General features: G+C 38.2%; 4 protein-coding genes and 1 long non-coding RNA gene across 5 annotated transcripts; 4 read left to right on the top strand and 1 right to left on the bottom strand.

The window, feature by feature from the left end:
• Window positions 1-112,701: 112,701 nt before the first annotated feature.
• On the top strand, window positions 112,702-189,392 carry ITGA1 (integrin subunit alpha 1; the record flags this gene model as incomplete). Its single annotated transcript, XM_082074953.1, is given in 32 exon segments — window positions 112,702-112,725; window positions 112,727-112,802; window positions 112,805-112,873; window positions 141,344-141,464; window positions 144,113-144,225; window positions 145,184-145,272; window positions 145,365-145,479; window positions 146,141-146,268; window positions 153,494-153,642; window positions 155,378-155,528; window positions 156,516-156,681; window positions 160,795-160,868; window positions 163,449-163,593; window positions 164,779-164,921; window positions 166,200-166,343; window positions 168,015-168,269; window positions 168,701-168,831; window positions 170,243-170,406; window positions 170,600-170,736; window positions 171,723-171,833; window positions 172,401-172,486; window positions 172,690-172,825; window positions 173,805-173,885; window positions 175,723-175,799; window positions 176,540-176,629; window positions 177,695-177,797; window positions 179,159-179,272; window positions 180,948-181,052; window positions 182,173-182,277; window positions 183,117-183,209; window positions 184,452-184,568; window positions 185,330-189,392. Coding segments are annotated over 32 exon segments (3,657 nt in total). The 3' UTR covers window positions 185,375-189,392.
• Window positions 117,480-125,911, top strand: PELO (pelota mRNA surveillance and ribosome rescue factor). Its single transcript, XM_082074514.1, has 2 exons — window positions 117,480-120,394; window positions 121,569-125,911. Exons 1-2 carry the CDS (start codon window positions 119,669-119,671, stop codon window positions 121,998-122,000), a joined length of 1,158 nt encoding a protein of 385 aa, XP_081930640.1. The 5' UTR covers window positions 117,480-119,668; the 3' UTR covers window positions 122,001-125,911.
• A 1,299-nt stretch (window positions 189,393-190,691) lies between the features above and the next one.
• On the top strand, window positions 190,692-197,568 carry LOC309451288. The gene is made up of 3 exons (XR_014186223.1): window positions 190,692-190,779; window positions 194,603-194,758; window positions 197,529-197,568. It is a non-coding gene; the product is annotated as an uncharacterized lncRNA (long non-coding RNA).
• Window positions 197,569-199,106: 1,538 nt separating this feature from the next.
• Window positions 199,107-269,882, top strand: ITGA2 (integrin subunit alpha 2). The gene is made up of 30 exons (XM_082074097.1): window positions 199,107-199,226; window positions 218,415-218,538; window positions 227,114-227,223; window positions 228,692-228,783; window positions 231,094-231,208; window positions 231,593-231,720; window positions 232,881-233,029; window positions 234,104-234,254; window positions 234,703-234,868; window positions 236,121-236,194; window positions 237,144-237,282; window positions 239,264-239,409; window positions 240,148-240,291; window positions 246,549-246,752; window positions 247,560-247,696; window positions 249,158-249,297; window positions 250,283-250,434; window positions 251,448-251,558; window positions 252,134-252,216; window positions 253,012-253,153; window positions 254,754-254,846; window positions 255,911-255,987; window positions 256,086-256,169; window positions 259,332-259,434; window positions 260,264-260,374; window positions 260,873-260,977; window positions 261,264-261,377; window positions 263,499-263,588; window positions 267,081-267,197; window positions 267,940-269,882. Exons 1-30 carry the CDS (start codon window positions 199,181-199,183, stop codon window positions 268,027-268,029), a joined length of 3,537 nt encoding a protein of 1,178 aa, XP_081930223.1. The 5' UTR covers window positions 199,107-199,180; the 3' UTR covers window positions 268,030-269,882.
• A 3,644-nt stretch (window positions 269,883-273,526) lies between these two features.
• Window positions 273,527-285,087, bottom strand: MOCS2 (molybdenum cofactor synthesis 2; the record flags this gene model as incomplete). Its single annotated transcript, XM_082074199.1, has 7 exons — window positions 273,527-275,358; window positions 276,569-276,692; window positions 278,088-278,241; window positions 280,346-280,492; window positions 282,925-283,079; window positions 283,402-283,597; window positions 285,078-285,087. The coding sequence occupies 7 exons, from the start codon at window positions 285,085-285,087 to the stop codon at window positions 275,290-275,292; spliced, it is 855 nt and encodes a 284-aa protein (XP_081930325.1). The 3' UTR covers window positions 273,527-275,289.
• Window positions 285,088-288,358: the final 3,271 nt, after the last annotated feature.

Here is a 288,358-nt window from a genome sequence, read left to right as displayed (position 1 = left end):
TCAGGAAACCAGTTCACAACCCTTGCAGTGAGTAGGGAAATGTGGATCTTGGATGAAATGCAAACAGAGAGAGTGTTGTAAAGAAGGAAAGAAAACTGTGTTGGTTTAGGGAACAGTACTGAGCCTACAGTGTTTTGCTCACTGTAGAGGTAGACATCCAGACATTTAGCCATATTACTTGTTTCTAGTTTTGAGCTTATATGAATTGTCTTAGGCACTTTTTGATTGCTCTTGAATGGAGCAATGTCAGGACTGATATTCTTCAACTTTAAATTAACTTCACCTAAATTCAAAATACAAAAATTTCAGAGTAGAAACATTAGAAAAACAAGCTACCATCACAAGTTAATAACAAGGCATTGTCTGTTGATCGTTTTGATCTAACTACATTTTTATTATTATTTAAATTGAGATTGCAACTGTTCCTATTTTGTCCTTATTCTGATCAAATTTCACCTGATGTAATGGTGCAGAGTACTTTTCACTGGAGAAAATATCACAGTAGCATACCCTATTCTCCCACGATTCTGGGTAACAAGGTATTTAGCATTAGCTATCACTGAAAATATGCATCAAATTATATAGTAAGAAACACTGCTCTGGTACAATTCACTAGCCCAAATTTGGCTTATTAAATTCCAGCAATTTAATTGCCACTAGAAAAAAAATTCAAGGTTTTGAATTGGAAGTGTGGAAGATGTGATTGATATGATAATTGTGTCTACACTTTAATAATAAATATTTTTGAAAACAATTTAGAGAATTGTACTTCATAGTATTTTTCAGGCTGAAAAGATTTTCTCAGTAATCTTATTTTTCATCCTCACATATTCTGTGGTTTCTAATTAATTGTACAATATTTACTCTCATATATTTAAACTATACTTAACTATACTGAGTGCCCATCTACTAAGCAAACAACAAGGTACAAGTAGAATTAATATCTTCATGAAATACCAGTAAAAACTATAATTCCACTTTCCAGAAAATATTATAGTTATTGCTAGGTCATTATTAAATCCTAAAATGACATGATTAATTCATCTGATAGCCTTAAATGTATCAAATAATTAGAAAGGCAACATACAAATATACATTAATATCAGCATGAAGCACTGTTATTCTGATTTGCAGCTAAAATTTTATTGGAAAAATTCTGATTTGCTTACATGATTTCTGCAGCCCAAGTCAATTAATGTACATTATAACTTTATATTTTGTATTACTGTACAGAATTTACAGAATCAGCGCCTTTACTTGTATTTCATCTTAAGGCTGTACCTTACAGCAAACTGTCAGAGACTGTAAATAACTTTCCTTTTGACTCATCCTAACATTAGAGCAGCTGTTTGAGGACTGTAATTTGCAGCAGGTTAAAAGGCTGGGTAGGTCCTTCCAGATGGTGAAAAGCTACAACAGGAGAGACACGAAGACTTACAGGAAAAGTCTTAGCAAATGTCAGTATCTGAGGACATTGTGTGTAAAGTCTGAAAATGGCGTATCTACAGCTTTACCCCAGGGCTCTTTGTCGCCTTTTCCACGAAATCTCAACCTTGGTCACTGAAGTGTGGAATGGCTCTTTCACTCCTCTTTGTGAGTGGGTCAGTCAAGCACAGAAGGCGGCACCTAACCTAAGGAGATATTTTCATTTTCCAGCTCAGTGGACTGTTTAGGCTGACAAGGCATGGTGAGCACCTACCATAATCTCACTGCTGTAACAAGCCAAACTCCTTCCCTGTGGTCCCACCAGTTACCCCGAGTTAAAAAGCTGCATTTTGTCAGCTCACAGAGCACCCAGCCTGAGGGGGAGAGTTGGACCACAGCCAGGAGCAGTGGCTGGTGGCTGCAGGGCAGCAAGACTTCCACCTTTCAGCCATGGAGAGCCGTAGGATCAGCTAAGCCACCAGTGAAAACAAAGCTTTTGTCTTGCCTCCCTGCTTTGTTAAAATATCTGAATAACACCGAGAAAATAACAAATTTCAATGAGAGTATTGGTACCTGAAAAGACTCCAGAAGTGTTCAAAAGCTATGCAGATAAGCAGGTTCCCTAGGATGAATAGCCCTAGATGCACAATATGCCTGAGTACAGAAGACTGTAAATCAATTGCCGGTCTAATGGAACAGACAAGAGAAGGAAAGAAAAAAGTATTTCCAAGGTAATTGAATTATGGTACATTATTTCCTAAATAGCTGTGTGGAGAATTTAGAAACCAGAGTGCAGAGATCCTTCAGCAAACATCCATCCTTTCCAAACCATGACAAAGATATTGGAGTGTCTTCCCATTTCAGCTGTCTGAGCTGTACGGAGAGCTAGTGTCACAGAAATCAAAAGGAGAAAGTATCTTTAGTCAGTGCTGCTGATCAGGAAGAAATCTCCAGAATGCAGTCAGACTTTGAGAACCCTTGAACTCCCAAAGTTCTTAAGGGAGTACTTGATATATCACAACATGTTTTGCATTTGTACTTTTACTAAGCTAATGATTTTTTCTCTGCAAAACCATTATTTGCATTATTTCTGTAAAATACAATTCAGCATGAGATTTTTTTTCCATAAGAACATGGCAATGATGTAAGGTGTGAATCTTAGCAGTTTTAATTAAATCTTTGTAAAAGGCAGTCCACAGTAACTTCACACAATAAGTCTTAAGTTAGTTTAGAAAGGAAGAACAACTAAACTAAAAGACATAAACTGAGATGACATCCACAGCGTTTCTTTAAGTTTTTCTTTTTGTTCCAATCTATAAGCTAGTGCATGTGCAACTTCCTCTTCTATACAAGTCTTTTCATTGCCTGCTTTGCAAAAAAAAAAAAAACCTTCTTTGCCTGTAGTACCTAAGAACCTCTTTATAATTAGATAAGTTTTTATTGCCTTTCTTTTTTTATATATATCTACAGATTTAGGTATATGTGTAAATAAATATTTAAGTACATTTTCTATACCAAATACTACTGTGACCAGTTGGTATGTAGTATTGTCTGAGAAAGATTACATGCTTTGGACTCTAAGTGTACTAAATATAATAGATCAAAAATACATTAATCACTTTTAAAAAATATTGTAAATGAGAACAGTGAAAAATACATCTTATATTTTGTCCTGTGACTCATTCTTTGACAATAATTCTTCATTGTAAAGGATTAATGTACTGGAGAATCAATACGCTTTCAGACATACTACATCAGTGTGTTTCCTTTGTTGCTCCATATCTTCATTATTAACAGTTTATGTCAGCAGTGGCCTCTGTATATCTGGGTTATTTTTAATTTATTTGATCACTGTGGCATTCTTGACTGTGTGAGGGATCTCAGGTAGCACAGCAGGGTAAGAAACCAAAATTAAGACTAATATATTGCAATTAAGATTGCCAAACTAAATCACATAGACTGGTTGCTGGATTTAATTGGATTGCTTTTAGTTTGCAAAGATTTTTTTTGTCTGTTTTTTGCTGTGCTAATAAGCTTGACTGAATTACTGATTCCAATTTCATTCCAATTGCACAATCCAGTATTTTTAGGGGTTTTATGTTTTATCAAATTAATGCTATCAATTTGTAAAAAGTAATCACGCCAAAGATAGGGGGTTTTTTTGCTACAGAAATTCCTTGGAATCATGTTATTTAATAATTAGATTGAAATGGAATCAAAATTACCATGAAATTACATTGTTCCTAATTTAACAATGACTGCATCTCCAGAGCAAAGAAGCATGTAGTTTAGCAGAACTAGTATAACAAACTTTAGGTGGATGTTACAAATAAGCCCAATCTGATTGATATGTGTGGATCAGCCTTCTCATTTCAGTGTATCCTGGGAATACATTCCATGTTGTACCTCCTGTGAACAACAGTCACAGTGTGCACATTGTGTTGCCTTTTGGCAGAAGTAAATCATGGCACAAGACTCCTTCAGTTGCTCCTCAGGCCTTGGCACATAGTCTGCACCCTTGGCCCCCAGTCTGACTGCAACACACACATCCTGAAGCTGATGAATATATTCCTGTGACACACATGAGCTGAAATGTCTATGCCCTGAACAAAGGTTCTGACATATTTTTATTGTGTATTTTTGGTGTGATTTTTGTATCAATTTTTCTGCTACATCAGAACTTTGGCATTTGCTGTAGTGCATTGCTTGTTGGTGGGGTTTTTATTGTTCTTTTGTCCTTGAGCTTACACTTCTGAACCTCCCAGAAGTCAGAAACCAGTGAAACTTTCCACTGCATACAGCTATGCACGAAAAATAACCTGTTTCACATTGTGTCTTTCTGCATTTTCATTACTTTTTGTTTCCCAGCCTTTAACACGAGATCAATAGACTGAAGCACCAGTGTCTGAAAGCCCACCTATCATTTTGCATTTTGCAAAGATTTAAACAGGAGGAAATAAAAATGTTTCTTAACTCAAGATGAGCTAATTAGCTTCTTCTGCTTATTCCAGTCAGATTTGTGGGTTGCAACCAGTGCACTTACTAGATCTAGTCTGTCTATACATAAGGCAAGGACTGCCATAGTTTCATCTGCAAGAGCAATGATAGTTACTACAGAACACCACACTCTCACAAGCACAGTACCTTGCCTTCATATTCCAGTCACTGAGCATTTAAAGAAACATAAAAATTCAAGTATGTAGGAAAAGAAAGTATAAAGACAGATGTGAAAGTAGAAAGAAATGACAAACAGGAAGAAAGAGTGAGAAGAAAACATACAGGCTTTCACTCCAGTGGCACTTGTGAGAGAAGAGAATGCATTTAGAGTATACACAGTCCTTTGATGTGCGCACTTTACATAAGCACTTCTCCCTTAGGGATGGTCACATTGTGAAGTGACATCTATACTTGTATTTTGCAAAGCCTGTAATCCATAATATATTTCTAGCAAAATTTCTTCTCCTTGCTTCCTTCTTCCTTTCATTTGCTTATAGTTACTAAATTATCCTTAAATAACTAAACAGCACTCTAATTAGATGACACAAATTTAAACTCTCCAAGTTGCCATCTTATCCTAAAAGCAAATGTCAAAATTTTCAGCATAAAACTACAACTTCAGAACTTTGGGATACTTCAGTCTGGACAGAGCCAAATACCTCCTTGATTAGCAGAACTGAATACCTTAAGCCCTGTTAGGATCTACAGGTGAACAACCCTTTGTGCTCTCACAGGTCTTCATCTGAGCAATGAGCTCAGTATACAGAGTATACTCTAAAAAATGTAGTTTAACCATGGCCACAGCACTGTCTAGTATGAGTCTGGGGCTTAATTGTTCAACGGGAAGCAACGGGTTCCATTTCTTCTTCAGCATGAGGGTTCAAAATCCTAGAGGTAAACAATGACAACCTAGAAAATTAGTTTTTGATTCAAATGTTGAAAGCTGACTCACATGTCATTATGTAGAACTTAGACAAGTAGAAGAACCAAACAAGTGGTTTGGATAGCCCAGTGAAAAGGACTCTAGTTCTTAAAATAATTTTGCTACCATTTCACATGCCCTCTTATGCAAGTAATTGAATGCCATCTTCAGTAGAAACACAATGAGGATTATGCAGGTAATATGATCAAAATAAGAAAAATGCCAGAAAATCATTAAATTTGTGTCCATTATTTATCAGTTTTCTGATAAACTTTCTAACATCTGGTTTTATCCCTTTTTTTTAAGCATTTATTACTATTTTGACAGACATCTATATTCTTGTGTAAATGCAATACACAATTTCTGCATATTAGATTAATAAAATTATTCCAATTTTTTTATAACTCCCACAGGATTTGAACTTTCATATGAGAGTGATATACTGTAATAGGATCTCTGTACAGTTATGGAATTTTCCTTAGTTTCCAATCATTCTTCAGTAAGTTTATGAAAAGTAAAGACTGCAGAGTTATCACTACTTGTCCTAATGGGTTTAGCTGAAATAAACTGATGTAATGGAACAGATTATTTCCCACCAAAATTAACAATTTTCTCCTGAGTGAAGACCAGGCTGTGCAATACTTTGTTTTCTTATCCCTGCACAAAAAATATCATGATTCAAAATATTTTTCAGATCACTCAGCTGCCTCTTAGGTCCTTTTTATCTGATATTCTGATAGTATTTAATTTGAAGCTATGCTAAAGCAGAAAAACTGAGAAAAGATTGTACTTAAGGTTGTGAGGTAAATTGTTTCAGCAGACACATGAGGATATAAAGTAGAAAACATATCATTTTCTACAAACATCTATATCCACTGAAAATCAGAAACTTATAAAATATCTCTAAGCAATTATCTTTTTCTAATGAGATATAGTGGATGATCTAATAGTTCTTTTTTGTTCAGTCCTAGCCTCTCCAAACAAATAAAACATCAATCAATTTCAGAAATAGAAATAGAATTTTGCATATAGTCCTTATGCTTCTTTACATCATCTTCATAATATTTGCAGTACAATGTACTTTTTCCTCACTTTAAAAGAGGAAAAACACAGTTCCTAAACTTAGGCATAAGAATATTGGATATGGATTTCCAAACGGTGACATTTCTTGGATTTTTTTTTTTATTAATATACTAAAATGAGGGGAAGTCATATAGCTATTTAGAGTCCCTATATTTCTTTCTGAATAGGAAGTAGGCATGTGAACTGAATGTATTATTTCGGATTTATTACATCTGAACACATTGCCTGCATATGTGGAGTGACCATATTTTTGAGACATGTACATGCTAAACATTTGGAAATCTCAGCAAAATGCACTGAACTGGGCAGTATTAATAGCAGCAGTTGAAGTTCTTTTAGCCTTTACTCACCACAGAGTTGTTTACTTGAGACAGTGATCCTGAATCATGAGTAGGCAAATTAAAAGTGTTAATTCAGATAAAAAATCATAGATTAAGTCAGAATCATAAACAGATAAAAAGGTTTGGATTGGAAGAATCCTTAAAGATCATCTAGTTCCACCCCCTGCCATGGTCAGGAATTAAATTGATTATTAATATTCTGTTGATGTAAAGTATCATCTGACACTGATTGGCCGCCATGAGACATAAGTAAGGGTAGCTGGACATTTCATACAGGACCATTTGCCATCACCCTGTCATCCAGCAGTTTGGAAGAAAAGCACTTGCAAGATCAAGGAATGGTTTGTTAGTATAAATCAGAACTGGAATAATAATTTCTTCTTATTTGTTCAGTTCATGCTAATATAGCTTGCTCTTGACTGAATACAGCATGAGCAAGAGTACATTCTGTCTTCATTTGCACCTTGCAACTGGACTTGTGAAAATGAAATTATATGAGCAGTAATTGTCCCTAGTATAGCACGTAGAGTCAGCAGTAGTTCTGTGTCCTGACTGTTGTAAATTGGCATAGCTCCACTGAAAGAATCATCTAGGCTCCAAATATTGCAGAAAATATATATAAAACATATATCAAATAGATGTAAAACGTATCTGTGATGTTCCACCATGAAAGGATTATCCAAAACGAAGGAAATTTTTCATATAATTGTGCATTAAAAAAAAAAAAAAAAGAAAAATCTAGCAGAAATTGATAAATACAATTTTAACTGTTCCTCCTGAATTATAGAGAACAAAGAGTGAGAAAGAGACATATTCCTGTCTGTAAAGCCTGGGCAAAACTGTGCCTTCTGCATTTTATAGACTTCTGTTTTCTTTCCGTGTGCCACAAAGTATTCTATAAAGATGACCCTATAGGAAGAAGCACACTGAGATGCAGAATATTACTGCATTCTCTTGCTAACCACTGAGTAACCCTAGGTAAATCACCATGTCTGCTTCAATTCTCTTTGTGTGAAGCAGAGACTGCTTCCACATTTCAGTCTTTTTTTTTGCCCCTGGAAAGTGTTTATTCCTAAATCTCCTACTGCATCTTTGTACAAGACACAGTGAAACCCTGACTTCAACTGGATAATTTGCATTCACTGACCAAAATCAAACAGAGCTGTCCAGATTTGCCAGTTTCCTTTTAGTGATTTAGAGTTATGCCAAAATAATTACTAAAAAAAAAAAAAAAAACACCACACAGATTTATCTCAGATTATTTGTCAATAATTTTTAAAATAAGTAAAAAAATGTGGTTTCCTGGGTGTTAAATCTTGCTTATTCTGCCATAAAAGCTCACAAGTTTACAACTGAGTATGAGCCATTGATTAACAGTCTGTTATGGGAATGAATAGATTTATGTTTTCCACTACTCAAAGGGTATTAACCTTTCTTCAGTCAGCCTACTCCCATTCGTGAAGTGAAACCACCAATACTTTAAGAAATGTTAACAATCTTTGAAATGTGCATGATCTAATTTTTCACTTACATCACAGAGAACTAAAATTTGGAGGACTCGGGACCTAAAAATCACTAGTTCTTCCCCCTTCCCTGGAAAGCCTTGTATTTAAAAAAAAAAAAAAAAATGAAGCTGGAATAAAAGTTCTCAGTTTCAAAAACAATAAATCTATTTGTCATGCACAAATCAGTTGTACAATACTGCTGTCAGAGCTAATTTGGTGAAAGGAAAAAAAAAAAAAAAAAAGGCAGAGGGAAAGAAGGAAAGATAGCCCAGAAAATACTGCATACACATGTGTTGCCAGTTTTACAGGAGACTTACCACTTACCTCTCAAGTGCATGCTGCACAATTTCACTAGCCTTCTAGCTTTTAAACTATTATTCTTTGTGATGATAATGAAGATGGCAGGCAGCAGATGCTTCATCTTTACCATGAAAGAGAGGGAAAAGTGTGAATCTGGATTTTCTTAAGAAAATTAAGATTGTGATCAACAGACTCTTGGGAGATTAGCATAAACACTGTGTCCAAAACATATTTAAAAATGTGGAGAAACTCATTAATGTTATAGCATATGACTACTTGACAGGGCTAAAAAATATTATAAAGTTCGTGTTAGTGTAGATACAAATGGACTACCAAATAATCAATTCAATTATTTCAAACTCTTTCTCTCATTTATTGTAAAGAACCTCTCCTTTATTCCTGATGCATGCTCCTTTTTTCTCTTGTTCTGTTGAAAAACAAATAGCTGAGCTTTCTGAGCATGTGTGTTTGTTACCACCATTTGTTGTCTGTGAGCTAGTATGCAAGCTCTCTGAAGTCAAAGAACATTAAAAGTGGGCAAGCTCTTCAACTCCCACGAAAATTAGAAATCAGATAGAAGAAGTGCAAGGGAAAAATAGGATATATTTTGAAAGATGAAAGGAACCTAGAAGACCAGCAGTCTAATTAAACCAGAAGTGGATATACTACAACCAGAGCACTCTTCTGTAAATGATACATCGTTAAAAGACATTAAAGCTTCATTCCTGTGTAAAATTTGCTACTGCGAAAATAAGAAAAGAAAAACATGAGAGAGAGAGACTAAATTAATATTATAAACTCCAACCCCCTAAGAATAAAGATAAAGGACTGAAAGAAAAAATACCTTTTAAGTAAACTAATTCTGGAAGACATCAGAGAAAACCAAATACAGACAATTAGAATGAAAAAAAAAAAAAAAGTCCTAAGAGCTACAATGTTGATTATAATTATTTTCCTATCTATCCTACTGTCTTATTCATATGATCAAAATATTCTTCATAAACTTGACCAAGGTGTCAGAGCACTCACAGTACTATAGTAATCTTTTGTTGATGCATGGGGCCAAGAGAGGGCAATTTTTCAAAAGCAATCCTAATTTTTTAATACTGTAGCTTTTAGGTATTCAGCATCTGAATTATAGTAGACCTGTTTTCTAGGCGAGTTAAGTACCCCCCGTTCTACCTGAAATCTGAAGGATTTTGTGTGACATCTTTTGAGCCTATGGCATTACTTGGTGGTCACAAAGAATAGACGCATTCACTACCTGTAGCCAACTCTGCAGCACTGTCTTTAAGCTGTGAATCACACAAGTTCATGGCAGAGTGAGAAGCAGAAGAACTTATGCCTAACTACCCATTTTTATTTTTCACAGTTTGATCATCCTATTAGGCTATGTTATGATAATTGCATCAAAAAATTAGGAAACGGGTTCAGGAAAACATTGCTGAAGATGCAGTAATAGTGATACGATGCTTTTACTTTCTTTTGGCAAGCAAATACTAAAATACAAATGCTCAACTGTAGCTGAACTATATGTGCTATTCAAATATGTATTAGCAATGTACAAAAGACTAGTAGATAACCTTCAAATCTGCAACAGGAATAATAGTTAAGGTCATTAATAAACTGAGCTGGTTCCATAAATGACCCTGGACAAACAGTGATTCATGGAAAGTCCGTTCCAGGAAGACAGAAATAAAATATTCATTGTGTGTGTGTGTTTTGGTTTGGTTCGTGGGTTTTGTTTGTTTGTTCAGGGTTTTCTTGTTTGGTTTGTTGTTATTGTTGTTTGGTTTGTTTTCACTAAAGCAGCTGTTTTTACAACGGTTTTATTTGCTTGGATGAGGGCTTGCACTGCAGAGCAATTCGCCAGGTTAAGTATGCTGAATGAAAAAGCAAGGATGGAAAAAAAGTTTGTTGTGAAAATATACTAGTATTTAAAAATTACATTTCTGCACAGTTAGTTGAGATGTGTTTGACATGCAAAAGAATCAAAATATTTTTGTCCTTAAGACAATTGAGAAAAAAGAGAAAATAAAGGACAGAAGACCCTAGTGTCTCCCAATGTGTTCTATTGTAGCACTATTAATTTCAAACAATCCTTTCATAGTTTCCACCAGAAAAGGATATAGACTTTATGTTCTTAGCTACACATTTTTAAGAAGTGACTGTGTTCTCCTTTCTTGAGGGAGCGTCAGAGATCACAAGGTTTCTTAGTACTATTACTGTGTAACTGATAAATAGAGTTGCATTGTTATTTGTCTTCATATAGAAATGTAAAAATTGAATAGTAAAAAAAATAACTATCAAGTTGGCATTAAAAAAGTAAACTTTTTTAATAGACTTTTGATGTGGCAGATGGTGTTTGAAGAAAGACTGAACTGAAGCAGAGTATAGGCTTGTTGCAAAGGCAATGTTCTCACTCTGAGTCAAGTGTCAGGAGAGCTGAAGATGGAACATCTAGTTCAGAAATCCTATGTAAGATCATTAGCATATATAATAGTTAGTCTGTAAACTGAAATGAGAGTTGTTAGATAGTGGGATGACCTATTCCATGTTCAGATCTTCAGAGGGTTTGCAGGAAGCAAACTCAATAATTTTGTCATATTACAGGATAAAGTACACAGAAGAAGAGAAGCAAGAACAAAAAGGTGAAAAAGGGATCACTACCCTTCACAGGACCTGCAGAAAGTCACAAGCATGCCTTTGCTGGGCAGGTATTATGGGAAACCTAATCTTTTTTTTGTTGTCTACATTGTAGATTCACTCTTCTCACCATCTCCAAATTAAGCTTAGTTTAAAATGTTATTAAATATGTGGTCTTAGAAATTCTTATGGAAGCACTCAAACTTTGCAAAATACAAGATTTTTCAGCTCTCAAGTTGCATTCATGATCTTAGGACTAGTTTCAATACATGTGTTGGCAATTCCTCTTATGTTACATAAAAATTCCCTGATATTTGTCCCAGTATAAATGGATTTCATTCTTAAGAGTCTGAGTTGTGATACATTCATTTGAGAAGCTTCTTTTTACTTTTCACAGTAATTGTTATCTGCATAACTTTCACAAGAGAGTTTGATGTTAAACTGCCAGATATGGCATGGGTAAAAACCTGGGTCATGGCTAATACATTTGAATAAGCACAGAAGCATTCTCCAGCCCTTTTGAATTCGAGAAGTGGCAGCAACGCAAGTACTGAGAGAAGATCCTTGAGTCTCTGAAAACTGACTCTAGTGATGCTCTAAGGAGAAATACTCACAGTTTACTGGGATGCTCAGCATAACATATAGTTTGAAAATCAGTATCTGTCAGGCAGAGCCTTAAAGAGGAAAGGATACAAACGGGCAAGTAAAATTGTAACAAAAACATAAGTAGGCAAAACAGGTTAATTTTTAGAGAGAACTTCTGTCACCAAACAATCTAGGGAGAAAAAAAAACCAAAACAACAACTTTCTTCGAGATCAAATGGCCTCATAAGAAATAGTGACAAAAAGAATGGAGACAGCAAATCCAATAGCAATGAAGAAATGCAGCTGGGGTCAGTTTATATTGTGCAACAAAGGTGAAAAAGGCCACAGCACAGTCTGAAATTGCAGTCAATTATGGAAGGAATCAATTCCTTTAGTGCTGCACTTATTTATAGGAGTTCATAAAAGTAAAAGGAATTTGTTCTATTCTCAGATAATCCATGCCCTTGTTTTTTTAATATAAATAGTGAGCTCCAAATGTTACTATTTAATACTTTAAACTGGATGTAGAACCTTTGATGAAAGTAATCCCTTTCCTTACACTGTGATGTAAAGAATCAAGTGGTTTTCAGCAAAGCAGTTTTGTGTACATAAAGATGCAAGTGAGAACAGCGTTCGGACCACTGAGTGTAGTTTCATAGGGATTCCTAAAGATTTTGCACAATTACAATTTATTTTTCCCAGTTTTAGTACAGCAGGATACTATCCTTTCCAATTGTGTAAACTGAATTTTTATTGAAGATTTTAAAAACATTATTAGAGGTCTACAAAGGCCCTCAACATTTACGTTTCAGAAGTGTTTCCAGATAACCTATATTGAATTAAAAAGAGATGTTGTGACAGTGTTATTTTTATTTTTAATTACTTCTTTCCAAAGGAAAAAATGCTATCCTTCAGGACTTGTAACTTACTGGAATGTATGAAAATGAAAAAAGAAGCAAACAGGAAGTTAGCTCAAATTTGTGCCTTGGATGTCCTAAGAATGTGTATTTTCTGTGAATGGAATTGAAGCTTTTTCTTATAAAAGTGATATTTTTTCTTATATAGAAGTTCAATCTATATATATAGAAAGTACAGTTTTCCAAAATGTTAAATTTCAAATTCTATGCCTTCTCTATCATTCTTGGATGAGGGGGTGGTCAGAATGGGAAGCAGGAATTCCTTTCATGGAAGTATGTTATCACCTAAAGGACATTACTATTTTCTCTAGGGGAAAACTAAATGATGCACTCCTTAAAATGGCACCTGGTAAGTCCTTCAATCTAAAGATGTCCATGAAGCATGCTTTTCTAGTATTAGAATCTACAATGTTAGTTCATCCTGACGGCCTGTTTTGCTCTTTGTCTGTGACTGATATGAAATAATATGGCTTTGTAGTGACAAGGATAGTTAATGTTGTTAATGACTCCCTTGCACTGTAGTGATAGGACAATTGGTACATAGCATTAACTTATCTCTAAGCACTTTTGAAACTGCACTTTAAAATTGATTTTTATAATCATGTAAGAAAGAAACACAACCATCAGCAAATATGCTATATTTAAGTGGTTTTACGAAGGGGAATGCAATCTTACAGAAGTATATACAGTGATTCTGATTCCTTGTTTTATCATATATTTGCTCTCGGCCAGAGCCAGCCTGAATTTGAGTCATACTGACAATTAGGATTAAATTTCAGCTGATGACTTCTTTTTCAGTCATCACAATTAACTCTTGGTTTAATCTGGTTTCTAGAGTGGTATATTTTCTTTATCAGTGGCCCTAATAATGGTATATCTTATTAACATTATGAATACTGTATTTTATGCCCGGTCAAGAATCAAGCCCTTTGGGGGTAATGCTGAAGAATGTGTCACTTGTCTTAATCTTCTGGACAGGTTCTGTAGAGGAGCAAACATGAATGCCCCCTCACTTGTACTTGCATTCTTATCTCTGGGGATGCAGCCTTCAAAGAAGCAAAGAAAGGATCACACTCAGCTGTTGAGACTTTCCATGCTACTGTCTATCTGGATGAAAGCAGCAGACTTCTCAGTCACAAAGCAAAAAAAAAAAAAAAATTAAAAAGGATGGGACTGAGTTCATGAAATGGGGATATTTAAGAACTGTCATTACCTGTCTTCCTTAAAAGGACACAGAGTATGTGTCACACTTACTGTTGGGCCAATGGATAGGTGAAATCTTGCAATCAGTATTAAGAGGGGAGAAATGAAAGGAAGAGCTACTTACATTGCCTTGTTACCTGCATTGTTTCAATAAATTACACTGTTTTCTTTGTACAGATGGTAAATGTTATCACATCTACAGCTCTTACCTATGTATCCAGTGCTGATGCTCATAACACATCTCCTGCAAGCTTAAGGCTCAATGATTTGTCATCTCATTAAGCCCTTTGGAGACAGTTATGCCTCAGGGGGCTCAGTCAATCAACAGCAATAGAGAAGAGCTGCATTTCAAATTTTTTTATTTGTAGGACTTGAATAACCGGTGGAAGTGGGTGCAAAAGACTTTTAAACTAAATGTGCAATCATCATCACAACTTGGAATACGAACACATGACATTCAAAGTTGTGCAAATTGCATATGTTTCAGAAGACTCACCAGAGCTAATCGGTAATCAGAAATCTCTCAGCTGGTATGCAAAACAGGAAAGAGGGAGAAGGGCAGCAAAATTACTAGGAAAATGGTGGAGATGAACAACTGAAAGAGATCACTCAATCAGTAATATCACCAGCAATAATACAGTTGTCATCAATTGTCTTGTGTACATCAGCGGGGGAATACCCACAGAAACCATGACTACAGTGTGGTTATACTCAAAGGACACTGCATATAATCTGCTGTGTTTGAAAATGCAGAACAGGCAGGACAAGGTACACTGTTTTAAACTGCTACCAGACGCACAATACTGAAGTGATGGACACAAAGCTGAAGAACATCATTGCGTGGGGCGATTGACTTAATATTTCTGGGACTGAGATTTCAGCTTCTTCTCATGACAGACTTAATTATATCTGTCTGAGTTTTCAGGACACAGCATTACATAGTCTTTCAGGAACTGGATGTCTGGTATCTGCATGAATATTTTTATTTCCATTTTTAATTCCCTGGCTTTGTGTGAATAAGAACACACTAAATATTATGAGGTACAGAATGAGTCCTCCTGTACTTATTGTCCTCCCTGTGTTTGGTAAACATGTATCCAGAGCAACTATATTGCACAGACCATAACCCTCTATGTAAAGAGCAGTGCTCAAACTCAAAACCTTTGCTGCTCCTGACACTTAGTGCTGCCAAGATCTTCCGCCCCATTTCTATAGGTCAGTTTTTATTCTGTATTATATGTGGCCATGTAAAAAATGGGTTGATCAATGCATTTTATTCCTTCATGGTTCTCTTGCATGTGGTTTGCAATGTTGGGGTGTTGATTCTGGAAGCATTGGGTCATATCCTCAGAAAATGTATGTCTAGAGAAGTCATTAAGTAAAACCTTTTATACCAGACAGAGAGCAGTAGTCCTTATCCAATACTTGTAGCATGTGGATTAGCAATAACTTTTCTACTCAGCTTTTTTTCCTTTAAGACCTAGCTCTTCTTAAATCACAGATATGTGTGTATTCTTTATAGTTTTAAATACTGACAGCTGCCATTTCTGTTATTGATTTGATCCTCCCTTTATTCTGCCTCGGTAAACTATTCTTGTGGAAATTACATTTTATGACATGTCTCAAGAGCACACAGGATAGTCTGAGGGTTTTAGTACAGTTTCGCCTAATGTGCAAAAATCAGGCCCAGACATAAATGATTAAGTGTGCAAAGCCCTTTTTTTGTTGTTTTTTTTTTTTCTGTAATTACTTAGTGTCGTAGGCTTTGGTGACAGACATTATGTCTGAATTACATCTGTAAATATTACTTTTTATTTAGTAATATGCCTGCATATCTGTTTGGTATCAAAGCTTTAAAATCATATGATCAGTAAAAATTTAAGATCAATTGCTGTTTCCTGAAGAAAAAAAAAAAGGAAGTATCTCTTAATTGTTAAATGTTATCTTCCAGTCAAGAAAACAAGAATGTGAGACAGTCTGCTTTGGCACATGGACAGAGAGACATTCTAAAACAGGAATGAAGGAAAGTAGTTAATGCTAAGAATATTACTCAGCTGCCATAGAGGTACCTCAAAAACTCCCACTAATTTCAACAGGAGTTCAACATAGATGTATGTTTACAAATCATTGACAAGAAGTTTGATTAAGGAAAAATATCAGTAGAAAAATGTTTTTAATACAAATGCCACCACAATACAAGATCTTTCACTCTACTGTCTTACAGGAATAGATAACAAGCATAAAGCTACCGATTTAGAGGATTTATATAGGTACTAAACTGTTGTGAAAGAAAAATCAGCTACTTTAGAATAAATACACTGAAACTGAAATACATTAAATTGCCCTGCTCTAAGACTGGAACTTATGCAGTTGTAAAACAGGCTGAAAAAATATATTAAAAAGTCAGCTTTTATTCACAGTTTAAATATACGTAAATTATATTTATTTTCACAGTCATTTACAGATCTGCTACTGCCATGATGAATTCTATCTTAGTATAGCTTCAGATGTCATTAGATTAAAATTATTATCTTTGGGAAGATGGCCTCTGTACAGCTGCAGGACAATTTCTAGTTTAGAAAATAAGAAAATTACATTGAATAAATTAGAAAATATTCTGGAACATATGTATTTAAGAAACGGTAAACATGTGTTATATATGCTTCTCTCCACAAAAGCTACAGAGGACATACACCTGCTACTGATCTTAGCTGTAGAGCATAGACATTCAGCTCAAGTTTTTTTCCACAGTCGTGTCATATGGTCTTCCATTCAATACCTGTGTCAACCACTATGATAACAACATTTCAATAAACTTGATTATCTTCTTATTTCTAATAGAATAAAATTATTTTATTCAGATAAAACAGCAAAGCAAGGGAACTGAGAGTGCAAGACACCTTAAACAAGTTAGATCTGTAGGCCATATCAAACCAAACACACAACAAAATTTCCTGATGCCTACACTCTCCTACAGGTTGCTTCTGACTATCATTACTTTCCAGCTTACAGGTAGTACTCGAAACAGATCTGGCAGTAATTGAAATGAGTTTGGTAGCTACGTCATTTTTTTTCTCCTTTTATTATTTCAACTTGCATAGATAACACTCCCATACGGAAATCAGTTGCTACCACTTATTTTTTACTGTTTATAAAGTAAGTTTCATAGCTCCCACATGCAGATCACATGCAGGAAGTAATGGTCTCCTAATACCAGGCATACTCTTCAATCCCAACTGTCTCACCTGCACACACACACCTATGCACAGACCCCAGAATTGTATCTGAGATGGGAGAGTTAAAATAACTACCAGTAATACTGTATGCCCATAAGTAAAGCTTAAGACAAAAAAAAAAAAAAAAAAAAAAAAAGTGCAATCTGCACTAAAAATCGTAGGCAAAATCACACTGCAACCTCCTCTGAATAAAGCAATATATTATAAAAGCCCTTGAAATATTCTTTCAATCCCTGACATTGGATGATTAGCTGGAATTGTCCTTCATGTTGTATAATGGTCTAACTACCCAACTATGAGAAAAGAAATCCAACTTCCTTGCCAAGAAGTGTGAGGTAACATCATAGTGTCAAAATAAGGTCTTTGGTTTATTTTTCTCCGCTGTAAGCACTGAACATCTTTCATTCATATTCAGTAAGGAAGCACTCCCCAGGCATCCAAGACTCATACCCTGATTCCAGTTTGAGATTTGATTATCCACCTTAATCCCATTAGACATTGATCTTTTAAACAGCAGGAAAATTGCTGACAAAATGCCACCAAGAACATTAAAATTCCATTCACAAAGGGAATTTAATATTACAATTTGTTGCAGTAGCAACATAAGCATTGCAATTGTTTACATTTATTTAGCTACTGAGTGAGAATTAAAAATGTTGAAGAAAATATCAAAAGCATGTGCTCTGTAAATGGAAAATGGAGGATGAAAGCAAAACAATTTCAATTTCTAAATTACAGGATTAAGTTTCCTTTGCTTCTAACTTACATGTTTTTGCTAACTTTAATCTAGTTATTAGAAAATGAGACTTTTTGCTTCTCTTCACAAATGAAATGCATGCATTTCCTTTATAGCTATGTTTATCAGAAACAATCTCTTAAAGAATTGTGTGCTGTAAGGAAACCTGAAGTTTCCCATCATTTGGGGAGTCAACCTGATGGCAAATGCCTAAGTCGCATTTACAAAACCAACTGCTTCCTTTTACTGAATGTCTTTATCCCAAGACAGGTGCATACAGCCCTGCTTCTTTCCTGACAGATGTTTGCCTAATCCATTTGAAACAATCTCTTACGATAGGGATTCCACAGTCTTCTGAAGCAACCAGTTCTGGTGTGTCACCCTCATTACTACTTGACTAGTTTCCTTAGTGTCTAGCCTAGATCTCTCTTGCTACAATTTAGGCAATTACCTCCTTTTCAGTCCATCCTGGTTATGGACACTATATTTCTCCTTCCTCTGTGCATATTTGAAGGTCATTACACTCAAATGATGGAATGGACAGACAATAACCTCATAAAGCTCAACAAAGACAAATGCAATGTCCTGCCCCTGAGGGAGAGTACCTTCATACATCAGTGCAGTTTGGGGCCCAGCTGGCTAGGTAGCAACTATACAGAACAGAACTTGGCAATCCTGGCAGATAATGCCTTGTAAATGAGTTTGTCCTTTGTTTTTCTAGTCAATTCTTTCTGTAGATGTTTTTGTGTATGAAAAGGAGTCACTGAGAAGACACAGATGACTCTTCTGGTGGGTGCACAGTAGAAGAAGGGAAAATCCCACATGAAGTCAAACAAGGGAAATTTCAGTTCAACATACAGACAACTCTTCCCCATGAGAGTGTTTAAACCCTGGAATGGGTTACTCGAGAGTTTGTGCAATCTCTGCTACTGCACGTTTTGAACCCTCAGCTCAATAAGGCCCCATGTTACCTGCTTTAAGCTTGAGTTTAGCCCTGTTGTGAGCATTTCGAATAGGAACATGAAGTTCTGATAACAACCTTCAACCAACTAGGAACAAGTGAATTAACATCCAGAAAGTCCAAACGCTTTGAAAGGAGACACGTAATATTAATACACTGGAAAGTAGACTAAAAACAGGCAGGCTGAGAGCCTTCAAACATGCTGAACAAATGCACAGAATTCAAATACTTCAGGACTTCAATAATTTACTAACATAGACATATTTAAAGGTATTTTATTCATAACGCACAATATAACTTTTGACATTAGCTTATAGCTGTAGCTTCTATCCTTGCAATCCATTCCTACACACCTTTCCATGAAGATGTACATTGACTTCATGTACAAAGGCTTCAGAAAGAAGCCTTTCTGAAGATGTACATTGGTTCTACAGCTCCCCCCCTGCACTGTAAAAATCCGGTTCCATATTAACTTCTTTTAAGAAGTTTTTGTTTGTTTCCTGAATCATCTTTGTGTTTGGAAGGAGTGGCTATTTATTTTTATATAATGTTTTCACTGTTACAGGAGAGAGAAAAAAAAAAGGAGTAAATTGAATAGGGGTGTAAAAGCACCTATGAGAGATTTTATTCTGAACTGTACAGATTATTTTATTGTGTCTATTCTGAATTGTATTTTACCAGACTTGGAATAAGAAAAAGGAAAATCCCAGCATGCAGCCTCTTCCTCCTGTTAATATTTTTAAAGATATATATTGTACAGATGAGCCAATCAGGCTTACGTCCCTTTCCCAAAAAATGCTTTCTGATCATAACAAGTACTTTAAGATGTGAATATAGGAAAGGTTTGTTATCATTCTGCCATCAGTGACCACTGCTGACCAGAAGTGAAGAGCACGAGATAGGCAGATATTTGCTGCCCTCTTTTGGAATACACAAGTGAAGATTCAGCAGATGATTCAATGTGGTTTTGTTTCCATCAGATTACTTCCTTTGCCACATTACTCACAATCAATGGATTTTTAGTCAACTACTTGGCTTACTGAATTAAAAAATTCATTATTGGGTTAGGTACTTAACCTTCTACCAAAACAAAAAAAAATTACTGAGAAGGATTTTTCTAGCAGTGGGATATGTGGATATGCTGACCACATTCTTTAATAACTGAGTAACTGAGCATTTATTTTAGTGCATAACTCTAATTTTGTTTCTGTTAATTTTAATAAAAGGGATTTTATGCAAATATGTAAAGTGAGTGAAATGTCCTTGAAAAAATAGCATATGTCTTTCTGTTGCAACAGAAAAAAAATAATTCATAGAGTGGTAATGTCTCTTTATTATTAATACCTTTTAATTCATTATTTATTCTTTATTTATTCTGCCTTCACTTTGACCTGAATATTAGAATTAATAAACTAAGAATCAGATGAGATGCAGCATAAAATTTTAATCTGAAACACTACAAAAGTCTAAGTAGCTTATCAAAATTGTCATCTCCTACAAATACAGCAAGGACATTATCAGCAAGCTATCAGAGACCCTAAATGGGGCATTAGGACAATAGAAATAGAATATAATACCCGTCAAGGTCACCAGAAATGTACTAGAAAAAAATGGTTGTTTGAAAAGAAAGCAAGAAGTGTTTTGAAGCAGTTATGTTGGTAAATTGAAGAGTTTCTGCTGAGCAGAATGGGTTGTTAAAGATAACATTATTGTATGTAGAAAGAAAAGTTCATTTACACTACAAACAATCACTGTACACATAGGTTAACCTGTACCAATGTTTTTTCCTGGATTTTTTTTTTTTTTTTCATTATGATTGTTAAAGACAGACACCATTTTCACTACCTTTTAAATTTTTGGACAGGAAAACAGGAAAACATCAAGCAAATTAAATAACCCTTTTTCTATTCAAAACAAATATCATCTTAAACCATTTTTACACATGCTAACTGTTTCAACGCTGTGCTTTAAGGAACATACTATGTAGTAAAAAAAAGAATATGGCAATTCCTATTTTTATCAAACTCTCTACAAAGGCAATTTTGAATAGAATTCACTAAAATCAATTCTCTATGCTACATGACAGGTCTCAACTCTGACACCGGATCCTGGGTATTCTCCATGTTTAAGTGGTAGCAATGACTACTTTCATGCAATGTCTAGAATAGGCTCTCTCAAACTCCAAATTCAAATTCTGATAGGAGTTTAAGATCTCCACTTCATTTGTGATCTGGCTGGTTCTGAGTTACAGACCACAGTTACTGGGCCCTCAGAGTCTAAAATTAATTCTATTGCTTGGTGTGATTTCTGTCATTGAGACTACTAAAATAATTTAAATGTTGATAATGTTTTATCAGCATTGTTTAATATTAAGAAGATGATTTTAAGTAGCTGTGTATCTTTTAGAAGGTAGCTATATTGTGACAAATTTGACACATTCAGTGTCACTCCACAGCCCCAGTTCAGTAAAGCAAAGCACTTATATTGTACCTTTCCAAAACAGGGCTTATTTCCTAGAGAGTAAGTTACAAAGATATTAATACATATGACTCTCAAACTTGTTTGGATTATATACAATGATGAAGTATTTCTTCTCCATTACTCACCTGTTTATTAAGCTGTCAATCTTAGAAAGCTTTTGGCTGTAAAATACAAAATTGCTGTGATACACTACACGTTTTTGCAGTATAAATATATCTCTCATTGCTCAGAAGGACTCAGGAGCCATATCAAAACTTATAATTACTCCATCATTTTCCTTCTTGACTCTGGACTTAATGAGATTAACAGTGTATTTTTCTTTACACCTTAAAAATTTAGAACCAATTCATCTCTTTCACATTTTGGGGGTTTTTTTTTGCCAGTTTTTTGGGGGTTTTGTGTTTTTTTTTGTTTGGTTGGTTGGTTTGGTTTGGGTTGGGTTTTGTTGTCGTTGTTTGGTGTGTTTGTTAGTTTGTTGTGGGTTTTTTTTCAGCTCTCAGTTAACAGACTTAATTAAACTTCCAATTTGATTTTCCAAATTCAGGATACCCTTAAAATGTTGGTTTGGGAAATCTTAAGCATATTTTTATTGCACACTACATCACTGTTAACTATGTTTATTTATTATCCTTGGTATTGTGTGCATAAACACAGGAGTAGAAGCAATCCTGACCAAAATATATGAGGCTATCAACAGTACAAGTCTTTTACTTCTCATATAGTAATTCCACATCTGCTCTGGAAATTCCCAAAGAGACTTACCAAATAAACTCTTTCACAGATTCATGTAGAAAAATCCAGTGTATCTGTTGCATGAGGCATCCTATATTCTTCTTCATGCACTGAGATTCTTTTTCTACTTCGACAAAAAAAACAAGTATGTGTTCAGACTTCATTTTTTTTTTAATTATTTTTTTTTAAGGGAGGCTGTTTCAGTTTGTTTTAGTCTGGTGACCCAATGTCATGTCCATTATTCACAGAAGAATTCAGAAAGCACTGGATTAATCTCTGTTATTGTCTTTAGAACCTCAGTGAATAATATTAGTCTAAGCCTACCAACTGAAAAAGTGCATTTCACCTACCACAAATATGGCTCTGTCTGATTCTCATATAATCCTTGAAATCAACAGAAAATTTCCCTCAAGTAAGAGAAATCTAACTTGTTTAAAGTGGAGCTTGAAATGATTTATCAGTGTCTGCAGAGCCAATATTGGAATTCTACCAAAGCAGATTTATCAGATGCCATAACAGAAGAGGATTTTTATTTATCCTTTACTTCCACTTCACCTGTAGTACAGGAACTTGAAAACTTTCTCAGCCATAACTAGAGCATAATTTCTGCCAGTGGTGCTTCCAAATATGCAGTCAGTCATTGTCATCCATAAATTATTATGACTTTAGAAAGCGGTATATGAGGAAGAGAGTGTAGGAGCCACAGCTCTGATGATCTCAGACAATAGATCACTACAATGTCCTTCAAGGCTATCCATGGAATGGCTTGTATACTGTCTCTACAATTCCCCATGTAGCTATTCAGCTGAACTGATTGTTATAAAGAATTTGTATAGGTAGCATTATAGTTTCCATAAAAGATCTTAATAGCTTATGTTACAGCAGCTATTACTAACCCAGTTTTGAACAGATCTTTCCAGCTGTACCTGCAAAATTCACAACTGCTCCACTACATTTGTAAAAAGCCTGCTTTTGTGTTTGTGCATAAAATCTAAGTGTATGTATTTCTATACTTATGGATTTGTGCTTTTTCCTAGAGTGATGATGGATGTCATAATTACAACAACAACACCTACAGCTAAAACAGACTAATTATTAACCAGACCTTCAGATTTTATCTCCTTTCCCCAGCTGGCCAAATATAACATGAAACTTTTTAAACATATGACTATTATACTATAAAATGATATTTGTATTAATGTACACTGTTTTTAAGCTTTCTCTGTTCTTATAAAGACTTTTCTTTTTTCTTTTCTCTTCTATTATTTTCTTCTTCCCCTCCCTTCCCTTCCCTTCTCTTCCCTTCCCTTCCCTTCCCTTCCCTTCCCTTCCCTTCCCTTCCCTTCCCTTCCCTTCCCTTCCCTTCCCTTCCCTTCCCTTCCCTTCCCTTCCCTTCCCTTCCCTTCCCTTCCCTTCCCTTCCCTTCCCTTCCCTTCCCTTCCCTTCCCTTCCCTTCCCTTCCCTTCCCTTCCCTTCCCTTCCCTTCCCTTCCCTTCCCTTCCCTTCCCTTCCCCTTCTCCCAAAGAAGTTAATTGCCTTCACAATTTAACTTACTTAAACCATAAACTGCTTTCTGTCTGATTACTATTCAATAGCAACCACATTTCAGAAATCATGCAGACATAAGTATACCATATATACTATAAAGTTGTACCTTAGGTCTTTGAGTAACGTTTTCATATCTTGAGGGTCGTGACTTTAAGTAGTCTCAATAACCTGACAGAAGTAAAAAGGGCATATACAGTGCACTTGCAGGGGACACATTATGAGTGCTGTTTCATCATATGTGCAGTATGAGCTGTATCTCTCTCCGGAGATCTTAAAGGGTTTAGGAAAATAGGAAGGCAAAGAGAGACAGAGAGAGGTGAACCACAGCTGTCAGCTTTTTTATTCTCAGTTCTACTTTTCTTAAGGGGTTTAAAACTGTCACTGTGATCAAAAGCCTAGCACTTAAGACAGCCCCCAGGCAGCCAAAGGAGAACAACACTTTAATGTTTAGTGTCTCCTATCAGAATTCATAATATAGAGGTTGCCTACCACTTCCACCATTGAAGCATTTCCTAACCGGGTATAATGGATATTAGCAAATGTATATGTCATCAGGTTTTCTGCAAACCTTCCTTCTAATATCCAGGCATTAAAAATACATGAAAATATATGTCAGTATTCTGAGCAATAACATTTACATGTACATAACCTACAAATGTCTAGCTCTATGCAGCTGCACTCTGCAAAAGAAACTTCACCGGACTATATGTTCTATGTTCCTCTAACCCAGGAAACAATTGTATCCACAACACTGGCTGCTATTCCAGTCTCTCTGTATTGGCAATCTGCCTGGCTTAAAAAACCTGCTGACTGTCTTGCTTTGAAACACAACTGTCCATCCCCATATCAAGCTGCACCTGGATATAAATCATAGCTCACGCTAAAGATGCCATCCTGTAATGTTAAAGGATAAAATCTTTGAGACATTTGCTAAAGCTGTTTGTAAGATCACTTCCTAACAGTTATTGATTTTGCAGTTTTATATCAAGTGCTACTCATTCTGACAGAGTTCAAGACAAAGCTCAAATTTAAATACTGGTAAATCATCTGTGTTCTTTTACTGCAACCAAACATAAAACAAGAAAGATGGATAAGTAGGAAAAGACTGACCATCTCTTAGGTTTTTTGGCTTGTATTTTTGTCCCACTGTCAAAAAAAAACCAAACAAAAAAAAAAACACAAACAAACAAACAAACAAAAAAAAAGTCTTAGGGCAATATTCCCAGAAAGCAAAAGTTTTCATGTGCCTCTGAGGTAAATGCTTTCAGCCAGACAGGAAGAACAAGCTAAGAAAATTAGTAATGTCAAAAACTTCACCTGCACAAAACTCTTCAGAAAATGATGACTTCTGATAGGAAAAAGTCTTAAAAGGATCTAAAAAAACTTTTAGCAATATTGTAATTATCTTGAAGAACCTTCCTTGAAAAAAAAAAAAAATATAATATATATATATATATAAATAAGTAGCAGAAGATTGCAGGTAGATAGTTTTAACATGCCTGCACTCCAGGTGACTTTTGAGTACGTTGACTATGTTGTTATTCCTGGAAATCTTCTTCATCAGAAGCCATAGAACATACACCCCTTGGAGCAGACAAAGTAGTATTTATTCACCTCTCTGATGGTATTACCCATGGTCTAGCCTTGGACACTCATCTCCTGGGTCATTCTGAATAAACCAATTCATTGTTCTCTTTCTTTTCTATAAAACATAGACAAAATATCCCCTCCTTTGGGAAGCACTCCAGCATCTCCTAACAGTAAAGAGATTGTTATGTTGTAACTTACACCTTCATCATAACGTGGATTCATATTTTATTAATTCCCTTGAGAGAAGCCATTTGGGACTTCCATCTTTCTTTCCAAAATTCTTTCAAATTTGAAGTTATTTATTCTGAATCTGATAATGTATATCTCCGTATGTCTGTACAGCACCCTGTACTGAGATATTTGCAACCTGATGGAGTACAATAGGGAGCAAAATAACAGCAAAACATAAGTTTAGAGATTATTTTTGAAGTCCCATATTAGGAAGCAAAACTGTTATTCAGACTTCTTATTTTCACAGTAATTGTTCAAACAGTTCAGGCTTTCCCATCTCAGAGAGATGCTTTGTCCCTGCTTGTAACTACAGTGGGGATCATGATGGCCTTTTGCCAGAGTAAAAAATCCTAGAATCACTGTGTAAAAACTGTTGGTGAAAAGGAAATTACGGTAACTGACATACAATTTCTTTTTCAATGCCATTTGATTTTCTGGTTTGTATGCATTTGCTAGGGCTAAATGTTGTGGTACCTTCTGTCCTTAATGATTTATTTCTGTCATAGCATGTTAGTTGTGGTGTGATATAACAAGTTGTGGCATAGTAACCCAGTACAATCCAGTGAAACATGGTACATAGAAAACTTCACTGAAGTGCTCCTTTTCCCTTCAACAAACCTCAGACCATCTGACACCTTGAGTCATCTCAACTTGAATGAGCAGATGACAGTGCAAGGCAAGTGGATCTCTAATGTTATTATGTTTCAGGCTTTGAAAAGGGAAGGGTGTTTCTCTAATTCAACATATACAACCAGAAAAATTAAACCATTAGGTAATATGTTGAACAGCCAAACTGTAAAACTTTCACCTTGTTGGAGAAGGTGTCAGAGAATTTTCTTGTAATTTGTGGTCTTACATTGACCTTATATAACCTTCGAACTAAACAATAACATGAGACAAAAGATCAGAGCCTGTCTTTTCTGGGCTACATCATGGTAAATCACAAACAAGTATTTCTGTAATAGAACATCTCTTTTAAAAAAATCAATCAAATTATACAACTACCAATTAACAGGGCCTCACAAATACATAGTATTGAGGAAACTGTGAGAAAATGAGTGACATAACTGTCATATCATTCGAATCAAATTTTGTTAAGAGTATATCAAATTTCTAGTAATTTTAATAAAGTATCAAGAGGCTTAAGTATTTTCGCTTGATTCAGAAAAGACCTATGGCTTCGTAACTCTGAGCACAGTTTCCTGCCATGGTCCAAATTCAGAATATGGAGGCTCTTGGTGCTTCAGTTCCTCATTGTTAAAATGGAAGTGAAAGCCTGTTGTTGTCAAGGTAAGTAGGGTCTGAAGTACCATAATTTCTCCCGCATCCTACTTGGTGCAGTCCCAGTTGCTCTGGACAGTGTGCCTTCAGTGTCACTATGGAAAGGAAAGGATTACAGCATAGCAGGGCTCAGCTTCTTCCTTGCAGAATCTTTCCACCAGACTGCATGGTTGAGGGAGTTATATAAAACCATAGCAGGACCTACTTAAAAATCAAAGCCAGGGAGGTGTCACCACTTAGGTCTAGCATTTACAAGCCAGACAGCATGGAGCTCTTAAACACTGAAAAAATACAGCTGTGTCTCTCTCCACTGGAAAGACCGTGAAGTTGATCTTCCTCTACTTTTTCCAAGTCCTAAGTAATTGGCCCTAGCAAAGCCAATGTCTGTATTGCAATTCCCTCTTTCCAACTTCTACTAATTAATTTTAATGTTGATTAATTTAAGTTTTATATTTACATTTTTAAGAAGAAAAATAGCAGTAAAAATATTGTTACTTCTTTCATTACAGACTTTGGCCATGGGGGTCAGCTATTTATTCTTCAAACATTCAGCATGGCATTTCCTTAATTTTCAGGAACACATTTGGATATTCGCATTGAATGCAACCATCAGTAATTTGGAAATATTTTAAAAGCACTCCTTTGTTACGATTTATTATTTTTACAGTGTCAAACACAGATCAAGATCTCTCTGTGTTTAAGAGTGCAGAAATTTACCACCAAAAAAAACCAACCAAACAAACAAACAAACAAAAAAAACGCTTGTGCATGCACAACTACAACATATACAAAGAAGGAATTTGCTTTTAAACTTACTGAAAATCCTCCATTACAAATATCTCCTTTTGTAATCCTCTGAGAAATAGGTCTTCCTTTCAGTCCTCAAAGCCTGAAAGCATCCTGGACATCTGAAATAAGTGAAAAAGCTCTACTCTTAGCATTCTAGACAAGAAGTTTATACACAATTTTTGCATGTAAGTTGAAAGAAATGTGGGTGCACTAGAGTATAAATTCTAATGGAATTGTGAAGTTTAAAGCCATTATAACTGGAAAATATTCAGGGCAGCCATGGAAGGCCTTTGTCCCTATTCATTAATATTACTGCAGTAGTCTGTGGTCTGAAAGTCTCAGCTGATGGTTCAGACTCTTGTTGTTCAAGGCACTGTACATGCAGTGCTGTAAAAGCTTCCAGTGGAGACATGTGAGAGGCTACTGACGATGCTATAAACTACAATAAAAGACAAAATGGGAGAATTCTAGTAGGAGCTCTAAAGAAAGAACATTGTGTCGTGTGGTCCAACTGTAAAATAGAAAAATTACATGTAATTATTTTCCAAGCTCAGTGTGATGATGTGAAAGGAAAGAACTAATGATGATGCACTCTGCTTGTTAGAGGTTTTTCCTTACAGGAGCTCAAGGTTACAAGAAGTGCTCTTCACTTGGATTATTTTTTTTTTCTTCCTTCTACTAGAAATGTGATGGTTACAAATAAATTCTGTGCACAGGGAGTTAATAACACTCCAAAGACGTTATGAAACAATTTAAGTTACTAATGCCAGACATACAGTCTTGGCAATATTTTTTTTCCTGACTTCAAGCATCCTGTATTGATTGATTAATTATTCTACCAATGAACTAACAAATATTGACCTTATAGAGTTGAGCAGCATTTAGCCAAAAGTCAGTAATCTACATCGATCACTTAATGGAACATCAAAGCTCAGCATCTCTGACAGTTTTATGTCATTCAGCAAAAATCTGTCTACGTTTTGATGATTTCTTGACCTTTCTTATTAGGCATCCTTGGAAGAAAACTATAAGCAACTATAAAATTAAACCTGTGGATAATGCTTTGTTATCTGGAATGAAACAGTAACTGCTACAGGATGCTCCCTGCAGATTCACCTACCAGCAATTGTAGCATTTCTCTTTCAAACTAAAAATATTATTTCTAGCTATATCATGCTATAGCATGGTAGACAAATGTATTTTTAGCACATTGGAATATTAGGAAAACAATAAGGAGAAAATGCTGGTATATATATTTAAATTGTAAACAAAAAATACCAAACAAAAAACAACAACAACAAAAAACCAAATACACACAACTTCAGTATAGGACTGTGAAACCTTTAGTCCTGTTAAGAGCTAGGAATCTGTCTATGCAGCTGTCACAGCAGCAACTCAATTCTATGCACAAGAGCTATTACTAGCATCCCTGATCAGGTACACAGGACACAATAAGCTTGCTAAGCTTATTTATCCTGCTTCTGGGATATGTTTTCCACTTCTAAACCTAGCTGATGCTCATTTTCACACAGAGCAAACATTGCAATCACTAATGACTGCAAGCATAGACATACCCTGAGGGGATTGGTAGGATGCAGTAGCAGGTGAATGGGGAAGGTTTCTGACAGAGCTTCCCACTCCAAAGCAAAGTCTTCACTCTGTGTTAGTGCCTGGCACCTCAGGCCAGCTCACCTCACCTCAAGGTAATTCATTGCTAGTCATTAGGGTGTTGAAATGCGAATAGGTGCCCGATTATCACTGTCAGAAGTAAACTTCATACCCACACAAAGTAAATCAGCTCTGCAACCAGCCGCAGATGACAGGATAACACTGTACATCCACAAAGGTACATTGACAAAGCAAGCTTCAAAGTTAAACCTGGATAGAAGGAGAAGATAGAAGACTATCATCCTATTTTTTTAACCTCGGCAACTGAAGTAGTCCCTTCCCTTGCAAGAAAAAATCTAGAAAATTCACTTCTTCTACTTTTTGCAGAGGAGTCACTCTAATTTCCTTGTCTTTATTATTCAAGTACCACTTGCCTACAGAAAGGTCCTGTAGAAAGCACCTTGGTAACAGACATTTGCCTACCTGAGTAACTCATGAGAGTCAGGTGAGGAGTGCTTTCCAAGCTCTGAAACCGGTTGTTTCACTAGGTTGATTTACAGACAAAACTAAGCCAGCCATCCCTTTCCCTAACTTTCAAAGCTGTTCTTTAGATCTGATTTTAAGAGTGGTCAAAATACATCACAGTAATGGCTCCTGCTTAACACTGTTGCAGAAACAAATACATGGGTAGGGTCCATCTGAATTGTGATAACTGCTGGAGTTCTGTGAAAAGCCAAAAGAGACAAAGCAAAGACTTCCAGTGACAAAGCTTGTGAAGGTTGTCTGATCACAACAGTCTGGCTGTAGAGTCCAAATTCAGCCCCACTGAAGATGTTGCTAGCAAAAGTCAAGACTGTTGCCATCAAAGTGATAATTCACTGATCCATTAATTCATAATTGCTTATTTGTTTCACTGGAATCTTATGTGAAAGTTCCTGGTTTCAGTGAAGTTTTTCCTTTTTACTAACATTAAGCTGCACCTAGGTTGTTTTCTTGGCTTTGAATGGCTTATTTTCACTGATCATTCTTCTTTTCTCTTTTGTAGTTGCATTGGTGATGATTTCTTGCTGAATTCCGTTCTTGCTAAATATTTAGCCAAGACTGTGTTTTTAACTGGCTGCCAGCTAAACTGCATGCATGATTTACCAAGAAAATGGTGTGGTTCCATATGAAAATACATTGTGCTTTTGATTCAGCAGAACACAGAATATTTAGTTCTATATCTGCTAATGATGCCACCCAGTTTGGGGCACATAAGTAAGAAACCAGAAAGTGTCCAATAACCAGAAAGCTTTTGAAAATTAATCTTAAAGGTAGATGAGGGTTTTTTTGAAAATTATGGCATTCAGTGTCTAAATGCAGTCACACATTCTTAGAAAATCTTCCTCAGTTTCACCAGTGAAAGTCATTTGACACAATATTATTTCTATGTAGTCTGTAAGTGTTGCAAGGAAATTAATAGTTACAAATCTACAGTGTTACAGAAATCCTCCTTCTGCACTAACCCCTAAGTACAAAAACATTCTTACTGTTTCCCACATTCTGGCATAGGCAATAGTTGCCTCTTACAAAACCTTTTCTAATGGAAGAAAAACACAGAGAAATGAGGTGTAAGTTCATCACACCTGTCCATCTTCCAACCTTAAAATAGGATGTACTCTGACTTGCTTCATTATGCATAAATCCTAAGGGGTAAACACACATTCAAGGAGAAAACATGTAAAAAAGACGTAGTTTCTGTCCAAGCCTTCCAACTGTTAAAGAAAACAATAACAAAAGAGCAAAATCAATGTTATTTTTAGAATTCAGAGATATTCCGTGTTCTGTTTGCTCAAAACCAAAAGTGTATTGCTTTTGATGTTCAAACTCATTGTGTATGGAGATATGCAACTACCCATTTGGTTTTTTCTATTATATTTAAGGATGACACCTTATTTAAGAGTTTCATCTGAAATGATGGCATGGAGCAGAACTCTGGAAAGCAGACAACCTGACTTCATAAGTTGTCTATTAGCTAGAATAATAACTAAACATTTTACCACACATGGTATAGATGAAATTGTGTGGTAATATCAGTACGTAGAACAAAAGACACTATGCGTCTACTGCCCTAAAACAGATATTCATGTCTGCACATTCACATACACACACACACTTACAGCTACAGCACTGAAGAGATAAATTATTTAAAATCACTTGCAAATGATGGACGTATTTTTTTATCCCCCCGACATCTATAAAATATGCTTTGTGCACAGAACTATATTGAGTAGGGAACTCAGTCTAAAATAAATTCTGTTGGTATTGTTTTCTTGAGTGCTAATTTACTTTTAAACATTCTAGATATACCCTCTTTAAAATGGTACGTTCTGTTTCTATTTTACTGTATTCAGCAATCAGTGTCGATTACTCTTGGTAACCATGGCAACAAGGCAGCTAACTCTTCTTAAATCTTCATTTGTCCACTACTTTTACAAAGCACTGTACAGTTAAGAATGGTTTCTTACTAAAGACATATGGAAAAGCTAAAACGCAGAAATGCAAAATCTCTTTTAATTAATAATATGATGGGAATATGTTCTGTAAAATAAACATTTATTCTCTTTGGGATTTAAACATTATTTAGGATCACACAGTAATAGCAATTTCACAGTTTTCAGGATCTTCAAGGCTTTACTATACTGTTAATTTCTCATCCATACTTTAAATTTTCCCAGATGACTTCTGGGATCTTTTGATATTAGGAGTTTTCCTTCCATTATAGTATGATTCTGGGTGAGTAGTAGTAACATAAGATAATAGCTAGAGAGCCTGGCAGAAGCAATACTCTGATTTCTTCTGACAGCCTCAGAGGTTAGTAATTTGTATGATGATATAGAATAATTTCAGCTGCTATGTGATTCTCATGACCTCCAGTCCAGACATAAAAAGACAGTCTTATTTGTGTAAAGAATCACAGACTTCAGATGGACAGGTAGATCAACATGTGGAGAAAATAAAAAATGCCAACCCGTGAACAGAGATGACTGGAGAAAAGTTTGTGTTTTCCTATGATCATGTAAATCTGTAATGAGTTATCAAGAAGGCACCCTCCAGAGAAGAGAAAAAAAAAAAAAAAAATGAACAATTTTGTGCATCTGTTCTGTTTGGAGACAATAGAAATCTCATTTTTTTTTCAAATAAAAACCACTGACAGTGTTAGATATCAAAAGGATTGTTTGACCAATTTGGGGGGAGTGAAATTCATAGGAACATATATTTCTGTCACTGAAGATACAATAAATTAAGCAAGATTTGCTGTGATGTGTGTGAAATATTTCCCTTTCACACCTTTTTATAGAAATACTTATCTGCTCAGGATAGTAGGTGTTTACATATAGCAAAGAGAATGTAATCCAGTAAGCCCCTCACATTTTACCTTTCTCTTCTTCAGATATCTGCTTCCAGAGCCTCTCTTTCTCCTTCCTAGTCATGTGCTTTCTACCACTATGCACCTCTCTAACAGATGTTTGGTTTATTTTCATATAGTGAGAAATATTTACACACACTCCCCCCTAGCTGTCTTTTTTCAAACAAAATTGTTAGCTTCTGCACATAAATCTACAAAATATTGTCTTGTAAGATAAAGGACTGATAGTAGTTAAAGTGAATCGAAATTGGCCTTTCACAATGCAAACATTTTTTTTAAGCGTAACCAGACATTGTTATACTCAGTCCCTAATAAATCTCAAAGAGTAATTAGGATTTGGTTAATAGAAAAAGCACTTGTAGTTACAGTGTCTGATGATACTTCTGTTTCCACAAGCAGACCCATACCTGTCTGCTGCTATGTATAGTTGCAGTTTACCCATACAATATAGGCAAAGGGGAACTCTGCCTGGAAATGGGGGACACTTTGTGTATAAGCTACTGATAGACTTGACGATTTGGTCCCAGTTAGTCTCTTCACTTTTTCATATTCATGTAAATCTTTTGCCATGATTATTAAAAGCTCTTAAGTCAACCAATAATTGCTTTATTGGTATAACAAATCTACACCATACATATCTTTAACATAAAATTGAGCATGAAGTAAGATGTCATACATTGCACAGCTGCTCTGATTCTGCTTTTGGTAAATCTTCTATCTCAGTACAATCCACTCTAAATGAGCACACAATTCTTGCAAATAGAAAGACTGCCTACCTACTGCTCCTGTCTTGCAAATCACATTACTCTAACTCTTTTCCAAATCGAAGTATAATCATATCTCTCATAAGACCTTTATTTCATTTACCTTGCTATAATTTACCATCATCAAAAATGATTTTTCTGTGACATAAGGGTTAAAGAAAAACATATTCTGACAACATATAATTTCTGCTTTACTAAGATATTTTTTTGTTTTGCCTTTTTTTTCCTTAAAGTGAAGTAAGTATCTATGATGTTGTCAGGCCTGTTACTGGGATTGGTGTCCTACATTTGGTAAACTGAAAGGAAATTCAGTGTTTTCTATCTATCAAGTGCTCCCTTATGTAATGTTTCAGGGAAAATTTTAAAACTCCAGCTGGGCTATAACTGAACCTTTTTCTATCACTGCAGCTGAGCTGAAGGCATGAAATAGAATAGTAAAACGTACATTGGAACCAAGTAAAAGGCCCCTATAACACTGTCATTGTCATACCATTACAAGGATTTCATAATGTACAGCTACTGGTTTTCTCAATTGACATCATATAGGGCTCAACTAATGGAAAGAGACGTGGAACATAATGCACCAACTAGAAGCTGGACAGGAAACAGTAAATGGATCATGAATCCAGCCCCCCTAGCTAAAGCAGTCAAAACTCTGAATAGCAGAGAGACTAATGTTTTTAGCCATTTTCCCTTCCAGACATAAGCCAAAAAAATCCAGCACTGAAATGTTTTAGTTTTCTGTCTGCCCACGCTATCGTGAAATCCAGCCAGCCATGCTCAAAAGCATTTGCTTTTAAATGAATCATGGCAATACAATAAAGATGCAACATGCAGATTAAGTTCAGATCAATGACAGAAGCTGGGGCTCACATCAGTGTGTTGCAAAGTGCAAAAATTGCTCACAGTCAGAGAAAGTTCATCCAATAATGTGCCACAGGGGGTGAATAGAGAGCAACACACTGCATTCAGTACAATGGTCTTCGTGCTACTGCTGTTCTCTTGAGCAACTTTTGGAACTTAGTAAACCTGTCAGCATTTATAAAATTTTCATCCATACAGTGCAATGGCTGTTTAAAACAGTAAATCTCCTATTACATCTTTTCAGCTCTTTGGCCAGGTTATGTATTGTAATCATCAGGCTTCAGCTTTCCAGTGCTTAAATAAAGTGTGATTTCCAGCACTGCTGGTTTTAGACAATGTGGAAAAAAGTATTTATTTAGAAAGACATAATAACTGCATAGTTCTCCACAAGATGGAAGCTTGCAAATTTTAAGGGAAACATGTGCTTTACTTAAAGTTTTCCTCAAGAATATGCAGGTTTCCTGTGGTACTGGAATTTTTTATTTTTTCCCTCTACAAGCACATCTAGTTGACCACACGAAATGTCCATTTGTCTTTAAACTTCTCCCTAATGCAATTGCTGAAGTCTGCAAAAGACAGTGCTGGAATAAACCAAAGCCAGAACTCCACAGTCAAAAGCAAAGTTCTCAGTTGATCCATACCTAAATTCTCTTACAGGTGCTCATGACCAGTATACACACAATGCTCATCACTTCAAATTTAAAATTAGGTACTTCACGCTAAAAACTTAATTAACCTTGTTGATTTTTCAAAGGTGGTGAGAATACAAAACCTCTGAAAATTGACCTGTGTCACACCTGATTCTAAACTGAAGGTTTTTAAAATTTTGACCTTAACTAGAAGGAAGTAACAATTTAAACAGAAATAATAAAGGATCACACTAGCTCATATAACCTGCGCTTTCCTGGAAGCTATAAACTGAAGCTTTCATTTGTCCCTAGAACTAATTAGGAGGGAGAAAAAATGTAATTCTTTTTGTTAATAAACCTCTTTCTAGTATTTTCATAATAAATCAAATATATACCTCACCGTCATGCTCCTTTTAAGTGTATGTTTTATTTTCCAGGAAGAAAAATGCATCCTCAAAAAAGAAAGGAAACCATTTCTTTCATAAAACTACCATGTTTTCCTATGCTTTTGAGTAATTTACTCTGAATTTAAGCATCTGCATTAGCCCTTAGTCTACCAAAACATATGTAGTTTACTGTATATCTTCCATAGCACATCTGTTTTTTCAGTGCTTGTATTAGTAAATTTTACTGCTGCTGAAAATTAAAGTAATTGACTTTCGCAGCTTGCCTTTGCTTTCTTTCTTAAGTTGTATTTATAACACGTTTTGCAGTCTATGCTTCACTGTAATCTAAAAAGAACAAATATCTCCAGTGTTTATGGAGGTTTTACATTTACTTGTATTAAAAAAAAATTCCACAATGCATAATTTTTTGCTGCTTTGGAGAACTCAATGGAATAAAGTTTCCCTAAAAATAAATCATTTTGTGTTCTATCTGCTCCTTTATATACTATTACTCGGTTGAAATGTAGTGCCATTTTGTAGCAGTCAATATAAAAAGCAAAATCAAAATGTGTTTCAAAGCACAGAGTTTTAATTGTTCTTTTAAAATTAAACTGTATACATGCATACTGTATACAAATGTTACATAGAGCAAGCTGGCTGAACGCTGGCTGTGGTAAGGGAGAATCATGTGATAACCGCGATTCTCTGTTTCATACATAGGCCACTAAGGGGCAGCAATATCTGATCCCAGATCGATGTATCATTAAAACCTGGCAGAAAATTTCACATTGATTACAGTGTCAGTGTCTTTGTGGTTTATGATTTCATAAATATGGAAGTATAAAATACACATGGAATATCTAATTCTTCAGATTTATGTTATTAATTTAAATTATATAAATTATACAAATCACTTACAATCTCTGAACTGCTTATGCCATGTTGCTTATAATTAAGGTTTGTGAGACTTCAAAGGCTTTAATCCCCAAATAATTTTTTTTGAAAATATTTTTTAAAAAATCCCTATAAACAGAGGGATGTAATTAAATGGCATGGAAATATAATTTATATTTTTTTCTTAATCATATTTGAGAATATATTGACTCAGATCATATTTAGTTGTCCTCATGCATAAAAATAAACTATCAAGATTGAAAAAAGGCATCAGTTTGCAGAGTTCTCTACTTACAGACATGGTCTTTCTTATATTAGCCAGAGTACCTAATATCTTCATCCTAATTAGCTGGTTTTTAGAAAACTGTAACTGCTTCATGAAGACCTTCTTTGTTTTGTCAGAATTGAATACACTATGTATCTATCCTCCTGGGATTTAATGATCACTATGAAATTTCAGGACATATGGCACTTTATTCTTTCTGCAAGTACTGCTCTAATTTCTCCTTATTACGAATGCCTTATCAGACTGAGATGGAGCCTAACCTCACCACTGAAAAACACCTGTAAGATAATTTGGAGTCATGTTACTAATAAAACTGCAGACAAAGATTTCCTCCCTAGAAAATTAGCATTTCCAGCCGTCTCTGAATGAAATGACAGGAGGCAACTCCCCTGCATATCAGATATGACAGAAAGAGAAGCCCTGTGCAGTAAATCTGAAGAAAACCCAGGAGTCACCACTGAGATAATTGAATCAGGGATGATATGATCATAAGAGATAAAAACACATTAAACAAATTAGGATATGTTACAATACACTACATGATTTAAAATTCACCTTTTCCCAACAGAAGGTGAATCGTGTAACCTGAATATGGATGTTAGATTATCAGTTAAGTTTTAGATTTCAAAGTGTAATTAAACTAAGAGGCAACTGCTTTGAGTAAATAATGAAAAAAAAAATTTTTTTGAAACCTTGTATATCTTTTGTGTACCTTTTATTCCCACTTAAAAAAAAAAAAAATCAACATAAAAGGTTAAAAAAAAAAAAAAAAAAAACAAAAAAAAAAAACACCAAACATCTCCTGAAATTAGCCTCCACTTTTAGGTAACATGTAATTTTTTTGATCTTTGAAGGCTGAACGCTCCACCCCATTTTCCCTTATTCTTGCACTTACCAGTTTCAATGAATCCATGTATATTTTGTTACATTTTTTATCAGAATGTGCCTATATTTTACAGTCTGTATCTCTCTTATTTGTTTTCCAGTACTGTCATGCTTTATAACATGATTATATTTATCTTTTAGTCTTCTGGCCCAGACTGGCCTTTCATAAAGCTCCTACCACACAGTTTAAGTTCCCCAGCCAACCCTGAGTTTTTAGAGTAAAGCCCAGATATGTGGACAATTCAGGCACACAGATGATGCCTTTTTCCCATTCTAGAGAGGGACATCTGAAAAAAAAAAAAAAAAAAAAAAAGAAAAAGAAAAATAATGATACCTTTTTCATCATTCAAGAAGCCCAGGGCTTGTATAACAACTTGGATCATCATAGTTCTGAATGTTTCATTTCAGACTGAGAAGAATCACTGGAAGGCAGACAATGTGTCAGCAGGGGCATAATTGTAGCAAATTGTAGGCAATATCTTGAAGCATCTACAGCATTCACACAGGCTGTCCTCAGTTTCGTTGTCTCAACGGACTGGTGTTTCCTTTGGTAGCTAACCCTGCACACATCATAAGAGTGAGGACATAATGAGAAATTATTTGGCTCATAATTGTGCTTCTATGAAAGCATTAGCCTAGAGATATTTGAATCTTCAACCTGCTTCTTTTGTTAGAGGTTAAGTTTTAGGTGCTCCTTTTCTTTTTGGGGAGGTTTTGGCTGTGTGGGGTAGGGTGTTTTTTTCCCTTTTAACCAAATACATATCATATTACATACACACTAATTGCTGAGGAGTTAGGATGTAAGAACTATTGGAAATTAGACATTATTTATAGTTCCAAATAGTTGCTACATCCTGTTTTACATGCTTATGAGTTAAATCCAGAAGAAGGCTACATTTTCACAAATATCTGACCTTCACATTTCATCCTCAAGAAGCAACGAAGACTGACGCAAAATTCTGACTACTTTACTTATTATGCTACATGTTGTTTGTATATGTTTGCAGGCCCAGCTAGTAATAACTACAGAACAAATTAACGAATAAGCAAATGCAAGGACCAATCATCATGATGAACATTGAATACAACATGGTGTTTCTTGGGCATAAACATAGCATATTAGTGTTCATTTGCAGAGATAAGAACCTGGATTGATGAAGAAATTAAAAACAAACAAACAAACAAACAAACAAGCAAACAAAAAAGCCAGAAAATCAAGCCTGTGCTTGCCCTCCTTTACAGTTACTTATATCAGATACAGTAACTTAGACATAATAGCTATATTATCATGAAGCTAATGTACCATAAAGTCTGTATATTATTTTTTTAGGTGGAAAGAGTAATTACAGTTAGCATTTATTTTATCTTTCTGGTTGTGTGAAGTAGTGATAATGAAAATATATACAAATAATAATGGAACCATTCTGAAGTTGTGTAATTACATGGTAATGGATATCAGCAGAACATGTCCTTCTGGGACTTATTCCCATGTCCTTTTCTCAAGATATCACACAGATTTCCAGTTCTGTGCCTGTGTGTGCAAATTTAGTCTAGTTAATAAAAGAATTTGGTCAATTCAGTGATGGATGGAAAAGTTCAAGTGCATTTTATTTGCTCTGTGCTTGTATAACAATGCAAAGGAGTGGAGTGATGACCCCAGAAAAGTGATCCAGAGAAGGCTAATATCACTGCTATCTGCTGCATGGCCTACATTAGAACTCAAAATTTCCCAGGAAACAATCTTTTGGAAGTAGATGATAGATCACATGAGTTCTATTAGCAAATTGCCTTAGCAACTCAGACTGCAAGCTGGGAATCCCTGCCTCAAAGAGCAGTTCCTTTTCTAAAACAATGTACATTCAAAGTTCCTGAAAGTTCCCGAAAGTTCCCATCATCTATAAATAGAACTACTTCTCTGCCACCCTGTTTGCAGATGCTCATACAGCCTGGTGACATGCAGAGGGGCTTATTCACATCTATACATTTTTATTCTAGAGAGGTATTCATGTCAGGAATGTGTCAATCTGCCAAATCTGTTTAATTTTGCTCAGGTTTGGATAAAGTTCAGATACAGACTGCCCTGGCACATTTGACTGATAGCTACGTATCAGCAGAACAAAAGAAAGATGTCAGGAAGTAATGATGCAGTAGATTAAATCCTACCTCAGGTTAACTTCTGTAGTTTCGAGAGTGGTCATCCACAAAGCAGGAGAATAAATCAAAATAAAAGCCATTTATACCCAATTTTTCCACTTGCATTTTATTCTGGCATTAGCAACTCAGGTCATACAGTCAGGATATTTCTGAGATCTCTTTATCTGAGTAGATTGGTCAAAAGACATTTCAATGCAACTATGTACCTGTTTTGAAGGAAATGGCACACTGCAAACACACTGTTACACTTTCCATACAGCTAAAATAAAAAGATCTAAATACAAAAAGAGAAATATGTGCATTTCCTTGATGCTTCAAACATCTGAATACACATATACACAGAACATGAGGACTTGAGAAACAGGAATTAAACTGACTGTCAAGTGAAAGCTAAAATAATCAGTTGAGGTTTATTTTCCAGGCAAAACAATACACAGGGGGAAAAAAAAAAAAAAAAAAAAAAAAAAAAAAAAATTCTGAAGACCTTGAGTATGGAAATAAAGACAGAAGTGGTTATTGCAAAGCTGCTGTGTATTGTTAGTCTGATCCACCTTAAGCTATCAATCTGGTGTTTTTACACTTTATTCATATTTTACCATTGCAATGAAGACTAAACTGCAGTGTAACTAAAAAGATTGGACTAATACACATTTAGAAGCATAGTCACCAAAAGGAAAGAATTTTGGAGCATACTGTCTCCTTCATCACCGCATTGAATATATATCTGTCTCTCTCTTTATATATATTTATATATATATAACATCTGATTCCAGGTTTAGTGGTACCGATCTAGCTAACAATACTGTACTATACAGCTATTATGTTTTTTTCATAAATTTTGGAAACCAAGCTTCTAGAGTTAATTGTTAAAAATGAAAGAATACACTGTCCCTTGCTAATTTACTTCCTTCATTTAATTTATCATTTAAAAGTAGTGGGTTAATCCTTAAATTAGTATACAAACATGGGTGTTATCATGAACAGCCTGTTATTTGATCTATAATACTGTGAACACATGCCAGTATTTCCATATAAGCCATGGGATTCCGTTTGTAAATATCAAGAAATCTTAAACACTACTGAAGTAAGTAATCAACCTTACCTTTATATAATGGCTTTCTAAAGCCATTTTGGATGTTTTCTGTGAACTTAAGACCCACACCACACTTTCCCTGATTCAATTTGCAGATCCATCTAAGGACTGGAGCTTATACTACTTATTCATCACAAGTCTCTGTCAGAATCACACCAGTTGATTCTGCCCAGTACAGACTTACATGAAAATTTACAACCCAATTTTCTTTTGCCAGAATAATCTTCCATGTGTTCAGTCTTGACACCTTCTAAAAAGATTTAAAAGCAATATAGCATATCGAACGTACTTGATAATGCCTTTGAGGAACTTATCTCTACTGAAGGAAAGATATGAATGTGATAGAAACACACAAAGTAAAAGTCTTCTCTCCCCCCTTCTCCCTTCCTCATAATAAAGATGAAAGAACTGAGAAGATGAAAACCGAGGCAAAACACAATAAAACTCCATCTATTTGAAAGTTTAGACTCGACCGTATGAACACAAGTCAGTTAACTTAACTGAGAAATAAGCAAGTGACAGAAATAAAGAAAAAACACCGAGAACTTCAGGCTCATGAAGAGTAGCATTACTCTGCAGATAAGCTGAAGCAGCTCTCAGCATCACAGGTTGGTGACACTGCATTAAAAGACCTCCTCTGGCACAGAAAAACAATGTCAAAATAGAAGCACACGCTAAGATCAGAAGGAGCACACTAACAGTAAAGCAGGTGTGCTTTGAATGTCCCCATGGTGCTACAGGTGGTACAGAATTAAAATTGAGAAATGTTAAGGCAGCATTTACAGTTAGTCTAAGCTGTAATATTCTACAATGCTCTTCATCAATTTAAAATAAATTACAATCTTTAAACTTGGCATGCACTTTCTACATTATTCACATTTTGGAATATTAATATGGGCCTGTGCTTTGAAATCTTTTACTGTCTTTTATTATGAATGTAGATGTATATACCGTAGATTTCAGTGGGACAAAGGACGGACTGAAATATTCTTCCATCTTACTGACTTCCACTTTCTGTTCTGTGCCAAAGAAAGTCTTCAGGATTTGGTGTATAAAAACTGTTCTGCTAATGCACAGGAATGTGTTAGGAGCTCAGTGCAAGAATTACTGTGTGAAATTATAAGGCTTATGTTATACAGGAGGTCAGACTAAATTATCATAATGGTCCCTTCTGGGTCTTAAAATCTATGAATAATCGGTGTCTCCATCCTAGCGTAAACTGCTGCTTCATCTAGTAATCATCGTATTTCCACTAGAGGTTAGCACCTGAGATTTCAGTGGAAATCAAATCCCCTTTCACCCTTCTAATGTAACTAGATAATTGCATGAAAGAAGAAAAATTTCTTCCAAACTCCTGTAAGCCATCATATTATAAATGAAAGGAAGATACTTGTTCCCTTTCTGTTGTAATAGTGTTTTAACCCTTTAAAAATGTATAATCAAAGTATTGCACTTCATAAGTTATTAACACACGCAGCTGCTGCATCCAGTAACCAATTAGTTGATACTAGTGGGGCATTTATGAACCAAGCCTTAATTGAGAGTTTTGTGATGAAGGAAAATTTTTAGCAGGGGGGTAGCCAAGAAGTTCATCTGCAGTTCATATAACCCTTCCACAAATTCATATTAGACCACAGCTGCACAGAAATGGCAGCTTGAATCTGAAGAAGTATGCCTTCCCTGGTGTACCACAGTGTCAAGAAGTAAGTAAGTAAGGAAGCAAGTGTGTGTGTGTGTGTGTGTGTGTGTGTGTGTTTTCAAGGATTTTTTTCATTTTCACTCTGTGTTTTTTTAACCAGTGTTGGAATGTTACCATATCACACTCTCAAGATGAAGTATAAAAGTATCACATGCTGAAGTGATTTTCAGCATTTACAAAAATATGAAGATGGCAGTGATATAGTGAGATCCATGTCCATAACAAGGGCTAGGAAAAGGTATGAGATGAACTACCAGACTAGTCAATGAAACAGGTAAAGAAGTTGTCAGTCAAATCACACACAACATCTTCAACCCAGCCACACGCTTCTACCATTCTCTCATGACAAATTCAGGATGGGTGATTAGCTGTGCAAAGCCCTTAGTTAATTCTCTTAGCATGTTTTAAGACTAGGGATTAAAAAGTTGCAAACCTAGCAAGCTCGTTGTGATTGCACAACCCCAGACATCAGAGTTGCAGTACAGCAGTTCAAACTTTTTCCTGCATGGAGCCACCTTAAAGTACCCCGGTCTTCTCAAACCACTGCTGCTGTGTGAGAGTCCTCTCTGGTATAGGAGGTACCTATGCCACATATTGTCTATTAGAAACTCTGGTTTTGCTATTGTTTTTCTGTTTCTCATAACAAAGTCCTATTCAGATCAAAAGTGTTCTCTTTACATCTAGAATGCAAACTTCGGGTATAATTGAAATTATTGCTTTCACTTCTGTACCATTTGTGCTGGACACACTGAAAAATCTGTGATCTAGAAACCACAGCTAAACACAGCTATCAGGTTTCAGGAAATGTAATTGGACTGACACCTGCACACAAAAGGGACTGGAGGGTAGGGACGAGAAGAGGGAAGCCATCTGGACAGAGGGACCCATTTCATTCTCTGTATAAAAGCCTGTGACGCTAAGTCACACTAACAATTCCTCTCTGCACAAAGTTTGGTGAAATCTGACTTCTGATTTCTAAAGGACATATTCATAATTACCACAAAGAAAGCATTTATTTCTGTAGAATCTGCAGAACTGCACCAGGAGCCAGCTCTCAGAATTCACAGGGCTACATGCTCCTTTAACACATTTCTGTTGCTCTCTGTGCAACCCCAAATGCAGGATAAGGGGTTCTAACCACAAGTTTCCTCAAACAAGGTGATTATGACAAAGGAAAAAGAATATCACAGGAAAACACATTAATAAACCTAAAACTACACTTTATTAGCCTCCAATAATATACACACTTTTCCTATCTCAAATATGGTTTCCTATCTTAAATATCATCAATTAGGTTTTCTTTTTTTTTTCCAGGAGTTCTGAAGCTAAACATTTATCTTCAGATGTTAATGATAGTAAAATGTCTCATTTTCCCAAAAAAAGCTTCTAAAAAGTATGAAATTACTACAATTTAAATGAACAGATTGGACAACCTCTCTTTTTCCCACATTGGCCTGTGCAATACAAATAAAACTTGGATTGCCCACATTAAAAAAAGTATCATCTGTCTCTGTGTGTCTCATTTTTCTATCTAATACATATTCTAATAGAGCTTTAAGGTCTTTTTGGAATTTATATTGCAAAAATTGGTTGTGAGTCATCATAATAATTACTATATTTTGAAAAAAATTATATATGAAGGACCAATACTTTGTATACACACATGTACAAAAATACATATGCACACTGACACACATACACATAGTCACACAGATGTAATCTGTATTCCCATAATCTCCTTGACAAAGCCCAGAAGTACAGGTTTATTGAAAGTCAACATATTTAAAGGTAATTTTATAGTGACGTGTACAGTTTGGATATTGATAAATTAGCGTATTTTGGCATGAAAATCTACCTACCAATATACAAGAACATGTAAAATAGAAGCACCTATTCTTTCCAATGACAAGAGAAGTAATTCTACATCCTGTTACACCCAAACTGAACTAACCACTCCACTGCAAAGCACCTCCAAAATGATCCCCTCTAACAAGTGTGTACAATGAGCCATTGACCTGATCATCTTAGAAATACATATGTGCTAATGGAGAAAAAAGACTGGGATTTAGTGGGGGGAAGTGAGAGAGATGGCCAGGAAAGCGCAGCTGCATGAAAAATGTACTAAAGAACTCTGGTCTCTTCTAGAAACCACAGAATCAATGTGGTTTCTTTCTGCTTTCAGTCCAGCATTCTGGGAGAACTGCCAAAAGCACAAAGAACAGTAGGATGATAGTGAGGCTGACTGGAATGGAGGAAGAGAGTTAAAATAAAATGGGTTTCTCTCTGAGAGGGAAATCTGCAAAGCGCATAGCCTGCTGGTCAGGTCACCAAATGACGAAAGAAATTTCTTGGGCCAATAGCACGTCACTTCCCAGATGAAAAATGGGGAAAGGATCCCATTTCCTCCTCAGTAAACAATGGCCAGAATTTTTTTTTCTGGGCTTTGTGCTGTAATGACGATTTGGAAAAAAAAAAAAAAAAATCTTGGGGTAAGGCTCTGGAATAAAGATAGCCAGGTGTTGGAAGGAATACTTCAGGAACATGAACTGGAACAAACTGAATTGGGGGTGAACAGCTGCATCATAACTGATCATGAAGACTCGGATGGGATATGTGATGGACAGACCCTTGACTGATGAGTGGGGAGTGCACTACTCTGAGTATACACCCCACGTAAGAGGAGGTAAACCTCTGCAAGGAAAAGGAAAAGAAGTTGAAAGGAACAGATGCTGATGATTAAATGCTCAGGGAGGCTATGGCTCTAAAAACAGGCAGACCAAAATCTGCACAGTTGAATTAACCACCATAAGACAGGCGATTAGTTCAAGTAGAGGAATGCAGGCAATGGTTTCATTTAGCAGAGAAAGGGCAAAATGTATGAAACATGCAAGATGCAGGTCATAAGACTACTGCACCTTCTTTAGCACTTCTCATCACAAATGGCAAACTGGGAAGGTACTTCACTTCTACACTAAGCTGTGTTATTTGGGCTTTCCTGGAACCAGGATTTGGTCAAAAATAAGACACTAAAGCAACAATGGAAAATAAATGCTAATAAGCAGTCATGCTGCTATGTCTATTAAAGAGGTTATTAGATTCTAGAAGGTGATTTAGAGAACAGGGTAAATATTTTTTTATATATATATTTTACATATGTGGGAGGAGAAAGACCTTTTTTTTCCCTTTTTTCATATTTTTAATTTAATTCCTTAGTCCCAAGCCAAGGGCTGAATCACAGCTCTGTAACAAATTGTGAAGCACTGTAAGATTGAATCTGCAAACTCTATTCCAGAAGCACTTAGTGCATGCATAAATCATTTTTTTCTCTTAAGCAAAAACAACCTTCTATGCTTCACTTGCAGAAGTTACATTTAAATAAATTTGGCAAAGCAGGATTTGAAAGAGAATTCAGCTGCTGATAAACACAAGAAATACTTTTTAATAAAAAATACTGAAAAGGGCATTTTATTAACTAATGCTGTACAGGCTATACTCTTCAAAGAAAAAAGCAGATAATTTTAAAATCATAATTTTTAAATAAACATACCTAAAATAACAGCCAGAATACTGGTTTTTTACTTGTTGATACTGGAGTGTGTGAATAGAAAATAATAATAATAATAATAATAATAATAATAATAATAATAATAATAATAATAATAATAATAATAATAATGTATATAACTCTAAAGAAATAACTTCGATTTAAAGTAAATTTAATATTCAAGGAAATGTGTAACTGTAGCATTATACCTGATACTAAAAATGTCCATAATAAGTTTTCCTAGTTCACAATTTCTAGTGGTTGTACCACAGTGGCAGCACCACTCAGAGCAGAACTGCTGGCAGAGAGACAGAAGAGGAAAGTAGAATGGATCTGCAGGAAAGCTTGAAGATGGGGGCTTTTGTCAGCCAAATGCTTCTGACAGTCCTTCTTTGATATGAAACTTCTCTAAAAGCAAAAGGCTCTCTTTCTCTATAGTGTTTGTCAGAGGAAATTATGAACATATGTTTTTAGCAGCTACGTTGGCTAAATTAGTAACTTCAAAGTATTCCTTTAAAAATTAGAAACTTTCTTAGTCCCAACAAACCAGTACTCCACTAATTTCAGTCACCAATCTCAGTTATTTATTTCCACTTGTATAACAACTAGCAGTGCTCTTATCTTTACTTAATTAGCTTTGACTTCTAATGTTAAATTCCTGCATTAGATTAAAAAGGCCATGGTAAGCCACATGCTGTCTGTAAATAAGATGAGTCTGTTGTGAAAGGTTCATATTCAAATGCACACTGTTGATGACTAGAAAAGCTATGGGTAATCAAGGCTGTAAATCTGTCATTCTGACACACAAGTAGTGCTTAGCACCACACTTAGAACAAGGGCAAATATGAAAGTGGAAAATCTTGAAGATTAGTATTGTGAAGAAAACAAGTGAATAATTCCAAACACTATGTGGAGAGCTCTGGTTAGTTTAGGGGAGTTAGCCACTGCATCTGAAAATTGCCAACTTGTATTCACTACAAATACTGAAAAATTCTGTGATAAACCATTTATCTGTTGAGAATCACTGTCAAAATTGATACTGCTAGACAATTACCTCATCAGAATGAGCAAGCACTTCAGTTGGACAGATTGGACAGATACTGAAATTTATTTTGTTTCTGAAAATCTTTGCAAATGGAAGGAGTGAATTTGATATGATGATATTCATGAACCCTTTTTACTTATGACATATGCACACCTGGGTTGGGAGAATTTTGCTGGTTTTGCTCCATTTTTGTGCTTCAGATAACTGCTCTCTTCTGCCAATCTTATTAGTTTTTAAAGATATGAATACTTATTCCCAGATTGCTCAACAGACTGATTTGACTTTTATTAGAGTTTCTGTAATATAGATAAAGCTGAAGGAGGGTAACTGGAAAGGCCAGCTCAGGCCCTGTATATGCCATGTAACCACATTTATACATATATGTGAAGTCATGTTTAGTAGCTGAATGAACCACACTGTCAAGGAAAGTAGAGAAAACTGAGATTTGTACGTAGTGAAAATCTGTTGTTCTCCAGCATGATGCAACACTTTATTACATGCCTTCCCAAAAGATTGTATGATGATTTTGTATATCACGTCAGTAGTAAAAAACCCTGGCAGTAATACCCACTGAATAAAGGTATTAAAGCTGAAGTTTTATGAGACCACAAGAGTTAGCTGTAGTAAGGTAAATTACTGAGAAAGGCAGAATTACTGAGAGCTAATAAAATGCTTTAATGTCAACTTACCTCTGGCCACCATATCCTTTGAGGGTATTTTTCAGTCTTATTTTACTTTCCAGTACCTTTCAGTTGCTCCCCAAGGCTGCACAGGACTTTTTGTTGCCCACGTAGAGGCAGTACAAAGTATCAAACAGAGGTCATGCAAAGTACCTACAAAATAACAAATAAAGAAAAACATTAACTGAGGATTCAATTATTTGTCATACATTGTCTGTACACATATAAAAACAAATTACTATGGAGTAAATATTGAAATCTCCATGAAAAGCATCTCACACTTCAAATAATATTACTAACCTCAGTGTGACTGAAGGTCAAAATCTCAAATTACCATTTTTTTGCTACTGCTATCTCACATAGTCAGTTTTACCAAAACTTGGATGATGGTTTTCTCATATTTTCCTTTGTTCCAAGTTAGTGGTCCCTTCCTAATTCTGCAAGCAAAAGAGGAGGAAGCAGCTATGAGTCACTTTGTATTTGCAATTTTGTAGACAGAAGAAATATCCATCTAACATTCTTTATCCAGTTTTTTTATTTACTTGAGAAATGAACATACCTGGTCTTTTAATAAACATACCAGCATGATTTGAATACCACTCATACAATGCTACTCATACAATTCTCTAAAAATTCAGGATTATTATTCATATGGAGGAGAGCACATGGAGAGACTTGCTATTGAAATATTGTGAATAAACACTTTTGCACTGACTCAGTTTTGGGTGTCTCTGATGATCCAGTACATTGGTACATACGTAGAGAATAAGAAACAGGTCCAAGCCAAAGCAGCTCTGTTCCCAGGAAAGACACCTGGATGGGAGCATGAAATTCTTCAGACCAAATAAGCACACCATCATACTGACTGTCTGAACTAAACAAATTAAAATTTTTGTGCAGTAGTATTGTACTTGGGACAACCATACTAAGATTAATCCTTTAACCAAAGTATCTCAGATCTGACAGTTCAACAACCAGGTCTTCCTGCCTATGCACATCTATCTGAGGCAGGTACTTTATTATCACCAAATGTTATCTTAGCCTGTCCTGAGACTCTGAGTGTATTTAAGTGACACTGGTGTTTACAGTGTAGCTGCATCCCTAAGACAGCTGCAAAAGAGTGACAGGGCAGATCAAAGCTCTCTGGCAGATCTTCAGGTAATGTTGCTAATCACAGACTATTAAAAGAAACAAAATCCTGTCTGACTCACGGAGCAAGTGACCTGTAAAAGATGCTGCCTTGTGAACTCTATGGACAGTTCTTTGTTTGCCACACACCTTTTGCTTCAGAAAATTTAGGTCAGATAGCTTTTCAATTTTTTTCTAGCAGATTAAATTGGGTCATGTTCCTAGAGAAGTGGGTCATTTTTCCCTGTAAATAAATAGTTTCATGCCTGCACATCTTTAGTTCAAAGGCTTTATTGTTTGTACTCAAAACTGCATAATTCTTTTGCTTAGCCAAGAGGCAGTGATTTTATTTTTTTCCAAAGGGCAGTCTTTATCCTGACCCAGTAAGACACATGATGTTTTTCAGTACATGACAGTGAAAAGTGTTCCTTTTCTGTCTTCCCATCAAAACACTGACTGGGGACAAAACCCCTAGCTAGTATTGATTGATTTGCTCCACTGACTCCAACAGAGCTGTTCTGATTTGTATCATGTGGGAATCCATGCTAGAAAAGATCAGTGTCCAGTGCATAAATATAGAAAAGTTTTTGCCAATTTTCTAACACACAACAAAAGATTTTTCTCACATCTGCTCAGGTGAAAATAAAGACCTTTAGGAGAAGAACATGATACAACTCTCTGAACAGGGTATTCTATCTGTAAAGGTTCAAGCCAAACCAATCATTCAGCAGGCAAAGACTGGTGTTAGGAAATAAAGACTGCATTATCTTATTTAACTATTTGGTATACTGCTTCCAATAGAACTTGCTTGGAGAAACTGCTTATATAGAACTTGCTTAGCATAATTCACTTAGCATAAGTAACTAAAAGTTTGCTTAGGCTGCAAGCTGAGAACCTTTGAATTTCCAACCTAGTTAAGTGAAGAAAGGGTTCAGAGTTGGTTCAAACTAGAAGATAAGGGAGTTTTTGATGGTCAGCAGGAGCTGTGCCTCTGAAGATAAGTAAATAAACAGAACGACAAATTTAAAGAAGACAAGAAACAGCAGAATGTAAGAACTTATTAATGTTTTGGCTGTGCTATTTTCTTCCCAGATGCAGGTGCAAAATAGCAACTGAAGGACAGGACTTATATTGACGTCTCTACTTCCAGAGAGAAGAAACTGCCTGATTGACAAAAATGAAGGCATTCAATGAAGAATGGTGAGAGCCTAAGCTCCAGTTTTTCAATTGGTCTGAACTGATGTGCAAGAGGTGGGAAGCTTAGATTGTAAAGATATAATCACCCAGGGTTTTCTTTGCTTGAGGTCTCTCTTCCACAGGAACCCAGCTTGAGCTGTTTTCTATGCTATACCTTACAAATAAATAGTTATTTAAGAAGAATTTTGGGAATCCATGCCTAAGTCTCTGCTTTGGGAAGCCTAGGGAAAAGAAACTTCCTTAACAATGGTTCAGATAATTGTTATAACCAAAAAAAAAAAAAAAAAAAAAAAAAAAATCTGACAATGATATATTTTCTCCTAGTTTTCTTTTTAATATTTAGGCTTATCAATATTGCTATCATTTATATTATCATAAATGAAAACATGAGAACTCCCATACTGCTTAGATAAGTTTCCAACTAACTGCAAACTTGCCTAATGTCCATAAAAGCAGCCAGTCATTTAAAGTTCAGATATGTTAATATTATGTAAGGTCATTTTTAAGCCAACTTTTCCCCAATCTTTCTTATTCTTTTTTCTATTTTTTTCTAATGGCTAAGGTCTACAACAATTTTTTTTGTGTGTGTTACTAGCCTTTAACTGTATGTCTCACATAAAACATGAACATGGAAATATTCATTTTTCAATTCACAACTCTCTTGCTCTCAAACTGATATTACATGCACATGCCTAACAAACCTCAGAACATCTACTGTCTTTACAAGTTAAATTCCTCTCCACTATTATTTCTCTATTATCAAAAGAGAAATGAGTTCACATTAAATATAAACAAATCAAATTTTATTACTATCACAAATTTCAGTGAAAATAGGTAAATTAAGCATTTTTAAAGCATATAAATTATTGAAAAGTAACTTTTTGTCATAGGAATAATGTTTATTAGTTTTTCTTTTGTGGACAATCTCATCCAACAGTATTGATATAACTTTTCTATCTTCTGTACTATTTTATATGCTTTGGGAAAGACTATATAATATATTTTAAGTGTACCAGCAAAGAGATGTTATTCTTACTCTTTAGTCACAAATTTAGTCTGTTTTTAAAATCTGATATAATTTCTCTATATATAACAGGCTTACAGAGAGTCCTTCCAGCTGGGTTTTCTGTGTTTTTTGGAACCAAACCTTTGAATAGAGACATACCAGCACCTGTTATTTTGGAAAGTCCTTCCAATACGTCCCAGAATTTCCCAGCTTCAGAAGTAAATCAACATATTTTCAATAGAAATGAAAACTACATCCAGATTTGACAGCATTTCTAGGTTTGCTAAGATTTTATCTGAAGTATCTTGGTATCTTTGGCCATATAAACTATAAAAAACCTCTACTGTCGTCAATGTTTTCTAAATTAAACCGGAAAAAATCCAGCAATTGCACTGTGTCTCTTCAGCAATTTTACTCTTAAAACATTTGTTTAGCTACTGTAATGAAAAGGAACACAATAACTAACATCAGTGAATCTGTGCTTCTGAAATGCTTCTGAAGAGAAACAAAACTAAAATTAAGTTTTATCCTTTGTCAAAATAAGATTGTAGGAGAATTACAAAATATCAAGTCTAACTTTAAATGAGTAAGTGAATCATTTTCAGGTTTTACGATACTGATAATCTTATTCTAGTGATTTTTATTTCATTTACTTGTATGTGAAAGAGGAAAGGTGACAACATCTGTGAACGTAAGTAGCTTCTGTTGATTAGATTGAAGTGCTGTAATTCTTCAAGAAGAACACAGCACGTCCTCCTGAAATCTGTACTGTGCAGCCTCAGATGACTACCCACAAATATAGACCAGGGCAGTTGTGTTCTCAGGTGGGGTCCTTGACAAGTGCTGTTCATGGAATATCTTTGTTTACTTTGAAAACATGGTTCTGTGTTAGTATACAATGGATTTTGCAGCTTTGTCATAATAGCATTGGACATTCTCATATCATGGCTAGATTACACATCAGATGTGTGGCAAACTAAATGAGCCAAAGAAACCAGATCTCATTTTAAAAGTACACGAATCCGTATTTTTATCTGAAAAAACTGGTAATAGGTATCAAAACAAGAAAAATAGAGAAACAAAAATCTGCACACACACACACACACACACACACACACAAAAAAAAAAAAAAAAAAAAAAAGACAGAGACAGAATCTGCACCCTGCTAGAGGCTAAGACTATAAGAATAATAATAACTTTTCCAGATTTAGGGGCTGTATTCATCTAACAACTAGCAGATTAAAAAGGTATTGATATGAATTTACCAGCTCTTCAACTGAGTGCAGTGAAACAGAATGTAAATAAAGCAGAGGAAGGACATATAAAGATAAAAGATATCAAAATAAGAACCCAAACTTGGCCAAAATTTGCTTCTGTTTTTTGGTGGTGATTTATGAGAAAATGAAATACAAATTAGGAGACTCTTTTCGGAATGAAAGTAGCTAGAAATGAAAAACATATAGTAATGGGGGAGAACAGAGCTAAAAAGAAGGCTTGAATTAGAAATACATAGGAAACTTTTAAAATAAGTTCTCAGAATTCTTTGTAAATGTTGGATAATGTGTGATAGGAACTAACAGATACAGGACTACATATATAAAAAAAAAAAAAAGAAAAGAAAAAAAAAGATAAATCATGGCTTTGTTTTCCCTTGTGCTTTCAAAACTGGAAGATGAAAGGTAATAATCAAAGTAGTCTCAGGATATGAGGAAAATAAAAAGTAGGATTGTTGTATAAAAATTATAAGCAAAACAAGAGGAGACTGAGGAATCAAAGGAGCAGAATGGGATGAACCCATGAACATTCGAAAAAATCAAAAAAATCATAAGGTTAGTGTAAGAGGCAAGAATACTGCTGACAACCTAAGAAATTGAAGAGCTAGTGCAGGAGACATTCAGTAATTACTAACTACATTCTCAATTCTGAAAACACACCAGGACTGTCCACCAGTTTTGGTAATATTTGTGAGGTTTATGTATCTGTCACTGCTACACAGCCCAGTGTTGATCAAGACCACTATTAACAAAAATCAAGTTATTAAAATAATTCTAAATCTCTATTTAACAGCCTGTCATAAAATCTATTTTAATAGTACTTTTAGTCAACAGTCTTATCATGCTTTTACCAACAGTGTGATCAATATGAGCATTATATCTAGCCTACAATTTCACCCACCACTTCAAAAGCTTCATAAATCATCAACTTTTATAACTTCTTGATTACCTCCTAATGTTCATACCAAACAAGGATAAAAACAAAAATCACCCTCTGATGAAAGCATGCTGAGCACTTGAAAAACTTTTATTAAATGATATCCAGTTAGCAACACCCTGTTGGGCCATCACTGTGTAGTGATGATTATGGAGTGCTCTTTCGCATAAACTGAATAAATCTCATAAATTGTTGATGGAGGTGCTTTAAAATATCAGCTATTGACCAACTTTACCCCAGCAACAGAAGAGAATTGATTTAGTTTGCCTCTCTTCTAAGAAATTTTATCCCTAGCCTGGGGCTCGGGGATTGTACAGCAAACAGATCAATCCCATGTACTTTCAGGGGCTGGAGAAAACTGCTCATTCCATGTCTGGGTTTCCTGAAAGGTCTGCATCTTGCTGCCTGATTTAGTGATGCTTGCCCACAATATGACAAATAAGGAGGATGAGAGTAACCCATCTTTAACATCAAAGAGAGTTCAGATAGGGATGATTAAAGTTAAAATTGTAAGGCCAGTTTTTATGATAAGGATGCATCTACAGAAGATGTGAAATTGAATTCCAGTTCCACTCCACCCCCAATTCTTCCTGTTCCTTCCTTGCTCTGCCTTGACTGTTCCAGGGAGTGTGCAGAGACAACAGGTGGTGCTGCACAGGACACATATTATCTCTATGTATAAAGAGAGGTTTCTTGGGCAGTGCAACTACACCCAGATTGCAACCTGAGAACACGACAAAACCAAAAGAACATTGTAAATGAGACACTAAAACCTGTTCCACCTCTACAAGGACTGCATCATAGTCTTTTTTCCACAATACTTTCTAAATTTGCATAAGGCATGGGAAATATTTTTCAGTGAATTAAAATGCTATCAGTTCCTGTTAGACCTTGAAAGAGAATTGGGTTTTTGCCACTTTAAATCACCATTGCAGATGAAAAACTGAAATGCTTCTAGAGCTTTTCATGCTATTATGCCTCTCTCTTTCACGCTTCTGCAATACTGCTTTGTTAACACATTCTGTCACCATATTGGAAAAAAGAAAAAAAAATCCATGGATAAATACTAGTATAAAAAATTTTGCTGTGGTAAAATAACTAAACAAAAATAGGTGAATTCAACTGCAGTAAGGAGTCTTATGTCTCATCAAAGTTGTTCTTCCAATAACACGATATCTTCTATTTGGGTAACATCTCAGGAATACAGAAGGAAAGCCATTTTGTACACTAAGTCTATAAGCACATGAGACAAGGGCCATTGGCTTCCTAGAGACTACCAGTGCATTTGAAAACAACAGACTTTTAAATGAGACAAGGCAAAAAGATGGGAGTCATCTAATACCTGACTGCATTGTCTCATGAGTCCTGAGGCTGGTGCTGAGAGACCTTTATAAAATGCTTGCATGGAACTGTTTCCCTTATAATAAAATCCACAAAAGCCGACTTATTCAGTGGAAAGTCTATGTGAGGCAATGAGAAACACCTTAATAAATCCTCAGATGAATTAGATGCACATTGAAGCCTCACATGGCTGTTTCTTGATCCAGACATGGCATTGCCTAGAGACTTGCGACCCCTGTCTTACTCAGCTTGTGATTTTCTTTTTGCTGACATCTTATCACAGAGAGTCAAAACAGACTCAACTTCAGACTTTCAGGCCTGTGGGCACACATGAGAATAATTTTAATTATTAACTTCAGTTTGACTTGCTGTAGCAACCATTGATCCTACTTGAAACTGTTACAGAAGTAATACAGTCTGGTCCTGTAAGGTGGTTCTTTCACTTAGATAACATTTTTAAATAAAGTGACATCTCCAATATTATATTATCTGATTCATTCTTTCTACATTAACATAAAAGGAGCTCTTATTTAATCAAAATAATTCATAGCTGGCAAAGGTATTGGACTTACTGCCTAGCAGGCAGTTTAACATGCAGAAACTCCAAATCACCACTAAAATATACTGGCAAAAGAACGAAAACCAGCTCTCTTTCTCTTCAGGAGTAATTTTTTGTACTCCTTGAGCTAGGTTTGCCTCTCACCTGCAAATTAATCCTTGTGCCGCTCTATAAATGTGCACCAGGTGGATTAGGAGGGCCTTAGGAAGAGCTGTACTCACAATCAGGAGGTACTGAGTACTCCTTTGTGAAACCTACCGTCCCTGTGCTTTTTTTCCAGAAACTACCTTCATGCTCTGTGGGAAACTGAATAGGATAAAATTAACTTCAAGTTAGTAAACTTTGTTGCGAATGGACATTAAGGGAAAGATTGTCACGTATCTATATAGTCACACTGTTAACAGAAATGGAAAACAAAAATAAATGTTTTATTGACCTGAGGGTAAACAGGTCTGATTCTGAATACATAGGAAGAGTAAAGACACAGTACAAAAAAACATCAGCCATTTTTCATAGTACAACCATGCTCAGGGAGAAATCAGACAACTAAGGAACAGACGCTGAAAGCATAGTCTTCCAAGCTCACTTCTGCCGGATGAACAGCATGCTATTTGCCATGGAAATGCTGTGCTTCCTTTCCTTCTCTCTTAGTGAGACTTCTTTTTATTTCTTTAAATTTAGCACTATATCTAAGGAATATTTCCTCAGCTGTTCAGAGATATATATGACTAATCTCTTTTATCCTTGGAGAGGCCATAATATCAAGTTCCTAGCAGGACCACAGTGAGGGAAGATGAGGTTTCAGTTTAATAGGAGGCCCAAGCATTTGGAGACAGCATGAATTATCTGCTGCAGTTTTGGTACCATTTGCCACAATTCAGCTCAGCCTTTCTGTTTCTTATTATAAGGACAATTTTAAGTACAGAAGTGCAAAAGTTTTCAGTGTGCTTGCAGTACAGGAGCAAGAAGATCCAAATTTTCATTTCATTAAAATGCAGCCAAAAGTTGGCTAATAATTTACAGCTAGGTATAGTTGACAAAGCCTGAGAAGATGGATTTTAACAATGCAAAATGTAATGATTTATCCATTCTTACTAGTATCATCTATACCAAACAGGGGTTCTTCTTTCCTACTACATCTACCTTCAATAAACCAGTTTAAATCCAGCATCAGTTTTAAGAGTTTTTAAGGGAAAATAACGGAACAGAATGAAACTTGAACATGTTACTTTAAACACAATGCAGTCTGACTTTAAATTTCTCAATGGCAAGTACTGGGGTCCTGAAAATATCTTTTGCTTTTCAGTATTTGAATAGGAGCCAAATTCTTTAGAAAACATATTAAGATATTGCTTTTCAAAAGCATTAATCAAGTCTTGTTTATAACATTTGTGTAGTGAGTCAAACTGGAAATGATAGTTTGTCTGAATACGCTTGCTTTAATACCTGCACGCAACATATAATGGTTAAGTCATTTCCTCTCTTCTTTTCACCCTCTGGTTCAAAATCAGCACATACCTGCTTACACCTCACCGTTTTTCAATGCTGTTCACAGACATCTGTATACATACACAAACTCCATTAACAATCTATCCAAGTATTTCCCACATACTCCTTAGTAAAATGTTTCCCTCTTTAACTGAAGGAGAATGGGAGGATTGCTGTGACAAGAAAAGAAATTAAACAAAGAAAGAAAGGCAGCTTGGGTGATGCTGTGTTTCAGAAGGAACAGGGATATGTGTCACATAGCTTATGTGCAGATAAAAGATTGCCAAAAGTTATGAATGTTTTGAGTACAGGCCAGGGAGGTTCATATCTGAATTTCCTCAATGCACAGAAATTTTAGAATCATTAGTTTGGAATTGTTCCATTTTCTTTTAGTGCCTTCATAGGCACTATGTGTCACAGGACAAGGACATCACTGCATGTTCGCACCTTTAAGAAATAAGCTTAAAGACAGAACAAGTAGTCTTCCAATTGCCTGTGCAGTAAAAGTTAACTGCAGGATTTTCCATTTTGTAACATTTTCTTAACGTAAGTTCTCATTCCCAGAATGACTAAGAGCTGGTCATTTTATCAAGTAAATTATGCTCTATCAGACTTGCAGATTGTGACCAGTAAATATGGCATGAAATGTTTTGATCTGTTACTTCACTTATCCTCACAGCCTAGTGAGAGTGCTAAGGGGAAACCATTTTCTGAAAAGGTGTCAGGTCAGTGCAGAACTGAAAAAGAACCACTCTAAAACTTGTATCAGAGAAATGTGATGCTTAGTCACAAGAAGTTCTTTTAATATGCTCATAACACTTGCCCCCTGGATTCGCACTGGGAATGAAGCTGACTAACATTTTCTAAACATTCCAGAAGCTTTCCCCAGTCTAATTCATTGCAGAGAACTTGCTCAGGAGGGAACAAAACATTTTCTCGAAGCCTTTGCCAGGCACAGCACAAGGGAAAAAACACAAAAACTAGAACACAGCCTTATAAGTCAATACTCCCATCTTGTGGCTAGTGAAGAAAATGCACATAATGAATAAAAATGAAGAAAATTGTAAGTTTCATGCAGTTAATTTATGAATGAGAATTTATTTACATAGTATTTTTCTTCCATGTTGTAATTGAATTTGGATCATAGAACTGTTGATGTTCTACTCAGAGAAGGTAGGATGTGGAATTTTTTTCATCCACATTTAGCCACAAAACATGGACTTTCTGTATCAAATTCCTGATTTCAGGAGACTGAGAGGATGAAATCCAGTTTTGTTCTACTTTGAATTCAACAGCTTCTGAATGAAGGCAGGAATGTGATGGAAGTCCACAGGCCAGTGGGGCAGTAGGTAGTACTAGCAGTTAAGGATACATGGCGGAGTAGAAAGAAGCAGTTCATTCATGTCACTTGGATACCATTGATACAACTCTGTTTTCTGCAGTCCTATAAGACTCAGGAGTAAATGTCACTTTTCCTTGGTCTTGCAAAGGATTTTTCTTTTGATTTGTTAGCTGTATATGCCTAAGGCTGAAATGAAAAGCACATGGCTGATGTGCCTCATTAAAATTCCTATATGGGTCCTGTGTTGTGTACCTGTACATCCTACTTCCTTACAAAAATCACTGCTGAATAGACTTGTTTTATCTATCATTTCACCTTATCCTAAGTCCTAAGATTGCATGTATCTTGATCCTAGATTAACATCTCAAAGTAAAATTAGTGATAACTTATGATGTGTGCTAATATCAATATAAATGTAAGAGTGCTTCTGCTCTGTTTGGAAAACAGACACTAAGCTACTTGCTTTATGTTTAGATATAGCTAGTTCCTGGGAAATGCCAAATATACAGTTTCAGAACATAATGTTCTCAGTGGAAACACAGCTAGAAGTGTGGTCGTATGGTTGGACTGGATGATAATTACAAAGATGATGAGTCAGATAGTATCATCTTAATGAGAAGAATCAAATGTGAAAGGAAAAAGCTTTCTAAAGAAGCTGGAACGTCACTTATATATGCTGGGTGACATAATATAACTAAATATATAGAACAGGAAGATTTAGGGAACATTAAGGCTCAAACTCATAAACACTAAGTTTTGTTCTCATCTACTTCTCCAGGTGACTGAAATGAAACCAAGGCCCAGTATATTGACTTAGAAATGTGACTACACGGATATATGTGAACCATGCATGTAGTAAGGATTTCTATCTTACGAAAGTGGAATGGGTGAAACACAGTGAGCTCTCCTGCAGTTTAACAGAATTGACAGCAGGAAGTTGGCCTTGAGAAGAAGCTCACTGCTCAACAGACACGGCAGATGTGACCTTTCAAAGCAGAAAATTCATGAAACACATTCTCAAAGACAGCAGCAACCAGTCAGGAGGGCTCTAATTTTTTTTGCTAACAAGTCTGCTAGCAAAATTTCTCTACAAAAGTGCTCAACTAAGGTTCCTAATCCAGGAATTATAGCTGCACAGGTGAATAGAGTTCTCTGTCTGCAAATTTGCCCATAAATCAGACCCCCAAATTGTGAGGGAGAACAAGACTGAAGTCAAGGCATGTCAGCCTCAGGTGAATAAAATGCCATATTCATAGGATACGAACTGCACAAAGGGAGAAGAGATACAAGAAGAGCAGCAACTATAATAACATCTTCAGCTCTCTACACTACTCTGTAAGTACACAAGCCAAAACACCTCAAAGGGATTAACATCTTTGCTTAGTGTTTTATTTCACTGGTATGTTTTTGTTTGAATTAAAAAAAAAAAAAAAAAAAAAAAAAAAGTCTGCCTTTAAGACAGAAGGAGAAAGAGAGACAGAAATTGTTCAGTGCTTAATGAAGATTGTATCTCATAACAACTGAACTGGACATGAGGGATATTCACCATATTTAAACATGGGTGAGGACTGACCCTTGACGTATATGAAGATAAAGCTTATACTAGGCTGTATTAACAACAGTATGGCAAACAAGCTGATGGAAATGACCATACACCATATGATTGTACCACACACTTGTGAGGCTGTATGTGGAATACTGGTGTTAGTTTTAGATACCTTATCTTGCACAAAAGAGATACTGATAGAGCTGAGAGAATCTAGAGAAGAACCAGCTACTTAGATGATCAGGAACTGGAGAACATGCTGTTAGAGCAGCTGAGAGAATTCACAGAATCACAGAATATTATGGATTGGAAGGGGCCTCAAAAGATCATCTAGTCCAATCCCCCTGCTGGAGCCGGAACACCTAGATGAGGTTACACAGAAATGTGTCCAGGCAGGTTTTGAATGTCTCCAGCAAAGGAGACTCCACAACCCCCCTGGACAGCCTATTCCAGTCTTCAGTTACCCTCACTGAGAAGAAGTTTCTTCTCAAATGTAAGTGGAACCTCTTGTGTTCCCGTTTGAAGCCATTACCCCTTGTCCTACCAGTGGTTGTCACTGAGAAGAGCCTGGCTCCATCCTCGTGACACTCACCCTTTATATATTTATAAACATTAATGAGGTCCCCCCTCAGTTTCCTCCTCCCCAGCTCCCTCAGCCTTTCCTCATAAGGGAGAGGCTCCACTCCATCATCTTTATTGCCCTGCGCTGGACTCTCTCCAGCACTTCCCTGTCCTTCTTGAACGGAGTGTCCCAGAACTGGACACAATATTCCAGATGTGGCCTCACCAGGGCAGAGTAGAGGGGAAGGAGAACCTCTCTCGACCTACTAACCACCCCCCTTCTAATACACCCCAAAGTGCCATTGGCCTTCCTGGCCACAAGGGCACAGTGCTGGCTCATGGTCATCCTGCTGTCCACCAGGACAACCCAGGTCCCTTTCTCCTACACTGCTCTCTAATAGGTCATTCCCCAGCTTGGGTTGTTTCTGCCCAGATGCAAGACTTTACACTTACCCTTGTTATATTTAATTGAATTTTTCCCCGCTCAACTCTCCAGCCGGTCCACGTCTCGCTGGATGGCAGCACAGCCTTCTGGCATGTCAGCCACTCCTCCCAGCTTGGTGTCATCAGCAAACTTGTTGACAGTGCACTCTATTCCCTCATCCAAGTCATTGATGAATATATTGAATAGTACTGGTCCCAGTACTGACGCTTGAGGCACTCCACTAGACACAGGACTTCAACTTGACTCTGCCCCGCTGACCATGACTCTCTGGCTTCTTTCCTTCAGCCAGTTCACAGTCCACCTCACTACCCGATCATCCAGACCACACTTCCTCAGTTTAGCAGCAAGGATGCTGTGGGAGACTGTGTCAAATGCTTCACTGAAGTCAAGGTAGACCACTTCCACTGCTCTGCCCTATCCACCTCGTTATGTCTTCATAAAAGGCGATGATGTCAAGCACTATTTCCCCTTGGTGAAGCCATGTTGACTGCCCCTAATGACCCTGTTATCCTTGATATACCTTGAGATGACACCAAGGATAAGTTGTTCCATCAGTTTCCCTTGGAAGGAGGTGAGGATGACTGGTTTATAGTTACCCAGGTCCTCCTTCTTGCCCTTTTGAAGACTGGAGTGACATTTGCATTCCTCAAGACCTCAGGCACCTTTTTCCAAGACTTGGCAAAGATGATGGAGAGTGGTCTAGCAATGACCTCAGACAGCTCCCTCAGCACCCATGGGTGCATCCCATCTGGACCCATGGGTTTATGGATGTCCAGATTGCTTAATTTCTCCCAAACCCAGTCCTCATCAACCAAGGCAGACTCCTCCATTACCCCGACTTCCTCTGGGGCCTCAGCAATACAGGGCTCCTCAGGACAGCCTCCGGCAGAGTAGACAGAGGCAAAGAAGGCATTCAGTAACTCTGCCTTCTCTGTATCTTCTGTCACCAGGGCACCCACCTCATTCATCAGTGGGCCTACATTGCCTCTGCTGTTAGTTTTATCTGCCATGTATTTGAAAAAGCTCTTTCTGTTGTCTTTGACCCCTCTCACCAGGTTTAATTCTAAGGAGGCCTTAGCTTTCCTAGTTGCCTCCCTACATCCTCTGACAAGAGCCTTATATTCTTCCCAAGTCACCAATTGTGTGTGTCTCTGAAGAGTAGACCTAATTGCAGATATAATACTGGAAACTGCATTCTAGCCTTCTGAGAGATACATGAAGAGAAGATGTTATGTCCAGATGGTGTATCAAGGGGAATTGTGATCGTATTTGAATAAAAAATTATTCTCCCAGATAGTGCTGAAGCTCTGGAAAAAGTTGCTCAGAGATAATGTAGAACATCCATTCTTGGGGTCACAAAACTCAACTGGACAAGGCCCTGAGCAACCTGATTTAACTTCAACACTAGTCTTGTGGTGAGCAAGAACCTGAATTGATAAGATACTTGCACTGAGTCCTCCACTGATGTCTGACATGAGTTCTGCACTGAACAAAAGGCTGAAGTGCAAGACCTGCAGAGGTCCCTTTCAGCTAATTTTTTTTCTTTGACTGCATATTTTAAGAGCTTAGGCATAATTCTGTGGGAAATATTGTAAATAGAGTGAAGCTTAAGTCGTATCTGGGAACATGTAAACAGAGTCATTGATTTGTCTACAGTACAGATACAACATCCTCAAAGGCAATTTGCACAGCTTCTCTGCCAGTCTGGTCTAGTCTCACATAAGGTCATCAGAAATCATGTCCACTGTATCCCAGTCCAACATAATAACCTTAGTCCAATGTGATGTATTTCAAAGATAAACTGAGGCTAATTATTTACTTGGTGACATAGGCTTAACAATTAAAAACTGTTTTTGTGGTCAGCAGAAATGGTGAAGCTTTGTTTCAGAAGAACTTGTGTTCTTTGCTCCCTTGTATTCATCAACAAGCACCTCCATATCCTCACCAGGGACAGAATCAGGAGTACTGTAGCTGGTCTGAAAGACTAGCCATCAGCCTTCTGCTGATGAATAGGATGTGTAACAGTTACGTTCTGCCTCCACTTTGTTTTGGAGACACAATGACCTGGTTTCCACTCCCCTACCCAGCTGCTGTATTTGTAAAATGTATAGAAACACACTTACAGCTGAGCCTTCTTACCTCTTTTAAATATGATTGAAATTAGCTAGCAATTTAAAATCCTAGGGTGCGCAAGCAAACTGTTACTTATATAAGCTTTGTTTTCTAGACTCAATAAAAATATTTTTATATATTTATTAATTTTAATCACAGCATTCATGCAATAGAGGCAGGTAAAAGACAGCTGCAAAGAAATTCTGTCCATGAAATTTTTGTCATTAGAAATCAGAACAAAAAACAATTCTGCCATGAAACAGAATTTTTCAAAATGTTACAGACAAGCTGTATTTATAGCCTGTCATTTATTTCAAGTGACAAGTAATGTGAATTGAAGACGACTGTTTCATTTTCATCTAGCTTCATCTAGTTTCATTTTCATTTCATACTGAAGGACCAGAAAAAGCCAGAAAGTCTTAACTCCCTTCAAGCAATTTTTAAAGACCTTATCAGATTGATATATTCTTACAGAAAACATAGATTCTCAAGTAAAATTCTTCCCATAGAAAACTGTACATCAGAAAAATATTATGCAACTGTAATGTGATGCAGATAAATAGATCTTTTAGGATGTCACTGTTGTTGTTAGAGGTAGTAAGTCTGTTACATCTGTAACAGTGCAATAGATACTATGGTTTTCACCCTGAGGCAGCTCCTGAGGTCATACCTTCAAAATTTATATGTATGACTTTCTACTCAAACTATTCCTGAAATATATATACCAAGCACGGGTATAGATAATCACATGAGAACAAAGCTGCTTCCTACAAGTACAGAATTCCAAAAGGCTTTCTGCTTGCTGAATTATTTTACTAACTTCTTATGCTAAGAATGGAAATTGAATTTTATTGCTAAGTAATACAATAAGGTTTCACATCTTCAGGTGCAACACTAATTTTACATTGCTAAATAAGAGTGTTAATAGTGATAGATTAAGCTAGATTTGAATCAAGAAGAGAATAAAACCATGCTCACTAGAGCTAAACCTGGGGTCAGCACACTGGAGTTTAAGGGACAGTGTGCTAGTGAGGTCCTTCAGTCTGACATCTCAGTGGAGGCAGGGGATGGAGATCCACATGGAAGCAAAGACACAAGTATTATTGATGTGTTAGAAACCACAGAAGAGCTTGAGAATGGTCACATGGGACTCAGGGCTTCTACCCCCAAAAAGGTGGCAGGATCAATAGCTCAACTGAAGAGCATCAACACCAGTGCACACAGCATGGGCAAGAAATAGGAGGAGATGGAAGCCATGGTGCAGCTGGAAAACTGTTGTAATTGCAATCACAGAATTATGGTGAGAGCACTTGAAAAACTGGAGTTCTGCAGTGGATGTCTATAAGCTCTTCAGAAGGGACAGGCAAGGAAAGAAAGCTGTTGAGATAGTCCTGTATGTTACAGAGTGTTTCAACTGTCTAGACCTTGATGATTGTGAAGAAAGGGTTGAGTAAAAATCAGGGGAAAGGCCAACAAGGCATCTACTGTGGTGGGAGTCTGTTACAGATGACCCAACCAGGATAAAGAGGCAGATTAAATATTTTATAAACACCTGGGAGAAGTCTCATGATCATCAGCCCTTGTTCTTGTGGGAGAATTCAACTTACAAGATATCTGCTGTCAATATAACACACCAGGCTATGGGCCTGGATGGCATCTACCCAAGGATTCTGAGGAACAGGCAGAGGAGCTCACCAAGCAACTTTCCACTACTTATCATCAGTCCTGGGTAACTGGGGAGGTCCAATTTTCCTGGAGGTTGGCAAATGTGACGGCCATCTACAAGAAGGGCTGGAAGGACAATCCAGGGAACTACAAACCTGTTAGCCTGACCTCAGTGCCAGGGAAGGTCATGCAGCAGATCATCCTGAGTGCCATAATGTGCCATAATGTACAGGACAACCAGCTGATCAGGCCTAGTCAGCAGGGGTTTATGAAAGGCAGGTCCTGCTTGATTAAGTGTTCTGCTTCTATGACAAAGTGACTTGCTTAGTGGATGGGGGAAAGGCTGTGTAGGTTTATTATCTGGACTTTAGTGAAGCATTTGACACCATTTTGCACAGCATTGTCCTGGAGGAACTGGCAGCTCATGGCCTGGATGGGTGTACTCTTCGCTGGGTAAAGAACTGGCTGGATGGCCAGCCCAAAAAGTTGTGGTTAATGAGCCAAATCCAGCTGGTGGCCAGTCACAAGTGGTGTTCCCCAGGGCTCAGTATTGGGGCCAGTTTTATTTAGTATCTTCATCAATGATCTGGATGAGAGGATTGAGTGCACCCTTAGTAAGTTTACAGATGACACCAAGTCAGGCAGGGGTGTTGATCTGCGCAATAGTAGGAAGGCACTACAGAGATATCTGGACCAACTGGCCAATTATGTGACATTCAACAAGACCAAGCGCCAGCACTTGAGTCACAACAACGCCATGCAACACTACAGGCTCGGGGAAGAGTGGCTGGAAAGCTGCCTGGCGGAAAAGGACCTGAGGGTGCTAGTGGTTGACACCGGCTGAACATAAGCCATTAGTGTGCCCAGGTGGCCAAAAAGGCCAACAGCATCTTGGTGTACACCAAGACAAATGTGACCAGCAGACTAGGGCAGTGATTGTCCCCCTGTACTCAGTACTGGTGAGTGTCCACCTCAAATCTTGTGTTCAGTTTTGGGCCCCTCACTACAAGAACAACCTTGAGTGCTGGAGCAAGTTCAGAGAAGGGTAATGAAGCTGGTGAAGCTTCTGGAGCACAACTCTGATGAAGAGCAGCTGAGGGAACAGCCTCTCTCCGAGGCTGTTCTCTGAGGGAACAGCTGCCTCTCTTGAGGGCAGAGAAGCCCTGCAGAGCGATCTAGACAATTTAAAGAATGAGGCAATCACCAACCACGTAAAGTTCAACAAGGGCAGGTGCCAGATTTTGCACCTAGGACATGGCAGCCCAGGCTGTGCATATAGACTGGGGGATGGGATGCTGGAGAGCAGCTCTGCACAGAGGGATCTGGGGGTTCTGGTCAATGGCCAGCTGAACATGAGCCAACAGTGTGCCCTGGTAGCCAAGAGGGACAACCGTGTACTGGGTGCATCAAGCACAGCATTGTCCTGCTCTGCATTGGTGAGGCCTCACCCGAAGCACTGTGTGCAGCTCTGGGTGCCACAGTATAAAATGGATATAAAGCTACTGCAGAGTGTCCAGAAGAGGGCTACAAAGTTGGTGAAGGGTTTGGAGGGGAAGCCATATGGGGAGCAGCTAAAGTCATTTGGTTTGTTCAGCCTGGAGAAGATGAGACTGAGGGGAGACCTCATTGTGGTCTACAGCTTCCTCACAAGGGGAGGAGGAGGGATAGATGCTGATCTCTTCTCTGTGGCAACCAGTGATAGGACCTGAGGGAATGGCAGGAAGATGTGCCAGGGGAGGTTCAAGTTGGACATCAGGAAAAGGTTCTTCACCCAGAGGATGGTGGAGCACTGAAACAGGCTCCCCAGGGAGGTGTCACAGGCCCAAGCCTGACAGTGTTCAAGAAGTGACTGGACAACACCCTCAGACACAGGGTGTGAATTTTGAGTTTGTCCTATGCAAGGACAGGAGTTGGACTCGATAATCCATGTGGGTCCCTTCCAACTCAGGACATTCTATAATTCTACCATTCTATGAACTGGGGCTGTTTAGCCTGGGAAAAAGGAGACTGAGGGACATCGCTCTCAACAGCTGCCTGAAGTAGGTTGTAGTGAGAGGGGTGTCAGTCTTTTCTCTTGAATAGCAAGTAATATGACAAGAGGAAATGGTCTCAAGTTGCACCAGGGAAGGTTTAGATTAGTTATGAGGAAAAATTTATTCATGTAAAGGGTTGTCAAGCACTGCAACAGGCTGCCCAGGGAAGTGGTTGAGCCATCACCTCTGGAGGTGTTTAAAAGATGTGTAAATGTGGCACTTAAATACATGGTTTAGTGGTGGACTTGATAGTGTTAGGTTTACATTTGGACTTGATGATCTTGAAGATCTTTTCCAAGCTAAATGATTCTATGATACACAGTTTTAAAATAACTGTATTGCAAAAGGTTACATTGATCAGACAGAGCCAGATTGTACTTCCATGCAAAACATAGAAGCAAACCTGATCCAATTACTGGATCACCTGCCTTTTGCCCATCAGTTGTGAATTCAGGGTCTCAATAATTCAAAAAGAAATTTTGGGGTTTGGTGAAATCTTCACAGTTTTGTTTGTCTTTTGGGGTGTTTTTGTTGCTGTTGTTTGTTTGTTTGTTTTCCCAGAGGAGTAAACAACTTTATTTGGTAGGACTTGAATGGACAACCCACTATGTTTTCTCCTCCCCACAATGCTACTGGGGATTTTCAGACTTTTTCACTCTTTGGTCTGACATTTCAGAAAAAAAATAAAAGGAGTGTATGCACACTTACTTGTCTGAGACAGGATAGCCTAGGTGCTGAGAGCATGGAGCAATATGCTATACTTATCTCGTTCATAATCATACTAGTCCAGTGTTCACTATGCACTAGATCAAGAAGTTTCAGTCCATTGGAAGTTAAGTATCCAGGAATTCATTTTTCAGTATGCCACTCACAACAGCAGAGTGTCAACAACAAAACTGGAAACAATTTTCCACTATGCAAAGCTTATAGTCTACCAAGTAAAATATTTCTTGGAAACTTGGAAGACTTCAGACAATGGGAATAACAGAAATTATTACCCTAAGTATGTGGCATCTTAACAATTGACTGATGGGTATTTTAGTTTTGTTTTCTTACCAAGTCAGGATTGTAGCTTCTCGTTCACTTTTTGGTTTTTGACAAAAGCCTGAATTTAGCTTTTCATCTTCATGGCTTTGTGTTTGTTAACAGTAATGAAAATGAAAATGGAAACAAAATCTTTCAGGTGTGACTTATTTCACCTCACTTCAGATTTCTATAAAATAGATTTTACATCTGAGCTTGTCCTTGTAGGCTTTTTATATAGTCAGTGAAGAGAAACAGAAACTTTAAGACATGATTCATCTGACCGATTGTAGATACCTCCTTTAGAATGACATTAACCACCACATTCCTCTGTGGTCATCTCATGAAGTATAGGGTAGCTTAGATGCAAATATATCTACCTGTACCCAGATGAACCCTTCATACTAAGGAAACTTTGGCTAATAATTTCCATTATCCATGTCAACATAATGTTATTCTTGCACTGAGTAATTTTGCATTACTCAATGTAGTAATGGGCTATTATTATAATATAAGAAATATCCAGTTTTAATACTGCCTAACTGAACCTTTGAAATGAAAAAAATATGACAGTTTGCACTGTTCTACCCCTACACTATGTGTGGGTGATCATACTGTATGATTTCTATGTCGTTATTAATTGTACTTATCACAGTGGCTATGTAGGAACACAAACAGGACCATCCACAGCAAAAAGCTACACTCCATAAACTCTACCCCCACACAAGCAAGACAAGTGAAAATCTGGGCGGGGGAAAATACAAACTATATGCAGTGTAATGCTGCAAACTGCACACACACTTTACAGGAACAAAAGGGACAAGCTGAAGGCAGACTAACCAGATGAGAAGAAAGAAAGGTATGAAGGGACTGGATCACTGAGCTGATCTGTTCAGGGAAAAAATCAACTAGTTAGACCTCTAGAAAACACTATCAGGATCTGTTTCATCTTTGTTTAACATCTGCTAAGAGCTGCTTTGCCACCTTCATTTTCTGCTTGGCTCCTCCCTGCCATCCTTTTCCAATATCTTATCTGCCAGACTGAGAGCATTGTCTGAGTTCTGATTTCACAATAATGTCCAAGACTGCCCAAACAAGACTATATCTGAGTCTGGCATATTCCAGAGCAGTGGGATGGAACCATCTGATCCCCATTTCAGCTTTATTCTCTCAAACTCAGTAGTACAGCCTCACAAATTCCAGCAGCCACTTGGACAGATTTGGTCTTTAATTTCAGAGTGCATTACAAAATTACCAAAACACAAATATTCACTGTCAGTCCTTTACACCACAAAAAAAAGCTGCACTCTGGTCCAGAATCAGCTGGCCAATTCTTGGCCATTGATGGGACCAGAGCAAAGGAGAAAAGTGGCCCTTCTCTCCTACCATTAGCTTAAAAAAAGAGAGACTTTTTAAAAAGCAAAGCAAAAATAATCTTGTCTGGAAATTTTATACATTCTTCTCTCAGAAAGTAAATGTTCATAGATTTAAAAAAACACATAAAATCAGAGGAGTTTGCATCTACCACAGGCACTTAACACTGCAGTACTGTAGATCTCTGGAAAAGGAACTCAACTCAGCAACAGTTTCCTCCATCTTTCACGGGAGCAGGTCTTTCTGATAAGAAAGATGGGAATTTTTAGAAGCAAGTTTTTTTCCCTTGCTGAGGAATGAGAATTAACTTGAGGAGAAGCTCATGACCTACAGAAAGAGAGTCACAAGTCTGAAATGAATGCACCTTTTGCATCGAAATATAATTACAGTCAAACTCCCTTCATTTGGAAAACTTTGAATCTTAATTGATTTTAGCTGCTTTAGTTGGTAGAGTGATGAAAATTTAAAAAAAAAAAAAAAAAAATCCAAGAGAATGCTCCAAACATAAATCCAGTTTTCATGACAGACTACATATCTAATTAAAATAAGTGGAGCTAAAAATAATAGAGCTTTCACTCAACCGTGTAAAAATGATTCTATGTATGAAGGGACAGCTGAATGTAAATGTTCTTCAACTACCTCAAATAGGACATATAGGAAAGTCTGGGTGAGAGTATTTTCTATGTCTCTACTTTGTGGTGGCAAAATATTAATTTACAATTTGAGACCTGTATGGAAAGGAAAACCCTTCAGTCTTTCGGAATACAAAACTTTAATATCTAATTCAATTTAAACTTTGACCTATTATCATCCAATGACATTCATTAAAAAAAAAAAAAAATTCTGTCTCCCCTTTAAGAAATTTTTGCTGTAGATGGAAAGAGAAAAGATATAATGTTATGTCCAAAATTAAGGAAGCACATAGGCTTCTGTGCTAACACATCCCATCAACCTCAATGGGATTAATATACACAGTATGCATTTTTAAATCCAAGCTACCCAGCAGCCATGTTTTAAGGAAGACATTTATTTTTAAAGTTTTGAAAAAACAGAGTTTCACATTTATGAGTTTGCTGTGTTAACCATCCAGTCTGAGTATTCCTGGTAGCCTGCCATTATGAATATACTTATAGCTAAAGATTTCCTGTAAGAAAAATAAATACTTCCGGTCTTTTGATTGTAGAGTTTGGGCCATGTTCAGCACTGACAACAAATAACTTTGTCAACATGATGTAGCTATTAAGAAAAGCTTGGTATGTAATTTGATCAGTAGCAGTAAAGAGCATATGTTAATTTTGTACTAAATAATACACATGCCCCCCCTCTCTAAGAACATTTGTTTTCTGTACTGCAGAAGTATCTTGCCACTAAAAGCATTGAGGTAAATTGTGAATGAGACTCCATAGCAAGTTGAAGCCTATACTGTGTGTTTGTCTACTATAGTAAGATGAAACAATAGTTTGTATGCCAGTTGAACATCTCAGTATAAAAATATAAGAAAATGTTTACAAAATTATGTTCTTGTACAAATATGGTGTTCAGTGTCTGCCCCTAGAAATCTACAATTACCTGGATTCTGTCCTATGTGGTGGTGTCATTCCATACTTAAATGTCTTAGCTGTAACATTTATGGAAGATGTTTTTCCTTTCTATCAGTAGCTTCCCCAGACACGGTCACTTCCTGAAACAACTTCTGCTGTGCAGTGTTTCCTTAATTTCTCACTGTCTGACATTGATCTGTAACCATTTCTGTGTTAGATGTGCTTCTGTCAATAGAGAGTAGGACTTTGCCCTTCCATTTCAAAAGCAAAAATTTGTTCAACATTTAAAGTACAAAATAGTACCAAAATCAGTATTTTGGGTCTCTAACAGAATTTTGAATTGATAACTCAAAAATGAAGACTTTTTTCTACTCTTATGTTAAAGATCTAAAGCTCTCTTTACCTAGTATGACCCTTGATCTCTGCTGATATAATAGAAAATGTTTTCAGAAGAACACTGTTGAGAAGCTCAGCTAATGTGTTTTTATAAAAAATGCAAAATGAAAACAGTTCATCCAGTTTGGCTTCTCCACATATTAGGCATACCATAAACAAAAACGCTTCATTGCAATAAATTATTATTATTGTCAATATTAACGTGTATAAATTATTGCTCTAGAATATGGCTTGAAAGTTAATGTTATTGAGATGCTTTTCTGTCACTATTTTACACTATTTTAAAAGCTAATTGAGTTATTAAAACTGTTCCTACTAAGAATAGCTACAAATACCAGGACAGATCTAAAGCTGTTTTCAAAGAAATAGGCCTTTTGAGGGCATCTGAAAATGAACTAGCAAATAGAACTATATAAAGTCTTCCTCAAAACACTTGCAACAGAATGGGATCCTAGATATTTGCATTGTTTCAGTGTTATTATTTAGACTGAGTCCACAGACTATCTCACTCTTTCTATGTTATTTAAGTATTGTCAGTGATGCTTTAATGTCAGCACATCTACAATCAGCCAACACAAACGTGGAATTCTGAACACTTAGGAATTCAAATAACATTTACATAATGAGTTTAAAATTAGATAATTAGAAATGCCCTGAGATTCAAAGTCCCAAGCATAGTAATTCTTATGACAAGCCATTCATACTTACTTTAATTAGGTCAGGATGGGAAAATTTTCACTTATAAGTGGGTTATACAGTCTCTTTTTACTACTAAACAAATGTGTGTCTGGGCACACAGTGCACATTACACTACAGAAGTCCCAGGAAAAGAGAGAAGAGGTTAATGGACAGTTGGATCGAGTGTACACTCAGCAAGTTTGCAGATGATACTAAGCTGAGCAGTGCAGCTGACATGCCTGAGGGATGGGATGCCATCCAGGGGGACCTGGACAAGCTCAAGAAGTGGGCCAAAATGAACCTCATGAGGTTCAACAAGGCCACGTGCAAGGTCCTACACCTGGATCAGGGCAACTCCCAATATCAATGCAGCCCTGCAGAGAGGGACTTGAGGGTACTCGTGGATGAAAGATGAGACATGAGCCAGCAATGTGCACTTGCAGCCCAGAAAGCCAACTGTATCCTGATCTGCATCAAAAGGACTGTAGTCAGCAGGTTAAGGGAGGTGATTCTGTCCCTCTGCTCCACTCTGGTGTCCTCTGCCCCATCTGGAGTCCTGCATCCAGCTCTGGAGTCCTCAATACTGGAAAGGCATGGACCTGTTGGAGAGGGTCCAGAGGAGGGCCAAAAAAATGATCAGAGGGTTGGAACACCTCCCCTGTGATGAAAGGCTGAGAGAGTTGGGGTTGTTCAACTTGGAGAAGAGAAGGTTCTGGGGAGACCTTACTGTGACATTTCAGTACTTACAAGGGGCCTCTAAGAAAGATGGGGACAGACTTATTAGCAGGTCCTGTTGTGATAGGATAGATACAGGCTAGACATGATGAAGAAATTTTTTACAATGAGGTGGTAAAACACTGGAACAGGTTGTCCAGATTGGTGGTAAATGCCCCATCCCTGGAGACATTAAAGGCCAGGCTGGATGGGGATCTAAGCAACCTGATCAAGTTGAAAATGTCCATGCTCATTGCAGGGTGATTGGACTAGATAACACTTGGATGACCTTTCCAACCCAAACTATTGTATGATTATGATTCTTTGATTCTACAAATGGAAGAGTTCAGCTTTCTGGAGTGACGTCTTTCTCATGTCCACAGGAAGACCTTTCTAGAACTGTCTTGAAGAGAGCTATGGGTCAGTTATTCACATAGACTGGATAAATGCTTTACACTGTACACTGCACACCATTGACAAATAAGTATGACACATGTAGTCACTGCAAGTGCCTAGCAGATGATTCCTCTGAATTAAATGTTTTTTTTCTTTTCAAGGAAAGTAAAGAAAAAAAAAATCAAAAGCAGGATATGTAAGAAGAGCTGAAAGTGTATCTAACATGGGAGCTATGTAACACTGAGGAACACAGAATTCTGATCCTGAAGACAGACAGTTTCCATGTCATCTAAACATTAAGGTGGTCACATTTTTTAGTTCTCTAGGATTACGACATTATCCACCACTCCTGACTGATGTCATCAAAGTCTGAAATATGTTCAAGTACAAGAACAGCAGCAGCACGGATTTCCCCTCCATGTTCTATATCTATGCTTCAAAGATAAGACAGAAGGATAAGGAAAAAAGAATTTGTCATCTTTCACATTCGGCCTCTGGTAAAAGAGAGTTATTTCTTTTACTGGGGAGCAGACTAAAACTCAATACAGTATTATTGATGCAGTCTAACAAATGCCAAGTGGAATTAGTATCAATACAATTGAGAATTTTATAAATTAAACCACTGAGGTTATAGTATTTCAAGTTGCAGCCACAAGGTAGCAGAATAACTTTAATTTGAGTCACTAATGTGAAGTAATGCATGTTTGAGCAGATTAAAAAAAGCATATATATATTTAAGAAAGAAAAACCAAAACACACCACACATAGCTCTGTCCTCCCAGCCTTAAAAAACAACCACCAGACATTCTTTAATAACATAAACAGTAACATTCAGCTGTGCCTGAAAGTTCAGTGATGGGAAAATCTGGGTAATATGTTACACATTCTCATTAAAGACAAAAATTTAAAATTTATAATGCACAACCCATGAACTACAGTTCTTTTTCTCTCTTTAAACTCTTAAGAAGGAAACAAAGATTTTGGAGTTGAATACCATTATCAATCAATACTAATTTAGACTTAAAAGGAATACTAGCTGCTTTGCTGTCTGTGCTTGTGCAATATAATGCAGAGTGAAAAATCTTCTATTAGGCTGACATATTTTTTTTCTGTTTTAGTTTGTATGTTACCCCATGTTACTATTACACTTCAAGAGCAGGCTTCCTCAAGGATTCTAAGGTATGAGGCAATTCAGGTCTTAAATGACAGAAATCATCTTCTGTAAGTACTTAGAGACAGATTTTAGCCCCCATACAGAACATTTCAAATCTTTCACTTGCATGGACAGAGGACAGTTCTTGCAACAGATCTATTAAAATAATAATATTTGATACAGGATTCTGAAGTGTTAACTTGTACATTTTTAAACTTTTTTTTCTATATTTTGCTAATTTATTGGACTCTTCTCTAGTTCCCATGCTCTGGAAGCGAACAGGCAATTAGCTTCAGTCTGGTATCAATCTGCACAGGGTCACATGAAACCCTCACCTACAGGAAGTAAGAATTGCTGAGATTTTTTTACTGATTATTTCTTATCTGCAACTTCCAGGCATAGCCAGATGGGCCATCCCAGTCTCATCCTTGTGATGGTGATATTTTATATGTATTACATATACCATAAATTTTTTTGCATAGTATCTCGATATTATGGCAAGCAAAGACATGGGAAGCAGAGTGGCAACAGAATGTAATTAAAAATCTCATATGAGATTAGCTCAAATAAAAGTAATACAGAATTTATTTTTCATTTATTAATTGCCTAATAATAATTAAACCTGCTGGAAGATTTTCATTCAAAAGATCATTTAAAAGACATTTATCCATCTTTGCTTTCAATATAACTAATCTTATGTCTGGTGTGTGACTGTAAAAACAAACAAAAAAGAAGAAAACAGCATTTCTACCTTATAAATAATTACATACATTTGAATCTGAATGTCAATGTTTCTGTGGATATAAAACTTACACAGGAAAATGGACCTTCTTTTCTTAAGAAAAAAAATATTTCTTTCAACTTCATACAGTAAAATAGTTGCTTCTTCATGTAATTTCCCATGGATATACAATGTAATTTGATCCAGTGCTTACATGAAGAGCAGATTAAGAACTTTCATCAGGGTATGAGGTTTCTTTTATGCAAACTCAGAAGTCTTGGTACACAGTAAACGTCATTGATGTGCCAGAAACCAGGAAAACACTGTTGTTTTGCACCTCTAATTACAGTAAGCCAATCTTAATACTCAACTTAAAATTAAATGTAGGTAATTATTTAAACATTTTAATCCTATTCTTTGGTGCTAAGTCATTCCTGCACTGTGCTGTACAAAAACCTCAAAAAGATCTGTAAAGTTTCATCTAGTCATTTATTGTACTTATCACTCCTTAACAGAAAATCAGATATTTGAGTTTTATCAAGGTTGGCCACAACAAAAAAAAAAAAAAAAAAAGAGAGAGAGAAAGTTATAAACCCTTCTTTTATTGCCTAGTTGGCAGGGAGGAAGGGAAGAGAGATGGAGTGGTGAAGTGTTACACTAAGCAGCCTAGGAAATGAGGAAATAACTTCTGATTAAACACAGATGCTGAACTAAAAGTTGCTGCTAATCACACCCTCTGGATCCTAAGTCAAAGAAGGAAAGAGTAAAGACATGACATCTATCCACTCACTATTTACTTCACTGACACATAATTCCTCATGCATAAATGCTACAGTGAAATAGCTTCAGTCTTACACCAATGTTTCTACACATAAGCAGAGTATTACAAGGACAAAATAGTATGACTATTTGTAAGAAGATAATAAATCACAAATTCAGGTCATGAAGCAGCAACACCCTAGCAGACATAAGAGTTGAATAGTTGAAAAGACAATAAAAGGAATTCATTTAAACAGACGAAATGAAGAATAAGCATTAAAATAAGATACATTTTTAAAGAGATAAACAAAATAATAAAGCACAGAGCTAAATATAAAGTTTTGTGCCAGTGTGGCCTTATTCTAAAAGAATCTGTCTTTATTTTTTGATGACTAAAAGGGTGATGCAGGACCAATCAAAAACAAATCAAGGTTCCAATTGATTTCAAAGAGTTTGGACCAGGCTTCAGAAAATAATCAATTTCTACACTTTTTTGGTGTAAGTTTTAAATATTAAAACTGAATTTTGTAATGTTTCAGCAAAACAAACCAAAGTAAAAGACACATGAGCTTTTCTAGAGTTCTTTCTTGCATATACCAAATGAACAAGTACATATTGCTGCTTTGAAATGCTCATAAATCAAGGAGTTCTCACCCCATAATGCATGGCACTGTTTATGACATCAAGGCAAAAGAATTGCTAAAGGCATTATGGGATGCTATCAGAAAGGCATCCAAAATGATAAATCGCTAACCACTTGGAAAACCTTCACTGTGCCATATATGAGGCTGGGGGGTTTGCATATTTGTAATCCAGTCCCACAGTTTAATCTGTATGGGTGGACCCTTCTGCCTGCACTGATTTTTACTTTAAGGCACTTGGGGTTTGTCCATGCGTATTTTATTTTAGACTTGAGAAATATTTTATTTTAAAAAAGCATATGTCATGTCACAAAAATTCTCTAATGCTTCTATTTTAAATGCCCCAGTGAAGATGCCTGGTATTCAGAGAATTTTGATTACCCATTCTGGGCAAATGGTGCCATGACAAAACAGAGCACTCGAATTCTCATATGAAAATCTTACTTCTAAGGACCTTCAGTTTAAGCTTTCCTGTAATTAAATTATTGTTCATAGGTAGACAGTGATATGATGAGAACACTGTTCTTTTACAGAATATTACATCAGAAGAAAATGAGTGACTATGCATATTTGCGGTATATATTTTTTAGGTAAAGAATATTTCTATATAATGTATGGTACTGAATGTATTCAGAAAATATTAATCTTTGATTCCTAACAACACAGAAACATTAGATGTCCTGGATGACAGCAAAATCTGTCAAGACTAGAGCCTTGTCTCCTGGACAAGTATCACAGGCATATGCCTAAGTCTGAGTAAGAACAGGGCAAGGATATACATTGTCTCTCCCTAAAGCCTTCCATTCTTCAAGAATTTTCAGCTCTTCGTGAGCTAGCAATGGTTTCTATACATTTAGTGTATACAGTGAATTTCTATTCAATTAAATTTTCCTTTTTCCTCTTGAATCTATGTAGATTTTTTTACCATACATAGCATCCTTTGGCAGAGTGATGCATTCATTAGCTAGCTATTGCACAAAGAACTACCTCTTTTACCTGTTTTGAAGTCAACAGAAATTGGATTTCACTTGACCTTCTCTCTCTCTTTCCATCATTCCCCCTGTATCCTACAGCATTATCTACAGTCTAGAGCATTATCAAAACTGAATTAATAATACATATCATAGCTGCAGAATCATATCTTATTACACATATCAGCTGTTAAGGACTGGTTGCTCTCATCTTTCAGAGGTAGAAAACAAGATAGCTAAAGTTTATGCCAATGTAAATAAACACGTGAGCATTCTAACTACCCATAAAATTGGCTGCTTCTTAATCTATGAATATATACCAATTTGTAAAGCCTATAATGAAGAAATGACACATCCTCTTTGCCAGGAAACCAATTCCAATTGTCCACTTATTTAAACAGAAATGTGAATAAAAATACTGTCATTCTACAAAAGCATAACAATTCTGTGAATTATTATCTCACTCCTCCACCTCAATCATTCTTAGGAACAGCACTGTATGAAACAGAAGCTTGAGAGACATTAGTTAATGAGGTGAAGTGGGAAAATCTCCAAACCTAAAATTACAGAGCTTGCTAGCCACTGCAGAGGTTGTATCCTGCAAACAGCAAGACACTGAGCAAAGTGTATAAGCCAAGTATCTATGACCATTGTGTTGCTATTTGCATCAAGACTTTTACAGTATTGTTGTACAATATATGAATGTACTGACCCATTTCAAGTACAAAATGTGTTTAACATATAATTTTCCTAATGTCTGTGTGTGAACCAATGCAGGCACATCACAAGAAGAGCCAGAGGCCACAAATGCATTTGCAAAGAGCAAGTTTTATTTTAGTTACCTCTCTACTGGGGGATCTCCAAAGTAGCACCTAAGCTCCTATGCAGAGGTAACACCAGCAGGGACACAGGTGCTGGTAAGTTCAGCCCTGGTAGATCACTGGGCCTGCTGAGCTTGCCTGTATTTAAAGGCTTCAAGCAGGCTCAGCCTTCCGCTTTCTCACAACAAAGCAGGAATCTCAGGCATAGTGATAAGGTGCCTTAGAGTTTCTCACAGGCCTATGTTATCTAACAGAGAGGTTCTACTTGTCAAGCATACAAGGTCAGAAAAGAGTGTGATGTGTGTGCTTTTTCTGCAGCCACATGCACACATTTAAAATTAACCAACCTCCTCGCCATTCTTCCACTATATATCCATACAGTCTGGAAATATTCTTCATTGTTTTAAAGGCCAATAAATCCAGGAGATGTTTTCTATTCCAGAAAACAGCACTTAACAGTGTAAGTGGGGGAATGATAGCATTATACACAAGAAATTAGGGGAAAGGTACAAAAAGGAAATAGTTTGTCACACCACAAAAGTTAAATGCTCTTCTCTGTTTGCCTGTATTAAAATTCCCCACCTATACTGATAGAAATCAACTTTCAATAACTTCTGACAAAGTGGCACTTGGAATAACAGGAAGATGGAATTTGAGGCTAATTTTATTTTGGGTTGATCATCTTTTACTTTGTTCATACAGTTTTCTCTCTATTTTTCTCAGTGTTGGCTATTTAAACTAGGTTGCCTTGTTCTAGCAGTTCTAGCTTAGAAAGCTCTTGGTTTGATGTCATATTTAGCAACTGAAGCTGATTGATCTGGCAGTGTTAGGAAACCCAATTTAGAAAGCAGCAAAGATGAGTTAGTCTGCTAGAGAGATTAGGGGCTACCTACTTACAAACAGCCTGCTCCAACTCCTATTTGGAGCCAATGGGAACCCTTCAAATCACTTTAGCTGGAGACAGATAAATTTTTCTCTCAAGAAAACCACCAGCTTGGGAATCTGTGCCTAAATATGGACTTGATGATGAGAAGAACGCCTTGAAAGCTGAAATCTGACCAAATTCTCCTGCAGACAATTCTCAACAGTCTTTAAAAGACCTATTTTCTGAGACAGAGTTACTGCCGTTCCAAAGCTTTTGTATTTTTACTAGCTGCTTCTGCTGCTTTTACATTAGCATGCAGTTACTTTCACAATGAGATTTTTGTCTTGACCTATCCCAAACCAAATATATCTAATGAAACAAACACCCCAAAATTCCCATTTCACTTTTTTGTTATCCTTTGCATTACAAAATATTATTGCATTCTGAATTATGCAGGCTTATATACAGTACTGTCTGTTGTCTTGTGGAAGTATTTATTTTTTTTTCTTACATTCTTTACTTGCTGTGCAATTTTGAAACCTATTCCTGTGAAAATAACGTGAAGCCACTGCAACGGTGCTACCCATTTTCACAATGCACTTATTGCTTTTATGAATGGAAGTAAACCCTCAGATTTTTAACACAAATGATATATCTCCAGAAAACCTCAAATCCAATATGAATTCTAAGTGTTCTCTATGAACCCCTGATCCTTAAAACAACAGAAGCACTTTTGAATAAATCACCGTATTATAATCTTCTGTGATCTTAAGAATAGAAATCAAAACAGAGAAAACCAAATACGTTACACCTTCGCTGTTTGACTCCGAAAAAAACTAGACCTGACTGAATTTTAGAAAGAGAAGTCAGTGTTTTGCATCTCCTGTTTGGCTGAATGCTATGCCATATGGAAACAACCACCTAGTACTGAGAAAGTGAGGAGCCTCTCCTGTGTGTTGGATCACCAGAAAGCAACTGTATTGGATAAGACCACAACACTAAATAGAGACAAAATCCAGAGTATTTGAACCTTCCTGACTTCACACACACACACAAAAAAGAAAAAAAAAAAAAAAGATGTCCATTGCAGCTACTGAAGTTCTGTCAAAAAAACAATACGCAGACTGAAAAGCCCCACAGAAACCAGAAACTACAGAAAGTTAGGCTGGGATTCTCCAAATCCAAAGGATGTGAAATCACAATGAACCAGTTCTCATTAATGGGATATTTCCCTTCTTCCTTAGTTAGGAAAAAAAAAAAAAACAAAAACACATTATGGCTTCTTAGCTACAATTAGAATTCATTATAATAAATATCAATATCCCAACTTTCCAGATGGAGAAACTGAGGCAAACTTCAAGTATTTACCAGTATCACCAAAAAATTGCTGTTATAACCATGAAATTTGCAAACACCCACTGTGTTATTTATCTTGGTCAGTGTTGCCTTTCAGATGTACAGTCTGCTGATTTAATTTCAGAGGTCAATGGTCATCTTAATCTTCCCTGTATATCTTCTAAAATATTTAGTAAAGAAAATGTTTTATTTCCTGTCTCTTTCAGTCCTTCAGAATAGTTTTGCCTGTTATGTATTTGCTAAAATCTTTCCTATCTCTCCTGCCACTACCTTGGGAGATCTGGAATGGATCTATCTGTCCCAACGTTTTCAGAAGCTTCAGACATTCTAATTTCCTGATCATCTCTGTTCTTTTTTTTTTTTCCAGTATTTCTTCTTCTCCCCCTGGGAAATGAGTGGTTTTAATGTCTGTCCCTATATTCTTTTGGAAGCCCTCATTTAAATAAGTCTTTTTGTAAGTCTAGCTATGTCTGCACTTTCTGTCAGTAAATCACATCCTAGATTCTGCTATCTCTTTTAACTTATCTTTATTTCTTGTGTAATGATGAGAGACTTGTTCTAGTTGGGCACTTATTTCCTAAATATTGCTTATTTCTGATTGCATTATAATTGTTTATGCCAAATCTTATCATCTTCTGTATTTGTTCCTTCACATTTATATCTAGCACACTTCTTTTCCACTTCATTACTTTCCTTTTTTACTCACTGTAGCTGTTCCAATTTCCCTTGCAGTAAACTAATCATAAGCTACCACGTGTCACCTCAGTGACTGCAATAAGTTTGTCTTTATCATCTCTCCTTTATTACTTCACCAAGAATCTTCTGTCCTCTTCAATAATTCATCACACTCAGATGGTACAGTTTTATTAGCCTAAAATGTAACACAATTAGATTATTAACCTCTGCTTTAAGACTGCCCTACAGCTGCCTCTCCCAGTAACCATATTACTCAAAAAGAAGGAGCCAATTCAGCCTAAGGCAAATTTGGCCCTCAGGTAATGTTAATAGGGTTAACAAGGTTGTGTCTCAGCTATAACTGAGTTTGCCCCTGTGCAAATGCTCAAATTACTCTGAGTTTATACCCACATTTTCTTTGTATTTGTAAACACATTTTTGTGTCTCTGATTGCCCACTCTAAAGGTTCTATTGACATTTTCAGCTGCAACATTCAGGGTAAGAGAGCAAAACTCTTTGAAACCTGTCCTTCATAGCTCTTTCATCAAGAAAGCAAGAACAGACATTACATGGCAGAACACAAGGACACTTCACAAACTCTATATACTTCTTGTCGTACTGTCAGCATTGTGCCACATACAGTGGATCTTTCATGCAATAAGCCTGATAGACTCATTCCTGTATTCTGGCAGTCCCCAAAGCCGGTGGAGAAAACAATACCCATTCCTGTGAACTGTTCATTGTCCAGTTCTTCCTAAGGGTATCCAGGAAAAAAACAGCTGACCTTTGATTGGATGAGACACTGAATAAAATTTAAAAAACAAACAAAAACAAACAAACAAACAAAAAACCACCAGCAAACAAAAAAAACAAACCTAGGACCAAAATGAAGAGTTAAGGAGAAGAATCATCATGCTAGTGAATAAATTAATGCAGTATCCAGGTAGAAAAACTATTACTCAGTACATGCTTTAGCTCCAATATTCCTGAACTAAATGTCTTTGGTGTCCTATCAGAGAGATCTGGGTTACATGGATCATGAGCCTGATGCAGAATATCACCTTTGTTGTTACCCTCCTTTTATATGTGACATTAATATCCCCCACAGAAATGCTCAATCAAAACTCGAATAAATGTTTCCAAAAGAAGATGTTTGAATAACTGCATCTTAACATATGTAAGCCACAAAATCAGACAGTTTTGTAACTTGAAAATGTCCTCTGAGTAACGTAGTTCATACTTTAGTGTGCTTCAGCTCTCACCAATAGTTTACAACCTTTACATCATTTAGATTTAGCTGCTGTTTCATTGTTTCCAATGTTTTCTTCTTCAAGGCAGACATCTTAAAAATTTCCAAATATGGATCCTCTTAATGGCCCAGTACCTTCTCTTTACCTTCTGATTGTTCTTCCCTCAAAACTCCTATCTTTTTTTTCCTTCTTCCTAGATCTGTTTTGTTACTCAATACAATTTTCTTTCTATCAACTGTTTGTTTACTTTAGACAATTATTCCTTCCTGTGTTTGCTCATTGTATATATTACCCCCTTGTGTCTTCTCTTCCTTTCCCACTCATTAAAGACTACCTGCACAGATTCCAGCTATCATTTAATTCACTACAAAAAACATGGTTTCCATTTAGCTATTTCACTCAGAATAACTCAAGCAACACCTAAACTTCATGTCTGTGATGTCAAGTTGGTCATAAATCCTTTCAGTGCAGCTCTTTGAATTTACTCATGTTGGTAATGCCGTTAATTTCATCTAAAAAATTAAAAAAAAAAATAAGAAAAATATATACTCTCTTCTCCATTAAACATTTAGTTATCCAACAAAAGCATTTCTACCACATGCATTGTTTTATTGTTGCTTGGTGCTGTTGCTGTTTAGAGTCCACGCGCTACGTTTTTTACAAACAGAGAAGAAATTTATGATTCTGGCTGAAAATGTCTTGCAGTCTACAGGAATCAATGGATGGAAAGAGAGAGATGAAGCAGTACAGGAAACAAACATACCATTTTACCATCCTAAGCCATGGCCTGCATGTCAGTAATGTAACAACTGCAGAAGCTTTTGTAAGCTTTTGTATGGGTTTGGCTGCAGATAAAGGCATTCCTGTCATGCGACTCTCCTTTCAGACAGAAATGGTAGGATTGGAAAAGATCTAGCAGCGCTTGTTCAAAAAGTCAACAATGGGATAATGACAGCTGAAATCCTGGGGCAACCAAATGTAGGAAGAAGCACCCCAATTGCAAAATAAATAAAATAACTGATGAACTGCTGTAAGGAGGATCAGTCTGCCATTTTAATAACAGAAACTGAGCAACTTACATTTTTTTGTTTTTCTTCTGGAGGATGCAAGTGCTAGTTAATAAACAAGCTAATTATTTGATATGCTATTGACAGTTCACATGTTCCATATCCACACATTCAAAATTAACAGTCTCAACACTTGTACCACAACTTGAAGAACGCAGTTGTACATAAATTTAATGTACACATCAGAGAGGTAGAAATGACACTGGCAAAAAACAGTGGGTTTATTACAGCCCAGTATTGCACAGTATGAAAGAACAAGTCTGCACATTGCTGCCGCCTTTTCTTTCAGAATACATTCTTGTTCACTTTTTTCACAGTTTTTGCATGTTTCTCATGTCCACTCTTTTAAAGTAAGCATTTTTTTGTTTGATCTTTCTTTTTGAACTGCCTGTCACACTGCAACATTTTTTATTTCATTCTAAAGAAAGACAACCAAGTGTGCCGTGCTTTAGACACAACAAATCACAACTGATTGGGAATACCATGAGTAGTCTTCATGGTCAGTAATTGTGAAGTATTCTCAGTGCAAAGGCATCATATGTACCTGAATCTCTAACAGGTTTTAGGAACACATAAGCCTCTCCTAGTCTCTAATCCAGAAATAAATTATAAATTTTTGTATCACAGTTCCACAAGAGTTTCATTCATTTGCTGAATTTTCTGTCTGCAGTCCTATGATCATTCTTTTCATAGCAATTTTTTTCTTCATTGCCTTGTGACCCCAGTATTAGCAGATAGACAGCACCTTGCTGTATGTGAAGATCATTGTCTGATTAATTGTATCATATGGTTTATTCAGACAAATATCCAGAATGTTTGAACTGGCAACACTGTTCTGATGTTCAAACAGTCAGAAACAATTTCACTGATGATCTGTTTTGTTTTTATTTTGGGAGGGCCTTGATGTCATGTAACCTTTAAAGTTTACTGGGGACTTCTTTCATAATGGGATTATGTGTGTGACTGTTCCTGAGGCTTCTCTCCAGGAATTATCTTTTGTGCAAGTCTGCTAGATACCTCCATGGTTGAATGGTTTGCTCCACAGTTGATTGCCTGGGATCACTCTGATGTCAAACCATAGCTGATATCCACAGGAACTTGCTGTCCCTTTACAGGAAAGCAAACCTTGCCTCCTCCCCATTTGGAATGACTGAGAAGAGGCCTCTAATAGAGTTTGCAGAGATTTCCTTCCCCATTATGCTGCACTGCATGTTTTCCTGTAGGAGGAGTGCTCAGGCTCACTTCTCCCTGTTTTCAGTCAAACCATCTGTAACAATAACAGAAAGTTGATGAAATAGCTGAGAGTGGGGAATGACTGCTGTTTGTTTAGTTTTCTGGCCTCTTACAGCATTTCCTGCACAACATTAATCTTCTGTTTCCAAGATGCGTAATACACAGAGCAGCATGATCATGTAAGCACAAACAGTTTTCCCACAAGATGTTCAACTGGTATCTTCAAAGGTCGAATCTGCATGTTTTCAACTTCTTCTGTGTTTGGTTAGGGCTGAAAGAATTCAGCACACTCTAATTCTGGTCTCTACAATCTCAACTAAAATAGAGAAAATCTTCAACAAATATCATTTTGAACTTCACATCAGCTGCTGTGAGGACTTTGAAATGTATGTGAGGTGGCCATATGGCATCTGGAAACTCGAATGTATTCTTCTGACCAGTAACTGTAAAAGACCGATATTCCAAACCCACAAGCTCATTTGGCTCCCAGCACTTTTATCTAGAGTGCAGCCATACCATACAAAAACGTAAATGGAACTTCCAAGACTCTCTTAAATTCCTGTGGTTTGAGACCTAAAATATAACCTACCACTAAGCTAATCCTGGGCATGTCTTTTCCACTACTCTCCACAATTTGAAATCCATTCCTAAGTTCAGGTACTTCATATGGTCTGTTTTCTTAAATAGTAACCTAAATAGTAAGGTTTTGGTTCATGCACAGGACAAGAAAGATTATTTCTTTCATTTGCCCTCCTTTTATCTTGAGACCTCTTAATGGCGGAGGCATTGGAGCATTTTGGAGTGTGAAGAACTTTTCTTTTGAAGCTGATTTCATTTTTATCAGGCTTTCCCCCGCCTCTTTTTTATGGCAAGGCCTCATTAAACTTGATCCCAGCCCTTACTATAGAGGCTGATGCCCTATCAAGGAGAAAAGAGTTCTTAGGCAGCCAAACTATCATGACAAAAATCAGTCTTAGTTTTTAAGTCACATTCATGGCACCAGTTTCAAAGTTCAAAGAAAATGGCTAGACTAGATGCAGCTAAAATCTTGGTCATAAAGTCTATAGAACAGGCTATCAAGAACAGATTTTCCTGTGCTTTCATATTTTGAAGCAATAATTTTATAGTGCCTGCAGAGCTATCTGAAGAACTATCTTACGGCATCATCTTTTGATGCATTACTACAATAAAACATATATTTAGTTTATGAAGTAATACCATTTGTTAGCTTTAACAGTGTCACACAGTCTAAACACAGTGAACACACAACAATTCTTAATTTGTCAGGTACAATTTGGAAGAAATCTTCTCATGAAAGTGAAAGCTGCTTTCATTGGAGTCCTGATAACTAAGATGTGCCTAAAGTTTCCTTCTGTAAAGTGGAGTATGTGCAGCACACTAATATCTCTACTGAGAAAATAGTTGAGCCAGTTGGAGGCATGTCCTCACTCACAAAGGTCAGCCAATGTGAAGCGTAACAGCTATTATTTTGGGCTTTCAAAGACTGGGAAGTCTGTACACTGTTTTTTCCCTTCTCTCCCTAGAGAAAGGATAAATACCAAATGGGCCCAGCTGAGATCTGTAAACTTAACAGCTAGACATGAGGAATAAATGATCTCAGATCAGTGGCCACCACAGATTTTTGCTTCAAGACTTAATGTAAGGGCATCTTTTCATGTGGGCCTGTTTTCCCCCAGGAATATCAAGCTGTGGGATTGTATGTGGCCTCTTGCCCTCCATTTAGTATCTTCTTTCTTTCTTAATTTTTTTATCAGAGAAGTAATTCTAAATTCCTTTTATGTCTGCATTGTAGACTTGCTTGTAGAGGCTGCCTAGCTATTACACTGAATTAACACTTCTCCTACCCCAGTGACTGTTCTCAAGATCTACTTTCTACGCAAATCCGAACACAAGATTTGTCTTCTCACATTCACACTGTACATAATCCTAAAATTTGTTGAACCTTCAAGTCCTCCTGTCATCAGACAAGTCTTGAAAGATACAGTGGAGGCTTGGCACTTTCATTGCTGTCTTGTTTTTTAAAAAAATTTACAGTAGATGGTCCTGAGTCATCATTTTGGCATGCCTCGATGCAGCAGTACTTCATTATGCAGACATTATTTTAGCTGTACATTCACTTGTAAACTTGGGTAAATGTGTGCAATATTGAATCAGGTTTGCAGGCAGGGTGGAGATGTTTTGTGCTTTTTCAATCGGGTGAACAATCCAGATGCAGAAGATTGATTTTTGTGTCATTATTTAGACACAATTTCCAACAAAATGAATAAGGAATTAAGAGTTTACTGTGTAAACTACACCTCCAAGATACAACAAAGCTCCATGTAGAAAAAATCAAGCTAATATATCCAGATAAGCAAGGTATATTCAGCCTGAGAGAATTAATACATTAATGAGTTTAGGCTGCTCTCAATAATCCTGTTCAGCTGTGTCCACAATGTTGTAAATTGAAAACTGACTTGCAGCACAGCTTTGTTCAGTTCAATATCCTTGCAGGTACTGAAATAAGACATCTTCTTAAGGTCTGACCTTCGAACTTGTCCCTTCGCCACTGCCGACATGGAGGTCAAGAAAATATGTTTCACGGAAGGAATATTTGGAAGAGAAATAAAATTCAGGTTTCAGTCTACGGTGGAAAACATGCTCTCAATTTAGTGGCTTAAAACTATGTTTTTCATTCAATTCTTTAACATTCTGCCTGTATAGCACTGCCTACTTCAGACTTTTAACAGGAAAGTTCTTGTATGACATGAAGACTATGATTGACTCAGTAGAATTACCAATACACTTAATATTAACTCTGTGTATCAATGCTGTATTGGGCAAGGACCTTAACATCTTAGTTGTTGAAGATAATCTTTCAACCAGAAACCCACAATGATAGAGGTTAGAAAGGGCTTAACTACTACTTGCCTACGATGTGGTTTTTCTACCCCATGTCACCACCAAATTTATATTTCCTTAGGTTTTGCCATGTAGGCCACTCAGTGACTTTTATTTTCTGTGACCTGGAAGCCATCGCATAAAAGAATTTTTTTTCTGGGAATGTCATCACATGAAGGGAAGAGAGGTTATTGCTGTTAGCACAGATAGCTTCGAAAGCAGCAGGAAAGAAAGACAGCTGTGGTTTCCAAATCCCTCAAAAACATCCCTAAAACTGTTTGACATGTTGAGGGAAATGGCATGTAGTTTTCAAAGGCACAGAGACTCTCATACGGCAGCAGTGGAAAATTTATCTGTATAGCGCACAGGTAGTCGTTATGAAGCTAAATGCTTATAACAGCTTCATAAAACAATCACATTGTGTTATTGTGATCTCAAGGACTGCAAAGAAGAACAAAAAAACCTTACTCAAATTCAAGCTCAATCACTTTTTATACAAAACGCACCCTTAGGAAGAACGCAATTTATATTCATATGTACTTTTTACCTGTCATTCCTTCATCTTGATGGATGTCAGACTTAAAATTGCTGGAGAACTTAAATGCACACTGTGATTATATGCTGCAGGGACAAGAACTGAAATGCCAACTAGTCACTGCAATGCTCCTAGCAAGTCTATTCTCCCTTTGTGGCAGAAATTCAGGTGCTTGTCTTCAGCTGCAATTAGCATTTGATGTTCAGAATACGCTTTGGTTTCTTACTTTCCCTTTCTCTCTCTTTTTAAACCTATTGATACAGTCAGAACACTGCATAATTTATAATTTCAGCCAGATCAGAAAGCAGGTTTCCTACTACACTATTTGATGTTATGAAATTGCTGATTTCTATGAAGTAAGGGCGTGACAAACTTTCCAAACACATAACCTTATAAAGAAACCTAGGAAGTATTGACAATGTATACATAAGAAAGAGTGAAATTAATATTAAATTGACTAGCAGGGTACAACTATAATTACCAATAATGGAGCAACTAAAAATAAAACATTGCAGAATCTTATAGCCCAGATTAAACACATATTATAGACATAGTAAAAGTGACAGCTTCTAAAAATGTATACATAGAAAATGTACAGAAAAATATAACTATTCTCTGTTATTCATAAATAAAAAGAGAACCAGTAGATGGCAAAATAACCATCTGTATTACCTCTATTTTGTCTTTGGAGATATTACATGAACCCTTGTATCTGAAGAAATAAACTGCAGTTCTCCTGGACAAGCTATTTTGTACTGCAGAGATACATATAACAAAGCATACCAAATACACGAATGTTATTGCTGTTCAGTTACCATTTGGATAGGCACTAACCCTAGAAGTTCCACTCCAGATCTTGTGTGTATTCTTGAAAGAATTGTATCCCATAATAACTAATTAAAAACTTAACAAAACCAATTACATATTGAATTCTGTAGAAGTCACCTAACGCACTTAACCAGGGAAAAACTTGTCTAACCAGAAACTCAGCACAGCATTTTACCGTTTGCTGGTCTGACAGCAGTCCAGAATATTTTACTGCTCCTGAGAGCAACTGTACCTGGTAACTAATTATTTCATAAGTCTAGGCAAAACACAGTAAACTGGATATAATTTTGATTTCTTCACCACTTCAATTCTCATTTTATTTTTAACAGTTATCATTTTAGAAAAGCTGAAGTTTTAAGGTGTGATCAGACCTTAATGGTCAAGAGAGAGGCACAGACTTAATCACCAATCTTATGTAGGTTCTCTGCATCCTACTCTGAACCAGTTGGTTTTGGTTACAGATCATACAGTGACATTGAGTCAGTGTAGCATTGCTCAGATTTAGCATGGAGCTTCCCACATCCATTTTCCTCATTCATTGAAAGGCTGAGAATAAAAATTTTAACAGTTCCTAGGCATCTGTGTAAAAGCAAACGCAATGACATACAGCACGAGAAACCAGGGCCACTTCTAACATTTCAAAAATAATTGCATTAGTGTCATTTTTCTTGCAGAATAGGATTCCTGTGTAGAATACAAGAAAACAGTCAGAGTTTAAGAAATATTAAAATTTAAGAAATATTAAGGTATTTTTATAGAAATTTTAAAACACCTGAAAAAAAAAAACTTTACACTAATAGCAATGGTCTGGCATTGGCATTGGATCAGCAAGAGACATTTTTTGGTAGATTCTAAAATTTCCATCCAAAAAAATCCCTGTTGAAATTGACATCAGTATGAAGAAAGACTACTGCAGAGTCATTAGTAATAACTCCACTACATTATCTTTTACATATACATGGTGCATCAATATGAAGTCTAGATACAACCAACAGCTGCCCAGTGCACTTCTATTCAGGTTGTGCTTCATTCTATTCCCTGTTCAAAGCTGCAAGTAACTAGACAATTATGTAAAATTGAAAGACCAATAAGTAATTGTGTCGTATCTGTCATCTTCTGGGTTGACATTTTCATGACAGAAATAGGAGCATGGTTGCTGAATATATTATTTCTGTGAAAAAAATGCAAATCAAAGGCAAATAAAATCATAACAAATATTACACAACGGTACCTGAAAATCCCATACCAAGCTGGTTCCTGCATTTTCCCATCTGAAAAGCCCAAAGCTGCTGCCCATGGCTTTTAGCAGCAACTCAATGTATAACAATATGTATGGGATGCAGCAGAGGGAAATATCTAAGTCATATTTTTTACAACAAACAAGACCATCCCCTCACAGTCACTGTGTTTCCCCTTATTCTAATGAGGGTACATTTGATAAAAGGCATTTAAGGGCAAAAGGAAAATCCATGATCCTGTTGTTCTAGGTAGTTTTGTATCTGTATTTTCTTTGCATTCCCAGGAAATGAAATTCAAATTCATATCTAATAACTTCCCTGCATAAAAGCAGGTGGTGTAAGCGTGTGGTGATGTGGTGTAAGTGAAGTACGAGGATGTTTTAAAATAAGAGAACAATACCAAGTTAGGAAGGCTGACATACACACATATATACAACTGAAGTTTTAGAGTAGTTCTCAGTTCCCCGCACTGCCATTCCAGGGTACTGCAATGTAAGTGCCATTCCACTGTTCCATTTTGGTTGGAGTTTATTGTTATTGAATCTACAACTCTAAGTTTCTTGCAGCAGGTGAGGAAGAATCAGCACAAACTATTTTAACTTCAGCCTTAAGTCTCAATGATACAAAATATCTTCTCTAAGCTGTGTAACATGATTTTGCCCCACTGCTCAATTAGCACAGTATTATGGGTGGAGGAATACATGCAGGCCTAATTTCATTCATCACAGAAAGGCAGAAAACTCTTTGCTTTTAGCAGCTTTTTAGCAACACAGAGGCTATATTGCCTCTTTAAGGGTTTTTTTTTGATCCATTCGTGTTGTATGAATTGAAAAGTTTGCTTTATCCATTGTCAGTATTTAAACTCATCTATGGTTAACATCTAAGCAAGATCTATTTTTTTTCTGTAGTTCATTTGCTCTGCTTTTTATGTTAGAGAGGCAATTAGCAGAAATAAGGAGATGCTGCTGAAGTGTTTTCACATATCTTAAAACATTTCAGTCAATAATCTCGATTTCTTTATTTTTTACAACATTTAATGGTTTTGTAGTTTGTCGAGGGTTAAGATTGCGGGGTGACAATAAAACCCTGGCAGATGTATTGTTAACCCCCTCTCCCCACCACTTCCCCCTTTTTGTCCCTCCCTCTCCCCCCTTCCCACTAAGGACAGGCGATCGGGAGGGAAAGAAGGACAGAGAGAAGAGAGTTGGAAAAATTAAAGATGTTTTACTAATGCTACTAATAAGAATAGAGAAAATAATACAAAATATACAAAACCAATCTTGAAAGTCCCAGCAACTGCAGAGCCGGCCACCAAAGTCCTGGATTAGACTCTGCAGCCAAGCGGAGCTGGATTCAGTCTCTCACTAGGCCTCAGTTCTCAGGGACGACCAGCCAGATCCTCTCCTAAGGTCGGCCATAAGCAGAAGGGGAGAGATCCTCGTGGTCTCCCACTTTTATATGAAGTATTCACGTGAATGGAATGTTATACACAGTTGGTCAGTTTCTTGGTCACTTGTTTCTCGTTGCCCCTCTCGCGAGATGTCCATCCATGCTTATCAATATGTTTGCATTCCATTGCTAGGTTTACCAAAACATGTGTCTGGTTCTCCAGGAAAATGCAGTTAATATGAAGGCTTTAGCTGACAGGCAAAATTCACTGAAAGAGAAACTTGTTTTTTTTAGCAAAACCAGGACAAGTTTTAAAACACTTATTCTGCCTGTGCTTCATTTTGTCACTTTCTGTTGCTTTATCCTGTTGCCATGCTAGTTTAAATGAAGCTTTTGCTATTCCTCTCCTATAAATCTGTTTTAATAGTTTAATATTTGAATGAGTTTACTCACTATAAATAAAAAATGGCTGATTTTATTACTGATGTATTTCTTGACAACAGAGATTTTGTGCTTCAAAACACATTTCTGCATTAAGTTCAATATTTAGTGGATAGCTGCTTAAAATACTTACTTAGTTGTTCAGCTGATTTGTAGCTTCTGATCACCCTTAAGTTTCTTCCTGTTTTTTTCATTCTCTCCAGCATGCAAATGGTTGTCTTCTATGGGAAGTCCATTAATGTTCCCATATTTGTATTAGTTCCACAGTATGCCAACTGAATCTAAGGTCTTGTCTCCCAAATTTCTGTTCAGCTTGCCACAGCACATAACTGACAACATACAGAACAAGCCTCAAGATCTTTCCAATAACGAGTATTCTTCCACATCAGGAAGACTTCCCAACTTTGACATTAAAGAAGCTCTGCAGTTGCTTTATGCAGGCACGTCAGGGACTGGAGATCTGACCCAAAAGGGACTGCTTCTCAAGCAACGTATTTTGAAGAATAGCTGGGTATTGACTTATATTCCTTACAGTGATTCTGGCTATGAACTTTTAAGTAAGGAGTCTCTACTGATGCAGAGAAAGATATATGTTCCATTGTACACTAGAATAAATTATATTTTTTAGATGTGGGGTATGGCAATAGCTGCAACTCCTGAGAGAATTCCCTCAACTTATGCTTTCCAGCTAATGGAAACTAGGAAGAACTTGTAAAGAACTTAGCATTTTCCGCAGTCGGTGAACTATTATTGAATCCAAGTTTTACATTCCTGTATATTGCTGTTTAAACCCCGGCAATAGTCTACTTGCACAGAGCTGGTCTTGTGCTCAGCAGTGTAGTATTTTTGTACAAGTAGCTGGGAGGAGGGCAGGAAGTTCTGGAGGTGGGAGGGAGCCTGGGAAATGTCAGTGAGTGTTTTAGCAGGTTTGGATATTTAGTCGAGGTCAGGGTAAAGAGAAGGGCTGGGAAAGCTTGAGGAAGCCTCTGGGTGCTCGAGATTCTGATAAGGGACAGTGAGATTTCAGAACCTCTGCCTAGAAGGATGAGGAAGGGCAGAAATGAGTGAATTGGAGTTTCAGAGAACAAAGTGAGCTTTGTTAGGGAGTTCAGAGAATCCTGTAGGCATGATTCGGCATCCAGTGTCATTCACTTGTGCCTCAGTCTGTCCCTCAGAGAGACAAAAGGTGTGAATTAGGTAACACATTACTATAAGCAACAATGCACTGTTGATGTTCAAGATGTTTCCTGATTGTTTTCCTAAAAAAATTGTTGTTCATACTGAAATAGAACATTATCTAGCAAGTGCTTATCTAGTTAGCCAATTATCTAGTAAGCTCATAGATTTTATATCTGAGGCTAAAGGAAAAAGAAGCTGTATGTGAAAATGAAGACAACTATATGATGAAAAATGTCTTTGTTTATAAAAGTCAACTCTCCTTCAAGCAACCAAAACAAGAGTTAATATAAATCAGCAAGTATTTACATTATATTCTTCTCCTAAATTAAAGGTTTGATCCAAAAGCCAGGTTGGGGCAGGGGTGGAGGGGGAAGGGATAGATTCCCTAGATGTCAGTACTCTTGGTATTAGATCTACTATATTTTTTCATTTTTCAAAGAATCCTACTGGCAATGAAAAGTGAAGAAGAAATACAGAAGTTAAGTTTGGCTAATGTGTTGATTTACATGGAGACATACTCAGATTTTCATAGCAAAACTGGAAAGGGACAAACCCATAGAGGTCATCAATCAATATGGCCCCAGTTAACAACACTGATTATTAAAATTGTCTAAGGATCTAGTCTGAGACCACCTAGAAGTGTCAAAAATATTGGGAATGCTACAGACACTATTGTCATTCTAACAGTAATGACAATAGAGACAATAGAGTAATTTTGTTCAACCTCTTTGATGGATTTTTGTCCCTTGACTTTCTGCTTCATTGTCATCTACATTTTAAATGACATTACATATTACTACACTGAAGTAGTACATACATGTTTTAAACCAGTAAAATATAAACAGGCACATCTATTAAAAAAAAAAAAAAAAAAAAAAAAACCCACCCAGCATTCAGTACTAAATTGTGCCACTCCAGTTTACGCAAGTTGTCATTACCCTTGTTAGCGGCAATGGTCGTACTCAGGTCAAAAAGATCTTGTCCTTCTCATATATTAAAGCACTTGTTATATTTCTTCTGCTGCACAATTCAAACACCGGCTGCTCTTTTTTTTTTTTTTTTTTATGGTTTACAGGCACTCTGGGCTCTGAAGCTTCCGTGGTCCCAAGAAGGAAGCATTACTGTTTCTCCTAGCAGCCTGGCACATGTTTCTTTGCAGAACTGGGACTGCACAGCCCTCAGTCTGTGTTCGCATCCCTAGTCAAACAAAAGGAAAAAAAAAAAAGGTATATTTACATATAAATTACATTTCATGTACATTTAAGAAATCTCACAGTAACCCTTTTCTCTTTTTTCTTTCCACACAATGCTAAAAATGAACTGGGAAAAACAAAACAAAACAAAACATTTGAATGATATGAGGCGGGCAGGATGTCAAGGATATCACCATGCATGTGGCATCTCCCCAGAATTCTGGGTACCCCCCTTTTCTCTCCCTGCCCCTCTCTACCTCGCCTCCCCACCCCCAACCCTGCTTCTTATTTCTCAGCTCTCCATCTGTCAAACAGGAACTTCTGTACATTTCATCATACAACATCCCCACCTCTTCCCTTTCCTGACGAGAGCATGTACTGTGGATGACAGAGTCATTGCTGACCCAACCAGTCTCTGGTTCAGAAAGCCTTACATCAGCCCTTTTTGTCTGACATGGGAATTTTCCATTCTGCAAAACGATCTTTGCAAAGAAAAATGGTTGGCCTAGTTCACCAAATCTTTAGCCATCTATTGTTCTAAGGCATTTCCTCTAGATTAGGCAATTATAAGGCTTAATGACTGATTTTCATAGGCACATATAGCAGCCTTGTCAGTTCATAACAGATTTGTACATTGAAGCACTTCTTAATATCTCTGTTTCCTAACATCAGAAAGAAACTCCTGACAGAGTTCTTGAACTGCAACTGGTTACCGTAGGCTAAAGGACAAAGGATCTCTGTTTCCTAACATCAGAAAGAAACTCCTGACAGAGTTCTTGAACTGCAACTGGTTACCGTAGGCTAAAGGACAAAGGATGGAACCAATATTAATTTCTGAGCTGAAGGAGAGACAAGGTGAGGGCACAAAGAGCCTTTCTAACAACCCTACTCAGAAGTACAGCCAAAATTTTGCAGAACAGAGTCCACCCAATGTAATGGACCTGGTCTTCCACCACTATTGGCAGAATGGTTGTCCTCAGGTTTGGTACCTGCACAGTTCTCAAGGGAGACAAAACACTCTTTCCTCTATTCAGAGTGGTATTTGGTGAAGAACAGAGGTAGAATAGCTTTACATTCTTCTTTTCTGTTAGAGCTACATTACATACATATACATACATACATACATTACATATTTCTTGATTTAATACACATATTCTTCACTAAGATGATGCTGCCTGCTGTTGCAGTTAATTTCAGAAACACTTTTAATTATAGCTTTCATAATTTCAACTGCTGCTGTGTTATTCCTGCCAGTATTCTGCCAGAAATAAAATAGTGTTAAAACAACAAATAGCATTGCCATGAAGTAAATCCCTCACCAAAAAGCCCACAAAAACAAAACAAAACCAGCAAACAAACAAACAAAAAAGACCAAAAAACCCCCAACAAACAATCAAACAAAAAATCCCAGCAAATAATATTCGTCTCAGAACAAACAAAGAGGAAGTAGCATCCTGCATTACAAAGTTCTCACACACAGAGAACTCCAGGAAGCTTGCTTTCTTTGTCTGTTCTTCTTCCAGCAATCAATTTTTAAATACAAATGAGAGTTTCATGCAGTTTTCTGATACATATCCCTCAGTTAGCTCATGGTGAACTTGGCTCAGGCAACACTCAGATAATTATGTCCATTACTAGGTCACTTGTCAAAGCAAATTTGGCCAGAATTGCACAGCTAGCAAAATCAAAGTAACCTCTTGGAGGAGCCACCATCTCTCCTGTTACTCAGATTGCTCCTTGTTGACAGTGTCTACAGCAAGCAGTAGAGCTGGAGGTTCAGAAGTGAGCACATCCCAAAAGAAATATTCAATTTCATCATCCCATCCCTCACTCTATACCTTCTCAGTATATCTGCATCAATAGTATGGCCTTGTCTATGTCTTGTACCTGCAGAAGTCATGGTCTTGGTGGAAATGGAGCAGTCTTTTAGAGTGGACGGCCTATAATCTTACTCCACGTCCACACGCTACTCCATGTCTGCTTGTGTCTGGCATAAAATTCTCCACACGATGCAGTCTGTTGTTTCTTGGCTCCTTCAGATTCTAGGCTGGTGGGATCCAAAATCACATTTTGGAAGTAGTTGTGCATAAGGACTCTGGAAAAAAGGTAACTAGTCTGGCAGTCCTCAAGGCCCTGTATGCCCCAAATATACTGTATTGTTCCCCATATAACAGAAACATAGGATAACAGGTTGGAAGGGACCACAAGGATCATCTGGTTCAACCTTTATTGGCTAAAGCACAGCCTAGTCAAGACAGGTCAGCACCCTGTCCAGCTGAAACTTCAGTGTCCAGTGTTGGAAAATTGACCACTTCCCTGGGAATATCATTCTAACAGATGATTGTTCTATCAACTTCAGTCCTAAGAGCAAACCTGAGCAAAGCAATCAGAAGAGCAAAAGCTACAAAAGTGAGAAGACCAGCAGAGTACGAAAAACTGAGATAGAGGTGATGTGACATTTGAAGATTGCCCCTAAGCACTCTCCTTACTTGGAGGGCCCTGAAACCAACATGCCGATGGTCATTAAAAAGATTCTTTGATCATTCAGAATCTGGCACTCCATATTCAACACACTGTACAAGCTCATTTGGGGTCAAAAAGCTGACAGTATGTATTATAATTAGAAAGTAGCCTCTTCTACTTGGATCATTCTTAATTCAGGCTGTGTCTGATGGTACTTCACTGATAGTGAAATTGTGCTTTGGGTCAACCAAGAACACCTGTGGCTCCACTTGTTCCCTTCAACATTCTATTATGTAATTTGGACATTATAGCAGAGATGACTAGGGAGGACGACGAGGCATAATGACTGACAAATTTCAGCTTCCAAGGAACCTAGACTGGAAGAACAGTATCATTAAAACAAACAAACAAACAAACAAAAAAAATCTACTATAAAGCCTCAAAAAAGAAGAAACTAAAAGAAGAAATGAAGAGGGAAGAATGTGTTCCAGAAATGTTTTCTTTCACCTGTTGTAGCAGTCAGGTTACTGCATGGATTCTGTACACCTTCTTTAAAGTTCCTTGCTTCCAGAAGCTCTCCTTCTGCCTCTTCAATAGAAACCACTCTTTTTGACTCTTCTACTAAAGATACTTCTCATTCTTGTTTTCCTCATTATTCCCAGCACATGAAAACTGGTCTCAGAGTTTATGCCACATTCTTCTTCACAGAAGCTCTGGTGTACTCCAATGTGATACCTCTCTCCCAGATATAGCTTCCCCTTATGATAGAAGTGGTCTCTTTTGACTCCAGTGTAATCAATATTGCCTTTGGCTTTCATCTCAACATAGGGCCTGAATTGATTCAAATACCTAATAATTCCAAACCTCACTGCTTTAGTAGACCACAAAAATACATGTGTTCCTAAAAATTACTGCCCATCCAGATATTCCTGTCCACATTGAATTATACCTATATTGCCCAGCTGGGATCAAGAAAAACACTTGCAAATTGCAACTTACTATTCTGCATTGTCATAGAGCTCAGACTTAATCTCCAGTTGAGCAGCAATTTTTTTTTTGTCCTCAGTGTTGGAACCAGCTGCTATAGCTGTTTGATGATGGGATTGAGGTGGAGAATAGACAGAATCAAAGAAATGAAAGGCCTTTCCACATGCATGTCCTAGTCAAGATGTGGTATAAAAGCAGTCCAAACAGAAGTGGTGTTTTGGGGTAACATATCAAATAAGTGGTCACAGGTAAAAGAAAAGTCCACATTTCATATATATTCAAACCATGAACCAGGACATTAATTTAAAGTGTGACACCCTAAAAAGAGATGTATTAGGGTATGTGGCTACAGCTTTGTTCTTTTTCTTTCATAAGCTCCAAGATGTAAGCTACAGTCAGTGAAATCAATCTTTGTGCTGATACCTAATCACCATAATATATTTAAATTTCACTCTGTTTGAGACAATTTTGTAGTAGTCTTTATAGCCACCTGAAGAAAAGAGTTAAGATTTATCCCATTGTTTATAATGTTGCCCTCTACCTTAAATATGGATATAATTTTGTAGGATGAAGTTAATAGGAAGCAAGTCACATTGTAAATTAATTTGTTTCTTTTCGATGAAAACATAAATGTAGCAAACAGACAAATCAATATGGAAATATGAGAAAATCTGATTTAAAATTCAGAAATTTTAAAATTTAGGCTGCTTCAATAATCTTGATCATTGATTAATATCCTGTATAGATCCAAACTAAGAAAAAATAGGTATTTGAAGTTCTGTCTTGCAGTCTTTGATTACTAAACGGTTTACTCAAGTGAATAAATCCAATTGGTCTGAAAGAAATACTTGCATAAGCAAGAAGTAACTCTTCAAAGTATAAATGCTCTGAGAACAAGTATTTGTTCACTACACAACAGAAATTACAAGGAAGTATATTGTTGTTGCAATCTTGAAGGCCAAATGATCTTTTCCACACTAGCATTGTAAAAACTACCTTGATCTATTATGAACTTTCTTGTTAAAAGGAAACTAGAGGTCATTATTTGACTCAGCAAAGATAATTCCCACGCTGCAGTCAGCTAAAATATTATTGTTGTTTTAAAGTCCACATGCTGTATCATTATTTTTGAAAAACCTCTGTATTTTCAACTATGTAGAAAGAGATTATTGATTATTTATTACAATCCTGTAGAATAAAAGTCCTTTTGGGGCTGAAAAATCTTTTCAGATCCACCCAAGAACTGAAACAGAAAAGACAATACTGCAAATTTTTGATGTTAAATGAGGAAATTCCTTTAACTCCAGTTCAGATGTCCTGCTTAGCTGCCTGAAAACCTCACGAGGTCTCCTACAGCACATCATTCTAGGGCAATCCAGATTCTAAACACTCATGGATTGAATTCTAGTTGCAGGCAAAACCTCAGCAGATACACTTTTTATCTCATTTTATTTTTAGTCTATTTTCATGGCTAGAGACCTGAGAGTAGATAAGAGCTCTGTTTTTATTTTATAAATCACTGCAGTTCTCCTGGAAGACAAGCAATTAAATGTCTTTTTGCATCCCTGAATGTTGAAGCACCTGGGAAAAGATGCGAAATGGTTTTTATCCTGAATGCTCAAATGTGGAGTTATTATTTTAACGGTTTACAGCATGTGAAGTATCATTTCAAGAACTTGCCACATTGTTTATTTTGGATGGGAGGTTCACTCACATTGTGTTAAAATAATGTTAGTTTATTCAAGGTCATGCATTGTTTAGCTACTTTCACTTCCAATTTAATTAACTTTAACAAAAAGAAACACACCCAAATTTATGAACAATTTCCAAGAAAACATTAATCAAATTTTGATACTGAAGAAAGGATTTGAAGAGGGGAGAGGAGAAAAAACAAAACAAAACAAAACAAAACAAAAACAAAAACTAGAGAAATAGAGAGTAGGAAGCAAGCAATAAACAAAAATACCCTTACATATCAAATCATGATCTAGCTGATGCTAATGGATATCTTCCTAATGATAACAATGGAAATACTTCCACATTATGGGTAGACAGAGAAAGTTAACAAAAGGTAGAGTTCACTTCCCCTATCTTTAACAGCTGAAATGTCATACTCTCAGCCTAAGATGGCAGGTAAGCGCCCCTCTAGAGCTGAGAGAGAAAAGAAGGTGCAGGAGAACTATTGTACCTGTTCTGAGAAAAGTAGAAGTGGTTACAGGGGTAACTCATTTCACTGACCGTAAAATGAGCCTTGACAAATGGGCTAGATTAGACAGATATATTTTAAATGCAAAATATGTATCTTACCACAAAATGCAGTGACATGACTTACTAAGGAATCCTCTCCAATACTGAATTTCAGGGTCAGGGCTATTTAGAAATTTAACAAAAATGAAGATCAAAAGTCTTGTATCTGATATGCATTTCATCCAAGGCTGAATCCAGCCTTCAAAGGAACATACATTTTTTCACTCGGTTGCATATGAGAATTCTGGGTTTTGTCAAATAATTTTATCATGTCAAATAAAAATTAACCCAGATGAGGCTTTACAGCAATCAAATAGTGCACATTTTACAGGTAATTGATTCTTGAAAGGTAAAGAATTACTTAACTGTTCAATAGAATAAGGACTTTTAAAAGCTAAACTGTCATCTCAGAGAAATAAGATAAAATGTTATCTGACTCAGTGAAAGAAAAAGCCAGGGAAATTTCATTGAACTGATTTTATCTCTTATGGGTGACATTGTACAAATATAATTCAGGAACACAGTTTTGATATTCCAAGAAGTATGAAAAGCTTGAACTAGTATATGAGGAGCAGGAGATGCAAGTATGATGGTCTGCTTGAGAAAACAAATTCTGCCAAACTTGGAGGCACTCTCTCCACTGATCTCTACACATTGTTTTAAATTGACATATCTTTCATGTAAAACTCCTCAGCAATTTTTATTTAAACAAAAAAGACCAAACCTTGACCCTGCATTTGTCTAAGATAACTAAAATCCTTGTTACATGTTAGATCTGGGATAAAGAACTGTGGTTTCAGAGATATCATACAATGCATTGTCAGGAAAAGGCGTGGATAGCTTGCATACGAAATTTCCTGAAAACTATGTTTACAAGGAATTTGCTTTGTTAGAAAGGTTTTAAATCCATTGCAGTTCTTATTGAACACTGTTCCTTTTGGAATATACATCTCTTAATGTTACTGCTTCTTATGGCAAAATCTAGTATATGGTTTTCCCTCATCAGTTCTATGTAGAACTTAAGTTCATATGAAAAATTGTGTTGCCTTTCATAGGTGGGAAAATATAATCCATTAATTATTATAGCATCTGTTTTTATACTGAGCTGTGTAACAGGAAACAGAGCACAAGTGACCCAATAAACTGGGGATAAAAAACATAAATAACATCTTGCTTTCTTGCTATTGTGCTGGCTTTTCTGCAATTCTGGATGGCTCATGTCACAACAGAACTCACACAGTCCTGCTACAGAAAGAGAGTATCGGAAATTTGTACGTTTATGTCTAAGTTGCTAAAGAATGAAACTTAAGCTCAACATGAAAATTAACTTTACAAAACTACTTCATCAGCTTATTTTGGTAAGCATGTAGGATACAAATTTTGTTTAGAAATATGATACAACTCTTCACAATATATACGTATATGTATTTGAGTCATAACAAAAAAATACATAGTAAAATTCTACCTCCATAGATGTTGTACTTCAGTAGTAAAAGTGCTTCAAATTCAAATTACGTAACCATTTTAAAATAATCATACTGTTGAAATTTGCCTAATTTTTTTTTAATTCTAGATTCTTTCTAGTACGGGTGTTGTTTTGGCCTTTTTTTTTTTTTTTTTTTTACTTTATAGGGTTTCTCTCCTTATTTCATGATTAAAAAAATCAACAGAGACAAAACCAGAAAAAAAATCATCTATCATATATAAATTAATTACCCTTATTTCAAAGTAACATATCTAAAATGTTATTAGATGTAAATGAGAATTCAAAGTATCTTATTTTTCTTCAATATTATAGAATATATCTTCAAAATTCTACTGTATATTCCTGTTTTTCACAACAGTGGCTGGGAAGTCGCAACATATTTTTTTTCATTAGTCTACCAAACTGTCTGGTAACTGAACATATAGCTGTGGTCACTTCCCAGATGTTGCTACAGAATTCCAGTAAATTTACCAAAAGTTTCAGTCTTCTGATTGGGTTTCTTGTAAGGGGAACAAAATTCTTTCACTTTCAGTATCTAACTGAAAGATACTTTAAGACCAAAAAGGTTTGTTGTTTTAAAAATATTTTTTAAATTATAAGTGAGGTAAACTATTTCTAATCTGAAAAAAAAAGTTTTCTGAATAACAAAACTAATTAAAAAATGGCTATTGTCTTGTAAATCTCTTGCCCTATTGTGACCATCTCAACTTCACCTTCCCTTCACCCACATCTATCAAACACCTGTCCGCACGCATGAGACAACAGTACTGTTGCTACAGTGAACTTTTAAGCATGATAATTATCTATCTGGTATAACAGACACTGCCTGGTTGAGGCTCTAACATCATCCTACAGAGAAACTACTGGAAAAGATGAGGGCCTAATTTACTCCTACTAGTCTGACTAATGCTCACAGTTCCCCAGACCTGTGAGACCATACTCAGTCACCTGCTTCTCCCTCGAATGGCATCAGCTAAAACAGACTGCTAGGTTTGGGAAAACGGCATATATGCAATCAAACTGATAGACTGACTGCATAATTGCACAATCTTTAACTCTAGAAGGGTAATTAAAATCGGAAAATTAAATGCTGAGAAAGGAATATATTTTTCATCTTTTGAAAACACCATTTCCTTGACCAAATGTGGTCACTACAGTTATTCAACATTATTCTCTTCCATTTTAGCAAGGACCTTATAAGGACAAAGAAATTAAAATGGAAAAAAAAAATCCTTGAAGGATACAACAGAAGACGAGGCACTATGACTGTGGATTCTAGGTATGCCATGTATTCCAGACTAGCAATATAGACCAAATAAACATGTAAGAGAAGTTGAAAGGAAAATCTGTCTGGTGGATTTCCAATACCTTTTCCATATCATTACATCATTTATTCCTCTTCATTTTTCACTTCTTTTTTTTTCTTCTTCTTCTCTTTCTGTGAAAGGAGTGCTCACTGTAAAACAACATTTGACCAATACCCATGTATTCCTAACAATGAACACTAATACTGTAGCCATCACAAAGGCATGGGAAAACAGTAATTTTTGTAGTCTATCTTAAAGCAAGTGGATTTTTTCTCCCTTCCTAATTATGGTCACAAGTCTTCCTTTGCCATCAACATGTGCAGAAAAGATTGGTTATCACTATATGTACACATCAAGCACTTTTAAAACTGACTTATCTCTCTGAAAATGCCCACTGGCATTCTTTGAATAAATCATGACAGAAGTGGTTTCTCTCTCTTTTCACAATTCTTGAACAAGGAAATCTCCATGTATCTATTATGTGGGCTACAACATAATAGAAAGATTTTCTTCCTACCAATGAGTACATAATGAACATTTTGCAGGTATATTAGTTGTGTAGGTGGAAAATAGTAGAAAACCAGTCTTTGTAATCCTAGCTACTTTCCATATAGTGTGTATGTCCCTTTCAGAACACATACTGACATTCTGTTCCAAATGAAGCCACCTCAGCTATCCACCTGAGCGCCTTACAGAAAATGAAGAGAAAAAGCATGTTTCATATCATGAGTTATATTTTTTAGACCTATTACAACATGACATCTTTCACACACTGGGAAAGTCTGTTTATCCTGAATGATTATAAGAAAAGCCTAAAATTACTAGGTCAGGTAAAGATATCTCTATTTACTCAAATAAATTTTACTCACATGACGTAGTTCAGTTGCAGGTAAAGACAGCCAGTACTAATAAGTTCTTTGTAAACTACAAGTGATATCTATCAATGTAAAGTGTATATTTCTTTGTAGTTATATTTCCTTTCTTCAGGTAAAATGGTCATAGTTTTCCTCTTGCAATTATTTCAACTCTCCTAAGTAAACTTTGTCATAGAATCATGGAATTGTCTTGGATGGAAAAGATCTTTAAGATCATTGAGTACAACCATTAACCTGACACTGCCAAGTCCAACTCTAAACCATGTCCCTAAGGACCTCATCTATGCATCTTTTAAACACCTCCAGGGACGGTGACTCAACCATTTCCCTGGGCAGCCTGTTCCAATGCCTGACAACCCTTTTTGTGGAGAAGTTTTTCAAACAAACCAATGAAAGTAAAACCAAATACAATTCAAGTTCAGAGGGACTAGGAAGGGTCCTTTCTGTTGGATTCTATGACTATGTCAACGTTCAGGCTTCAACTTTTAGGAACTCATTTTGTGAGGCCATAACAGGAGAAAAAGTCAGAATTATCCTCTGTCTGTTACAAGTATGTCAGCTAATCTATTTCCTCAGCTGCTGTAATAGGATGCATTTTACATGTGGAACTCTGATAAACGTTAACGCAGGTTAAGTTAATGTTTACAGTTGTGGGTTTGTTTTTGTTCTTGTTTTTTTTTTTAATGCTGGAGCATGGATAGAAAACAGTTTGTTAACAGGAAACTAGAATGAGTTCATAAAACATGAGACTAATGATTTCACTGCTTATAGCCTAACTCTTTACCTCCTGCTATGTAAGATTACACTGCTTTGTCCCTTTCTACACAATATTCCTTATATTTTAAAGACATTCTAAAGCTTACCCTTTAAGTCCCTCTCACTTTGTCTCTTGAAATCCCCAAGACCTACTTCAATCCAATCAACTCACACTTGTAGTTCATAGTGTCCATTCATTGTAAGTGTAAATTCTGATTTTGCATCATACATCCTAAAACCAGCCAAATGCAGTCATTAATTAATTCAATTGTTAAGAGCATGAAACAGGCTGAGCTAGCTTATGGACTGATTGTAATATTTTAATGTAAAAAGCTGCATTTCACAATAACATAACATGCCTTGTTATACTTTTAAAAACATATTTGCTCTCATAATCTGGCTGTTGCTTGTTTTCTGAAGACCATTTAAAAGTTGAGAAATAGACCTAAGTCAAGCTTACCCACTGGCTGCTTAGACAAAAGTTATTGGCAATGTTCAGAACAAGAATTCTAGCAAATGGATAAAAATGTAAATCAGTTCTAATTATGTTCATTTTTTTGTTCTCTAATTTCTCCTTCAACCCTACTGGCTTCAGTTGAAGCCTCATCTGAAAATTCTCATCTCTGTTGGCAAAGGCTACAATTCATGGGTTGGATAGAATCATAGAATCATAGAACATCCTGAGTTGGTATGGACCTACAAGGATCATCGAGTCCAACTCCTGTCCCTGCATAGGACAACCCCACTGTTCACACCATGTATCTCAGGGCATTCTCCAGTCCCTTCTTGAACACTGACAGGCTTGGGGCCACAACTACCTCTTTAGGGAGCCTGTTCCAGCACTCCACCACCCTCTGGGTGAAGAACCTTTTCCTAATGTCCAACCTGAACCTCCCCTGGCACACCTTCCTGTCACCCCCCTGGGTTCTGTCATTGGCAGCCAGAGAGAAGAGATCAGTGCTTGCCCCTCCCCCTCCCCTTGTGAGGAAGCTGCAGTCACCATGAGGTCTCCCGTCAGTCTCCTCTTCTCCAGGCTGAACAAACCAAGTGACTTCAGCTGTTCCTCATATGATTTCCTCTCCAAACCCTTCACTGACTTCATAGCCCTCTTCTGGACACTGCAGTAGCTTTGTATCCTTTTTATTCTGTGGGACCCAGAACTGCACACAGAGCTCCAGGTGAGGAGACAGAGCGGGACAATCACCTCCCTCACCTGGTTGGCAATGCTTTGTGATGGCTGGCCTCAAATCAGCTTACAAAGAGGTCTGCAAATGTCAGGTGGACAAGCTGATAAGATACCAACTTTGGATCATTTTTGAAAAAATATCTCATCTCACAATATTTCAAAATCTCAGCAAAGACCTACTGAAAATATTTTTCATCTAGCTTTATAGCAGCCATAATAACTTAACTGAGAACTGAGGCAACAGACTCCTAGAAGAAATAAAGTTTTGACATATTTGAGGTATGTATTCTGCCCTGGATGAGTGAAATACTTCCAGAAAAGGCCATGAGACTCAAAACAGGAGAGGAAATGAGAATGAGAATAAATATGGTCAAGGATTTAACTATTCATGCAACTTTAATAGGAACATTCAAAGACAACTCATGAAAGCAAACAAATGCTGTTCCTCTAGCAGTCAAAACTAAACTATGTCCTGGTCACACAAGACCTTACATTAAAGCGTGGAAGGCTTCTAAAAGAGTTGAAGATTCCAGGCAGAAGAATGCATGTTAGGTGCACGGGCATTTGATAATGGTGCCAGACTGAGTTAATCAAGAAGCTGCAATCTATGAGTTCTAGACAAGGTCATGAAGACTACTTTGGCTGCAGTTTGGGGGGAATGTTCTCCTGAATTGTTCCACAGGAAGTTATTTGGATTGCTGAGCTACTTATATAGTGTCTGCAGAGAATACTGACCTGAATGTCTTGCCTCTGAGCCTAGCCCTATTGGACAAACAAGAAATCCATTGCCAGAAAACACAAATTAATCCAGGCATTAATAGTCTCATTCACTGACTCACTGATAAACACACTATTATTAATAAAATTAACTCTGCTTCTGGCAGATATGTTTGTTATCTTATCAACCCCATTGTGGTCACTTGATGCTTGGACTCTGCTATACTCAAACCATCTTTGATGAAGGTGTCACAATTTCTTGAAAGAGAAAGTATATTACATAGTCTGGAGAAACAGGTTGATTATGTCATGCTTGTTACACTGGAGAACATCTTGAGGATGAAAAAAGATTGTTGCCTTATACCTTACAAATGTGTACAAAACAACTTTTTTTTCTATATTCACCTGTGCAGAAAACCCAGGTCACTCTGAAGATGGATCTGTTAATGCTGTATCATCTGAATCAACACTACCTCACATTAAACACTGCACATCTCTCCATGGGATTCCTGGTTCATGACAGTGATAACTATCAGTTCTGAAAATTTTCACCTAAGAGTTAACTTTCTCCTTGCTGTGTTTCGAGTCAGTTCTGGTCTCTAAAACCTGTCGCAATTTTCTGTGAGCTCAAGAAAATCTCTTTTTTTTTTCAGGTTATACTTTTACAACAAACAGAAAATATTTAGACATCACACAAATGGCATAACAACAACACATGTATAGTTTAACCTCTATTAACTTCTAGCTCCTTTGCTGATAAACTAGAAAAAAGAACAATACAGCATGAGCTTCTTTGCTGTGTTTCATAGAAGATGAGTTTTCAGTCTAGGGAAAGCTACTGATGACAAACAGCATCCTATTGTCAGAGCAGAACTTCTTCTTTCGTTATGACTATATACTTTAAACAATTTCTAGGAAGTCCTAAAGTTATATCTGTTATACCCAAGGATCATTTTACAGAAGTGGAATATAACTTCTTAATTTTTCTATCAGTAAATATTGACACAATTTCATTAAAATACTAAAAGAAATCTCTCTCTTTTCAAATTTAAGCCAAAGCTATGCTTGGGCCATGGTCCAGGTCTAGTGACATTAATTAGTAAAGCAATTCCCAAATTAGACTGGATACTTAAATCAAAAATGGTAATCTAAAAAATTATTCTTTCACTTCTTCTTTAAACTTGGAGATTACTCTGCTTGGGCACTAATCTGTTTCAGTCCATAAGGTTCTCCAGACATTTAGTATTTTGGTTTTGCATGGCTAGAATTGTGCTTTCAAAGCAGTTCAGTGTCTGGATCAGACCTCCAAACCAGACATTCTGCCCCTCATCTTTCCTAGAGAGTCAGATCCTGTAGAAACACTCAGCATATGCTCAGCACAAATTGATAGGATTGGTCTCCTCACAAAATGCAGTGGCCACCATTTATTTTAAGACATCAGTGGAAGAAGTGACTGTCCACCTTTTCTGTAATAGCTTAATGTTTACAGCATTCACTTCCCTTCCCAGTCCGGATAATGTCTTACAATGTCCCTACTTTTGAGTCCTTTTGACAAGATGACTAAATTGTTGCTGTGGTGATGAGAGAGTTCTGATCTCTGGTTCCTTCTCCTAGGACCATATGCATTCTATATGATGCTCAGGATGCTCTTATATAAGTGAACTAAGCTACAATGACTGAGTGGATCCAGATCACCAGTCCTGGCTGCCTGAAGGCCATTCAGATATGGTGACAGAGTAGGCAGCATTCTAAATGGATTGTCCTGATGGCCTGTCTTTTGCCATCCTCTCTCACGAGAGCCTGGCAGCACCTCTTTCATCACATAATCACACACATGCTTACCATATCTAAAAGGCATGATATGCAACAGTACAATGTCATGGAATATCTGCATTGTACTCATCTGACAGGGCATACACGTGTATTCTGTCATATGACAGACATGGTAACATATTGGTTCCTTGAAGAGAGCACATCTCATGACATAAAGAGTTATATAACTCAGCCTGCATGGATAAAAAAGGTTCATTGTGCTAGCTTCCAGAGTTATTCTTCTGGTACCTGTTTCTAGCTTGAAGAAACTTTGGTTCTCCAGTACACACTATCATTTTCAACAGAACATTACAGCCAGTTAGGCAAAAGCCTGCTGGTGTGGGCATTACCCTGAGAGACTGGAGATGCAGTTTTAAAAAGTCTTTCAATGTGAAAAATAACACCAACTTGTAACTCTGACTTTGAAGGTGAGTGCTTTATTAGTCTGCTAACAAAATTATGTTTATTATCTTCTCTGTCAGCTGTCCACTGTTTCTATGTAATTCACATGCAGAAGGCTCCAGACTCCATCCTGGAGGTGCCTATAGATGCCTATCTGTCTGTGCATTGTACTAAAACACCTGAGCTTGAAAAAAATGCTTAATTTCAGACTTACACATATGTTCAATAATCGTCTTACTTCTTGAAAACCCAGTAAAACCCAACATGGGATTCCATATGAAACCTAGGACTGTCTCCTTACCAGAGTGACTTAACAACTAAGATAAAATCATCAAAGAGTTTTAGACCACAAAAACATATTATTCACATGGACAGACTGGTCAAGCACTGGGATTTAAATTACAGGTCTGAGTAGGTAAAAATTATTGTAGCACCCCTGAAACAATGAGTTACAGCAATCTACAGAAACTGGAATCCCAGCATAAGTCTGCTTTGCAACCCTCACCAAAAAAAGTAGCAATGTGCTACTCATTATAGAGGGATTGTTGTAAACATGTAATTTATCTTAAAATCATTCTTTAAAAACAAAAATGCAATCATTGCAAAAGGTGAAGTTTCTGCACTATAGGGATATTTTTCGTGTGTGTAGCATTTTGGTTTGGATATTTTTTTTTAATGTATGCCATAAAACATACACTGGTATCATGACCAGGCTGATGTTCCTGCAAAAATCAAGATTTTTTTCCTGATCATGAAGATTAAAGGAAAGCCTGGGTAATGATCTATATCCAACTGTTGCTTTTACAATAACTGAGCAAAATAATAGAAATGGAAGTGGAAAGTGTGCTTGCATCAAGGAAAATGCAGGGATTTAATATTCTTATCTCTGTAGAAGAGGAAGGAAAGGAAGGAAAGGAAGGAAAGGAAGGAAAGGAAGGAAAGGAAGGAAAGGAAGGAAAGGAAGGAAAGGAAGGAAAGGAAGGAAAGGAAGGAAAGGAAGGAAAGGAAGGAAAGGAAGGAAAGGAAGGAAAGGAAGGAAAGGAAGGAAGGAAGGAAAGGAAGGAAGGAAGGAAGGAAGGAAGGAAGGAAGGAAGGAAGGAAGGAAGGAAGGAAGGAAGGAAGGAAGGAAGGAAGGAAGGAAGGAAGGAAGGAAGGAAGGAAGGAAGGAAGGAAGGAAGGAAGGAAGGAAGGAAGGAAGGAAGGAAGGAAGGAAGGAATCAACACTACCTCACATTAAACACTGCACATCTCTCCATGGGATTCCTGGTTCATAACTGTAAATGATACAATATAACTCATGTCTTCCTGTATTTTTGTGATACAGCTACTTTTGATCTCTACAAATTTAGGATGAATATTGAAAAAAATGCATCCAGATAAAATGTGGAAAGAAAAGCAGTGTGATCAAGGATGTGACATAACTTTAAATCTGTTAAACAGAAAAAGGAGACTATTTTATTTTGGTGAGAATACAGAATCTATATTAATTTGGTTCATGAATACTCTATAATAGTTGGTATATAATCCAAAAAAGACCAACAAAGAAGACATGGAAGAATATCATAGAGAACACATTTAACACAGAACACAAAGGGCATTTTCCATAACATTTCCAACCAACATTAATTAAACTAACACAAGCGGCAAAACAAAATTTTTATGAACATCCCATTGTACAGTAAAAAGGATTTTTGGCACATTTGTACCACTGGTTAAATGACATGGAGCAGAAACACTGGCATTCTACAAGATTATCAAGTATCAGCTAAAAGCTGAGCTGTAAAACATCAAAAGATTTATGCACAGAGTATTGCTGGAACCATACCAAGTCTTAGTTCTGGTACTCGAAGAAGGAGCCTTTGATTATCTCAGACATAATAAAAAAACCACTACAGCCCCACAAGTTCTGCCAAGTGAATTCTAGCATGGTCCTAGAATCGGATAGGAAAAAATTGAGACTATGAAGACAAACAACAGAGTAATCAAGGTGCAAGACATCCTGGAGACCGTGAATAAGCAAGTGTAAGAAAAAAATGTGAATTATCACTAATCTACAGTACAACGTAAACCATCAAAGATGATAATAAGAGTTTTCAATGACAAGTATTTTCCAAGCAGTGTACAATACAGTGTAATAACAACAGTGAACATTGTAGAAACATGTTATGTCTCTCCTACAATTATTGATGTTGTCATACTATTCCTTTAATGGAAGTAAGTTGGGCATGCTTCTGGCTATTTGAAGTTAAAGTCTTGCATTACTCATTTCTCTCTTGTGCTCCAGGTTAGAGATCCTTTTTACCTAACAATCAAAATAAATTAAAATTGCTCATATCGTCTATAGGAATGGAGTAATAATTTCCATGGAAGATTAGTGCTATGCACATTATAGTCACATTATTTAGAAGACTGCCTGCCTTTCAAACTATTTGAAAAGCTTTAGGTCCTGTTCCTTCACCCCTCACCCTTGAGACAAACACATTTCCGCTGTTTTTGCAGGAATAACACACATCTAAAGTGAGAAGAATTGGGTCTTCCTGATATTTTTAATTTTTGTTGTCCTTTCAAAATCGAATCTTTCAAAGTCTTTAATATTTAATCACAAATGCTTCCATCAGATTCCGTAGAACTACTAGTGTACTTATTCTATAATGCATGTTCTAAAATACTTTGTTGAAACTGAATTAGGAAGCAGAGTTCAAAATGAAAAATCATGTTTAATTTATAGCACTAGAAAAAAAATCCTTCCGCAGCATTCTGTGACACTTTAGAAAGGCATAAAGAATATACAAAACAATCATATTCTTCAAACGAATTTGACTCTTTTGCTTTATTCATCATTAAAGGTACTGGTTTTCTATACTAGTACAATTCACAGAAACTAATAATATTTTTAATACAAGGATCACAATTATGTAATATCTTTACTTCTGGGCCTGAGCACACCTTATCTAGAGATTCATTCTTAAAATATACGTGTTACTTACTACTAATGTATAAAACTTTAAACACCAAGAAAAGCCTTTAGCAATATGCTATGAACAGTTGCCTGAATGAATGCACCCAAAGCAAGAAACCCCGTGAAAAGATGCAGCAGCTATTCTACAGGCAATAGGAGTCTGTTTTTTCCTGAAAAGTTTTGGTATTCCAAACTAAATAATGGTCTGTAAGTCTGCAATGTATTTTACTTTTTTGAATGTGTGCAAACTAGTAAGAAATAGTAGCTCAGTCCAGCAGTTCATATTTTCTAGTGTCTTCCATTTGGCATTGCCTGATGCAAGATACATTGAACACTACCACAGAAAGAAAATTAAAAACAATAATAATACTAAGAATAATTTGGAATAAATTAGGAATAACTCTTAATCAGGAATGTTTCTTTTATTCTCAAGAAGTCTTATTCCCCATAGGATGTACATTCCCCGCACATATACCAAATATCACATATACTTCAAACAGGTTTGAACTGATTATTTTAATCCACGTGAAAGTCTTTAGTTTCCCTGTTTCTTCCTCAGATGTAGTTAATTGTACCACAGAAATAAATCCTTCTCTATGATTTGAAAGTAAGCTCAACTCCTACATGTGCATTTAGTCAAAGTATAGTGACAAATGGAATACAAAGTGTTTGGTAAAAAAAAAAAAATAAAATAAAATTTAAAAATCCAGGAAGTTATTGCCACCTTTGCAACTGGGGTAAACTGGCGGTAGTAGCACAACTCACTTGCAAAAAAAAGAAATTACAAGTTAGACTGTTTAATTTCATCAACTTCATCTAGTCCCACTGTAGTAATTAAATATATTTTCTAATGTGTAAAGGCAACATACGCAGAAATTATTACTGAATGAGGACCTTTGCTCTTAAACCCAGTTTTGAAATTGTGCAGTAATCCGTAAAAACTCCACAGATCTACAAGTAAAGGTGCGCCCAAAGTGTTACCATAAAATCGAGACATAAGTTGGAAGACGTACTTAATTACTATAGTGATATTAACAGCTGTAATTTATTAGCCTTAGAGGAATTTAGAAAAATTCCACCAGCTTCCATTTATTTAGCAAATTCTTTGCTCCTATTCAAAGAAAAAATGGGGAATTTTTCTAGTAGCATCAAGATCTCTAGATCCTTATACAGTATTTTTTCTTTTTCTTTCTTGAGGGACCATGGGCTCTCGTGTTTTATAAATAGCAATTTTTTTTTTTTTTTTTTTTTACCAGATCCAATGCAAAGACTCATGCACTGCTGAAGGAACGTCACTCTGCCTGAGCATCCCTCTGGTAAACACAAAAGTCCTGCAAACTGCCCTTTTACCGAGTGTTTAACGAACCCTGCAAATCCCTACTCACAGGCTTGAATCTGGCTGATTATTACCTTTGCAATTTATTCAGTGATTTATTAGTGAAGTCATTCAGGAGCAGAGAAAGTGGGGGAAGGGATGCCATGCAATGTTCGGTAGGTGAGGGCAAAGGCAGTTATACGGTATTTCCTCTACGCAGCAAAGTACAGGGAGATGGAAAGTCTCGAGAAAATCGCCCACTGTCTCAAGAGCTACTGCGTGCCCAGGGCCGCTGAGAATGAGGAGGGGGTGGCTGTCTTCCTCCTGCAGACAAATGACCGACCGTAGAGTGCGTTTTTAAGGGGTGATGTAAGGGAAATTAAACTTGACCAGCCAAACACACCCCCTACCTCAACGATGTGTTTCTCCTGCTGAGAAGGGCGAGAGAGGTGGCCGAGGAGCACGCCCAGCTCTCTCCTACCCTACTGGGAGGGGGACTGGCCAGTGGGAGACACTAATTAATTAATTATGAGCGGGCAGATGTCCCTTTAAGGTCTACTGTGCTTTCCGACGGCTGCAGCCGGAGGCTTGAGGGGGGGAAGATTTGGCTTTATTTGTACATCTTAGCGCTGGGCGAGTTCTACGGAGAGGTTTCCAAAGCTCAGAGGTCTTTGAGGGGTGGGTGGGAGGAAAGTTGTGTGCAGGGGGAGGAAGCTAAATTCCTCTCGATGCGAAGAAACAACGTAAAGACTGAATAACAAACAGGAAATGCCTAACTCGGCTGCACGGCGGACGGGCGGTGCAGAGCGCTGAAGTCCGCTGGCAGCGCAGCACCGACGGGCGCGCCGGCGGCAGGACCGGTCCCGCCACCTCTGCCTCCGCCCGGGCCGCCGGGCCCGCAGGAGCCCAGGCATGGCTGCCTCCTACTGGATGCTGACAGGTGAGGAAATCCCCTTTTCTGTCTTGCTCTGAAAACCCAGGGGCTGGCAGCCGCAAGACTGCGTTTCCCCTCTTGGGTCCCTCCAGCTGCCCCTGTCCCGGCAATGCCCTGCCCGGAGCTGCTCTGCAGCTGGAGCCCATGAGGGACTTCTTCGATTTGCTTCTCTCTGGGAACTTTAATCCCTAAACCAGTATTAAAACCCTGGGGGATGGGGTGAGGCTTCTAGATGAGGATGAATGGGAGAGAATAAATGGTATAATCGTGTTTGGCTTGGGAAAAGAGATGCGCCTCGCACCTTTTTTTAAATTAGGGTAGCTTTTTTGTCTCTCTCCATTTGGCTTTCAGATGTTCTGAGTTGTAAAAAGGGAAGTGAGGAAGCAGCTAGCTGCACGCAACTAACTTCAGCAAGATGAGTTCATCCAGTGATCAAATATGTAATATTTCCTTTTAGGGTTTCATTAATTGTTAGGGACGTAATCGCTTTTAGCAAAATATAGCCAGTAACAGTCCCACTAGCTTGTGTAGTAACATTTTGGATCCTAAATCAGGGGAATCCAAGAAGTGGGAAAGAGGCTAAGGCAGTGCTGGAATTCGTGTGTTTGCAAACTTGGACACTGAGCTCCCCGGCAGCTCTTGCGCTGGCAGGCAGCACACAGTGAATCTCAGGCAGTACAAAGGAATAAATCAATTTCATAAGAGTCGTGAAAACGCAGGCAGCAGCCAGTGGGGAAAAGGGAAGAGTAGCATTTTCCCCTCTTAAGCCTGAGCTTATTGTGCAAGAAAGAACAGATACAGGAAAATGTGAAAATCTGAATGTAGTACATTGGTGTGCCACATTTAGCCCTTGTTCATAGATATCTTTATTACTTTTCTTACATGGTGATATTCTCCAAACATGCTTTGCTTTGTGTTCCTTCACACAAGGAGGCTTCGTAAAGTGGCAACAATTTAGCATACCATAACTTCCCTTCAGAGTTGCAAAATTTGCAATGGTACTGCTGGCAGATAATTCACCAGTAATGACAAAAAGGTTTATTGTCAGGTAGGAAAACATTTCAAGGGTGGGTCCCATCCAGATCTGTCAGGGGCTTTCTAGTTTTTCGTTGTTGTTATTGTTGTTTTCTGTTTTAAAAACTTGGTGTGAAATACAATACAGTTGGAAATAAGAGCAGGAATTACAGATACCAAAAAATGAATAGAAATTGTCTGAGATAAATAAGAAAATCAGTGCTACAGAAATAAGTCAAAATGTTATAAAAATAAGGACAAAGAGTTTTAGAATTACAGTGGAATAAAAATAAAGGCAAATGCTCCTTTTTCTTAAAAAGAAGGGGGGTGGGGGCGGGCATGCAAATAATCTGTCATGCACTAGGAGCCAAAACCAATCTAGAATAAAGAAGGTGCACAGACATGTATGTTTGTGTATTTATAGATTTTTTTTTTTTCTAATCTAACTTGGTATTGGTGAGGCCTCTGAGAATCTTGAGTACAGGAAGTCTGACAGATGCAGAAAAACAGGCAGAAGTGCACAGCGAAGTGACAAGCCTGATAAGGGTTGAGGAACATAATATATGAAGAAAGACTGAATAAGTTAGGCAAGTTATCTAGAAGAGAGAAAACTAAGGGCAAAGTGTCAAGCATTTAAAAATATATATTTTTACCAAAGTATGATCAGTGAGACTGTTCTTCCAAATGTCAATGTTTTCTTTGTTTTGTGAGGTCACTCAATCACGACTTTCTATATTGCATTTGTTGGTTTATAAAGAGATTGATTAATAGTTGGGGGTTTGTGTCCAACAGGGGAAAATCAACGTAACTCACTGTGCAAAACGCTTAGGGAATAATCAGAACAACATTATTACTCTTCAGATAATGAATTCCTAGAATTGTCTACCAAAAAAACCCACCCCTGCATAATCTCCTTCACTGAAAGTTTTGATGAAGTTGGATAAACACCTATGAGGAATGGCTGAGGTTTACTTCACCTGGCCTCAGCGTAATTGCTTTAACTAGGGATCTGATGAAGTTTTCTCCAGCCCTACATTTCAACAGAAGAGGAAAGAAGAAATAAATCCAAAGGGTTCCATTACTTTTTTACTCTTCTTCACTTTTACTTTTATGCATAGCCTCCTCCCTCCTCGAGTTCTCTCCTCATTAGTGATGATCATTTTGTTGGTACTGATTAAGAATACCATCTTTACAATATGAAAGACCAGTAACCATAAAGACAGAAGTGTATGTAGAAAATGCAGTGGTCTCTGTAAAGAGCCTGCAAAGGCAGGACAGATATAGGATGAAAAAACATAATTCCCCCAGTTTCTCTTTCCACCTTTATCTTCCTTTGGTCTTGTAATAAGGTCCAACATTTCTCAGCAGATTTACCCCTGCATTCAAGATTCTTTCCCTCTAGTTATTGTTTTCTTATTTAACCGAGGACTTGAACATGTTTGCATGAGTTCTAGCTAAAATGGCTATAATACAAGGGAGAGTGTGTTTCCTATGAACATGATCTCTCCTTGTCTAAAATCTGTCTACAAACTATTTTACGAAGCAGCTGATCAACACCTGAAGATGTAGGGCAGTGTGTCTCAAATATTTTCAAAATAATAATCTTTCAAAACCACCGTGTCTCAAAAATTCCCATGAATATACACTACCATCATTTTTATCTTGTCCTATACTGTGCTTAAGAAGGTCTGAAAATGGATGCCAAATTGCTGCAATTATATATATATATATATATATATTTTTTTTTTTTTTTAAAGTTAAAATGGCAAGAACTGTCAGCCTCTACACTTAGTGTTTTACCAAGACTGAAACAGACCATGTTATTTAAGGGCCACATGTTGGTAATTTTGGGGTCATGAGTGGCTAAAGTCACTTGGTTTGTTCAGCTGGAGGAGACTAAGAGGAGATCTCATTACAGACACAGCTTCCTCACAAGGGGAGGAGGAGGGGCAGGTGCTGATCTCTTCTCTGGCAACCAAGGACAGAACCCGAGGGAATGGCAGGAAGATGTGCCAGGGAAGGTTTAGGTTGGACATTAGGAAACGGTTCTTCACCCAGAGGGTGGTGGAGCACTGGAACAGGCTCGCCACGGAGGTGTCATGGCCTCAAGCCTGACAGTGTTCAAGAAGAGACTGGACAACACCCTCAGATATATGGTGTGAATTTAGGGGTTGTCATAAGCAGAGGCAGAAGTTGGACATAATGATCCTTGTAGGTCCCTTCCAACTCAGGACATTCTATGATTCTATGATTTTGAACTTGTATGTTAAAACTGTATGGAGAAGTATCCACTTGTTTGGTTTTACTTGCGTCAAAGTCATTTCTTTCCATGACATTAGCAAAATTAATATGAACTTAGGAACATATGAACCGCCAGCTGAATATGAGTCAGCAGTGTGCCCAGATGGCCAAAAAGGCCAACAGCAGCCTGGCTTGTATCAGGAATAGTGTGGCCAGCAGGACTAGAGAAGTGATTGTGCCACTGTACTCAGCGCTGGTGAAGCTCCACCTTGAATCCTGTGTTGATTTTTGGGCCCCTCATCATAAGAAGGACATTGAGGTGCTGGAGAGAGTGCGGAGGAGGGCGATAAAGCTGCTGAGGGGCCTTGAGCACAAGTCTGATGAGGAATGGTTGAGGGAACTGGAGCTGTTTAGTCTGGAGAAAAGGAGGCTGAGGGGAGACCTTATCACTGTCTACAACTACCTGAAAGGAAGTTGTAGCATGGAGGGTGTTGGTCTCTTCTCCCAAGTAGCAAGTGATAGGATGAAAGGAAATGGCCTCAAGTTGCTCCAGGGGAGGTTTAGATTGGATATGAGGAAAAAATTCTTCACAGCAAGGGTTGTCAGGCATTGGAACAGGCTCTGCAGGAAAGTGGTGGAGTCACCATCCCTGGAAGTGTTTAAAAGGCATTTAGACGAGGTTCTTAGGGACATGGTTTAGTGCTAGAATTAAGTTATGGTTAGACTCAATGATACTGAGGGTCTCTTCCAACCAAAATGATTCTATGATTCTAATGTACAAACTTAGTTATATGGTTCTGAAATTTTTAGAAATGTTGTTTTTCTTCTGTTGCTCTCTCTGACATATTCAAACACATAACAATACCTAGGACTTACTTTTTACCAGAGTAGGCAAAGCATCATCAGTAGCAAATGTTTTCCTTTAGAAGTTGATAATGGTCTTGCTAATTGTGGATGCATCATTGAAGTTTACAGATGCCACTTGGCACTGTTAGTAACTGTGTTAAATTTTTCTGTTTGAGAAAGGACTTCAGTGCATCTAAAAATGTCTCTTTCTACAACAACAATCAATTTATGTGTTGAGTGGCAACTTTGTTTCAAGGTTCTTGTTCTTTGGTTTGGGTTGGGTTTTGTTTGTTTGTTTGTTTTGAGTTGTTTTAATGCATCTGCTTGCATGAAGTGAATGTCTATTTTATACTGGATGCCAACACGCAATCTTTACCTGAAATATATCACATCTCCAGGGATGTGAGGCTGCTTGTAAAAATTAGACTGTAACAAACAAGCAGCAAAAAGCTTGTAAATACACAGCAGCAAAAGAATAAAAAATAAGATAACTGTTAATGTGGTAGGTAAATATACACTACAGCTAATTTTTCTTGAAAGAATACCATGACATCAACCCTTGCAATTTTATAATTGCAAAAAACATAAAGAAGAAAATCCACCATGCAACATTTACACAGACAAGTGAAAGGAACTCCTAAAGAACAGCTGAAAGCACACTCTCTGCCTAAGCCACAAAACATTGATACAAAATTATCAGTATGTACAAGCCCAAATTAAACAGTTATTTATATGTGTGCTTATGTTATATTCCCTTGGGTGGTCCAGCTTCCTTCTGTGAAACTATTCATGCTAACAGAGTTAAGCATGTGTACTCACAGGAAGAGAGTCTGAGGTCTTATAAATAAATCCTATTATGTAATATCTGATAAAGTTGTTTTTACATCAGTATCAAGCTTAGAAACAAGGAACGGACATTACTGGGCCAGATCCCAGTTCAGTGTCCTGTTGCAACAACTGACTAGTGCTAGAATCTTGAGAGAAATTTATATGTACACCTTAATGGGAGATATGGGATGATTCTTGTATTCTTGTATATTAGTAAATTCTTGACCCCAAAGCATTTCCAAGTCAGAAAATTCCATAATCCTCAGTGGTTTGGTTTTGTGTTTTGTTTGGGTTTTGTTGAATATCTAAAAGAAACAGAAACTTGTTTTTAATGGTTCTAAATTCGCACTTTGTCATCTCTAAGAGGATGTCCTCCCACTTTTCAGTTATTAGATGTGTGGACATTCCAAACTTACTGTATCTGTTCCAATTGCCCTGACACACAGATCATGGCACATCAGTCTGTCTACTTTCTCAAATGTTTTTTGTTCTTTTGAATCATTCTTCACACAAGCACTTTTTCTGTTCTCCATTAATTTTCTTTTCCTCATGCTTTCTAAATTTGCAACAGTTACTCCGAAATGGAGTTCTCAGTAATAAATAAGGTCAAAATAAGCTGCAGTACTTGTATAATGACATTATTTTTTCACAATATTTCTGGCTTGTTACATTTGTCTAGGCTGCAAATTGAGCTGTCTAGTTATTGTTCAGGTGCCTTTTCTGTGCTAGTAATAATTCAAAAAGGTTTTTGCAAGGCATATTACTTAAAACTGCCAACATCAAACTTCATTTGAAACATGCTTGTCTGCCTCTGAAGCCCCTCGGGACCGTTTAACTACTAAGTTCAGGAAGCAGGTCAAGTTTCAGGGCAGGCTAAAGTGTAACTTAAAAAGTTTAACCACAAACTTTTAAGCTGAAGTTCAGTTTAAGAGCAACGTCAAAGTAACAGTTGAGGTTCCGATGCTGCCTGGGTCTGGTTTCCATTTCGCTCAGTGGCGGTTGCCCGACCCGCCGCCCCCCTCAGGCCCCAGCAGCTGCGCTCCCCGTCTGAGGTACCGCGGCTTGTCCCACCGCACCCAGAAAACCGCTGAGCCACACCTGTGTCATCTTCTTCTCCATCTGTAACCATAACCTTCCACAACTACTTAGGTTCTGTTGTTTTCCTCTTCTCAAACGTGAAGGGCTGTGTCAGAGGCCTTTGGAAACTACTGTAAGCAGCTAGAAGGGCAGGGCAAACGCGGCCCGCGGGCCCCGACCCCCTCACTGCTCGCTCACGAACAGGCAGCGCCGGGGAGACACACGGCTTTACAGCCTTCTCCCGCCTCACAGAAGCGTTGCGGCTGCCGCCCAGGTCCCCCGAGAAAGCTTCCCCCTGGCGGTCTCCGCCCTGCTCGGCCCGCGCTTGCGGAGGCGGCAGGGCCCCGCACCGCGCCGCAGCGGAAATCCGCCGTGCCCCGCGCGTGCGCCAGCGATTGATACGGACGCGGAAGCGTGCACGCGCCTGGGGCGCGGATGCGAACGGGCGCTGGGGTGGTGCGTGTGCGGCCGGCGCCTTTTAGGACCCGCCGTGCGCGGACGACGCCTTTTAGGACCCGCCGTGCGCTGCGCATGCGTGCCGAGTGGGGCGAGGAGCCGGCCCAGAGTGCTCGGAGTGGCGCCCGCGCCTGAGAAGTAGAGCAGGATCCGCCGCAGGCCCGGGGCAGGCCGGTGATCGGGATAGGCCGTTCATCGGGATAGGCCGTTCATCGCGGCCCGCGGTAGGCTGTCTGTGCGAGGGTCCCGCCGCCCGCCAGCTCCCGCCGCCAGGCCTCCCGAGACAGGTCTGCAGGTGCGTCTGCGGGGAGGCCGGGGGAGGCACAAGGAACTACCAGGATGAAGCTGGTGAGGAAAGACCTGGAGAAGGACAATGCGGGGCAGGTGACGCTGATCCCCGAGGAGCCCGAGGACATGTGGCATACCTACAATCTGCTGCAGGTGGGTGACAGCCTGCGGGCCTCCACCATCCGGAAAGTGCAGACCGAATCGGCCACGGGCAGCGTGGGCAGCAACCGCATCCGCACTACCCTCACCCTCTGCGTGGAGGCCATCGACTTCGACTCACAGGCCTGCCAGCTGAGAGTGAAGGGCACTAACATCCAAGAGAATGAGTACGTCAAGATGGGGGCCTACCATACCATCGAGCTGGAGCCCAATCGGCAGTTCACGCTGGCCAAGAAGCAGTGGGACAGCGTGGTGCTGGAGCGCATCGAGCAGGCCTGTGACCCGGCCTGGAGTGCCGATGTGGCAGCCGTGGTCATGCAGGAAGGGCTGGCTCACGTCTGCTTGGTCACTCCAAGCATGACGCTTACCCGTGCCAAGGTGGAGGTGAACATCCCCCGAAAGCGGAAAGGGAACTGCAGTCAGCATGACCGGGCCCTGGAGCGATTTTACGAGCAGGTGGTACAAGCCATCCAGCGGCATATCAACTTTGAGGTGGTGAAGTGTGTACTGGTGGCTAGCCCAGGCTTCGTACGGGAGCAGTTCTGCGACTACATGTTCCAGCAGGCGGTCAAGACTGACAATAAGCTGCTTCTGGAGAACAGGTCCAAGTTCCTACAGGTAAGGAACTAAACAGTCTCCAGAGTGGGTAAAAAGAGGCTTAAGAGCTGTCTGTGATGATGAAAGATAGTTGCCAAGGGTGATGGGAAATAATTCACTTATTAGAGAAAACAAATTTCCGTCTGAGCATCATAAGGTAATTATTCTCACGCTTCCCAAACTATAAGGTACTTATGCAAGATACAGGGATGGTTCCTTCCTAGGTTACCTTAACGTGGAATAGAGAAAGTATGAAATATTTCAAACTTTCTATAAAAACATATATAATATTTAATTAAGACCGAAGCACAAGTTGGAAAATGGTTTAACTGTAATCTATGATACTAGATAGCATACATATTTAATAACAGCTTTCTAAAGCTTTTTTTAAAAAAGCACTTGGATGTGCTATAGGTTAGTTAATTTTGTTATTAGTTTTGTACTACATAGTTAAAGGTTATGCAGACCATAGTGTTTTTTCCTATTCCTTAGTTATCTAGTTGATTGAGTGGGGTTTTTTTGTCTTTCACTGAAACAACCAATCTCTGAGCGTAAAATAAACTTTCCTTTTCATAAGGACACTTGTATATTTCTTTCACTGGAGCAGACCTGTAATCCATACTTGCAAAAGGCTGGAGCATGGCAGGGGGAAATATGTCCCAATACTTGATGGTCACAACATTTAGGAGACACATTGTATCAAGAAGCCCTCCTTTGCATTTTTAGCAAAGTGATAGTGTAAAGAGTTTTAATGTACTTCACAGCTTTGCAAGCATGGAAACTATGCAGTTGTGCAAGACTCAGCACTTTTGCACTGTATGGCTGCAGTCTTAAGAGGTCTTCTCTTCTTGAATGCTTTAAAAGGGAGAGGCTTAAATCTTAGTTTCTTAGTAGTTTCAAGTGGCCCTCTTTGGGGACTGTCTGCAACAACTTGCATGTCTAACCCAGTCTTTGAATAAGAAAAACGGCTTTCTTCCACTTCTTAAAGTACAGTTTAAGGGATTTGGTATAGGCTTTGTGTTGCAGGAGGGAACCTTTAAGAAAAGAATCACGTACGTTTCAAGAAAGAGGGAACTTCCTTGAATAATTATGAAGATAACTATTGTGTATAGTGGAAGCTGTTTGTGATTGGGTAATCAAGAAGGTGGTCCTTTTTATTTTAAAAAATGCAAACCTTTGACTTTTTTTACTCTAGGTCCACTCGTCCTCTGGACATAAATATGCATTGAAGGAAGCCCTCTGCGACCCAGCTGTAACTAGCCGTCTCTCTGACACTAAGGCAGCTGGTGAGGTCAAAGCCTTAGATGACTTCTACAAAATGCTGCAGCATGAGCCTGACCGGGCTTTTTATGGTCTGAAGCATGTAGAGAAGGCCAATGAAGCCATGGCCATTGATACCTTGCTGATCAGCGATGAGCTTTTCCGGCACCAGGATGTGGCTACACGTGCCCGATACGTTAAGTTGGTAGATAGTGTACGGGAGAACATGGGCACAGTACGCATTTTCTCCAGCCTGCATGTGTCTGGAGAGCAGCTTGGCCAACTGACAGGAGTGGCAGCCATCCTGCGCTTTCCTGTTGCTGAGCTCTCTGACCAGGAAGATGAATCTAGCTCTGAAGAGGATTGATAACGGTGACTTCATTCCACAGTTTCTTTTCCAAGTCATGTTGAAATGACATTAAAGGCCCTCCCTTCCTAAGTACAGTGTGCAGGTGTGCTGTGACTTGTAATTTAATTTTTTCATAGTATTTCTTACAGTATATAGCTCTGCTCAGCACACTAATGGATGTCTGTTCTATGGTAATGATTATTGGTGTACTGTGCATTGGAGGTGACTGGTTTTGCAAGTTACACCCTGGACCTCCAGCAGTACAAGAAACTGATTTGACTCCCCAAAGCTGCTCACTCTGCATGTTAAGGCAGACTGACAGCCTAGTGTTTTGGAAAATGTATGAAAAGATAATAAACTAAGAGGGAGAAAATTATGTCAGACTGTCAATTTCTGTCCAAATGCTTGAAAAGAGTATTGCAGAACAAATGTAAGCTTCTTTATTCAAGACCTGACAAAACTGTGCTTGATCTTAGGAACTCACCATTCTTCCTAAGACATGGCAAAGGAGTGAGTTCAAAATCATCTCTTAGGGGTTTTTGTGGTGTTATGAGTCTTACCACTTAAATATTTCTGAGTAACACTTGAAGCAATCTTTCAGAAACAAGACCTTTTAAATTAACCATTGCCTCCCTAATCTGATAGTCGATGCGAGACAAATTGTGAAGCTCACTGCACCCTTTTCTGTTTCTTTTTGAATGCTGTTATATTGTGAGACTGTCCTGAAAACTAACAAGGTGTGATGCATCTTGTCATTGACTGTATTCTGATAAGTTGACATGGGGATTTTTTCGCGCACAGTTTTGAGAAGATGTGTGAAAAGGCTTGCAAAATCAGGACCCAGGCTTCCGTAAGGAATCTTTGGACAACACATGGTTTAAATAAGTTCATAGTCTGGTATTTTTCTCCTTGTATACCCCTTCAAAAATACATAAGTTGTGATACAGAAGTAAATATTACAAATTTATAAATCAAGCTTCACTTGAGATAATGAGAACTGTAAAAATAAAAATTACTATTCCAATTAGTTGCTCTGCTCCAAGTTTTGAGAGCCACTATTTTCTTTCTTCACTGAGCAACAAATCTTAAGCTGAGGAAGGAGAAACTGCTTTCAAATTCTGACATATGTGCAAGGGGATTGTTCAATTTAAACCAGTGTTTGATGGTGTAGGTTGTGCATGTAAATAAGCATTCCTTTTTTTTTTAAAAAATGTAATGGGAGGGGGGAACAAGAGAGACTTGCCAAAAATAAATTTTATTTAAGAAAGCTGTAAAAGACTTCTGAAATACAGAAAGGCACATAACAGTGGAATATTAAAAATAAAAACACCAAAGCTTTTAGTCTGAGTAGTATAATTTCAGCGAAAGCGTTTTTAATGGTACTAACAGACGTTGATGGATGCCAGATCTATGAATTTGATATTATCTACTGCTAGCTGAATCATCAGCCTAAACTTGATTGAGAAGTTGATTTAAAAAGCCATCTCCCCTTTTCCCATCATCCAAACAGCCTAAGGAATGTATGAACAGAACTTATATTAGAACCGTACTGTATTAACACTAATTCTTCTCTCACTGAAAACAAGCGCATTAAGACAATTGTTTAGATTCACATTGCACAGTTAAACTATGTTATTTGAGCATTTTTGTCTTGAATGGTGTTGAGTGCCATAAGTTACAGAATGCTGAGCTAGGCTTCCTTCAATGGTTAGGACTGGTTAAATTAGAACTTCTTTTTTTTTTTTCTTTTAAAAATGTGCCAAAGATGATTATATACCTTTCCAGCTACACAGCGCCCTGATTTCTGTCATATATGGAGTTAAATGTAAGGAACATATGAAACAAGTAGAAGACTCTGACCTTCAATAAATGTCACTTATATGCTGCAAATTCAGGCTTTAAACAGGCTCATAATGTCTAAACAATGTCGTTAATTTCTTTAAGATAAGCTGGTATATTTGTATTTTAGCTCTTATAAGTAATGCCAATTTGTTGCAGTTTTACATAAGTGATACATGCAAAATTGTAGTACACCACTTAGTTTAATTCTCAGCAAACTGAGAGATAAAACAAACTGTTCCTTGTTTGTGGAAGGGTTTTCTATTTTATTAGACCAAATCGATTCAAATTATTCCATTTTGAACAAGAAATTATGAAGAGTTTTTATTCTGTACTATAAGAAGATTAAAATGGCAATTCTGCAAATCTATGTTTCGTGCTTGTGTTAGTGTATCACCAAGGAAAAGAAGCAGCTATTTTGCTGCTTATTTGGATTTTTAAGGTATAAAAGCAAACATCTGGTAAGAAAATATGTTCATAGTTATTCTTTGAATTATTTATACTTAGAATGAAAATTCTACACAGACTTTACCATTTTGGAGTATTTTTTAGTTATTGCTGTCATGGCATTAAGTCTGAAAGAAATACGCATCTAGTTGTATGTAGGATATGATTTTTTTTTTTTTTTTTGTGGCAAGCATTTTTGTCGTAAAATAAATATACAATCACTATGTAGACAAATGCATCCTGTTTCAGGAAACAGCTTAAGGGCTTGGTATTGAAAGTAGACTGTGTTCAGTAGTTGCAGATGCTTGACTTGGCAAAGTTCCAGGGTTGCTAGTATCTTCTATATTTAAAGAAATTTTGAATTGTTGAAAAGTCCACATTGAGAAAGATGCTTGCTTAACACAGACTTTAATGTCTGTGTGCGGATAGTACGCAGAAGATGCATGTCATCTGCAGATCAAATGAATAAGTGCTAGAGCCATGGGAATTTATTTTTTATCTTCTCTTTGGAACTAAACATACATGAGATAAAAACTGTCTGCAGTATGAAAATTGTTCTCATGCACCATGAAGTATTTAGTAATTTTGAACAGTGTTTCAGTTTAGTTTCTGATAATGGTCTGACATATTCTGTGAATCAGTAGCATGTTTTATCTTCCAATTTTCCAGTTTTCAAAATAAATTAATGCACGCTGTAGGGCTTCTTAATATTTGTTACATTTGGTAGGAAGAATGCTTTTAAAAGTATCATGAAATCAGCTTGATCCTGAATCCTGCTGTGCTCTTAAGAGATTCAAATAGATTCATTAATTTAGGTCATAAAACCTCTCTTGCAAACTCTTACTTTGGAGCAGACTTCAGTTTGTTAGTTCTGTCACCTTTGCCATTTAAATTCAGTTATTATTATATAATTTTTTTGTGATTGTTTAGCAAATAAAGTTTGGTGCAAAATATGAAGCCACCACCAGCAAGAGACAAAATAATCCTGCTAGTTGTAAAGCAAAATAAAAGACAGCCTTTCAGTGAAGCTGTAAATCATTTAACAGTATTTGTCCTACGGAATTCCTCATCTGCCTCTTCCTGTCTTCACCCTTGTACACTATATGAGTAAAATACTGGGAACAAATGATCTGACCATCAGTGTAACAAGAGCCCATAGCTCTTCAGCCTCATTTGCTATCCAGCAAGCATGATGTTTTTAAAGCCATGTAAATGTCTGAAGTAATTTTCATGTGCTACTATTCTCTCTAAGGTTAAGTAGCACTGAATGTTAAAAGTGTCTTACCCTTTGAATATCTCTTAGTTTAACTTTTGAGCTGCTGACCATGGTTTGCAGGGTTTTTTGTGAAGGTATATTATAGCTACCTTTGACTGATAAATACCTTGAGCCTCTCTAATTTCTTTCTGGAAGATGCGTGATCCATCCAGAAGATGTGCTCGATTTCATAAAGGCAAAGTGGGGATAGAAGGTGTAATCATGTGCATGTGATCTCTTTTAGTCACCCTGTCCATTCACTTTTCTCTCAGATTTTCATATCTCTATTTTTAAAGAAAATGAGCCTGTTTTGTAATGTAATAAATGTCTAGTTTTGCAGGAAAAAAAAGCATGTTCTCATAATGTTAATAAATGTTCATGAACCACATTTGTGCAGTGTGTGGTCTGTTGCTTCTGCAGAAGATCTCAGAAACCAATTTTTAAAATGTGAAATTGCAATTAGAAGGACTGCAACTAGGAATCCTTTATAGCTCAAAATTGGCATTCCCACAAGACACCTAATAACAAAAAAAAAATAAAGGAATTACTTCAGAAAGCTACTCGGTTTTGTACTTTTTAGATACAGCAAAACTTCAGACTTGATTTTTTTTTTCTTGCTCTTTGATATATCAGTTGCTTATATCAGGTTGGTTTTGGTGTGGTTTTTATTTGTTGTTGTTGTTTTAAGTTAAAATGTTTGGTTTAGAATGAAGTTCCTAAGATGTACAGCTAAGTGCAACTGAGGTATTTCAGGTTGATGACTGTTAAATAAAAAAGAAGTTTCTTCAAGCTATGCTAATGTGGGGAATTATACATGTCTGGGAGTCATTCCCTTCTCAGTTCTCATTAAATATACACCTGCAACTTGTTACAAAATGAATGATAAAAGTTTTAGTGCCCTTAAAACTTAAGATTTCCCAGTTTTGGTTTGACTTAGGAGATGGTGGGAACAGAAGAGAAATATGGCATTGCTGTATATTATTTTGCAATATCTCTGTTTCTCCTACAACAACCACAACTTGCTTTTAGATCCCATTGTATTCAGATTTTGTATAGGAAAATAGTATTTTGCATACTCACTATTCTGCTAATTTAGAGTTAAGAAAATGCCTAACCATTTGCGTCTTGTGATTATTATAATTCTTAATTCAGGCTCTGACATGGGTTAAGCCTGGGATTTTTCAGCAGTGGAAAGAGTAAACAAAGGCTGTGGAGCTTCTTGTGTGACAGTTGCCCAAAGAATTGCTTAATAAGTGCAATGTTTAGTCCTGCCAGATTTTTTGTGCTTGACTCAAGTAGGGCATTGACTTCTGTTTGAGAATAACTGCTTGAATGGTACAGAATATAAAGGACATAAATGTCTCCAGTCTTAACAACCAAACTGTAGTGCATATTCTCTGCAAACTTCTCAACTTGACTGTTTTAGAAATGCAGTATAGCTTTTATGTGAAACATTTGTGTGCTAAGGTGTCTTAGCCTAAAACAGAGTGTGAGGAAAAGGTCTCTGAAATCATATTTGTTTATTCTGTTGTCTGAAAATAATTCTTCCTCTTGTCCCACTTGAGGGCTATACAAGAAACGGAGGGGAGCTCGTATTGGAGCAGCACTTGCTTCCAAGTCAGTGTCTTCTGGGAAATGCAACACAAAGCAGCAGCTTTAAAGCGATGCCAGATCTTGTCAGATTTTGCTATATCAATCTCTAATTTATTGCCCTCTTTTGGGGAAATGATATGTTCGCAGCTAACATAATTACTGTCACACTGTTTTAATAATTATTTAGAAGTCATCTTAGATCTGATCATTAATCCTCTGACAAAATAGCTGTTCCATTACAGAATTTTAATTAGTTGAAACTAGTCCTTCTTTTTAGAAATGTACATTCCAGACTTGATGGGAAGTTTTCACTCTGGTCAAAAATGGAATTTATAATCAAATCCAAGCCTAGAATAGCAAAAAAAGAGTCTAGGGGTTTAAGGAGTCATACGGGACAGAAGATACTGAACCTTAAGTTTTCTGTTTCATTGTTAACACTAGGCTAAACATGCTCCCTTTTCTGTCAGTGTCTTTGGTAAGTACTATTCCACATTGTACAAGCCAATAAATATTTTAATATTTTGTCCGAGGTAGCTAAACCACAGCTGGTGTAGTATCTTTTGGGATGTGGGAGACAATTTTCAGATTTCTGATCCGAATGGAACAGGAAAGTGATTGAAAGCTGTGACTGTTCCTACCTAATACACTCCAGCTGTAGTCATCATGTTTCAGAAAAAAAAGTCCTGAGCAGGGTTCCATGTTTCAAAAACTTTTTGGACCTGGAAGCAGCCAAGCCAATCTACTTTTGAAAACAGGATTATTATTTCCTATGTAGCCTTAATACAAACCCTTAGACATTTATGTTACTTAGAACAAATGTTTTTAGCTGACTTTTTACTGAAACTACTTCAGAACAAATAAATTAAACACAGTATGTATGTAAAGATACATGTGTGTGTATGTGTGTGTGTGTGTGTGTAAAGATGCATTGCCCTCAAAGAATGTGGTATCTTCATGTAAAAAAGAAAGCCAACTTGACTCTTAGCTTGTAGTTGCTTTGGCAGCTGAAGGAAGTACTCAGGATGCAGACTTCATAGTTTTTTCAGGCTTCGAGATTTGTTTATAGTAGGTGAAGGTTGGTAGCAAGTGCAACATTTAGGAGGTCTGATAGTTGGTGTTGAATGCTCGTGAACATCTCCTTCCACAGTTTCTGAAGCTCTGAAAGCTGTGGCAGTTTTTGCTGAAGACAATTGCCTTTTCTTTAACATGTAGCATTCAGCTTTGTGACTTCAAGTGCATAAGTATTTTAGTTCAGGTGTGACATTAATTATTTGCATTTGTTTATCTTACCTGAATAGTGGCCGTAAAACACTTCCACTCCCTTTGGTAAAGAAAACTGTTTTATCTCTCACAATTTTTTCCTTTTCCGAGTGGACATTGCGGGTCTGTGTTAGGGTGGCTAAGGTGAAGCTGAAATGGACTTCCTGAAGCTGGGAGAGCACCATCTGTCTGCCAGGACAGCTGTGCCTCTGGGGCAGCAGCTGCCCTCACCACAGGGCTGTACCTGGGAGCTGCTGGCACAGCAGCAGTGAGAGCTGGAGAAGGAGCAGCTGCCTCATGAGGGATCTTTTCCAAGTTCCAGAGCCATGAGGAAAGCTGTAAAGGTAAAAAGCTATTGCTTGCTGGAAAGTATGAGATGCTGTGTTGGACACAAGTCTTCTTCTCCAAAGAGAACTACACTGGGTGTTTGAAATACCTGTACTCGGTTCTAACAGCTCGTTCTCAGTTGAGGGTAAGATGCCAGCTGATGTGATTAAGCTTGTGCCCAAGGGAGAGGAGCCTCAAGGCTGACACTTAAAGTACTGAGACCTTGCTAATCCTGTCACTGTGGAGTAACTGATTTCTGACAAGCCTGCTACCCAAGAGTCACACATGGAGCCTTTGCTGTATCTGAGGATTGTGAAAGACTTTATTTTCCTTTAATACCTGTCTGAAAAAGCTTTCTTTTACAGAACTAATATGTAGTGCTTTGAGAAACAAAAAGAAAACCAAAGGAAAATTTTCTAATCAGACATTAAAAAAAAATGCCAATAACAGAAGCCAATTTAAATAAAACTTCCAGAGTTTTTGAGGGGGTGCTTAGTGAGAGGAAACAGTACGAGAAAGCCAGAAAAAAAAAAAAATTAAAAGGTTTGTTGGATTTTTTAAACAATGTTTCAGATTGTTTCAGCTAAAGCATTGTTTTTTAAGATAACCAGACTAGTAATTCAAGTCATTCAAATGGTAAGTTTTTAGACTTTTTCTCTTGAAAGCCTCAGAAATCAGTTATTGAATACCTATTAATAAGCAGTCAAGCATTGTGATTTTCGTAAACAACAGATTTATGATTGCGTAGGCAGTTGCAAGCTGTCCGCGTGTGTTTTATTCAAGTCTACTTGCATGGTCCTGTGTATTTTTATTATGAAACAAAAGTCCTATTAAGTATTCAGAAATAACAAAATAAATGTTGACAATTAATGCTGACAACTGCAAATCTAACCTTCCCTAATTTTGAAGACTTCTCTTTCAAGCCTAATAGGTTATAAAAATTTGTAATAGTGTGGGGTTTTGGTTTTTTTTTTTGTTTTTTAGGGGACATTATTGAAATTGTCACTGAAAACTGTTTGGGGGTCTAGGCAGCAGTATTTTGAAATTGAAGGTTTCACTTTTACTTTTAGAACCCTTTCAAAACTTCTTTGTTCCCTAGCTTAAGCACTTCTATTTTGACACAAGAACTGGCACGAAATGAATGTATGTTGGAGAGCAGAAAGTTGCTGCTACTGGAAAAATGAGAAGCTGGAACAGCCTTCCACTCAGAAAAATCAGAGCAAAAGGTCACTTTAATATGGAATTTGTTTATCCTGAAAAAAATGATGTCGTTGCCAGCAATAGATAGGAACCAATTCAGCAGTCCGGTAGCCTACGCGCTGAAGAGAAGCAAAGCGCTTGCTGTTGTTACGTTAGAACATTGTATTGCCCCGGTTATAACAATACAATTCTTTGCGCATATGGTCTCACCACGACTCAACAGACACACCAGATTGCACCACAATACTGACCTTGTGTCAGACAGGGATTAGCTGTCTGAGCTGACAGTGCAAGGATACCTATATTAGGTGCATGTTATGGGTTTAATGAGTGCTTTCCCTTCAATCTCTGCCAGTTTAATGTCCTCTAGTAGCTTTAAAGATCTATTAAATAATTTTTTTTTGAGCATTTTGTTTGTAAACAGGCATCAAACTCCAGTCATTGATCATTGTAAGTATTTCCTTTAGAAAGCATGTTTTCTCAAACGATTCTGAAGCTGCTATGAGTCAGTCCTTTGTGTATATTGTCACAGCTTAGAAAAGTTTGTTTCAGACAAAGGTAACTGAGGTATCCAAAGAGCTATAGACCAAAGAACATAAAAACAGAGCATAGCATCAGCACAGCTGGGCTGAAAGGAAAAGCTGGAAGTGATGCGTTGCCACTCTCTGCTGCTGAAACACCTCTGCTGAGGTGTTACTTGCATAAAGCTGATGTTAAATCCATGATAAGGCAACATGTATTTGCAAAAAGAGTGCTGTGGGATATAAGATGGTGGCACAACATTCTTATGTGCCTTTTTAAACCCTCGCAGCTCTCACTGACTTTTAGAAGACCGAGTTACTCTTAAAACCAAAACTGACCTTAACTCTGCAAGTTAACTTTACTTTTTATTTAACCTTAATTTAGCCTAGGTAAGTGGCATCTACACAAGAACATACAATTTCCTCACTATTAAGCTTCTGTGTTACTTTTGTGAAGTTGATGGCACGTTTGAAAGAAAGACTAACAGTTCTTTATGGAACTCTTGGCAACATCAGAAGACTTGCTGAATAGGACTGGGCTGGACAGATATCGTAAAATCATGGGCGTACTTCATGTGCTGTGGGTGGGAAATGTAAGTTATTAGCACCAGGAATTCATGTAGAAAGCTCTATCTCAAACTGCATCTAAAAAAACAGGATGTTTTTCTACCTTTAAAGTCCAGCTTAATTTTGGGGGGGGCACAAACTTTCCCCTTGCAATCTCTTCACGGCTAGTTCCAAATTTCCCTGAATTGTTTATTGACCAGTAAAAAAGAACATTTGCAGTAAAAAGACCTGGGATTAATCGCATAGTGCTTTCAACTGGTTTACCTTTACAATCCCTAACCAGCAGAATAGCAGAAGAGGTGCTCATGCTTTTACTGGTATTTAAGTGTCTTAGTCTTTTAAAATTAGTGGATATGATTAATGATGCATATTACTATGCTAAAGTTTTCAGCACATTGCTATTCAATATTGATAATTCATGGTGAATTTATTTGGAGAATTTATTAACTTTTAAATTGAAAAAAGTATCATTACTATCTTGACTATAGAAATATACCACATAAAATATATTAAATCTGCATAAAATTCTACTGCAATTTTTAGAATTACTTTATTTCCTAGACTTCACTGTGAAAGGACAGTGGTAGAGGCACCGATGTTGATCATATTCCACTTCAAACATGTCACACATTATTATTTCAGGGAATAAATTTCTAACATACACTGGACAGTATCTTCCATTCTCATTTCAGCTGAGCAATACTGGTCTGAAGTTGATATTTTGGCTTTATCAGTTTTTCTGATGATCTCAGATGAACACCATATGCCACTTCCTGACTTACTGGTACATAAATGCCTTTACAGAGAGTTTGGTTTTGTCCGTTGTCTGTAAATTATGTTCACTTCACAGGTAGACAGGAAATTAGCTACGAACATAAAATGGCAAGCCTGTGAAAGTCCTTGTGAGTGTCTTAGGCAAGAAGATGAATAAAACTGCTTAATAAATACGTGTAGCAGCAGTCTATGAATTGCCTAGTGCAATACTAGATGTTCTTGTGGGGTTTTTTGGTCCAAATGAACAACCCTTTCCTTAGCTGATTTTCAGTTTTTCTTAGAGTACCTAGTCTTTTGTGAGGTGTGTGTGGTGGTGGTTTTTGTTGCTTTTTCTAGGCAGTGATTTTATGGTTGTTTATGTTCATGGAAGATTGGATTTCATGACCACTGTGGTCACTTGCTAGTCCCATGTTCTTGTCTGCTGGGATTTCTCAGTTAAAAATGTAAAATCTGTTTTATCACAGAACCATATTCTTTAAACCGTCCAGTGCAAGAAAAGATTTCTCATCATGGTTAACAATTCATAGATAGAGATTAGTAAGGAAATGTACTGGCTGAGGATTATCTTCTGTTTTAGCAGTGAGCTCTGTATGTCTTGGTAGAGAGCAGACAGCGTGTTTGCCCATGTTGGTGGGTGCTTGAGACAGGCTCAGGATTTTGCTGGTGAGCAGGGCAGAGCTGATCGGTGCAGAAAGGCAGTGCGTGCTGCCCCATGCTCCTGGGGGACAGAGCCAGTGTTACCTGCGGGCGTTTCTCTGCCATGCCATTGGGGATGAAGAGGCCCTTCCATCTGACCTTGTGGTGCAAGAGCACTAGCATCTGGGGACCACTCATGGTGGAATTCCAGCAGTTCAACAAATATGTGACTTATTTTCCATTACTGCCTGCAATCTCTTACAAACTAAATTCTCACTGTAGAAGTTTTTTGGGTTTCTGATAGGAGAAAAAGTGAAAAAAAAATCTCAAGATTATTGAAAATACAGTTAATTCATTGCAAAGAAATGACATATGCAATAGAACAGAGGAATTGTTTGGATAATGGTTCATTTTTTTCAGTCTAAGGTCAAAGTCAAGTATTTTTAAACTTTTTAAAATTCACTTCTAGCAATAGTAGATTTCACCACTTATTCTCCCCTTCTGCTCTCAGAAAACTGCAAGTATGATTATTTAAATATAAAAATAGTCTACATTTTACTAGCATACTTACTGCTGTGTTTTCTATCTTAAACTGTTGTAGCATCTCTCTGTGCCATTTAAATAGTGTTCAGTTTTGTAAAAATCCTTTTTATTTAAATTTTACTTGAACCTGTTAGCTTTATATAATGAGTTTTTCTGAAAAATAAGTCTTTGTGCTAAGAAGCTGTTTAAGAGTTTCCAAGTCCCTGTTGAAGTATTTTGAATAGGGAAATATGGAATTCCTTTTTAGGTAGGCATGAAATAAGCAGCTGGAGTAAAATAGTGGTTCCCTCTTACTCTGCTAGATGATGGGTTTGATAAAGAAAATGAATGTTCTGTTGTGTTCCAACGAAAATTATCATAGATGTTACATTAGCAGAAATAACAGGAAAAGAGTTATCTGTACAACTTGGCTATAGTTTGCCAGTCAGTTTTTTTTCTTTTAATATACACATCTGAGATTTAATTCTGAAGTGTGTCGATCATCACTTGGCTCTGGAATTTTTGTTTGGTTAAACTCTCTGCCTGCTTTTGGGTTTCCCTCCGTCATCCACCTAATCATTGCATAGCAGAGTTGCATGGGACTCTAAAGGAAAACATTTTTGTAATTTTCCGTCTTTTCCCTTCTATTGTACTTAACACAGTTTCTTTCTTCACAGCTGAACTGATATTGATGCATTTTACGGACATTACTGGTTTTTAGCATGCATGTTGACTACATGTGTTTTTGCTGTACTAGCAAACTAGCCTGGATTAAAGTTATGTGGTGCCCTGGCTAGCTGGGTGTGATAGGGTCATATCAGGATACTTCTTTTGAAGGATTTCTTCTCTTCCTGAAGCCTTGAATGATTCAGCTGAGAGCAAGCCAATGTTTATGCACAGCATAAGGCGATGAAAGGCGGGAGTTTATAGCCATTGTAAAGTAAAGAAATTGAAACAGTTGCTGCTTTTCAGAAAATCTTTCTTGCCACCAAAGCATTTTCACTCTGATATTAGGCTTAGGACTGCCGATCTCTGAGAAGAATTACCCAACAGTCCCCGAAAGCAACTGAGGGGGAAAAATTAACAAATAATGATATGAAGTCAGGAAGGAAAAAAAAAAAAAAAAGGAAAAAAAAAAGTAATTTGTCCTTGTGGGGAGATAGTAACATGAGTTTTCAGCTAGGGGTCATTTTTTGCATCATCGTTTCTCAGATTACCACATTTCCCAGAATGTTCACAAGGAATTTTGTCCTTATGGGTCACTTTGTAGAGGAGTGATTTGAAGTCTGATGGAGCAGACTGATGAAGTCTAGACTGATCAGATAGATGGCAGGGCGTTTTGTGTGTGTGTGTGTCTGCTATGATTCGTGTTTTCTGGTTTTGACAAGGCTACACAGTTAAAAGTTTACAGCAGCAGGACATCATCCTGCAAAATTGGGTTTCAGCATAATTGGGCAAGTAGAAAGCTTGCAGAAAACCAACGAAAACATCATATTTGACTCATCAGGAATTTTGTGCAGAGGAAAACCTAGAGGTCCATGAGCAGTTTTGGAGAGTATTGCAAAGCAAACATTTTTCTTTAGGTTAAAAAGTCCTTGTTTATTCACCTTGCATGAAATCACTCTCTTGCTCCTTTTTAGGCTTCTGGGTATTATTTCAGAAAATGACATACATGATCATTTTAACTTTCTGTGTGAAGTTTGAGATGACTATAAATATCTTCTATCAGGAAAAAAAAAAAAAAAAGATCAACAGATGAAGGGTCCCACAGGCTTATAGATACAACTAGATGGTAGCAAACAAAAGCTACAGTGGGATGTTCAGAAGGAAATGGTCTTTGGTAGCAAAGGAGAGTGAGCCTAGATGGAAACACAAAGATTCTAGAGACTTGTATTTGAGTTACATGGAAGAACTATATCCAAAACATCACTGGAGACCAGCAGAAACATTTTCTAGGAGTTGTTTCCTTTCTAGCGAGCTGCTAAATTTGCTAAGCCTCAGTACAGCTGTACAAGTCTAGTAGCTGACCTCACAAAGTTTTCTATATGTGCCTGTGTATTTCTAAGGCTTTCTCTCCCATCTGTGAGAAACTGCAAAGTGATAAGAATTGTGCAGATTGTGCAGGACTACTTTCCAAACTTTGTCAAAGTAGTTTTATTCTGATGACTGTCAACCAAGTGGGGCACATATTCTTGTTCTCTTCTATTGTATTTTCAAAAGTTTTGCCTATTACATTGTGCTACTCATTTGGGACCACATTACAAAGCATTGATTCAGTGCATTTTCAGGCTTTACACTGCATTAGAGAGCTATTTTCCAGTTCAAATTATTCAGTACAAAACCAGCAAAGGAAGCTTTATTTAATGGGTTGTACAATGCATTTAATTAGTTTTGAAAGCCATATGGCTTCTGAATCTGGAACCACTTTCAAATATATATTTCTTTGTCTTTTGAGGATATTTATCTACTTTTAAGAAAAAGTCTTTTTTACTTATTTGGTCTCATTCCAAAAGTCAGTTTTTTGCTCTTCAAAGGTTAAAGATTAAAGAAAAAATGCTGGAGGCAAAATTATATAAAGGTTCTTTTATAACCCTGAAAAGTAAAAGCCTTGATTTAAGCAATACTGAAAAAGTTTCAAAGTTGAGGCTCTTTTTTTTTTTTTAATATGCAGCTTTATTTGAATTACGCTGATATTTAGCCAGCCAGAACTGAATGCAGCAGGAACTCCTACCACAGCCTCCTTGCCCTTCCGGAATGAGGCCAGAGCTCTGTGGCCCCAAGCTCACAGAGAGCAATTGTACCATGCTGTCGTATTTTCCTCCATTTGGAATGTCCGTGACTAAATCTCCCTTTCATAAGACAAGACTGTATAATCCTGCAGTGACATTATCGCAAATATAGCAAAAAATAAAACATGAAGATTCTCCCATTTGCCGGTCTAGCAAAGAATCCACTTGCATGTATTTGAGCCATGATTTCACAAGTGGCATTTTTTATAGTTATGTCTTTGCAAGCAGATGCATGTTTAAGCTTCCTTTGCTACTAGATTCAGTCCAGCCCTGAACCCAAATGCAGTGGTGTGTTAATGCAGCTAAAAGGTCCAGCTTTCAGGTGGTTTTATTTGCTGAGGCTCAGTGCTGCACTTACTGAAGGACACAGTTTGTTCTCTGCTACTGGCTTGATTCCAGCTAGCTGAGAGCAGCAGTACAGGCTTGCACATGCCAATGCTCAGTGGTATCAATTTCCTCAACTTACTGAGTTTTCTAATGGCAGAGGTTGATAATATTTGCCATCCTCTTGAAAATAAGCTTTTGAGGGGGGCCAAACCGATGCTCCCAGTCCTGCTTCCCTCACTGAGCAACTGTCATCAGCATCCCAATCGCTCCCTTTTCTGCTCTTTGTTTTGTATGCTTTCTAAGATCACAAGAGAGACAGATAGTCTTTTGCAATACTAGGATAACATACTTATAAACTAGGGCATCCTTCCTAATATTACTTAGCTTTCAGTACACTTTGATCAGATGCACTGTTTTCTGTTGCTGTATTGCATTCCTGTGCTGTTCACAGGTCTTTAAAATATCTTTACAGCATTATTGGTTGCAGTATGTACTGTACAAGACACCGAAGCAATATTTTATTTTATTTTTTATGTTTGTGAGACGTTTAAGTATGTGACAACTCCATAAAAAAAAATAATCAATCTCCATCTTAAATTTTTCTATCCTCTTTTTTTCCACAATGGAAGCGATCTGATTTTTTTTCCTCCTGGTTTTGAGTTTCCTAATATTCTCCAGTTGCACATACTTTTGCAAGACATTTCTACTTGGTTTGCTATCCTCCTTGATTGTGCTTAGACCTGCTTTATTTCAGTATCTTCTTGTGAAATGCAGAGGAATTAACAAAGACACTTGAAATGCTATAGCAGTAAGTGTGAAATGGAACGAAATAACACTTGGACTACATGTTGATGGGGAGAAGTAGCATGCAGACAATTTGTAAACCTCTTCAATACGAAGTGCAAATTTATCCTTTCCCATTTTTTGCAAAAAAACATTCATAATACAGTTGGTATTTGCTACAGACCATAGGCAGATAAAATGTCCTAACTGAATTTACCCTCTTCTTTTGGCTAAACTAGTCTTTCATGATGTCATTTATTGCGAGTGATTTGCCGTGATCTGTTTTTCATCCATAAAAAGCCAGGTATTAAGCTTTGTTCTGCAGTTCATGTTACGTTTATATTAATCTGTTTATATCCACGAAAATAAGAGTTCCTATTTTGCAGCTCGCTGTTTGCAAATGTTAGAGTGGCCAGGCAATATGCATGTGGAGAAGTGCCAGGGAAATCTAGTTTTGCATGGTTTAGAGACAGAATAACCAGGCAGACAGCACGAACATTTGGTTAAAAGATCTCATTAAATAAAACAGAAAAAAAAAAATTATTAGTGGCTACTGGACAAGTATGAGCTACTACTCTAGGTTTGTGGTAGAAATAATATTTGGGTTGTTGTCTTGGTGACTGAGTGCTAACCTTTCACGTATAGGTACAAACTGTGCTCAGCAAAGAATGCCACATGCATCACCTCATGTTCTTCTCAGTTTAAATCGGTAGTGAGATGGATGTTGTCCCAGGTTTTCTGCAGTGCCTCATTTCTCGTAGGACATGAAGTTAAAAGCTAGAACTTCAGCTTTATTATGTGATAAATATTTATATTCTGCATTTCTGATCAGTGATTTGATCTGTATTTTTAGTAATTCTATTAAAACAATGTGAAATAATTCAAAATCTTAATTTAATTTACCTACATTAATTGTGTATGTAGTCAAATAATACATATCCACAAAAAATGTTTTCTTCTCCTTAATCCCCATAACTCTCAAAAGAATCCTCTCCAACTTCCCCATAGCTTTTTTTTTCCACTGCTTCTGCCAATAGTCTTTTTAATTCATATACACAAGTTTGCTAGAAATAGATGAGAGTCTGTGCATCTTAGACAGATACTGTAAGACTAGGATTCCTCAAGCTAGATATTCTTATTAATATAAAGAATCATTTTCACAGTCACAGTCAGTGACATTTTAAAATGTTCTGAATGGTCAGCTGATGTGTACAATGTTCTTTGTACTGAAAAATGAAACAAAATGTGAAAGCCAGGTTGCCATAAGTAAGTATATTATTGTTAGTTAATAGTGTAATGTGAGTCACTCTAAACTCCACTTTTCTATTTACCATCTGCAGATTTGAATGAATCTTTGACTAGCGAGATCTCCTTTTACAGAATCTGTGGAAAATGTAATAGGATACCTTTAAATCTACTAATTATTTAGAAGTTAATATTACACTGCATATCATGACCCTTACTTTTATTCAAAAGCATTATGCTCATGATATTTCATAGCAAATGGAAGCCACAGAAGGACATGTAATATACTTGCAGATTAAAATATGCTGCACAGTCTGCTTATTAAATCAAACTTCAAAGCATCTGATTTCCGGCTAAGAATGGAAAGATGAGAAAGCAAAAGTGTAGCCATACTGGATCAAATCAAGACCACGTTTTTGTCCAGTATCCTGTCTGCAGGAGTACAAGTAAGCCAATAGCTAGAGACAAAAAATAACTGTGAATGCATATATAATATTCCTCTTCCAGTTTCCAAATATTTCCAGCTGAAGGGATTTCCTGAACCAGATATGTGTTATGTATGGTTTGTAACATCTTCCATTAACTTATTTAGTTACTCATTGAATACATAACATTTAACATCCGAAATATCCTTTGTCAACAACGTCTACAGGTCTATTCACTACTGTGTGGATTCATGTGCTTTTTATTTCTGACCAGTCTTAGCCCATCTAGCTTCTTTTGATTCCTCTAGCGTTATTTTTTAGAAGAATACTTTTTATTATTGCTGGTTCTAATTTGACCTTACTCAGATGCACAAAGGTTTGGTGGATTAGCAGAAAATAGCTGGCATTTTTTAATTTCTCTTCTAGTTTGCTTGTTTTAGCATTTCACATTTTCAAACTTGCTGCTATACCTGTGAGGATTAGAAGAATATTCTTTAAAATTATGAGACTGGAGTATGTTGTGTAACAGATTCAGGAAACTTCAAGACCACTTAGTACAGTGAATGTGCAGTAAAAATCACAACAGTTGTCAATACTGTGTCTTTGTGAAGAAATTCCATATCTATCAGCAGATGATGGAATGATGATGCAGGATATTGTGATGGAGTGTACAGAGTACCTAGTGCACTTACAACCTTCAGTACTTTTAGAAGAAAGTATATTGGAAGAGATGAGCTGGAATCTGTAGCCTTTAATATTTCATGTAATAATGTGTTTCAAATATCATCATAGGATGAGAAAGGGGGAAAAACCTGCCTCTGAAGACTTCTAGAGGGGTGTTCTGTCCATCTTATTCAGGGCCTAAAGTGAACAGACTTCTGGAGATCTTTAAGAGGCAAGTCAACATAGATAGATTTTGCCTCTACCTTTCTTCTTCAACTAAATAATGAACTTAAACACTTACTTTAGCAGGCAATCTCATTAGAACCATTTAATTGTCTAGGAGATACATTGGGAATCTAAATGACATGGTGTGGATCCCACACATGGTGGCAAAAATAATAATAGCAGTTATTTTTACTCTGAAATTTAAAAAAGAAGATTTGAACCAGTGATGACTTAACTGAATTTTTAAAAATAGATTTTGTTGTTTGTGCTTCAATGACTGAAAGTAGAGGAGGAAAACACCTATTGCACATGAACATAGCAGAATTACTTTAAACATAAGTGCTTAAGGAAGACAAAAAATGCATGGACTACTTTCTCAGCAATTTATTTCCTGTTAGACTGTCAGCCCTTATTTTTTTCTTATCACTTGCAATGAATCTTTTCTGAAGAATAAAAATAAACTCTGTTTTAGTTTGTTCACTTCTTTATATTTCCTGACTCTGACTGAAGGAAGAAAAACTAAAAAAAAAAAAACACAAATGAAACTTTTCCTTTTTTGCTGTCAAGTGAAACTGGAAATACCTACTAAGTGATAAATAGTCTTCTGTGATAATTTTACTGCATTAAGCAGGAAATAAGATGCTGAGAAAGACAGATTAGCATTGATCACTTGGGAGCTTAATTATAGTAACAAGCTTTCTATGAGAATATCATCCTCTCAATAGTGAATAACACAGATGTATTTTAGTAACTGGACATTATTTTGATTCTTTGACATGTAGCAAGTATTATGGATTTGGGTATTTTTATGTAACTGTTAAATGTCAGCAGAATATCATTAAACGCTTCTTTGAAATGAAATAAAAGTTGTCTATAATCGTGTTTCGATCTTCTACAAATTCAACTAATTTTTGGCTCTTCTCTATTGAACACACAGCTTTGCAGCAGCAGAGTCAATACTTGCTTTTGAAACTGACTTCCACAGGACAAACATGGAAGAGATCACTATAAGAAATTAAAAATAATAAAAGATAAATAGTCTTAATTTTTATGCATCAAAAGTACTTTTGGCTTGTTAATGAGCCTCACAATGGGTTATGATGTCATTTCAAGCTGGACTTTTCACCCTATATTGTCTGAAATTTGGTATACAGTCATGTATTTACAGTACTTTCAGTCATGATGATCACTGAGGTTTATGATACAGGAAATCAGTCTGAAGAAGCATCTGCTCTCATGACTTATCACAGCCCAACGCCACCACCATTTCAGAGCAATGTTTCCTAAGTGGGTATATGTTAGATTTCTGGAAATAGTCACATACAGGTACTTTTGAGATAACAGCAGCTAAGCACATTAAAAATTTATTCTGTTATTTTCCAAAAGTGAAAGGTTTACAGGTACTCTGGAAAAGAATTAAAGGAAAACTATATGGGGTTCTTTTCCCTAATATAGATTAAATTTAAATATATCTGAATGCTTTTCCTTATTCTTTCCTATGTCTGTCTTCTGCAAACCTTTCAAAATTAGTTAATTCTCAAATTCACAAAAATTTGAGAACTACGACCTTGAATGAGGGAAGGAATATTTTGTGTAAAATAATTACATTAGAAATGCATGGAGTTAAAAGCAGCAAAAATAACTACTCATTTATTTTATTTACTATTAGAGGTTATTTCAGTTACTATTATTTGAATTTATGTTTACAAATGAGTGATGGACTTTGCAAAATAGGGTTTGGTTACAGAAATCCAGTTGATCACATCTCTAAATTTAGCTCCATTTGTACGTGTGAGGAAGTATGTTTTGAATCTCTTATCGGCTGGGATAAATATGCCCCAAATATCACTTTCAATCCTTGTTTTATACCTTCTGTTACGTCATAATTGAACCTTGACTTCTATAAAAGTCTTGGGATTTATGTGTATTGCTACATATTACTTTTTCTTTTTTTTTTTTAAAGCTCTCTTTCACCTTGTCGGCTCTTCCAATGTTGATGTGAAAAATGCAATGACTTTCAGCGGGCCTCTGGAAGACTTGTTCGGGTACACGGTCCAGCAGTATGAAAATGAGGAAGGAAAATGGTAAGCTGTTCTTCTTTACTTAAATGGAAACTCCAAATTATCAGGTGTTCAGTGACTCGGGTGACATACTGTTATTTGTAAGTATAACCAATACAAAAGGGTCAGGTTCTGTCAGTCATATTTCTTGAACTAATGCATAGTCCTAAGGAAACCTGAAAAGACTGGCAGATTGAAAGATCCGACTTTAAATCTACATTTATTTCCTCAAAGAAATAAATGAATTCACAAAGTGGGTAAATTCCCACATTGATGAAGCTGAGACAGTTTTGTGTTATGCCTGAGCCTCCTTTTCTCCATTTATCAAATGAAGTCATTATTTATCTTTTCCTTGTCTTAAATGCATTGGCAGTGGAATTGCTCCTGTTCTACCTAACTATTCTGTATTATGTATTTTTTTTTAAAGTTTTCTGTCAGAAGTTGTGTGAACTGAGTTTTTTGAGTGGTGGGAAGATTTCCCTGTCAAAATATTTAATAATACAGTGCTCCACTTTCCCTTTTTGTTGGATGGTAAAAGGCTTGGGAACCCTGAGATCTCCATTGTTCTTTGCAGATTACTCTGTTTTTCCCAGAGCTTTCACAGAAATTTGACATTCTTGGTAAACCCAGGCATGTGGCTGTGTGGCAGCCAGGTCAGGTTGTTCTGCAGCATCCGAGCAATATCCCCTGCAAGCGCCAGGGCTGTCCTGCTCTGAGAGTCCGTCCACCACTGCAACAGTTTTCACCATTAGCCACAGGGTATGTTCGCAGAAATAGAGTTGCAGAGCCTGCTTTAGACAATGCTTGCTTTTGATTGCCCAGGTTGTAGGATGTTTAAATATACATCTGCACGAGGGTCATGGGAGAATAATAATGACCTTCTTTGAGCTATTTTAGACCTTCAGGAAATGGGTTCTGTTCTAGGAGCTGGGATTTTGCAAAGTAAGCTGTATTGTTGTAAACTGTCCTGAAACCATTCACGAGCAAAAAATAATATGAGCTGGAAATGGCGACTCTTCCAGTAGCTGAAGGAAGACAGGAATCTGAACTAGTGTGCTAGATCTGAATATCTCTTAAATTAGACTCCAGAGCTATGGTTAAATTTTCAAGCTTTAAAGTTGCTGTCACCATAGCAGCAAGCAGAGCAGGAAATCTGTAGGCTGACAGTTAAAAACAAATATACAAAGCAGCCTAGTGATGCTTTGTCAACTGCTGTAATGCTACCTAGATAACACAGATAGAGCTTTCCAGCAACAGATGTTCTGTGAAACTAACTGCACTTGATTCTTGATAAAACTGGGGTCTTCTAAAAAAATTCCCTTTGCAAAAAGACAAAATAGCCTTTCAGACCACTTCTTGCTGTTGACAGCACTCTTTCTTTCTGAGAAAGCCAAAGCATGAGGACATGATCCTGCTGAGCATTGATCACCTTTTGTGGGATGTCAAGCACACTCACCTTCTCTGCAGTTGAATGCAAGTCAAGGAGGCATGACAGGCTGTAGTGCGTATTTCTAAGTTTTGCTGTAAAAAACACATACATTACAGCATGTGTTTGAAGGAGCAGTCAGATCCAGCCTACACTTGGAGGATTTTATTTTGCTTTCTAATTATTTAATGTACTACGAATAGGAAAGTCTTAATTTATGACAATGAATTGTTCCAGTATATTTTTAGAAGCTGAATTGTGTGCTGGGTTTACATTTCCTGTCTTTTTATAAATCCATAGGCTACATTTTACCTATTAGGTCATTCTATTCAAATATCTTTTGCCTGGACTCATTAATTTATCAGAAAAGGTTGAAATGGTTGTCTCAATAACTCTTCACAAATCATCTGTGTCCAGGACTGAACTGTTACTCTGAATGGCAGGATTTCTGTTTCCAGTGTGTGCTGTGAATTCTAATTTAACCCAAGTTCTCCCTTACACATATAAGGGAGCCAGCATTATCTACTGGGTAATGCTGGGCTATTTAGTGTAGCTAATGAAGATCTGAGAAAACAACCAGTGTCCATCTCTAAACAGCATTTCCTTCTGAAAACTGGGTTTAGGAGTGGATGCTAATTTGTGGTTCTTACAACGTACCATGTGAGAATAGTGGTGTTTTGATCACACCAAATTTTGAAAAAGAAATATACAGAATAAAAATCCTTAACATTGTAAAAAATTAATATTTCTTTTAATAACTCTTTTAATAACATTATTTTTTATTAATGAAAGCTGGCTTACTTAAGACTGAATTATTCTTCTGGGTGCCTGTGAAAGCTGTCATTTGGCTTTTGGTCTCTCAGCATTGAAAAGATATTTTTTTCTAAAATATATTAAAGATCAAGGAGATATTAAATAAAACAGATATTTCCTTCTGTTTTATTTTAAATATTTGTCATCCTTCTGCTAACATTGCTTTTATTTTCCACTAGATTTTTTTAAATGTTATTCTATTGTGTAGTTTGGTATATAGGCAAATTTCCTTTCGATGTCTTTATTAAAGAGGAGACATAATGGCAGCTTTTTCTTCTGTCTGAACTGGCATAATAAATATTAGCACTTTTCTTACTCTCCATTCTGTACTCTTTACATGGAGCTTGCTGCAGCTCTGCTCTTTAAGTTTTGTTTTCTGATTTTCGTGCCTTTTATGAAAGGAGAAATTTCAAGCAACTTATTTCATTTGCAGGGTACTTATTGGTTCACCATTAGTTGGCCAGCCTGAGAAAAGAACAGGAGATGTATACAAATGCCCTGTAGGAAGGGACAACCAGTCGCCCTGCATAAAACTGAACTTACCAGGTATGAAAGAAAATAAAGCTGTGTCATGTGGAGGAATAATAGAGGTCAGATGTCAGGAGATTTTTAGCCAGTAAATATGCATTAGAATTGTTTCTATAGAGAAAATTCACTTAGAACTCCAGACCTAAATGTGAAAGAAGTTGTTCTTTTAACATCAAGAATAGTTTTATTTTAAAGATTCTCATGTCCTATGGAAAACATGCTTATAATTTAGAATGGGCATTTGGCTTTGTTATCAGAACTTTATTATGGCTGACATTAATTGACTGTGGTTGGCAGTCCTGGCTGTGGAGCCAGAAAGGCCGTGGAGCACGGGTTCATGGATTACCCTTTCCAAAGCTCTCTAAAGCAAACAAGAGCCTTCATAATACCATCTGTAAGCTTTTGATGAGAACATAACTAGCCAGAATCAGGCTGATGAATCTTAGTATTTTCTTGCTCATGTCAAGAGATATGCAATGTAGACAGGAAGAGATTTCCTGTTAATATGAATTTGACCAAATACACCTTTTGTGGTATGTTTAATCTCCTCTTTTCCCTTGAAACCTAAATGTCAGTAATGTAACATAATAGTAACAAATATAAAAGCTGTGAAGTAGCTTATAGCAGGACAGGGTAAAAAATGAATGTCTGTTTTCTAATTAACAAAACTGTGTGAACAGTAATCTCTTGCTTTCATTGTGGTGTTCCTTTTTTTTTTTTTTAATCTTTTTTTGGTTGTTCAAGAAAAGGATTTGAGACAGCAACTCAAACAAATTTTCTGGGATAAAAGCCAATCTCAGAATTTTTTCTTGATTGTAGCAACTGAAAAAGGAGGAGGAAGGGTGCTAAAATATTTGATGAAACCAGTGTCAGTCTGGGTTTCATTTTAGAAGCTGGAAGCTCTGTGCTAGGGGATATATACTTCAACATTTTGTTTTCATGTTCCCAAATACTTAACATTTTAATCTATTTATAGCTTCTACTTCAGTTCCTAACGTCGTGGAAGTGAAAGAAAACATGACTCTTGGAACAACCTTAGTGACTAACCCAAAAGGAGGCTTTCTGGTAAGAAAGGAATTTTTGCCAGTTTTAAAAGAAGTTTGTTTTTTAGTCAGGTACCATAACAAAAACATTTCACCCTTCTTCATCTTTTAAAGGCATGTGGACCTCTTTGGGCTTATAAATGTGGGCGTTTGCATTATACAACTGGAGTTTGCTCTAATGTGAGCTCCACTTTTGAAACCATCGAGGCGATTGCTCCATCTGTGCAAGGTATGCATGCCACAAGAACTCTCCTGTGTGTCCAAAAATACAAAGTGCCAAACAAGACAAATGTATACACATAGGCATACCAAAAAGTATGAACTGCTTAACTTAGCTACTAGCATTACCAAGTTAAGTAAATGTTTTCATTGTCTGTATATAACCTAAATTCTTGCTACTTTTGGAATTTGTCTCAGTATAAACAATCGTTAGAGTGCTATGTAACATCCAAACACTATTACTAAAAATAGTTGCTTATGTTTTTTACTTATGGCCAAAAGACACATTTTAAACAATGACGACATGTTAACACCTAATACAAACCCAATTTGGTAATATAGATAAAAATCTTAAAGACCTGGTCCTTTGGAAAAATCAACGAGGAAGAGATTGACATTGAAGAAGGTAGTGGTCCTAGTAAACACTCCAGTTATGTGATCTTCTAATACCAGTCTTAAATTTATTACAAGAAAGTGCCTTGCTGGTAAAAGGAACACAAGCTAGGTAAAATATGATGCAAAAGGTAATGAATGACAGTTGGTGTCAAACAAGTCAGTTCAGCCCCATGCAGAAAGACATGCATTTATTACTAATCACAAAAGTAACTGGAGCTGTGAGATGTATTTGACCCTTGTTAGTACCAATTCTAATGCAACAATTTGTGTTGCAGAGTGTAAAACACAGTTGGACATTGTCATAGTCCTCGATGGATCCAACAGCATTTATCCATGGGAGAGTGTCACAGCCTTCCTGAACAGCCTCCTGAAAAACATGGATATAGGTCCTCAGCAAACACAGGTAACACAGTAGATGTTTTATCGTTGTTTAATTTGCAGGGGTAAAAAAGGATTTACAGGATATAGGATGAGAGTGTCGTCTATGCAGCTCTTCAATCATAAGAACTTACGGCAATGGGGTACTAAAACAAAATAGCTGAAACCACAACTAAGACAGTGTTTGCTGCCAAGTAGCAGTGTCAGGGAGGCTTTCCTCCCCCCACCACTCAGGCAGTCTGGAGAAACTGACTTTCAAACCTAGAGACAAAAGTTAAGTACATTAAATGAGGCCGTTTGAACATTGTCCTTTCCCACTTCCTTCCTCTCCACAACCACTTCTTGTCTTTTGTACTTCATAGCACAAAGGTCATTTCTGCTTCTCCAAGGCACACATGCATGATTCAGACAGCCTTTGACTATAAGCTTTTTGGAGTAGTGTTCTGTATTTTGTACTGTGGAGAATTGAGCATGCAGCTTTTAAACATTTGAACTCATAATTAACGAGTGGCTGTTAAGTTGCATGTTATTAATGGCAGAAGCTGCATCTATGTAAGTGGAGGGGGCTAAATTCCCAGCTGCTATAAATCAGTGTTGTTCCACCAGCTACATTGGTTGAGCTACAACCAATTACCCCAGCTGAGGATCTGACATATGTTTCACAGTCTTCTGAACAGAGTATTCAAATAGCAATGCCAGCAAGACTTGAGGAAAGGGGAAACATAGAGTCATAGAGTCATAGAATCATAGGATGTCCTGAGTTGGAAGGGACCCACAAAGATCATCGAGTCCAACTCCTGTCCCTGCGTAGGACAACCCCACATGTCATACCATGTGTCTGAGGGTGTTGTCCAGTCTCTTCTTGAACACAGTCAGACTTGGGTCTGTGACACCTCCCTAGGGAGCCTGTTCCAGTGCTCCACCACCCTCTGGGTGAAGAATCTTTTCCTGATGTCCAAACTAAACCTTCCCTGGCACATCTTCCTGCCATTCCCTTGGGTTCCATCATTGGTCTCTAGAGAGAAGAGATCAGCGCTTGCCCCTCCTCCTCCCCTTGTGAGGAAGCTGTAGACCATCATGAGGTCTCCCCTCAGTCTCCTTTTCTCCATGCTAAACAAAGCAAGTGACTTTAGCAGCTCCTCATACGGCTTCCTCTCTAAACCCTTCACCAACTTGGTGGCCCTCTTCTGGACATTCTCTAGAGCTCAATATATTTTTTATATTGTGGGACCCAGAACTGCACACAGTGCTCCAGGTGAGGCCACTCCAGTGCAAAGCAGAGCAGGACAATCACCTCCCTCACCTGGCTGGCAATGCTGTGCTTGATGCACCCCAGGACACAGCTGCCCTCTTGGCTGCCAGGGCACACTGTTGGCTCATGTTCAACTTGCCATCGACCAGAGCCCTCAGATCCTTCTCCGCAGAGCCGCTCTCCAGCCTCTCATCCCCCAGTCTGTATGTACAGCTCGGGTTGCCGTGTCCCAGGTGCAAAACACAGCACTTGCCCTTGTTGAACTTCATGCAGTTGGTGATTGCCCAGTTCTCCAGTTTGTCCAGATCCCTCTGCAGGGCCTCTCTGCCCTCGAGAGTGTCGACAGCTCTTCCCGATTTTGTTTTTATCAGCAAACTTACTAAGTAATTCCCCAAGTCCTGAGTCTAAGTCATTTACAAAGACATTGAAGAGTGCTGGCCCTAAGATGGTTCCCTGCGGAACCTCCACTAGTTACTGGTCACCAGCCCAACATAACTCCTTTTACTAGAACCCTTTGAGCCCAGCCCATCAGCCAATTGTTCACCCACTGCATTGTGTGTTTATCCAGCTGGATGCTGGATGTCTTGTCCAGGAGGATACTGTGAGAGATAGTATCAAAGGCTTTACTGAAATCCAAAAAGATTGACAGGCTTCTCTTGGTCAGCTGGGTGGTTAACCTTGTCGTAGAATGAAATTATGTTTGTTAAGTAGGAATATGACAGGGGCTCTTTATTGAGAGCAACAGAGGAAACTGGGTCTTCCTTTCACTTCTGCCTTTTCCACTTCCCAAAAGCAAGGACTTTCTGGGATCCTGTATAATATTTGACATGCAGCAGGCCAATACTTAGAAGTTTTGCTACTTTGGGTTAGCTCCTAGCATTCAGCTCCTGCCTTCACAAAGGAGATGGTGAGAAGGTATAAAAGATACCTCTATCTGCACAGAGCATCCCCATCATTTTCCAAGTTAATTGGGGTTTGTGTGTTGCCACCCAGCTGTATTGGCTGTACTGGCTGATAAAATTATTACTTTGAAACTGTTAGCTTTACAAGTGTGTTCTGTTAGTTTAAACATGCTGTTCTTCCAGATATTGTGACGAAGAAGGAAGAACACTTCATCAAATGTAACAGAAAGGAAAAAAAAAATTATATATATTCTGGGTCCATTAAGCTGGTGATTATTCAAACACATGCCATCTTGGAAAAATACTTAAAGCTGAACTTCCCTGTACCAGGCAATGGCTGCATAGAAATCATCACTGTCTTCTGCCTGAAGGGCTTCATGTGAACAGTTCACAGGGCAATCAACTCTACTGTACCTTCAACCCTCTTCCTCACCCTGCAATTCCTAAATTTTTACATCGACACACCTCTGTTATGTTTGTTTTTGGAATCCTGCCTTGCCTGTGCGGTTTGGCTCACACACAAAAGGTCCCTTGCTGGCCTGTGCTCCAGCAGACCGCCACTTCCACCTACAAAATCTGTTCTATCTGCAGTTTGGAATAGCTACGCTTCTGCTCACACGTACACTTATTCACTTGAGAATGTCAGCTTTGGCATCTGGTTCCTACAGAGCAGAAACATTTGAGAGGGAGATAAGAATAGGATAAGGGGGAGAGAGGCTGAAAAACTGGAAATAGAAGGCAAAAGCTCGGTGGAATTTTCTTGGTTCCTCTTCCCCTCCTCCCCTGAACATACCCCATCTTTGTCCCAAGCCCACTGCTTGGGAACCTTGGCACACCCAAAGGTAGTAACGCGTTTATACCACCTACTCCACCCACACTGTCTGCTCACAGAAAACTGTTTTTAAATTACTGTTGAATGGGGAAGAGGAGAAACAGCAGAGCAGGCTTATTCCTCCCTTCTCCTCTGGGAGCTTAGAACAGAAATACAGGAACAATTGCTTAGTTTCTGTCCGTTTAAATTGATTTTTCCGTTTTCATCTTTTGAGGATTGTTGAGCACGTAGAAATAAGTGGACTTTCACTGACTTCAGATTGTTTTCCTCTTGCATGGGAAAGGAATGAGGTGATTACAGAATAAGTCCTTAGCAGCTTGGGTGTGACTTGTTCAAAACCGTGTTTTGATTAGAGGCTTGTGAGGTATTTTTTTTCCACTTACCTCCTCCATGAAAATGGTCATTAGATTTATGGCATGTCAGAAGAGAAATTCCTTAGTGTGCCATGTTTGGCAAATTTGAAAGTGAAAGCCAGAAGATTCAGATGCAAAATGTCAAAGTTTATGGTATATCTTTTTCACGAGTATTTCCTTCTCTTCCTCTTTCTGTTCTCCAGAAAATTCACACCATACTGATGATTAAGCTGCATATCCTGAGCTTAGGAATAAAAGAAGTAAAGGGAAAGTGATGATAGAAAAGTGGAAAAGTAAGAAGGAATTAAATGAGAAAAAAATAGTGCAAGTAGGAACAAAATATTTCTCTCAGCCTTATTCCACATTTTAATGTAAATGCAAAGCCAGATAGTTTTTTTCCTCTTTTTTTTAACTTCTGTAAAGATAATTGTCTTTTTAACATGAGGGTGTGTTTTTTAATCTGTTACATATGAATATCCTTCTGTGGGAGAAGAATTTCGAAAGAGAAAGTAGAATGCTTCGATATGTTCAATTCCAGCTTTAAAGCTATCTTGAAATGGCCTTCAGAAACTGTCAGACAAGTTTTATGTCTCCATATGACATAGGCAGCTATAGGTGTTTGGCCTGTACCTTATTATATCTCCAAAAAGACTGTATCAGTGGAGTAATAAGTCATATCTTATGATCAGTTTTATCTCCAGAAGAACACAAGTGTATTAAAGAGGTATTGAAAAGATTCAGGATGAAGAAAGGCCTTTGCAATGGTTTACAAGTAATCCCTGTCTGAGTCCCCAGAGCAAACAAAATGTAGCAGAATTAATTCAATTTTGCTTCAGTTCAGGTGTCTTTAGCATACTCTCCATACAATGAAAGTTATTATCCATTAGGGCTTCCCAAGACATCTCTGTTTTTCTTTTATGTTAAAAATTATTTAAGTACAACCAAAATTATTTCTGATTTTCCTCCACATCCCAGTGGTGAAAATCCTAGTGTATAATTTCCATGTACGAAATGGTTTTCCTTTCATTTTGTTGTTGTTGGTTTTTTTACCAACTAGATTATCTTAATAACTTATTGGGAAAGCCAGAATGTACTTTCCAAATAAGGGACTGTATTCACTTATAGAATGACAATAAAGAATTGCCCTCAGAAATGTTTGTCCCAAAGTAGAACAGTCCTTTACTTGCCTGTTTTCTCATACAACACTTTTTCACAGGAACTGGGGACAATTAATGAATTATTCCCTTGTGTAATATAAAAGCCATGGAATGCTAGGGAAGGGAACACAAACTTAGGAATTACAAAGATGTTCAATAGATTATGGTCAGTAATGCTGGGAAAAATATTAGGTTTTCTGGAGCAGGGCAGAATTACTTCCTTCTGTGTTGTAGAACTGCATTTTCCAGATTTAAATTAAACAGGCAGATCAAAACATACAGTGCCTGTAAGTATCATTCTTAGGGGCTTGCTGAAGTTACGCAGTTTGAACAGGTTTATTGTCCCATAAAGGCACATTTGCATCATGAAGAAATGTCATTTATTTTTTTTTTCATTAGATTAAAAGGCTGAAAAAACACAAACCTTCACTGCTATCTAATAGAATATAGTTCTAATTTTACAAGACGGACGTGATTCTGTGATCCAGTAGGAGACTAGAACATGCAGCCTAGTAGTATTTAGTCAGTTCTGGAAGCTTTTCATTACCCTTTTTCGATGAATGGCTCATCTTTCATGCCATGAAACATGTAGAGCACAATGAACAGTGTTTTCAAAGCTAGTTCTAAGGATGGGTCCCACAGAACAATTGTATCCCATAAGATAACCACATGCCCCTCTTCCTTCCTGATTTACAAGCTATGCAACACAGTGCAGTTTTCCAGACTCAGATGTTCTTCCCATTCACTTCCTGAGAAGGAAATGCTCAAAATGTTTACTTGCTGTGATCATGGACAACGTTTCCTTTCAAATAGGAAATGATACAACTCAATGTCAGCTTGTAATCTTTTTCAGGAAAACGACAACACCAACATGGGTCTCTAGAATCATGAAAGACTGGCAGATACTTCACAGCCTGGAAGCAATCAATAGTTGATTTAGTCCTTAGTATCAATAAAATCCTCAGAGTTGCAGATAAGGAAGCTGATAATCCACAGCAGTGGACTCCAGGGCATATAATAGTCTCTGGCTACACTTGTGCTTGGTCCTGGAATACCTGAGGCACCCCTCCTACTCCAAAAGAAAAAACATGATGAAAATCACTTGTTGATCACCAGTTAATGGCAGTCTTTTTAAATGACTAGCAGTATCCTCTTCAGTTCATTCTGTGTGTCACTTCAGATGCATGCCAAAAAATTGTTGCCTTGGGGGGAATGGGTTAAAAATTTCATCTTCAGTTTGGGATTTAGCAGCTGCCCCATGACCACTCTGAGTGGTAATACAGCGTGTGCCCCAGCCTATTCTGTAAACACTGTGCAGGGTTAATAGGCTGCTGCCCACCTGAACATGCAGCCTCTGAATGCTCAGCTGCAGACGGAGGACAGCATGCCTCCGAGAGAAAATTGAAATATCCTAAAAGGGAGCAACTTGTCTTAACTTTGAACTTATATCAGTTCATCAAGATTTGATTTTGTTTTCAAAAGGATACAGAAATCAAGTGGGATACATTTTGTTTCTCCATACCATTATAATTATAGTGCCATAATTGCATATAACTATATATATAGCGTTTCATAAAGAACGTGATACTGATATTTAGTATCAAATACTGCTACAAGCAAACAAAAAATGTGCAGAATCTGAGAGGCTATGAAAATACCTCAGAAACCACGCAAAAACATTTACAAAGCACATAATATGCCACTCCTAAAATAATACGATAGCATATACATCCCAGAGGTCTTATTGATCTTCAGTACCTAAGTGCTGTAGTGCTTTTAATAATAGATGAGTGAGACATAAATGTGCCGTGTAATACTGCATTATCCTAAATAACACTTATAAATTGTCACGTGTAACATAAAATTGAAATATGATTATGGAACATTGTGTGGAATCTTCCCCAGTAAAAGCTGCCAGGAACCTGCCAAAATGTTAAAACTGACAGAGATGAATGAGATAAATTAAATAATACTAAAGAATATTGCTCATCTTTTTATTTCACACTTGGTTTTGTGGCAATTTCCCTCAGGCATATGTGGTTGTGTTCCAGTCCCATGCATTGATCTTTCATGCAAAGACTTGTCCTGTTGAGGTCACCTAGAGTCTTTCCATCATCCTCCACCATACCCGAAGCCACCACTTTATTAATGTTATCCCCTCTGGCATTTGTAGAGTGTCTTACTTGGGCTTGCCTCCTGCTGGGAGAACAGCCATATGCTGATTAAGATGCCCCTGCTGTCTTAATTGATATAAGGGCATTTAGGTCTTCCTCTCACCCTGAGGGCCTAAACTGCTCATTGCAGTGCTGTTTAGGGTAAATAAATTGTAGGACTATTATATTTTGGTAGAATTAAGAGAGCTGTGAGTGAACCGTGACCTCGCATTCTCTAAGGAAAACTGTTTTGAGAAGTTGTGACTGGTGGTTAGGGCGTTCATCTGCCTTGGTGCAGAGGAAAGCAGAGCTAATGCACAGACTGCTGCAAGGCAGAAAGAGCAAGGCGTTGAGCCTGCTTTTGGATTTATTCCTATTTTTGATAAAAGCTATTTAGAAACTTCAAAATGTTTAACAAGATTGAGTGTTTTTTAGCCAGTCTTGCTCAGCTGATTATAGGTGTTTCATGCTGAGGGGAACACATAAAGTTCAATCGTTCCATTCTTCTCCTGGCTGGTACAGATGAGCTTTTACCCAACTGCAGGAGACACAGATCTTTCTTTAAGGGTAGTTGATTTATGCCATGAACTATGTGTTTCAGGTTGGAATTGTTCAGTATGGACAGACTGTAGTCCATGAATTTTTCCTGAATACATACTCAACAACGGAAGATGTGATGGCTGCAGCCACAAGAATACGCCAGCGGGGGGGCACACAAACTATGACAGCGCTGGGAATAGATACAGCAAGGTACGTTCACAAAATATTGTCCTGCAAAGGGTAGAAACAGATATTGTGACAGTTCTGATTTTATAAACTAAAATGTGGTGTGGTTGACATCTGACTTCATTCTAGCTAAGCAGACAAAATTTAGGAGGAGGATGGATAAACGGACTCTATCCAGCATCTAGAGCAGTTGTATATGGCACCGAGAAAAGGCAGCTCAGCTGTCTCTTGAATGGAGGAAACAGGGAAAGAGGAGAGACATAGAGCAAGGTTGCAGTCCTTGGCAAAGGGCTGACAATCTTTGATGTCCACTCAGAGCAGGTAGGCACTGTGTGTGTATGGAGATGAAGGAAATCAAGTTCTTCAGAGGAAACAGGAAAAAATAGAACTCATTAGTGTTAGTTTGTGTTCATTCTGAAGTTAAGATTATTATGGGGTTTGAACTCACACTCATCAGAAAGCCTAGAAATCTTGTATCTGAAGTCATTGAAGCTTCTGGATCACCGTGAGAATAAAGATCTGTTGTAGCAGTAGCATTATTTAGAAATACTTCCTTTATGACCAAAATGAAATCTGTCTTTTGTAGAACAGACAGTAAATGCAAAACCTCTCAGACACTTTCAAACTCTATTATGTTGTCCTGCTATCTTTTTCTTCTCTACTTTTTTCCCTGGCATGACAGCATGACTTCATTCCATAAAAGATTTCATTCACCCTTTCCGAACAACCACTTAGTGAAACATGCAGCATCTTTCCGATGAACAATTTGATTATCTGACCAAAGTTTTGTTGATGTCTTAAATCCAATGAAATTGTTACATATTCACCACTGATGTTTTCCTTAGATACAAGCAGAAGTTGAGGGAATCTGAACAAGTTCATGAAAGCAGAGCGAGCTGAGAATTGCCAAATACTCAGAAACCACATGTGGTTCAGAAAGTCCCAGTGCACCAAAAACTGTTGCAGGCTTGTATATACAGAAACTATCAGCAGAAGCTTCCTCTGTTCTTTCAGTATTCCTATCCATCCACTTTTGCCCATCCTCAGCAGGAGATCTTAGCTTTCACTCATGTGGCCAGCCTTAGAGTTCTGCACTATTCTGAAAAGAGGAAGCCCTGCTTCCTTCCATCTCCTGCAGAATCCTAATCCAGCCTTGCCTTTTCTGGTCTACTCCAGAGTCTGGGCAAGCAGCTGCCCGAAACCTCAGTGCCCATTTGCCTACCTGTGGCTGTGTAATTCAACTGGTCACCCCCACCTGCCTTCACTCACCTGCACCCTACTTCTGCCACATCCCCAACACCCAGATTTACTGTAGATGTGCAAGGTGTGCTGGTAGCTGAGTAAGGACTTCGAACACTTGAAGTGCTGCTGTAGGGTGGAAATGTGTGGGATTTTGTGTGTGGGTTTCATGATGGGGGAGAGCGCATTGCTTTGGGTTTTTTCAAGCTGCTAAAAGCTTTTTCAGATACCAGAAGTTTGTTTGGAGAGAGGAAGAATTCTTCCCCATCCAGCATTGTATTATCTGCTGTTACTCTCACATGAATGAATAATGAATGAATGTTTGTGAAACTCTTTTGCTGCTAACTTTCATGTAAGTTCCAATTGTTGTTGTTTGTATTTGTTAATGATTGATATCAATCTCCTTTTTCTGTTTCTTAGTTAATATAAAGTCTTTTCATGTATAGTTGACTATGAAAATATGATGCATGTGCTAAATGCTGACATTGCCTTTCTCCAAACACTTTATGTTTTCCTTTAGGAAAGAGGCTTTTACTGAGGCCCACGGTGCACGAAGAGGAGTACAAAAAGTAATGGTTATTGTGACTGATGGGGAATCACATGACAACTACAGATTACAAGAAGTGATTGATGATTGTGAAGATGAAAACATTCAGAGATTTGCTATTGCTGTAAGTGAAATTTAATGGGAAAATTCAGAATCTTACAAGCGTGTTTCATCTTCCAAATGTAATTTCTGTTTAAAAAGTTCATTTCACAGAATCTTTATGGAAATACAATCATTTCAGAGAGGAAGACAAGAAAGAAGCTGAAAAAGACATTAAAAAATTGCTTTCTGGCTTTGTAGCATATAAGAAAAAGCAAACTATCTGTCTTCCTGTTGATAACAGGTGTGTGTATATGAATAGAAAGGAGAAAGTGTTTGAGGGGCAGCATAAAAATAAAACCTTTTTGTTAGGAGCAATATTTAACAGAGTGGGTTAATTCAAATCTTCTGAGCAATTTCTGTAGACACATTACCTACTTAAAAAAAAATGTAAACCATAAAAAAAAAAAAACAGGTTTAGTATGGCTGTTCTGTGTGCTAGCATTCTAAAGTTGTCATTTTCACAATGAGCAAACTTAGTAGCTGAATCAGAGGGTGAACGTGATGGAGGTACACCTATATCAAGAAATATAGAAACATTTATAGTAGATTTGGTGTGACCTCCCCACAGTATTTGTGTATTCTACACTCAAATCATCTATTTTCTCTCTTTAAATTTGAAGGTACGTTGGATTGTTGCTTCTCTGTTCTTATCTTTCTTTGTTGTGTTACAATGAGGTGGTATGGAAGAATACAGCTTCAAGAAAGATGTCTTTAATTTAAAGAGTCATAGAATAAATACTAGAATTTTGTCAAAAAGAGGAAAAAGGTACAGTTGAGGATAGCAGACATAGTTGTTTTCTTTGCTATTGTTGATATTTTCAGAAAAACAAGTGAGCCCTCATACAGTTCTCTTCTCATTGGAATATAACAGTTTCAAACCAATTTGAGGGAAGTTTTAACAGAACAATTTAAGATTAGATATTATTTCCCAGTATGCCTTGACAACCTACCTCAGAGATATCTTTTAAAACAGGTTATAAAACCTTTTTTTTTTTTTAATTCTCTTTAGATTCTTGGCAGCTACAGCAGAGGAAATTTAAGTACTGAGAAATTTGTAGAGGAAATAAAATCAATTGCCAGTAAGCCTACTGAAAAGCATTTCTTCAATGTCTCAGATGAATTAGCTCTTGTAACTATTGTTGAAGCACTTGGAGAGAGAATATTTGCCCTGGAAGGTATGTCATTATTTAAAATTTTACTTCCTGCTTGCATTATGACTGAAGCAAATGCAAGACCATCTGCTTTTTCTTCCTTTGCAATGTATTGTGCTGCATAAAATGTATTATGCAGATATTTTTTCATGCTGATCATAAAAATATTTCACCATAGAAAACAAAAACATAGATAATGATGTGAAATATATTCAGATGCAGTAGAGCCTATGAAGACAATCGCCTAAAATGTAAGTAATCATTACTGTCTTAGCTGGGGTAAACATGAAGTTGCCTTCCCTTAGGTAAAAAAAACACTACCAGATCTTGTCCTGATCAGCCCATGATCATGTTTCTCCTACCTATACCTTTAGGTCCTCCTTCTGCTGAGTTATTAGTTACAGCATATTACTTTGCTATGCAAGTTATCATGGACTTGGCATATAGAGTTGACAACATGTATTTTTCCATTGGAAATGGTCATGATACTCAGATTTTAGCACAGAAAAGTCATTTTCTCATAATATCTGCTTACATTCTCATTCCAAATTAGGCAACGCTGTCCAAAAGTCTGTTTGTTTTAAGCACACTACTGGTAATGGAAGACTGAGTTTATTAGTTATAAATTACACTGGACAACTCTGAAGGGATTCGTGTCATACAAGGAAAACATCCATCTATTCCAACTTATTTTTTTCAACATCTCAACTTTACAAGTAGCTGGAATACTGTACTTTACAGCTGGAACAAAAGATAATGTTGATTTGAAAGTCAAGAAATAGTACAAATATGAGAGAGAATTTTAAAGGTTTTTAAATTGGAGCTATATTTCTCAGACATATTGGGGTATTTTTTTAGTGTATCATTTAGCTTGATCAAATATTACTATTTTCAGGTGATCATTACTAAGTATTTTTTCCATTTTATATGTTCTTACTTTTTTAGTTTTTGGAAGATATTGTTTCCTCACTTTCGAAACAAATTAATTTGAGGAGAATTTATTAATAATCTCTCTAAAGCCCAAAGTTTAGCCTACTTAAGCTTATTGAGTACTTCAAAGTTCATTGAATAGGGGGCTCTTTTGTTAAGTCCCTGGAAGAATAGTGGAAAAATAGTTGTTCAAACAGAAGTTGGAAACTTAGTCTTCAATCTGTACTTTGTACTTCTAGAAAAGTGAAAAAAATCATTGTCTTTCATGAGTAGAATAAAATCTGTTAGTTACAATTTTAAAACATTATGGATATAGAATAAAAAGTCGATCAACTTCTAGTAATGACAACAGATGAAGGATATAAGACCAAATGTCACTGAATTCCTGGATATCAGTGTCTCATGCCAGAGATCAACCTTTTGAACAACCAGGTGCCACTGAAAGAGATGGTCTTACTTTGTCACACTCTGTCTTGTCCCTTTTAGCAATCAGTAGCCATTAGGTAGTGCCTATCTGTCACATGAAACACCAGCCTCCAAATAGTCAAGTAAATTGTGCTGTTGGGGAATGCTTTATATCATGAGCTCTAACCCTTCCATTGAATTCAGTAATTCATTCCTCTAATCATAAGAAAAAAATTATGAGACATTTGAACATTAAACAAGTTTCGTATCTTAATAAAATATCAAAAAAAATGTAGTTATGTTGGCAGTGGTGAAACTGTTTGATTAAATTGTAAAGACGTTATCTGTTTATGTGATAGTCAATTCTTGAGATGACTAATCCTCGTCACCTTGCCCTCCAGTATTTTGGTACTTTAAGCATAATGTACATCTTTATGTATCAACAAATTCTGAAGTGCTCCTTGAATTCAGCTTTTATTTTCTGCAAAAGATGCAGTAACAAATATATACTTTTTGGATATTATTACCTTTTATTTAACATAAACCTATTATAAACCATTAGCAAATTTTTGCATTGATATATTTGCCTTATTTTCAATTTATATTTTATATAGGCTTGTTTGTATTATAAAAAATACATATTTGAAACAAAAAATATGGAAAATTAATTTCATCTGCACTGTAGGAGACAAGCTAGGTAATTTCACCACTCCCAAAAGGATTCTTGATTTCCAGATTTATAGTAGGAACTCAGAGACACACTAAGATTTCTGTATAAGACACCTGTGATATGAGACAAGACATGTCACCGCCTCCACCTGTGAAAGTCCTATGAATCACACAATCTGGCTGCAAGAGAATGAGAATAGAAACTGAAAATTTGATCTTTGCTTTTTGGTAAAACATAGCAAGGCTAAGTTGCTCCAATGGATTGGTAAGGCTAGAGCTAGAAGATGCTGACTAGGTCAGTTTCTGTTGATTCTTCAGGAATGGTTTCCTGTCCCCTGTAGATTTGCAACTGTGTCCATGGAAGCATTTTTGTGGCAGATGAGAAAAGAAGATTCATTCTGCCCCACCCAGCTTTCTGGTGACAATATGTTTAAATTCTCAATCTAAATAACCTCTTGCTAATATAGTAGTGCACTTGATTTTTAAAATTGTATTTCTTGTTCTCTTTTTTGTTTTGGCCATTAAGAAAATGCAGAAGAAAACTGCGAAAGAGCTGGAAAATTACATCCAACAAAAACCCATGCTTGACAGCCAGTGGATTTCTACACATAATCTTTTTCATATGCCTCTGTGTCTCATGGCATGGACTTCTGGTTTTAATGGCAAATTTAAGTTTTATCCAACCCATAGGCAGGCACAAATGGGTTGTTTTTTTTTACAAATATCCTGTGTAAGATGCTTGGCAGTTCAAAACTCAACAGAAAGTCAGGCTGGGGGCTGTTATCTAAGCAGCATTCAGAGCTGAACACACCAACAGTATCGGCATTGTCCTCTGCCTCAGACTGTGAGAGTCTCATCTTTCTCAGCTCATTAAGGAGCACCCTTTACTGCATTAAAATATTGTTTGTTAGCAAATGTGCAACTTCATGGTTTTATTCTTAAAAAGGACATTTTCAGACTTAGAAAAGCAACTGCATCTTGTGAAACATAATAGCTTATGTTTGTGCTACTAACATTTTGTGTTTGAGATCATGTCTCCTTCCTGTGACTGGCTATAAATCCCAATAATTAGCAAAGACATCATGTTCCAGGGAGCAACGTCTGTGGTTTTAGTTGCTGAGTATCAAAAGTTCAGTATTATTTAGTAGTTCAGATGTCTGAAATTCATGCAGCCATCCTCAGTTTCATTCACATAGTTGGAATTTCGCCTCAGCACTCAGCTGGTAGCGAATTATGAACTTTTCCTGGACAAGCATCAGACCAGTTTTCATAGTTCTCCTCTACTGCTCATTACCATATCTTGCCGTCAAGGAGGAATCAATACACATAATATAGTTAGCTTACTTGTGGTGCTTAAGATGGCAAAATAGTCCTTGAGTATTACTTTAAAGTAGAGAAGAAGAGGCAGACGTTTCTCTTCCCTGGTGATATTTCAAGTGTACCTGGGAGCAAAGCAGCCCATCAGAGTTTAATAACTAACATATGACTACTTGATAAGATACTGAAACTAGGAGTAAATCACCTGACACCTTTTTTTTTTTTTTTTTTTTTTTTTTTTCCCCAAAGTCACTTAGAACAAATGGAAGATTTTCATGTAAATTTCTGGGCAGGATTATAATTCTCAAGCCCTTCCCTGAGGCGTATGGATCTTGGACAGCTGAGGTTTTCCTATGTTGTTTTTTACAAAGGTTCATGCAAACATCAAGTGTTTTTCATTTAAAGTTCTACCAGCTGCCTATGAATTTTTAGTTGCTACAATACAAGGCCAGGGTTACATGGCTGGTGTTTTATTGTTCACTTAGCTCAAGTGGAAAATGGCTTAACCATATTAATCAAACATTCCAAACATATTTGCCATCAGCCTGAGGTCAAATCTGGTCAGTTTTAGCGCAGAAATATTTCTTGGACAAGTTCTGAGACATGATGTTAAAACAGAAACTCTTGTACTTAATGGCAGCATTTGTCACAGATCTTAATTTATTATAAAAATCTATGGAAAACTATATTCACTGAATATTCTTTTTAATTATGCTATCCTTTATACCATATGAGCATTTTCACTACATTATTCAGACACTTTTGTGGGGTTGAAACTAATTTATTTTTCAAACCTTATTTTTTTCTGTTTACTAGCAACAACAGACCAGCAGGCAGCCTCATTTGAAATGGAAATGTCTCAAGCTGGTTTCAGTGCTCATTATTCTCAGGTAAACAAATTGTTTGAAAATAAAAGTTCTTTTTTGAAGTGGATTTTTTTTTTTTTAGTGAAGACATGAATTTAGAATGAGTATTTCAGAATTCTTTGTATAGTCCTTTTTGCCATTGGGAGTTCTTGAGTTTCCTGTAGTCCATTATTTTTTTGTCAAATATATGTAAAAATGATTATAAACAATGAAAGGTAAAAGAATAAGTACCTTCTTCACATGAACTCAAAATTTAATGCTCCTATAGTCCTTCATATCAGGAGAATAGTCTATAACATGTTAGGAAAGACAAAGACTTTTTAACAGGACCTGTAGTGACAGGACAAGTGGTAAAGTCTTAAACTGAAAGACAGTAGATACACAGAATCACAGAATGTTAGGGGTTGGAAGGGACCTCAAACGATCATCTAGTCCAATCCCACTGCAGGAGCAGGAACACCTAGATGAGGTTACACAGGAATGTGTCCAGGCGGGTTTTGAATGTCTCCAGAGAAGGAGACTCCACAACTTCCCTGGCAGCCCATTCCAGTGTTCTGTCACCCTCACTGAGAAGAAGTTTCTTCTCGTATTTAAGTGGAACCTCTTGTGTTCCACTTTGCACCTGTTAGCCTTTGTCTTACCATTGGTTGTCACCAAGAAGAGTCTGGCTCCATCCTCATGTCACTAACGCTTTATATATTTGTAAACATTGATGAGGTCACCCCTGAGTCTCCTCCAAACTAAAGAGACCCAGCTCCCTCAGCCTTTCCTCATACGGGAGATGCTCCACTCCCTTAATCATCTTTGTGGCTCTGTGCTGGACTCTCTCCAGCAGTTCCCTGTCCTTCTTGAACTGAGGGACCCAGAACTGGACACAATATTCCAGATGTGGTCTCACCAGGGCAGAGTAGAGGGGGAGGAGAACCTCTATTGACCTGCTAACCACCCCCCTTCTAATACACCCCAGGATGCCATTGGCCTTCTTGGCCGCAAGGGCACAGTGCTGGTTCATGGTCATCCTGCTGTCCACCAGGACCCCCAGGTCCATTTCCCCTCCACTGCTCTCTAATAGGTCATTCCCCAACTTATACTGGATTGGATAGATTGGATAGATTGCAAAAAATTTCTTCCTTATATCCAATGAGGGTGGTGAGACACTGAAACAGGTTGCTCAGAGAAATGGCGGATGCCACCTCCTTGAAAGTGGTCAAAGTCAAGTTGGATGGGACTTTGAGCGACCTTGTCTAGTTGAAGATGTCCTTCTCATTGCGGAGGGGCTGGACTAGATGACCGCTAAAGGTCCCTTCTAACCCAAACCATTTTATGTTTTTATGAACCTAAAAACTGTTGTCTCTAAATATTCATGTATAAATTTACATTGCATTGTATTGGTGAAATTGAGACAGAAGAGATACAAAAAGGTTATTTCTGTCGTGGATTTGATCTGCATTATGAGTAACATATCTTATTCTTCGTTCTGTTAGTACAGTGAACAACTTCATTCTCAGAGGTTAAATATAAAACGGGGATGCAAAAATCTGGGATTTGCATTAGCAGAAAATCACTATGGATTTTATTTATTCTTGAAAAATGAAAAATTATCCATTGTGATGATCTGCTCAGTTTAAACAAATGAAATTAAACTTCAATGTAAGATCAAAAGAACTGGGAAGACTTCAGCTCTAAAGATATGAAAAAGTAGTGTCAGTGGAAAAGAGCACAATAGGAGAGTAACAACTAAGCAAACACTGAGCAATCCAAGAAAAACTGACATAGGACAACTTCCAACACGGCTTTGTATACAGCTCAGCATATCACTGGTAAAAAAACAGAATAAAAGACTTGTGCTATGATTTTACATAAATACTTTATTGCAGAAGTACCCTCCATTCATTTTTTACTCTCTGCAATACATTACATATGATGCTTCAGATGGTGTATCATACCTTAGAAAACAGTGTTATCCTGACAATGGAGTGCAAGGATTATTTATAAGGTTATCTGTTTGGTGGAGCATACTCTTAAAGTTCACAAACAACTGACCTGCTATCATCAGAATCTCACTTCAGAAGTGAGTCTTTCAGTCCTTGGTGCATTGACAGGCCCTGGGTCTCTGGTGTCTGTCTTATCTAGAAGGCTGCTTTCATGCCTTTAGGCAAGAAAGGTCAGCAAACCATTTCTCATTGACCAAAGGTTCTTGCACAATACAGAACACTCACACATTCAACAAAAAAAGGTTCAAGTTTCTGAAAGTTTGTCTGGGAAATCCCTTCAAGTGCTGTATTCTCTGATTAGCTTAGCTAAATCCCTTTGGTCTTTCTATTTGGCCTGGAATGATAGCTGAAGTTGTAGGAGCTGTTTTTCTCACTGCTGCTTTACCTGAATGGCCATTATTATCATCATCATCATAACTTTTTAAGTTGGGTGCATTTTTAACAAAAAGTGGGAAACATGCCATGTTTGTAGGGGTCATTTTATAAAAGGGAAAGCAGGGCTAAATATGTAAGTATACAGGAAGCATTATCCAAATGTGAGCATCATGATCAATGAATGTCTAAAGATGATCCACATAGAGAACAGGCTTTTTGTTTTTCTCCACATAAGGACTGGATCATGCTTGGAGCTGTTGGAGCATATGACTGGAATGGCACAGTGATCATGGTGAAGGACAGTGGTATTTCAATGCCAACTAATGACACTTTCCGTGATAGACTCTCAGAAAAAAATGAAGCCCTTGCAGCCTATCTAGGTAAGAGAAATAGCCCATCTTACAACACTTTTTGACAAATGCTACAAGACCTCTCTCAAATCTCACTTACAAAGAGTATCCTACAGAATATTGTAATATATTCTAGGAGCCTGGGAAAATGTATAATGTACAGAAATGTCTACCATATTATTTCCTTGTTCTTTAAAAAAAAAAGAAAAATTACTACTTCTACAATCAAAAAACTAGTCCAGACCTAAATATATCTAGACTTTCCCCAATAGAGATGCCTAATCTGTTCAGAGAAGTTTTCAAAGATTCCTCTGAAATTCTTTTCAAGTTTTTCTATGCCTTGATATTTAAACTGATTTATACAATATTCAGTCTAAATCTTTGCTTAAAATTAAGCTGATTTATGTCACTCAGTGGTCAAGAACAACAGTTTACCATTATATTTTTTATAATAATATTTTGTATATTGACAGGCTATTGTTTTCTTCTCAGCCTTTTCTCCCAAAAAGCATCAGTAGCCTTGCTCTCTCCTCTAGGTCTTGCTTTCTACACCTCATGGTTCTATTTGCTCTATTATCTCATTTAAGCCACATTTTCAGTGATGAAGAGTCAACACTAGAATAATTTCTTTTTTTTCCCTGAGTACACTGTTTGTGTTCTTTGCAGAATGCCATTAGCTATTTTTTGTGTACCTCAACTTTGATAAAGTCATTTTAAATTTAGATCATGTCCTCCATAAGACTTGCAACCCTGCCACAGTTTGATTCATTTGCAAATTTTTTAAGTCTTCCTTCACCCAAGCTATTAAATTGTTATTAATATTAAATGGAGCTAGGTTAAAAATGGCCCCAGAATCACATCTGGAAGACTCTATCAGTTTGAGAGTGAGCTGGTGACAGCTATTCCTGGAAAGTAGCTTTCCATCCAGCTATTCACGGGTTATTTTATCAGTACCATCATATTCTTACACTGTGTGAGAATGGCAAAGTGAACATGGTTCAACAACCTGTGAACAGATTTAATAACACAGTGGTGCTCATGACTCTGAGACTGCAGGCAAATGTACATCCAGCCCTTTTAATTAACTCTGTTATTATTATCTAACATAAGTAAGGCTAAACAAGTTGTAGAATAAGCCTCAAAAAGGCTCTGAATCATGGCAAGTATTTCTGATGCATACATTGTGTGTGTTGCATGTTCTTTCCTGCTTCCTAGGATATACTGTGAATTCAGCATTGACACCTGGTGGTGTATTGTACATAGCAGGACAACCACGATACAATCACACTGGCCAAGTTGTCATCTATAAAATGGAAGGAAGAGAGGTACAAGTACTTCAGAGGTTAAATGGAGAACAAGTAAGTTGATGATTAACATAAAAGAGGAGTATGGCATGAGAAACAGAAATAATTATTTCAAATTAGAATTTTACATAAGAAGAGCAAGTGAAACACAGAGTTGTGAGCAAGATGAGAAGGAAAGATTAGGTAGATGCTCTGGTATAGCAAGTAATGGAAGGCGGACTCTACAGTACAGACACTTGAAAATTTTGTCTTCGGGAGTTAAACCTTCAGCAGTGTCAAAGTGGTTGTAGCCACCTCTGTATTTGCAATATTCTCTGTCTACTAAGTGGAAGGGGTATGTATCTGGCAGGAAACAGGTGTTAGAACATCAGCTGACATAGCATGAAATATTAAGTAGCTGCTTATTATACTGAGTAACAGCTCACAGAGAACTGTTCCTGTAGGAAGAAAACAACATGTAATCACATAATAAAAGATGGTAGTATTATATTATGCACATGAGGGCTGAAAGACCTGCCTACTCAGGTCTCCCCAGGCTGCAGTTCAAGCTTCTTTCAGGAGAATTCAGGTTACCTAATTCTCACCTATAGCTGATGTTTGCAACTCAGCTAATCAGTCCATTCTTTCAGAATCAGTGAAGGAAAGTAGGCAATTTTAAGGCTTGAGGGAACTGGCCTGCTTTGAATATCTTCTGTGAGATGAGATGCATCTTGCAGTAGAAGGGACTGCTCCTCATGTTGAGTGTAAAGGAACTGCAGGGTGTCTAGCTTAGCTGTGAAGTGAATGTAATCAGATAAAGCCCACACCTTGTACCCAGTTTATGAATGTATATAGGTCTTTGTACAGATCTTGTTCCTCTGCATTTAGTGGCAACTTAGGAACTTAGGAGACTTCCTGCAGTATGCTATCTTGGAACTTTTGTCCACCATCCTGCCTTTTTCCTCTGGCAAGCCTAAGACCATTGATTTTGTTCCTTGTACATACTGTTGTTGGGACTGAACAGAAAACTATCTTCCCCAAGACTCTCCTATTCAATAGGAGATCCTGCTCCCCTGAGCAGGCAGCAGGCACTGTTTGTACCTTTCAAACTCAAGAGAGTTGAAAATTGAATGGACCATTCTTAAATAGAAATATCTGACAACAAACCCTAAAACAGAAAAAAAAAAGCTTTAAAGGTGAACAGAAAATCTTTGCTAGATAGCAAAGAAAAATTCTGCCTAATTGTTAACATTTGGCATTGTTGCAAGCAACCATAAAATAGGTCTCTGAATTGGAAACATTGCATAAAGTTTCTGACTCTCTCTCTGATTTATACCTTATATTTTCCTGCAGATTGGGTCATACTTTGGGGGTGTTATTACCACAATTGACATCAACAGAGACTCATTTACAGACCTTCTTCTTGTTGGAGCTCCTATGTATATGGGAACAGAGAAAGAGGAGCAAGGGAAAGTATATGTTTATAGTCTGAACAAGGTAAAGATGATGTTTATTGACAAAGAACAGAATATGCTCCTTACTGTCTTCATATCCTTGATCAAAGAAATATGATGAATTTAGCTGGGAATATGACCTATTGAAAACAGAGAAACATGATTTGACAGTTGAGAGTATAATAGATATTGTTTTTGAAAACTCTTTTTCTCAATCTGTTGTTTTCTCACCTTTTTTTTTTTTTGTTATGGAAATATTACATAGGTAAGCACTATATCTTGTAAACTGTAGTATGTCATATATGCAAATTTATAGAATTTTCTATCACTTTTTTTTTTTGCTTTCATGGATTAAGGAATAGTAGGGCTCATTTACCAACCTAGAACTAAACCCTTTACATCCAATAGCTTTTAAACATGTCATGACTAGACTGAGGAGCATACCCGCTACACCTCAGCCTCTTAATTTGACTCTTTCCGTTGTCTTTTGCATATTTTTTTTCTTCTTTTAGTCCAACAGCATTGTGTGGCATTATAACAGTTATCAAAATATGTCCTAGCGATGATGTTCTCCTTAAAAGGCACCTATAGGAAGGATGCGGACAGACTTTTTAGAATACCATGTTATGACAGGACAAGGGGTAATGGTTTTAAACTAGCAGAGGGGAGATTCAGGTTAGACATGGGGAAGAAATTTTTTACAATGAGGGTGGTAAAACAGTGGAACAGGTTGCCCAGAGAAGTTGTAGATGCCCAATCCCTGGAGACATTCAAGAACAGGCTGGACAGGGCTCTAAGCAACCTGATCTGGTTGAAGATGTCCCTGCTCATTGCAAGGGGGTTGGACTAGATGACCTTTGCAGGGCCCTTCCAACCCAAACTGTTCTATTATTTTATGATTCTCTAAAACACTATTGCAAGAAAAGGACCTGAAGAGACTGGATCTATTTGACAAGAATCTCCTCCAGTTTCTACATGCATATTGCTAACAACAAATTGATGGTGAACAGGGCTGGCAAGAAAACAAGAATTCCATGTCCTTCAGTAATGTGAGGTTTTGAAATTTGTTTTTCCTGTGCTTCCTTTTATCTGTCTCCAAATAAAGAAGATGCAGCAACTGTGTGACACTGCTAATCTCTAACATGGAACTCATAGGTGTAATCTCTTGGAAAGTTTGGTTACATACCTCTCTGTATGTGTGGTTTTGGTCTAGGGTGCACACTGGACCAGAAGAATATATTTAATAGGACAAAATTCATTCTGTGTAAGCAAAATGCTTTCTTTTGTTCCAGAATAAAAGTTTTGCCATCTGTGTCTCATCAGAGACTTGGCTTACTTCAAAGATCAAGAGAATTCCTTTAGAAGAACTTTCTACACTATCATAAGAATGAAGTGCTTTACTTACAATAACATCCAAATATAGTTATGATGCTATGCTTTCTTGTGAGCATCTAACTTCAAGAAAAATGAAGAAGCATCTAGATGCAGAAAAAGAGGGAGCGAGAATGTCTTTACTACCCACTGCTCAGAAAGAAAATTTGAATTATAGTTACAGAATCACAGTTTCTACAGTGCACTCAGTCATTAGGAGTAGGATGTATTAATAATTTTTTCATTTAATTCATCAGTTTTTCTTCTAGAGAGGAGCTCTTACAAGCATGCATTGCTAAAATGCTGACAGAAATCCACAAACCCTAAATCTGTTCTTTTATAGACCAAGTTTGAATATCAGATGAGTCTTGAACCTATAAAGCAAACATGCTGCTCACCATTAAAACAGGACACCTGCAAAGTTCTTAAGAATGAGCCTTGTGGTGCACGCTTTGGGACTGCAATTGCTGCAGTAAAGGATCTCAACCTTGATGGATATAATGACATTGTAATAGGTTCTCCCTTAGAGGATGATCATCGAGGAGCTGTTTATATTTATCATGGCCGTGGCAACACAATCAGTAAAAAGTATTCACAGGTATGAAGCAAAACATTACAGATTGGCAGCCACTGTAAGTGTATGTAGTACAAATCCTGTTTTCCCATGTCTTTCCAACATAGAATCAAACTGTGATTTCACCTGTCATAACAGATTCTTTTTTAAAATGCTCTGTACTTTTAAACTCAGTTTTATTTAACTGATTTTGACTCTAATAATGTTAGAAAATATATTTGCATGTTTTTTATTAGAAACATGAAAACTGCTGTATAGTCAGAAAAGTAGATATTTTGCAATTCTGAAAATTTATAGTGTGTTCATCACCATGGTAACCCTTTTAGGAGTATTGTAGTGAAAATTTAATATATTTCAAGAGTATAAAAGCCATCTAACTGCCAACAAAGGCATCTTGAATGTTCTTATAAAATCCTTCAATATGTACTGCATAAATCTTTTAATGTTTTCCACAGCGTATTGCATCAGGTGGAGATGGAGAAAAAGTGAAATTTTTTGGCCAGTCTGTGCATGGAGTAATGGATTTAAACGATGACGGGTTGATTGATGTCACCATTGGAGGCCTCGGCGGGGCTGCCCTCTTCTGGTAGGGATACTCACAGCAGCTGTCGAGCCAGAAAATAACCGTCATGGGTTACTGGTGCAACTCACATGCACTGCTGTTTGGACTGTTGTGAAGATACTGATTTCATCTCATGCTTTGACACTGGCTATGAATCTTCATATTTTCATGTACTCAGGAATAAGTATAAAACTTGATGTATAGTAGTAATAAATATAGGAATGTTTTAGAAACCTTATTAGCTTAATATGAAAACCTTGTCCTCCTTGACCATATTCAAAATAGAAACTGATTCCACTAAGCAAAAGAAAAAAAAAGAGAAAAAAAACAAAAAACACGCACACAAAAAACCCCAAGCCTTCTCTTTTTCGCACTATACTGCATATAGTCTTATTAGCAATATTAAGGACAGTTTCAAATGTAAAGATGTGACTAAGAAAACACATTTGACTTCCTAATAAGAAATCTCTAGTCTGACACCCTACAGAAAATCTTGGCAAATTTAGCTCAACTTTCTGGTTAACACTGAATTCATTTTCCTTGCAAAAGAGTGTGGTTTAGATGGTGTAATGAGCAATATATATTTTTAAGGGAGAAATATACCAGTAAGGGAATAAACAAGGTAACATGAAATCTCTCATTTCTAAAGCACAACCATTTCTCCCTCTGGTAATGCAATTGCTAAGCCGGTTCCTTGCTTTCCCTGTCCTGCTATTCCACCTGACTCAGCTGCTTGGTGATCAAGTTTGTCAGGTCTTGCTACCATCCTCAAGCTGCCAGCTTCTCCTGACAGTCCTCTGGTAGTCTGTCTTTCTAAAAGCTCCAGGTGTGAACACAATGAGATGCCCCTACATTGCATTGTTTGGATCACAAATTTGAAGAAAGCTGTTTTTCCAGCTAGATTTTATGCTGATTTAGTACACCAGCACGTTTCTTGTTGAGGTCAAAAGGGAACGGAGCCAGAGCAAAGGGAGAGGCAGGAATGTGTTGCAGCAATGGGGCAAAGGGGCACTAAACTGAAGCAAACTGGAAGTGAATCTCGGCCTGCTTATCTACCCACAGCCTAAGAGATGACACGCTACCTTCCAGCTCGTGTATAGTATGTTCATCTGTGGACATCCTTGACGATGCATCTGCACCTTCAGTCTCTTTTAAAATGGGCCTGGCTCTATAGAGTTGCTTATATGCTTTTGAAAATATTTCCTTTCATCTGGTATCTGCTCTGAAACATTTACAGGGCTGTGGAGAAAACCTGTAATCATGTTTTCTGTAATTTGTTGTTTACTGGTACTATATAGTGTATAGTTAATATTTGTCTAGACCATCATATATGTGTATTCTAATGTTGAATATCGTGCATTTTTAAAGTTCATAAGCTAGAAAAAGTTGCTGCTATTCTTTTCAAGGCACTTTCTCTCTTTGTCTTTTTGTTAAGGTCTCGTGATGTGGCTGAAGTAAATGTTTCCATGCAATTTGCACCCAAAAGCATCAATATCCAACAACAAAATTGTCAGATAAATAAAAGAAAAACAATATGCATAAATGCCACAATTTGTTTTAAGACCAGACTAAAGTCAAAGGAAGATACATTTGAATCTAGTAAGTAGATAAGCGCTAAGCTATGGACTCTTTATGCTATAAAACTGCTGTGCTCATATTTGTTTATTTCTCCAAGAATGGGACGCAGCTCCTCTAAATTCACTATTCCAATTGCATCTAAGATACTGGGCGGGGGGGAAAGAATGTGTAGAGGCAAATTCATTCATAATATTGGTCTCAACTTTCTTTACAGGTCTGCAGTATTGGATTACTCTTGACTCTCAGAGGCAAATATCTCGAAGCTTGTTCACAGAAAGCCATGAGAGGAAAATGCAAAAGAATATAACTATCAAAGATTCAGAATGTATTAAACATAACTTCTACATGTTGGCAAGTAAATCATTTAAAGTGTTTTTGTCATGTGGACATTATAATAACCCAAATGTGTTCCATTAATTGTAAAACGGACAACAACAGCTACATCCAGAATTAATCTTAAGAAGTAGAATAGTATCATAGAAGGGTTTGGGTTGGAAGGGACCTTGTACATACAATTTGTTCACTACATAGGGTTTAAATATTTGTATATGTATATATAAACTGTTTACTTTTATGTACAGTTTATTTATCTTTATTTCTTTGCTTATGTCTATCTTGGAAAGATCATGACACACATAGTGGAACCAAGCAACTGTTGTGGTTGGCAGTTTAGGTGCATTCAAAACTCTGCAGGAGCATGTGAGCTGCAAGTCTAGTTTGCATAATGGTGCAATTCCTCCTACTAAAATATAGTAAGAAAACTCACAAATCAGGCTTGGGCTATAGAATACTTATTCACTGTGAAACAGAAATGTAATTAGCAACTGTGCGTATGAAATTGCCTAGATCGTAACTAATGTGCAGAGTCAACAGAGGTAAGTTACCCACATTTAAAATATTCAGTGACTTCACAGTTGTATCTAATGATAAAAAATGCCCAGAATTTGCTTGAGCGTGCAATACATCTCCTAAGAGCAGGCCTCAGTTCAACTTCACATGGGGTCATGCCATTGCTGTTCATCTTACTGATCCTTTAAGCACAACTAAAAGAGGAAAGTCTGTGAGTTGAATCTTCTGAGACATTCTTAAATGAAACTGTGCTGAATATGCTCAGGCTATGTGACATGTTTGTGATGAGATGACATACACAAAAACATTAGTGGATATTTTTAAACATCGGCTTGCACATTAAATGCTTTGTCGTCAATTGCAAGCAAGGATGGTGACAGCGTGACTGAAAAAATATTTTACCTCAGCATTGTTTGGGGTTTTTTTTAATCCTCTTAGATACTAAAGTGAATGTCCATGACAGCAATTTTGTTTTCTTTATGTTCTAGGATAAGCCTGACTTTCAGGACTCTGTAAGGGTTTTGCTGGAGTTCAATTTTTCTGATCCAGAGAGTGGACCTGTTCTTGATAGCAACCTGCCAAATTCAATATCTGAATATGTAAGTCAGCATGATTCTGTATTAACAACCAAAGCATTTAAACTAAAATTCATATCCCACACAAGAGCTGAAAGTACTACCCACAAAACTGGCTAGAGAGGGAAGGGAAGGTTGTTGAGCCTGTCCAGAAGATGTTTCCTCTAAATGAGTCTTCAGGAGTGAAAAGCTTGATTCAGTGTGCTTGGGAACCAGGCTGGGGTTTTAAAGCTGTGCAGAGTTAAGTGAAGACAGAAGAGAGTGAAAGAAATTTTATTATAATTTTTTTACATAAATAGAGCAGGGGAATGTTAGTTATATCATTTGATGGTGCTTGGCATAATTCATAGTTCTACTGTTGCCTCTTTTTCAAAGCTAGATGAATAATTTTGAAGGAAATTATTAGAAAGGTTATGTTTCATGTAGGCATTTTATATAATACTGGCATGTTTAACTGATTAATATTAGGGAAGACTTCTTTGACTTTCAAACACAAGACCTTATATAAAATCAGATAATTCATTAAAATGCAAGTATTTAATTTTAATAATAAATGTAATCAAATTGAGAATAAAAATACTATTGTTGCAGATTCCTTTCACAAAAGATTGTGGAGCCAAAAATAAATGCATTTCAGATCTTGTTCTGAGTGTAAAAGCAAGCATAGCTGGAGACAGGTAACTACACTGGGTTTATTGTATCGCTTGATATTTGTACAAAATTTCCATGTACATTATAAATTCTGTAGTCTAATAAGAAAATGCTGTGGAATGATTTCCAAATCAGAAACAATATTGTCTGGACACTGAAAGAAATACATGTTTATGTTAAAAACAGATTCAAAAGTTAAGATGTCCAGCATTCTTACTCTGTTTTACAGCTCTTCTCCATTCATTGTAAAGTCACGCAATGATAAGTTCACCATTCAGCTCTCTGTGAAGAACAAAGGAGACAGTGCCTATAATACCAGAGTTTTGGTTCAGTCTTCTCCAAATATTATTTTTGCTGGCATTGAGGTAGGAATTTTTCACATTATCACAATTATCATAACCTGTATTGCTAAAGAGTTCTGAGAAAGCATTTTTGTAAGCCTGAACTTCACTGCTCTGGCATCATCTCAGTCGATTGGAAGAGATTCCCTGGGAGTGCTGTCCTCACTTATCCCTCTAAAAAAGTGTATTTGTTTTGACCTCAGTGGACTTTTGCCTAGTTTCTCTCAGCTACAGATGCAAGTTCCACAATGAGACCTACACAGTAAGTGCCTGCATCTTAGGTGAACATCAGCACCATGAGTCATCTGTACATCTGTAGAGCCAATAATGCCTCCTTATTCATCAGTACAGATGCTGAGCCTCTTGAATTCTCCTTTTACACATGTAGGAAAAAGCACAGCCTTGGTAGAGTAACATAGATAAGGGCCTGCCTCATCCCTACCTCAAACAGCATTTCCAAAGTAGCTGCTTTTCTGCCTGCCTCAGCAGATATGCTATGATATGATCTCTAGCTGAGGTGGGAAACATTAGAAGAAGTTTGGTTTCAATCAATATTTGTGATGTTGCACATTAGAAGTCAGGGATCCATAGTACTGTTGCTGGCCCTGTGGCAGTAATTTACGGAGTATGAATGTCATTTTCCTTGCCAAGCTAGGAACACATTTACAAAATTACGTGTAAAAAATGTGTACTTATGCTGATCTGCTAGACCCCATGACTAACTTGCATGATGTCTAGTTTGTGTATAATTGTTAATGTTCGAAACACTTTCACTGGAAGGGTATAATGGCTACTAATTTATGTAGATGTCCATAGGTGAAAATTGTTTTGCAGAAGTTAGGGCTTCCTATTTTTCTTCCAGTTCATTTAAGGCTTTGACTCTTACAATGTTTTGATGATGAGAAGTGGCAATGGTATATAGGTTCAACAGGCCTTTAATGCTTAGGTAAAATTTTTAAAAGAGTTTGCATAAGGTCATTATTTCACTCTATTTTTTCTTTAGGATATACAGAAAGATAGCTGTGAATCTAATCACAACATCACCTGCAAAGTGGGATATCCATTTCTAAAACCTGCAGAAGAGGTAAAAGGTCCCCCTGCATGCAAGTTCTCCTTGCTCCATATTATTCTAAGTGCAGAACAGTTCCCTATCACCTCCAAATTTCTTTCTCTTGTGTTCATCTGAAGACCTGTCTATTCATGCTTTCCCAGCTATTCTTGGTATGAACTGCCTGAGCCAGATAGGAAAACATCAGGTCTTCAGTACCTGGACAGTAAGCTGTGGTATTTGGGGAGATAAAACATGCCTATTGTCATCCTTGACATTGTCAGAAGGCAAGTGGCACACATGGTCAGAAGTGTGTGTCTCCAGGTGTATAGAATATTGCTTAGGATATATTGATAGGACAGGTTAGGATATACTCATAAGACCATTATATACTGTGGCTTTCCACAGGTTGGAGCCTATGACTTCAGTTATTTTATATATAAAATTTAGTCAGATCGTTGAAAAGACAATAAGCCGGTATGTGGAAATGCTAACCTGGATCTGCGAAAGCCAGGCATCAAGACCTCACCTCTGCTCAGTGGGGAGAGAGAGGCCTCTCCAGCAAGCAGTCCCCTTAAAATAGAGCTCCAGCTTGAACAGCTCCTGTGATAAGTCTGTATCTCCTACTGGAATAGCGAGGGAGCTTTATCTAAACTAAGCCTTTGAAACTATGCATCTAAGCTTCACTTAAATAGTTCTGATATCAAATTGAGAAGTATAAAATTGCATTAAAATAAGACCAGCTGTCTTTCCTGGCAGTTTCATGTCTGTTCCTCTGCCATATTAGGTCTGTGTTGCAGGTGCATAACAGACGAAAAATCAGGAGAGGTGTCCTCTTGCATTGCCTCCCACATACACGTTCCAGTTTATGTCTTGGACCTGTAGGAATTAAGTCAGCTGTTACTTTCTTGCAGCCAAATAAGCTTACTACCCAATGCAAGTCCCTGCAATGCTCTGTTCCCAGCTAGATGTTGCATGTTTTCCTTTCATGCTTTGATTGTTAGTTTGTCTGTAACTATAGCTCCCAAAATTTAGACATTTCATACTTTCCTTTGAATTCAGAAAAGAATTTATGTCTGATTCACTAATAAACATTCCCTAATAACATTCTTTTTTAAAGCCTCCTCCTGGGTATTTTTTAATTTTACATCTGAAGAACTATCTAGGACTACCTTCTCTGGGTGACTTTGTAATAGAAATTTGTACAATTAAAGGAAAAATAAAACTCTGAGCTGAAAACTCCTGTACAGTAACAAATAGTACAAGCTTTGCTACATATAAAATTACTCTTAAGTGTCAGCATATGAAGAGGGACATATTTGGGACAATGTTCTCAAATCTTGTGTAGAGCCAGATCATCATAGATTTGCCCTAGTTATAATAAGTAGGGAATTTTTGTGAGGCCTAGTAGTAATTTATTTACATTATAAACATTTCTGTCAGTATTCTAAGTGTTTTACTATGTATTAAGTGAGATTCCAGCAGCCTTATACACACCGTAACTGCCAGGCTTTGAAGCTTTGTTTCTTCTCATTGGAGAGAAAAATAATGGTTTTGATAAATTGATCACAAGACCAGTTGGTTTCTATTAAGGATTATTTAGCTATGTATTTCTAATATACTATATAATACATTTTACTGAGACTTCTGAATTCTGAAAATTTGAGGCTTCTCTTTAATAAGTGATAACCATTAGATTTCCTTCTTGTTTGGGACAGATTCAAAATGTGCATTCATTCACAGAAAAGTGTTAAAATGTGAATAAAGATTCCATAGACAAAAGTAGAAAAATTTTGCTCATTTTTGTTCAGATCAAACTTTATTAGTGTACTCTTTTTCTCTTTTAAAACATGTAATGTGTTTTTCCAAACAGATTTCTTTCAAAATATCATTCCAATTCAATGCGTCCTATCTTCTGGAAAATGCTACTGTTCATGTATATGCAACAAGGTTAGTTGCAACCATTACTTAATTGCCTTCTGGTTTTTGTTTTTCGGTTGTTTGGGTTTTTTTGTTTGTTTGTTTTCTTTTTTGTTTTTTTCTTAGAAAGCTCTACAGCTTTGTGTTTCACAGTAAAACAAGGTTGACTTTTTCTGAACTCAAAAGTGATTAAACAACCTGTAGATCTGGCAGCTTTATGGATGTAGTCCAGACTGAGTGGACTAAATAAATGTTTGTCTCTAGAGCTTGAGAGTCAAAAATGAGTCATAATTTCCAGTTGGTTTACCTTCAGAAAAGGTTTATTCTCTTACAGAATTACAGCATACTTTAGCATGAGTCACAGTTTATTCTGAAGAACAAGGTCTGGCCTTCACAGAGCAAAAGCAGTGCAAAATTTGTCTGTGGTGAAGGAATGCACTTGCCCTCCGTGTTTGCTGTTGCTGCAATACACAGGTGTGGTGTGATAGTGGCCCTTACTTGGTCCATTTTCATCCAGCCAACTGCAGTCTGTAATTTCAATAAAGATGTGTCTCTAGTCTGGGACTGGTACAGGATTTAACTTTTTAGTTACTGGAAACAATCTTTTGAATTTACTTTAAGGAGATAGTAATTATCTGGAAATTAGTAGTGTGTTTTCATACCCAGAGCTGTAGGTATTTCAGTTTCTTAAGATCCTTTCCTACCCAGTAGTTGTGTTGTGTGTGCAGATGACAATCACAGTCTCAGTGGCATATGTTGTTTTATTTCAGTGACAGTGAAGAACCACCTGAGACCTTGAGTGACAACAGAGGACACGTTACAATTCCAGTAAAATATGAAGTAGGATTGATATTTGTAAGGTATTAGTGCTTCTCTCTACTTTTACTGGCTGGCACAGTAAATATGTTCAAAGATAACATGGTATTGTTTTGTTGTTGACCTGTGTTCAGTTAGTATCTACAGATGACAGCTTCTCAGTTTATGAACAGGAGCACAGGCGGCATAGAAAAGAATAGTTATATGAAATAACAGAGCAGTCACTGTCCCTATCTCACTGTAGCTCTGTCTTATCTATATAAATTTGACCTGTAGTTTGCAAGAACAACAGCAGCTTTTGTTGATTCTTGTACTTTGCTCTATTCATTCAAAGGTGTTTCAGGTACATAAGCAAATACTTCCAGCTTCCTGATGGACTTGAGTTTGTATAATTATAATATTGCATAGTGTCATGTTTTATTTCCACCTCCAAAAGCTAGCCTTAATTTTAGGTTTTCAGAGGTTTATTTTTTACAATTCAGACATTAATTCAGATCTTGTAGTACACTTTGTTTTCAGAAACAGCTAGAATTCAATTAGAAACATTATAAATATTATCAGTAGAGTACATTGCATGGTGTGCACATTCAACTAGTTAAGTCACATTCATTTTGGATGTTTCATGGTTCAAATCCAGCCTTTGCTTGTCTCATAGGGAATAAGGTTGAATTTAGAATATGTTTGTCTTGTTCTTTTTTTTACATGGTTCTGTCTTTTATAGGGCCCTATCCATTTCACATGGCAATACTCAGGATAAGGAACTGCACAGCCAGAATAAGAACAGCAAAATAGTAGTATGTGATGTAGTATTTTGTGTAGTGTGTAGTAGTAGTAGTGGTGTAGTATTTTGGGGAAAAACGTTTGCTCATTTTGTAGTGTCATCTGAACTCAAGTTTTAAAGGTACAAAATGAAAAGTGAAAACTAGTTAAAAAATTGATTATTTCAACTTCAGTGGAAGTAGCAGTGCACTCTTCATTGCAAGGCTAGTTCTGAAGGATTCATGAAATAATGAAAATACCTAGAGTAATGACTGCTAGAGCTTTTATGAAGTTTTTTGTACTTATATTGGGTTTTGTTTTTGTTTGTTTGTTTGTTTTTTAATCTGCAGTGTATTCAAAGAGCACCATGTTATAATTGCAGCAAATGATACCATCCCTACTGCTATTAACACAACAGAGCAGATTGGGGATGAAGTTACTTTACATTATAGGGTAAGAAACAAAACTGCATGCTATGGGTACTGTCTTCTTTTTTGTTTTTTTGTTTGAATTGCTTAATGTGATAGCCTACTACTTAAGTACCAGATAAGCAATTTGCTAAAATACATGGGTATTATGTGTTTAACACTTTCTTTTTCTTGTTTGCTTTGGAATAAGGTGATTCAGAGCATCTCAGAATGGTCCATCCCTGCGAAGTAGATTGGGTGGGTTTTAGAGCTACTGCCCTCAGCAGGGGAAAGAGAGCACTCCCTAGTAAGTTAGAATGACCTATGTTCACTGCAGTTTAGCACAGATAGTTCAAAAATCCAGTTAGCTTTGAAAACAGCAAATGCCATGCTCCAATAATGTTATCTTACTAATAGAATGACTACTGCAAACTAAAATCAGTTGGAAAAAATATTTAATGGTCTAGAAGCCCAGCCTTAAGTTGCAGTATGACTGAATGTAGTCATCTTCAGAGCATCCTTCTTTCCCAGTGCCAAATCCAAAGCTGAGCAAAGGTCCCATATACAAAGGATAACAGTCTCTGAATCAACTTTCTGTCTGTAAAAAATGGGCTATAGGAAGGTTCTCAGCCTCAGTAAATAGCAATGGCAAAGGTTTTTTGTTTTGTTTCTTGTCCAACCTACAGCAGCTTACAGATGTGTCCTGTGATCTTCTCAGGGAAAAAGGGGAGAGGAGCAGGTGAGCAGGAGGGCTGTTGCCTAAGCACACCTGAGGAGGAACTGGCAGGAGCCATTGCTGGTACAGTGGTTCCTCTCCCATGTTAAAGCATTTTGGGAGCTTATTAAAAATTGAAATGAAATTAACTTAGATAGAAGTCCCAGATGAAACAAGGATGCAGTAAACAAGATAACAAGAAGGAATTTATGCCAAAATGCCCCCTTTCATCCTATTTACTTTATTTCCTTCAATAGATGCTCTTAACTGTTAGAAAGTATTACCAAAGACCACCGAAGAATGTGTCTGCTAATTCACAACAGTCTGTTCTCAGGGGAAAAAGTAAGAGTTCATCACACCACTTTTTGCATAACTGACTGTGGAAATGTAAAAAAAGCAGGAAGGAAAGGAAAGGAAAGGAAAGGAAAGGAAAGGAAAGGAAAGGAAAGGAAAGGAAAGGAAAGGAAAGGAAAGGAAAGGAAAGGAAAGGAAAGGAAAGGAAAGGAAAGGAAAGGAAAGGAAAGGAAAGGAAAGGAAAGGAAAGGAAAGGAAAGGAAAGGAAAGGAAAGGAAAGGAAAGGAAAGGAAAGGAAAGGAAAGGAAAGGAAAGGAAAGGAAAGGAAAGGAAAGGAAAAAAATCGAATACCAACAAAATAAGGAAAGTACTAATCAAAACTTTTTTTTTTTTAATAGATTGAAAAAGGTGAACACTTTCCAATGCCAAACCTCACACTGCAGATCTTATTTCCCAATGTAACAGAAGCCAAGAACACTCTTCTCTACCTCACTGCGTTATCACATTCCCAGGTAAGCTAGGAATTTTTATTTTTATAATTAATTCAAAATTTGAAATTTTTGCTGTAAGGAACTGCAAAATGGAAATATTTGGGATTCTGCCTTGCTTCAAGGTAGATATTGCTTTTAGTCTAAAAGGCAGGATGCTGGTGTTCTAAGAGTCTAAAGAGATCTACGTAACAAAACAGAGAGATAAAATTTCTTAAAAGGAAACAAGCAAATTTTAAATAGTTAGGCTATAACAAGGTTAATTTGATATATTGCCAAGTCATGAGGGGCCCAGAGAGAGATACGAGTGACAGGAGTTTCTTTCTTAGTTTTGCCTAATGTGACTCAGATTATCCCCATTATTAGCAGTGCTTATGGCAAATGTTCTAGTCCTGCTCTGTACCTCTAGAGCTCAGACTCCTGTTCAGTCCTCTGCTTTCTGTTACTGAAATTAGCCTTCCTGCAAGTCTGCTCTCCAGCACTTGCAGTCCTCTGGCTTCTTCCTTTTATGAGACATTGAAAAAACTTGAAGGGGATGGTAGTTCATGTCTTTCCAGATCTCTAGGTATTAAAACTAGAGCTATATCAACAACTGGATAGCTGGAGAACCCAAATATCACTAAATGGTGACCTAAACTTCTTTTTCTTTTGTTAATCTTTCCCTCAGAGACAAACGCACACATGCACCTCTCTCCAAAAATTTTGCAGAATCACAGAATGTCACGGATTGGAAGGGACCTCAAAAGATCATCTAGTCCAATCCCCCTGCTGGACCATGAACGCCTAGATGAGGCTACAAGATTTCACTTAGTTTTGATGTGTTGCAGCACTGAAAAACAAACCAAATGGTCTAAATGAAAGTTCAAGGTTCACTTTAAAACAAACAAACAAACAAGCAAAAAAACACACACACACAAAAACAAACTCCCAAAATATTTCATGTTTAGAAGACAAAGAAATTGTATCTGATCTAAAATTCCTTCCTTCATTATTCCAATTCCTAGGCAATCATCACATTTGACCCAAGTTTGCACAAAAATGCAACAAATCTGTGCTTTTACTGTGGTTATAATTCATGTACCACTAGCTACACCCTAGTAATAGTAGTGTGCCAAAGTGCACTGCAGGGGATTTGCAGTCCTCTTCAGGTGACCAATCTGAAAGTGAATGACCTGACCAAAAAAAAAAAAAAATAAAAAGTCCCATGCATTTCCCATCTGCCTTTGAAGGAGACACAGAGGTCTAGCAGTGCTCCAGCACCCGTGCTCCCTCTCTGGACACTGCAACAAGGGCTCCTGAATCCTGCATTTAACCTGTCTGTCTTCTTGCTGGGACAGAACCTCTGTGGATTCTCATGCAAAAGCTATTTAGCTCTTTTAATAGCCAGCTCTTGCTGATTCATGTAGTTGTCATCTTGCAGGAAGCTCTTGTTTGCTTCTACAGATGTTTAAGTGGCTGGATAGAGTTTGGGTTAAAGTATCTCCTAGAAAGCTCATTTCTTGTTTGAATAATGGTACCTCACTACCTACACCATCTGCATTTCCTCTTCTGCCCTCTCGCAATAAGCAGTTTTATTGCATTTAGTGGTTAGTAAATATCATAATTGCTATTAAATATTATTAATGTTGGCTTGTTTCCAGAGCATTTTTGTAATAGATTGAGTACTCATACAATAAGAATATTTGTTTTTTTCTAACAGAATGCCATCTGCCAAAGTAGTTACCCTGTAGATCCCTTAAGGATCAGCGCTGGGAAACCATTTGTGTTGCCAAAAATAAAAGAACCTACAAAGGATACAATTATGGTAAGCCTACATATAGTATATATAAATTTTTTAATCCCAGATATTAACTCAGATCTTTGAGCTGAGTACTTCTGCAATAAATATATAAAAGCTTCTCTTAAACTGTACACTATAGAAACTCACTTTGTCTTAATAGCCTGGAAAGCCATCTTTATCTACTAGCTATACTTTTTATTTGGTTACAAAACTGTACGTGGAACTGAATTTGGGGTGGGTTTTGCAAATGAGTAGATAACAGTAGGTCATTTGACAGCGAGTAAACTTAATCTTCTATATTCCCATTGTAATTAATAAATAATAATCTTTTTAAAACTTCTCATCTGACTTGTAATTTTGTTTTAGACATCAAATAGAAAATATTTTCAAATGCTAGCACTCTAATCTGACAGATTTTCCATGCAACTGGTAAAAATTAATTGATGATCCCTGTTTGGGAAGGATTAGCCTCTCATATTTAGATGAGCAAAATAATTTTGCTAACATAGCTATGTTGGCATGTCAGGGGTAAGCCATCATACTACCTCCTCAGCACAGAGGTACAAGTGGAGTTTCTAGTTCAAATGAAACCATGCTGTGAGAAGAATATTTTGCTGTGCTTATCATACTCCTTTACAGAGATTATAAATGTGTAGGCTAAGTAAATGTTTCAAAGTGTTAAGTGTAATGCTGCTGCCCTCCCAGCTAGCAGATACTGAGATGTAAGGATACTTAAGTTTTCACACGTGCACCCTGCCCTGCTTGAAAGGTTTGGGTGTCCCAAGATCTGAAAGGATCAAGAAACACTGCAGAGAAGCCACAGTTCTGTTGGCAGAAAAACACTTGTGGTTACAGGCTGTGCCTCCTTTAGGAGGTCTGCTGATGCCTCTTGCTGCCTACTTACTGTAACAGAGCTTCCTCAAGGCTAAGCAAACCTGTAAAAACTGAGTGTATTCTATCACAGCATGGATATTTCAACTTGTTCTATAAACTGCAGTGTCATTTTTACCTAAAAAGGCCGAGGAATTAATATCAGTTTCATATTAGCGTCACAGCAAGTCCATGATATGTCTATATAGTAGTTTACATAGTTTTATTTCAGTAATGTGTCTCCTAATAATTATTGCTGGTGCCTTTTAAACAGGACTGTGATACGTACAGCTGTGCATATATTTATTGTGCATTGGTCCCATCTGACATATATCAAGTGAATGTTTCATTAAGAGTATGGAAACCTACCATCATAAAAGTAAGTGAATCCCATTTGTATTCAGAATATTCAGGTACAAGAAACTTAAGCCAATGTTTGTGATGTCTATTCAAAGTATACCTTTAATTTTCTTATGTCTCCATAGTCCCATAGTATTTGAAATAATTTCCCTTGTCATTTTAAAATTTCCTCAAAACTATGTTACATGCATTGTAGTATCCTTAAAGTGTGTAGTTAGAACTTAGCAGGAATTTCAAAACATGGTATGGAGACAACCCTTACCCATTCTGTATTGATGGTCATTTTTTTTATTAGTTACTTATGAATCCACAAATTCTAATTCAGCAGATATAGGGAGGGGTACATAGAAGCAAATAATTTTAAAATAAGTTTTAATCTGGAGAGACTTCTCAAGTCTAGAAAGAATTTTTTAATCAAAAAGAGCAGAGGAAGAAGGCATTTTAGTCAAAAAGAGCATACCTCAGTATTGTCTGATGGTTACAACAATGACCAGGCTGTGGTCTGTTTTCCTCATTTGGTACATTTCTAATACTGAGTTCTTGTTTTGTGTCTTCATTTTTCTCTGGAAAATACAGGGTGGGGAGATACAGCAGAATTTTAGAAAGCCTGAATCTCTCCCTGTAGCCAAAGCAGTATTCCAGGATTAATTAGTATTTATTTGAAATTTCTGCTGTCTACTCTTTCAAAGCTGTCTTGCAGTGATGGGTGTGCTGAAGGTGACACACATGAGCCACCTCACTGATGTTCACATTTTTCAGCATCTCCCAAAACTTTAGCATTAAATTTGCTTTCACCCTTCTCATTTCTTCTACTTCAAAATACATAATTATAAACGACAGTCGTTCCTTTCCTTCCAGGCAACTATTCACAGCTTAACCCTTGTTGCGAAAGCATTACTTAGGAGTGAGAACTCGTCACTGATTTTGAGAAATGACCATCAAAAAGTGGAGGTAAGAGTCGGATAATTCATGGATTTACTCTTCATAGGAGTTATTGTGCTACTGAATCATTCATTTTCATTCATCACTAGTAAACTGATGGTTACCTGTTGTATTATCCTACTCTAAATAAAACTGATTCCATTTTACAGCAGAAATGTCAGAATTACTCAGATGATGATATTGAGATCCTAGTACCCATTAATGTACCTGGGTGAGAAGTACTGTCTGAAGTATTTCTGCCTGCTCCAACATAAATGATTCCTGCATCTATGTAAATTCAAAGAATAATTAAAATTATTTTAAGGAATCAACAATATTTTAAGTATTGTCCTGGGCCATTTAGAAGTGATCTCACTTTGTAGATTGTATTTGATTTTTTATTTCTTTATTTATTATTTCTTTCCACATCATTACCCAGGATATATCTTTCAAACAGAATCTTTATTTTTCAGAAGTTCCATGTCATTTTCCTAGGTAAGAAAGTATATGACATTATACTAGTGGATTTAGGTAGAAAGAGAAATATCTTCATTTTGTTAGATGCTTGAAGTAATTGATAGACAGAAATTCAATCCAGGAGTGAAAACACAGCTGAGACGTTTGCACATAATGAGAGCTACCTTTACAAACCAAGAAACTGCAGAATTAACTTTTTTAAGACATAATTTCAAGTTGAATGTCTAGTTTTCAGCTCTTCAATGCTTTTTTTAACTATTGTGTCTCTAATAAATTCTTAAGTAAAAAAGCTCAAACTCCTGTATGGCCATTTTTATTAAAATGTGAATATTCCTTATTTCAGTCTAGTTTACACTGGGTATGCCTGGTTTAAAATCAAATTAATGTCTCCACAGCTTTTTACACTTATTTCATGTATTTGGTTTAGAAGCTTGTTAATCACTGCCACCTTTCAAGGAAGAAGGCATTGAATTATGAAGAATATAGTAAACAAACCCCCTAATATACACTTCAACTACTCATGGTTTTAGTCCTCTATCCTTTATAATAATGATAACTGATTTATAGCAGGGCTGACCCTCATGAAATGAATATATTTACAAAGTGCAAGCTATTATATAAATGTAGGGTTTCATGTTGGAGATTATTTTATTTTTTCAATTCCCCCCTATAAATTCCTGTACCTAAAATGAGTGATACCCTGGCAAATCGCCACATACTGATAAAAGTCATGCTGCTCTGCTGATATTTTAGAGGTCCAAGTTATTTATTGCTTATGTTGTGAACACTTTGCAGACCATGATTAAGATTTCCAAAGAACTCCCACCAGGTACAGTCCCCTTATGGGTTATCCTCCTGAGTATCTTCGCTGGACTCTTGATTCTTGCACTGCTTATATTTGCTTTGTGGAAGGTAAGTTGCATGTTCTTGTCTTCATGAAAAACAAAACATAATAAATATGCTTAACTTGTCTGCCCGTGCCCTTTTCATAACTGGAACCTCACAGACACAAATATTATCTAGTCAGTAGAGTAAAATCTTGTAGAAATGACAAAATAATCAATAACACTACATTTTTCCGATGTGTAACATGCAATGCTAACCAATTGAAACGTGTATTTCCAATATGTTATGAAAATAAAACCAGGTCTTATTACGATTAAGGGTTTATTAAGGTGGCTTTTTTTTTTAATTAGTTTTGTCTGTGGCCTTTGATAACCAGTTTTTCTCTTTGTGCAAGAGATGCTAGGCCTGTGGTGTAAGTATCGCCACAAGTGGGCACTCTTATGCAAGCTAAATACTTAGTTCATACTTGCGTTAGAAGGCTACAGTCCATAAATTTCAATATGCACAATCTCTTGAAAAAATTGACAAGTATAAAATAAAGTATTATTTATTAAATTAAGTACCAAATATTATTAAGCATTTTAGCTTTTGACACTATGTGAGCATAAAAATGACTCAGCAATCACTATATATTAACTGTACTCCTTTTCTCTGTTTTCATGACATTTCTCTTTAGTTTTTTTGGTTTGGGAATAACAACATTGTACTTCAGTGATAAAATATTAAATTACTTTTTACAGTCTTAGTAATAAGAGCCAGCACATCAATGATACCAATAAGCATTGTATTCTTTGAGCAGTTCTTAGTCACTTTTTTCTTTTCTTCAGGCTGGATTTTTCAAGAGGCCACTAAAGAAGAAAATGGAGAAATGAAAGAAAAAAAAAAAGCAGAAATTTTTGCTCAGGTCTGCCTCAAAATCATTACTGTAAAATTATAAACTTAGATATACATACAGTGGTCACAATGTTTTCTAAACTCTGGTGCATTTACAAAAAAAAAAAAAAAAGACAAACAAACAAACAAAAAAAAGCCCAAGAAGCAGAACAAGAAGCAGCAAATCAAGCACACATGCAAAGGAATTATGCAAAAGAATTAACATTCTTATGACATCTTGTGATATTCAAGGACATGCTTTCAAGTGTTACTCATTTTTGGAGAGGAATTGAGTTCAAAGATTCTAAGATATTTTAATACGGAAAATGCATAATATTTTTATATACACCTATGTATGTTGAATTTCATTCCTGTATGTAGCAATCCTGGTCTTTTTTATCACCTTCTAATTTTGAAAAGGAAAACGCAGCACTTTCAAAATTTTCTCCTTATGTCAGTTCTGTGAGAGCAGACTGTCAGTTCACAAAGCAGAACATGCAAACTTGTGAGGATGCACCAAATACTATATGGTAAATGATGTCATGACAATTTAGAAGATAGAAGCAGCTGCAAAATTTGGGTGAAAATTACCGAAATACCTTGGACTTCTCATTCTTATCATTCAGTTTGTCCAGCAAAACCCAGGATACTCCAAGAAATAAATTTTCATGGTCAAGTGGACCATAAAGGATTCACCCATTAAATTATATAACTGTTTGAACTTGAAAAAGATTTTTGGCAGGCCTAAAAATGTATGCACAAAACATTCGAGCCCATCCAATTGCACACTGTACTCAAATAACCAAGGGCACAATTGTGTCTGCAAATTGAAATGTTCATATTTATGCAGAAAATGTGTAGAGGTACCCTGAAAGTTTGACTCTTGCTGTATATCTTGGAGTAGCCAGGAGGGTGCTTCATAATCTGTCACTGTAAATTTATTGTGTAGCTATTTAATCCAATGCATTTAAAGTGTACAAAATTATAATTAACAAAAGCACAGATAGGAAACTCAGCACTGGCAAGCTTCTTTTAGTATTATAAGTCACACCTCATCTTTGTTACTTATGAGTTTCAGAAGTGATGAAGAATTTGCATATTAAATAAGCACTTAACAAATGATGTTTATTTTGTGTCAAAGATTAAAAATTTATATGAGAATACACTGAAATGTAGATAGCAAAAGATAGCTTTAAGCCTATTTAGAATATTAAGTTTCCTCCTTTCTTTCACGCACTTGTGTTACTTCCATAAGGATCTCTCCCTGGGGCTTTTGGACCGTGCTTGGTCCTTGAGAGCTTCTTATATTACCTGCAACCACACAAAATTAACAGGAGAAAATTGAGGTGTTCTGGCAAAGTGTGATGTTGCCTCAGCATGAGACAACTCGGTATTGATTGCCAATAGATCAGAAAATGTTGAGGAGATGTACTATACATTCTACAAGATGTACTTGTTTGCAGAGAAGTCTTTGCCTTGCCAAGGAAGCCAGGAAAATTTGTTCCTCTTCTTGGTACAAACGTTACAGAAAAAAAAAAAAAAAAAAAAAAAAAAAAAATCGCAGTTTTAACTTAGTATTGACCTTATAGTAATATCTTAAAAAGCAGTAATATATTTTATAAAGACTTTTTTTAGTGAAGAAGAGACCATAGCTTAGGCTGAAGATGCTGGCAAGTACAACTTTGGAAGTGTGCCAGAAGGTGCTTTATTGTTGGAAAGACATTCTTAAGTTCCTTCTATTTAGTTCCTAAATTAGAGATTAACTATTGGGAAAGGCTGAGACTTATGTGAATGCAGCAAGTATTATAGGATTAAGTTTGAAAGTGTTTGCAATTTCTCCTTGTGTCTGTGGGAAAGGTGGTTATTTCACAACAGCAGTCTGCTGAAGGTAGCAGCATGACTCAGAAGAGAGGGCAAAGCCTCCGTGGGAACACGGTGGGTGGCTGCGCTTCGCGGAGCCTCAGGAGCCACCAAGTTGTGGACTGCCTTGCCATGCTTGTCTGCATGCCTGAAAGCACACCCAGTCCTAAGGAGGATGAGGTGAGTTGCCCCAGTTCAGAGTACAAAGGACTTGAAAATAAGCAAAATATAACATAGAGGAGTTGTGGATAGCATCCCTACTTCATAGAATCATAGAATCGTTTGGGTTTGGAAGAGACCTTCAAAGGTCACCTTCTCCAAACCCCAACCTCATTCATCGTGTGAGTTAAATAGAAAGCAAAAATAAGATAAATTAATATTTGCAGAGTTGCTTTCAGTCCCATGGGAGATGCAAGTTTTATTTTAAGAAAATGCATGATTTAGTCAATTTGTTTGAAAGATTTGAATGGCACTTGTCACCGTAGCATCTGAATGCCTCAGAATTGTAATTTTTTTTCCCTTATGGTATCTTTCTAAAGGCATATCAATGCTGTTATGCTATTATGGTTTTGTAAAGGAACAGAATTATGAAGGAATTATGACTCACCTATACACACACAGAAAGTCTGTGGTAGCAGAGGATATACTTATATTTATTATTATTCAGCCAGTCTGCTAACCATGAGGTCATTTTTCCGGGCTTCATAAACTTACTCAGAAGTTGTGCAAGCTACACATCCTTTTTATGAAGCATACTTTTATTTTGATTAAGTGTTACACTTTTTAGTTATGATAAACTGTAAAGCAGAGCTTTTTACTTTTCTGATGACATTTCATGTCTTATTTTAAAGCATCAGCCTAACTGAAGAAATACAAGTCAATAGACCTATTTCCCTATATAAAGGCTATGCAAAAGTACATATTTTACCAACGCAAAGTATGTTTGAGACCACCATTCCATTCTTTTTAGAGTTGCTTTCACTGTAAAAACAGTAATAAGCTTCATATAACCACACTGCTTTCCTCTTTTTCGTGATGCTTTCTCCCTTTTCACATTTGTCCTATTATCAGATTTTCAATTACAATATCTATTTAAAATATAAGTATGTAAAGGGGATACCACTATGGCACATTATTCTTATACAGTCTAGATTAGTAAAATCTGTATTTTTATCCATAGAGCCTTTCTACACAGCACTGCTTTTCACTATATACAACAGAAAAGCCTACTGAAAGCAATATTGCAAACATCAGGAACATCTCATGGAAATTTGGCAGACACAAAGAGTATCAGAACAGCATGTAATCTGTTTTGTACCTATAAAAAGACAAAGTAGGGTTGTGATATGATTCTAATAACTAATAAGCTAAACAATTTTCATTCAAATAAAAACCTGTAAAAATAATAGTAATAAATTGAGTGTATAACTTGTGCTCAAGTGACAGAGGGAGTCTGGCCCAACTCAGTTCCTAACTTCAGCACTGAAGTAGCTAATCTTAGAGTGAACAGATGAGCTACGTTTCTATAGCATAGAAGTTCTCTGGAAAGGAGCAAAAGCTTTAAACCATCACTCCTGCTTCAATTCAAGGTTGTTCTAGAGGTTGTTGATCCCACATGTAATTTTAGAGGATTTAGAAAACAACAACAACATTAGAGCAATCTACCTGGACTGCTGCTTATGTTCCTGTGCTTGTCTGATGTCACTCGAGGTCTGTATTATGATCCCTTGCTGCAGACACAACCCACCTATCCTGACCCCTTACCTGATTCCTTTAGTACATATCCTGTGCTGAGTCATTTTGACCATGATATGCTTGAGTAAGGGGAATCCACCTTCAACTGGAGCCAAAGGTTTTCATCTGACTTAGCACCGAGAGGCTGGAGTCAGAGTCACACTCATCTAATGAATTCCACATAGTCTAATTGTTTAAATTTATTGAATTAACTGTTGTATAAGTGATGATCTCATTCACAAATAAAATCAAAGCAAGAGAATTAGAATGTGCCATTGTTAATTATAGCACTTAACAGGAATAAGAGGGGATATACATCTTTTTTTAAGAAAATCACAACATTCTGCACAGCATTTTTTTCTGTAAAATTATTCCATGTCTTATTGATTAAAAAAAAAAAAAAATAAAGAGTCTAGCAAGCCTCCTTTGTTATTTGTTTGCTTTTCATTGATAGAAGAATGATAGAAAAGCACCTTAGTACCTAAAAACAAAGCCATCTACCTGTCAATAGAAAGCTATTATAGAAATAAGCATTCTTGCAGAGCATAACATCCAGGAAATCTTGAATGTGGTCAAGCTGTCAGAAAGACATTACCATTAACTGTATGGATTCTACACTTATAGCCATACTTGAAATCTTCTCAGAGGACCATACCACTTCCTGACATAGATTTGTTTTCATGACATTACATACATAAAAGTTGAAGACACATTAATCATCTAACCATTATTCCTGTACAGTGATTTTTCTGTACAACTTATTCCTGTGATCCAAATAGTCCAGTGTCTTGCACAGGTGTAAAGGATTCACATAATCTTCCTTTAAGCCTAGTAAACATTTGTATCAAAACTTCCTAGAAGACAAAGATCACACCTTTTATATCAGAGTTAACTTTAAGAAAACATTACAAACCACGTAATTACTTAACTATTATCTCATCAGAAACTACTCTGGTGGTGAATCATAATTCTGTAATAGCAACATCCTGTCTAGTCATAGGGGAGTGCTTACAAAATGTCTCTGTATATATCTGATCATTAGAGTTTGCTGGATGTTTTCCACGGGAGTATTTCAATTAAAATCGGGGTGGGGGGGAAGGTAAAGCCACTTCTTTTTTGGTTTGTTTAAAATCGTTTTTCAATTGAATTAAAAAAAAAAAAAAAAACAACAACAACAACAACAAAAAAAACAGAATCACTTTCTCACACTAAGTGTAATATAATGTATCATTTCCTCCATACTGGGAAAGGTGATGAAATAACTCATTCTGGACATCACCTCCAAGCATGTGGAAAAAAAGGTGGTTATCAGGAGCCATCAGCATGGATGGAGAAATAATGTTTGACCAACTTGATAGCTTGATAGCTTCTATAACCTCTATGATGGTATGAATGGCTGGGTAGACGAGCAGAATGCAGTGCATGTTGTCTACCTCAACTTCAGTAAGGCGCTTGACACTGCCTCTCACAACATCCTCATAGGTAAGCTCAGGAAGTGTAGGTTTGGATGAGTGGACAGTGAGATGGACTGATAACTGGCTGGATGGCAGAGCTCAGAGAGTTGTGATCAATGATGCAGTCTGGTTGGAGACCCATAGCAAGTGGGGCTCCCCAGGGGTCAGTATTAGGTCTAGTCCTGTTCAACCTATTTATCAGTGACCTGGATGAAAAGACTGAGTGCATCCTCAGCATGTTTGCTGATGATACCAAACTGGGACGAAGGGCTGACACACCAGAAAGCTGTGCTGCTGTTCAGTGAGACCTGGACAGGCTGGAGGACTGGGCAGAGAAGAACCCAAGTTTAACAAAGGTAAGTGTGGGGTCCTACACCAGTACATGTTGAGGGTTGACCTGCATTGCCGAGAGGGACCTAAGAGTCCTGTTGGACAACAAGGTAACCATGAGTGAACAATGTCCCCCTGTGCCCAAGAAGGCCAACGGTATCATGGGGTGCATTAGGAAGAGTGTGACCAGCAGGTTGAGAGATGCTATCCTCCACCTCTACTCTGCCCTGGGGAGGCTGCATCTGGAGTACTGTGTCCAGTTCTGGGCTCCCCAATTTCAGGACAATGAACTACTGAATGGAGTCCAGCAGAGGGCTACGAAGATGATGAGGGGCCTAGAGCACCTTTCTTATGAGGAAAGACAAAGAGCTGGGTCTGTTCAGCCTGGAGAAGAGAAGGCTGAGAGTGGATCTTATCAATGTTTATAAATATCTCAAAGATGCATGTCAAGAGGATGGGACCAGACTCTTTTCAGTGATGCTGAACAACAGGATGAGGGGCAACAGGCACAGACTGAAACTTGGGAGGTTCCATTTGAATATGAGGAGAAACTTCTTTACTTTGAGGGTGCCAGAGCACTGGAACAGCTGCCCAGAGAGGTTGTGGAGTCTCCTTCTTTGGAGACATTCAAAACTAACCTGGACTCATTCCTGTGTGATCTGGTCTGGTGAACCTGCTTTAGCGTATGGGTTGGACTAGATGATCTCCAGAGGTCACTTCCAACCCCAACCATTCTGTGATTCTGTGGTTCTGAGATTTGCACAAAACTGGATTATAATTCATTACATTTAGCAGAAGCAGCCCTAACACTTCTCAGTTCAAAGGCAATAGCAGTCCACGCAGTGGGTGCGGTTTGAGCCCTGTAAGAGTCATAAAGACTAGAGCACTGATGAAGTTTTAGTAACAGCTGGCTGACAGCACCGTTTAGACAGCACAACAGGATTCTGTTTAAAGAAGTGGATGATGAAGTGAGCTATTTGCAATACAGTCATGTTTTATTTACAAAGCCTGAGGGTTGACACCCCAGAGATGTTGGACTTTGCTCATTCAGTCAAAGAAAGGGGTGAGTAAAAGACCCTCAGGCAGATTTTTCTTCTGACTCTAGTACAGTGAGGCATAGTGCTCTTTTACTGCTTTTGCCCTGCTGTGCACTTACCCTTCTGCCCTTCGCCTTTTCTCAGCATATTAAGTCTTCTCAGAAAGGACAGGCATTCCTCAGAGACCCACTGAATGTTGCACCTTCTAGGGATTTTCAAAGAAGTGGCAGAGGGAATCGAAGTATTCAAAGAGGCCTGCACATTTAGATCCAGCATGTCAGTTGTCTCCTCACACTTTGTCCATCTCTTCACACATTCTCTGTTTGCTTTCAGTGGTGGCCATGGTGAAATCTGCTTCTCGATTATGGTTAACCTTGATTTGGTACTGAAGTTAACATTTATTGCAAAGTTTCATATAACTAGTTCAGTGTTATATTCTGTCCTAAAGGCTTATTCAATGGTAAGGGTGCAATTGTTCTTCCTCCTGGCGTAATGGAATAGGATCTCTCCCTAGGGAAAGTTCCTTACAGAGCCTCTTCATCTTATCAGAGAAAATAAGACAAAAAACAGGATAACTTCAGTTTTCTCTAAAAAGCATTTTAAGTTTTGCAATTTTGCAACAGTAGACATAGTACCAGAAAAATAGTTATTTTTCTTTCCTTTTGGAGAGTTTTATACACAAACCTTGCTGAGTATTCACATCTCATAGCCCATATTCATAACCACTGATAGCTCGCCTTCTTGTTTGCCAGCCTATTGCTCTCAGACATCTTACACTATGCCACAGCAGATTCTATTACAATTCAAAACTTCTACGGTTCACCTGAAACTTTCCACTATTCTGTTGGCCAGGAAAAAAAAACAGTTCTGGTGGTATTGGTGTTGTATATTTTGAAACTCTCAGGAACCTCAAAAACTACCAAGTTGCTTTTTACTGTTTATTTGAGGGATCTGCCAAAATTAATTCACAGTCTCCAGCCTTCTTTATTTCATGAATTATGGTATTTGGAAGGATGCGTATAACGCTCAGCAAACAGCCATTAATAAGTATATTTTAGAGAGCAATACATGTCTTATAAGATAATGCTGCAACATAAGATTGTCCATCCATGCAAAGCACTTAGAGGTTTCATTCTGGTTATTGAGCACTGGCCTGTTTGGCCCCCCAAGTGCATTCTTGTTATAGGATGAGAAGGATTTCTGCAATCTGATAAGGAACACTTTTGTACATCCGGTCAACTGGATGACACTTGATCATATTACCGCATTTTATCCTTCACCCACCTGTCTGATTTTTCATCTTTAATTCAAGGTTTAGTAGCTAATGGTGGATAATGTAGCAAATGAGTAGTTGAGAAACTGTTCAATTCAGCATTTATGTATCTATCAAAAGGGCTTTTTTCTATATTCAATATTGGTTTATATTAGCTTTATGGGTTTAAGCTGCTAATAATATAAGGAAAAAAAACAACAACAACACAACAACAACAAAGCAATGCATTAAGACTTAAATACATCTCATCTAATTGATTTAAAATTCAGCAAGGTTCAGTGGGAATTGTTAAAGGAATCAGGTTTGCTAAAACTTGACTACCAAACTATTGAGCAACTTTTTGTGACAGGCAAATAAAAAGGATGAATTAATAGGTCTTAATTCCACAAACCAGAAAACAACTACATTTTCAAAATAGAAATGGTCAAAAATTTAAATAAAGGCACATTCTGATGATGTTGACGTTCTCATCTCCTCATCATGTATTTATAACTCTTGCCTGAGAAAATATTTTCAAGATACTTAGTATTTTTATGAGTTCAAGTTGTTATTGGAGCAGTATCAATGTTAATGCTTTGGCAAGTGGGCCAAAGTTGCTGGGGTAGCACACCTGCTGCTCCAGGAAGCACAAAATTACATAGGCTTCATTAGCAGGCTCCCCTATAGGGCCTCACTTCTGGAGATCACAGGTGAATGGGCATTTTTTCACTGCCTACCTTATTTCCTGTTAACATAACATCCCCATGGCAGGCACAAGCTTTGGTCACCTGGAAAAAGAATCCATAAAAATATGCATATACTCAGTGCTAGGTAGGATAGAGCTCAGTCAAAAAGCACAAAACAGGTAAATCTATGCTGATACGACTAGAGTAGAAAGCTGCGCTGTACATCAGGAGCAGGACTGGAGTCGCTCTCAGCTATTGCTGAGGATGTGAGGTCTTCTGAAGGTTTTACTTTGAACCCCATCCTTAATATCAATTTCATATCAGGACAGCCTCACTTTAGAGGACATGAATATTATTCCTGTAGGATTGCTCTTCAGAACACTGGCATGCTTGTCATTGCCTGTAGTGAAAAGGAGCATAAAAATACCTACAGCTGCAATGATTTCTCCCTAAAATCTTGACTTCTTCAACATTCAGTCCTGTTTAGTCCCTCCAAGATTCATATTACCTGGCCAGGAAATCAAATGCATGCTGACGCAGCTAGACATTCAAACATTTTGCCATGGTCTATCTTGAGTCTTCATCATCTCTATTTGTCTTTTTCTGTTCATCTTTAACAGCTTTTGTGGAAAACAGGTTACTTGGTTTAAAATTTTTACTCTGAGATGGCTTGTGTAACAAGGTAGGTTACTCTTGATCATCATGTAAGAAAATCAGCTTCACAAAGTGTGTTTGGATTATTCTCAAAGGGTTGGAGATGCATGGGGAGGCAAAGGAGGCAACTTCACTGATTTTAAACTGATCTGCCTTTTTTCTGCTTTTGTAATCCATCTGTGACTTCCTTTCTCTCTCTTTCTTTCTCTTTGTATGCTAGTTTTCAGCCACACCAACCCCCTGACTGCCTCCCTGCACACTCATACGAAAGGTGGAGTTGGGAATGCACAGCCAGGCAAAGAGGAGACTGAGTCCAGATTTTGGTATAAAAGCAGAGCCGAAGACTGGGACAGAAACAATATGTCACCTATGGCAGGTGTGATCCATTAAGCAAAAAGTACCTTGTGACTTTTCAACTGCAAACATGAAGCCTGGGAACAGGCACTAAATGTGGGGCTCAGCTTGCCTCACATGGGGTATCTATGTGTGTGTGGCTGGGGAGGGTGCTCGATGTAGCACTTTACACGACATACTACTTCAGGTGTCTAACACACTGGTCCTCCTAAACTATATGACTGCTTTTATCTTCAAGTCAGCAGTGTAGGTATTTCTGAAGCCTACAGGCAGGGAGTCTTGCTGCCTGAATTAGCTGTCCACCCTTTGAATGCGAAGGCTTTCAAAGGGAAGTGAGACTACAGGATATTTTCAACTCTCCCTAAACTTCTGCCCTCTATGCAGATTCCCAGTAGGTAAAAGCAACTACCTTCTTAATAATAAAATATTAATACAGAAATATATCTAATAAAGTAAAATCAGCCATGATATTCTCAATAATGGCTTGGAATTAAACCATAGAATGAGATAAACACTAAAAATAAGCAATCCTTATAGACACTAAGAAGTCTGTCTTCCTGATTATTCATTAAAATTAAATCAGTTTAATAAAAAACTATAAATTGGCCCAAAACGCAATATTGAGTCAGACCAAACCTCTGTCCAGTACCAAGTCCTGTCTCATGTCAGCCAAAGCAGAAACCATAGCAAAAACATAAAACCAAGGCATGCAGGCGACCAGCTTCCCACAAGCACTCTTCCAGCCTGCAGCTCTTTTTGCAGTTCAAGGTCTTCATAGGCTGGGAATGTTTTAATGTGTTCAGCAATCCTTGACAGTTTTCTCTTCTCTGACCTTGGCTGGGAACCCAGGTTAACATTAAACATCTGCCACCCTGCAGCACTGCCATCTGCACCTGCCTGCTCCGTGGGAGAAGAATTGCTGCCTTCTGTTTGCGCTGATCTTGCTATGTGGCAGCTTCATCAGACACCCCTCCCTCATGTATCATAAAAGAGTACAACTGACCCATCAGCGTGATCCATGCCCCTTCTAGTACATACTTCCTATGCCTTTTTAAAGGGATGTCTTTTCCAGAGCAAAGAGTCTGAATTTACTTAATCAGCCTTTGTGTTTAGGCTATTTCCCACCTTTCCTTACTGTCTTAACTTTTTCTAGTTCTGCTGTAGCATTTTGAGATGATTGAACCAAAACTGCACAAAGTGTTAAAAATGTGTGGATTGGACTGTAGTGTAGTGAAGTGCTGTTTTATTCTCATTGCTTAAATAATTCTTAAAATCTCATTTGTGTATTTTTGACCTTTTTCAGTATAATTCCAAAACGGAATTATTACTAATGTCTATACTACATCCTTACAGCTAATTTTAACATTTCCTCTTCAGATTTTTTTTTTTTTAGTAGCTTATTATTTTTGCCTTCAGTGCAGCCCTTAATGTAACATTTTTGTTACAGACATCATGTGTCTGACAAAATAACAACTGATACTTGCTAGTCCTTCCCTCTAACATCTTCAGAAAATCACATAAGAGGAGTGACCTGGAGGCATACACCTTGGCCTCCTGTGTGTAAATCACATCACCTTTGCAAGAGCCCCTCCCAGAAACACATTAGTGAAAAACTGTTCCGTTTCGCATATCACAGAAACTCTGATTCTGTGACCTACCCTCACAGATGGTAAAAGAGAAATACCTGAATGTTTTTCTGAGAAGGTTGGCATTAATTGCACATTTTATCATCACACTAAAAAGCTAGGATAACACACATTAGCTGTAAAATTCCAAAATAAAACTGATTATTAAGTATGTGTTCACCAGACTATCTTTAAAAAATCAAATCTGCCTGGTATCTCCCCTCTGCAACTTTTCATTTTTCTTGAAAAAGCGAAAATTACAGTAATCATTTTGTAGTGGAACTGATCAGGCTACTTGCTTCCCACAGCAATAGAAGAAAGTTTCTTTGCCCCTTGCCAACAAAATAAATCCTTCTAGTGTGCAAGTAATCCATATTTACATAGAACCAAGCCTGAAACTTTGCAAAGCAGCTAAAGCAGTTATGGCGTTTTTGGCAAGTGTCTCTGTGATCACTGACACGCAGGCACAACAGGGTGCTATAAAACATATCATTAAACAACACAGACAGGTAGAGCAAAGAATAAGTATCAAGTCCCATTTTAAACTGCAAACATAAAGAGCACTAAACAAACTGTTATCTGAATGATTTTTTTTAATCAGTGTAGGTGAACTATAATAGAGAATATTTTTTCTGAATACATATGTTATGTACAAAATAGCTGAAAAACACAAAAAAGGTGAAATACTGGACAATACAGAATATCTGGTTTTCTATAACATGAAATATACAGGTCAGCATTATATAAGAAGGCTGTAATTAAATGCTTTATAATCTATTTAAAACAGAAGTATTCGTCCAGGGTGATAATGTTAAAAAATATAATCCTAATGTATTTACTCTCCTATGACCTATTACTTGTAGATAAAGGTGAATGTTGGTCTGAGAAGCAACACCCTGGGAGACAGACTTTGTGTGTGAGAAACTATTTTTCAACATTGTGTCTGGATGAGGAAGAAAGTTTCGTATCCTTAGGGTATATTTATAAATAGAATGATGTAACTGAATCAAACACATTGTTTCTTAGGAAACTGAGACATCTTAGTCTGCGGAGGTTGTTTTAGGGTGTGGCTATTTCATCTATTAAAACCCAATTTTTCTCTATGCTGTGGGTTTTGTTATTGTCCTTTGACTAGTATCCATTAATTAGTATTATTCCTTGTCTCAGAGCTGCAGATGTAACACTCGGTGCACATAAAGAGGAGAAGTGTCCTGATCACAGTTCACCCACTGGTCACTGGATTGCTCTTGTTACTGGAGCTGACGTTTCTGCCATAGGTAGCTGCACCTTGAAGTGTCTGTTTGCAGGGCTTCTGAGACATCAAGAAGAGCAAACCCAGGGACTGCTCTGAGAGACATGTGAGTAATCTCTGGCAACGACTGAGGGCTTCCGAGTTCAGAAGTGACACTGTCTTGGGAAGTGCTCGTAGTGAGTCCACATGCAAGTTCATGCATTAGGATCAGTAATGTGTCTGAATGTCCTAAAAGACTAAATGTGTGAAAGAGATCAATGCTAGTCATAGAGGGACAAGTCCCTGCTGTACTTCTGTCAATGATTTTAATGTCCTGGTGGAGCTTTCTTGAACTACTTTGTGTTCATAGAGAAACAATGTCCAAATAAATACCTGTTGAACAAACTGAACTGTTGACAGGCTTCTTCATTTTAACTTAGATTCAGAACGTTGAAGAGAAGTAATAAACCAAGAAAGTACATATACTTTTATAGCAATCCTGAACTAAAAGCTCTGGCCTGTGTCACACCTAAAGGACCATGACCTAGATGCTGAGAAGCGGGAAGGAAGCAAGCATTTCTATTTCAATTTTCCAGGAAAACTGTCTTTTTCATTACACAATATTAATGCCAAGAAGTTCAAAATTATTCAGCAGAAATCATTGTTACAAAATAGAATGCATTCCACATGAAAAGGTAGCACCCACAGATTTTTATATTTAACAGAACTGTGAGATGGAGAAAATGAATGTTTCTCAAATACTCTGAATATACGGTATTCAAACAGCACTAACAAGACTAAATAGGCTGAAAGCTCCACAGCACACAGGTACGCTACACTTCGCACTTCTTTCTGATTTCTTTGCAAGCTGAAATCCACACCCTCCTATTTTTACTGGCTTCAGTTCATGCTGTCTCCCTGGGTATTGGCCTGGCACCTAAGCCAATTTAGGCAGTATTTTGCATAGGCAATACATTCTCACCATCATTGCCGCCTTCGGATCAGTTGTGTGGCAAGGCTCCTGGATCCTGCTGCAATCCTGCGTAGCCAGGGACATATTCTACAGGAATTGCATTTAAATGAGAAAATACAAACACAGTGTCATTAAATGTGCCATTTAACACTCGGGGAAGACAGCCACTCTACGCTGTCACATAAATCCACGTTGTACCACGATTCTCCGTTTTTCTGACTACAAAACTTGGAAAGAGTCACCCCCACACCTCCGGCTGAGGCCGCCCCGGACACCCACCCAGCCCAGGCCAGCACCAGCCAGGGCGAGCGAGGGTATCTCTTCTGGGTAGTGAAACCGGGGCAGAACCAAAGGGCACAACCCGGCCGCAAGGTCTGCAGGGGCCCGCCGGGAGCCCACCGGCGAGCACCGCGGCCGCGGTGGGGTAAGCTGCCTCTGGCCGCTCTGCTCCCGCGTCGCGCAGGGGGCGTGGAAGAGGAGGAGGAAGAGAAGGAAGAAAGAGGAGGAGGAGGAGGGGTATTTCGGGGCGGCGAGGAGCAGGTGGCGCTCAGTGCCGCGCTGGGAAGCGGCCAGGTCGGGAGTGGCACAGATACAGGCTCCGCACCGCACCGCGCCATGGGCTCCGCGGGCGCGGCGCTCCCGCCGCTTCTCCTGGCTCTGGGTAGGTCTGCCTCCCCGCTCTGGGGAGGTCTCCGTGATCTGGGAAGGTCTCCCTGTGGACGCGAGGCGGTGGTTGCACCCGCTGAGGGGGGTGGGGGCGTCCCCCGGCTGCGGCCGCCGCCTCTCACCGCGGCGTCGGGGCCGGAGCAGAGCCCGGCAGCGTGTGCCCGGCTGCGAGACTCTCCGTGGTTCCTGGGCCAGAAGTGTGTGTGGCTGTGGCTGTGTGCGGGGTGCGATGCATCGACGGCGTTTTAAAAGCCGGTTAAACTCCTAAACTCTTGGATTGACATGGAGTTCACCTTTCCATTATGTGTATGTGCGCTGGGAGGGTGGGAATGGGTGCAGTTTGACGTGTGAATTTATCGTTAGGTTGATAATCTTCATTGTGAATGCTGTTCCAAATTTGCAAGAGTCCTCTAGGTCTTTTCCCACCCTCTTGGGCAGATGTTGCTCCTTGGAAAAGGACAGGGAAACTTGAACCATCTCCTCCTTCTTTTGGCTGGCTAAATTACCATTACTTATATTTTCCTGGGAACTACAAGCCATCATATTCATTTGCCATGAGGAAATTCCCAAGCACTTTCAGAGTTTTAATATTACTGTATGCTCTCACAAACCCTTAATTAGTAAGTCACTGAAGAAGCGGCATAAAATGAGTTTTCACTAATGAGCTGTTCCAACTTGTTCTTTCAGTAAATACAGCAAACGCTGCAGTGGAATGTGCGACTGCAGGGTATGAAATCAAATGCAAAAATATTAACCTGTGATGAGATATACAGTATACAAACAACCTGGTAATTTTTTTAAAAAGAAAAATTATTAAAAGTATCAATGGACAAAACGTTCACTCTGCATTTTTGCTTAATCCATCTTTTATTCTCCTGGTTACAGTCACTGCACATCAGGATCATTAAGATGCCCTGTAATTCCTGGGATCTTAGGACTTGCAAAAATTTGTAGAGTGGTGCTGAAAGCAGAAGATAAGGACTGAATGCGAGAGGAGGACTTCCCTGGCAATGAGGCTGTGGGATAGGTCTACTTTGTTCAAGCACTGTCCATGATTAGGCTTTATTTATTCTGTTGAAAGCTGTCATAATTCTGATATTCACATATGCTGTGACATTTGATGTTGGTGAATGTAATTGCTGTGTTAATACTCAGGCCTTTTTGTTCTTGTAGCAGGGAAAGGAAAGTTTCAGAACAGGAGCATTTTCAGAATGGAGTCCTGCTGTGGTAGCTCTGCCATAATAATTTTCAAATTGATTGAATTCTAATGAACTGTTTTACTTTCAGAGGCCATATTCTTGAATTTAATTGGTCTAGCTTAGCTGAATTAGCAAGTACTTCAATAAAATATTCCCAGTTTATTTTAAATTTGGTTTTATGTCAGTAAATTCACTTTTGAATTATCAGCTATAGTAAAGGGACCATATGGGGGTATTGCTTTGTTATGTCTCCGAATTCAACTAAAAGTAATACAACAGTTGGTAAAGGTATGTGTTATTCATTGTTGGTGTGTACTTTAGTGTTTGAAAAGTCATTAAGACTTTGTAGATGCTACAAGAAGGAAAATAAAGGAATAGAAATGCAGTAGAACTACCATTTTGATAATACGACTTTGCTACCAACCTTTTTACTTATTGACTAAAAAGTACATAGCATATAGAAGTAGATTATGTTAAGAGGAATACAATAAGCGAAAGACTTCATAGGGCAACCTATGCAACAAAGCCTGATACTTTCTGTTGTGACATACTGCTCTTAGCTGCTTATAGGTTTGCCACATGTAGTTCTTTGAATTTACATTTTCAGCATCCAGTTTTTTCCTTAGCTGGTTCTTAAAAATTGGAGCCAAAATAGCCCAGGTCTTTCTGTGAGTGGGGCCAGTGGAAAATACAGTAGCTTTCCTGGGTTCAATTCTGGTAACATTTTCTTTGGAAAGCTCTAGTGCCCTCATTCTTCAGAGGAGATATTTGAAATTTGGCAGGAAGGTGCTGTTTGCATCGTCCTGAAAATCTACCTAAATTTGGCCAAGTAACAAATCTTTGGAAAACTGCATTCCTCTGGAAAGAAGTCTTATTTTTATCAGCTTGATTCTAACTTAAATTCTGTCCATCCTTGGTGTGGAGCTCAGTCAGACTGCCTATGCTGTTGGAGTTGCAGCAGGGTGTAGCTGTTTCTCTGTGAGGTCTAGGTCTAAGTCCAAGCACAGACACTTTCTCTCTTGAGTTCTCGTGTTATTTGGTATTTTTACAGCAATCTCTGTTGTTGTTTGAGGCACTCTGCTTTCCAGTTTGCTTATGGATCTTGGTCCACTGATTGTCTGTGCTGCATGCTGTTAGCTGACTCCTGAGCTCTGGGTGAATCAGTTTGTCCTCCCTTTTACATGAATAATTCACTTCAGAGGCAATTCTCAAGTGAATTGGTTGGAGGACCATGCCTAGTGGAGGAAATAAAATTTAGTGTGGCTTCACATGTGCTTTCTCAGAAAGCCTTCACATTCAAGCTCACCACACACCTTCTTCCAGCAACCAAGGATGTGTATGATGTAACTCTGACACGTTCTTAAAATCTGCACTCTGTGAAGCACGTATCCCTCACATGATTTAACTCTGAACTGAAAAATCACAGCTAAATAAGGATTAGGCCTTTTGAGGCACAGGTGTACCACTTGAAGACCACGAGTCCTCAAGCTTCCCTGTGGGACCCGGGCAGCCCAGAGGAGAAAGAAGCCTTACCTGAAATTAGGAGGGGGAGTTTCTCTGAAACTTTGGATAGAATCCAGAATTTCCAAGTGTAACCCCTTTTCTGTTTGGTAGATAACTGACCCTTGCTGCTGAAAACCGTTGTGTTGTCCTGGCAACCTTGTTGGCAACAAATTGTAGAGCTGTACAGAGGGATAGGAGAGGACCCCACTAACATAGCCTTTTTCTTCAGATCACTTTTGCGTCATGTTGTCACTGCTTGTGGCTGGGGGAAAGTAACAGGATCAGAGAAGAGGCTGGGATGCCTGTCTTGCTGAGCTTTGGAATTATAAGGTGCTCTATGAATGAAGAAGAAAAGTAGGATGAAGAGAAAGGGACACTTTTTTATTTTCCCTTGCAAAATTGTATTCTTTCTCTCCTTTTTTTGTCACAACAGGCGAGTGCAATTTCAGGCGAGTCATTTAAATCAAATGTTTGACACGTGGTTGGAGCTTTTGTGTTCCTCTCTTTCTCTTTGCTCAGCCAGGGGTTCTTAAAACCGAAGCTGCATTTTCACAATCTGGTTAAGCTGACCTGAATGTGGGACTGACACTGCAAGGACATTTCATGCACTCCTGATTGCGTGTTCCCATCAGTTTCCCTGTGCTACCACTGGGCTTGGACTGGGGAACAGGTCAGGGACCAATTTGCCTGAATATTTTTTTCCCTTTTTTGGGCCAGGTTGGTTTTGGAGATGAACTAAACTGATCTGTTCACTTAAGCAATTTATTTAAGTGTTAGCGCTGGCATAGGGGACTCTATCAGAACTCATGGCCAGGGGAGGGAGGGAAGCTGGAAAAGTCCCTTTCACTGTTAGCCAGCACTTCTACTGGATTGAGCTGGTTGTGGAAGTGCATCTTGACATGCAAAGCTGCTGTGTATTCACAGCTGTGAATGAAGTCAATGGAAATTGTATTTTGAATGTGCCAAGTATTTTGAAAAAATGAGGCTTTAGCTGTATCACTAGATTCACTAGATATCCAAAAGTGGCAAATACTTTTGACTTTTTTTTTTTTTTTTAAAGGGGCTAAGGATGCTGTCATTTCACTTGAGTTTTGAAAAATAAATTCTCTGACACTTGCAAATACTTAGGCTAGGGTCAGTATATTGAGAGATGAATCCACAAGGAATCTGCTAATTCAGTAGGTTAAAATCAGATATATAAAAAGTGCAAGGTGTTGTACCGAGGAGCAAGGACTAAGTCGATAACTGAATAGCAAGAGAAAATTGCACATTCGATGCAATAAATGAAGCCAGAAGTCCAGGTGAAAATGCAGTGTATGATCATAACACATGTGCACAGACACCAGCTTAAAGCTGTACAATCCATCTTAATTTCTGCATTTCTCTTTGTGATCATCTTTTGTTACCTTGCTGTTTTGTTTTTGTATTTGTGAGTAATGTTAATATTAAAAACTGTTCTAAAATTTGGATATGGTTTGAAAGCAGGACCCAAACATAAACACTTCTTAAACTAAAACTGTCTCTAGATTTTCCTTCTTTAAAAGAGTTCGTCAGGTAGTGTGAGCGTTATTATTTATTATTTTTGGAGTTTTGCCTTTCACAGCTTTGCGCATTGAAGTAAGGCTTCATTCATACTGTATTACAGGACTTGTATTTTGTACAAATGATGTTTATTTTAGAAAACATACAGGGTATTACTGTCACACTCCTAAACACATTAACAGTTAATATTTATCTGTGCATAATTTGGGCAAAGTCAACATGAGACCTTACCAGCAAGTTTTAACTGTATGCTGTCTAGCTCTGGAACAATATTTTTTTTTAAAATTCAGTGACAGAATTTTCATTTAAGAAGTCAACAAAGTAAAAGTACTGATACTCCTTGGTTTTATTGTGTTTCTTAGCCACTATATAAATGTTAGTCATTGTGATCCTTCTTCAACATTGTTACTTTTGAATGAATGAAAGTGGGGTTTGCAATGTATTTTTATGAGGGCTAATAATGAACTGCTAATGTAATGGCTTAATGTTAAAATAACTAAATGTAGAATAAAATACTCTCCTTTAGGGTTAATGGAGCTTCTATATCTTCAGATGAGTAAAGCAAGTCAACTTCCCCAGCAGAAATTGTAGGCAGTCTCTCTGTCCAGTGTTGTTATTTTCATTTAAAGGTTTCCTTTGTTAGGCTCTCTGCAGGCCGGTTCCCATTTCCATGGTGACCATGCTGAAATGCAGACGGGACACAGGCTGGATTCTCATCGGCATAGCCGTGCACTTGCATACCAACACACGTTATCTGCTTGGCTTAGGACATTCCCATTAGCAGTTTTAATGTTTAGTACTTCTTTTTCACATAGTGATCTCTGGCCCTGTGATACTGTGTTGTGTTATGATTTCAGATGCTCTACAGAGAGAGAAAGTAAGTTGATAAGCTTATTTTTTGTGTAAATAAATTGGCTGTACTGTTCCCATTCAAATTAGTCAAGGACATCAGACAGCTGTCTCAGCCTTGGTTTAAAAAAGATAACAGAAGAGGATTTTTATTTATAAACATTTAGGTGAAAGACTGACATATATCTGTGCTAAATAGCAATATGAACATACCCCCTTCTCAAGGCACTGATAAAAGGATAATAAAAATAAATGAATGTGAACTTACAGGATAAATTATACCTTCTGTCTATATTAGCTGAGTGTGAGCGTGTATTCCTGTAAAGCGATATGTGATAACATCTTTCCTGTTCATACTGCACTCACTTTCTGGAGGTAGACAATACTAAAGGCATGTAGTGGAGTCAGATTAAGCTGTGTGAGCTTCCAAATCAGGCTGGGAGTTCTGAATTACCAAATAAACTCAGTAATCTGAGTGCTAGTGGTTGTTACTTTGAATTAGTCCCTGTATAACATTTCAGGACTCAAGTTAGTTTTATTTTCTCCTGGAGATGCAAATTCTTAAAAAATCTAATAAGACTTGCATATTATTCAGGACTTAAAAGAGGAATTATACAGGCAGAGAAGTAGGATCAACACAGACTCTTTGAATGCAGAATGAGCAAAGACATTTTGTGTATAACTGAATGGCATCTGCATGGTTGAATGTCACACATGATGAATGCCATGGATTCTTTTGTCCCTTTCAAATTACTGGTAGAGTGAAGGGCTTGGAAGTTAGGCACAGCCCTGGTGGAACTCTATTGCCTAACTCCTCTTTTGTTTTGCCCTTTGAATCCTGATTCCGAGTTCATCATTCTTCCTTTATTTCATACATAATATTTTCTTTTAATCACACAAATATCCTCAGCTAATACATTTAGTTATTTCTAAAGAACAGACAAAAAGAAATCTTGAGGAAAATTACTGTTAGCAATACACTTTTGGAAGGGAGCATATTGCATAGTGGAAACTCCTAAGGAAATTATAGTTTTGAGTACTGGGGGGGTGGTGGAGAAGGACTGAATTAGGTTTTTACCTTTTATCTGTCTACAAATCTATCTGCCTGTCTAGATATCTATCTCAAACATAAGTGACCTTTCAGCAAGAAAGCTGGCAGCAGTTGATGCTGTGTTAAGGCTGAGACACTAAGCTGTATGTAGCTGTAACACTACAGATGCCCAGCCTGTCAGACCCACTGGATTATCCAGTAAAAAACACCTCAATCAACTGCAGGTTTAAACTTCTTTTCTGAATGAGGAATGGTCAACCTGTGCTCATTTCACATGTGCTTAGTGCATCGGTGGATGCCATCACGAGAAGTTGTGCAGCCAGCACTTTTTTGGGGGATGTGTTTGTGTCATGCTCTGTGCTGCCTGGAGTAGGGCAGCTGCCCACAGGTATATCATCTGGATTAGCTATCAGGATGGCTAATTTATCCATGTACACAGCAGTCGCTTCTCATAACTTCTCAGTTCTTGTGACTGTTTTGTTCATACCTCCCTTCAACTGCGAAAGCACATGGAGTAGCAAATTCTGCTTCGTTACACAATCTGCTAAAACAACAAATCAGTGAATTACTGGACTTCAAGCCTAAATTTACTCTTGGCTGGTCCTGTTCTCTTAGCTTGGTAAATGTCTAGGTAGATGTCCAGGATAACCTGCATCGAGAGTCAGTAGCCTCGTTTCTTAATAGCAACATGCTTGTAAGGAACGCAAGGCAACACAGAAGAATCCCCTTGATGGACACCTTTCTGAAGCAGAAGCACAAGGAGTATCTTGTCCCTGGGCAACTTGTGAGTCATAGATGGTTAACAAATGTTGCAATGGAGAGCGTGTGACTCGAAAGTTTCTGCGCCCGTATTGCTAACTGAAGAAGGCAGAACATTTTATTAAATAGTTTTTAATCAATTCTACTTTCTTAACTGTAAGAATAGTGGTCTAATAATGAGCATGAGAGCTGTTTAATCCAGTGTTCCTAGTGTGTGGTATAAAATTCAGTTATCTTTACATGCAGTACTTGAGATGCATATAGAACTCACTGGATCTAGAGGTGTGAAATTCAGATTTAGCTGAAATTCCTCAAATGAGAATTTAGCTAATATTTCCTAAGTGGAAAAAATATACGTGACCTGACACTTTGTCTAACTATGACCACCAAATAGAGTTCCCATTTAAATATGCCTGAAATACATGTAGATCAAACCTAGAATAGCAGAAATGACGAAAAATTAAATAACCTTCTTATTAAAAAGGGCAAAACAGTAAACAGAGAAAAAATCCAGCAGCACTACTTGGATAGTAGTCCATTACTATCTCTGCTATTAATAGTTATCCATTTGACTCTAGCCAAATATCCTTTCATTTTGCTGTCACTCTTTGTTTTTGTTTTCTTTTCCAATCTGCCCAAAGCCAGCTCATCATATTGAACAGTAAAAAAATACTTCAGGAGTCTCTGAAGTTGTCTGTCTGAGAAGCTGACAGCTACAATAGACTTGGCTTCTCTAAAGACAAAAAGCAACTGTTCTGCTTTTGTGGAAGTAAGTATTATCTCCAGAAAACTCTTCTTAAATGTACATGGGGTCTTCTCTTTGACCCCAAAATGTACAATGGCTGCATTTTTTAAAAATAAAGATAACTTATTTTCAAACTCTGACTAGAGATCGCCTGTCACCCACCTGACCACAGGCACCTGGTTATGCCAGACTCCAGTGTGTGGGCAGAAGTCTGGGAGAGCGCACTCTGGGGCCCCACTTCACTTGAAACCTGGTCCCGTGCTACAGAGTGCAGTGTTAGGTGCCTTGGACTCAGCAGAGATATTTAGGCACTATTAAAGTGCACAAATATGCACTTGCAAAGCAGGAAGGCTTGGGAAGTTCAAGAGAAGTGCTTGAACTCTGTCTTTCTCAGGAACCTGCATTAGCTGTCTCCTTCCCTTGAGGTCAGGGGTGGGAAAAAAATTTGGGTTGTAGGTGTCTGGTTTATCTTTTTTTTCAAAAAGTAGCTGTCTGAGAAGTGATCGTAATAGTCACCTGGGAAACGTGAGCTTAGTTCTCCCTTGAGGCTAATGCTGATTTGCCTCTTGCACTTTTTCAGAACTGTCTTTGCTACCAAGCAATAGAGCAGTCAAAAGGAAGCGCTCTCTCCCTCTGCTATTGAAACCAGGTCTCAGTGCATCTTGGGATGCATATTCATGTTTTCAGGCAGACAAGCAAAGACACGTCTTGCCTGTGGCCTGAAATCGGGTGCACTTAGCAGGGAGGAGAGCTGGCCCTCTTGGACTGCTCATGCAATTTACATTTGGTAGACAGGCAGTGCATTAAAATAAGTTATTTAGCTATTTAGTTAAATCACTTAATTATTTAGAGCAGAAATTATTTAATCAAGAAGCATTGATTGCCCCCTGGGTCTACAGTAGGGTAGGATATGCTTTTAGAGCGTGGTGCTTTTACATCTGTGTCATATTCTAAATTTTTATGTGACTTTGTGTTATGAAACCTAGGTGAGAGATATATTTACATCCATTCTGGTTTAGACAGCTACTGAAGTCCAGGCTTCATGGATTGTTTTCCTGATTTTAATGAGCCTGAATTCTGCCCAGGCCCTATCTGGTGCCAGAATTGATCATTTCAATATGCATTAAGGAGGAATTTCAGGTGAGTTATTGGGACTACCCACCTACCATTCAGGCTGCCAGGCCATGATCTCCCACTGCAATGGGGAGAGAAATAGTCTTTAAGTCTGCTATAGGAAAACAAAAGTTCTGATAATTATAGCTCTTCCAAGTATTGTATTATATATCCTCTGGTGCTTCAGGGCTTTTCTTGTTGCAGGAAGCTGATGCAGCAAACTTCTTACAGCTGAGGCTATTCTTGTTTCTGGGGCCATATACAGTGCAGAAAGCTGAGCTCCCAGCTAGCTCTTGAGAAGCTTTGAAAGAGGAACAAGATCCTAAACACAGTATCCTAAATGACATGATGGCAGTGTGATATGATATATGGTATGATATGATATATGATGATATGATATGATATGATATGATATGATATGATATGATATGATATGATATATGATATATGATATATGGTATGGTATGATATGATATGATATGATATGATATGATATGATATGATATGATATGATATGATATGATATGGTACACCAGCATATTATACTGAAAAAATCATAAAGCCTAGAGTGTGATATGGGTAGGGAAATACAGACACCTTTGGTTGCTTTCCCATCTTCTTGATACCTGTGTGCAAACATGCATTTTCTTTTGTGTACAAACATGCATTTTCTTTTGTGTACAAACATGCGTTTTCTTCTGTGTATAAACATGCTTTCATATCAACTGAGAGGAGCAAATGTAGAAAATAAGGTATAGAGATAGCAGTCACATCGGTTTCTCTGTGCTGGCGTATGTTTCCTTTCTTCCAGTCATAACATGGCTCCTGCTTCTCTGCCTATATTTGGAAATAATGCTGGTTTTAAAAAAGTGTCAACAACTGATAATGTGGACACAAGGAAAGAGAATTTGCTGTAGAGAAATGCTGTGTGAAAAGCCAGTTTTATCACAGGGAAGCACATGTAGGTATTTTTATTACTTGTGAAACCGGTCACCTACATATAAAACAAAACTATGTGCAGCTTGTTAGCCTCATGTACTTTTAATTTCTCTGTGGTATCACCGAGAACAAATTGTGGTAGTCTAAGGAAAAGGTTGAAACAATCCTCTTTGTTGTGCCAAGATAAAAGAAAAACTGTAGGTCCCTTTTAAAATATGCCATTTATATCATTTTTCTTTAGAAGTGTTTTTCCCACTGAACTTAATCTTGGAAACGTGCCATGATAATAAAAGTGAGTAGGCTTGAATTCTTGCTGTCTTTATTAAAAACACATAGGAAATTGTCAGTCCTGCAGGAAGCATTAATTTGGAATCAGTCTTTTTGTGTACAGTAGGTTGTTGAGATTCCTTGATGAGCAGCTTGTTTGTTTGCTTTGGGAGCCGAGGAGGGCAATGTGTGCACTACAAATAGGGAACTATCAAGAGAAAGAGAAGTCTTCTGGAGTAACTAATGCAGTTGTAGGTAAATTTAATTATCTCTGTCAATCTCTAGCAGTGCCAGGAGAGTAAAATAGACAGCACCTACTACTTGTCCCAGTTTCTCCAAATTTTAATTCAAAATTTGTGTGTTCTATCAAGTTTGGGTTGCTTTTATAGCAGGTTATTGGTAACTCTTTGGTGCAGCTTCTTGGATCATAAACAGTTGTAACTGAAAGGCAGTGACTCAGGTTGCCACACTCGAGGCTTTCAGGCTGGAGCTGACCTACTTCCAGGAAGAAACAGTCGCCCAAATAAGCCAAGAAAACTTGTTGGAGGGAGGGAGAGGAGGGGAGGAAGAGTGGCAGGAGGAAGGATTTGTTACTGAATGAGGCATTGTTTTTCCTTTTTTTGTGGGTGTTTTCTTTTTTTTCTTTTTTTTTTTTTTTTGGTGGCGCACAGTTTATTTCTACACTAAATGTTATAATTTCTGTTAATTATTAAATTGTTTGAGATATTGTAGCTGATGTGAAGAAAACATCGGTCTTAAGATAAAAGAAAGTAAAACGAGCAGATGAAGCAGTAAAATGAAGTCTTGCCTTTTAAGGCTTCTGTAAACATGATGAAATATCAACAAAGTAATTGAAGTGGGGATTATAGACTACTCCAACTTTCAGTACAAAAAATCCAGTGTCTTGCCAATTGCATTCTTTGCTTCTTTTGATTTCTGTCAGAGGTTCACATTGTCTTTATTTAGAAGGTTGTTCTCAATAAGAATTCTATTTGATTTAAAATAAAAACAGATTAACTCTGATTATAAAACTGCTGTTTCAGTACATGAGCTGAGATACCTACTTGCCATTGTGAGTACATAATAAAAAGATTGTGAATATGGAGGAAAAAATACAAAAAATAGACAAGTAAAAATACAGAAGAAAACTGAGAGCGTATTATTCACTTACATTGACTATATTGGGTAAAAGTTAATAGACCTTTCCAGAATGAATTGTAAGTAGTCCTCTGTTTTCCCTGCATGAGGTGGGTTGGATTCCTCATAGCCCTGACTGACTATAACAAAGATATATACAAAGAGTGTTTTATATTTGTGCTTATTGCCCCAAACACTGCAACCAATATAGAATTACTTGTTTATTTGAAAATAACTTCATTTTATATCATTACCTGCACACAATGCATGTAGCAATACAGTAGAGCGAATCAGGCTGAAGACTAATATGTTAGCAAAAAAAACCCCAAGTGGTTAATTTCTGGGCAGTTTTGTTCCCTTAACATGCTCATTACAATGAGAATTGCTTGATGGCTTCTGAAAGCCACAATGAAGAATACCTGTGCTGCAATTCAATTGAATAAAGTAACTGTGTGCTGCTTGTTTTGATATTTGTGTGTTCACAGTCTCGTCAATAAAGTCTTCGAAACATAGTGTATTATGAAAAATGTTGAAATTGTGGGTTTTAAGAGTAGGTGACTAATTCTAATTGGTTTATCACTCTGATAACATAGTTGCTGAATACTATTATACCAAAATATTGTTTAATTTTAATAAAAAGCACTAAAGTAACACTAAATATGTTTAATATGAAGCTAATACTACTTGACTGCCCTCTCTCACAACTTTATTACTTTCTGTTCCTGCATTCATTCCACCTTCTGTCTAATATTTCAAGGACAGTAGGTGATTGTACTGTGAATGGTATCTGTAGGCGCCTGTACTCTCTTACTAACTTTGAAACCTGTGAGCCAATTTCACCAAATTTTTGCAGAGAGATTAAAAAAAATAACCGATTGGGTGTTGGAGTGAGATAAAAGTGTCTTTACAAGTTCTGTGACAACCAAGGAGATCGTGTATGACCTTGCACAATGCAAAACACCAGAAAATCTACCCTGAAGAGAGCCCTTAGAATTGCTTCAGTTGTGTAGAGAGCTTGAACCAGAGTGCACAGCCTGTGAGAAGAAGCCAGCGGAAACCAGGCGTTAGGAGTTCTCTCATCCCTTTCACCCCTTTCTTTTTCTCTGCCCCCAGCAGGGTCTGACAGGCTTCAAGGCCCTGCCAGTATGTGCTCTTTGGAGGAGGAAATCTTTGAGACCAAGGGGAAGGTTCTTTTGTGGAATTTTTAGTTACTGTTTTGGAGCAGATTAACATAAAAGGCAAAGTAAAGCCCTCTTCTGGAAATAATACTTAAAAAAATGCTAGACTTAGCAATTAAGGCAATATAGGCTGTACACATTTTACTAGCTGCCGATCTATGAAACTGCTTCAGGAAGCAGACAATAATCCAGTGGGATTTTCTTGGTACGTTTTTCTGAAACAATTAATGAACTATAAAACCCATACAGGAATGCATGTAATACCATCACAGTTTTAACATAATGCCAGGTCATGGCCTTGCTCTTCTTTGGAGGCTACATGCTTACCCCTTCCACCCCTGAACCCCCCAGCCTGCTGATGACTTTGGGTTTGGGTCTGTCAGGGTCCACTGCCCTGTTGGAGTGGCAGGAGAGGCAGTGGTTGTAACTGTGGCCACCAAAGAGAAGGGAGGGAGCCACCCGCAGGGTCTGTTTCTCTTCCCTTGCCTGGCATCATTCATGGCATGAATGCCCACTCACAAAGACAGATGGTTCCTTAGCTGGATTATACGACAAACGTTTTTTTCTGTTTTACAACTAATGGTTTTTTAAAGACGAGAACAACATACTGGAAAAAATACGAAGTTTCCTTCATCATAAAGTTTCTTACTGGCAAGGTTAACACTAGATAAATTTATAATAAAACTAATGCTGGGTGTGAGGTGGATCCTTATAGACTCTGGTCAGATTCCATTGTGTCTTCTTTATACTGTGATGGCTAGACCTGTTTGATGCAAGCAATTACAATCAGCAGCAGTGAATGCCGGCGTTTTAATGAGAGGTGGGACTTGGCGTAAGCAAGTCTGAATGAATATGGGATCCTGTCAAATATTGTCATCTTAAATTGGAGCATCGCTTTTGCGATGTAGTATAAGGTGATTGAATATTCAGTTTTCTATTTAGACTGAAGACAAAATGACCCATTTATTATTACACTTATGACACAAAATTCAGAATAATATTTTTAGTGCATTTTATTAAACTTTTATAAACTTATTTCGCAAACCAAGCAACCAAACACACAAAACCTGATTTCTTTTTTTTATCATCCAATTAAATGATTTTTGATGTTATACTGGTTAATCTGAATAAAATATTACAATCAGATAACTATTATAATAATGACATTAAATGATTGATTACCCAACAGACATTTTCTGCTTTCTCACTTTAAGCTGTAAGCTTTGCTGACAGAATCAAAACAATTATGAACTGGGTGTACCTAATATGAGCTATTACTTCAATAAACTTGCTTCAGCTTGTACTTCAACAGCAGCAAACAGAAGGCATTACAGCCGTTATTAGACATGTCATTTATAGTTACAGAAGAATTCCCACACGTTTAGGCTTAATGGTGCACTGTCAGAACATGTATTATGTTTCATTCTGCTAGGAGCAAGAAAGTGGTTGTGCAGAAGTGTAAAAGCAGCTATACTCCTACACTGCAGCTCTGATGGTGTACAATGGGATAACGCAGTTGCTGAAATTTGGGAATTCCCAGCAAAAAACCCCACATGGATCGTGGAGCTTATTGGAAAGCTTACGGTTCCTTTTATCCCATTAAGGATTTTTTTCCAACTTCCCTCGTCTGGAGCTTTATGTTGGGAGCTACTCTGCTTGATGAAGCTGTCCTCTTTAAACCAAGGCCCCCTTAACCAGTTGGCAAGGAGGAACTGCTGCATTTGAAGTCTTCAGAGGGGCCTCCAGAAGCTTTAGGCTTGTATCTGGCTTCCTTTGTTCCACACAGTCTGTTTATTTGACTGTAAATAAAGTACCGTTTACATAAGTTAGGAAGTGGATTTTTACTTGCCCAACTAATCTCTCATCATGATTGTTAGGTCACAAAGTAGAAGTCTGTCACCAAAAGCTATTGAAATCCAGACAGTGAATTAGTTTTATTTATTTCAAGATTCTTAAATTATCAAAGTTCATTGCCTGAAGGCAGCAACAGATACTGAATCTTTCCAGCCTAGAATATAGAGTACTTTGAACCTAGATGCTTCAACAATTGGCAGCCTTTTAATGCATAAGAGACCCTCTTATTCTGGCACAGGCTAAAAATAGGTTTGAATAAAACTTAGCATTTTCTCTATTTTTGCCTACAAATGCTTGCATTTCTTGTTTTGAATACTGTATTTATAATAGATAGATATACAAAATGGGTAACAGATGTCCTTATAGTGTAAGCACTATATAAGATGGATGAAATGGCACGAAAATGCCCAGTATATTGTTGCAAGTGTATAGTTGCTAAGTCCAAACCAAGTAAGATTTGAGTGGAGTAGATCTAAAAATCAAAAACCTATTAATGATTATAAAAATGTGAAATTTAAAATGACTATATTTGAAGTATGTTGAAACTGTGGTTCACTTGATAGTGTTTGTAGTGAGTCAGAGTTTGTTTGCCAGCTTTTCTACTTTGATTTTGAAAAGTAGTCATGAGTGATAAGCAAAGCTGATCTACAATGATATGACAGTGTGTCTTCACAGGTGGGGTCTTCCGATAGCTTTTTTGCTCTTCTCTTTACACTGTCCTTGACCAGATGCCTAGCCAGAAAGTGAGGATGATAGAGGCAGTTTTGACAAGAGAGCTGTGGTCTGGCAGATACACTTCCCATTATTCCATGTAGAAATTCTTGCCCTCAAAAAGCAGTGCCCTGATGCTGCAGCAGTCCAAAAAATTAAAAATAATAAGATCAAGTCCCAGTAGTAAATGGGAAGGACGAGTGAAACAGTTCACTGAGAAGATGGAACGGAATGCTGTGGAGAAAAAAAGAGCACTGCCCTGACCCAGGAAACTACATGCCAGTCAGCCTCACCTCCATCCCTGGAAAGAGGATGGAACAACTTACTCTGGATGTCATCTCCAAGCACGTGGAGGAAAAGATGGTTATCAGGAGTAGTCAGCATGGGCTCATGAAATGGAAATCATGTTTAACCAACCTGATAACCTTCTATGGTGGTATGACTGGCTGGGTAGATGAGGGAAGAGTTGTGGATGTTATCTGCCTTGACTTCAGCAAGGTTTTTGACACCATCTCTCACAATGCCCTCGTAGGCAAGCTCAGGAAGTGCAGGTTGAATGAATGCACAGTGAGATGGATCATGAACTGGCTGGATGGCAGAGCTCAGAGAGTTGTGATCAATGATGCAGAGTCTGGTTGAATGCCTGTAGTTAGTGAGGTTCCCCAGGGGTCAGTACTGTGTCCAGTCTTGTTTAATCTGTTCATCGATGACCTGGATGAAGAGACTGAGTGCACCCTCAGCAAGTTTGCTGCTGATAGCAAACTGGGAGGAAGGGTTGACATACCAGAAGGCTGTGCTGCCATTCAGTGAGACCTGGACAGGCTGGAGGACTCGGCAGAGAAGAACCTAATTAAGTTCAACAAAGGCAAATGTAGGGTCCTGCACCTGTGGAGGAATAACCCCAGGTACCAGTACAGGTTAGGGGCCGACCTGCTGGAAAGCAGCACTGCAGAGAAGGACTTGGGAGTTCCAGTCAATAATAGGTTGACAATGAGTCAACAATGTGCCCTTGTGGCCAAGAAGGCCAATGGTATTGTGGGGTGCATTAGGAAAAGTGTGACCAGCAGGTCGAAGGAGGTTGTCCTCCCCCTCTACTCTGTCCTGGGGAGGGCACATCTGGAGTACTGAGTCCAGTTCTGGGCTCCCCAGTTTCAGAAGGAGAAGGAATTACTGGAGGGAGTCCAGCAGTGGGCTGGAAAGATGATGAGGGGTCTGGAGAATCTTCCTTTCGAGGAGAGACTGAGAGAGCTGGGTCTGTTCAGCCTGGAGAAGAGAAGGCTGAGAGTAGATCTCATCAGTTTTTATAAATATCTCCAAGGGTGGGTGTCAAGAGGATGGGACCAAACTCTTTTCAGTGTTGCCCAAGGATAGGATGAGGGGTAACGGGCACAGACTAAAGCATAAGAGGTTCTATCTGAATGTGTGGAAAAACTTCTGTACTTTGAGGGTGCCAGAGCACTAAAACAGGCAGCACAGAGGGGTTGTGGAGTCTCCTTCTCTGGAGTCATTCAAGACCCACCTGGATACTTTGCTGTGTGATCTGCTGTAAGTGCACCTGCTTTAGCAGCTGGGTTGGACTAGATGATCTCCAGTGATCAATGTGATTCTGCGACACCTAAGCTGTGAGGAGGCCCAGAGAAAACGCAAGGAGCCAAAACATCCCCAGGCTGGGCCATGCAGTGTCTTTGCTCCTTGGACTCAGCCCCCACCTTGTAAAAAGTAGAAGCGCAGTAGTGGCCCTGGGAGGTACAGGGAGGGATGCTGCAGGCCACATGTAGCCCAGCACATGTTGTGTTGGCCCTCATCTGGTTTGTCATAATGCCCTGGAGGAACTTGAAACAGCATGGGGGCTTCCCTTCAGGCTATTGTTTGTGTCATCTGATTTTTATGGTTTATTCAGTTCTAGAAATTTTTGCCCTAGCTGTAGTATTAAGTGAAACCCTGGCCTTGGACACAATTTGAAAGGTCTTCCTTGCATTTGTACTAAAGTTGGCCAATGCACTTAGGTAGAAGACATTCAGCAAACTTGCCATTTAGCTGGAGGTGTGATTTGCTAATAACTGTGTAACAGATGGGCAACGGTTTGTCTCTAGATGTCATTGGATTTGACGTCATGCTGGAAATGTTTATAATTCTAAGATACTTTTGGTTCTTCATTCAAAAGTGAGACTTTATTTTCATGTGCACCATATAACTTGGAGTGTTATTCTTCTGTATTTACATAAAGGATGGCATTGTGGTATATAGTCTCCTGTGGCCTCTGAGAATAGCGCATTGCTACATCGTGCTTGATTTCTGACTGAGGATAATAAAATTAGTAAACAACAGACCCTAAAATAAACTTAGGATGTGACATGAGCAAAATGTTTTTATAAAATTCAAGTATATTAGATCACAAAATAGTTTCCGGCAATAGCCAGTATCTATGACAATTCTTCCCTTTCCCCAAAACCCAGACTTGAACTATGAATATATGTGGTTATGTTTAGTGTCAAAATATTGCGAAACACAGAGTGATATATCTGTACACATTCTCTTCTCCAGTCTTAAATGACATGACTCAGGAAATATATTTATCTCTAAGGATGTTTCTCAAGGAACTATACTTTTAGCAAAGGGTAATTGCTTGCTTTTCAGAGGCCAGCTGTAGATAGCAGTTGTTTGAAATAACTAATATATGATTTCCTGTTTTGAGTTTGTGGTAAAAAAATAGTAACTATGTGAGTTGTATTTAGTTTTCTGCTAGTAACGTTTGTGTTTTCTATTCTATAGGCAAAAGTACAAAATGCATTGAAATTTTTATGTCATGAACATTGCCTGCAAACCTCCAGTTGTGATTTTAATGTTTTTACTATGATGTTATTATTACTATTACAGCTAAGCTATTGTGATAGGCTCTTTTATGCTGATATAATCCATGTTAACCTCTCTTCCAAAGCTGGTTTTGAGACCTGAAAGAGAATGATACCAGCAACGGGCTCTCTGCCCATCAAAACTAGAGAAACAGTTAGAATTTAAGCTTATGTTTTTAAGATGCCAAAGACTGGCACATCTTTCCTTAAAGGGTCCCTGATTTAAGGGATTATCAGGAAGGCTGCTACTTTACAACACAATGATTCATACTACATAACTAAAAAACTCATTCTGTCTGGGTACGCAAGAAGGGAGGGAAAGTGTGAGCCAGGCTGTTTAATCCATGAGCAACTCCATGAACTTGCCTCACCTGGGAACTTTGGGCAGTAGCTCCTCAGTGCAACTACAGGTCATGATTTCTTTGAGCTCTGCCATTTTTGGAGGGCTCTCAGGAGCCTTAAGGTGCTCTTCAGCTGGGCTGTAGCTTGTTCCTGGGATCTCACAATTGTCTCAGTCTTTCCACCTCCAAGCAGGGGAGAAGTTACCTGCTTCTGGCTGTTAGGAGACTCTGTCCCTTTTCCCGCAGCTTCTCTAGAGGACGTTCTCCTAAATGTCCACCTACAGCTCTTGATAAGAAAGAAATCAGGTCCTTTGTGAAGGGGGAGTGGGCCTCCATGCCCAGCAGACTCATAACACTTAGGACCTTGTCCCCAGCCTACACCGCCAGTTCCCCTCAAAATGTCATGGAGTGGCATACCCATATTCTTAGGCACGCCAAGTACCCAAGGAAAAGCAATTAATACCATGAACACAGCAAAATGGAGTTTCAGTGTTAAGTGTCATGATTTATTAATGCAGTTCTGTCTTGCATGTTTTTATTTGTAAGTTTTCTTGTTTGGACAACTGTTCAGATTGTTTGGACTGAAAACAAAGGCTTCTGGTGTGATAAGGAAATGACTAAAAAATGTAGGTTTTCTGATGTAGTAGACAATCTGATTTTTGTTCCAGGGCTTCAAACATTAAGTTGCAGATAGACACTAGAATACAAACAGTATTAGCAGTTGCAGTCAGTGCATTTTCTTTTTGATGTACCTCAGCAGGCTGTTGATGTGCTTACTGTGCCATAAACTGAACTTATGCCCTAAGGTAAAGGAGGATAACAGACCTCTGAATCATATTTCTTGTTCTCCTTGAGCTAAACCATTCCCCTTATTAATGCTGCAACTTTTGGTAAAGCAAACAGCAAATGAGTCATTGATCTCTGCCCACAGTATTGTAACATGTGTAAAGAGTGCTAGACAGGCATTACACATGGGCAGGTGGGTACTATAGGGAGAAGGTGTTTTTTTTTTCTTGCACGTGTCAAAGGCTGCATTTTATTTTCTTCTGTTGGGGGAGCTGGCAGAGATGGAGAGCCTTCTTCCCTGGGATCAAAATTCTTCTTTAATTGTTTCTGTGATATTCATAATCTTTCTGTTAACAGGCATTCTTTATAACTGCTGTGAAGCCTACAATGTTGGGCTCCTAGAAGCAAAAATATTTTCTGGTCCACCAAGAGAGCAGTTTGGATATACAGTTCAACAGTTTATAAACGAACAAGGCAAATGGTAAGCAGTTTGAACAGCTTGTTATATATTCAGTTAAAATGTTAAGAAAAAAATGTTGCAACTCCTTTTTCTTTTCTAATTCTACATTTTGATTAAATGCATTCTGGTTCATTCCTTTATAAATTAGAATTATCTTTTTACAATAAATACTTATGTTATTAAAACAAAAGTTGAAACATCCTAATGGCTTTTTTTCCATTGCACAATGTCATCTGAGGTCTTTCCCTCTGTTAATCTTTTACTTTAATCTCCAGTATATTAGTTCCCTCAGACTCACAATTTCTGTGAAATTTTAACTCTTATTTCATTCCTTCTTGTACCAATGGCATCTTTGTTACACATTACATATGTGTGTGATATTTTTCCGTTTTAACATTGTTGAGGTTAAAACATATGATTAGGGCTGAGAAATTCTAATTATTAATATTAAAATTAAGTGAAGTTCAATTTATATTATTTTTGTGTCTGGTACAATATTATGTCTTCACTTCTCAAGGGACAGCATATTTCAACGTATATAATAATACAATCCTATCAAAGGCCTTGTGTCCACCGCATCTCTTCAGCCATAAAATTAGATGTGAAATCCACTGTTGCTACAACATTGGGCTTGATGAGTAGAATAATTAGTAAAAATTTTTTTGTAGTGATGTTGGTTTCAAAAATAACTTTAAAATATTAACCAGAGTATGCCCATTTAGTGGAAAACACGTTGTTTCCCTTTCTGCACCCTGAGTAACCCCAAAGCTTAAGTTGTTCGTCATGGCAAGGACTATATGCCTATAAATAGGACAGTGGTACTCAGCTACTTTAAGTGGTTACTTGTGTGTATATGGTTTTAAGTCTATAGTGGAAGGTCTCACAAGTTATATATATTATCATAAGCTAAGGCAATGTTTTGGTTGTGTCGTTCTCCATAGATTGAAACAGTGTCAGAACCAAAATAGCCACAAACTGGCATGTTTTCCTGAGTGGTGATGGACAGATAGTAAGTAACTGAACTTTTTTCAGTAAAAGAAAGATATCAAAATCTGAAACACATAGAAATGCATCTGAAAATGTATTTTACAGTTACAGTTTGGAAAAGCCCATAAAAAACTGTTGAGCTAGCTAAAACATTTATGTGTAGCCCTGCACAAAGATGCCATGCAGTTGCAACTGGTTGCATATACAAAGATGTAAGATTACCTAGATCTCTCTGCATCACTGGCATTACTGTGTTTACTGCCAGTGACCAGGAGGCAAAGTAAGAGGAGAGCAAAGCTGTATGCTCTGATCCAAGAGCTCAGTGTTTCCTCACCCACCCTTGGGTGGGCTCCCAACCTACCCTGTCTCCTTGCTTGATGTTGTGGTGCTTTCCCACTATGTTTCTGCCTGCTTTAATTATGTGTTTAGTCACCCATAGATCAGAGCTCTTTTTTAAAAAAACTTCTGTGTAAAGCTACTGAAGGAGAACAGGAATGTCTGCCTCAAGTGAACTGAATGCTTTGGCTTATACATGGAGAAATTACGTCTTGTGTTTTACTCTTGTCAATTTTTCTATAAGCTTGAAACAGGAGCACTAAGTTCCAGACTCACCCAAGCTATTTATATTTTTATATTTTAATGTTTTATTTTTACTTCTGATATAAAAACTCCTCCACTACCACTTACTTGGATAATGTGTGGTGGGGATCAGGAAATAAAGTAGCTTTGGATTAACATTTCCTGTCTTCTCCCAATTATGTGAATATTATGAACCTGGAGAACTTTTCTGTATATAGGCACTTCGTCATTTGTTCATTCACTGTACGGTGTCTGACCATATCTCCAATAGTCAGGGGAATTTCATCAGCCCTTGTTGGCATAACCATGATTTGTTTGAGACTCTTTTCAGTCTTCTTCTCAACAAATCATTAGACAAGCTCAAAAAAAAAAAAAACCCACAACAAAAACCAGCCAGTCATGGTTTACTCTCTTGTTCTTTTCATTTCTAGGCTATTTTCTTTTTCTCTGGACAATAGAGCTTTTTCTTGTTTGCACTATTAAAAAAAAACAAAAACAAAAACAAACAAAAAAAAAACAAAAACAAAAACAAAAAACAGACCACTCAAGCTGTTCAGTAGAGTGGTTTTCCCCTATAAGCAATGCAGAGTCTGCAGTCCATGTGCAGAGTGCTTGTTGACATGGCTGAAGTAGGAGCAAGATAAACAGTCCAAGCTTCATGTAAGATCAGGACGCTGCTTTCAGTCAGAGGGGAGTGTTTTTCACCATAGGCTTTTATGAAGACACTGCCATTATGGAGCAAGAATGTGATGCACTTGAAAACTCTATTCAAGTACAGTGAGGCTGCTCACTGCGTCGAACACTGCTGGATGACACCTCTCTCCAGAATCTGAGACCTACCAGAAATTTCATCACTTCTTAGACCTTGCTTCTGTTAATAAAATCACATGATGCTCTCTAAAAAACAGCTTTGAAAATCCTCCTCAAAGAGCAGAAAGGAGAAATACAGAAAAAAACAGCAGATGCTATTTATATAATATTATTCAGCTATATTTCTGCGAGGTACATCTCCTGAGGCAGTAAGAACTATAGAGAATGATTAAGAGAGGAAAATTTTTAGAACTGGACTGCCTGCAGCAGTATGTTATCAATTTTGCTTGGAGATGAGTTCAGAGAGAGGAAGAAAGACCGTTCAACGAGGAGTGCAGGGCTATAGAGGGGGCTGGTATGTATTAGGAAGCCATGACACAAACCAGCAAGGGAGCCCTTTTTGTGTAGGGTCAGATGATCCAGGGTAATTGGACACTGGTCTGCTGTGCGTTGATGGGCATTGATGGCATGTGATGCTCATAAATAAGGACAAACTTGCAAGTCAAGCACAGCTCAAGCTTTTCACAGTGTCTGTTGGGAATTTCAAAACAGGAGCTCTTTAATGAACTCAAGGAAAACTGTGAACACCAAAGAAACTCATCAATTAGAACAGTTTAGGCAATCCACCACACAAGTAATTACCTACAACAGAAACATCGTTCAGTTTATTCTCTGATTCTCCCTGTCACAAGATCATCCATATTTGAACCTTAAGCTGAGACCAAATTCTGTGTTATTTTTATAAACATAATCTTTTAGAAAGGTGAATTTTACCATGCCAAATTCATCTAGAACATGTGTGCCCTTAACAGCAGCCGGTAGTACATTCTGCAAAGACAGCAGCAGTTAGCCCATGCTGTGATTCGTTTTTATATTCCTCTCAGGTAAGGAAGATTGAAGAGCTGTCAAAATGCTTTTTCATACCAATATGTGTCTTCAGTCTGTCGATACATCCCACAACAGAGTTAAAATCTCAGTCTGCCATTGAAGTACTGTTGGAATCAAGTTGCAGCCACTGGGCCCAGTTGTGTCCATGTGCTCAGGACTTGGAATTTTAAAATTTTTGCTTAGAATTCATGTTACAGGATTTTTATTTGTTAAAATATTTTGTTTCCTTCTACATCATGTCAGTGATGACACCTTAATATGCACTGGCCTTACTGTTACATCACGTAATCACTGCACCACTGGTTTTAAAAATCATTGCATACTGCTCACTAGTCATCAAAATTGAGCAGCCTTTGTTCTCACATAGTGTATTGCCTTGTCAGATCAATAAGATGCCAAAAAAGACAAATTTCTGTAGCAACTTTTCCTGAAATCAGTACATTTTCAAAGGCTTCTTATTTTAATGAGGAGGGTAATTTCTGCCAACTTTTTTTTTTTTTTTCCAAACAAAATGCTGCCGTTGTTACAGCTCCATCTTTTCAGTGCCAGCATCATTGCTAATACTGAGTTCTTTGCCTGCTTTTGCTTCCCCTGACTGCATGTCCTACAGTTTGCCTTTTTCCTGCTTGGAGAAGCAGCTCTGGCTTCTGGCTTCTAGGCCTTTTAAGTCTGTCAGTCAAACTCTCTTGCTATAGTTTGCTGTAGTTTTTGAAGTTATGAGTCTTCTGTTCAAAAGATCAAAAGTTTTAGATGGTGATAAGTGCTTAAGGGTGTGCAAAGAAGCCTCCATGAGAGTGAAGAATTTTTTAGTCTTCAATTATATATTCATCATTTCCTGTAATTGAAAGGAAAAGCGCCAGATGATTTAAGAGGTCCTTTGTACTTTTGTTTTGTTATTTCCTATTAGCCATCTTTGTGTTTGAAAAAAACACACTAAAGGGCAAGAAAAGAAAAGAAAAAGAAAGAAAGAAAGAAAGAAAAGAAAAGAAAAGAAAGAAAAGAAGAAAAGAAAAGAAAAGAAAAGAAAAGAAAAGAAAAGAAAAGAAAGAAAGAAAGAAGGAAAAGAAAGGAAAGGAAAAGGAAAGGAAAGGAAAAGGAAAGGAAAGGAAAGAAAGGAAAGGAAAGGAAAGGAAAGGAAAGGAAAGGAAAGGAAAGGAAAGGAAAGGAAAGGAAAGGAAGGAAAGGAAAGGAAAGGAAAGGAAAGGAAAGGAAAGGAAAGGAAAGGAAAGGAAAGGAAAGGAAAGGAAAGGAAAGGAAAGGAAAGGAAAGGAAAGGAAAGGAAAGGAAGGAAAGAAAAGAAAAGAAAAGAAAAGAAAAGAAAAAGAAAAGAAAAGAAAAGAAAGAAAAGAAAAGAAAAGAAAAGAAAAGAAAAGAAAAGAAAAGAAAGAAAGAAAAAAGAAAAGAAAAAGAAAAGAAAAGAAAAGAAAAGAAAAGAAAAGAAAAGAAAAGAAAAGAAAAGAAAAGAAAAGAAAAGAAAAGAAAAAGAAGAAACCAGAAGACATAAAGCATGTTCTGACAACAGCTGGGAATTCAGCCCTTCACCATGAATTCTGATTTTGTTTTCTGCTACATCACACTTTGCAAGTTACTAGCTTTGTCATGGTGTAATTTCCCAGAAATAATTCCTGTTGCTCTTTGATCTACCACTCCTGCAGCCTGTGTGGTATGGCATTGCCGCTGAACTTTATTTGACTTCATGTAGTTCATTGCTTTGTATACAGTGTTGTAGACTGTTTAAAGAGCTGAATAATAAAATCAGTGGCAATATTACATACTAATCACTATGGTATTGTGTAAAGACAATCTACAAGGACACATAAGGAAGTTTTTTAAAAATAAATATTTAAATCCTGGCTGAAAAAGACCCTTAATTAATACACTATACATGATATAGTTTATTTGGAAACAAGCATTTTCAAGTATTTTAGTACTCATTTCTTCCATTCTTCCCTGATACATTCTGTTTCACTCTGCTCCGTGTGCATCCTGTTTAATCACAGTAGAAAAATATTTTTGTAGTTAGCAGGATGCTAGCCAGATACTCTCTGGCTTTATTAACTTCTGATGTTTCAGAAAGATACACATGCATTTTCCCAGAGCAGTATTTTCTAACTCTCTACTGTAATGGTTTATGTTAATTTTTCAAAGACAAGTAGGACTTGCTGATTTCTAATATAGATTAAGGCTTGTATTAAGCTTAAGTAAGGCTCAGGATACAAGGGAATTAATAATTAAGTTATTTCCTAGGAACTTCATGGTTGGCAATTAAAAGTAGAGGGCTAGGCTGGGCAGGATTTTGTTAGTAACTTTTTCTCAGGTGTGTATTAGTGGCAGGTCGGACTACTTAAGTCAGCTAAAGGAAGGGATTTAATAGCTCTGTTCATTTCTGAAAATCACAGTTATCGGCAATAGTCAGTTCTAAGTGTTAAATTTTGTGTATGGAGTAGCACATACCTACCACATAGTTATGGCATTGAGATTTATGGACAAGAAAGGCTAGTACAGCAAAGGGGAAGGCTGTATAATAACTTCCAGTGAAGTATGAGCAGTGTAAGCTAAAAACTAAATGAAAGACAAAATTAAGTTTGCTTTGGATACTGTTGGCATAGATTTAGATTTGGGTTTAAAATTAGAAGAGTTCATAATGTTTGGCTTATATTTTTCTGGTTTTACCATGCAACAGCTACACTGTTAGTTTTAGGGCTAGCAAAAGCAGAATACATGTGTGAATATTAATTTCTAGAAGTTCATTGGCTATAAAGAGTGATGGTTCCTTAATATAAATAGATGCTTAGTATAATAGATGCATAGTATAAATAGATGTTAAGGTTGGGGAAAACATGAGTTTCACAGGCCACATTACTGCTGAGCAGCATAAAGCCTATGGAGTGAGTGCAAATAGGCATGCTGAAAGGGAGAAAAGTGCTTTTTCTAAACTCTGTGAATGGTGTTTGTCTCTAGTTTATGCAAATAGCGAGGGTGAGGGTTGGGGTTAGACTTGGAGTTAGACTTGAATTTGGAGACAGCAAGTGTTCAAGCCCACTTCTCCTCCTCTCGTTCTCACTCCGTTTATGAGTGAAACTATGTGCTTTGGGCTTCAGGATAACCCTTAGCTACAGAGTGATGCCAGAGATTTACTGTGAGTTTTGTGACCAGGCGGGGTAGTGCAGGGGGTATTTCCAAGCTCCATTAAGGTCATTCCTTGAACAGTAGTTGTCCTCCTGCAGGGACTCTAAATTATATTTGCCTTCTGGAAAACTCAGAAAAAACATACAAATATCAATAAATTTACACAGTGCAACATTCAGCTTGACAGTTAATGCTGAAAAGCTATTCCAGTTTCAGATATTACACATGCATTGCTGCCATCATTTTAAAAACTGTTTCTTTTCCCACAAAAACTGTTAGCCTTTTCTCCCTAACATCAGCCCTGTTAACATTTCATAATTGTAAATAACTCCATAGTACCTAACGAGGGTGGAGACGGTAACACCATGTCTTCCTCCTGTCAATCACTATTGACCAGCTCCAGCCCTCTGTGTCACTGCAAGTGTTTGCAGGTCATATCATCTATCAGCACATGACTGATGGAGTAGTTTCTCATGAGGTATGGTTATTTGGTCCTGAGCTGTGGTGCTTCTGGTTTCCACTGTGGAAAAAAAGGCTATATTCCTCAAAAAATAACAAGATCACAGCTAGTGTAACATACACTGGTTTTATACATAGAGGTATTTATATGAACCTGAACTGCAGGTTTAGAGATGCTAAAAGTACACAAAATCCTGTTCCTGCTGCCTGCATAATCACTGTTTTTCAACAAGGTAATTGAGAAGAAAGTGGGTGTATTTAAAGTATTCCTACATGCAGAAAGTAGAATCTGAAGTTACCCCCAACTGAACTGGTAAAACAGAATAACATTATACATGCTTTTAAGTTTGTGTTTAATTGAAGTGGAATAAATAAAAAAAAAAATGCAGTTAGCAGTATTTTCTTTGAGAAAGCTAAAAAGGACTTGAACTTTTGCTTGTGCATCTAAAACTATGTATTTTTTTCAAAGCCATTTTATTCAAACTAGTTATAAAATTGCAGTGGTAAAATCAGATGATCCCTGGAAAGTTAATAAGATATATTACAATTGCTTTGAAACATAAGTATTTCATAAAGTGTGATCTTTATATAGTGCAAGATATTTGCATTAGCTACCTACAAAGTGTTAAATGATGACCATTTTACTTTTAGCAATCTATTGACCAGGTGAAAAGAGATGGTTACTTATGAAACTCCATATTCTGTTCTGGGGTCCCATTGCTTGTCCTTTTACTGTCCTGTACATGCATGAATTTCTACCATGGACTGTTCTGTATGAAGGGAAAGTCATATTGCTGATGGAGCGAATACCCACAGTCCCTGCTTTCTAATGATTCATTTCATGTCTTGTATCCTTTGAGATCATCCTCCAATATTTGTGTTTTGCCTTGCCCTTGTTTCACTGCTTGTTAAACTGTGTAAAGAATTGTCCTCCTCTGCCAGCCCTACATGGCCCTGTACTGTCTGGTGGTTACACTCTCTTGAGTTGTGCTGAAAAATAGGTGCTCTTCATTCACCCAGGAGTGAACCAGTTTTGTGAAGGCTTTCAGATAAAAATTAAAGAGGTCTTGAGGAGTAGATATTGGAGGGGATGTTGGCAGACGAAGCAATGAGTCAGAGGAAGCGTATCACAATGTATTGTAGGCATAAATTATCATAAGCCTTAACTTTCTTGTTTCAGATTAAATATTTCATGCAGAAGACTGTTATCACCTGCAATATTTTCTTTCTGACTCAGTGTTGTCAAGGTGTGGTAGTGTTCAAGCTCAGGCATAAGCATTTGGCTGTTCCTGAGCAGATCCTGTAGGAAATACTTCTTATCAGTTAAAATAATAACTTCAAAGGAATCAGTTACCTGTTAACTGACAGGACAATGAATTTTTTGTCTCTCAGTCCCAAACTTATATATTTCTAACTTTGCATGCATCTGTGCATATTAATATATTTGCTGTATTTCTTCTGACACTATGATATGACGTCACAGAAACAACAATACATGTATTCAATTACGTATTCAAATAAAAGTCTAATCCCCAGAAGCTTCTTCACCAAAGTTGCCCCTGGTAAATCCAGTGTATAAACATGCAAATAAAGCTTCTGAACAGCTCTGGAGAAGACTCCTGAGTGCCTTAGGTGCTATATCTGGTAAAAGCCTCATTATCTCTTACCTACAGTGTGCTATGTGATAATGGTGCTGGACTTATCCAGTATCATTAAAGACCTAATGAAATTACTGTTACTTTAGGTTGTTGGTTGGTTCACCGTGGAGTGGCTATCCTGCTAACAGAACTGGAGATATCTATGCGTGTCCTGTTGGCACGTCCAAAACCACGTGTAAAAAATTGAATCTGCAAGGTAGGTTGTAACAAATAATGTCTTGCTATGATTGTTCAGTTTTTTCCTTGCTTTGGTACCAGGCTAATCTATTTTATGAAATCTTTTCTTATCTATCTACACAAGCACAGTCTCTGTCATGTTTATGTGTATGTGAGTGTGCTGCAAGGTTTCGCTGCCAGCTGCAGGTGAGACCCGTGTGTGTGTGGGTGAAGTAGGTGCCTGCCAGTGGAGTCAGGTTGGGCTGCAGTTCCCCAGCCAGTTGGTGCTGGCTGCTGGAGCCACTGGGGTCTCAACATCAGCTGCTGGAGCAATTTGGGTCTTTAACTTCCAGCTGTGGGGTGGGAACAGTTTGTGTCCCAAAACCAGCCACTGGCGGCCAGAGCTCGGTGTAAGCGAGCTGGCAGCTGGAGTGGGACCATGGCCACCTGGTTGGGGGTTCCGTGATGGTATGCCCAGGGGAACTTACAGACACGGAGTGCGTGAGGGGCAGGTGTGCATGTGAGCACAAGGAGCAAGCTGGGCGAGCTGGTGAGTAGGGGAGCCATGGTGCAGGCAGAGAGGCCATGGGGATCTGCAAATGTGCAAATGTGCTTGTGAAGCCATAGTGTCGTGTGTGTGTGTGTTCCTGCAGTAGTGACCTCCTGCCTCCGCCAGTGCAGGAGGAGCACACCCAATACCTGGGCACTGCCTTGTCTATGGCAGGGTGTGTGACCGGCACTGTCACGGCCCTCTGTGTCTGTGTGTGTCTGTGTGTGTCTGTGTGTGTGTCTTGGATATGTGCTCAGTTTCACTACTGATGCCACGTCCCTCAGTCTGGGCAGAGGCCCCAGGTCCCCAGGCACTGGGCTGGGCTCCCAAGGCGAGACAGGAGAGTCCTGGGCCAGAGCAGCTGGAGGAGGCCACCATGGTCTTAACATAACACTTGTTACATTCTCATTTTGAGTAACACTTAGTTAGTATATATAATATTATATGAAGTCTTTTCTGCCTCCTTGTTTGCAGACTGAGTATAAAATGGATACTTTTGAATACAATAAAGATATGGGGCAGCAGAGCGTGCTGAGATGCCTACTTTATGTTTATTTGTGGTGTGGCACCACTCCTTCCAGGTTTTTGTCTAAAGCCTGATACTGGATCAGAGGAGTCTGGTGTCCTGAGGAATGTAACAGCAGCTGCTCAGCTGCAGCTACTCAGCCAGCCAAAAATACTCAATAGGTAGACCTTTTCTTCCTCTCTTTTGTCTTTGTCTCTCTTGAGGGCAGATACTCTAAATGGCTATATTTAATTCATGTCTATAGTTAATCATTAGCAAATTTTTGACAAAAATTAGCTTTTGTTTCTCTTGTCTCAGAATTGTATGCAGCCACTTGGAAAAGGTGTCTTAAATTCTGAAGAAAACAAGCTTGCAGAAATGAATTCTAACTTACTAAATTGCTTCTACATATTATTTACTGTTCTGTTATTACTTGATTTCTTTTTATTTCAGCTTTAATAAATATTCCAAATGTGACTGAGATAAAGAAAGACATGAACCTTGGCTTGACTCTAATACAGAACTCACAAACTGGAGGATTTTTGGTACGTATCAAAGACCTATTCAGTACACACCATGTGATTGCTTCCCACAGGTATTCTAAGTACAGGGCAGTCATTTCCACATGCTCATTACATTTTTCAGAGACATGCTTAGTCCTGTTGTAAAAGTGCTTAAGAATTTCACTGATGGTTAACAACTTTTTTCCGCATTTCTGAACTAAGTTCCTCTCAGTTTGTTCTTGTGGCAGTGCTGTGCCTTTAGTTGAAAAGAACAGCTCCCATCTCCCTACATGTGAACTCTCCCTTCTGTACTTAACACCCGACATCATTCTCCTTTTTTCTTTGTTTTGCGAAACAAAACCACAGGCTTTTGGCTGAAATGCACTTTTTTAACTATACCTCTCTCAAAGATGGATGACTTGAGTCTTTCCAGGGCACTATATAGTGCATTGGGTATTTCCGTGTCTCTACTGCAAGCACTTCTTGTCACGTATCTTTAGGCCATGTTTGCTTTGCATGCTTGCTGCATGCTTATGGTCACCCTGCAGTCAGCCTGTGCCCGATTCATTTGCTCCTCACTCTTACACTCATTGCCTGCCAGTTTATGTCTGCATTTCCTAACATTAGTCCTTAATGGCAAGTGTATGCCCCTTTCTTACATTCCACTTTCCAAGTTCATTAGTTTTTGGTATGTGATCTGTCAGTTTTCCCCTGCGTTAATGATGCATCTTAAATTTATGACTGTAACAATTCTAGAACATTAGAAACTTTTTTTTTTTTTTTAAGTGAAGATCAGCAAAGTTTATTAGAACATTTCTATTTTATGGTCCAAGATTAACATCACAATTTGGAGTTACCACTAATACAGAGGAAGACTAGAACATAGATAAATGAGATTGATCTAAAAAGAAATTTAAGTTAAAAATAACTTTAAAGACTAGTAACTCTCCTCCTCTCCAGCTTCATAGTTGTTGATATAGATAATTTATTTTGTACCTCTCACCTGTGTAAATATCCATCTTTTCCAGTAAATCTAATCATGCCCCATGTAGCAGCTAAAAAGACCACTTGTCTCAAGATCAGATAATGTAGATATACTTCCTTTCTCTTGTCTAGAAAATCTGCCATCTTGTCAAATATCTTAAGGTAGTTTGATGTCGTCTACCAGCAGTAAACCAGTGTATGATGTAACTCATTTTCCATTTACTTTTGCCTTTAATTATCTTTCTTCAGTAATCTTGAGAAAAAGGTAATAATGCTCTTCACTGTCTCTTCTCCTCCTAAATAGAGATGTTCCATTTTCTCTTTTCCAGGCTCCCTCTAGTGGACAGGGCAATCAGAAAGTATGTGTGGTTAAGTTCCCATTTCTTTCAGAACTGTTGAGCAGAGATTATGTAGAGGTTTTGTTTTGCCTTGAGTTCCTAACATTATTTTCTTTTGAAAAGAAAACCCCTGCTCCGCCCCCCCCCCCCCCCCCCAATATCCTCATGGTGAAATACTGTCTCAGCATCTGTCTTTTTTATCTAGGTACTTCTCTAAAAATTGTTCTAATATCAGAGCTGTCATGCAAACAGCTGGTTGATCCAGCTGAAACCTTTTCTTTTTGCAGAGATAATTTTCAGCGAAGATGCAACATTCTTTTCCCCAGAAGGCAAAGAAACATGTAGCTGAGGGGTATGTGAGACCAGGGCCACACTTGTTTTAACTGCAGCTAAATAAGATCGTACATACTGTGAAGCTGCACCCTTACTGAAGGTGATGGTGAAGTTTAACTTGTAAATATTTTAGCAAAGTGAATTTTCCTTGGAACGAGGCTTCTCAAATTAATAAATGTGTGTGAGCACTGATCACAAAACTTTTCTGTCTGCTCACACTACCAGTAGTTATCGGACATAACCAGAAGAGAAGCACTCTGCATGTTTGCAGCGACATGCACGCTCATGGCTCTGATGCCACCTCCTGGTTAGTGGAAATACTTCTCTGCATGCTCATAAGCAATGTACAAATACCAACCCTAGTTTTAAACCAATAGTTTGTAGAGTAGGTAGTTTAAAACAGCACAGATTTTTTTGCAGACTGAGCCATGCTCCCTAGATATTGTAGCTGTGCATGGTCTGGAGGGGCTAGCTTGGCAGAGGCCCTAGGATGATAATGAATAAAAAATCCTTTTAGTGAGGAAGTCTGACTGAGGGGCTACATTGTCACCATGATTATAAGGGATTTGGCCTGATAACCCAACAGGGCTTTTCTGATCCTATATGCCTGTAGTCCTGCTTATTGTGCTTTTGTGTATGGATACGGTGAGACCAGTATTTGTTATTTTCATAGTTTCTTTTGTTGTTATTTTTAAAGACTTGTGGTCCTTTGTGGGCACAGCAGTGTGGAAGCCAATACTATGCAACAGGAGTCTGTTCTGAAATCAGTCCAAGTTTCCAGATCCTAAGAAGCTTTTCTCCTGCTGTTCAAAGTAAGGCAATGTGTGCAAAATACATCCAATTTAAAAAAATATATATATAAAGTGAAATCAAGATATGTGTTGGGGACTCTTAATTTGTGATTTTTTTTTTTAATGTATGTGCAAACAGCAAAGTCCCATGATTCACATGTAGGGACTGACAAATCGTGATCCAATGCTGATATGAATATCACTCCTCTGAATTCAGAGGCATTGCACCAGCACATGTTCAAAATCAGCACCTGCTTCTATTGAGGCTGCATTCTGGCAAAACCTTCCTGATCTGAAATGTTGCCTGTATGAGACCTAAATGTGCACCTCTGGATTTAGCCAAAGAGTTGTAGGCATATTGAGACTGAAAGTTCATTTAATCTCCACTTCTTATTTTTGTTTTAGAGTGCTCCTCTGTCATAGATGTTGTGGTGGTTTGTGATGAGTCAAACAGCATTTATCCCTGGGATGCTGTGCGGGCATTTTTGAAAAAGTTTGTACAAGGCTTAGACATAGGCCTCAATAAAACCCAGGTAAGTCAAGGACATCTTTGAGAAAGACCAAGGTAAAAAGAAAAAAAAAAAAAAAAAAATGATGATGGGTTTTATTAGTAATTTTAAGGGAAACCAAGTGTGCTTTAACATAACTACATGACCTCCTCCAAAGCCACAAATTACGCAGTTTCCTGTATCTTTCAGTATTGAGGTTTTTATCCCACAGCTAACCTATTTGAAAAAAAGGATTAGTAGTTTGATTCAAAGCATAAACCAACTGAAATAGAGGTCTGGGTTATATCTAGTGGCATCAGATCTCTTTCATCCATTAGGTGTACAAGTGATTAAAATGTAGCCTGTGAAGGTGTGGAAAAAGTAGAGCAGATTTTTTAATGGGCTTTTTATATGGGTCTTATTTTCCAACTGCTGGGTCTTTAAAATAGGAGTTTTTCAGGCTGGTTGCTATCTGATCTTTGAGTTCTTTTTTCATTTGAATTTGGTTATGGTAAGGAAAATTTTATTGCTTTTTTTAAAAAACATTTTGTCTTTACAATTGTCCATTTTCTATAAACAGTTCTGAGAACAAAGACTGGGGCACTGGAAATCTTTCTCCCAAAGGCTGCCTTCTTCCATGGGCAACTTTGGAATGAGGTGCTTAAAAGCTAGACTTCCTGCTCAGTCCTTTCTGAACCTCACCTTTAGCATTTTCTCTTTTTTTCTTTCATACTAAATGTACACCTTAGCATATGCCTCTAGCTTCATCTGTATTAAAAATAAATAGGGTTTGCAGTGCTGTCAAGTAACTAACCTTTTGGATTTCCTTAGAACAGATAAAATTGAAGTGCTATCAGCTTGTATAATTTTTGCTGTTTTATCATTCTTCCCAGAGCTCCCTGTATTATTGCTATCCATCAGCTCTTCCAAAAGTAACCAAGCACACATTTAATGCCTACTATTCCAGATAGTTTGCATTAACATATTGTAGTCCATAATAAATTATACAAGGTGCAAGAGCATTTTATCTTTCTTTGCTTTCCAGAAGTGTTAATATTAATTGTTTTTATGTATGTTGAAATAAAATTATAACCCTATGTGCATCTGCAGATCTTTTACTCCAATGTGTCAAATATGTAAGTGTCATGATTCTATGTCACTGATCGTAATGCATGATAATCTAACATAATTTCTTTATTGCATAGGTGGGTTTAATTCAGTATGCTAATGATCCCCGTGTAGTGTTCAACTTAAATACATATCAAACAAAGGAGGAGGTTGTTAAAGCAATGGAGGGAACGTATCAGAAGGGAGGAGATCTAACTAATACTTTCAAAGCCATTGACAATGCAAGGTAAAACACATTGATGATTACTGCACAACTATTATAACTTACCTTACAAAGCAATGGACACATCCTGAATTTCATTCCCAGTGGGAGTGCACATTCTTGGAGCCTCTGAGGTTCTCAGTGCCTGGCAGCATCTGTCAGGTACATTTACAGTGCCCCATGCAGAACAGTAGATGGATATGTAAACTAGACTTGCTGAAAATCATGTCTTTAACTGTTGGGTTAACCACTACACTAAAGTAGTTCTGGTACCCAACAGAATTGTTTGGGCTGTCACAGATATTTAACTGTGACAGTGCATCAAACACCATGGACAAGCTCTCAGGAAAGATGTAAAATGGTTAAAAGAAGAGGATTCAGTGGGACCGGGTAACATTTGTGTTTGCAGGCCAGGCTTTGGTTTATTGCAGAGAGGAGGAAATATCTTGCTGTTGTCAGTTTGTCACTGCAGCACTGGCAGCATAAAAAAATAGGAAAATCTTAAAACTGTGCCCTCTGATTCTGAATACATGTATAGACCATGTCTGTTTCTCAATAGGGAGATGCTATTTTGTAGTTGAATCAAGGACAGGACTCTAGGCCAAAGTACATGTTGAATCAAATGGCCTTGAAAATCCTTTTTAGGAACAGCCTTAACCTTCAATGGAGTCGATATTTCCAGTAGTATTGAGAAACCTATTATTAATACTTTTCCCCTTTTGTTTGAACTTGGGAAAGGCAATTCCTGGGTAATCTGGTGTTACAAAACGTTAATAGTTCTGACAAAAAAAAAAAAAATCGTACAAAAAAATGTTATTTTCCCTGGAACATAAGTTTCTCTCAGAAATACTACCCAGTTCTACTTGGTCTTGTTTTGTTTTGCCTTTTTTCTACTTCCATTATTACATTTCTGATGGCTCTTTTAGAAGTTATCAAGTGCATAATTGAAAGTTCTTATTGCAGATTGTTAATTTCCAAATAAAAAGCACTACAGATGCACCTTGTTCCAAGACAGTGATGGACATATTCATTACAGTATGTATACCAAATTCCATCCATTATAAATTGACATCTGATAAATCCGATATTTTATAACAGACATTATGCCTTCTCACCTGAATCAGGAGGACGTCTGACAGCCACAAAAGTAATGGTGGTTGTGACGGATGGTGAATCACATGATGGTTCCAACTTGAAAACAGTGATAGGTAAATGCAATGAAGACAATATAACCAGATTTGGCATTGCTGTAAGTAATATTATAATTATATATATCACTGCAATTTTTTGAAAGATCATTTTGTTGTTTATGTATGGAAGTGCATGTTATATACATATGTATATATATATTTATAAGCTGTATATAATGCATGCATTGTTACACTGGTGAGACTGAAACTAGGTGAAATTAATCTTTATTAAATACTGAAATACTGGTCTTACACTGGCTGAAAAAGCAAAACCGGTATTACTAGAGCAACTTGAGTGGTTTTCTCCTTTGTCTCTCTCCTTTGGTTTATGTATTTTTCTGAACTGAATTGTGCCTTGTATAGGAATATAGTCAGAGAAGCAATTCAGTAATATGAATGAACGTAATTTTTTTATATGTGTAAAGTATTTACTCAAATAATACAGAAGGAAATGGAGTGACACCATGATTTCCTTCACTTTTCATATTGTGTTCTTTTTTACCCAAGGTTTTGGGATACTTAATCAGGAATGAACTTGATACTAAAAACCTAATTAAAGAAATCAAAGGAATTGCTAGTCATCCAACAGAGAAGTATTTCTTTAATGTGTCATCTGAGGCTGCACTACTAGAAGAAGCAGGAACACTTGGAGAGCGCATTTTTAGTATAGAAGGTAAAATACTCAATGATTCTGAAAAAATAGGTCAGATTGCTCCAGTTGATGAGCTAAGGATTTTATGTAGCTTCACCTTAGTGTACTACTGTGAAAACGGGGGGCAGCTGGAGCTGTGGGCTGTTCCTCAGGAGGGCTCTGACTTGCACAGGTGTTCCCGCAGCTACCTCACCCCTAGTGAGCCTGAGCTTCAAGTTAGTTTCTGCAGCTTGCAGGAAATATTACCCAGTTGCTGAAAAATTCAGTCAAGTTCTGGGCTTCAGGTATCCACTGAGGGCTTGTCCATTTGTGTCTAAATGTATCTGGAGCTATTGCCACTGGAGGAGTAAATCTATCTTAATGCTTGTCAGATTCACCTGTGTTTCTTCTGCTAATGCTAAGCAGTTGTGATTTTTAAAAGCAAATTGGAGGACTAGGTTACTGATTACAGAACAGAAAAGCTACAGTAATGCAATCTGTGTGGCGTCTACCACGCTCTGTCTCTAGCATTGCCCATAGTCCTCTGTGTACTGTTTGGAGAAAGGTCCTTTTGAGGCAACTCAGAGGCACTTCATACCCATGAAAGCCAGCTTTTTAAAGTCAAATTTAGACTATCCTTGGGAGACTTGTGACCTGTTCTCAGCCCTCCCTAAGGAGCCTTTCAAGGCTGCAACCTTCCTGTGCTCAGGGTGAAATCTTCCCTCCTTTCTCACCTCCGTCTATTCTTTACCAGGCCCACGCTGTCAGTCAAGTCAAGAGGGGGTTGGGTGATTTCCCTCTCTTGGGTTTTTGGTACACCCATTGAATTCCAGTTAGCTGACTCTCATCCATCTAGCTTAGGAGGTATTCCTACACGTCACGGTATTTTCCAGGACAAATACAACGGTTTTATTAGTCTTATATGATAATAAATACGCATTTGAAAGTTGTGAAATACGGTCGTTAAAGCTGCTGATTTCAGTGTATTATTATATTAGTGCTTCCTAGGGAACACAAAAGGAGATTAGCCACAGTGACAATAATGTGCAGACTGATCAAAGTAATTTTTATCACCATCTTCTACCTTCTTTTGGAAAAGACTTGTAGCATCATGACTCCATCTTACCAATTTGCCATTAAATCCTCGAAATATTCGGTTTATTAGCTCTCAGATTTCTGTTGTTTGTAAAAAAAATAACATACAGTTCCTATATAGCTACACGCAGAGGAAGCAATATCGGATCTCTTGTGTGGTTCTGTAGGATTAACCATATAAAAATGTTTGTTTTACCAGGTACAGATCAAGGTGATACATTCCAAATGGAAATGTCACAGGTGGGCTTCAGTGCGTATTACTCACAAAAAAAGGTATGTGAATTTAATTAATTAATGATACAAATAGCTGTAATTACATAGACGTGAATGCTTAAAAGTGCAACGAGATAAGAGTAATGAAACACAATGACCGATGTTAAGATTTTTTTACAAGCAAGAGAATGTCAGATTATTGTCTTTTTTTATTTGAATACTGAAAAAAAAACTTCTAATAGATGCTGTTTTAATTTACCAAGCACTTGAAGCTAGGAAATAGCAAAAGTTAAGAAATATTTGGGATTTTCTTCAGGAAAATTACACCTGCTATTTTTACTGCAGTTTTCTATAACAGTATCTCAGTTCAGTAAAGGATTTTAATAATGTGAATAATCTAAACTATGTTTCTTTTATGTGTACACGTCTAAGATAAAGTATTTCTGTATTAAGTGTTCTCTATAATCTGTATTAATTTGCATATTAGATTCAACTGTTCTCTCAAGGCCTTCTCTTTAAAATACACTTAAACAATGAAATTTAATATCTGTTTCCATCAGCTTTTGTGTGCTACTCTTATTGCTACTTCTTTTAGCAAAAAGGGGGCTTTAGATATTTCTTACAGTTTTGTTTGTCTGATCCTCAGTCTGCTGAGAATCATGAGTGAATAAAAGCATAGGTTTTGCAAGCCCATCCCCAGGGTGAACAGGTTTAGGAAATTATCACAGTGCTTAAATAAACCCCTTTTATCTGGAGTTGCAGTGCCCGTGGAGCTAAAGCAGTCACTTATCCTCTTGCAGTACAGGGATGCTAATCCCTTTTAATAGGGCAATAAAGACCTGCAGGTAAGTGATAACTGTAAGCAACTCCAGTCAACTGCTTGTGGTCATTAGACTGTACATCACTGCCTTAAACACAGTTGTGTAGTAAATTACATCTGGTAACTTCAGCTTCACTCACACTTTTTCTGAAACAGGTAGCTCTAAAATGTTGATTTTTATTTCTGAAGGACGTTCTGCTCTTGGGTGCTGTTGGGGCCTATGACTGGAGTGGAACAATAGTTCAAGAGTCTTCAGGCAGAGTCACCACCTTTCCAAGCCATGTGTTTGAGAAAATTCTACAGGACAGAAATCATAGTTCATACCTAGGTAAGAGGCTGAAATACAAATCTCAAAATGTATCAAACCTTTATTAAGATATTAAAGAACTTGGGAAATTCTGGTCTAGCCAGACTCCTGTTTAGAACTGATTTGAAAATATGAAAATAATTTTAGATCTAAAAAGATTGTATTTACTGGTCATCAGTTAAATTAAGTCTTTATTCTGTTTTTAAAACTTTACTTTTATCACTGTGGTAAGCTGAAAAAAAAATTAGTCTTTGTCTCAGAGACATGAGAATTCATGGGATTTGAAAAAGCTGCTTAGTATATCGTACTGATCATTATGGGTACCTTCTGTTTTAATACTTGTATCTATTTCCCCAATCACATGTGGACAAGAAGCTGATTAACTTGCTGTCATTTCATCTGTGCTCCTTTTTGGCCTTTTCCAGTTCAGTTCATAGTTTGAGGAATATTGCTGTACTTTAACAGAGGTGTTATTTATAACCCTCATATATTTTTATGACACATATTTTTGTGACCCCATAAACCCACTCAGTTTATCTTATTCGTTAAAATGTTTTCTGTAAACCTACAACATGCCTGCTTTTCTAATTCATCCTTGAATAATGCTGCTACATTTAGCACCTATGACTTTCTTATCCTTGAAGTTATTTAATGAGATCATATTTTTGCAACTGATGTGCTCTTTTCTCTGCGTTACTTGCATCCAACACAATGAATAAATCTAAACCTAACCTAATGACCAGTAGGTCTTCTGCAAGTGTGACCTTTTCAGACTTTCTAGTCTTCCCTTTTCTAGAATAATTCTTAAAAGGTCAGGTAATTTCCTTTCAACACTTCACAATGAGGCACTTTCTAGATTATTGGCCATAATCTTTTTGGAGCAAACAATGTTGTTGCCTTTTCTGTCACTTCACTTCCATTCCCTTCTGTCCCCCACAAAGAGCTCTCCGTATCAGGTCTCTCTCACCAGTCTTGGGGAGCCCAAGCTAAAAGGCTGCTGGCACTTCACAGCTTGCTAGGTTGGCCCCTGTTTTGCACTACACTCTTTCACTTCAAATGGCTGTATGGTGTATTAATTAGGAAAGTGAGGCCTTAACTTGCAGAATAAAATCTTGGTTTGTTGTTGCTCGTTGAACTTCTAATCTGTAATGGTTTTCTCTCCCTAGAAAAACAGTAACTGAACAGAAATCTGAATTAGACTGGTACATGTTATGACCAAGGCATAATGCTTTTAGACTGTATGGCTCGCATTGTCCCACAGCTTGCTAAAGACCTGGATATTCTGCTAGTTCAGCTTAAACTATGGTCTTTATAAATAATTATTTTGTTTTCCTCTGTTAAAAAAAAATTACTGTAATTAAACTGCAGAAATGTAAATTATGTAGCAATGCTTGCTTTATAGTGCTAATACATTTAAAATATTTGCAGGTATTAAAAGATGTTTCCTGAAAGCAAATAATGATAGAATAATGGGAATGAGGATTAAAATGTTCAAGGCAAGTTGAATCAGCCTAACCCCTTCAGCTGACAAGCTATTATATATATAGCCTGTTGTAGTCAGCCAGTACACTGGGCTGCAGTTTGGTGAGCTGTGGGAAAATGCACTGCAAGCTTTGCAGAAGCTAGGTGTTCCTTCCCAGTTTGAAGGCTGGCCCAAATTTTCATCTCATGTTTCTTTGCATTTCTTCATTCCAAGAATACTCTTTACACTCTTTTTCCTGTCGCCTTCACAAGCATGGCATTTTTGTGGTCTGTGTTTTAGTGAATAGGCTGAACTATTGTCCTTGCTATTCTACAAACCTGCTTCAACTTGATCTGTCATTGTTCTCTCCAGAAGATGATTGCAAATTTTATGCATATGTGACAACTTCCCGTCTGGAAGGACCATTCTCTGTGGCTAACGTACCAGATTGACTCATCCTCTGTGCCTTTATGGATAACGAAGTGACAATTTGCAGTGAATGGCCTCTCACACATGTTAAATGTTGGCTTCTCTCCCCAGGTTATTCAGTTGCTGTTCTCTCAACTCAGAGCTCTGTCTATTTTGTCGCTGGCGCACCAAGATCCAACTACACTGGCAGAGTAGTGGTTTATGATGTTGACAGTGATGGTAACATCACAATTGTCCAGTCCCAGAGAGGCGAGCAGGCACGTATATTTTGGTCATGAATGCAGATTTTGCAGACATCTGTTTTTATTGACACAGCAGTAAATTGCAATGCATTTGTTCTGAAAATTCCTTTTTTTTTTTTTTTCAATATATTTGGAATCCACTTGAACTTTTCTCTACCACTAGGCTATTTCAGTGAGGTTAACTGTAACTCTTGAACAGTATTTTAGGAAGTCATCCAGTTAGTGGTAAAAGGTAATATACAAAGCTAATTAATGTATCATTCTGTCAACACTTGAATTGGGAGAGCATCGCGGGGGCTCCACTCTGCCTGAGAAGTTGTGAAGTAGATGAGATCAAAAGAGAGATTTGGATGTTCATTCTCTTTTCTCCATTTGGAAAAGAGCAGCAAGTTAGGAATGGTTTAGGTTTTGTTTGTTTATAAGACAAATCTGAGAGTAAATCAGATATTGGGTAGTTTAATGTACCAAATTTTATACATAAATAATATACCTCCCATAGCTTATTCTCTGTTCCCATTCTTGTTGACAAGTGGGACAGCCATAAAGCAGCTGCTGGGCAGAAACAGTGGACACCTGATAAGGACATGAATTCTTCAAACACTGGAGTATGTTATATAGTTATTTCATTACAAAGAGCAGTTTCATTCATTAGTATTGAACAATGCCTGGATGTAACTTTTCTGAGTAAGGTGCTAAAGCATTATGCTTTACAAAATCCACAAACAAATGTGACTCTCTTATTGCTGATTTCAGATTGGCTCCTACTTTGGCAGTGTGGTCTGTTCATTGGATGTTAACAGGGATTCTGTGACAGATGTGCTGCTCGTGGGTGCACCAATGTTTATGAATGACCTGAAGAAAGAAGAAGGGAGAGTATACATGTTTTCCATCACAAAGGTAAGAATGGCACTGTAGCAGATCCGGTATCAGCTTCCTGCTTCTCCATCCGTGATGAGTGCTGATTTTTTCATTTGCAGCTGGAGGGATTTATTTTTATTCCATGGACTGCAGTATTACCATGGAAAAAGCAGTCCAAACTGCAGTAGTGCTTAGCAGCAGTGTCTGTTCTGTTAAATCGTAGAGTGATCGGAAGAGTGATCCCTGGCCCCACAGCGAACTGGCACAGCAGACTTGCTTGAGCTGGCATCGCTTAGGGCAAGCTTCTTTCAAAGCAGACTGGCCACATGCATGCTAAAAAGCCTTTGGCCCTAGACTCATCAGGGCCTCTGAGTCACTATTGAGTGTATGTTTTTCAAAGGGTTTGAAGTATTTCAAGTGGCTTTTTTGTAAGGAAAAACAGAGGATGTTCTTTCTGTGGGTGTGGCATAAGGGCAGGCATAAATTATTGCCAGCGTCCCAGACTGCTGACAACCATGGTCGCCTCCAGAAGGAGAGCTTGCCTCAGACTGTGGCTACACAGACTGAGGCTCTGTCCCGAACGGTGGCTGTTCAGGTTGCAGGGAGTGCCAGAGCCTGCTGCTGCCGGGGCAGGGAGGCCAGCACTCCACCTGTGTGAGGTGTGAGCAGGTGCAAGATCTGCTCGACATGGTCGTCAAACTTAAGGAGGAGGTTGAGACGCTGAGGACCATCAGGGAGTGCGAAAGGGAGATCGACTGGTGGAGTAACACCCTGACGTGCCAGTCGGAAAGGTCCCAGGGAGGTACCCCCCAAAAGGAGATGGACCTCCTGCCCTCTCGGGCAGAGGCAGAAGTCCTGAGACGGCCCCACCCTTGTTGCTCTCGGGCAGAGGTAGGGGACCGAAAAGACGATGAGGGTTGGAAGCGTATTCCGGTTCGGCGTCGCGGGCAGCCCCCCTCCCTGCCTGCTTTGTCTCCCCAGGTGCCCCTCCGTAATAGGTTTGAGGCCCTGGATCTTGAAGAAGAGGTAGGTGAGGAGGTGGTGCCAAGCCTGCCTACAAGATCACGTAGGAAGAGGCGGTTGACTTCACAACTTAAGACTGCCTCTGATAAGAAAGAAAGAAGGGTGATTGTAATAGGAAATTCCCTTCTGAAAGGAACAGAGGGCCCAATTTGCAGAGTTGACCCTCATCTTAGGGAAGTTTGTAGTCTCCCTGGAGCCCGGATCAAGGACATTGCTAGAGAGCTCCCCAAACTGGTGCACCCGACGGACTACTACCCGCTGCTGGTCTTCCAGACAGATGGGGAGGAAGCTGCTTCCCGTAGTCTGAGGGGGATGAAGAATGATTTCAAGGTCTTGGGAAGGATGGTGAAAGACTCAGGGGCTCAAGTGATCTTCTCTTCACTCCTTCCATCTTCAAGTGATGATGTGGGATGGAATAGGAAAATTCACTCTCTAAATGGTTGGCTCCAAGACTGGTGCTACAGGCAGGGCTTTGGATTTTTTGATAATGGTTGGTTTTATAAGACACCAGTCCGGACACTGTCACGTGGGAAAGGTTTATCTCGCAGGGGCAAAAGGATGCTGGGGCAGGAATTAGCTGGGCTCATTTGGAGAGCTTTAAACTAGGCTCGAAGGGGGATGGGGTTGTAGCTGGGCTTGTCCCAGTGGGGCTGCATTCTAAAACTGATGAGGACCGGGTGGCCTCCTATGCCCCTAGGGAGAAACTGGTGTGCTCTGCTCGCTCCCTGAAATGCCTGTATACCAATGTGCGCAGCATGGGGAATAAGCAGGAGGAGCTAGAATCCTATGTTCGGTCGGGAGATTATGATCTGGTGGCAATTACAGAAACATGGTGGGACAGTTCACATGACTGGAATGTGGTCGTGGATGGCTATGTCCTTTTCAGGAAAGACAGGCCAGCCAGGCGTGGTGGTGGAGTTGCTCTCTATGTGAGAGAGCAACTACGATGTACTGAATTCTGCCCAGGAGTGGATGACGAGCGAGTTGAGAGTGTATGGGTCAGGATCAAGGGGCAGGCTGGCAGGGCTGACATTGTTGTGGGCGTCTGTTACAGGCCACCAGATCAGGCTGAGGAAGTTGATGAGGCCTTCTATGGGCAGCTGAGAGTGGCCTCACAGTCACAGGCCATGGTTGTTGTGGGTGATTTTAACTTCCCTGATGTTTGCTGGAAGGATCATTCAGCCAGCCAGCCACAGTCCAGGAGGTTCCTCCAGTGCATTGATGATAACTTCCTCATGCAGATGGTGGAGGAGCCGACTAGGAGAGGTGCACTGCTGGATCTCATCCTCACTAACAAGGAGGGTCTGGTCGAAGCAGTAAAGGTTGAGGGCTGCCTGGGTTGCAGTGACCACGAGATGGTGGAGTTCAGCATCTTGTGTGGCAGGAACAGAACAGCAAGTAGAATTGCAACCCTGGACTTCAGCAGGGCTAACTTTGGCCTTTTTAAGCAATTGCTGGGGGAAATCCCATGGGCAAGACTGCTTGAAGGAAAAGGGGCCCAAGATAGCTGGGTGGCATTCAGAGATTGCTTCTTCCACGCTCAGGATCAGAGCATCCCCACACGTAGGAAGTCAAGGAAGGGAGCCAGGAGGCCTAGGTGGTTGAATAGGGAGCTGTTGGGTATGCTCAAGCAGAAAAGGAGAGTTTACAGGTCATGGAAGCAGGGGCTGGCCACTTGGGAGGAATATAAGGCTGCTGTTAGAGGATGTAGGAAGGCAGCTAGGATAGCCAAGGCCTCCTTAGAATTACAGCTGGCGAGAGGGGTCAAGGACAGCAAAAAGAACTTTTTCAAATACATAGCAGATAAAACTAATACCAGAGGCAATGTAGGCCCACTGATGAATGGGGTGGGTGCCCTGGTGGCAGAAGATACAGAGAAGGCAGAATTACTGAATGCCTTCTTTGTCTCTGTCTACTCTGCAGGAGGCTGTCCTGGGGAGCCCTGTACCCCTGAGACCCCGGATGAAGACAGGTCAATGGAGGAGTTTGCTTTAGTCAATGAGGACTGGGTTAGGGAGCAATTAAATAGTCTGGACATTCATAAATCCATGGGTCCAGATGGGATGCATCCGCGGGTGCTGAGGGAGCTGGCTGAAGTCATTGCTGGACCGCTCTCCATCATCTTTGCCAAGTCTTGGGAAACGGGAGAGGTGCCCGAGGATTGGAGGAAAGCAAATGTCACTCCAGTCTTCAAAAAGGGCAAGAAGGAGGACCCGGGTAATTATAGACCGGTCAGCCTCACCTCTGTCCCTGGGAAAGTAATGGAACAGCTTGTCCTTGGTGCCATCTCAAGGCATATCAAGGATAAGAGGGTTATTGGGGGCAGTCAGCATGGCTTTACCAAGGGTAGGTCATGCTTGACCAACCTCATAGCCTTTTATGAGAATGTAACAAGGTGGATGGATGATGGCAGAGCGGTGGATGTTGTCTACCTTGACTTCAGTAAAGCCTTTGACACAGTCTCCCACAGCATCCTCACAGCTAAGTTGAGGAGGTGTGGTCTAGACAATAGAGTAGTGAGGTGGGTTGCAAACTGGCTTAGGGAGAGAAGCCAGAGAGTGGTAGTCAATGGTGCGGAGTCTAGTTGGAGGCCAGTATCTAGTGGAGTACCCCAGGGGTCAGTACTGGGGCCAATATTATTCAATATATTCATTAACGACTTGGACGAGGGAATAGAGTGTACTATCAGCAAGTTTGCTGATGACACCAAGCTGGGAGGAGTGGCTGACACGCCAGAAGGCTGTGCTGCCATCCAGCGGGACCTGGACAGGCTGGAGAGTTGGGCGGGGAATAACCTAATGAAATTTAACAAGGGCAAGTGTAGAGTCCTGCATCTGGGCAGGAACAACCCCAGGTTCCAGTATAGGTTGGGAGATTACATATTAGAGAGCAGTGTAGGGGAAAGGGACCTGGGCGTCCTGGTGGACAACAGGATGACCATGAGCCAGCACTGTGCCCTTGTGGCCAGGAAGGCCAATGGCATCCTGGGGTGTATTAGAAGGGGGGTGGTTAGTAGATCGAGAGAGGTCCTCCTCCCCCTCTACTCCGCCCTGGTGAGACCACATCTGGAATATTGTGTCCAGTTCTGGGCCCCTCAGTTCAAGAAGGACAGGGAACTGCTGGAGAGGGTCCAGCGTAGGGCAACGAAGATGATTAAGGGAGTGGAGCACCTCCCTTATGAAGAAAGGCTGAGGGAGCTGGGTCTCTTTAGTATGGAGAAGAGGAGACTAAGGGGGGACCTTATTAATGTTTATAAATATATAAAGGGTGAGTGCCATGGGGATGGAGCCAGGCTCTTCTCGGTGGCAAACAATGATAGGACAAGGGGTAATGGGATCAAGCTGGAACACAAGAGGTTCCACTTAAATTTGAGAAGAAACTTCTTCTCAGTAAGGGTGACAGAGCACTGGAACAGGCTGCCCAGGGAGGTTGTGGAGTCTCCTTCTCTGGAGACATTCAAAACCCGCCTGGACATGTTCCTGTGCGACCTCACCTAGGTGTTCCTGCTCCAGCAGGGGGATTGGACTAGATGATCTTTTGAGGTCCCTTCCAATCCCAAACATACTGTGATACTGTGATACTGTAATGGTGCCAAGGCTGCCTGGTTAGAGGACCGCAGGCAGAGCCCTTCCCAGTGCAATCTCATCCATTCTGCTTTTCAGGAGCAGCTGCAAACTTTCCCCAGAACTGGTTGTGCATGTAATCTGGGAATGAGCCAGCTGGAACAGACTAAAGTGGAGTCACTATGCAAGTTAGGAGATGAGCACTGTCAGGGGCCTGCTGCTCTAGGTGGCTCCCTGGTCCTGGTTTTGGGCACTGCACTAGGCACTGTACACAAATACAGCAGAAGGTGGACCATTTCTCTGAAAAACTTAGCTCAAGGCTTTTGCTAATTAATTGTTTGCCATTTGCTTTTGGCAAATCTGTCCAACACCTGACCGTATTCCCAAAACAGTTCTAATAAATGCTCTACTGACAGTTTTCTGTATTGTTTCACAGACGGTCACACTGGATGGTTGCTATTACTCATGTTGTCTCCTTCGTTAGTGAAGCTGTGTTGTCTAGTGCATGACTGACTGTGTTTTTTATTCAGACCTATAGTGGGTCTTTTCAGAATATCTGTATTAATATTCTTGAAGCCTCTAGTACTTTTGAACTGTCTCTTGATCACTGGATGTCTATATATGCAAAGCAAATTAATGCCTGCCATCCATCAGAGATAATAGAACATGGCCTTTCTACTAGGTAAATTCCAATCAAATAAATAGAGAGGAAAGACCATCCTCTTCAGCAGCAGCTCATAGCCAGGTCATCCTGGGGCAACAGGAAACTGTACCCTAAGGCAATTTCAAGGTAGATGAAAGTGCTGAAAGCATTACTGCTAGCAGCTGACTTCAGTCTTAGTGACTGTGGAATTAGACATGAAATACAGAAGAACAGAAAAACGAAGGATATTTTTTTATGTTTTGAAGACTGAATAAGTTGGAAAACTGTCTTTACAACATTTAGTCTTTGTCAAATGTTAGGTTTAAAATTATTTACAAGTTAAGAATAATAAAAGAATGAATTTTCTTTTTTTTTCTTTTTAAAGAACCTGGATTTGTGCAACTTGTCCATGTTGTGCAAATAATACTTTTCTAGCCATTTTTAATAAATAACTTGGCTGGTATTTCTAAAATTTTAAGCACAGCATGGTAACTGAGGTTAATGATGAGAACAATGTTTGCCAGTGTTGAATTAAAGCTAGTGTAAATGTGATTATTTAACTATAAAGATTTCCAATCTTTGTTTCTCCATGGGCACTGGAGAGGTCAGGAGTTTAGCATTTGGACACATGTTTTTTGCGTTAGTTCAGTTAGGAAATTCCATTTCTGTTTCAAAGAATTATGTCCAGTTACATAATTTCCATTCCCTCTGCATAAAAACTGGTAATCCAAAACTGGAAACTGTATTTTTCAATGTATTGTGAAACTTTCAGAACAGTCAGATGAGGACAGTGAGAGCATTTAAGCTTCATACATATGGTTATATTTGCTGTTAGTGCTTTGCATAGCATGCTTTAATTTTGCTGTGTAATGCTTGCCAAGACACTGAGACATAATGCAAACTGAATGGGCAATACAATGGGGAAAGAATTCAGGGTTGAGGAGTCCAAGGGGAATGTATTGCCAAACAAAAACAAAAAACAATGCACATAGATACTACTTCTATGTCTAATGTAGTGCAATGATAGCTGTATTTTAGCTTTTTCTTCTTTTTTCTTTTTTTTAAAGGGAATTTTGGATCAACAAGAACTCTTGGAAGGTCCACAGGGGTCAGAAAATGCTCGCTTTGGATCAGCTATCACAACACTTGCAGACATTGATTTGGATGGCTTTAATGATGTTGTAATAGGTGCACCACTGGAAAACCAAAACTCTGGAGCAATTTACATTTACAATGGATTTCAAAAGACTATACGTACAAAATATTCTCAGGTAATTAACTTTGTTGCATAATGCTGTACTCAGTGCCTTTAGATCTGCTAGAGATAAATAGAAGGATTTTCTATTTTTTTAATTTGTTACTGTTTCATCCTCTTAAAGGAGTACTTTTATTCTCATGGCTTATTTCAAGTTTTATGCCTCTCCTTACTTCAGCTGTCAGCATGCCCTCGTTGGTGTTGTGGTGCTTACAACTGAAGCATAAAGAGGAAAAGAACTTGGAAGATGCTCCATCTGAGGCTCTTAAAATTTTTGGTGGCTGCATATGAAGTCAGCTAATTCCCTATATATTTTTTGACACCCATTATTCAGTTTTTTCATGTTGATGTACAGCAATGAAAATTAGATTAATCCCAGCTCTGTAAATTATAAATATGTAGTATTAAAGGAAAACACTTTCAGTGGGCTTTGCGTATCCTATATGCTAATAGAATGGTAATTTTAGTGTCACTTTTCCTGCAGACTTTCTGATTGCAGAAAGTATTTGTTAGAAGTCCTATTATGCTTCCTGTTCTTTGAGTTGCTTAGTGTGAGATGGAAAAAGTTTCTGGTAAGTACTATCTGGCATACAGCAGTCAGTTAGTTGATCTTCTCCCAAGACAGAAAAATCTAGTCAATTGTCTGTTCCAACAGGGGAGGAAAAAGTGCTTAAAAGCATCTGAGAAAACATCCACAAAAGCATTTTGTTTAAACAATACATTGCATATACAGGGAATATTAGTGAAAATCCATTGCTTAGGCTGCTATCTACAAACTTAAGCATGCTTGTGGCAAACTCAGTAACAAAACTCTCTTTCCCAGAAAATTTTAGGATCTGATTCTGCTTTTGGAAAACAGCTCCAGTTCTTTGGAAGATCAGTAGATGGCCATAGAGACTTAAATGACGATGACATTACTGACGTATCAGTTGGTGCTGATGGAAATGTGATTCTGCTATGGTTGGTAAACTCTTTTAGAAAGGAAGCACTTAATGATTCAGATGAAAGTTGAGCATTTAGTTAATTAAACAGCAAAACAAACAAACCAAAAAAGCTCTTTCATTTCATGTGTTCAGAGCTAACACACTTCTTGCCTCATGGCTGCTGTCATAGCTAGCTGAAAAATGGCATTAGACTAAACCTCTTTTAAGTATGTATCACAAAACCATCAAAAGCCAAGGCAGCATGGTGGGCAGAGCCAAGGCGTGCAGGGGGAAGCGAGTGGTGGGGGCTGCCAGGAGGGACCCAGGTGGGGATGGAGAGGCCAAGAGACACCCTGCCTGCTGCTGCTGTGCAGGCACATGGTCCAGAGGAAACGGGCAGCAGCAGGGAGTGGGGCTTGCTTGTGAGTATTTGTAACAGCAGGTTGTACTTCAATAGCCACAGTATAGTTTTGATAGCTGAGTCTAAGACAGATGAAACCAGTTCTCACACAAACTGCATGACCTTCACTGGCTGGTAGGCTGATCTGGGGGAGAGTTGTCCTGCAGGGTAAGAGCAGAGAGCTGTCAAAGAGAGTGGGCACCTCTACCTGGCAAGAAACTAATATTTTCTGGCATATGGCAATGTGAGTATTTCTACAAAATAAAGGAAAAAAAGCTTTACAGAAACCAAATCTTCTGCTTCCCTAAGTACTGTGAGCTTTTCACTACTTTGAGGAGCTAAGTTAAAATGCATCTTGCTTTTCTATCTTTTGCCTGAGGCTCCCCATTGTAACAAGAAAAACATCACTAAACTCCTACTTATTTCATAATGAAACAAGATTATTAACAATAAATGGTCATTTTGGGGCTTTGACCCACAATAGAACTGATGTGGTGCTGGTGGCAGTTGCATTAAAGAAAATTATGCTCCCTTGGAGTATCAGCTTTTATTTAGATGTGATTAATGAAATTGCTCATTTTTCTTTCACTCTGGCATTTGATCTGATTAACAAGTTTCACTTTTGATTAAAGCATTTGTTTTTATGTTCAGGATTCCTTTGAAACTGTTTTTCAAAATCTTGATTAATTACATGAAAGTGTTTTTTTCTGAAAAATAAGAATATTAATTAAAATGAAGAATTACTCTCCTATGCCTTCTCAGAGAAGCTCAGTAAATTTCTTAAAAGAGCAGAAGGTTACTTATTGCAAAAACAGGACAAAGGCTTCATTCTCTGTTACCTTAAGGACAGGATTAGAGCATTATTATAACGACATTGATTATCCATTGATTTGACAAGATAAATTATTTATTGTCATAACTCTATCAACAAATTCACTTACATGCAAAGAAAAATAATTTTACCTGTGCCATTAAAAAATGTTTACATTGAGAAACAAGAAAATCAATATTACTTTTAAAGATAGTAATAGACGACAGCTTCTGCATTACCCAGTTCTCTTGTAAAATCACATGTAACCTTTTAAAAATATTTTTCAGGTCACAAAGCGTTGCAAATGTGTCCATAATTGCCTCATTTAAACCTGAGAAAATCAGTCTCCTGAACAAGAACACAGAAATAACTGTCAAAATATGTTTTGGGGCTACATTTAGACCTGCTAAGAGAAATAATCAAGTGGGTAAGAGTATTTCAATGATTTGTCTTTTATTCATTTCTTCAGAAGTCCATTATTCAAATGAGTTGTGGAAATTCTAAAGATATATTAGATTGAATGTCAAGTAGGGAAAATCAGTATAAAACTTAAGTGTTTGAGAAAGTATTTTCAAGACCTACTTTCATCATTGGCTCCATAATCTTTGCAAAGTGAGAAATTAACAGTATAAAGGAGAGCTATATCCTTGCTGTTCAACAAACCCCAGAAAATGTCATTAGTGAGAAATTACTTTTTTCAACCTGCTGGTTTCAACAGCAGACTGCAGACTTTTCTTCTCTCTTCAGACAAAACCAAAATACAAATAAACAGTAAAAATAAATTTCCACAGGCTTAGTGCAGATGTCACTGAGGAGAACATCATCTTTTTAGAGGACAGGAGAGCACCAAATATTTCTGGGACCAGCGCTGTCCTCTCATGAAGCTACACGTCATGGATAACACCAGTTGGACTGATTCAGTGCTATGTATAGTGCCTTTAGGAACTCAAGATTGTGAGCTATAAAATAATGGTGAACTTCCACAGTGTATTAGTCATGATATGAAGAGAAGAAGACAGAAATTATTATGTGATTCAAGAGAAGATGCAGATTCTTTATAGTCTCCTCAGAGTTCAGGGTTGTGGTTGCAAGGCCCATTTATTTAGCGTAATCCTGGCCCTGCTGACTGGCTTCTTGCCTGAGCTGCAGGCTCAGACATCTGCAATGGAGACTGGATTGATTGCCATTTAATGTGCTCTCTGTGGATGAGAACTTACGTCAGGATTTAAACCTGTTTGACTGTTTTGGAAAACACAAGAGAAAATTTTATCATTTTGAGAGTGTTCTGTGTTCAGCAAGCTATGAAAAAATAGAATATTTAGCGTGGTTCGGAAAGCCTGGTCACATGTTGAGTATAGTACTGAGATCATGGGCAGTCATACTCAGCAAAAAATGTACTGTTATTCTTGTAGCTATAAAGTACAATGCAACATTGGATGCAGATCTCCAGTCCTTGAGAGTGACTTCTAGAGGATTGTTCAAAGAAAATAATGAAAGGTACATGCAAAGGGATGTTGTGGTACGTCATGAGGAGAATTGTGTTCATGACATATTCAGCGTACAGGTAAGTGCTATTGCAAGCAGTCTTGTGTGACAAAAATGACCAGAGGAAGATGTTGATGAATTTTGTGCATGGTTTACTCAAAGATTTATGTTCCTCAAGTCCCCAACAACTGAAAAATCCTTAGTAAGATTCTGATTTCAAAGCAACTAATAACTGTCAAGTTAAGCACAGCTTTTTAGAAAAGGCAGTTCTTAATTATGTACTTCAGCTCTGACATAACACAGAGCCCATAGTCCATAGTTTCAATAGATTTTAATTTCCCTCCCTTCTTAAGAACTAAGACATACATGCAAATGTTTTTTCTCAAACTAACAGCATTTCATGCAGACTTCTGGTGCTTACTAGCCCTAGGTAATACATCTATGGGGAAAAAAAAAAAAAAAAGAAAAAAGGAAGTATTTATCTTTCTCTAAAATCAAAGACCAAACACAGCCCTGAGAGTTCCCTTGAACCCCCATATTATCCTAGGTCAGGTAGAGGACTTTAGTTCCTGCTTTGTTTTGCAATGCAAATATCTTTGCCGCTTCAAGCACATTTAGAGCCAAGAGCCATGGTGCTAGAATAGTGTCCATCCAGTGCTAAGAAAGATTGGCGACAGGAGGTATATTGTGTTTTAGTGTTGCTCAGGCCCAGCTGTTCTCTGTGATGGTAAGGCAGAGTGGAATAGGAATTTGCCTTCTGCAGACAGGTGAGAATGGAAGTCACCTGGTGGTGGCAATTGAGGACCAGTTTCTGCAGCTGCAGAGAATCTGCCTGTTCCTTAGCCCTAGAAGTGACTGTGATTAATAGGTTCTCCAGAAATCCTAGGAAAATGGCACTACAAGCTGTTTAGTAAGAGAAACCCACACTACTCAACTTCATATAATTATTTCGGTCAAGAAATGAAGCTTTACACCGTTACTTCTTGTTTAGACTAAGTATGATTTTACTATGCATTCTCAATTTACAATAGAATTATAATTTTACCCTGTTTGCTGTGCTGAAAGCTGTCATCTGAAACACGCATTTTACAGGAACCTTCAGATGCAGTTAATTCCCTTAGTTTGCGTATTGACATTGGTCTTGCAAACCCTGGCTCCAGCCCTGTCCTTGATAGATATTCTCCTGCATCTGTGGCCTATAGTGTAAGTATGCAAACTTACTATAGAAAAATGCATGGCTATACACACGTCTGTAATTTGTGGCCCCCACAAATGACTGCGTGCATCTAAGTGCAAACTGGTGTTCTCATTAAGTCACTGGGGTGAAAGGAGACACCCGGGGGGCATCCCTTGGTTCCTTTTGTACCTTTTGTATTGCATGGGCTTGCTCACACACACACACATCAGCCACCATGGCATAACAAGTGAATTGTTTGAGCCATGTCACTGTTGATGTCAATTTCTAGTTGATAGCAGAGATGAAGTATTTTAGGCTATTATAGATTAGCCTACAATAAAAGAGTACATAAGAGAGAAATGGAACCCCTTTGATTACATCACATTTTTGTACATTAACAATAACCTGCCTGCACCATTCTTACCGATCAGTTGACATGTAGTAACACGTACTCAGTGTTAACTTGTTCATGTGTCAGAGTTTTTAATGCCCTTCAGAGGGATTTCTTATCTGCGAACAAAGAATGTGCTTCATCTCAAAGGTGTTTCCTTTCCACTATCTCTAGCACTGTCATTCAGGAAATATTTTTTTGTTTCCTTAGATTCCTTTTGTTAAAGATTGTGGTGAAGATGAACTTTGTATCTGTGATCTTGTTCTGAGTGTTCAGCAGAAAGCAGATGATGGGTAAGAGCTGAATCAGTTAAATTGTTTGAGTCGGGTGTTTTCACCAGTTGGTGTGTCTGTAGGCTTTGGAAGAATTTCTAGATGAGAATGCCTTCCTAGTTCAACATCTACTTAGAACTAGCAGGGATTAAAAAAAAAGCATAAGCAACTAATGAAGGAAAAAGAAGCATGATAGGAACACAGATACTCTTGTCAGCTTAGACAAGCCCACATTTTGGTACCTTAGGAATTGAGGGGGCATTCAGGGGATTCATGTCTGGCCAGCTACTGTCAGGAAAGGGAGCATGCTGGGAGAGCATCAGTGCCTGCAGCAATCATCTTGGTCCCTCCAGCAGGGAGTGGTGAGGATCCTGCAGAAGTCTGTGCCACTGGGAAACTGAGGTCAGCCATTCCAGCAGCACATACTCCAAGTGCATATGCAGATATAAGCATCTATGTACAGTCTGCAGAGAGACAGGGCTGCCTCTTCCTGGCGCTGCCATCCAAGTCTGCCACCCGCTCTCTTCTCCCCTAACCACCAGAGTTGAGCCTTGAAAATTCAGCAAAGTGACTTTGACCATACATAATCAAGCTCCTGCACTTTAAGAAGACACTAATTCTGTTCAGTTTTAAGAAAAAAAAATTACAGAATTTCTTTTGTCAACAGGTTTAGAAAACAAGAGTGTTTAAGTGCATAGAACGTAGGAAATATCTTGATGTGCTTGGTATTTGTTGTTGACTCCAGGCAATATATTTTCATGATCCACAGCTGTTCTAGTACCTTTGTTTACAGAAATGGACTTTATTTTCCAACAGCAAACAGCAGTTTGTTGTCAGCAGCAAAACCAGAAGACTAACATTCAATGTGAAATTGAGAAATAAAAAGGAAAATGCATATAACACCAGAATCCAAGCTACATTTTCAGACAACCTGTTTTTCGCTTCTTCGTCTTTACCGGTATGATACCCAGCCTTTCTGTTTCTGTTATTGCCACTTATTTTTGAGCTTCTCAGATATTTTTTTTTTTCTTTCTAGTAGTGCCTATCCCGGGAAAGAATGTATGTGCAAATCATTCTCCCAGTTTATTTTCTTGGATACCAGAATTATTCCCTTTGGCGTATCAGTTTATTTAGATCAAGGAGAAACACTGCCAACTCAGCATAAAAGTTGGCAACCTGCTGAGTTGGACCTCACGTCAGTATTTCAGTCATCTCTCCTCAGTTTAGGCCTTGGCACCCACATCTTCTGCTTGACTCCCAACAATATGCTTGAATGCAGTTGCTGTGCCACAGGGAATTTGTGTTTGATAAATCAAGCATGCAGCACTGATGATGTGGCCTTAGAGCACAGACTTTGGATCTAGAAACAGTGTTACTGCCAAGGCCATGTGTTCCATCTAGACAGTTAATCAGGTTGAAATGATTGCTATACCAGAAGCTCTTATAATGAATTTTGTCTTAGAAAAGGGCAAAGAAAGAAATGATACATACTATTTTGGGGAATGCAGTAAATCTATAATCTCAGCTGTTGCTCTCAATTCATGGAGGATGAAATCCAGACTTCAGCACTTGGCTTATGTCGTCAGTCTGCTACTGGAGAGGTGCGTGATAATCCTAGGGGTGAATTCCAGAGCAATCCCTATACTGAAGGGAGAAGAGGGGTAGGAGCATTCATCACTGCCCAAGAGTAGCATTTTCCGTAACAATGAACTGGCAGAAGCACTCCACACAGAGCTGAGGGTGCCCCTCTCACTCCCCATCCCGTTGTGTAGCAAAATTGCTCATTCCACTCATGCCGAAAGACCACACTGGAGCTAGGATTTTCATTTGCTCTAAAAGCCCATTTGCTTAGAAATATTTCAGCCTGCAAGTGAAGCTTTTGACCAAAAATGTGCCTGCTTCAAAGCAGGAAGAAGAGCTTAAGCTGAGAATGTATGGGTGTTTGGTTTGGGTTTTTTTTGTAGCATAATTCATGAATGGTTAATGTCTAGTAGGGATGCTTTTAACAAAAGGCAGTACATTTTAATTAATTCTTTTAAAAGTGATGATAACTGTCTTTGATGTGGGACGATGACATGCTAAATATTCTGCAAAGTAGTACAGAAACTCTTATATATTGTAGATTTTCCTACGAAAAGTACAGTAGAATTCCCCTCTGCATACTAAGTTCTACAGTGAGAGTATTTAACTAGCTCTCAGGTCATGTAAATATGGCTGCAAAAGTTGTGGAAGAAGCTGTTAAAAATCACGGCTGGAAGTGACCTGTACTTTCCAGCCTGTATTTCTTCTTCCAAGCCCAGCACAAAATCCTAACAAGATCATTATAGCTCACAAGAAATTGCAAAGTTCTAGTCCTTGTCCCATGCTTCTCCTGTCTCTCTCCTGGCCCTGTCTGGGCCCCACTCACCTGCTGCATCTCTAGAAACTACTGCTGTAACACCTGTCTGTACCACTCCTTAGCATAATACATGTCCTGTTGAAGATACAGATTGGTAACTTCCTCTCTGCTTTATCAAAACCTGATACTAAGATGACTTTTCTTTCTGTTTCCTCTGCAGAATGATGGGACTGAAGTCTCGTGTCAGACAGGAACAGCACAAAGTACAGTCATTTGCCAAATAAGCTATCCTGTTTTCAGAACAGGACAACAGGTACAGCTGGCATGTTTAAATAACCTTGAACGACACGAAAAGATTTTTGTTGTTTTCCCCTAAATCCGCGTTTACTGCTGGTGAGGATTTCTTGGATTTGGCAACCATTAACTTCCCTTTGGGCTGCAGAGGCATTAAAAGAAGCAAACTAAGGGCTATACTTCTGTCACCCCCTGCCAGGTTACAGGGAAAAAAGGCTCTTGAAGCACATTGGTCATTACCCATGGCTTTCAAGTGCCACTGTAGCTTTGTAACTCCTGGAGGGTGAGGGCTAGGCGGCAGAGGCAGAGAGCATTATGCGTAGCCTGCTGGGAACTGAGTACAATTCCCATCAAACGCCTCCTGCTGCGTGAACCTGGGGTAGTTCCCTCTCCTGCTCTATGAATCTTATATCTGCAAGAAAGCAGCATTGCTTTGAGAGGAGAGGGGTGGCCCACACAGCCCTAGGATAGATCATATATCCTTTTCCTCATACAGACAATAAATCTTGGGATATACATTGTTTTATAGAACTTGATCTCTTATTCCTCAAGGGCAGAACAGAAATAGGGTTCCAGCCTCTAACACAATCAACTGGAACAAGAAGGAACTTGCTAGAAGGAACAGAAACATGACATGTTACGGTGGCAGGAGAAAAAAAATACAAATTTACATGCAAAAACTTAAGTTTGTTCTGCATTTTTAATGGCATTGGTCAAAGGGGACCTGTTGGAATGAATGGAAGAAAAGAGTGAATACAAAGCTTGTGTTAGTGCTAGTGTTTAAAAGCACATAATTGAAGCAATCCTTAACACCTTCTGTTGCAGCAAGTAGCTAGTTTTACTCGATTTACAAATGCACATAACTAATGTTTGTGTAACAATGCCTCTTTGTAGGGGCAAGTGAGAACAAAGCAATTCTGGAGTTTTAGAAATTATGGAAATATTACACAGAAATTGGTGGAGAATACCAAAACAGAGGGCAATTCCAGGTTATGTCACATATGAATAACTGTGTTGCTATTAGGAAGTCCTTTGGATGTTGTACCATCAATATATTCACTGTGTTCCTTGTTTCTTCCATAGGTATCCTTTGATATTAGTTTTGATTTTAACCTGAAAAATCTTCAGAATGTGGCAGTTATAAGTTTTCATGCATTGAGGTAAAGTATATAATTGTATGAAAGCAAGTTAGGCATTAATACCTTATTTGTATAAAATAGTGTTATAACACCTAACCTAAATGTGTTTTGATGAACAGTGAAAGTAAGGAAGCACAAGAATTGGACAACCAGGTCAGCTTATCAATTCCTTTGCGATATGATGCAGAAATTCACCTCACAAGGTATGCTGAATAATGTAAAGAGTCACTGTCATTTTGCCAAGGCATTTGAATATAGTAACATTCTTGAAAGGCCACTGAAAATATAGTGAAACTTGGGTTTCATTTTGGAAGTCATAACAAATTGCCACTTCATCAACAGTAGCAGAATTTGATGTTCTTCTAATAACCTTACATGTAAATAATCATGGAATGTGTTGTAAAAAATTATGGATCCATGTTTACCTTTGCACTATTGTTACAGATGCTCACATGAATGGAAGTGGTATAAAAAACGAATAGCACTTCTGGTTTTGATAATATAATCGGTACATACTGTATCATAAGATTGGGCCTCTGGGCTCAAATGTGTTGACATTGGATCAAATCTGGAGTTAAGATGATCAAACTAAACAAACAAAACAAAAAGAAAGATCTACCCCAGCTCAAACTCTCAGCAAGGAGTCGGGGAGGGAGAAGGAAAAAAAAATACAGACATATCTGCTGAATCTGGGCCAAAACAAAAAATGCTTATTAGCAATTTGAGATAATGATTTGAACCAAAACCTGAGGTGCACACAGCAGATTCCCCGTTGCTGCAACTGCACTGGCATGGGGACCCACAGAGCCTGCTTTCCCACCTGTCCTCCCAGAGACTCTGGCTCACACCTGCCCCTTCCCTCCTGGTGCCAGCTCTTTCCCTCCCCACAGAAGGCAGGTCAGGCTATTACAAGAGGGTTCCTTTACCCTGGGAAAGTCAGTTTGTACAGAGAGAAAGCTGGGCAGGCAGAGGCAGATGAAAATTGCTTTAAGACAGATCTTTATATCATGCCCTTGAAACCTCTTACCTTGGGCCCTGATTTGGCATGCAGTGAAACAGTAATTAAGACTGTTACTGTTCCAAACAATAATAACTTCAGTTACACTTTAACTTAAGAAGAACTGAAACAAAAATATACTGTTTTGACTTGCGAATAACGATAGGATATTTTACTTTTCATTAAAAAAAAAAAAAAGTCTTTCCCAATTACTGAATTTCCAGGATAAACTACATGTAGTTATATTTTGTGCATTTGGTCACCATTATTGGTGGGAAAAATGCTTTTGCATCCTGAGGCATTCCAAAATTTGTAAACATAAACTGCAATAAAATAAATAGTAATTATTCAAAGAAAGACAGCAATTTGAAAAAGAGGAGGCTGCTTAAAAAAATGCACACCAACAATGAATCCAGGAAATTAATATTCAAAGACCATCATAACTACAAGAACTGTTGACTATGTAGGATGACCTGAGCTGGAATAGGGACCACAATAGCAAAGCTGAGTTTAATAACCTGCTTGGCAGCAGCAGTTTCAGAATATTTGAAGGCCCTTAATTCACTGTGCCTAAATGCACCAATTCTGCAGTCATGCAGAATTTTTTAGAGTATTTTAATTGCAGAAAAGTATTTGTGTCAGTGAAGCAAGTTCTTTCAGCTCCTTGAGAAATGTCTCATGAGACTTCATCAGAAGCAGCATTTCTTACTGAAATTAGCAGCAGCACAGAGACTACAGGAGCATCTGACCAGGTGGCCGGCACAGCAACTTCAGCAGCCATCTAGGAAACTGAGATGGTGCGAAGTTGAATCAGCAGATTTAATTAGCTGAGAAATATGTACAGAAACTCAATGCTTGAGGAAAGGCCAGGCATAAAATATATAGAAGAGTTACTCAAGAAAAAACAGGGGTTTGAATTCAGGTGCATCTCCCAAGTATGAGAAAATGCAATTTCATATGCAAGTCAAGGCATGAAGAAATCTGTACTGCCAGAAAAGGATGAGTTATTCTTGGAGATGAATCAATTTAAGAAAACTAAAGGAAGTACACATGAAGCCAAGGTACAATTTCAAATGCTTGCCTTGGACTTAAGTAATATCTTAAAACACAAGGGTTGAGAAAAAAGTGTTGTGTTGCTGAAGTGAAGCCTTTCCGGGGAAAATCCCCTAATCTGAGTTTCCAGGAGAAGAGGTGGAAATCAGTTTCACCCATGACTCCTGCAAGGACAAGGAAGCTGATACTGTGCATCCTGGAAGGACTGGAGATAGGAGCAATAAGGAAACAGAAAATGCATCACACAGGTTTGCCTAGGAGTCCTTGTGAGGAGGCCCTTCAAGGAAGGGGCCCAGGGCAGGAAGTATGGGGGATTGAAAAGGATCCACAATGAAATATGGAGGACCATAACTGAGAATGAAGCACCTCCGTGAGACTGCACACATGTTAATTTGGGATTGTACCCAGATTAAACAGGGAGAGCAGCACTGGCAAAGAGGATGGATTTGCACTTTGTGCTACAAGAAGAGCTGATGTAGGAATCATGGTAGCTCCTGCTCCTTCCTGATTCACTCCCCAGCTTGCTTTTTGACTGCTCAAATTAGCCTCCTAATGAAAGCTAATGATGAAGTGCAGACACAGTTCTGGGACAGCTCAGCAGAGAAGCTGCTCACAGGTAGCACATGGAGGTGAGGCACTACATAGGGATGCTTTCATCGTCGTTGAGCATGGTCTCAGCTGGCTGAGCCCCTCAAGCATCCACAGGCCCTCACACCACATCCTTCTGTCATACACCTGTAATTTCATGCTGTGGTGGGCTGCAACTGCCCTCATGTTACTTTGGAAATCTAAAATTTTGAAACCCATATGTACTAACAAAAGTGGCCCAGAGGGGATGCGATGTGCACCATGCACACAAGCAGGATGCTGTGTGTGCTTTCACAGCAAGGCAGTGTGGAAACAAGCCTGACTGTGGTCTGTGGCTTTAGGATCTGTTGGTATTTGCTGTTATGGATGTACCCAAGGGGACCACCAGGGGCCCTTTCTGAGGAGAGAGACCACTGCAATACTGAAAGTTGGGGCTTGTGTGTGTGGGACAGGAGTTTGCAGTCTGGCACTGAAGCACCATGGGTTGCAGGAGACTGAGGTCTCATGCAGCCCTCCCATCTTATCTTCACATGTTCACTCCAGCTCTGGGCTTTAGTACAATGCCATGTATTTTCTTAAATAACTTTGTAAAATTCAAACAGTGGTACAAATGACTGATTTTTTCTCAGACTGTACTTGTAACCTGCTTCACTGAGGCACATCCAGTAACATATGTTTTCAAAGCAGCTGCCAAATTGAAATGTATTGTTTTATGGTTGTTAACTAGGCTTGCCAACATCAACTTCTATGAAGTGTACTCTGGTCATAACATTCCTTCCACTGTGAATAGTTTTGAAGATATTGGCCCCACGTTCAACTTCTCAGTTAAGGTTAGTAAATGTTTCTGGTTCTGGTTTGAGAAGCTGCCTTACCTCCTCTTGTAGCCTGGTCCCAAATGTAGTTGAAAAAACACTCCTGATTTCACTGTCTGATTTTGATGCTTTTGAATCAGTCATGTAACAAAAAAATTACAAATAGCTGGGGGATAAATGCTTACAGTCTTTATGGGGTTAAGGATGAAATGTGCACTTACTGCACAAGCAGTATGGGGAGGGACTGATCCTGCACTGTTTACATATTTAGAAGATAGTTAATGCTTAACTTTAGGCCAACTTCCACTGCTTTTTTACAGAGCATGTTTGTCTTCTGCTGACTTGATAAAGGAAAACAAGTCTTCACAGGCTTGGACTTTGAAACTTGAAGTTTGGCAAGGGTTAAGTGCTCAAAGCAGATGGAAGGACTAGCTGGATCATAGCATTTGTTACGTAACTTAGAAAAACTTAGATCCAAATATGCAACATGGAAGAAACTTAAATTATATCCCATTTACATTCCTGTAACTGCTACTCTAGAGGACTAAATAACAGGCCTATTGGCTGTGGCAGAACATTTGCTTTTTGAAACGTATTTCACGGAGTTAATAAGAGCTTTTCTAAGAAAACAGACAGGGGTCTGAGGCTATACAGTACACTTTCTGCTTTACTACTGGCATTATGTAATTACTACCCTTGTAAGTGTCTTAGTACAAAAAACATCAATGTAAAATGAGTGAAGTTCTTCCACACTCATCTGTGATTTCTGATTTTCTTGCTATATCCACTAATTCATGCATTTTTGAGTATAACTACCTGAATTACTTGTGAGTTACTTGCTTTGCAGGTAACAACAGGAAGTATCCCAGTAAAGATGGCATCTGTAAAAATCTATATTCCAGAACTGACCAGCAAAGACAACCCACTGATGTATATAACGGCTGTCACAACAGATCAGGTGATCACTGAATTACATCAACTGCTGTATTTTGGGGTTTAATCAGTACCATAAACATCAGTTATTTCCCTCACAGTATGACTGAGATTCAGAGAATCTATGCCCTTTTTCCTTGTCTCTTTCCCATAAAGGGAAGGGGGAGGACCACGATATCACCAGTACAGTAGTCTATTGCTTGGCAGATGTGGATTATCTTTATGGTCCAGGCCTGACTTTTCATATGACCCTGGAACTATTCAGCCAGGTTATTTGCCAAGTTCCTGGGAAGGTTATAGTAAAAATGGAATTTTTTGATTGGGACAAAACCTTCACGTCAGTCTAGACAGAAAAAAAATACTGTAAGACATGTTTAGTTCTGACCAAAACCACATGCAGTCTTGTAGTTTCCACAATCTAACCTTTGCCACCACCATTTCATCCCAGAAACATATATTATTATAATGACTATAAACTCCTGAGTGTGGTGTCATCCAGTTTCATTCCTGACATATTTCCTAGGCCAGAGGTGTTACTTGTCAAGCTCAGACAAATCCACTGCAAATAGGGAAAAGACCTTATTCTCCATCTTTCACAAAAGAGAACTTCAGAGCTTCTAAAGAACTGGTGAGTAAGACTCAGGGCTGCAGTACCACAGGACAGGGGGGCACAGCTGTGGTGGGGGTGGCATTTCTCATTCACAGTGCAGGAGTGCAGCCTATGGATGTTCTCATACATACTGCATCTGCCTTAGATAGAAGAAAACTTGCATATTCTTCACAGCCTGCAAGCACTTAATTTGTATGCACAGATTGACAAAGGCTAGAGCAAAAAATCTAGATGTTAAAAGAACATTTGTTAAAGTGTATTTTTAATGCATGCTGTTGCGTCTCCTTCCTGTTTTCTGTGGAAGAACTGTAAGAATGTGAAGTGCAGCACCATCGCATGCAAACTGGAAGATGTTATGCTGAAGGGAGAGTACTTTGTGAATGTGTCCACCAGAATCTGGAACGGAACCTTTGCTGCTGTGAGTATCAGCTGCATCTTCATGAAGGATCCAGTACTCAAAATTTTCTAACTCCTGATTTTTTTCAAAGTTCAGTAAAGAGACCTTCCAATCTAGAAAGACCTTCCTTTATTTTACATTGTTGTGTGCACAGAGCTTAAGAAAATTCTGTGATAATGCAATTTTCACAGCTGAAAAAAACATTTTCTGCATCTGCTAAATTCATTCAAGGGGAGCTATAGTTTCCACAAAACTCAGTACAGGACAGCAGAGTACAGTATCGTCATTGCCTGGAAAATAATGTTGCTTTTAGCTTTCGAACATCACAGCCTATGTAGTGATCATTTTAAGTCACATCAATATCAAAAGCCTGCTAGTGCTGCCAGTTTTATTTGTTAGAAAAAGTGTGGAAATTTATTTTTTCTTTTTTATTAGAGTTGGTGTCAAGGATGTTTAAAAATATCCATCAATAATATCTTGATTCTCCCATTTTAAATTACCATGTGTCCTCCAGGATATAACTCATCATGAATTACCAGACTTTTGAAATGAGACCATGTTTGCTTCTTAGCTAGGCAACCAATCAGTCTTGCAGTCCTGGGTTTGCCTAGTGTCAGGAACATGACGCAGTCTCTTAGTTTGTCTGGCGAGGCTTATGGCAGGTATTGACGTTTAACAGCAGGGCTGTTGTCAGCTTTAGTATTCAGCTCAAAAGGAAAAGGTCAGATTGATAATGTAATATACTTATGCAATTGTGTGAAGCAAAGCATCTGTCTGTCTTTAAAGTTTGTATTTTTCAAATCAGCTGGGTGAAGACCACTTGTTAGTGCTGTCAAGTACACAGAAGGTGGAGACCTGAACGAAATGTTGCAGTCATTGCAGGAGAGATGGGATGGAAAGATTGCTTGTCACAGTTTTCCTCTCATCTCTCATTTTGTTATTTTCTATTTGATTGTCAATGTTCAGTGCAAATAATCTTGCAGTCACTCGATAGTGCAGGACATCAGCCTTTTTATTTAATGGCAGTCATTGTCCAAGAAGGGGATAGCAAGCTTGCTGATACCTGCTAAACAAAGCAAAGAAAGATGTGTTTAGGAATTTAAAAAGAACTTTGAATAGTTGCAGGCAGGTTTTTAAACACTGAGGAGCACAGGACAGACTAATTGGGCAGACGGCCACAGTGCAGTCATGCGATGACAATATGCTACAGGGACTGTCAATTTGGTGTGCATGGGCTGCTGTGGACCCACGGTTCCTTACATTCCCTGTGCCAAGCCCATCTTACCTGGCCCTGCCACAGGGAAATGTCTGTGGAGGCAGAATGACAGAGCAAAATGACAGACAGGCATTGCATTTGGGATGGCTGGCAAGCGCTCCTGTGCTGTTCGGGGAGGTGCTGCGGGAAGCAGAGCCGCCTGTGCCCGTGGAGAAGACCTGTGGTGAGCTGGTGGTGGCTGCACAGACACACTCCTCTGCCTCTCAACACAGGCACAGAGTGAAGTGGGATCTGGCTCAAGATCCCTTTTCAAATAGGAATTGGCTTAATATTTTTGTCCGGTTCTTTCTTTAAGCTGAGGGAGCAATGTCAGAATTTGAGCAGTGCAGAGGAACAGATAGTGATAGGAAAAAATAAATGGGGAAAAACAGAAGCATTGGATAGAGGTGATGTGGGGGGGGAAAGGGAAAGAACATCCAGTTTCCATTTCTTTCAGAGGCCAGAGATGTATCCCCATGTGTCTTTCATTGCTGAGATATTTCTCCCTTTCTTACTGTTATTTTTCCCCCCATGTCTTCACTGCTAGCAGTAGTGGCAGCTTTGAAATAGCTATAAAAATTGGTATATAATAAAATTCCTCTGTTTTGCTTGAACTATGTGTTCCAGAAAAAAAAAGGCCGGTTCTCCAGTTTCCTTGCTAAGTAAGAACAGCAAAATTAAATCTGATTACTGATACATTATTACTTTCATAGGCATGTTAGCTTGGGAAAAATAAAAACATCATTTTAATTTTCTTTATACTGTGATTTTTTTTGTGCGTCTGAAGTCTTCTTCATTTCAAAGAAAGAAAATTATTTTAGGATGTCTGCATTCTAATTGATATGCCATGTCATTGAGATTTACAGGTTTTTTATCTTCTTTTTCAGTTATCTTTCCAGACATTAAAACTCTCTACAGATGCAAAAATTGATACACATAATCCTGAGTTATTTATAATTCGAGAGAATACCCTAACTGTAAGTGATAGATAAGTATATTTTTTCAACTTCTCTTTTACTGCATTAAAGTGATAATATCTAATTTTCAGTGTCCTTTAGGAGTACATAGCAAATTACAAACTTTGATGACATTTGATTATGTTGAATTAATGTATCCTTTTGGCTATATAATATCTCCCTTAAGTTACTCAAATGTTTTCATTTCAGCCAACTGCTGTATAAACAGACTTAATCAAAATCTGTAGATCTCAAATAGATTGTAGAACTATCAGCAAAACTCAGTTAGAAACTTCAGAAATTCGTTCAACTTCCTGTTCATAAAAGATGAAAATTTTGACTTCTTTTTTGGAACAGAATTAGTTGTTGTAGATAAATGAGCTCTGGGTAACACTTCTGCAAATCTCATTTATGGTCTTACTTCTGTAAGTGTATTTGGTTTGAAGTTAGTGGACAGATGTTTGGCACAGGTCTCCAGCAAATATACTTAATCTCATTTGTAAAAGAATGTGGAATGTTGGGTTTTTTTTGCGTTTGGAATGGCTGTCATATAGACAATATGGACACAGCTAATCTCAAGAAAGGTCTCCAGACCATCACTGTATTAGTGTAGAATCCTTCTCCCAAGGTTTCCATCTGCTATACAGAAACATAAACAACACTTGAAGAATATATTAGCATTGTGGTGCTGTTATATAAATAATAAAAAGATACCTTGTTCTCTCTTGGCCTATCTAGAGATAGATTTGCAATACTAAGTTTAGATTTATTTTTACAGGATTTACCAGCCTCTTTTATCCATGAAAATAACTAAGGCCATTGAAAACCAACATACAAGTTAGTAAGAGAGTCAAACACCTGTGAGAATGTGTAGCATAGCGGGTTCACAGGCAATGGAAAATTCAGTTAAACTAAATATGTATGAAGACAGTATAGATTTATCTATCTCTATGGGGAAGTAAGACTATAATTCAGTACTATTTTTGTCATTGTTTTCTCATGAATCACTCCATTCTTGTGAAGAGCCTCTGAATAGACCCTTTTGTATTCAGGGAAACCTCCAATGCCTGAAGAACCAAAGGGAATGTATGTGTAGTACTGGAAATAATGCCATGTTTTTGCAGAAAAGCTACATGCCTGTATTTGAAGTGTGCTGAATGCCTCAGCTTTGTGGCATAGTAGTATTTCTTCTAGGAGATGAAATTCATTAATACACAACGCAAATATTCCAATTAATTGCACAGGCTTTTTAAGTAGCTCATAAACCATGTATTTCTAGGTGTTTTTCCACAGTTGGAGCATGATGCGGCCAAATCTGCATTACCAGTGTTTCTGTTGGTGATTTCAGGAGAACCAGAATTTAATTATTCAAATCACTGTTGATTAAGTCTGTTGACAAATAGTAATAAAAGGTAATTCCTCAGCCAGCCATTGAAACATCTGCAGCTGGGAATTTTACAGCAGTGCAGAAGTGGCTGAACAGACCCTGAAAGTTATCCACAGGACTCCTAAGAAACATGGTGGCTTTTGGGGAGGCTTACAGCCTGATCCATACTCGACAGCCTCTCACCCTGTGCAAAGTCTAGGAAAATGTGCCAGCTGGTGGAGGCACACTCTCCCTAGGGCAGACAATTTACTTTCACACTTCAGTGATGGAGTCATTAGCCATCACTGCATGTACTTCTTGGCTGGTCAGCAGTGATAGCCAGACTTTGCCTTTCATGCTTCCTTGGGAACAGGACAGTGCAGAGGCAATCTGAGTTTATTTCCCTAGTTACCCTGTTATTTTTGATGGGGGTGGTAGGATTCATCCAACTTAATATTTACATTAGGCATCCACATCAGAGTTAGCCCTTCTATAAAACTTAATCGGTTGAAAAAATAGGTATTTCTGAGATGCAATCCATCTCGTTTTAAAGACGATAATGAAAACAAGTAGGATGAATTAGGCTTTAAAAGCCCCTACGCTTTTCCATTGGAAGCCTTTTCCATTGTGAATATAATACTAGATGAGGTGAATCCCAGCCGTGGTGTCTTACTGACCACAGTTTGACTTCAGGGAAGATATGTATTCTTAGGCATTAATTTACCTCTCCCAACAGTGCCACTTAACTGGTAATCTAATGGAGAAAGCACTACTAGGCAAACTGCACACACATAGGATACTGGCTCTTCAGTTTGGATGAGCTGGGTTGCTGTGTGGCCAAATGAATTAACATTGCCTTGTGATGCTATGTGGGGAAGCTGCTTAGGTATCTGCATAAAAGCTTTCAGATTTTTTTTCCAAGCTGGAAAGGACTGCCAGCTGGAGGACAGAACATTAACCTGCTATAACCATCTTTATGGTCATTTAGTTAGGAAATACACAAAGCCTGCTTGCCTCAATGAAATGAATACATATAGCCACACCTAGCACAACATTGAAGCCTTCCAGCAGAAATGACTTAAATCACTGAGATGTCAGTCCAGTGCAAGTTTCCCAGAAAGCTGAAGATTAAATTACACCAGACAAATGTGCTGAGCAAGCAACCCTGAAAAAATAAACCAACGTGACTTCTTTTATCATGTTTCAGGAAGGAAAAAACCTTAATGCTAAATGTATGTCATTCCAAGATTAAATCCAAAGATTTGACAGTTCATAAATATTACAACAATATCTCCCTGAGCAACTATGTTATACGTAGCTGTATAGATGGTCATACTCAATCCTACTAGATAGGGTATCACCTGAAAACTAACTTCCAGACACAGTATGCTGTTCTGGGAGCTCTCTGGTATTGCTTGTAGTTCAGGAAGCATAGGTGTGCTAGAAACACTGCTGTTTGACTCATACATCTTACAGCAAAGTCATGCAGTTCACTCAGGAGAACACAGATTAACAAATTCCTAGTGGTTTCCCAGAAGGCAGGAACAGCAAAGGAGACAGAGGTACGTGCCCAGCAGGAGGGAAGAGATTTCAGCAGACACAGTGAGCGCATGATGCTGTCTGGCTTCCATGATTAGTGTTGCCTCCTACAGCTGCTCACCACACATAACAGGCTCTGACAGTGCTCAGTAGGAAGTAGTTCTTCTCCAGCTGATGCAGCAGAAGTCTGTTTTGAGCAGATGGGGCTCTACACCAGGCTATTCCTCGGCAGCACATAAGCATGTCTGTCTTAACTACTGATGGTGTGTCCGCGCACTATGGGAACAACTCTGAAAGACCTCCTGTTACCGGGGAGGCAGGAGGTTGGCAAGAAGAGATTGCTTCTCTGCCTGTGGTGTACAACCATCAGTGATGAGGGCCCTAATCCTTAGCTGGCAATGCCATATGCCATGGTGGTGCAAGGAAGTACCTGTGAAAGTGCTATAACCAGGTAGCAGTGAAAAGGCTGTAATTGCCTGGTGTGTTCCAGTCAGTGATCCTAGAATGTGTGCAGTCCCACTATTCTTGATTAGTCAAGTATTTGGTTTACAAATCCTACTTTACGTGCAGTTAATGTTAACCTTTGACACACAATCCCTCTGTTTCAGATCCCAGTTACAATAATGAAGCCAGATGAGAAAGCTGAGATACCAGTTGGTGTTGTGATTGGCAGTATTTTGGCTGGACTCCTCTTGCTGTTAGTGTTGGTTGCCGTTTTGTGGAAAGTAAGTAGGCGTTTATATTCTTAAAAAGAAAACCAGTAAGGGATAAACACATTTGGGCTATTTTCTTTGCAATCTCTCTTCTCTGGTGCTGAACAAAACTGCACATGTAGTTTGGTGGTATGAATAACATTGCATTGTCATTGTGCCTTCAGTGGGAGCCTTTAGAAGGGCTTTAAAAATCAAAATTCTGAAATGAGGCCCCATAGCATTTGCCAATGTGAAGATGATAAATGAGTTTCCAATGCTTCAAAACAGGAGCTGTGGCGTTTACTTTTTTCATTTTGACACTGTTTGCCTCCTTCCATAACTCTCCAGCTAGGCCACAAACTCCCATGATATTCCTGGTGGGCAAAGCTGGGGATTATAAGCAAGGAGGAGAAGAATATACACTGAACAGACAAAAAGAGAACAGAGAAGGGCAAAAAGTCATCTAGCTTAAGGGGAGAGAAAAGTTTTTCTATATACCATGTGCTTGAAGGGCTCCTGGGCATACCAAGGCAGCCTGAGATGTCTGTATCTTGGTAAGGAGACAACTGGCTACACAGCACTGCTGTTCTGGTGTTCAGTTGCACCAGACAGGGTTTGACGCCAAGGTCCTTTCATTTCACAGTTAGAAATCATCTACAAATCAAGCCTGTATATGTGCTTTATGTATTTCTACCATTACACTATTTAGCTTAGCTGAGAAATTTAACTGTTGATGGCTGACTGTGATGTGGTGTTGCTTCTGTACTTTTTACAGCTTGGCTTCTTCAAGAGACAGTATGAGAAAATGACACAGGATATAGAAGATGTTGATGAAATTGCAGAACTCACAAAGGACAAAGACTGAAGAAGATGAGTTACGGGGATAAAGAGAGGAGATCTGAGCCACCAACAGTAGTTGTGATCAAATCAGTTCTTCAGCTGGAGTGCCTTAAAACTTAGTAACATTTAAACATTTTTAATGAAAGTGTCTTTTTATAGATGAAAATATTTTACAGATTCTACTCTATTGTAAGAGTAACTGCAGGACAGTTTGTGTTTTTCAAAAATGATTTATAATGCCTTTTCTTATAAAGTTTTGCCTTTCAAACAAACTTAGCCCTTAGAACTGGCAGGTCCGGAGTTTACAGTAACCTATTGTGCCAGCAGCCCTTCTCCTGATCCACTGCAGAGTGAAACAAGAGCAATTTGTTTTGGATTATTGTGGAGCAGCATCAGTTCGTAATTCAGTTGACAAGTACCATATGTGTAAAGGACATTTTCTATTAAGTTGATGATGAATGTGTGGTGAATAACGCTTCCAGACTGGGAGAAGAAAACTCATTTTTTCATTGACTAGCTCATTGTTTTAGAAAAATAATTTGCACCAACTAACTGATCAGTCTTAACTGATCTATAAAGTGGGAGCTGCATATGAAGATGTCTGTCTGAGTGCTACAGGAAAACTGGATGGGCAAACTGTTCCAAAAGTTCACCATATTCCTTGCATTAAGGTCACAACTAAATTACTGAAGTACATTGTTTTGGGGAAGTATTGCCAAATGGTATGTATAACTGCCTTCTGCATACTTTCTCTCCGAGAAGAAAATATGAATTTCATAATCACTGACAACATGTTCTCTGCAATGCTGTAACTGATTTTCAGATTTCATGTTGAGAAGCACTACCACTAGTGTTACACTGGGCTTTATGCTCACAGTCCCTCTGACACCAGTTTAGCTTTTGATGGAAATAGGGAAGACAGTCAAGATCTTGCCTTGTATTCTGTACTGAAAGATTCTGCAAGACTAAGAGCATGCAGTGAACTAAAGGGGATGATGACTACGGAAGCATGCACATCAGGGCAGAGGACAGTGAAGATCTAAGCTCTGCAAATTGTATACTGCACTTGTTTCTTTAGCATCTCAGTGCCCTCCAGGAGACCAAAGTTCAGTATGACCTCCTTTATCTGTCACATTTTATTTGGTCCCATGTGTTCATGTCTTGATTAACTTATATTTTATATAGTAAAGTACTGTAGTGCTCTGGAAGGAGCTCTGAGCACAACACTTGGGTGACTTTCTACTGGCTACACGACTAAAGTTTATCACATGCCGTTACGCTGCCTGATTTTAATGAAAAGGCCCACGCTGTTAGACTGCTAACAGTCAGGGGAACTGGCCTTTTGGCTCCCTTTCTCTCATGGCTGGCGGTTATGCTTATAATAGATAGCAAGAGAAGATCTCTGTTTTGTCCTTATGTCCGCTGCCATGCAAGTGAGATTGTTTCCAATTCAAGGTGACTTACTTGAAGAGTGAAGCATTTAAATGTGCCTGATACAGAACATGAAGTCATGTTTTCTTTCTCCCAAAGCTAGATTGTAATTATGCTTAGGCACCTTTCAGATTATTTTCTGAGAGGCTCTTCAAAACCTAGGCTTGAGCACATTTGAAAGTTTTACTCTGTCCTTTTTAATCAGTAATCAGTCAGGAGCCAACCATCTCTTTGGCAAATAACAGCATCATTTGCAGTGACAGATGGAGATGGATTGTGCTCAGTGTAGTTTTGTATGTGTTTTGGATTTATTTTGTATCTACGAAATGTTACATTTTAGGGTGGAGGTTTTTCTACATTCTGAAAAACAATCCAGATTCTGGTCTCGATTGTCAAATAAGCTGAGTTTGTGACCAAAATAATTATGTAAAAAGTGAAAGAAAACAACCATAAAGGAAAAAGAATAAGCTCCTGACTTGTAACTCTGAGGGCAAATGCTCTGAAAGTAAAGATAAAAACTTGTCTGCCTCAATTCTTGTATAAACTTGTGAGGGAGAAAACAAAACCCTACACGTGTACGTGTGGAAAGCTCCTACATAACCAGGGTCATGCACGCCAGGCCAGAGGGGAAATTTCACAACGCAGCAGATGGCAACATCTTTCATTTCTGGTGCTGCCTGTAAGGGAAATTCAGGCATTTGGCCAGATTTCCTTCTTCCACCGTTGGTGGGAGGTACAGGTCAATATCTGACATCCAGCTTCTTTGGGGATTTACAGTTTATCAATTAGGTAGCAATTATTCAATTCACTTGTCTTCACTGCGTTTTGTTTTGTCCCAGACAACAGGATTTCCCCCCAGCCTGGACATAATACTTTTTCCCAAAATAAAGGGAAGGCATAGCAATGGGTGAAGTTTTTGTATCCTAACCACTTCAAGTTACTAGTTTATTTTTCTTTTACAATTAATACTTAAATTGCTAATTCAGTTTTTGTAATGAGTGAGTTTATTGCACTTTTAAGTTGGCACAGCCGGAAATAATGCTGGAAATATTATGTATATTTTGTATTATGCGCAAGGGGTTGGGTTTTGGGTTTTTTAGTTTTACTTTTTTAAACCAGCACATTACAGGTGAAATAATACTCTGAAATGTTGAGCTTCAGCATGTGCTTCTGTTTGTGCTTGCAGCAAGAGAAGTCAGGAATACCTTCAGCAAACTCAAGTTATATGTGGTTCTGGTCTTGAAATCTAGCTGCTGACTTCTTGAAGTACTAGAATCAAGTCCAAAATCACAGTTAGTTTCATATGAGCCTATGTATAGATTGGGGATGTACACCAGAATTTATAAGCAAGCTGACTTCTGAAAGCTAGCATGTAAGCTCTATGAGAGCATGGACTGTATCACTGTGGTGCCTACCTGAAGGCCTAACGGTGTTACTCCAATAAAAACAAGAATACTGCTGAACACAGACTCGTGTATTTTTAAACAGCACCCTAAAGAGAAGAAATGCTACTGAAAAAGCACTACATAAAATAGGGCCAAATATGTCTTTGTTCCAGTAGCACACAGTGAAAACTCTAAGGGGACAATGACTCTGCTGGGTATACAAAGAACGTACACTTGAAGTCTTGTAGGTTATAACCATAACACTACCAGTAAGCTATATTGTAGTGTAAGTCCAGTCTTATTAGTGCAAAATATCTATATCTGAATAGCTCTGGTTGAATAGTTGGTGTTAAAACCTTACCATGCTCAGGCCTTCCTATAAACATGAGGTTATCATCGATGGCATGTACAGTTACACCATATTCTGAGTCTTAGGCCTTGTACTTTATACTGTGTACAGAATGGGTCAACAGGAGCATCTCCTGACACCAGCTCTGGCTACTCCCCACCAGAAAAATAAAGCCAAATGCAATATTTCAGCTGGAGTACAGGGGGAAAGGAAGAGAGGGAGGAACTTGGCTGTGAATAGAAGACAGTCATGGCAGTGACCACCTGAAAACTAGCCACTTGCACAGAGGTTTCTTTTTTTTTCGCACTTTCAACTCCTCCATACTTTTAACAGTGGTACATAAACATTCAGACTACCAATTTTTAACACTTTCATAATAAGAATCAGATGACCCTAATCTTAAGGCACAAAACTCCATCTTCCACCAAGTGTCAGTGTTCTGCAGAACTGAAAGCCAGTTTCTTTATAGACTGACTTGTGTGTATTCACCTTTATATCCAAACTGAGGTACAACAAATGCTTTTGATTTAAAGAGTAAAGAAAACAAAGGTATGAAAATACATCTCAAAATCTATCGCTAATTGCCTCAACTTTTTATTGCCTTTAAAGACAGTAAAGTGTACATAATTTTAACAGCCTCATAATAAGTTGAGTTCTATCCTGTAAGTCACCTTTCTGCCCCCATTTACGATCAATTACTTATTTTTACTTTGTTAATAATTAGTTTTAGCATTTTTTTTAGTGTTTTTGATGGAGCAAATGAACACATTTGTCAATAAAACTAAAAATTCCTTGAACAGCTCTGGGGAAAGTGAGCTAAGAGAAACGCAAAAAATTTAGCGGGAAGTTGAGCAATCTAAAGGCTTCATTCCTGAGTGTGACAGTGGCAGTTCCATGACTGACAGCCGAAGTGAGCACCCGTGTTTGCCGGTGCAGCCAGCACCTGGGCAGGCTGGGAGCTGCTCTTCCGGAACAGCCGTCTCTCGGCTGCCATCTCCTGGGTAGGCTCCTTATAACACAGTCATCCCCCACCGTTTATTTCATGGCAACCCATCAGCTACTGTTTTCATAGTATGCATCAAGCTGAGCTTCTCTTGAGAACTGAATGAAACACCAAAATCAGGAATGGAAAATACTAAAATTAAGCAATGCTGCTGTATGCCTGTTCTGTGAGACAAAATGATCAGCATATGCATATTGAAATGTTGCCAGCCAAGACCAAGATATTTTTCAGGACAAATTCTTGCCCTTTCATGAACACTACTCATCTGGCAGAACTCTACAGGAATCACAGGATGACCCTTTGGTTTGCAGCAGCTGTTCCCAGGAACACCTGGAGCCACCGCCACTGCAGCATGCTGTGACACAGCTGGAAGAACCACAGAGCAGTGGGATTATCCTCTCCTATAGCCATGGCAGAGAAACAGCTGGACTCACCCCAGAAAGTTAGGGCTGCATTGTATATTGGTCGGTAGCTGCCTATCATCCCACTCAGGGATCTCACCAGAACACAAGATAGCAGTGTAGTCCTGCATGTGTGGAAAGCAGGATATGTGCAGCCACATCTTTCCCTGACAAAGAGTCAGACACAGCTGGGATTCATCTCCCGGCCTAGAAATTTGGAAGCACTTCTTGGTCACTCCAGACACAGCCTTAGGCAGCTATCTCAGAACAGAGTTATTTGTCTTCTTACGATATCTCCCTCGCAGCGAGGGTAGCCCTACAGAGGGAGCCGGAACACCGAGATCAGAGTGTGAACTTAAAATTTCAGTGAGATACATTTTACCTCTTAATTATGCACATCATCCCTCCTAGGGGCATTTCCATTTTGCTGTTAGATGCCAGCTGAAGAACCCAAAGTTACACAAGACTGATACATCATTGTTCCAGAACAAAGCAGTACTTGCCTCACGCACAGCTAGGGACACAAAATGACATTTCATTGTTTTGACCATGGCAGTGTACACACATTGTAACACTCAGCTGTGACTCAGTACAACATCTCTTCCATTCATTGTTCCTGGTCACTGTGGGGAAGTACACAATTATTCTTTCTCTTCTTTTCTGCACCCTGCTTCCCAGCTGCATTGCTGATGGGGAAGGTGCACTTAAGGTCACCCTGGAGAAATATTCCAGGAGACTGCAGCACTAGAAAGGAGCCCCAAGTACAATTTGTTCTAAATATCGACATTTTTCTGTACCAGAGCATGATACCAGTATGCAACTACTCCATAGGTTTTACTTCATCTATAAACCATCCACTACAAGGCAAGCTAGTTGTTTCTTTTTGTGAAATTAATACACTAATTAGTTGCATGGTAACAGCAAACACAAATGTGGAAAAATGAACACCAAAATGGGAAATTTGTGTATTTCTTTATTTTCGAAAAGCAAAAATAATTATTTGACAGAGGAAGAAATCTGTAGGCAGGATTATGCACAATTCCTGCTAAAAATGACATTCAAATACCAGAAGGCTTCTCTCCAACCTCCAAAGCAAAGGACAATTCAACCTTGAACTTACTCAGCTCTGCCTAGATTATAAGCCCCACATGGTTTTGAGGCTGTCTATGTACACACAAGGGGCAGGGCTGTCCTGCAGAGGAAGGACTTGCTTGCTTCCACTGAGGAAAGTGCATCAGTAAGTTAATAAGCACAGTTCAACTATGCTTCTGCCTGAAGCTGTATGTTTCATTGGAGTTTACTTAATCCAAATACATTAACCATCACTAAGTATTAAAACAGTGGGATGACTTTGGGGGAAAAAGATCACCACCTATTTTTCTCCTTTTATTTTGTACAGCTAGCAGCTGTTTGTAGATTTTTACTGCAGACACAATGAAGTTGATTATACAGCTGAGGCTTAACTGTTGTGTAATTATATATAAACTTTAGCAAATAATTTTATGTCATTTCCTTTCCTTTATATCTATCTTGTCTACATTGATGATGATGACTAGATAAAACTGCCCCTCAGCCTTAGTAAAAATGCCATACACAACAGGACTTTGAACTCAGCCTCTAAACACTATCATGGCACAGTACAATAATATAAATAAAAATATCTTACTCAAATGAGCAGCCCATTGTTTCCAGTGGAATCACAGGTATATTATGTCAGTCTTCTCTTTTAACTAAGTTTTGAAACAGTAACAAGAGAAAAACTGCATCAAAATCACAAATGTGATTATAAGTGCATACAAAAGCTGCAAGAAGTTCAAGAGACTCACTTTAATTTGAAAAATTAATCCGTTTTGATGAGTTTGAATCCTAATATGTCTAAAGTCAAACTACTAAAACTGATTTAACTTATAGTTGCCTATTTGTAATAATAGCTGTCTTTTTTTTTTTTTTCCTGCAGTACCATACAATTACATAGCCAAAAAAAGCTCCTTCAAAATTAAACGTCTAGACATCATCAAGTAGTTACAGGTTTGCGTGTTATTGCTAATGCAAGTTTGCTGCTGGTACAGTATTAGATCTAACTTTGAATCAAGGTCTCTCCATATTTTTTTAATGCAATGGACCTGCAGTATCATCTGCACAGTAAAAATGTTTCTGTGAGACAGAGCTACTGGAACATAACCACTACTAAAAAGTTAATAACTCTGGGGTATAGTTTATATTTTCTTCTCTGTACCAAAATGTGTAATCTGCTTCAAGTAGCTTTCATGTTACAAGAATGTCAAAATAGCATAAAGCTTGCAAACCGATTCTACGGTAATATAAAATTAAACTACTCAGGACTTCTTTTAAGATTAAAAAAAGTTGTCCTGTTGTGACCCCTCATGCAGACAGTGAACACAGACTACCAAAGCAAAGGCATTAAAGCAGTATAGATCACAGAGGACTAATCACTTTGCAACCAGGAATTTTAGGGGAGATTCTTTTAAAAACGTGCTCTGTGTTAATGCACAAAGAGATTTCAAAAGACAATCAAGAACACTTCAAACCCCTAATTATTACTCATTCATTTCATCCAGTCCTAATTAAATTAAGATTGAAGTGTCTATTACAACTGCTTAAAACATATATAATACATTCTCTGTAAAAACAACTCAAAGCTAAACCAGCATATGCTTATTAGGAACAGTAACACTTTATTTTTAAAAGACTACAGTTATTTTTCTGAACTTGCCCAAAAGCATTCCTTGTTTTCTTTCCAAGAATATTCATCCTCATAAATCTCCTGCAAAAATAAACAAAGAATGGGAAATATTGCGGGAGTCTGCTTCATACAGCCACAAGCCAGGCCAATCAACTCAACAGCCATCCTGCCATTATTTACTGACCACAAAAGGACTACATACTGCTTGGCTCACAAAGAGAAAAGAAGGCAGCATCCTTAGAACAAACTGACTTACAGGTGGGCAGATGCTGAACCCTGGGCTGAGGCCTACTAAATTTAGAAGAGCCCATCTATATTGAAGTCAATTCAAGAAAGAGATCTAGAAGAAATTACATCAAAGATGTGTAGGGTACACAGAACTCATGTCTGAAACTGCCCTTTTTACACATTGCCATGTTAACCTACTGTACCATAATTGTCAGGAGAGTATTTAAGTGTATACAAAATGTCAATGTTATAAAAATTAAAATTACAACAACAAACAAAATATTATTAAGTATTAGATTTTCAGGACAGACTGGACTACCCAGCAGCAGTCCAGTCCTAAGCAGTGAATTCAGCAGGGCTCTGAGGCCCTGATTATTCTTTCTCAGACCACAGAACTCCAGCCTCCTGAAAGAGGTGTCAGAACAGTAGAGCAAAGCAGAGAACATCACTGTTACCACAAGTCAAGTTCTACCTAGGAGAAAAGGCAGAGGTAATGCACATTACTTACATGAAAGACTGCGGTTATGTAGTGATGCTCTGTCTAGATCTGAGCTGATCTCTCCACACATTCTTGTGTGCCCATACTAGCTTTGGGACTTCTGCTCACCCCTTCATTGCGTGCTGTTGCCTAATGCTTTGTGCTTTCTCAAGGCCACAGGGATGTGGAGGAAACAGAAAGACAAGAAATGCCACTTCTACTTGCAAACTGCAACGCTGTTCAAAGCAAAGCCGACTCAAAAGTTCTTCCACAAGCCTGTGCAAAACCGAGCTTTGCCACTCCTAAGTGGAGAACTCAGGGCTCCTTCCCTTTGACCCCAGGATGGTGTTAAAAGTAAGAGGAGCTGGATGGTACAGGCAAGGCAGGGTCCAACCTGCTACATATGGGCCTGGCTGCATTAGAGGAAACTCACTGGTGGCAGACATTGGCATCTCATCACAACCCATCAGGATCAGCTGCTGCCTGTACTACTTCAGCTCTTTTCCTTAAGAGCAGCAGCAGTCTTTAGTCCAGCTGTCTAAGACTATGGCACAGGCCTAAATTAACATTTCTCCCCAAACATACCTTTTTCCATATGGGGACAGATGCTTTTAAGGTGTTGATGCAGTACATTACAGCTTCAAGGGATTCTGCTCTGTGTGGAGAGGAGACTGCAATAATTACACTTGCTTCAGTTATTGGAACAACACTAAGGAGAGAAGACGAACAACAGCAGCTTTAGCTAATGCTTAACATCAAGAGCACCCAGAACTTGTGGCCATGTCACGTCAGTATTCTGGCCACACGCTCTCCTGACTCATTCATACTGAGGAAGTGTCAAGCCATGTCCAAAAGATTATACACTTTTTAAAAGAAAGCAAGCCACAACCAAAATCAGTACCAGATGTGAGAATTCCATGCTTTAGAATAAATAAACCCACCAGACACAGGCTTTTTTCTTCCATTCTTCCTTTTTTTTTTTTTTTTTTTTTTTTAATCAAGTCTGTGGAATTGAGAGTGGAAAACTGCTAACTTGCAAAAGGCACATGAAATCAGTAACAAGTTAGGAACAGCCAGTTCTTATCTGAAAACATAAGAAAACATCTTGGTTTGCCCAAGAATTCATGAAAGAAAAAATTAATTGCCTCAAACTATGTAAATTTTGCAACGAAACTTAATTTTTAACAAATTCTGATTTCCTGCTTGGTGTGTTGCTTTCCAAACTCAACAGAAGTATCACAAAGATTTGTTTCGCTTCTCACAAGGGTAGTACCAAAAGCTGTCTCCCAACACTCCCTCTATAGTAAGACTTCTCTGGAAGATAGTTGATAGGAAAAATCTAAGCTTAAATGCTTTGAGCTGCCCTCAAGAGAAACTCTCTGTTGACTACAAAGGAAATTTAAGGAAACTACCCCTCAGAGCTAATATTACCCTTTGCAATCACCTCCTAAGTTCCTTCCGTTGAGAGAAAAGGAAACAAGCATTTGCAGCAGACTCTGCAAATCCTGCAAGTTTCAAGTGAGAAATCTGATCAACAGTGAAGGCTCAAGATTATGTCAGACACTAGTAGTCTATGTTCTGAACAAAACAGATACTACTTCGCCAAGCCTCAAAGAGTAGGAGGCTCTCCACCAAGCATTGCTGGCAATTACCATGCCTCTCCCCTCCCCATGGTCTAAGCTTTCAGGTTCCCTATGGCGTAATTTTACTTCAGTCTGACAGCAAGAATATTCTGTGGCGCCTCAATGGAAAAGGAAAAAAAAAAAAAAAAAAAGTGCTGCCAACTTCACATCCTTAAAAAGGCAAAACAAACCAACAGCCTCCCCTTCCCTGGAATGAAATCTCAACCCCCTGTCCCCACTTTCAAACCGCCACACCAGCATCAACAATCCTGCAGACTAAATGTGGACTCCAGCAATACACACATTTTTGAATAGATGACTTCTGAAACTTCGCTCTGCAGCGTAAGTTTGATCCTGCAGCCAGCTTTGCTGCATTACAGTTTATAAAATGCCTGCACGTCCTGCAACTATGTAAGCACAGCCATGCACAAGACAAGGATTAGTATTCCACTTGCAGAAGCATGGAATCTGGCCATACATACCCAAGTCTATGGTGCACTGCAATATGTTTGACTGATGGCCATTTCTGTCTAATATTTCTGCAGATTTTCTTTATTTCGGTCTCTGCCATTGAAATATATGCTTCGTATTCTAAGTGAATCACTTTCTTCCCTTCAAAATTATTTCTTGTAGTACCTAAACACAAATGATTTATCAAACAAAAGCAGTGAGAAAATAAATATTAATATTTATTATATATATATATTACATTACATATTTATTGTACAATTATATATTATATACAAATACTGCGTAAACCCCAGGATCTTCTGCTAGAGTCAATGTCAGCACTGTACAAATATAAACAACCTTCCATTGCCATGGCTGTTTAAAGGGATTCTTCAAACAAGAGATGTCTTTAATATAAAATAAAGAATTTAGTTCATGAATTACAGAAGTCTGCAGTTTGTAACGCCAGAGGCTGAGATATCTTCTGTGGTAACTGCTAAGCTGTTATTACTCCACTTGCACATGCAATGTTTAAGTGCTCAGTATTTAGGGGCCCAGTAACACTAAGGTTTAAGCACAAAGGGGTTTCAAGACCTGTACTATGAACATGAAGCAACAGGACAGAGCTATCAGCCTTGACCTTCACTAGCCCATGGGTGAAGTACTTTCAACAAAGATCTGAGTTGCAGGAGCTTTCATACAGCTGTGGACCTGTGGTTTCCATAGCCACAACATCCCACTTCCCATCTTGAACAAGCTGTGTCCAAGAGGATAGGGAATCGCTCCCAAGCAGTCCTGTACTCCAGAGCTGCTGTTCTGTTCAGCCCTAGAACAGCCACACCCGCAGGGAAGCTTCTCACCATTTTGTCCAGTGCGACTGTTCAAAAGCTGCCATGGTGTTGTTCTAAATTATTCAGAACACGTTTTCTAAACATCCTGGTTTCAGTCCAGGAATGTATTTATTTGAGAAGCACAAGTTTGGGGTGCGGACAATCTAGGTTCCATTTATTAGACTATTAACACACCCAGAGATCCAGCTCAGCAATATTAAACTCACCAATGAACAGTGACACTGCCCCACACGATGGTGAAACGACCAGTTCTGACACCTCATCTACAGAGAGCTTTTCAGACTTTAGCTTGATAAAATCTTTTGGCACATCTTCACTTTCATCCATAGCTCACTAGAAAAGCTGAAACCAAATAGACTGTTGTTGTTTTTGGTGATAGCAGCATTGGCCAACTGCCTTTTATCCAGTTCTGATGCCCCAATTCATGCAGAAAACACACGCCATCTACTTCCTCACCCCAAGAAATCAGTCTCCATGGGAAATTCTCAGCAGACTTGCTGAGAAAATATTGAATGCAAATATCAAGCAATGACCTGTTTTTTAATGCATACAGGCTCCTTCTTGGTAGGAAAGCCTGTTTCAGTTGGATGAAACTAAAACTACACTGAGGCCCCAGTGTGACAGTACAATCAAACAGCATGGACCACTGTGCTAGTAAATCTGTGGTAAGATTGTCAGCCCCTCCTACCTATCTTATTCGCAAATCACAGTTTAAAACAGAGATTTCTGATAAAAAAGATATTAGAGTTCTAATCCTGAAGTTCAGTTATGTTCTCAAGGACATTTAGGTCCTCATACTGTCAGTCTGTTTCAGTGACACAGGAGACACTTCTAATTTCTCTGCACAGAAACCAGTCATCAGTTCATCTAAGAACAAAGAGAAGTATTTTGAGCAGCAGCAATGGAACAAGCTGCAGTAAATACATGGACTGGCACTTGAAAGCAGGGAAAGAAACGCTATTCTAAAGACACCTGTTCCTTTGACAGAAAAAAAAAATTGTTGTTTTTTTTTTTACGCAGCAGTCAATTATTTTTCTATATCATCTTTTCTGTTAAAAAGTGGCAGGAGGTTTTTCATTATTATCTTATTTAAGCAAGCTGGGTATCTACTGGCAGCCAGAAACAACTATGAAAGAATAACGAGACCTAAACCACAACTTCAAAACAATGCCTGACCTCTTTGGGAATTTTCTTCCATTTACTGCATATGTGTTAATCATTTATGGGTGCATCAGCTTGCAGTTTCTGGTCAGCACAATGGTTGTCTCCAGCAGGAAAGGCAAGTTATGCTCTCAAAAGAGTACAGGGGTGGGGGGACAGAATTGCAATCACATCTCAGGACCTAAACAAAAAAAATATTATAGGAACATTGCACAGAATCCATGACATATTTTAGCGTAAGATGACACTCCATAGCAAAGTAAGCAAGTGATACCTACCTAACAGAACCTGGGCAGATTCAGCCTCCACTAATTGGTGGGATGATGGCAACCTCGTCTCCAGGCTGCAGGACCAGGAGCTGATCTCCAAGAAGCACGTATTCCTGCTGAACAGCAAAAACCACTTGATCCCGGATGACAGCAAGCCTGAAGGGGATTGGCAGGAGCACAAATAGATTTCTAAATAGAGTGTTTGCATTTAACCATGAAATTTCATTAAACAACAAACTGGTGCACAGTCTAGGGCAGCTGAGGTAAATACTGCTGAGACTTATACAACTCTGCCTCCAATACACTTTCAAAAACACAACACTGACCTCCTAACTCTTGGATTTTCTTCTGGTATCTGAGAAGAAACCAACTCAGTATAATTTTCAGAAGTCAGGAATTGGATTTGTAATAGGCCTATACCAGAACAAACCAATGTATACCAGACCCACTTCAGAAGCTTCAAACAAAGAGGTACGTAACTCAAGAAGCTGGCAACCATCCAGTTTGGGATTAGAAGCAAATGTACCCCTGATACAGGCTGGCTGGACCGGAGCAATTTTCTTACATGGCAAGAAGCACCGTGGGATGCTGCTCATGAGATCTCTCGAAGATTCAGTGGTCAAAGAGTTGTTTTTGTCTAACCTTATACTTTATGAGGCTTCAGGTCTTTTGTACTTACAGGTCTGAAATTTGCTACTGATAAGGAGTGGCAACAGAACTAAGAGAGCAGATATGGTGCATTTTCTGGCAGATCTTCTATGTATTCTCTAATTTTGTATCTGTGAGATGCTGCTGTGAGGCCACAGCTCTGAATACCAGGAGAGAGGGAGTTACTTTCATGAATAAGGGAAATCACCCAGTGAGTATGAGGGCCACCCTAGTAAGACATCAGAAAAAGAATGCCAACCTTTTTCTTCAGAAGGTTCAGGAGTGATAACTGTTATTGTTTGAGACTACCCAATTTGTTACAGACAGCAGAGAGCTGTATTGCCTAGAAACAAGTAGGAATGCCAAAAGAGTACAAATAAAAATAATCTTATTTTCTACCAGCCAGATAGACAAAAGTAGGGAAGGCACAGGCTGAACAAAACACAGTGGCACTGACTTAGAGGGCAGACTGAAGGCAGGGACTGTATAAAGTAAAGCAAGCCGCTGAGGAACTGAGCACAACTATGGAACAGAAGTGCTCATTAGAAGGATGGGCTCTAATTAATGTCACTTGCAAGTTAATTCATTGTGGAAAATGGGTGGAACAGAAGAGCATTGTCAAGTACGCTCGCGCTGCAGTTTGAATATTCATTAGCAATGTGAATAGAAGTTTGTGGTCAATGCCCTACAATTATTTTGAGTTCTTCCAGAAAAGCTAGGAGCAGAAGCATTTTCTAAGGCCACTGTGAAGTAACTGCACATGCAATGTACCGCCCCAAGTCATCATTCATAAATGGACAAAATTGACAAACTATGGGGAACCAACCAAAGGTGGTGCTGCTGCTGCTTCTGACACCACATTAATAAGCTGCAAAATAAAATACACTCATTCCCTATTGCCTCCTCTACCAAAACACATTCAGTCTCAATTCTCTGTGCGGAAAGGGTCTCTGTTCTAACAACTGGTTAGAGCTTCTCATTTGGAAACAGGTATCATTGGTAAATAGTTATTTTTTTTTTTCATAGCCTTTGAGACTAGATCTAATAAAGAATGGTGGTGCCTAAAGGAGGACTTTGGCACTTAAGTCCAAAATTCCAGTGCATTCAGCACTAAATCCTGATGACCTCAACCTCTGTGATAGATTTTTCTTTGCTACGCAGCCTAAAACAGTGTTGCACCTTAGTCTATCAGACTCAATAGGACTGAGCACCTTACCTCAGCCTTAACCTGAGGGTGGATTTCTGCCAGTGTTCCCACAGGGCACCAGCACTGCTGAAGTCCTTACAGTGCATGCCCAGTGCTCTCTCAGGACCAGACTCACTATGAAATGCAACCAACAGCATTGTTTTTTTCTTTTTTTTCTCAACCCCGAGGAGGTTGAAGGTGGCTGAGCCTCCTCTCTGCATAAGGGTTGAGTGTCTGGGAGCCTGTGGCAGGGCTTCAGTTCCCTTCCTGACCTGCCTTCCAAAATGTGCCATAACCTCAGACCAACATCTGAGAGTACAGTTAAAAATAAGTGATTGAAAACAACACCTGCACATTATAATGAATTTCTTATTTATTGCCCTGGCTGTGCTTGGTCCCTCCTTCAGACACCTCACCTTCTCCAGAGGTTAATAATACAGCTCAGGTGTTTTCACGTGCAGCAGAATCACTGCACCATGGCCCTCCTGGGCAACGGGCCTCAAGTCATAAACTACCCCTCAAGCCGAACTTTTGGGTACATTTATTTGACCTAGTCTTTATATAAAGCTACAGCATTTGCAACCGGACAAAACAGAAAGCACTCGCTGCAGGTTCCAAGAACCTGTCACTGTTTTCACGGTATCAAAGGACTGATGCGTGTTTCAGCTCAACTCCAAACGCTGCATTTGTATTTCCCAAAAAAAAGCCGCAGCCCCGTTAAACCTTGCCCCGCAGCAGCGCGTTCCCCGCGTACCTGGGGTGCACCCTGACGATCTCGTCCCAGAGCTGCCGCGCCGTGATCCGCCGCGGCACCGATAGCGTCTCGCTGCGCAGCCCCGCCAGCTCCGCGCTCCGGGCGAAATACAGCACCGACACCTGCCGGGAACACACCGGGCAATGGGCCGGGGCCTACTGGGTAAAAACGCTGTTGCTTATTAACTTAGCTGAAAACACCAAAGCAAACAACAGAAAGAGCAGGAGCAAAAGCCTTCCTTGGCCTTTTTTTAGTGCCGACAGCTCTGTCGCGGTGCTCCTGTCCCGGCTGCCAGGAGAGCAGGGAGAGGGCGGAGGGCGGTCAGTCAGCACCGATCGGGGTTCAGCTCCCGCCGTCCAGGCCTCGCCCGCCCGGCGCCGCCGGGAGAGAGGGTGTGGGTGCCCCACCGCCCTGCCTGGCTCCCGCCTTGCCTCTGGCCGGGCCCGCTCCCCAGGGGCGCCGGCAGGCTGCACCTACCTGGCAGCGCATGGAGCCCCCGTCCCCGGGCGGGCAGCCCTCGGCGGCGGGCTCGCAGTGGCGCCTGCGCACGGAGGAGAGGCGCCAGGCCCGGACTGCCCCCTGCGGCCTGCGCCGGGAGCGCAGCGAGGTCCTGGTCCGGCGCGCTTAGGCCGGGCCTGGCCTGCAGGGCCTGTGGGTGCGGCTCGTTCCGGGGCTGTTAGGCCGGGCTAGGCTGAGCCGAGCCGAACCGAGCGCTGCACCGCTGCAGCGCTGCTCACGGCGCCTTTCGCCCGCACGGGTGGATAACGGAGGTGGGAGATAGCCCTGAGAGGACGGTGATGGAGCAAGGGGTAAAAGGCCATGCCCTTGCCCCCTGAATGCAGCACGTAATTTTAGAGACAACTCCTTAAAAGCAGGATTTTCACATAGGTTCAGCCCCCAGAGGGCATGGGGATTATAAATGATTGCAAACAATACACGTGCACTGCCTTGCATGTGTTATACATCCACTACACATACACATAATAGCTGTATATATAATGTGTAAAAGCCAAAAATCCATCAAAAGGGTGATAACAGGATCTCTGGGGTAAGTACTGTTCCAGTGTCATGGAGATGGCTGTGGTGTCTGTCTCCCATGAACAACTGTACAACTTCAGCAATTGCCTGTGTGGGAGCATGGCGTGGTGGAAAAACCTCCCCCAGTTGGGTGCTGGGCAGGGCTGCAGTATGGGGTACGTGGTAGGTGCTGCGGAGAGACCCACGGCAATTGTTTTGCACAACCATGCCCTGAAACTGCATTGTCAGGATGGCCAGGGTTACTTCTGTGCTGTTTGCCTGGCAGCACTTGTAACCTCACAACAGTAAAGGAGGAGCTCTGCCTGTCAGGTAAACCAGGGGAAACCCTGCCATTGTTATCAGCAACATGGAGTCTGTGGTTGGTAACTGTGATTCGGGCAGGTGGGCAAGTGGAAAACATCTGTCCTAGCTGGATGCAACACCGTCAGAAAAAAAAAAATGCCCTTAAATAAAGAACTACTATGCAGCCATTTCAAAAGATGACTGGGAAATGAAACAGACCTTTTCTATGTAATAATTCTTGCCTCTGAGGTACAAAGACAATGAAAGTTAAAATGATATAGTTTTCCAAAAATGCACAATAGAAATACATTTACTTCCATGGAGCATGTATTTTGTACCACTTATCCAGTACACCATGTCTTAATCCTCTGCTGCGAGGAACAAATGAGTTATTTTTTAAAACTGTATTCTTTTGTTTGTGAATGATTAACTACTGTTACAAATTGAACTCTACTCAAGACAGCGTGTCTCAAGTGAATAAAATGTTTGCTTGCTTTTTTTCTCTGGACTCTGTAATTTTGTATCTATACATCTTAAATTAAATGGAGCACTTTTAGAAGGTGTATATGACCAAGCCAGTAGCTAGCAAGTGTCTGGCAGGTTTTTTCAGCACAAAAGATGTGCCACAGATGTCTGTCCTTAGAGTGAAATGGTTGAGTGCTGGGATTAGCTGGAGCAAATTAGCCTCTCAAGCCAGAAGACAGTGACCTTTGAAAGATTTATCCATAAATTTAGGGTTGAATTTAGAATTAGGTCTACAGGATAAGGAGAGAGGAATTACTAGCAAGAAATTTCTGGATTTTCTTTTTTTTGAGCTCCATCTAATGACTCACCTGAGCCCATTTTTGAGTCCTGTGTTGCATGACTTAGTACCTAGAAAGCACAAGAATAGAGTAGGATTTGTGGCTGTGATAATCTATTAACTTTGTTCTAGAACTGATAAAAAAAAGGTTAAAAGTTCTTAAACAAAAGTGAGAATTAAGCTGAGGTGTAATATGAGTGTCTTAAACAAACCTCTACCTAAATATCTCTTCATTTTGGAGATCTTACAGGAGCACCAGCCTCAGAAACAGAGGTGTGACTACTGCACTGCTTGGTTTGCAAGAGTGGGTTTTATTCAGATTGCTTTTTGTTTGTTTGCCTGGGTGGGGTGAGTACAGATAAGATGCATAAGATCAAATGAGAGATGTTTCTGTAGTGCTGGAGGAGATATGTTAGCTCTGTTGAGACTGGGATTTGAAACCATCTCTTCTCTGTGATTTCTATAGGCTAGCTCCACATGATTTTCCCTTAAAATATTTTCTGGTTTCGATCTTTTCTTTCAGGCATCAGATTCTTCTTGCAGCTTTTGGTTTGGAGTGTAATTGTAAGTAGCTGCAGTGCATGATATCTAGGTCTGTTAATTACCGAGTCTAAAATTTTCAATTAAATGTTGTCCTAAGCCATGGCCTTTGCTTTAGCTAACTGGTATGCATCCTCCCACGCCAATATGTTTATTATCTTCTCAGAATGTATTTCTTTTGGATGTCTTTAATTTTAAAAGCTCTTAAGAAGCCCTTGAAAACAGATATTTCCTATTCTACTTACCAACCTTTCTTTGTTTTAATAATATTTAATACTGGAAAAGTGAAAATCTTATTGTATGGAATTCCCTTATACCATTCAAACAGACTGTGGCCTGAGAGAAGTTAAAGTCTGATAATATTAAGGAGAGGCAAATGGTGAGGGGCTATTATTCCTATTAATTTATACCAGCAGCATACTTTGAAGATCTAGCTTGAGTATACTCAGACATTAAGCTTAGAGGCACTGATTCTGCAGTGTGCTGTTGAATGGAGAGAACCACAGCCAAGTCAGCGAAACTAAATAGGTACACTAGTCTGTTAGTCCTAAGCTATTTTTGTAATAACTTATTACAATAACTGATATAAAACATGACTGGATGCATTGGGAAAAAGGAAAAAAAATAAGGAATGAATCTGAGACATATTGTTAATCTTTATTTCTTTTTACCAATGATTTAGTTAATGTCACTGCAACAAAAATGAGTTTCAGAGATGGTACAAGATTGTGGTTGTCTGTTTCCTTTTGTTTTCATTTTAGACCTTTTCTCAGGACTGTTTGGTGTAAATCATTAGTTACTGGTCTAAAGTTCAGATTTATACTTCGGAAGTCTTCAGATAACTTTTTTTTAACTCCAGTTTTGCTGCTGTGAAGAATTTAAGTTATGTTGGTGCTAGACCTTAGTGCATCTTTGCTATACACCCAAGATGTAGATACTGGTGTATAACACTGTATTTAGAAGAACAGACACAATCCTTTTACTTTGAGCTTCCTGAAATGAGCAGGAAAAATAAAAATCGTCATGATCTGGAATAACCCTTCATTACCTGTTGCATCCTTTATTTGTCTTGGGCAAGCAGCCAGGTCTGAAGTCAGTTTAGCATTAACCTCCTGCTACTGAGTTTCATTTTAAAAACGAAATGCTGTTTGGAATCCAAAAGTGCGGCAGGTATAAGAGATATGTCACCATGAATTCCAATCATTCCACTGAATTCAGGTGTGAATTTGGCCTCATACATGTCAACACTGGTAATAATATGGAAAACATCTCCTTCCTATTTTGGGAGGAAGAAAAGCTGTTTCTGGAGTTTCCATAGTGGAAGAATGGGGAGAAAAAAGTGAAAATATGAATCTGTCTGAAGCACTGTGACCTCTAGGATTCCTGTGTGTGAGGTATATGTGTCCATTTGACCAATGTCTTTAACATTCCCCTTGGCACTCTTTGAAATTGTATGTTACACAACAGATGGTGCAGTAGTTACTTTTTGAAGGGCTAGAAGAGCATGACCACATCTGGAATTAATCTTTAGCTCCCTAAACCAATAGATCACCCAGTTTTAAGAGAGTCTTCCAATATAAATGCATTGCATAAGTACAGAGAAAGAATACACAGCTTTAAGGCAGAGTGTAAGCAGTCTGGAACTATAATTCATAGGCACACAACTCTTTGTGTTCAGCTGTCTCATTTGCAGGCAATTCTCTTCTACAAAATTTTATTTTCAATGAGCAACAGTAGTAAGTGAAATATGTGACTTCTTAAATGAGATGTAAAAACCCATAATTTTTCAGGTTATTTATTAAGTATGTTCCTTTTTTTTTTGTTCATGACTACGGCATTCCTGAAGAGATTACCTCTTTCATTTTTGTATTGTCCTTTGTCCCAAAGGATAGCTAAAGGTTGTATTAAACCAGCATGCACACAGCATTGTCCAAATAAAGCTAGCTATGGAGTTTTGGATTATAATTAAGCAGCATAACACATGCTCTGAAGAATGATGGGAAAGGGTGTTAGGGCATTCACTGATAAAGTAAAAACTGTTTCTGCAATCTTTGATGCCAAGGTGAAGCATAAGTTTTATCCCATAGAACCTTGTACTTTAAAGTGCCTGGCACTGAACTACCTGGCTAATATTTGATCTGGATAATCTAAATATTTAAAATATCAAATGTGTTATCTGTCATTATGGGGAAAAAAAAAATGTCAGAAACGCATTACTTCCTGCAAAGGCTCCAAATTGATGTAACAAAGTAGTTGTAAGGGCAAAGAATTTTGAATGCTATCAAATCTGCAAGTCATGTCTCTGATATTATGTTTAAAGAGATAAAATTTCTCTCTGTCTCTATTATTTTGCTTGGTTTGTATGCTCTTTGCTCCTTTTTTTGTAAAGCACTTAGCACAGGGAGAAATGAAATGCCTGCAGATAAATAATACATTGTTCGTTTATATACCCAGATTAAATTGTTGGCCTCTAATCATCATAGTGTGTAAGAATGTGAAACATTGTATAAAGTAAGAAGCATTTCACAATATGGATTTGCTGAAGCCAATGGAATTCTGCAGGAGTCACTCTGATTTGTGGGTGACTGATGGAAATAAAACGCAACCTCTACCCACCAGTTCAGAATTTGAGTTTTGAGCTGGACACTAGCCATATCAGTTTACCGTTTGCAGCTTCCCCCCCCCGCCCCCCGTCAGTTCTTTATAATCATTGTAGCTGCTTTGCCCAGCCTGAAAAATTGAAGTTTTGCTGAAAGTTTTACAGTATCTTTA

Source organism: Streptopelia decaocto, assembly GCF_964273445.1.
Source record: "Streptopelia decaocto genome assembly, chromosome: Z".
Taxonomy (NCBI): domain Eukaryota; kingdom Metazoa; phylum Chordata; class Aves; order Columbiformes; family Columbidae; genus Streptopelia; species Streptopelia decaocto.
The sequence above is the reverse complement of the archived record's forward strand: the minus strand, read 5'-3'. Positions and strand labels throughout refer to the sequence as shown.

Excerpts from the sequence above, each read along its gene's own strand:
- PELO (XM_082074514.1), top strand. The coding sequence starts at position 119,669 with ATGAAGCTGGTGAGGAAAGACCTGGAGAAGGACAATGCGGGGCAGGTG. Across the intron at positions 120,395-121,568 it reads ACAGGTCCAAGTTCCTACAG|GTCCACTCGTCCTCTGGACA; the intron begins GTAAGGAACTAA and ends TTTTTACTCTAG.
- ITGA2 (XM_082074097.1), top strand. The coding sequence starts at position 199,181 with ATGGGCTCCGCGGGCGCGGCGCTCCCGCCGCTTCTCCTGGCTCTGG. Across the intron at positions 228,784-231,093 it reads CACAAACTGGAGGATTTTTG|ACTTGTGGTCCTTTGTGGGC; the intron begins GTACGTATCAAA and ends TTATTTTTAAAG. Across the intron at positions 249,298-250,282 it reads TAAGAGAAATAATCAAGTGG|CTATAAAGTACAATGCAACA; the intron begins GTAAGAGTATTT and ends TTATTCTTGTAG.